Here is a 248,468-nt window from a genome sequence, read left to right on the forward strand (position 1 = left end):
AACTTCTTATCTGCAAATACAGTTGCTAGAAAACAAAGGGACAATATCATTACAATACTGGGGAAAGGCCATTTTGAATCTAGAATTCTATACCTAGCCAAACTCTCACTAAAAGATAAGAACAAGGTAAAGATTTGGGGAGCGTGTCCTTACTCAGAAAAGGTACCATTAAAAAAAAGAAAACTTTTCTAAAAGATTTTATATATATATAAAAATACATTTTACCTAATACACATTAAGAGAACAGTATACTCCACAGTAAGAGAATATATACATTCTTCTTAAGATCCATAGAATATTTACAAAAATTGACCACATACCTATGCCTACCCAAACACACACATTCACACACATGCTCTTGATAAATTGCAAAATGCAGAATTTATTTTAGCAATAATTTTCTAACTCCAATGAATAATAAATTAACAACGAAAGGGGAGCAAAAATTATTCCATTTGCTTGAAAATTGTTAAACATCTTTCTATAATAAATCATAAGTAAAGTCAAAAGTAAAAACTGTATAAACAAATTGGAGCTGAAAGACAAGGAGAACAAGATTTATAGGATGTGGTCAAAGCAATGAAACGGAAGAGTTCCCTGATTCCCCTTGCAGGGCGTGCGACGGGGTGTGGCTCACCTGTTCAGTAGCCCCCTCTGCTGAAACCCCTTGCGAGAGGTGGAGCACGCAGATGGGCAAGTGCAGAGGCCGGGGTGAGGGCTTTGGGCTCTGGCCCTGCGGTAGCGTCTAGAGGTGGGTGCCTGCAACCCCAGTGTTACAAAGCTCTTTCAGCTTGGCCACCACAGATGGCTGGAGTGTTAACCAGCTCAATGGACCTTCTGCTTTTTCACAAGGGCAAAGGACCAGAGGACAGCTTTCTGTATTCTGAGCTCTTTTCCAGAATCCAGGAAAAATCGGGTCACACACGGACTTAAAGGATGAATGCGAGGTTTTATTGAGTGGTGGAAATGGCTTTCAGCAGGATGGATGGGGAGCTGGAAGGGTGGGGATGGATGAAGTGGGAAGGTGATCTTCCCCTGGAGTTGGGCCTCCCAGGGGCTGGACTCCGCTCTGACTGCCCCCAGCCAAACATCTCTCGGTGTCCAGACGTCCCTCCTCTTCTCTCTGTCTCTGCTACGTTGTTGTTGTTTTGCCGTCAGTCGGCTTGCCTCCTATCTCCTCACCTGCTGGTATGCTCTGGAGGTTGGGGTTTGGGTTTATATGGGGGCAGGACAGGGGGCGTGGCGGGTCAAAAGGCAACTTTTTGGGCCCCAAACAGAAATGCCTCTTCTCATTTAGGGCCGCGGGTATCCAGGCTTGAGGGTGGGGCCTTAGCCAGGGAACCGCCCTCTTCTACTCAGTATTTCTGTCTCCTGTTCGTGTCAGCGACACGGAAGAAAATCCATTCCTAAAAACATTTATAAGAGAACAATAAAATTGAAAACTAAGTATTTGTGAAACCACCTTTGCAAAAATCATTATCAGTGAGAAAATTATGACAGTGAAAGAGATCGGAGCTAAATGCTTTTGTAAAGCTCATGGAAAGCCATCAGGCTTGGGGAAGGAGAGGAGCCTGAATCCCGCTAAGGTCCAGACATGAACGATTGTTAGGCGGTATTCCAGAGGTTTTAAGACATGCAACTTCCCCATTTACTCCTACAAATAACACCACTACTTGAGATTGGCCTTTTGCGATATCTTTTCAAGTTTCTTTGCATGTCTGACACCCATGACTCCACTTGGGATCCCCAAAGCCTGCTCCCGTGGCCCCACCCAAACGTGGCTCAGCAAGCAGAAGGACAGCTTCGACCCCCTATGAATTCATCTCTGCCTCAACCAATCAGCTGCAAGCCCAGCCACCCTCACCCTTTCCCCCCAAAATGCCTTTGAAATACTTTTAACCTAAAGGCTTTGGAGGAGAATGATTTGAGTACTAACTCCATCTCCCACATGGTGTGGCTGGTCTCGTGTCTATTAAACTATTTCTCTACTACAATGCCATGGTCTTTCTTTGTGCAGCGGGCAGGAAAACTCGGGCAGTTACATTTCAACTAAGAAGATTAATAAAGGAAAATAAATACAAATAAGAATAAAAGAAGATAACTATAAAATAGAAAACTAAAAGATTAATAAAGCTTTGATTAATAAAACAAACCAATATTGTCTTTTTAAAAGACAAATAAGTGAGTCAAATCTTCAGCAAATATTAAAACAGGGAAGAAGTCAGCACTTCTGTAAAAACAGGCACAGAGGAACAATCAGGATCTTATAAGCTGAATTATGAGGCCTGAACTATATTTATTCTGAAGGCCAGGGGGAGCTGTTCTAGGGATTTCTGAGGAAAGGAATGGCCATGGTCAGATCTGTGGTTTTGGGAGCAATCCCTCTTGTAGATATGGGGAAGGAAGAGAGGAGAATCAAGTTAGAGATACCAGCAAGCAGGCTTTGCAAGAGCCCAAATAAAGGAGTGGCAGCAGGGATAGAAGGCATGAGAAGGATTCAAGAGGTGTTTATAGTGAATAAAATATAGGCTTTGGTGACTAATTGAATGGCAGGAGTAAGGAAAACAGAAGAAAAGCAGATCTGGAGGGTAAAGATGAGTTCACATTTGAACATGTTGAAACAGAATTATCCCTAAGTCATCCAGATAGAGATGGCACATGGGCTTCAGACATTCAGATAGGCAGCTTGGAGGAAGCCTGGATTAGATACCTAAATTTGGGTTTTATCTGGGTCTAAGATTAATTAATGGCAGATCCAAGGATATGCCACTTTGGATCAGTTTGTAGTGTCATATTGAAGACACATGTTCAGAAGGACTGTGCGGCCAAGTCAAGGATGGGCAGGAATGAGTACCAGGACAAATCAGCAATACATGCCATGGGCCTAAGCCAGAGGTGCAGTGGCAGGCAGGCAGCACATTGCCTGACTCTGTCATAAACAGTTGAACTCATGGTCCAGTTTGCCCCCCAAACAGCATGTAGCGTATGAAGAAAACCATGATCAAGAGGAATCCAGTGACTCACCAATATTTAAGAAGAAGATAAAAGAGGGTTTGTTACTTAGGGTAAGTTCAGCAATTTTTGTCAACCTAGGTTTTTAAGCATTTCACCCTTTTCACAAGGAGTCACAATGTTTTGCCCAGGTTGTACCTGTAAAGTAATGATGCAATTTGAAAGCTACGTGTATCAATTGACTTCACTGCTTCCCAATTTTTATTAATACAGAATTCCTATCCATTGTCTCTTGCCTTTAACTGAAGCCTCTTATGTTTGAGATCTAGTAACTATGGTCCTAAACTAATATCCAAAACAAATACTCTCTTTGGCTATCCTTAATACACTGCATTGATTTTTTTCTCCTTTCAATAAAGACAGAAATAGCCTGCCATCCTTATTAAATTTAAATTAGATTAAAAATATATGTACTAATGCTGAGTTCTTAGGGATAAGATGGCCTAAATCAGAAGTCAGAGAAAACTTTCATAAATATCTAGAACATAAAGTCGACCTGACCATTATAGTATTCCAGAGTCTTAATATGTGGCTCATGAATGAGAAACTATTTTGATTGTATTATGCTGTCCTAAGAAAGGCTTTGTGCTAGAAGTCAGCATGTGTTTTAGTTTGCAATGTGTCAGTAACTGCTGTGAAACTTTGAGTTAGGTAATTGGTTGCTGGGGTGACCAACTTATTCCCAGTTGCCTGGGACTTTTCCAGTTGTAGCACTGGAAGTGCTGCATCCCAGGAAACCTCTTACTTAGCTCAGAGCAAACCAGCATAATTGGTTGGTCACCATATTGGTTGATATCTCTGAACCTTAATTTCCTCATTTGTAAAATGGGATAACTGAATTAAATAATCTGTAAAATCCCAGTCGGCTCTAAAATTCTAGAGACAAACAAATTATACATGCAAAAAGGTGGCTCCTTGCATAATAAAATTTTTCCTGCAAGAAAAGGCCAACTGTTCAAATATACTGCCTCCGTTACATAGCATAGTACTTTAAATCCCGGAGATTTAATCTCACAAGATTACACAAGTGGGTCATGCCCTGACTAACACAGTAAGATTAACATTTTTCAGGGATCTAAAGCTAGGGGAAACTAGGAAACAAGTGAGCAAGTGGCACTGCCTGGGCCAGATGAATGCCCCATTTTGGGACTAAGAAACTTCCGCTTCACAGTTCTGCCCATCCTGGCCTGGCCAACATCAGATCCCTTTCCTTTTATTTGGTAGCCATCAACAACAAAGGTCCTGAATAGAGATCAGCCTCCAATCAGAATGAAAGCAGGGCTTTGTGAAGCCATGAATACAATATGCAGTGACCTGGTTTGTATAGGGTTGGTCAAAATAAAAGGGAATCTTTCTTCAGCAGAGACCAAGTGGTTGCTTATCTCTAGGACTCCCAATGTGAAGTCACTCAGAAAAATAGCAGGTCCCAAAGAGTGTATGTAGTTGTTTGCACTGCCCTGCTTCTTTCTATCAAAACTCACTGTCAGACAATTTTCAACTGCTTCTGAGACACAAGCAGTTCTCAATAGGGCCATCTGAGTTTTACTAGTATCATCTCTCTGAAAGACATTTTACAGCACCAAAAGAAAACTGACTTGTCATGTTCTGATAAAGTTTGTTAAATCTAAAAATGTTTTCTATAGGAAAATAATAAAGGAAAACTAAATGTGGAGCATTAGGAGTCCATGTTCATGCTTCACAGACACTGACTTGTTGAGCCATCTTAATCACTGACAGTTGAGTCAGATGCTCTTAGCTGAAATTCTCTGACAGAAAAACAAAGGCTATAGTGTTTTTTCAAGGAACTGAATTGTGGTTAAAATATCTGGAAAAGTGCAGGTGAATATCTTTAAAAGAATGGGAGATGGATTCCCAGATGCATCTAGTTCCAGGAAGAGAAGAACATAATTTAATAATTAGCATCTAGTACATTAAAATTTTAATATATGGAAGACAGAAGCTAACGATCCTTTTTCTATAGAGAACCAAATAGAAAGTAGGTTTAAATTTATCATGTTTCTCTCCTGCTTAAACATAGCCTCCTACATCCCACACAACAAATTCCAAGTTCCTTGGACCAGTTATATTCAAGATTTGCCACTGTTTATTCCACCCCAGATTTCCAAACTTATCTCCCATTTCTGAACTGAAAGCTTGCTCTCTAACCATTCTCTACTAACCATCATTTCCCAAGTACCCATGAGCCTTTCCACCTCAATGCCTCACTCGTACCGTGCCTTCAACCTGGCCTGCCCTCCCCACTTTTATCTTTCTCTTGGTATCATATTTATCCTCCAGTCTCTAACCCTTCATAAAATTTTTCCTGAGTGTTCCAGACTACACTGATTTCTCCTGCTTCTGAATTCTTACAGCATATATTGTCAAGTACTTATATTAGGCACTTAATAACTACTGTGTTAGCTATTTTTTCACACACATGTCTTGTCCCAACTAGATGCTTACAGCCTTGAGGGCAGTGCTTTTTATACCACGCATTCTCCTACAACGTTATTAAATTGAACAGTACAATTTACTGAGTTCTGAATTAGGTCACAAGAACATGCCCTTCCCCGGAGATTAGGAGACTTGCTCATTGGCCTGAAACAATTTAAAAGAAGAATAATTGAAGCTGGAGGGATAATAATAGACTCTAGAGGATAATAATAGAAAACAGATAGATAATAATAGATGATAATAATACACTCCAGAAGGATTCTAAAAGTCTAAAATCAGATGCAACTGACAAGCCACTTGTCCTAGGCCAAGCAGAAAATAGGATGGAAAATGTGGCAATAGCCATTGACTGAGGTGTGAAAATATTTAACCAAGTAATCAATTGGGTTATAGTTATTATGTCAAACACTGATTCAGAAGTATTATATTATTAACTTTTTGTAGTGAATTGACTTAGTCAACTAGTATTAAAGAATGATCAGACTCAGAGGTCTACTGCAAATCAAGCCAAAGCTAGAGTAAGTTCAATTTCCTCCTTTCTCTTTCTTCTTATTAAATTTATCTCCACAAGAGACTGTGTTTTGGCAGAATATTGGGTGTATTTACAGCAAACCTGAGGGAAAATTAGAATCTGCATCAAATTTCAAATGATGAAATTTGCTCAGTGACTACTGTCAAATTTTAGTTAAGACATGAAGACATGAGGAATATGAGAGAGACCAAAGTTTAGAAATGAGCCTTCTCAATACTCTGGTAGCTCATATGAGATATGTTGTTCCTTCAGAGCCCCTTCGGGATGCCAGATGTCTTGCTTTCTCTCTGCCTTTCTTCCTCTATTTTTTGGTATCTCATCTTCTACAAGATATCTAGAGCTGTGCTTCTAGGCAAAAGTAAATGTAATATGCAAGCCATGCCAAATGTAAAACAGTTACCATTGAGAAAGCATTTTTCCAAAGGAGAGGAACTAGCTTATCAGTAGGAAGTAATTACTTTTAAGACAGCACAGTTGATTAAATTTTGTAAAATTGCTGGACCTATGTATGAGAGAGTATAGAGAAACTTGGAGTTCATAGGACTCTAGAACAACTTCTCTGGTATGGTTCCAAAAATCAATTTCTAATCGTTCTTCTGATAGTTAAAATGTCCACAATCTTAGACTAGGTCTAGGTCAGCCATACCTACATAAAAATTCCTATGGAAAAAGAAATGGTGTTTCAGTCATATCATTGCCCACAATCAGACAATTCTACCACCATTTAACACATTTGTTTTCAGGAGCTCCATATTCTTCCATTCCATCAGCCGTCCTCTGACCCTGAATTCCTTCCTTCTCAGGATAGACTTACGTCTGCCCATTTCTGTGGTGGTCTTTCTGACATCTGAGATTCCACCACCTGTCCTATTACTTTGTCGCCCTTTTCAATACCCAACTCTACACTAACCCATTCTCCCTACTTCTCTGATAGGGAGCCATTGCAGATGTCTGGCCAGTGAACCAAAGGGTCACCTTAGAAATCACTGCCCTTAATTTCTGATCTATAGTCCTTACCCTCCCTCATCTCTTGCAGACTTCCACAGCCATCCATGATCCTCAAACTCCCAGCTAAATCAACGCTTCTCTCAGTCTTTGCAGCGACTTCTCCTATACTTTACTCACATGAGAAAAAGCCATAGACATAGACTGGGAGAGACTATTCGCATAAATATTTCTAATTTAGAGTTTGTGTCTATAATATATAAAGTATTCATAAAGTCAATGAAAAGATATATAAATCCATTGGGATTTTTTTGTTTGTTTTTCTTTTCTTCTTCTTTTTCAGAAGACAGGCTCTCTCTGTCATCCACGCAGGAATGCAGTGGTGCCATCATAGCTCACTGCAGCCTCAAACTCCTGGGCTCAAGTGATTCTCCCACCTTAGCCTCCCAAATAGCTGGGACTACAGGTACATGACCGGTTATTTATTTATTTATTTATTTAGGCATATACAGACTCTTGATTGCTCAAGCTTGTCTCAAATTCCTGGCTCTAAGAGATCCTCCCACTTGGACCTCCCAAAGTGTTGGGATTACAGGCATGGCCACCATACCCAGCCCATAAATCCATTTTTAAAAGACAAAAGTTTGACCAGATACTACACAAAAGAAGATATGCAAATAGGGAATGAGAACATGAAAAGGTGCTCAAAATCATTAATCATTAAATAAATATAAAGTACAAACTATAATGGGACACCTTGTCACACCCACTCAAAATAAATAGAATAAAAAAGACTGGCATAACTGGTGGTAGGAATGTAAATTAATATAGCCATTATGGAAAACAGTATGGAGGTTCCTCAGAAAACATAAAATAGAATTACCACATGATTCAGCATTCTGCTTTTGGGCATATATCCAAAGGAATTGAAATCAGTGTGTTAAAGAGGTATCTGCACTCCCATATTCATTGGAGTATTATTTGCAATATCTAAAATATGGAAGCAACCTAGGTATCCATCATCAGATAAATGAATTTTTAAAAGGTGGTGTATATGCACTATGGAATACTATGCAACCTCAAAAAAGGAGGAAATTCTGTCATTTGGGACAACATGGATGAATCTGGAGGACATTGTGCTAAGTAAATAAGCCAGGCACAGAAAGACAAATACCACATGATCTCACTCATATGTGGAATCTAAAAAAGTTGAACTCATAGAAGCTGAGAGTAGAATGGTGGTCACCAGGGGCTAATTCCATTAGACCAGAGGAATAAGCTTTAGTCACTTATTGCACACAATGTTGATTATAATAATGTGTTTTATATTTCAAAATTGCTAAAAGAATAGAGTTTTAATGTTTTTACCACAAAAATGCTAAGTATGTGAGATGATGAATTTGTTAATCAGCTTGATTTAATTATTCCACAAGGTAAACATGCTGCATATCAAAATACCAGGTCATACACCATAAATATATACAATAATTACTTGTCAATTAAAAATAAAGTTTAATATAAAAAGGCTAGCATACAAAATATTGGTGAGAATGTAGAACAACTAGAATTCTCAAATGTTGCTAATGGGAATATAAATACTGTTTTGAAGAATGTTTTGGCAGTTTCTTATAAAGTTAAATAGAAACCTATTCTATGACCCAGGAATCCCATTCAAGGTCCTCACCCAAGAGAATTGGGGAAAAAAATTGTCCACAAAAAGACTTGTATAAGAAAACTTTATTACAGTAGTTAAAGCCTAGAAACAGCCCAAATGTCCATCAATAACTGAATGGATAAACAAATTGTGGTATAGCTATACAATGGATCCTACTCAGAATTAAAAAGAAACAAACTATTGATATACGCAATAATATGGATGAATCTCAAAAATAATATTTAGAGGAAAAAACCAGAAAGTACATACTATCTGATTCCACGTATATGAAGACCAAGAACAAGCAAACCTAATCCACAGTGAGAGAAATAAGGTTCTCTGGTATTAGGAAAGGAAATAATTGGCTGGAGGAGCAAAGGAAACATTCTGGGATGATGGAAGCATTATCTATCTTAACAGAAGTGTAGATGCCATAACTGTATGCATTTGTCAAAATTCACTAAACAAAATTTAACATCTACCAATTTTATTATATGTAAATTATACCTCTTTTTTTTTTTTTTTTGATAGAGTCTTGCTCTGTCACCCTGGCTGGAGTGCAGTGGCTCGATCTCTGCTCACTGCAATCTCCGCCTCCCAGGTCAAGCGATTCTCCTGCCTCAGCCTCCTGAGTAGCTGGGATAATAGGCACTCACCACCACGCCCAGCTAATTTTTATATTTTTAGTAGAGACAAGGTTTCACCATGTTGGCCAGGCTGGTCTTGAACTCCTGACCTCAGGTGATCTGCCCACCTCGGCCTCCCAAAGTGCTGGGATTACAGGCTTGAGCCACCGCGCCCAGCTTATAACTCTATTTAAATAAATAAATCAATCAAAAGTAGAAAAAAGTGAAAATGTGTGTATGTCTATATATTCCTCAAAAAATTGCATCTGGGTTTTATTTGTAGAATATCTTACATTCAGTGGTTCACACTGTATAGGTACTTTATAAAGCTTGATAAATTGTTGATTTCAAGGTATACTCTTACAAACTAAACTGTTTCAGTCTTCAAAAAGGATTTATTGGGGAGTGTAGCATTGCTATGTTTGAAAGCATCAATATTCAAGTCAAGAAATGAACTTTTCTTTTTCTTTGTAGTCATTGAAGGCTAGTAAAAACCAAGCCACTTGAAGAAACAAGTAAATGTTAAGCTCTGGGATGACCTAGCCATGTTCATCTGTTCACTTACGGTGTTTCTAATGCCCAGCACATAGCTGAATGCCTTGTAGGCATTTAATGTTTATGGAATAAATGAACAAGTCAGGATGGGTAGAAAAGAGAAGACAATAGGGTTATTAGAAAAGAAAAAAAAGGTATGATTCCTAAAGATAGTTACTCTGCAATAAAATAATTAATATTAGACCTGTAATTATATTATATTGACCATATTATGAATTTTGCATCACTGTGACCTCCTAAATATGTTATAGAAGGAAGTGAGTGCTAGATAATAGGAATGGTGTTGGATTAGCCATGCCTGAATAATTCAAAGTTGATTTTAGGCATCCAGGACTGAGACAGGAATAATAGAAAGATCTTTAGAATTTTTTCTTAATAAATTAATGGGGAGGAGCCAAGATGGCCGAATAGGAACAGCTCCGGTCTACAGCTCCCAGCGTGAGCGACGCAGAAGACGGGTGATTTCTGCATTTCCATCTGAGGTACTGGGTTCATCTCACTAGGGAGTGCCAGACAGTGGGTGCAGGTCAGTGGGTGCGCGCACCGTGCGCGAGCCAAAGAAGGGCAAGGCATTGCCTCACTCAGGAAGCGCAAGGGGTCAGGGAGTTCCCTTTCCTAGTCAAAGAAAGGGGTGACAGACGGCACCTGGAAAATTGGGTCACTCCCACCAAATACTGCGCTTTTCCGACGGGCTTAAAAAACGGCGCACCAGGAGATTATATCCCGCACCTGGCTCAGAGGGTCCTAGGCCCACGGAGTCTCGCTGATTGCTAGCACAGCAGTCTGAGATCAAACTGCAAGGCAGCAGCAAGGCTGGGGGAGGGGCGCCCACCATTGCCCAGGCTTGCTTAGGTAAACAAAGCAGCCAGGAAGATCGAACTGGGTGGATCCCACCACAGCTCAAGGAGGCCTGTCTGCCTCTGTAGGCTCCACCTCTGGGGGCAGGGCACAGACAAACAAAAAGAAAGCAGTAACCTCTGCAGACTTAAAAGTCCTTGTCTGACAGCTTTGAAGAGAGCAGTGGTTCTCCCAGCACGCAGCTGGAGATCTGAGAACCAGCAGACTGCCTCCTCAAGTGGGTCCCTGACCCCTGACCCCCGAGCAGCCTAACTGGGAGGCACCCCCAAGCAGGGGCAGACTGACACCTCACACGGCCGGCCAGGTACTCCAACAGACCTGCAGCTGAGGGTCCTGTCTGTTAGAAGGAAAAGTAACAAACAGAAAGGACATCCACACCAAAAACCCATCTGTACATCACCATCATCAAAGACCAAAAGTAGATAAAACCACAAAGATGGGGAAAAAACAGTGCAGTAAAACTGGAAACTCTAAAAAGCAGAGTACCTCTCCTCCTCCAAAGGAACGCAGTTCCTCACCAGCAACGGAACAAAGCTGGACGGAGAATGACTTTGACGAGCTGAGAGAAGAAGGCTTCAGAAGATCAAATTACTCCGAGCTATGGGAGGATATTCAGACCAAAGGCAAAGAAGTTGAAAACTTTGAAAAAAATTTAGAAGAATGTATAACTAGAATAACCAATACAGAGAAGTGCTTAAAGGAGCTGATGGAGCTGAAAACCAAGGCTCGAGAACTACGTGAAAAATGCAGAAGCCTCAGGAGCTGATGAGATCAACTGGAAGAAAGGGTATCAGCGATGGAAGATGAAATGAATGAAATGAAGCGAGAAGGGAAGTTTAGAGAAAAAAGAATAAAAAGAAACGAGCAAAGCCTCCAAGAAATATGGGACTATCTGAAAATACCAAATCTACGTCTGATTGGTGTACCTGAAAGTGACGGGGAGAATGGAACCAAGTTGGAAAACACTCTGCAGGATATTATCCAGGAGAACTTCCCCAATCTAGCAAGGCAGGCCAACATCCAGATTCAGGAAATACAGAGAACGCCACAAAGATACTCCTCGAGAAGAGCAACTCCAAGACATAATTGTCAGATTCACCAAAGTTGAAATGAAGGAAAAAATGTTAAGTGCAGCCAGAGAGAAAGGTCGGGTTACCCTCAAAGGGAAGCCCATCAGACTAACAGCGGATCTCTTGGCAGAAACCCTACAAGCCAGAAAAGAGTGGGGGCCAATATTCAACATTCTTAAACAAAAGAATTTTCAACCCAGAATTTCATATCCAGCCAAACTAAGCTTCATAAGTGAAGGAGAAATAAAATACTTTACCGACAAGCAAATGCTGAGAGATTTTGTCACCACCAGTCCTGCCCTAAAAGAGCTCCTGAAGGAAGCGCTAAACATGGAAAGGAACAACCGGTACCAGCCGCTGCAAAATCATGCCAAAATATAAAGACCATCCAGACTAGGAAGAGACTGTATCAACTAATGAGCAAAATAACCAGCTAACATCATAATAACAGGATCAAATTCACACATAACAATATTAACTTTAAATGTAAATGGACTAAATGCTCCAATTAAAAGACACAGACTGGCAAATTGGATAAAGAGTCAAGACCCATCAGTGTGCTGTATTCAGGAAACCCGTCTCACGTGCAGAGACACACAGAGGCTCAAAATAAAAGGATGGAGGAAGATCTACCAAGCAAATGGAAAGTAAAAAAAGGCAGGGGTTGCAATCCTAGTCTCTGATAAAACAGACTTTAAACCACCAAAGATCAAAAGAGACAAAGAAGGCCATTACATAATGGTAAAGGGATCAATTCAACAAGAAGAGCTAACTATCCTAAATATATATGCACCCAATACAGGAGCACCCAGATTCATAAAGCAACTCCTGAGTGACCTACAAAGAGACTTAGATTCCCACACATTAATAATGGGAGACTTTAACACCCCACCGTCAACATTAGACAGATCAACGAGACAGAAAGTCAACAAGGATACCCAGGAATTGAACTCAGCTCTGCACCAAGCAGACCTAATAGACATCTACAGAACTCTCCACCCCAAATCAATAGGATATACATTTTTTTCAGCACCACACCACACATATTCCAAAATTGACCACATACTTGGAAGTAAAGCTCTCCTCAGTAAATGTAAAAGAACAAAAATTATAACAAACTATCTCTCAGATCACAATGCAATCAAGCTAGAACTCAGGATTAAGAATCTCACTCAAAACCGCTCAACTACATGGAAATTGAACAACCTGCTCCTGAATGACTACTGGGTACATAACGAAATGAAGGCAGAAATAAAGATGTTCTTTGATACCAATGAGAACCAAGACACAACATACCAGAATCTCTGGGATGCATTCAAAGCAGTGTGTAGAGGGAAATCTATAGCACTAAACGCCCATAAGAGAAAGCAGGAAAGATCCAAAATTGACACCATAACATCACAATTAAAAGAACTAGAAAAGCAAGAGCAAACACATTCAAAAGCTAGCAGAAGGCAAGAAATAACTAAAATCAGAGCAGAACTGAAGGAAATAGAGACACAAAAAACCCTTCAAAAAATTAATGAATCCAGGAGCTGGTTTTTTGAAAGGATCAACAAAATTGATAGACCACTAGCAAGACTAATAAAGAAAAAAAGAGAGAAGAATCAAATAGATGCAATAAAAAATGATAAAGGGGATATCACCACCAATCCCACAGAAATACAAACTACCATCAGAGAATACTACAAACACCTCTACGCATATAAACTAGAAAATCTAGAAGAAATGGATAAATTCCTCGACACATACACTCTTCCAAGACTAAACCAGGAAGAAGTTGAATCTCTGAATAGATCAATAACAGGATCTGAAATTGTGGCAATAATCAATAGCTTACCAACCAAAAAGAGTCCAGGACCAGATGGATTCACAGCCAAATTCTACCAGAGGTACAAGGAGGAACTGGTACCATTCCTTCTGAAACTATTCCAATCAATAGAAAAAGAGGGAATCCTCCCTAACTCATTTTATGGGGCCAGCATCATCCTGATACCAAAGCCAGGCAGAGACACAACCAAAAAAGAGAATTTTAGACCAATATCCTTGATGAACATTGATGCAAAAATCCTCAATAAAATACTGGCAAACCGAATCCAGCAGCACATCAAAAAGCTTATCCACCATGATCAAGTGGGCTTCATCCCTGGGATGCAAGGCTGGTTCAATATACACAAATCAATAAATGTAATCCAGCATATAAACAGAACCAAAGACAAAAACCACATGATTATCTCAATAGATGCAGAAAAGGCCTTTGACAAAATTCAATAACCCTTCATGCTAAAAACTCTCAATAAATTAGGTATTGATGGGACACATCTCAAAATAATAAGAGCTATCTATGACAAACCCACAGCTAATATCATACTGAATGGGCAAAAACTGGAAGCATTCCCTTTGAAAACTGGCACAAGACAGGGATGCCCTCTCTCACCACTCCTATTCAACATAGTGTTGGAAGTTCTGGCCAGGGCAATTAGGCAGGAGAAGGAAATAATGGGTATTCAGTTAGGAAAAGAGGAAGTCAAATTGTCCCTGTTTGCAGACGACATGATTGTATATCTAGAAAACCCCATTGTCTCAGCCCCAAATCTCCTTAAGCTGATGAGCAACTTCAGCAAAGACTCAGGATACAAAATCAATATACAAAAATCACAAGCATTCTTATACACCAACAACAGACAGAGAGCCAAATCATGAGTGAACTCCCATTCACAATTGCTTCAAAGAGAATAAAATACCTAGGAATCCAACTTACAAGGGACATGAACAACCTCTTCAAGGAGAACTACAAACCACTGCTCAAGGAAATAAAAGAGGATACAAACAAATGGAAGAACATTCCATGCTCATGGGTAGGAAGAATCAATATCGTGAAAATGGCCATACTGCCCAAGGTAATTTACAGATTCAATGCCATCCCCATCAAGCTACCAATGACTTTCTTCACAGAATTGGAAAAAACTACTTTAAAGTTCATATGGAACCAAAAAAGAGCCCACATCGCCAAGTCAATCCTAAGCCAAAAGAACAAAGCTGGAGGCATCACACTACCTGACTTCAAACTATACTACAAGGCTACAGTAACCAAAACAGCATGGTACTGGTACCAAAACAGAGATATAGATCAATGGAACAGAACAGAGCCCTCAGACATAATGCCGCATATCTACAACCATCTGATCTTTGACAAACCTGAGAAAAACAAGCAATGGGTAAAGGATTCCCTATTTAATAAATGGTGCTGGGAAAACTGGCTAGCCATATGTAGAAAGCTGAAACTGGATCCCTTCCTTACACGTTATGCAAAAATCAATTGAAGATGGATTAAAGACTTAAACGTCAGACCTAAAACCATAAAAACCGTAGAAGAAAACCTAGGCATTACCATTCAGGACATAGGCATGGGCAAGGACTTCATGTCTAAAACACCAAAAGCAATGGCAACAAAAGCCAAAATTGACAAATGGGATCTAATTAAACTAAAGAGCTTCTGCACAGCAAAAGAAACTACCATCAGAGTGAACAGGCAACCTACAAAACGGGAGAAAATTTTCGCAACCTACTCATCTGACAAAGGGCTAATATCCAGAATCTACAATGAACTCAAACAAATTTACAAGAAAAAAACAAACAACCCCATCAAAAAGTGGGCAAAGGACATGAACAGACACTTCTCAAAAGAAGACATTTATGCAGCCAAAAAACACATGAAAAAATGCTCACCATCACTGGCCATCAGAGAAATGCAAATCAAAACCACAATGAGATACCATCTCACACCAGTTAGAATGGCAATCATTAAAAAGTCAGGAAACAACAGGTGCTGGAGAGGATGTGGAGAAATAGGAACACTTTTACACTGTTGGTGGGACTGTAAACTAGTTCAACCATTGTGGAAGTCAGTGTGGCGATTCCTCAGGGATCTACAACTAGAAATACCATTTGACCCAGCCATCCCATTACTGGGTATATACCCAAAGGACTATAAATCATGCTGCTATAAAGACACATGCACATGTATGTTTATTGCGGCTCTCTTCACAATAGTAAAGACTTGGAACCAACCCAAATGTCCAACAATGATAGACTGGATTAAGAAAATGTGGCACATATACACCATGGAATACTATGCAGCTATAAAAAATGATGAGTTCATGTCCTTTGTAGGGACATGGATGAAACTGGAAATCATCATTCTCAGTAAACTATCACAAGAACAAAAAACCAAACACCACATATTCTCATTCATAGGTGGGAATTGTACAATGAGAACACATGGACACAGGAAGGGGAACATCACACTCTGGGGACTGTTGTGGGGTGCAGGAAGTGGGGAGGGATAGCATTGGGAGATATACCTAATGCTAGATGACGAGTTAGTGGGTGCAGTGCACCAGCATGGCACATGTATACATATGTAACTAACCTGCACATTGTGCACATGTACCCTAAAACCTAAAGTATAATAATAATAAATAAATAAATAAATAAAAATAAAATAATATGATCAAAAAAATAAATTAATTAATGTTTATTTTTCAATTGACACATAATAATTTCACATATTTATGGGGTACAGTGTGTTGTTTCAATGTCTGTATATGTTGTTTAATGATCAAATCAGGGTAATAACCATATTTTTCACCATAAACATTTATCATTTCTTAGTGGTGATAATATTAAAAATGTCTTCTGGCTAACTTGAAATATACACTACATCGTGCTTTGCTATAGTCACCCTTCTGTGTACTAGAACACTAGAACTAACTCTTCCTTTCCAACTGCAACCTAAATGCCCACTGATAGGTGGATGGCACATGGATGAACCTGGAGGACAGTATGTGAAGTGAAATAAGCCAGGTACGGAAAAACAAACATCAAATGATCTCACTCATATGTGGAATCTAAAAAAATTTATTTCATGGAAGGAAAGGTAGAACAGTGGCTACCAGAGGCTGGGGAGGGTAGGAGAGAGAGGGGACCAGAAGAGGCTGGTCAACAAGTTCAAAGTTACACTTAGAATTCTTATTAAGCTTGATAATCATATTATGAAGGTTCGGGGTTCATAATTTAGTCTGCTATCATCCACACAGAAAACATGTTAGGTCACCTATAAATTATACTACAATATTCTCTCGAGTTATTATGGTACGTTATTCTAACTAAAGGCAAACGTATTTTACTTTGTCTGGGATCTACCAAGATCTTCAGGGCTGGGACGTGTTACCGGTGGAGGGTGTCCAGGCTCTTGGCATTTTGAACAAAGAATTGGACAAAACGCACCAACAAAGAAAGGAAACAATAAGGCAACAAAAGCAGAGATTTATTGAAAATGAAAGTACACTCCACAGGGTGGGAGCAGGCCTGAGCATAGGGGCTCAAGAGCCCAGTTACAGAATTTTCTGGGGCTTAAATACCCTCTAGAGGCTTCCATTGGTTACTTGTTGTATGTCCTATGTAAATAAGAGGCTAAAGTGAAGTTGCAAAGTCATTTATTAGTGTATGCCCTATGTAAATGAAGAGGCTATTTCCTGTCATAGCTGATGTGTTTCCCTTTGATTTCGTTCTAGGAAGTCCTTAGGTTCCCTGCCTCCAGGCCCTATTCTCCTGCCTCAGAAGCACAGACCTCATTTTGCTACACCCCAATCTGTATCAAATTATCTCAAAGAGCATTCCAGTTTTTAAGAAAAGTTTTCAGAGAAAAATTCTTTTAAATAAACTCTATAATAAAAATCTCTTGCATTTAACATTGGCAGAGTGAAGAAGGGGTATCTCTAAACCTGTCATTCTGAGAAATTATTGTATAAACATATTAGTAAGACAGAAAAAAGGAAGAAGACTGGAGCAGAATTCAATGGAGTGGAAATTAAAATAGCAGGAATAGGAAAAAAGATAAATAAAGACAAGAATAAAAGAAGATGACGGACAAAAGGAAGACATGCGAAGTAGCCATGGAAATGAGATACAAACACAGCCAACATCCGTCCTCATACGGCTACTTACTATGGCCCTGCAGGAGGCAGAAAGAGAGAAGACAAATAGGACTTCATGTTTGTTTTATCTTTAAACTCCTATTCCTAAATCTAGCCTTATTAACCCTTGTTTTAAGGGGAAAACATTTTACTAAAGGCCTTCTTTCCATTGTTCGAATCTTCAAGACATTTTACAGAAATGAAGCAATGCTGCTAAACTTTTGGGTGACAGTAGGAAAGGAAACAAGAATGCAAGGGAGAGCTTATTTCCCAGTCTAGGGAACTTTGCTTCAGTTCTGGCTGAGTGTCCAGTTTCGGATGTAACATTTTTTTCTGAATGTAGACTTCATCATGCTGGTAGTTCAGAACAATACACTGTAAGCAGTAGTGGCAGCTCCTGAGCTCCAGCTCTCAGGACTCTGCTGCAGGTGCTTTAACAGGCATTTCCCTTCCTCCCTCCTTCCCTTCCTTCTTTCCTTCCTTCCTTCTTTCCTTCCTTCCCTCCTTCCTCCCTTACCCCCTCACTCCTTCCCTTCCTTCCTTCTTTCTTTTTTTAAATTAAAGCTTATTTTCAAAAATACTTTCCACTGCAAGGCTCAGCTGGGGTGAAGATAAGACCCAGAGGCAGAGACACAGGTGCCTCCACTCTTCCAGTGAGCTTCCTAAGGCCTGCCTCACTGATCCCCACTTCACTTCTTTCCCAATGCCTCCCTTCCTCTTCAGTCCCGAAAAGGATCTGATGTTGCATTCAAGGAAAACGTTCAAAGGCATTTCAATCCCATTTCGGATGACACTCCTTTTTTTCTGTAAAAGATACTTTAAGCTTCATATGTACATTTTTTAAAACACAAGTGTTCGTAAAATCTGAGTCCTTAGTAATGCTTAATTCTAATCCTTCCTTCTCAATAAAAATTCTGAAAAGGCTGCCTTCCCTAACCTCACAACAGCTACACATTACCAACAGTGTTTCATACTATTTAATTAGGCTTTGTTTCAGCATCCACAACACCTTAGTCAATTTGGTGTTTATTTCATATCCACAAATGCCAGAATTATCTCAGAGTATTTAACACGCACGCTGAAATATCTGCAAGGGAATGTTTTACCTGCAGAGGAACAGTCAGTACAAATTCAGTACATTTTCATCCTCTATGCCCTAGGGCGAATCTTCTTGTTCAGGCTTTTTCCCTCTCCACTATGCTTGAAAAGAAGAGAGCAGAGCATTGTGTTGCCTATCCAAAAATGGGGACAGAGCTTCAGGTTAAATGGGTGGAGGAAAAGGTAAACTATTACTGAATGCCCACTATGTACAAGACATTGATGCTAGGTGTTTTATCTATATTTTAAAATTTAATCCTCACAATTCCCTCATGAGGTAAATATAATTATTTCTATTTTCCAGATGATGGAACTGGAGCAGAGAGAGGGTACATGTTAGGCAGTTAAGAGTTCTATCAGATTCCATTACACTACCTACTTCTTCACTTCATCGGATTATTCATATCAAACCCAAACAAGTAGCTACGACAACCCTAGGAGGACCTAAATCTGGTCCTACCTTGGTTGGTGATTTCACAAAGGTTATGACAATGAGCAGGTAGCCCCTTCCTCTTCTGAGTAGAGTGAGGTCACAGTGCAGGCATACCACCTGAATCATCTGTGTGCCAAGGTCACCAAGGACACAGGCATTGGGGTTAGATAGCTGTTTAGGTCCCAGTTGGCTATGTGACCTTGGGGTTGTTTGTGCATTTATTCATTCATGCATGCATGCACACTTCAGTCTGCAAGTATTTATTGAGCGCCTATTATGTGCCAACCATTCTAGATTTTGAGAAAACAGCAGTAAACAAAACAAATTAGGCCATCAGAGTCTACATAGTCAGGGAATGTAAAACATTATGCCTCTACTTTCTTCCTGTGTGAAGTGGATGTAATAGAACTGCGCTCATGAGGTTGTGCTAAAGATTAACTAAGTTAATCTGGGATTTTTTTTTAACTTTAAAATGAAAATCTTTATCTCTAGTACAAATTGAGCTAAAATCAATATAGGTGATAACAGCGGGACTTTTTGTGTATAGAAATGGGGTGAGAAGGAACAATTGTCCCCCAAAGTGCCAGGGGTTATTTCCTGTCACATTTAGTTGAGAGGAGAAGTCTCTAATGTGAGCTGCTAGGCTACCACTCATTTAAGTGCTAATGGAAATGTCAGGCTGAATTGAGGGTCTCATTTTCCTGCAAATTTCAGTGTGCAAAGTAGTCCTCGGGTTTATTTCTGCCTGGTACAGAAAATAAAGGAAAGTACAGGTGTTACAGTAATTATTTTAAATAACCCAAGCTTAAGCTTAAGAGAGAGTGCTTATCTATAATACCTTTTGAAAATCTGACATTTTTTTTCTCTCTCTCTTTTTTGGAAAGCTGGAGCAGTATCTAATCTGCTTTCTAAGGTTCAAGAGCTAATAGGAGTGCACAGATTTGATTGGTGAATGGCTTCCTACCCATTCCGAGGACTTTCTAGACTCTACAGGTCATGGGTGCCAATACAGACAGCACCAGGAGAGTACAGGGGTCAGCCCAAGTTTCAATAATCAACTTCCTGAAATTAAGGGGGAAGACAGGGAAGACAGGTAAGAAATGAGACATAGCTATAAAAAGCTTAATCATCTGCCCAGCATCTCAGGTAATAAATACATCTCCGAGGCAGTGACCCCAGATCTCTCCCTTTGATTGTAGACTTTGGAACTTTAAAAATCATAAATTTTGTTCACTTCATTTCTGAGAATACTTTGTGGTGTTCTCGATTAAGGGGAAAAAAGGTCATTCCATTTCAAACCTATTCATTAGAATTTTAAAAAGAAAGAAAGAAAAACAAAGTCTTTCATTTAGCCCATGCCTTAAATAAATATTTATTTGCTGATCTATCTTTGGTTCAGGGTTAGCAAGACAGTCTGGTGGTTATGGTTTTTGATACAAGTTTCAGTTTGGTATAAATTCCTGCCCAAGAGGTATAAAAAGACACAGAAGTGAAGTGAAATCAAAATAAAGACAATGAGGAAGAACAGAAAGGGATTCTTTTGGAGACATTTTGTAGCAAACATACCTAATAATGATAATCTTGGTTATAATTTAATAGTTATATGATGCTTCCATTCACTGAATACCCTTTATTCTTACACAAAATAATGTGCCATGACTTCCCTACCTCTTCAAGAATCGACAGGGCAGAGCCACGAGCTTCAGATAGTTTTCTGAGTCTGTAGGCCAGCCCCTCCAAAGGGGTAGAAAACGTCTGGCAGTAGTTTGTGGAGGCCTGCAAGCCTGCCTCATAAAAGGGGCTCTTAGGGTTCAGTTTAGCTGATCTCTTTTGACTATGCAAGAAACAGTTACTAGTTTCTTGGCTGGAAATCAATGCTATATTGATTTTCAACCTATCGGTTTTCTGAATTACATGGGGGTGGTTCATGGGAATAAGCTGGCTGGGCTATCTCAGCTGACTTCCATGAACATTAACTGCATGTCACTTGTACGTGAATCTGGATACCAAGTGGGCAGGTCCTTTGGTAGAAAAACTAAAAATCACTGGATGTTTCTGTATGTATGTGTGTGACAGCACTACCTAGCTGTCTCTGCCAATGTTCTCCAAGAATTATTCCAGGATTTTTTTTAAAGTTTAAAAGCTAGAAAAATATTGAATACAAAAATCCTATGAGGCAGGTTTAACTTAAGCTGTGACTCTGCCCATAGATGGAAATTTTGAGTACACAATATAAATTAAACACAAATAACTAATATTTACTCAAGAAAAGTATACTCACATATTTGCCAAGGGTGAAAAATAAAGATGTGATTTTTCCTACTAAGTAGGAAGGCATCATAGATTTTGCAGAATGACCTTTATAGATCAGAATCATGGAGGGCAACAACAAGGCTAAGTCACAAAATAGACTTCGAGTCTTCTGTCCCTGAGTAGACTTGATCCAATATCACTGATGAGAAAGCACTGATCCCAGCTTTGAAGATGGCAATCTAGCTCCAGGGTCTAACTCCAACTGTTGCATACAGAAGAGGTTCTATAGTGTCACAAGATCTGAGTTGGAGTCCTGACTCTGTGATTTTGGATATGCCACTGAGCCTCTCTGAAGGTAAAATTAGATCTTGTAATGGAGAGATTCTTACGTGCCAGGTGCCCCAGTCAGCCCAAATCAGAATTCATGGTCTAGCTAAGCTTAGAAACTGGAAGATATGGTGATTCCTGAGTCTATTTTATGAATTTATTTGCATACAAGTAAGAGGTAGTTAAGTTATAAATCTGAACAGAAATGTAGATTGGGAGGGAGAAGGAAAATAGGCTTATAGAGAAAATTATGTCTAATCTCCAGCCTGAAGCCTATGGGCCAAAAGGTTGAAGGCCGAAGTTAAAGGGACTCTTTTACTCCAAATTTTATAAGGGCTGAGACCCTCACGTGGGCATGTGTGAAAACACATAGGACATTCCAGAAATACCTAGAGTGAATGGGGAAAGAAGAAGGAGGGCGTCAGGATGCTCAGCAGCAATGTTTGCAGAGGATCTGAGCCAAGGAAATTGGGATAAAGATGTTAACATGACTTTGTTCTCCCATACATAAAAGACCATTTAATCTTCATGACAACATGAGGAAATAAATATCATTATCCCTCCTTACTCCATTTCTGGGTTTCAGAAGGTAGATAGATAAAGTTAACGCTGTTAACTGTGCATAACAGGATTTGAGTTTTTCCTGTAAGTAGATCATACTGTTTTTAAGCACTAAATTCTGTTCATTTGCCTACTTGCATCTATAAAATTCTTAAAGAAAAAAACAAGACAGACAACTGAAAGGGATGCTCAAATTGTTTTAGATACAGGATAATTAACAGTGTCAAAAAGAGAATGAGCAGGGATTGGGTTTGAGAACAACCTAGGCATAAATCAGGAAGCTCAAATTTTTATACTTTCTGCATCAACACTTTTCTTTCTTAGACTCACATGAAAACAGAGTGGAAATACTGAGAGGGAGATCTCTCTCAGTGCCCTTGCAGAGCTCAAACACTTTCTTATCTAACTCTGATTTACTTGGGTTGCATGGAAATTACTGAGCTTGGCTTGATCACTGATGGTTCTGGCATTTCACATTGGAGACTTAAGCCATTTTGGCCAATGCCTTGGTTTGCCTTGGAGTAACACGCTAAGCAGCTCTCTCAACAAGCAGTTTCAATTATTTTTAGTAATTATTTTAACCTTAGATTGTAAAGAAAAACCTCAACAAGGGTGAGACACTCTCTAGCAGTTTTAATTTTACTTAAGGTCATGTCTGAGATATCTGGATTTCTTCAATTCTGAATGGAACTACACAAATCTTGCCTTTCTCAGAAGGAATTTCAGTCATTTATCAAGAGCAGAGAGTTCTTTTCATGTTTTGGAAATATAGCTTATGTTCCGAGGGGCCAGGATCACTTTTCCTGCAGTGTGGGGCCAGCTCTACCTAGGGAATCATTAAGCCTATTTGATTTAGAAAAATATGCATATAATTGACTCAAAAGATAGTCTTTATATTTATGCAGCTCTTCTTATTTATTTATTTTACATCCATTTCCACAAAGTGCTTTCATATTATTTTCTCACTTGATTCTCACCAATTCTCTGTGGTTTTGGAAGGTCAAATAACACTGTACTCCTTTACAGATAAGGAAACTTGAGCCCAAGAAAGCTTACTTGATATGTTGAAGGTCTTAAGGGTAACCGATGGCAGAGGTATTATGACTCCTTATTCTTTGCACTCATCTATGAGTGTTCCATTTACTTACTGCTGTGTAACAAACAACTCCAAACTGTTCATACATTCAGAGCATCAGGAATTTAGACAGGACACGGTGGAAATGGCCTATGCCTTCCCCTCGAGGTCTGGGGCCTCAGCTAGGAAGAATAGATGATGACCAGGCTTAAAGAAGACTCACATGTCTGGTGCCTGAGCAAGGATGACTACAACACCAGCTGCAGCTATAAACCAGAACACCTACATGAGGCCTCTCCATGTGGCTTGGGCCTCTCCCAGCATGTTATCTGCATTCTGACGAGCACTTCCAAAAGGGAGCATCCAGAAGGGAAGTGTTCTAGAGAACTAGGCAGGAGATGAATGGCCTCAGATGTCACACAGAAACCCTGCTGCTGTATTCTCTTGGCTACAAGTGAGTCAGTAAGCCCAGATTCAATGGAAGATGACTCTTGGTGGAAGAGTGGCAGGGTCACATTTAGAAGAGTATTTGTGATGGCAGATGCTATTGTGGACATCTTTGAAAAATGTCATCTCCCACTATAAGCACAAATATATTTCCTGCACAAATAACAGGGAAATAAAAAAAATAATCTAAACTAGGGCTTTAAATGGTTATGAAAAAACTAGACAAATAGTAAGAGCTTTCCTACACACCAACAATAATAGGTACGAAAATAAAGTGGAGCCCCTGGCACAGTGGCTCACACCTATAATCCCAGCACTTTGGGAGGCTGAGGCAGGTGGATTGCTTAAGCCCAAGAGTTCAGGACCAGTGCCTGGGCAATATGGTGAAACCCTGTCTCTACAGAACATACAAAAATTAACCGGTCATGGTGGCATATGCCTGTAGTCCCAGCTACTTGAGAGGCTGAGGTGGGAGGATCACATGAGCCAGGGAGGTCAAGGATGCAGTGAGCTGTGACTGCACTACTGCACTCCAAGCTGGTGACAAAGCAAGACTCTGTCATGAAAACTTAAAAAAATGCAAAAAAGGTGGAAAAAAATCCCATTTACATCAGTACTACAAAATATAAAATAATTTAGAAAAAAAGTTTAAAAATTACATGGGCACATATGAAGAAATCATCAAATGTTCTGAAAGATTTTTTTAAAAGAAATGAAGATATATATTATGTTTCTTAAAAATGTCCTTTCCAACCAATGCCATACATCAGTGTTATTTCTGCTCCAAATGTAACTCAGTTCCAAGAAAAAAATTCCAACATAGAGATATGTGAATTTAATAATATTAATGTAAAGTTCATCAAGAAGAATAAAATTATTAGAATAGTCAATAGCCTTATTAAATAAAGAATAAAGAAATATAAAACATAACAGATATTAAAATCTTATAAAGCTTCTATAATTTAAATAAAGACACTGCTGGTATTAAATTGGATAATCATGTGCCTGAGACCAGGTTTCACCTCTCGTCCCAGTATAATTATAATTCTTTTTACCCTCAAAATTGTCCTGTTTTGGATGATAAATTATATGGCCACCCTACAATTAATCATATATATGTGACTGTACTCCCTCCCCAAACTCTACTTAAAAGGCAATAATTTTAAAAATATTAGTCAAAAGGTCCAAGAGAAGAGATGGACTGATGGATGGATGAATGGATGGATGGATGGATGGATGGATGGATGGATACATAAGTAGGTGGATATGAAGAGAAGTAGATGAATGGATATGTAGATGGCTAGATATATATAAAATAAATAGACTGATCATTCAGCCAACAACTAACTGGGAAAAAAGAGAATCAAAGAGTGAAATGTGTGTTGTGGTGAGAATCAAAGTTTGGTGTGATGACCAAGAGTAACTTTGGCTATTTCTGGCTGAAAGTTTTCTTTGAAAACATTAAATTTAAATTGATATTTGAATGGCAAGAAGGAGCAAGTCCTTCAAAGAGTTGGAAGGAACACTTTCTATTAAGGGAAATTAATTAGTGCAAAGGCCATAAACTAAGATTAAATTTAGCTTGTTTGAGAAACTTAAATACTTACGTAGCTGAAGCATAGTACCCATCTAAGATGAAGTCTGAGAGGTAGGTCAGACCATTTAGGATCTGTAAAATAGAGTAAGTTAGAGTAAGAAAGCAAGCTGGAGCAAGGAGTTTGGATTTTATCCTAAATGAAATGTGAATTAATTAAAGAATTTTAAACAGAGTAATATCTCATAAATATTTTTTAATAAGAAAGGTATGGACAATGAATTGTGGAGAGTCAAGAGTGGAAGCTGGCAGATCAGTTATGAGGCTATTGCAGTGGTCTTGGCAAGAGAAAATAGTGTCTTAGGCAAGAACGACAGAAAGAAGAGTGAAGCGTTTGAATTAGGAAGGAAAATTTGACAGGGCTTGCAGAAGGCATAAGGCAAAAGACTGACAGATGTTGCTGTATGGAAAGATAAATCTTACATATCAAATAGACCATAAACAAAGTTAACAGTTAAAAAATAAATGAAGAAAAATGTGTAATATATATAACAAACGATTAAAATAAAATATATTACGTATATTAAAAAATGTCAGAAATACATTTTAAAAGCTATAAATGAATAAGAAAAAGACAAACAACCCAATAGAAAAATGCGCAGTGATATAAAGAGATAATTTACAGAACAAAATACAAATAAAATAGCATGTACAAAGACATTCAACCCTGTCAAGAAACGAAGAGTTACAAAATAAAATAATAAATCACTTTAATCTTTTTCACTGGAAAAATTAAAGACGTAAAATTTAAAATATAATAAAAGAAAAATATATGTTTAAATATTTTGTATTGGTTGAGAGTAATAATGGGAATATAAATGAATATGGAAATTTGGAGGGCAATGTGTCTACATCTATCAAGTTTTTTAATTGACTGTGAAATTCTCCCAGGATTTATTCGAAAGATACACTTTCATTATTTATTAATTATTTTTATTATTTATTATTTATTTTTAGACAGAGTCTCATTCCATCACCCAGGCTGGAATGCAGTGGCGCAATCTCCGCCCACTACAACTTCTGCCTCCCGGCTTCAAGCAATTCTCCCACCTCAGCCTCCCGAGTAGCTGGAACTACAGACACGCACCACCACACCTAGCTAATTTTTGTAATTTTAGTAGAGACAGGATTTTGCCATGTTGGCCAGGCTGGTCTCAAACTCCTGACCTCAAGTGACCCACCAGCCTCTGCCTTCCAAAGTGTTGGGATTACAGGCGTGAGCCACCTCACCCAAGCTAGAGATATAATTTCAAATGTGTACATGAAGATATATACAAGAATGCTCATTGCAAGGGTATTTGTAATGGAAAAAAAAAAAGAAAACCATCTATTTGCCCATTTTTCATGACATTCACCCCAAGAAATATAATGGAAATACCGTGAAGAATTTTTAAAGAGTAACATTGATACATAGGGACTTACTCAGAAATATCTCTATGACTTTTTAGAAGTAAAAAATCAAGTCAAACAATATAAGGAGTTTGGTTTTCTTTATATGGAGAAAACTGAAACTATATGTGAATGTGAACGTAAGTAGATTCAGAGTAATATCTTCAATGTCTTAAAATTTTAACAGTGGTTCCACAGTAGGGTAGGAAGTTAACTGACCTGACTTAGGGGAAGGCTGATGGATGAAGAAGCACTTTTGCTTTTTTATGCTACACACATCTTCATTGTTTGAATGTTTATAGCACATATTTTTGTATTACTTGAGTAATTCTCTATATTGGATTTCAAATCCAATATATTTGGATTTCAAAAAGTGAACAAATGAAACTCAGATTATGTTGGCAGTCGTAGAAGGGGCTTCAATCATAAACAGTTGTGAAACTTTTGGTGGTAATTTGAATTTAATAAATCTTTACTGAACAGAGCTTGCAAGAGTACAGTTCAATGTGGAGTCTGGTCAAATGGCATTTAAAACACTAAAGGAAGTGCTCCAAGAAGGGAGAGTCCAAGGCCTTGGTGGGGTAGAAAGAACAAGGCAAAGGCTTGAATCTGTAATATCTTTGAGTTTTTTTCATTTCCCTTATCCATAAAATGAAGTATTGGCCAAAGCAGCATTTCAAACTATTTTTTGGGGGGTGGGGGTGGGGGCAAGGAACAGAACACTTTTGTATTCCCAAAATGAAATCTTATGAAAATCTCACTATTTACAACTGATAAAAGCAGTATTTCTCTGGTTAAAAGAGGTCAAAAGCCAGAGCTCTACCAGCTCTGCTCCTTGGGCAATACTGCAGCCTTCCTCAGGGTGTCCCAGGGGAACCCGAGGCCATGGAGAACACTCCTCAAAAACTTCCAGCCTGGATCATTTCTAAAGCCTTTTCTACTCTAAAATACATAATTCTCATTTACAGAAGTAACTCAAGAAAGTCAGCCTCAGTAAGTGTAGAGTATGGTTAGAATTCAACTGAGGAGAAGCAAAGAGGAGCAGCATTTATTACACTATTTACATGTGCTACACATTGTTTAAGCCATTTTAATACCTTACTTTGTTTAATGCTCACAACCATCCAGTATTTTTAGCTCCATACAGGGAGGAAACAAGGAGATAAGGAGATTTCCAGAGGTCACACAGTAAGTACTGAGCAAATTCTGACAGATTTGCCTAATTGGAAAGGTCACACTGGGTAGGCCTAGAGCACAGTGTCCTATTAGGGCTAAGGGGATACAACAGTAGTACTTCTGGGGGCTGATGGGGAGGGTGGTGGAGGACACCAGGAGAGGGTGGGTGGGAAGACTTCCAATACCAGCTCCTTCCAATACCAATACCAGCTGTTTCCCAGCTTTGTCAGGGACTATGCCTTCTTACAGTCTATTTGGGGAGCTAAGACTGTCACATGTGGAACAAATTAAGGAAAACATAGGCAGCATGTAATTAGCTGTTTAACCACATGGTATATTCTAGAATTTGAGGAGCTTTGAGGTTTTTTTGTTTCGTTTTTTCAGAAATGATTATAAATTTGCACTACTCTTGTTCTATCCTCTCCAGATACCTGGTTGTGGTCAGTGTCTGTGGTCAAGGCAATGCAATGCACATCCAGCACCCCTGAGCAAGATATGCTCAAACACATGTATGCTACAATGTTCCCATAACATCTGCCTCCATAGCATCAGCAACTGACCTAAATGCCTGCCTTAATGGGCAGGGCTTTTTTGCATGCTAGATGTCCAGAATGCTTGCTGTCCCTACTTGTAATTTACCATTGCAGTTGTTATTTACATTATTTTCCAAGTAACCAATTCATAGAACAGCCAGACAAGAGCTGAGTCATCTTGGAAGAGAGCCCAAAAATCTCCCCTGCACAGCAAGCTTTACAAAAAGATCATCCTTTGTGGAATGCAAACAAAATGGCCTCCACAATTTATTAATGTTCCCAAGAGCTGTGATTATGAATCCAGACATTTTAACAATGTTGAATCTAATTATGCCAGGTGAACAGAGTATCTATCACAAGTTACTCCAAACCATCCAGAGGTACAATGTAAGCCTCTTGTTTTTACAGGTTCTTCTGTCAAATCTAACTGAGAGCATTTTGTCTTTTGAGCTAGACTAAGGTTAGACAAGATTTACACTGAAGGCAGCCACAGCAATCAATGACTGATGCTTAGACTAAGCCAGGATGCATATGTTTCAGAGTCATCACATTCTCCAATTTTAAGAAGAATAAAATATTGGTATATTCCCAATTCAACACATTTAATTCAACTGCTGTTTGTTTTAAAAGGAAATTTAAAACAATAACAAAGAAGGAATTCACCAATGCTAATTCTATAACACTAAAAAAAATTTCTTTTTTTTAAATTATACTTTAATTTCTGGGGTACATGTGCCGAACGTGCAGGTTTGTTACATACGTATACATGTGCCATGGTGGTTTGCTGCACCCATCAACACGTCACCCTACATTAGGTATTTCTCCCAATGCTATCCCTTCTCTAGTCCCCCCACCCCCCGACAGGCCCTGGTGTGTGATGTTCATCTCACTGTGTCCATGTGTTGTCATAGTTCAACTCCCACTTATGAATGAGAATATGTGGTGTTTGGTTTTCTGTTCTTGTGTTAGTTTGCTGAGAATGATGGTTTCTAGCTTCATCCATGTCCCTGCAAAGGACATGAACTCATCCTTTTTTATGGCTGCATAGTATTCCATGGTGTATATGTGCTACATTTTCTTTATCCAGTCTATCATTGATGGACATTTGGGTTGGCTCCAAGTCTTTACTATTGTGAACAGTGCCACAATAAACATACATTTGCATGTGTCTTTATAGTAGAATGATTTATAATCCTTTGGGTAAATACCCAGTAATGGGATTGCTGGGTCAAATGGTATTTCTGGCTCTAGGTCCTTGAGGAATCGCCACACTGTCTTCCACAATGGTTGAACTAATTTACACTCCCACCAACAGTGTAAAAGCATTCCTATTTCTCCACATCCTCTCCAGCATCTGTTGCTTCCTGACTTTTTAATGATCATCATTCTAATAGAATAGGAATCTCAATAGAGATTTGCATATCTCTATTGACCAGTGATGATGAGGTTTTTTTCATATGTTTGTTGGCTGCATAAATGTCTTCTTTTGAGAAGTGTCTGTTCATATCCTTTGCCCACTTTTTGATGGGGTCGTTTTTTTCTTGTGAATTTGTTTCAGTTCTTTGTAGATTCTGGATATTAGCCCATGTCAGATGGATAGATTGCAAAAATTTTCTCCCATTCTGTAGGTTGCCTGTTCACTCTGATGATAATTCCTTTTGCTGTGCAGAAGCTCTTTAGTTTAATTAGATCCCATTTGTCAATTTTGGCTTTTGGTGCCATTGCTTTTGGTGATTTAGGCATGAAGTCTTTGCCCGTGCCTATGTCCTGAATGGTATTGCCTAGGTTTTCTTCTAGGATTTGTATGGTTTTGGGTCTTATGTTTAAGTCTTCAATCCATCTTAAGTTAATTTTTGTATAAGGTGTAAGGAAGGGGTCCAGTTTCAGTTTTCTGCATATGGCTAGCTAGTTTTCCCAATACCATTTATTAAGTAGGGAATCCTTTCCCTATTGCTTGTTTCTTTCAGGTTTGTCAAAGATCAGAGGGTTGTAGATGTGTGGTGTTATTTCTGAGGCCTCTGCTCTGTTCCATTGGTCTATATATCTGTTTGGTACCAGTACCATGCTGTTTTGGTTACTGTATAGCCTTGTAGTATAGTTTGAAGTCAGGTAGCATAATGCCTCCAGCTTTGTTCTTTTTGCTTAGGATTGTCTTGGCTCTGCGGGCTCTTTTTTGGTTCCATATGAAGTTTAAAGTAGTTTTTTCCAATTCTGTGAAGAAATTCAATAGTAGCTTGATGGGGATAGTACTGAATCTATAAATTACTTTGGGCAGTATGGCCATTTTCACGATATTGATTCTTCCTATCCACGAGCATGGAATGTTTTTCCATTTATTTGTGTCCTTTCTTATTTGTTTGAGCAGCAGTTTGTAGTTCTCCTTGAAGAGGTCCTTCACATCCCTTGTAAGTTGTATTCCATTCATAGGTATTTTATTCTCTTTGTAGTAATTGTGAATGGGAGTTCACTCATGATTTGGCTCTCTGTTTGTCTGTCATTGGTGTATGGGAATGCTTGTGATTTTTGCACATTGATTTTGTGTCCTGCGACTTTGCTGACGTTTCCTATCAGCTTAAGAAGATTTGGGGCTGAGACTATGGGGTTTTCTAAATATACAGTCATGTCATCTGCAAACAGAGACAATTTGACTTCTTCTTTTCCTATTTGAACATCCTTTATTTCTTTCTCTTGTCTGATTGCCCTAGCCAGAACTTCCAATACTATGTTAAATAGGAGTGATGAGAGACGGCATCCTTGTCTTGTGCCGGTTTTCAAAGGGAATGCTTCCAGTTTTCTCCCATTCAGTATAATATTGGCTGTGGGTTTGTCATAAATAGCTCTTAGTATTTTGAGCTTTCCAGAGCTCCATCAATATCTAGTTTATTGAGTTTTTAGGATGAAGGACTGTTGAATTTTGTCGAAGGCCTTTTCTGCATCTATTGAGATAATGATGTGGTTTTTTGTTATTGGTTCCGTTTATGTGACAGATTACATTTATTGATTTGCGTATGTTGAACCAGCCTTGCATCCCAGGTATGAAGCCAACTTGTTTGTGGTGGATAAGCTTTTTCATGTGCTGCTGGATTTGGTTTGCCAGTATTTCATTTAGGATTTTCACATTGATGTTCAATTCATCAGGGATATTGAACTGAAATTTTCTTTTTTTGTTGTGTCTCTGCCAGGTTTTGGTATCAGGATGATGCTGGCCTCATAAAATGAGTTAGGGAGGATTCCCTCTTTTTCTACTGTTTGGAATAGTTTCAGAAGGAATGGTACCAGCTGCTCTTTATACCTCTGGTAGAATTCGGCTGTGAATCCGTCTGGTTCTGGACTTTTTTTGTTGGTAGGCTGTTAATTACTGCCTCAATTTCAGAACTTGTTATTGGTCTATTCAGGGATTTGACTTCTATGCAAATAAACTAGAAAATCTAGAAGAAATGGATAAATTCCTGACAAAATTTCAATCTTACTATTACTTAATACAAGTAACACCAGCAGTTTTGGAGAGAAACAACAGATGTAGAAGTTGAAATTTTTTAAATTCAAAACAGCAGATGGGGAATGTTTTATTCATACATGCATTCCCCATGACCAGTATGACCTTGCATGCAGTTGGTGCTCAATAAATGTTGATTATATAAAGAAAGAAAATCTAGTTATGGGACTTTGTGTGATCAGTATAATATCCATTTTTGTTTGAAGACAAACTTTAATTTTTTTTCTGTTCTCCTTCGGTGAATGGTATTTGATTTTTCTTTTGATGTTAAAACGTTAGTAGGCTCTTATCCATTGTAGTAGAAGGTCCACCATACATTACATTTCTATTTCTCTTTCCTCTCTAATGAAAAAAGTTTTTAATAACTGAACATCCTAGATTCCCTTGTTTATGAGTGGAGTTCTGGTACAATTATTCTTAGTGTCCTTTCAAAAATATCACAATTTAGGAAACAAACAAACTATAATCTAAGTCATCTAGAAAAGTGCCACAAAATCACCAATCACCTTTATCTCACTGAAGATTATACCCTGGGGACAGTAACCCTTCCCAAACAAAAGAAGAGTAGCTGTCAGTACCCTGGAATCACTTCTGAATCCTTTTCAGAAGATAAAACACTTTTGAGTTACTGAAAGTATTCATCCTCAGAAGACAGTTGAACAAGCCTTCTCAATATGAACGAAATCAAACTGAGTGGATCCTGAAGGAGAGAAGGGAGATGTTGTTTTGGGTCTATGAGTGGACAAATATCAGGCCAGACCAATCCAGCAAACCTGGGACCTGTTAATGTGCTGTATAGGAAAGAGCCAAGCAAGTTTAGTGTTGGTGGGGTGGTAATGGACTCCCTCTAAGGACCCCTTTGGCTTAGGCAGGGTCTAGATCAGCCTAAACCATAGAACCATCACAGCTATGGCACACACCACTTGTCTTGAGAGCAGTCATCAATAGTGACATCCCGTGACAGCCAGAGGCAACGGGAATTGATCAGACTCAATTTCTCTCTTTGCTTGTATATGAAAGTCAGGCTTCTAACTCTCCCTTGTCCCCAGTCTTTGGACTACGTAAATTCCTAGTGTTCTTAGAGACCTGAAAGACACACACACACACACACACACACACAACAGGTGAGACTAAAAAGATTGTTTGAAATGAATAAAATAATGGTGGAATTAATTTCATACTAAGTTTGTGGAGGAATTCACACAAGACAGACAAAAAGAATAAAATTTAATGGGCAACAAGCAATTTTAGTTAAGATTTTGGGAAGAATGTCTTGAATATACACAGAATGTCCACACCTGGAGTTGTTTAAGACCCCAAGTGGCTTGCAGTCAAATGCACACATGATCTACTTGGGCCCCAGGGTCAGGCAATGACTAGGGTCTTCCACTTCTAAGCAACTCACTGTAAGTTAGCTCTGGAGCTTGATTAAAAAAAGACTAGAGGGAAAACTTTTCTTTGTCTATAGAAAAATCTAGGCTCACGAAAAATGTAATCGATGCTTAGACACTTTGGGACACTGACATGGTTATAGAGCTTATCATTGTTTTGAAAACTGTCTGAAACAGTTTTCTATACACAGAGGTATTATCAGAATGGCTGCCAGAAAAACTAAGACAGTGGATACTGAAAGCCAACCTAACAGTGCCAATGGGAATAAAGACCTCCTGTTTTCATCACTTGTCATCCAACGAGATCTCTTTAGAGACATCATGAGATTCAAGGAAGAAGAACGTAAAGAATACATAAAAACCAAGAGCACTCAGGAATTTGTGGAAATTATGGAAATGATGCATGTAAAGAAGACTGATAAGAACAAAGAAAGAAAGGCAAGGTAAAATTATATAAGGAACACAAAGACGATAAAAAGAACATAAAAGTTACCCCAAACATGGCGTATGCTTTGATAAGACTACTGAGATTACACTAAGATTTTAGGGGGAAATTCCTCAAAACAAAAGGATGGCCAAGAGATGTGAATGTGTTTACATTAGAAGAAAATAATGAATAAGACCCTAAGTGTAGAGTTAACTTTCCTTTCACCTTTTAGGTACAAGGCCAGCATGTGCACAGCTCAGTGTTTACATTTACACTTATGTAATGTGTGAGGTGGCACACTGAGTGACCCATGCAAACAGTCACAGATTAATTTTGTTGATGAGTAATTCAACAGCTCCACAAGATGGCACATAGGAATTTTTCACTGCTTATAGACTGGGCCAGCCCCTCTATTCCATGAAGTGTAAAATCATTTATTTGTGAGGAGTTTGGGACCTCAAAGGGAAAACTGCAGATGGAATCTCCAAGTTCGAAAGGGCTCATTGCTGCCAATTATAAAGGACTTCTATTATTGGCTATTTGGTGGTGGGGTGTCAATTTTTAAAACTGGATTTACTGATAACTACGGAGCATAAAGTTTCTGTTCTAATTTCTCTGGGATTTGATCAGTGGTTTCCCAGTTTTGAAACAGAAGTAGGTTCTTTGCAAAACTGTATTTGCGTCAAGTTCTGATTTTGGAAATAAAAAACTCCCAGTGAGAATGTTATTATTGATCTAATTAATCATAATTTAAGAATTGCTTTCAGTAATACTTAATATAGAATGAATCATTTAATTAACAGCCAAGCAAAAGAGCTTGTAGAATTTCACTCTACTCATTACTCCTCCACCCCAATCCTGTGAATTGATTTGGTTGTTAAATACAGTTGCGAAACATATTTGCAAGAACTAAACAAACTCAAACACATAAAGGACATGTTTAGCATCCGGTCAGGTATGAAAAAGTAACTCTTGTATTATAGAACAGAAGACAAAAAGAATAATTGTGAATTAATCCAAGTAAACAGGACGTGCTGTCATATCAATTTAAAATCAAACACAAGGATCTGGCAATCTGAATCAGGAAAGAAAACAAGCGAAAGCTTTCCTCAGCCAGTACTCAAGAAGAATGCCAGCCCTGGTGGACACGTGTCAAGAGAATTTAGTGAGGCCTCATTGTTGCACACATCTTCACTTCTCTTTCCCCCTAGTTAAGGCTTTACTCTGTGACATTAGCAAAGATATTTTCATTCATTCAACAAATGCGTATTGATGTATACACTGAGCCAGATTCCTAGCACACTGTACTCAATGCCTTTGTTGCCTGTAAACTACAAATATCCTTGCTTGCCTCAATTTAGCAAAATATATAGAAAGAATATTTGACAATGAGACAAAAAGATTCAGTTCTAGTTCATGTTCTATTACTTATTAAATATGTTACCAAAGGCAAGTATGGCCGAATACAAGCTCTTATAATTATAAGCAATGATAAATATTGGGCAAGTTGCTGTATGAAGGCTGTCTTGGTCTCTTAAATCCCAGACTGGCAGATGTCAAAAACAGTTTCGTCAGGGAAATGGATGATTGGTAATTCCATTTCCCCCTTTGCTTTACTCCCCACAGAATTTCAGTGAACATTCAAAATAGGAAAGGTATCTCAGAATCCAGGATGTATGCTATAATACACAGAGATTATTTAGAATATTCACAGGAGCATGTGTTCTATCTTCCCTACTTTCAAGCAAATTAATTTGAGACCTAGATTCCAGAGACATGTGTATCACGTGAGCCTACAAAGAGCCATGAATTGACACCTCGCTCAGAAGAAGCTAATCAGAGTATATGTTCTGTCTTCCTTGTACCACTTTCCTCCTTCCACTCAAAACAGACCCCGGTCCCGCCCAAAGCCTCAGGGATTCACATATGACTCAGACTGGGCCAATTATAATACCTTACCCCCTCTCCTTGGCAATGATGGGCACACAGTCCAAGCCAGGCCTGTTGTGTCACATAATCAGAAATCCATAAGATGGTGAGTCTGGAGCTGCTAGTGGCCAAGTCCCTAGCACGTGAGGAGACCTGGTCTGGAAGAATTAGTGCAACACTCTGCTTCTCTAGCAGATGACAGAAAGAGAATACTGATGGAATGTGAACTCCTAGTTTTAGTCTTCTGAAGACCTCTCGAGGGTCATTGCTCACATCTTCTTTCAGTTCTAATAAATCTCCTTTTTTGGGTAAGCTAATTTGGATTGGTTTCTGTTACCAATGTAATGACTGATGCATAGAAAAGGTCAGAAATACTCACCTTTTTTTTTGTTTTTGCATTAATGCTTGCTATAAGAATGCCTGGAACTGGGAAAGTGGCCAGAATGGAGATTCAAGGCCACAATATCTGGCTCTTGTGGAGAGAAGAAGAATGCAGATTTATTGAGAGGACAGTGGTAGCATGAGAAGAATGAGCTTGGGGTCCTCTGGCCAAGGTCTGAGAGGCCCCCAAAGCTATGCCATACTGACTTTCGAGCAACAATTATAGTATTGGAGGCATAATAGGATACTCATCCTGGCACTGCAACCAAGTTTTTCACTTTGAGCCATTCATATAACCTTTCCAGGGCTGGTTTTCATCTATAAAATAAGAGTCTCAGACTGCAAAGTGCTGTACTTCTTGAAGCTCTCGTGAAAACTGACTTTAAACTTAACAAAAAATAACTGTGAGAAAGAGTGGACAGGGAGAAATTTAGGTGAAAATAGTTGATTGAGACTATATTTATTTTTAATAATAATAACACCAATAATAACTAAAATATAGCATAACTTTATGGAAGGCACTGTTTTATATGTAGTACATTTGTTAACTCATTTAATCATCACTTCACACCAAGAGATAGATACTTTTATTATTCCCATTTTAAAGTTGAAGAAGCCAAGGCACAGATGAGTCTAATAACTTTCCCAACACTACCCAATTAGCATGCCAGACATAGGAACCTAACGCATGCAATCATTGTCCAAAATCCTTGCTCTTAATAACTATGCTACACATCTGCTGTTAAGTGTACCTGCTTCTCTGCCTGGCACATGTTGGCAGATGAATATAAAGTGTCCTCTGTGAAGGCATTGATAACAACCAAGTGATGCACTTTTCAAAGTCATGGTGCGAGCGGTGAAGATACCTGTCCATGGGACAAGATAGCTTCTGTTGGGATATTTTGCAGCCATACTCCCAAGCACACACCCCTTTTTGTCCCACTCTGGCTAGAATTCTTGGAGCATTATGTGCAAGGGTTAAGTACATTTTGTTAAAGGTAGGACAATCCTTGTGTAATTTCCTTGGCAACTGGATTATACTAAGTAGACTGGTTTATGACAAGTACTTCTACCTCATGCCAATGAGAAAATTGTCAGAAATAAACTGTTGGAAACAAAGAAGAATAGAGAAGTAGAATATGTTCACCAAAAACACTTACTTGTTTCTTTGTCATGTGTTAAATGAAGTCATTACTTACTCTCTCTCATCAGGGACCTAAGTAAAAACTGTCCTTTCAATCATGACTTTCTTAGCCCCCAGAAAGTTGGCAGAAATGGCTTCTGTAATTAGCAACTATGATTTGAAAATGTCCATATGATTAGGTTTATTGAAGACTATGTATTAAGCAAATTAGAATTTGGATTAGAGCAAAATTTTGATAAATAGCTTCACTATCCCTTTAAGTAAGAATCAGATTTTCCTACATTAACTCTATTGTAAAGAATTATGTTGCTAGAGTCAAACTCGGTTTAATAAAGCCACTCCCTCATTGGAATGCTGAGATCAAGTTTATTAATCCATACCAGCAGAGCTTATCTAAGCAATGGAAAAGACCATTGTAATTGTTATCTACCATGTGGTTTTATAAACCAGCTGAAGTTTAGCAATCTGCACTTTCATTGTCCAGTGGCTTCAAAGATCTAAGGAACAAAATGGCTTAAAGGTTAGTTTAGCCTATATCATGACAATTGCCAGGGTTTGGAAAATTTGTATTAAAGGACTGCGAATAGCTCTCATGCGATCAGAACAATAGCTGTGGAAAAAAACTATTAGGTCATTGCATCTACCGATACCCCTGTCAGTTCTAGAGAAGCAATTAGAGCTTTGGTTGCTCCGGTATTGCTTCTCTGTGTGCAGAGAGAAAGCTTTAACTCCTTGTGGTGTAGCCAGGCTGGCTCTGGTGAAAGATAACGGAGTGCTGCTCATCCAGCCTCATCCACACAGGAGAAGCTGCCCAAGCTGAATCCTGGACTGAGTCCATTGGTGTGCTCGAATATGGATCTTATAGTTCTTAGTCCAGAGCTGTTTATTTTGCAGATCTTTCCCCCTGTGGAATGCAGCAGCTCCAAGAGCAACACCTCACCAAGCCCTGAGAAGACAAAAACACTCCACAGAGGGGATGGTCTGTTGTGTTCGGCCCACAGAAGAGCCCTGTCTGCTTGAAGCAGACATTCTCTAGTGGCACCAGGACACAGGTGCATGTCCTCACTTGCCATATGACTTTTGAATGATTTGCATAAGCTATAAAACTGGAGTGGATGTAATGCTCTCTAAACAGAAATATAGCTTTTTTAAAATAAAGACTGTACTAGAGGTTTGAGGGAGCCTCTACAGTGAAGATAATCCTAATGTCAAACAGAGATTGGGTAAGCCAGAAAATGAGGGTTTGGAGTGACCAAAAGGATTTACCCTCAGGCCTGTCTAGAAAATTAGCTAATAAAAGCTGAATTGAAAAGATGACTCCTTTCTGCTTCTCCTGACAGTTTGGGCAGTTGAGACTGATTCAGAGATAATAGACTGGAAATAAATTTCTGACTTTAGGCCCCAAATTAGATGGGTTTCAGAGCAGTCTGCATTCCAGTTCAAATATTATAGCAGAAACCTAAAGAGAGATTTGGGGGTTTTATTTTGAACTTGTTGACAGCTTACTTTTTAATTTTTTTAATAATTATTCAAAAATTTCTATAGCCCAACATAGACTATAAACTCCTTGAGGGTTAGGATTGGCTCACTTTTTCCTCTCTTGGGGGACATACTGTTTTGGAATAGTCCCCATAGCTACTACTGTAGCTGGTCTCTAAGATGGTCCCCAAAGATCACTGCCTCCTGTTATTCACACACTTGAATAGTCTTTTCCTACAATGTTCCAAGGTTGGTTTGTGCAAGCAACAGAATACAGAATACAGAATACAGAAGTGATGAGATGTCACTTCTAGGATTAGATTATAAAAGACTGTGGCTTCTGTTCAGGTTTTCTCTCTCTCTCTCTCTCTCTGTTTCATCACTGACTCTGGGAGAGAGCAATGTGCCATGTTTGAGCAGTCTTATGTAGAGGTTCTCATGGCAAGAACCTGCCAGCCTACCAACAGCCAATGAGAAACTGAGGCCCACCATCAACTATGGGAGTGAGCTTAGTAGACTCTCTAACCTCAGTCAAGCCTTGACATGCCTGCAGCCCTAGCCAACAGTTGGACAGCATCCTCATCAGAGGCCCTGAGCTGGAACCACCCAGTTAAGCTGCTCCTGGGTTCCAAAATAAATTGATATGTTTTAGGGTAACTTTGTTATGCAGCAACAGACATAAATAGCTGATGAATAGTCCATTAGGTTACCAATTTTTCTCAGTGGCCCTTGATCTAAATACTCCTCTCTAGTTAACCCCGGACCAGAACTGTCTTCCTTGCTTCCTGGATAAGATAATATGGCCTTTTCTAGTTTGATGACTTCTAATTTCAGTTGAAGCTGAGTCATGCTCACATAATTTGCTTTTGGTTGGTTCCCCTGCTGCCTGAGCCACCTGAGATGCCCCCACTGCATGTCCATTTCTTCATGCATTCAACAAATACTTAGTGAGTGTCATTGTTCTAGGAGCTATGGCTGCAGCAGTGAACAAAACTCAAGGCCCTTGCATCTAGCATACTCTCCTGATAAGCTGTATTTCCTGAAGTACGGTGCTGTCCTTTGGACCTCTTCTACCAGCTACCTGGGCTCCGAATCCCTATCTAAGCGCATGTTTATGGAGACCCACCAATAGTTAGCCTTTTCAAAGTAAGCCTGAAAGACATTCTTATCATTTATAACAACTCTTAATAATTACTGATAGTCATTTAGCCTATAAGAAAGGCAATTGCATAACTCCATGGTCCTGGTTATAAAAACATGGATACATTCAGTAGAGGTAGGAATTTGCCACACATGTCTTGCTTCCCACTAATGTCAACCTTCCATGGCATTTAACAATGTTCTTCACACCATGTAGTTTTAATAAATCACATTTTATCAGTTGATAAACATTCTAATGTCACATTTCCCATCCAATATCCAACTAAACCATGCAGATCAGTAATATACAACCAATTCACTTAAATCTGAACTATAAATATTGTCTAAAATGCATATATAATAATGTTTCAATGCCTCAGATATTTTTTTCACCCCCTTCAGTCATCTTTATTCTAACACAAACTCTAAGCTGGTGGAAAATCCATGTTTCCTAGGTCACCACAGCCGGAGAATAAATATATAGTCAAAACAATGATCACAAAACAATATTTCCTGACTCAGCTTCTTTTTCTGCTAAGAAGTATGAGGCTTCTCAAGAACTTCTTCCTCTGTGTTCCACAAACTAATGTTCTTGGTGACCCCCTACTAGTGCTTCTCTTCTCCTGTCCTTTTTATAGGGTAATATTTCCTCCTACTGAGGACATCAAAGGCAGCAGCCACCACCCGTGTCTAGCTGAGAGTGCAATACTTGCAGCCAAGTCCATCATCTACTGAAGTTTCTAGTCCACTTTCTGGCAAAGTTACTGAATCTGTTACATGTATATACCAGGGATTAGTCTGAGTATTAAGGATTAATTTGAGGGGCAAGACACAGTGTCACCCCTTTTCTATAGTATTGGTCAAACTCCTTCTTTCCAGGAATAAAATTTTGCTCAGAAGACTCATGAACACAACATACTCCTTACCTCCTCTGCAAATTTTTCAGATTTGTTTATATGTACCTAAAGGTTGGGTGAATTTGGTTTACTCTTAAGCTAAGACATTTGATTTAAGGGTATCCTAGGAAAATCAGTCTGGGAGCCAGGTTAACCTGTGACTATTTATGAAAGGCTAGAAGGCCTAAACTGGATAAATTTTAATTAATTAATTCATCCCATGTCAATTTATTGACGAAAACCTGTTTCCTGCCTTCAACATTTTCATTTCAGTTTTTACATTTTCAATCAGAGCCAGTGAGGTTTATCACCTTATCCACTCAATAAGGTTAGTTTTTAGAAAGCCTTTGAATTACAACATGACAAGTTCAGCCCATTATAAAGAGGAAAGAGGAAAATCTTTTTTTTTTTTTTTTTTTTTTTTGAGATGGAGTCTTACTCTGTTAGATTTAGAGACACTAGATTTTTTTTTTTTTAGCTGCTAGGAATGAAATTATTTCATTGGTGTTATGTTCAGCTGTGATTTTAAAACAACAAAAATAGTCCTTTTTGTGTGGTTCAGAAAGTAAGGGGGTTTTAACTGAGCAGGTAAGATTGCAAACTCAAGCTGCAGTCACAGCTTTTTCTTTTGTCTTTCACCCCACTTATTCATTATTTGGATGTGTGCTGTTTCTTCCCTCAAGGTTACATTTTATAAGACAAGTTTGTTTTTTACAAACATAAACTTTGGATTAAATACACTAGAAGATAAAATAAATATATTAAGATAATTAGTTGAAATATATAACCCAGAGCTGTGAAAAAGAAGATTCTGGGAACAGAACCAAAATGGAGGTGAACATAGTATTTCAACCAGACTAAAAAAATAAACATAAAAATCAGATATATATCCTGGTCCTATGTTATGTGACAACTGGATAAGATGACCAATTCTGCATTTTCTTTTCCTTCCAATAGTTTATAAAAGGATCATCTGTAATCCCTACACCGTATTGACCTGAAATTTGTCTTTGTCGAAACTAGTCCTTATAGGCTCAAAATATTTCCTGACTGATGAACATATACATTCATTTTATGTAATGAAATAAATACATTCAGAAGTATAGAAAAATAGAAATAATAAATCTTGAAAAGGGAAGAATTTTAAAATGCATAGTAATTGCATTAATTTCAAGGTGGGGGAAAGGGTTATTTTTGTTTTCTTCTTTATACCTTTCATCACTACAGATATAATTTTCTATAACAAATATTTTGCATTTAAGGGAAGTTTAAAAATAAAAAGGAGGAGGAAGGAAGATGGAAGATGATAACTGCCTGGACCCCATATGTGCATTTTTCCCTTTCCTTTGGTAGAACACTGTGCTAACTAGCTTACTTCACACTAGTTTACTTAAGCCCTCTCATCCACCTGATAAGGCTGTACATTCTGTGTGAGTGTCTTGAATGGCACACATCTAGGTGCCAGGGATGACTATGCAGACTGTTCTCTTAGTCTATATAATAACAGTAACCACAAACAACCAGTGGTTACAGTTATTTCCATTAGTAGAAGGTAACAGTCACCTATAGAATATAGTAAGCAGAATGTGGATTTAAGTCTGTTTCTTTTTAAGAAAGGAGGGTCAAAATGCCAGAATGGACCATGGTAAAAGGAAAGCAATATTCAAAGATATTCAAAATTGAATTTGAATAGTCAAGCAATATTCAAAAATGTCTTCTCCAGAATGTGAAGTTTTTGATAGGTTTTTCTGTGAATAAAGATTTATATATTGCTTTACAGAACATTTCCATTTTTATATTATATTTTATCTTTGAACTATGGGCTCAGAATATAGTCCCATGGTTCACTAGTCTTATTTCCATTCCTCCAAACAGGAAGGAAAAAATTGAGCCATTGAATGCCTGTGGGAAGAGACAAAAAAAAGTCTATACCAATTTGCAATTAGGTGATTAACACAAGAGCCAGTGGTAACAAGCAATGTGTTTTTATTCCAAACATCTTTGCTACAAATTGCGGTTAAAAGCTTCACCCTGAATTTTCTTTTTGTCTTTTGACTGTAGGGTGATGATATAAGGTAATTGCACAGTAACTGCAGAATGTTGCATGTTATTTCATGCAAGCCATTTAGTAACTACGTCAGGTAACCACACAAAAAACCCTTTTAATTACAAGATAGGATAGCTTGCATTACCCAGCTGCATTCTTTCTGGTTAGCCTTGACCTATCGGTTCATTGCTAAAGCTTCCATTTGTCCCAGGTTGTGCTTCACCAGCTGCCAAGGGCTACACTGACTCTGGTTGAGTGCTCCTGAAGCTTGAGACATCACCACGTGGGGATGCCCTCTCTGGTCTCTCCATACATGGACTAATGGCTTGGCTATGATTGCTGCTTGGATCTGCTCAGTTCTGGTTAGCAACACTTGAAAGATTCTTCTTGTCCTGGATTCTATGAAAAAAGTGAAAAGTATAATTGTCGATGACTCAGCCCACACTGAGGAATAAATTAAATAGAGCTTCCTTAACAGCTACTTTAAGCAAATATATGCAAACATATATTCACTGTAAGTAATTAACAGTCTGGAGTTATTCCCTTTCAGCACTCCTTCTAATTTTTCCTCCTTAGAAAATGGTGACTCAGTTAGCTATATGTAGCTAAGAATAATATACCCGCAGTGACCTTACTTGTGTCCTCTTTTTTCATCATCCTGGTTTACATGTTATCTACTGATATTCCTCCATTTTTGTGTAGTTCCACTTTCTACTTAAGTACGTGTCAGGGCTGTTATTTCATTTAGCAAGTTTGGCATGCTAATTTGCAATGCATATTCAGTATTTTTACGCTAATTGATCAAAATTCAATTTCAAAATATACATAATGAATTGTATTTATAACTCTAGCTATTGTTATTCCTAATTTGCTATGGAATATATACTGAAACACTGAGAGACACTCTCTCAAGTCCTCTGTAAAATATTTGCTTTTGTGAAGATTCCCTTTTCTGGCACCCTGGCTTTTGACAGTATGAGAATGACTGACTTCCAGGCTAAATGCTACTATGGAGGAGAGACTAGATCCTGTTGTGCAGAAATTGGATCACTTTATCCAGTGCTTTCTCCAGCTGCAGCTACTGGAGGCCTGTTGCTTGACTATTTCGTGGTGGCTTATTTGTGGGCTACGACTGTTATGTCTAAAGGAAATCATGACTTTCCCCCCATGGGATTTACAGGTATGAGCAGTGACAGAAAGTCTAAGTGGAACTTTTACATCACCATTAGAATAGGCCTATTTTATCTGAAAATTGCATCTAGAAGTTTTTCAGGTTAAAATATTTCACACTGGAGAGAAATATCAATGTGGTGTTTCTGGCCTCCAAAATGTTTCAATTCTTCTTGTTTTTGTAATGGCTCGTTGATAGCAATATTCTGCCATGGGTCCTGAGTGAAACTGACAGCCCAACATGCCTCTCTTACTCCATCTCATCTTCAGCACCAACTCTTCCCAGAGGGGTTCTTTTCTGACCTTCCTGTTTTGATCAATACTCCACCCTCTTCCAAAACAGACCTGAACCTAGAGAGTCTTCCTTAACTTCTAGACCCCACACACAGTATCAGGTAATAAAATCCTGTAGTTTTAGAACCATAAAGACAGGAAAGATATATTCAATTTTAAAATATCTAGTTTAAATTATATATTTACCCATAAAACCACATGGGTTTCTTTGCTTTGGCTGGTCTTTTTTTTGACAGAATCTTGCTCTGTAACCCAGGCTGGAGTACAGTGGTACAATCTCGGCTCACTGCAATCTCTGCCTCCTGGTTTCAAGCAATTCTCATGCCTCAGCCACCCAAGTAGCTGGGATTACAGGTGTGCACCACCAAGCCCAGCTAATTTTTGTATTTTTAGTAGAGATGAGGTTTCACCATGTTGGCCAGGTTGGTCTCGAACATCTGACATCAAGTGATCCACCCGCCTCGGCCTCCCAAAGTGCTGGGATAACAGGCATGAGCCACCGTGCCCGGCCTGAAATTATTTTATATCAGTATGGTAACATGTATTGTCTAAGGATTATTAAAACATTACAATGTCTTTTGATAGCATCAGAAGAATACCTGAAACATGAATGTAGATCAGACTTAAATTTAAAATGTTGATCATGTGACTGATCTTGGATGTGGGCATAATAACAAGGATCTGATACACAAAGCAGCAAAATATTTTAAAATTTCCACTCCTTTGTTCAAGTTTGGTGCTTATCATTACCACAACCAGGATAGTGCTGTGACTTTTTTTTTTAATATTTGATGATTATGAACTGTTAGTTACAACCTAGATTTGTGTCATAATGGGAAAAATACTAATCTCAAATGGAACATGTTTATCTTTGTTTAGTTAAATATAGTTTGCTTCATAAACCAAATCTTTTGGATCACGGAATCACAGTTGGTGGTAAGATTGGGAATCACCACTACAGCCTACCTACAAAAATAGCTCTTACCTCCATACCCTCTACTCTATTCCAACTGCAAATGCCCTGGTTTATTCCTTCCTTTCCTCTTACTTGGGCTGTTATAAAAAGCTTCTAACTAGGCTTCCATTATTTTCTCTTTCTTGATTATATTCATTGCTACTCAATCAATTAATCCTGCTCAAAACATTTTAATACATCTCTATTGACATCCTAAGTATAAACTTCCTTACCCTGGCTTTAAGCCCTCTGAAATACAACTGCAACCTGTATCCTAAGCCTTAACTTTCATTACTGCTTCACAAAATGCCTGTGTCAATACAGATGTACTAACTCCTACTATTAATCATGGCAATTAGACATAGGTTCTGAATTGTTGACTCCATGGGTCCAAATTTTGACTCTGCCAATAATCAGCTCTATGACTTCAAGTCCATTCTTTAACCTCTCTGAAACTTAATCTCCTCATTGGCAAAATTGAGATAACTCAAAAAGTTAGTTGTTTGTCATTACTATTATTATTATTTAAAGTACCCTTCAGTTTCCTGCTTCTCAAATTTGCTCATTTTCTTTCGTTTTGCTGAACATTCTCCACTCCTTTTTAATCTCTCTAAAGCAGTGGTTCTCCAAGAGTTGTCTTTGAAAAAGCAGTAACAGAATCACCTAAGAACTTGTTAGAAATGTAAATTCTGGGCCCCACTCCAGACGTATTAAATAAAAAATGTTGAGTATGGGGCCTAGCAATCTGTGTTTTAACAAGTCTTCCAGGTAATTCTGATGCACACTAAACTTTGAGAATCAAGACCAATCTCAAATGCTGCCATCTAAAATTCTTTTTCTTTCTTTCTCTTTCCTTCCTTCCTTCCTTCCTTCCTCCTTCCTTCCCTCCCTCCCTCCCTCCCTCCCTCCCTCCCTCCCTCCCTCCCTCCTTTCTTTCTTTCTTCCTTTCTTTCTTTCTTTCTTTCTTTCTTTCTTTCTTTCTTTCTTTCTTTCTGTCTCTCTCTCTCTCTCTCTCTCTTTCTCTTCTTTCTTTTTTTATTTTGAGACAGGGTCTCGCTCTGGCTCTGTCACCTAGGCTGGAGTACAGTAGTACCATCTCGGCTTACTGCAACCTCTGCCTCCAAGACTCAAGTGATATTCCTGCCTCAGCCTCCCAAGGAGCTGGGATCACAGGCATGTGCCAACACACAGCTAATTTTTGTATTTTTAGTAGAGACAGCGTTTTTCCATGTTGGCCAAGCTGGTCTCGAACTCCTGGCCTCAAGTGATCTGCCCACCTCAGCTTCCCTAAGTGTTGGGATTACAGGTGTGAGCCATTGCACCTGGCCTAAAATTATTTCTTATCCTTCCAAGGGCACCTGATCTCTTTCCTGACTAAAACATTTTGAGCAGCACTTTGTACCACACCTTGGCATTTCTGCTTTACCTTAACCATATGTGTATATTCATCTTATTCCTTCTTTACTTTTGCCAAATTGTTAACACTTTGCAAGAAGGAACTCTGCTTACTAATCTTCCACTAGGAATCAGGGCTTGACAAAGTGTCCTTCAAATATTTGTTTGATTACATTGGAATGAAAGAATTTGTGGTACTTAAAGTACTAGAGAATAAATAACTAGAAAGAAAACTTTCTTTTTAATATCAATTAAAAATTTCCATTCTGGAAAATTCAACAGCAAAATGGACTGGATGCTTCAAGTTCTTAACTAGCAGAGTTTCAAGAAAGGCAAAGGAGTTAAAGCTCCATCCTTATAATCATCTCTTCATTCTTTGGTTCTGTAGTGTGAGCCCTTTTTTTAAACATAACTTCCTGAATGCATAATGTTGGACGGGAAATGTAATATCAAGAATTGAGGCAAAATGTATGTGTAAGGCTGATGGTTCTGTAAAAGTTCTTTCTATTTTATCTGCCTATAAAAGGTATACACAATGCTATTTGTGCTTCCCATTTTGCTTAAGTAACTTTGAACTCAGAAAGGAATCCAAGCTTGGCCCATTAAATTGCAAATCCAGTAAAAATAACACAGTCTCTTTCTTTCTAACTGGATAGAGTCTATCATATACAAAAGGAAATTTAAAAATATGATTTTCTTAAACATCATTCACTAATTAGTACTAATAAGCAATGTTTTAAAAGAAGGTAAAAAGAAGGAACTAGTGGCTACTTAGATGTCTTCAAATCATGTGTGCACAGTGCGTGTGTGTCTGTATATATATTAATGTATGTGTGTGTGTGTGTATATACATATATATATATATATAACAACACATATATACCAGAGACGAACTAAAAATAGAAAATACACACGTACATATGTACACTAATGAGATCTTTATTTTTAATTAGTTGGATGCTTGATATTGTCCAACTGATAGTTGGGTAGTAGTTGAACACAGCTTTATTTTCAAGCAGTTGTTAAGTTAGTGTGACTTGCAGTGATGAAAAAGGAATTCACTGTCATTGGGTTTCTTTTGAGGCAGTGGTTTGTCTGTACTACTTACTTTGCTTGGAGACAACCTTTAATTCTCCACAACTTTAATAAATTGATATGCAGGCTGAACTCATAGATAACAGAAAGATGTCACCCTCTTCTAACTATATCTATCAGAAGATTGTTGACTTTTATTATTTTTTTGCCTTTGGCAGAGAGTCATGTGCTTGCTGCCTTGTCAGATGTAAGGCAAAGGTTTATGAAACAAAATACAGTTAGTGACTTAAAAATTCTACTGTCTTTTAAACTTTTCCATAACAGTAGCATCTACTTATTTTATTTACTGAATATGTGAGAAAAAACAATACCCATGTTAACGACAGAATGCTAAAGCAGCAGCTGCTTTGCAGGTAAAGTCCAATCAATACAGCTTCTAACAGGTATTTTTTCCCTCTATTTCTAAGGCCCTCAGCTTTACAGATTACTTCCAGAAGGAACTAGAAAGAGATCTCTTGGAGAAATTCTAAGACACTCCTGAAATGTTCTGGGAAAACTCTACCTGCTGTGGCTGGCTATGGAATAAGATAACAGCAGAGATTTCAGAGACACTGCACGAGTCACAAAATAAATAATCAGCACACAGAATTCTATTCACCTGCTAGTAAAGGCCAAACAGAAACAATTCCAGAACCCATACCTTTATGATAAGTAGACTCAGTTAAAAAGAAAAAAAAAAGAGAAGATGATTATAAAATAAAAAGAAGAGAGATTTCTTTTGGAAAAGGGCTCTAGAAAAAATGCAAGCTCCAATAAGAAATACAGATTATAAGAGCAAGCAGGGATGAACGTTGAAAACATTATGGTAAATGAAGTGATATGAGCCTGACACAAGAACAAATATTGTGGGATTCCATTTATATACCTAGAATTGGCAAATTCTTGGAGACAGAAAGTAGGATTGAGGTTACCAGGGGCCATAGAGAGTGGAGAATGGGAAGTTATTATTTAATGAGTACAGAGTTTCTGTTTTGGATGATGAAATAGTTCTGAAAATGGATAGCATAGCCTTGTAAATATACTTAATAACATTCAATTATACACTTTCAAAAGGTTAAAAGAATAAGCTTTATGTTACATATATTTTATACACTTTCAAAAGGTTAAAAGAATAAGCTTTATGATACATATATTTTGCCACAATTTTAAAAATATAATGTAAACAAATGAAAAAAAGCAAGTAAGGAGACCTTGTGATAGAAAGTCCCTCTGATACTAACATGTTATGAACTTACAGAAAAGACAAAAAAAGTTTTCAGAAGAACTAAAAACAGAAGAAATACATTGGATCCTCATCTGCAAGAATTATACTATGTTACCCATACAGAAAAACAACAGAAGATCAAAAAATAGAACAGAAAGCCAGCTAGCACTGAGCAGTGATATTTTTGAAAAGGGAGGTGATCATAAGTAGGACCAATTCTAATAATATCCTGTCCATTTACAATGTTTTTATAAAAGTTATTGTATTCTGTAGACCACCATCCTTACCTATGAAGAAGAAAAAAGGTAAAATACAAGCCATTTACTGATAAAACAGCTGGCCAGAGAGGAAGACTGATTCTTTACCACGAAGTTTAGAGATACTGAGTTGCAGCATAAAGGGTGAATGTATTTAAAGCTTCATAAAGAAAGGAAGGGCCGAGCGTGGTGGCTCACGCCTGTAATCCCAGCACTTTGGAAGGGCAAGGCAGGTGGATTGCCTGAGGTCAGGAGTTTGAGATCAGCCAGGCCAACATGATGAAACCCCATCTGTACTAAAAATACAAAAATTAGCTGGGCATGGTGGCGGACGCATGTAATCCTAGATACTTGGGAGGCTGAGGCAGGAGAATCGCTTGAACCTGGGAGGCGGAGATTGCAGTGAGCTGAGATCATGCCATTGCACTCCAGCCTGGGCAACAGAGTGGGACTCTATCTCAGAAGAAAAAAAAAAAAGAGAGAGAGAGAGAAAGGAAGAAGACAAAATTAGAAAATCTGGCTCTATAAGGTAATGCCCAACACTTGAGCTTCTGTGATTTTGTGATTCAGAGGTCTTTGGAAACATTTTAAACACTCAGCATCTAGCAGTAAAAAGTGGTTAGTAAGTGTACCCCTGGAATACAGAAAATGATCTATATTTGTTAATAAACAACTATTTAAAAATCCTTCTACTGTATATATTAAAGCAGCATTTCTTCAAGATGTAGCAATAGCATCTCTAGGGAACTAGTTAGAAATGCACATTAGTGGGCCCCACCCCAGACCTGCTGAATCTGAAACTCTGAGAGTGGGGTCAGCAATCTGTGCTTTTACAAACCAACGCCCCAAGTGACTGATGCCAGCCAAAGTTTGAGAGCCATTGTTTTTAGGATGGAAATCAGCAGAGAGGCAGTTAGCAGGCCCAGCAGGTGGTTAACCAGACTGCACTGACCCAAGGGAGAATCATAGGCAGGCCTCTTGCTGGAGGGAGCTGCTCCTGAAGAAAGGAACATTGCTGAAGCCCTCAAGGGAGGACTTTCTTCTCCTTTTCCAGGAGGATTTCTTATTTGACTGGGGAGCTACTTGTCTGTTGCTAGTGTTAGTAAACTAGGATTTTAGAGAAATCTGGAAAATAATTCTTCTCAGGAGACAGCATGAAGACTCCTCCTGCTTTCAGAGCACCTGCTCCCTAGCCTCTTCCTCCACATTTCTTCATATTGGAATATATTTGCAATTTATTATGTCAATTTCCTCAAATCTTTCAGAATGTATGCTCATCTTACCATTACCAAGAAGACCTCTCAAGTTAAGCCTGCCTGATATCACTATACAAATATTCTACAATAAAAGGATTTAGCTGGAGATTTCAGGAGCCCCATTAGATGTGTGTGTGTGTGTTCTTTTAATCTTTGTTCTTCTTTCCGTCATGGAGTATCTGGCAACAAGGTCCATATATAAATTAGCAGCAAAACCATCTGTTTATACTTAGATTAAGGTTATGAAACCCCATTAACCTCAATATGCTGTCAAATGTGACTAATTGGTTTTTTTAAATCCGTGAACATATATATATATTAAAATCCATGGGCATATGTTTCTTTTATAACATCATCCAGGTTGATGAATATTGACGTTTCTTTGTGCCAAGTCTTATCATCTTTTTCTAACTAGACTGAGAGCCTAATTTAGTTCTACAACCTTAAGCCCATGATCTGCCCCTCAGCACTGACACCTGCCTGTTCCCTTTTCAGGTGTATAACTAGCATTCAAAAAGAACAAGATCCAGCACTCTTTCTTTGTCCAGGCCCTGTTTCCTAAACCATCATGTATCCTACCTTATTTCCCAACCTCTTGCACTGTGATCTTACCACTTCTCTGCAGCCTCATACCTGTTTCCAACCGGACATTGATGCTACTTTTCCTTCTATAATTTGCACTGGTCTCTTGAATTATGTGTACTTCTGGAAGCCCCTAGTAACAACTGCACAGGATTCAGGAAACAGCACATCCAGCTAGGATTTCCAGCAGTCTCTTCAAAGAAAGCTGGGTAAACTGAACCATATTTAGAATTACACCACTAAAAAGTGTTTAATAGAGGTTTACCAAATAGTTTTGTTTTTCCTCCAAAACCAAAAACACACATATTCACTCTGTGCCAGTGCTTGCTGATGCCTTAATGCTAAATGTAACTTACCAGCCACCTAACCAAGAATCAGTGATTATAGGATTTATTCCTATTGGAAGAGATAGTACACAACTCTAATTAGACCTTTTTAAAAAAATGTCTTGGAGGAGGATTTTTGAACCAATGAAATTTAGAAGAGAGAAAACATAATTTCTAAAACTTTGATAAAGAGACATTATAAGTCATGAAAATATGCATTGACTCTTAGAGTAAGGGTTTCAAGGAAATAAGGTAGCCTAATAAAGAGGATTAGCTGGGGAGCCAAATGGAAAATTTAATACACTTTTTTCTCCCTCCTATGTTATTTTCGCTTAATTTTCTTGGAATCTATGTTTATGAAAGAAATAGAGGTTTGATTTGCAACAGGAATATTTTACTGTCTCCATTACTGAGGGTAGGCACCAACACTTTAGCTCCACGTATCAGTAAAATTGCCAAAGTTTGAGTAGTTCTGTTCAATTCAATAGTAACAACAACAACAATAATGACTGGATAAAGCTAAGCAAACTGCAGTAACCAAAAAAAAAAAAAAAATCCCCAAGTCATAGTGGCATAACATAATCAAATTTTATTCATGTTCATACAAAGTCCAATACAGTCTAGGAGCTCTCCTGAGAAGTTCCCATTTGATAATGACTCAACAATGCAATTTCCTTGCATATTGTAGCTACACCATAGCCAAGGTTCCTGCTGCAGAGGTGGAAAGATGCAGAAAATACACTGGCATTTAACTGTCCTGGCCCAGAAATGCTAATTTCTCTTCATATTTCATTGGCTAGAGCTACTCACATGACACTAACCCAACTGCTAGGTAGGCTGGAAAGTATAGAAGAGCACCAGAATATCTGGCGAGCCCTAAGAGTCTTTCCCACAAGTAGTGCTGATATATTGATTAATGCTGTCTATATTCCAAGAACTGTGCTAATTAATTTATGTGCATTATCTAGGATCCTCAAAACAACCTTTCAAGATAAGTGTTAATAATTTCACTTTATAAATGAATAAACCAAGGCTCACAAAAATTAACTAATTTACATGTAATTTACACGTATTCTTCTTTCTATCATGGAGTGTCTGGGAACAAGGTCCATATAGAAGTTCTCCGATTCCCACAGAAACTTTTAAAGGTTTGTATTAGCTTTGGTTTACAATTGAGCCTCATAAACATAAACTAATTTTCCAAAAGTCAAAGGGCAAAAGTAGGATTTGAACCCTGGAAAGACTCTATGTTTTTACTTCTCCACATGCTGTGTACCAAGTGTACTGCTAGGCTCTGGGGATACCACAAACAAAAGGAAACATGGGGAGGGGAAAGAGAGAGGCCTTATTTCTACTAAATGACATCAGATACTGCTATAGCAGCACCATGCACTGGTGCCCCAAGGGAATGTTCACACCTGGACCAGGGATATAAAGAACATTATTTCCAAAGTCAAAAAGACCAGGCACTTGGTCAGAGTTAGGTTTTCCTTAAAGTGAATAGAGTTTTAGGTTCAGAATCCACAGACAAAAATCCATAATTTTACACAATGAATCATGAGTTGTAGAAATAAAATAAACCTTTTGTAAACAACTAAGAACAAATTTGTATCAATCATGCTAGAGAAAAGTTTATTCTATTCTCTTTATAGAAAATGATATAAAATTTAAAAATTGTTGACATGTAAAGAGGTAAAGAGCTTACATCACAAAATACTGGGAAAAGGACAGTTTAATTTCAGGAAGTTAATTTAATTTGTGGTATTTGTCAGCTCTTTTAAACTTGTGTGTGTGATTTCTTTTTCTATGTATGTATCACTATCATACCTACTTTGTGTTCTTTTTCTTAGAGAGTCCTCTCCCACCCCCAATTATGTAAGGTTCAGGTCCCCCTAAACCAGGATTCGCCCTTGCACTACCACATACTGGCAGGTAAAATGCTCATCTCACTGACCTAGCAGAATTTAATTTTAATTTTAATTTTATTTTATTTTAAGTTTCAGGGTACATGTGCAGGATGTGCAGGTTTGTTACATAGAATTGGTGTAAAATTTGAAAACCATGAAAAAATAAAACAATAAAGGATCTAGATGCCAATAATGTGGTTAGTTAACATGTTGACCATTTCAAAGCAAAATAAGTTTTTGATGTTTTATACTATTCATGGCAAGATATAAGTATTTAATCTGCAAAGACGTGGATTTGAAAATTCAGCTGCCAAATGTAAAGAACAGATTCGTAGATTATTATTAATAATATCTCCATAAATATTATATTTATCAATAATGGGTACTATTCAACTTTAAAAGACACCTATGGCTCAGTTAGGCCAGGGAATAAAGATACTTGGATAAAAGTAGTGTTTATAAAATGAAGAAAGGGGCCCTTCTGATCCACTTTAGAATGAAACACTCTAAAGTCTCTAGGGAGAATTAGAGTTTCTGTCTGGCACAAAATGAAGTCGCCCTCTTGTTAGTAGATACAGGATACATTTAATCACCAAGATACAAAAGGAAATTTGATAGTGCCCAGAAAAAAAATGCGCTGCTAATGATTTGAAGTTTAATAAATAATGTTAATGCTTATGCTCAATAAATGCCTGATGGACTTTTCTTTTAAAAAATTTGCTACTATAGTCAACATTTTCAAAAATTCTACTTGGAAAACAGAAATAGCATTTCTCATACTGAATGTCTTTAATAGCATGAAGAGGAAAACGAGACTAAAATAAGACATTGTCTTTATCAGTTTTTATCAGACTACCTAAAACATGTTACGGAGTTTAACTCGGTAGCCCTTACAATCCAGATGATTTTGAAATATACCACTATTCTTTAACTGGGTAGCCTGTGGCCCAAAGAGATGAATCGATTTGTTGGAGGTAAGTAGTAAATACACTACAAAAATAAAGGTGAGGAGGAGGGGAGAAGCTAAAATCTTGAGCACAAACTCCGAACACAAACTTAAGAAATTCCAGTAAGTTTCTTAAAATAAATTATTCTATTTCTTCTCAGGAAGACACTAAGACCCTGTTTTCAATAAACTAGGATAGCTCCAGAAATAATTTAGTGGTCAATCTGAGAGTCATTTAGATCGATCTAATTATATTCCAGTGGCTCTAAATATACTGGGAACTATGGATAATTCTGAAGAATTTAATTCACAGAGAAAGTATAGAACCACAAATCAATAGAGAATGTGTTATGATAGAAAATCCTTCTCATATAAAAATAGTTCTGTTCACACTTTGTACCTCCTCTAAATTCTACTTCACTCAAATTCTGGGAAACCAAAAAAAAAAAAAAAAAAAAAAAAATTCTAAAACTAGATGGATAAGATCCCAGAATTTTTTTTTTTTTAATCTGGAAAGGATTTTAAAGATCATCTCTTTAGCTTTCAACTCTCTTGTTCTACAGACCCTGAATGTTTAAATGACTTGTCTGAAATAGTCATTTAGATAGAGGCAGAACTAGGACCAGAAACCAAATCTCTCCACTCCTACTACCACAAGACTGTCAAAAATCACACTGCCTCTTCCCAAACCTTTCCCACTCCCAAAAAAAGATTTTTTTTTAAAAAGTCTTACAGTGGATAATCACATTAAAAAAGAATCTGAGGGTATATGAGTAGAATTCCTAAGAGTTTAGATTTTTAAGAAAATTTTTATTAAGATAAAACTAATATTCCCAAGAGACAGACACTGGGAACACTATTTGGCTTTAAGGTTAGGAGTGGTGATAGCAAAGGAGCAAAATAGAAAGGTAAAGGCAGGGAGAAACTGTGCAGAACTATACACTCAGTAACCCTATTGTGAGCCATATGCTGGATGCTGAGGAAGAGGAAATGAAAAGCTTTGAAATGCAGCTGTCCTACTTCCTGCTATTTCCATTTGAACCAAACTATTTTTTCCACCAGGATCCAACACATGTGCAGTGACACATGGAAACAGGGTGAGCTCATGAACACAGGGGAATAGTGTCCAGCATTCCCAGCACAGCACCCTGGAAGCACACGACCACTCCCAACCTCCACCCCAATGGATGGTAAATGTGGAAGAAGACCTATTGATGGAAAAACCCACTTTGGAGCAGAAAAGGAAAGCCAAAAAATAGCTCAGGCACCTGGCTGCCATTTATGAATAATGCCAGCAGACAAAAAACATTAGATCTAAAACCATCTTAGTTTGAAAAGATCTTTATTCATTCAAATCATGGCAAGAAACTCCTTCAGGAACACAGGAGATAGTGGTACCAAAAACAGATAACCACGCAAACTATGCAAACTTGGAAAAGTGCATTGCTCCATCAAAGTTCATTAAGTAGGTCTTAATATTTTAGCAAAAGAAAATCTTCCATCTGAACACAGGGCATGACAAAGCTCATTTCACACAATGGAAGGAAGGCTTTTTTTCTTGTTTCATGTTTGTGTGTTTCTGACACTGCAGTATTAACATTTTAAATTGAATCTTTAAATGATTTTCCTGATGTCAACAACATTATTGGGAAGGCCAAGCTCAGTAGATGACCTTAACTGAGGCGGTTACAGCATTGTTCCCGGTAATTCGGCTTTGTGATATATCCTTCTTCTCCTAGGTATTAAGGTCTGGTTTGAATTAAAGTCCGCAGCATACTCACAGCTGTGGGAGTAACTGAAAGGACTTGTTTTCATCTGATGGCCAAAAGACTTTCTTGTAACATACAGTTTGTACATTTACTTACTTACTTGTTGGGCATTTATTGACCCTCTACACACCTGATGCCAAGCACTGTGCTAGGTATAGATACAAATCCTGACCTAGTTTCAAGCCCTATTTTTGCTGAGTAATTACATTTCAGTGGAGCATGATATTTAACCCCCCTGAGCTTGTTTCCTCTTAGGTTTATTGTAAAAACTGAAAGATAATTTATGTAAAATACTCAATACATTATGGTTTTAAGATGACAGTTTCTGCCTTTGAATAGCTTGATTTGAAAATGACATGTACATGAATAACCAAAATGTAATATGCTATTTGCTACAGCAGAAGGTGTACTCTATAAGACAGTACAGAGAAAGGAGTGGCTAATTTTGTCTGGAGTGGGGCTGGGAGAAGGTCATCAATGAAGTGTCAGAAAGAAGGTAACCTTGACAGATGAGTAAAGAGGGGAAGAGAGAGACATTTAGAAAAGTTAAGATTAAATCTCCCAGGTCTCCTGGTAGCAGCAGAAAAGTTCACCCTCTCAGGCCACTGATGCTCCCTTTCTTGGAAGTTGAAAGTTGCGCACATTTCTAGCTTTGCCCCACACTGCCTGGCCCTGTTGGCATTTCCAAAAAGCATTCTTCTGAGGTGACTGATCCTTCCAAGGAAGTAGCTTAGGAAAAAGATAAGATAAAATCGGCAGATGAGTCATAGAGGAACTGAGGGAGAGGGTGGGGAGGACACCATTGGATAAATCTAGAGTTAAAAAATAAAATAGTTAAGATCACATAATACACTCAGGGTGCTTAGGACTTAGTATGTGTTCTACTAGTTTTCTAATAGAAAAAACTATCGGTTAAAAAAAAAAAAAACCTATTCGCCAAAATGTTAAGAGTGTCTGTTTCTTCTAACATGTAAGGAAAGTATTCTACAGTGACAGACAAAGCAATAAGTATATCACTAATGAAGCAGTGATCTAGTATGGAAGTGGCAAATAGAAGAAGCCACTGCCCCCTCCCCTCCCTTTCCTCCCCCTAGGCAGGCATTATAAATCAATGATGGCACACTTTCCTTTTGATACTGGAAGCAACCTCTGATTCTTGGTCTTTATTGTCATCCCTGAACTAGTAGCCCTATAAAGAACATGCTGAAAACACAGTGAACATGATATTGTGCCCACAGAAAGATCAGCATTGCAGTCTCATTGGTCTGATTAAGAGAATCATATAAACTCTCAAATTTCAACTTGATTCTAGATATTTACTGTGAAATGAGGCTGAGACACAGACACAGTGTTGAATATTATGGACTGGTTTACTCAACATTTATGCCAACTCTCTTCTAGGATGCAGAAGCTGGAAAGCTAAAAAACATCTCTTGGGCCTTTTACATTCAGGTTTTAGGTTTCAATTCAGAAGGACTTGCATGAAGAGAAAGGTAGAGTTCAACGTACATATTCCTAGAAAGGTCTGTGCTGGAGGCAGCATTGTCTCATGGTCAGCTGCAGTAACCCAGGCTTCCTGATCCAGGGTCTTCCTGGCCCTGGTGGAGGAGGTGGCAGCAGCTCACCCGGATGCTCAGTTCTCTAATAAGGTTTGAGAGTCATTCCTGGAAGCTCAACCTAGACCCTGTTTCTTCAGCTCTCTCTGTCACAATGATTTCACAAACCTCTTAATAGCCAAATATCTTTCAGCTTAAACAGGCCAGACTCTTATCTAAAACTGAACTCTGGCTATAACAAACATGAAAAACTACTGTAGACCATATTCACTGGAAAAAATAATTTGGCAAAAATAGTTCTAATGGCATGGATATTTTAGGTAAAGCTCATATTATTGTAGCTTCAGCTGTTAACTCCCTATGAAAATAAATTCAAAATCTATATTTGTATCTCCAAATTCTGACCTTATCTGCCCTCCCATATCTTAAATTGCTTCTTAAACTTCTACACTTGGGTTTTCTGCCATCACCAATAAGTCATATATCAATAATTTTTTCAATCTTCCCTTTCATTATCCTGGTCACCTGGGCTCAAAACTTCAGCATAATCTCACTTCTCTCTTTGTCCTTTACCAAACCCTAACAATTCTTTTTTTGCATAATCTCTCTTTCCCATTAGCACTATCATCAATCTAGTTCAGCCTTTTCTAAACTTGTGCTTGCTCTAGTGTAATATTCTCCTGTCTGGTTTCCCCTGTTTTTAGTATCTCCTAATCGCTTTGGCCCACAAATTTTTCCTAGCTATGGCACCCAAATTAGCATTCCTAAAAATCATTCTCATTTTGACACTTCCTGCTCAAGTATTTTAAGACTTCCTATACCCCAAATATAAAATTCAAAAAATTTAGCTTGGCGCTCAAGGCTTCCACAGTCTGACTGCCAACTATCCATCCAAAATTACTTCCCATTACTTCCCTTCTTAAGCACTATAGCCAACTACAGCCAAACTTGCTTCCTCACGTTCTCATTACTTACTGAAATACTATTCTGAAGAATCGTGTCTTGTACACCATTTTTCCTTCCTTCATTGCTCCTTACTCTCTTCTCTACATTTCATGTAATATGAATGGAAAATCATAAACCTCCTCCATTACAAGGCAAAAAGGGGAGTGAAGACTCCAGAGCTATCTGAATGACAGATAGAAAGAATTTACTAAATTGGAAAATAAAATTTTAGATTATTTTATTGTTTCAGTCAACTGACTATCAGACATATGTTTTATTTGGATTTTGGGAGAGTTGCAACTTCTTGTTAGTCTTATGGTTCTCCAGGTGGAAAGGAGACCAACATACTATTCAAATGGACTAACATCATGAAATTATTTACACTGGATGACAGATAATACCACTGGCTTATGTAACTGACTTTTTTGGTGCATATAATTGTGAATAAAGCCAGATAAGAACTTGGTTAACTTCAGCCAGTTGAGACATCCATGCAGATGATCAGCTGGATAAAACTCTCTATCGCCACTGTATATTTTTTTTTCTGTGACAATTTTAGAATTTGCTTCAGGAATGCATTGTTCATTTTATCTATCTCATCAGATAGCCTCAACTCTACTTGAAAAACAATGGACTGTTTTTCTTTCTTCTTTTCAACCTTTCTCCTGTCCTGCAGTGTGCCTGCACTAGCAGGTAAAAGGATTCTCTTCCAGGTATGCAGCATCCTGACACACATCACCTCTCCCCTCTCCCTGCTCTGCCAGTGTACTTTTCCACTTGAGGGCTCTGGCACAGTAGACCAAGTGATGCATCTGAATTCACGCTTGCTGATTATGGTCTTAGGCTTATTTTGCTCATCTCGTTTGCTACGTCCATATCACATAAGGGATGGATGTTTAAGGCTTCAGTGTTATTTTTGGCTTCCCTGCCTATTTTCACTTGTCAAAACCTGAGAAGCTCCCATAATGTTTTCCTGTTAACCAGCTCTTCCATGGATAGTTAGTCTGGATGTTTCTCTTCATCTTCTCTTCATACCTCCCATGTCCAGTTCATAGAACTCTAGACCAGGCATATATATATTCTTCTCCATTCTAATAAGATGTGTGCCACCGGTAGCCTAAAATTCATCTTCCTATTAATGACAACCATGATTCAGAGACTTCCCATTGTTGGTCCCATCTTGGTAACGTTTTAAATACTTTTAAATACTTATTGCTCATTTGAAGTCACAGAAGTTAACTGGAAAAGGTGAATGACAATGCTTCAAGTCTGTCTGGGATTTTTCCCCCCTAGGACCTTATTGCCCAAATATCCTCCAGAATCCCTTCCTTTCCCAACAAATGGGCTCAACAAGTCTTTTTAGGCTTTCCAAGCCAACTGTTGTGCTGGGGAAAGACAAGAAATAGGTCACACCAAATCTGCATATAGCCACATACAGGGATTCACTTTCTATTCTCCTGACTCAACTGTCAGTTCTCTTTCACCATGCTGGAATCCTGTATTTCCTGGTTTTCTTGTTTGCTTAATTTTCTACAAGAACTTTGCATTCTCTTTCTTTTTTTTCTTTGTTTCATTCCCCAAGTCTCTTCACAATCTGCTCAAGCTAGATTGCATTTAGTTCCTACATGTCTGGTTCTTCCCTCTGGCAAGAAGATAAACAGTACTTTCTCTGTCTCCCCGTTAGCCCCATTCCTCTTCAATCTAGGATTGAAATCTGAAATGGAATCCTCACCCTTTGTGACTTCTCTCCACAAATGCCTTTCTCAAAAAAAAAAGGTTAATCATACATTTCTCTGCCCAAAGAAGCTGATAGCTGCTCTCATTGTATTTCATTCACCTATTTTTGGAAAATGTAGACACTTTTGAAACTAAAAAATGAGGGTCTTTGAGCCCTTCATAAATGTAAAACATGCCTGTCTTTCATCTTGTAAACTATAATGATCAAAAGCTTAGATTTCATCACTCATTGGGCCTGGCCAGGTACCCCTGTTATATGTTCTCAGGGGGCCCTATACCTTTCCTTTATTGCCATCTTCAGTGTTATTCTCAATCATTTGTGTGATTATCTGCTAAATAACTGAATTCTTAACCCTGCACCTACCATTACCCTCCAATTTGCTACTTGCTATCCAAAATATGAATGGAAGGCAGTAGGTTTCACAAGCACCACAGTGAATATTCAGCAGTATATGGAGAGATAACATTTCAACCCACAGCAAAGGCAGACAAGAATGAAGATGCACTGTAGGCATCTGCTCTGAATGCAGATGGGCTGACAGCCTGCAGGCACCACAGAAAGCAAAAGAAAGAACTTCTGCTGGTACTGCAGAGTCACTGCAGAAGATTATAAACATGCCAGAACCTCCTGAGCAACGGAGCCACAAGAGATATCTCAGTGGAAAAGGCTGTTTGGCTTCAACTCTAATAACCTGAACATGATGGAGGGCAATTAGCCTCAAGCTGTGGCCTCCACCAGGGCTTGCAGCAGGTGTGCCTTCCTCCTGTGGTCCAGAGCAGCCCCATACTGCTTCACCACCCATGCACCCCACTTCTCCAGGAAGAATCAAGTTTCTCCTCTTCTCCCTCAAACTGTAACACACTAAATATTTTTTCTCCTGATCACATATCAATTTGTTGTGGCTTCTTATAAACCCCTTTTGTGCTTGTTCTTAGGTCATGGAAATCAAGAGTAGAACAAATAACGAAGTGCTCTAGGACAAAAGAGAACTGAATTCTAATCCACTGTGCAAATTTGAAGAATTTAAATAGCATTATCACTCTGCTATGACCTGGCTTTTGTCTTGAGCAAGTCACATTGCTGGGCCTGTTTCTTCAGCTGTTAAACAAAGGAGCCATCTGCTTCAGGGTTAGGTTGGGCTGCGTTTTCAGCTAGGGTAGACGCTCTAGGACAGAGTTGGTCAAATTGGGTTTGTAACCATTTGGTTGATCATAAAACCAATGTTTGTAATGGATTGGAATACTTAAGAATACATTGCACAGAACAAGAGTATTTGTCTATAAACTTTTGTTGTATCTGTGAGTTGGGCGTTAAACATATTTCTTATTGTTAATAGAACTGAAATGTTTTTAAAACTCTGAGCTACAAATATAGAGAGACAGAAAATAGATTAGTGGTTTTGTAGGGCTAGAAGTAGGAATGGGGAGTGACTGTAAATTGACTTAAAATTTTTTTTAAGGTGATGGAAATGTTATAAAATTAGATTGTGGTGGTAGTTGGACACCTCTGTAAATAGACTAGAATTTATTAAATTGGGCATTTAAAATGGATGAATTTTATGGCATTAAATTACATCCTAATAAAGCTGTTTGAAAACAAAGCAAAATACTGCTCTACAGGGCAGTGAATTTGCTTCAGGGCATCTATGGACTCTTCAAAAGTATATCATAAATTTTATTTTTCTGGGAAAGAGAACATAGCTTCTATTAGATTCTCAAAGGGATCTAAGACCCATAAAACTTTTCAAGAACCACTAGATTAAACTGTCAATTTCCTCCTACCACTAAAATTCTATGACTCTAAAATTCTAAAGTTTATTTCTTCAAAATTAAAATGATTAAAAAAAATTTCATTTCCAAAGCACTTGTAAGAATCTGTTTATTTATCCAGTGACCTGAGTGTATTGGCTCACATGTGTTAACATATTTTAAGAAATAAATCACTGTGCAAATTGGAAGTATTTGAATAGCACTATCATGATTTGATTATATATTTATATATTTTATTATATTTATCTGCATTTGGTTTATATCCACAGGGTTTTTAATCATAGATACATCTGTAATTTATATGCCAATTACATATGATAATGTTATTTGTACCTCCAATTTTTTTTCTCATATTGGTGATCCCTAATTCCAAGTGTGGTAGAGCTCACAGATCATGCACAATCTTCTCACTATGTGCAGGCCCTTTGGTAGCAAACACAAAAGAAAATCAAGAGATATAAAGAGATCATACAAAAGGAATTTTGTATATCTTCTGTAAACAGAAAGACAGATTGGAAATTTGTAAGCAAAGTTGCAATATGGAAATAGGAAAAGGCATTTCTGAATAAGAGGGATGTTTATTCAAGACGTTGTGTTAGGTCCTTATGTATGGGCAATGAGCTATCAGTCAACTACAATTACTAGGTTATGAATTCTTGGATGGGAAGGAATATGCCTACTTTGTCTAACAATGCTAAAAAACAGGCTATATGTACATGGCAAGTGATTAGTGTCTGTTGGTAATAACCAAAGGGATGGATACAATCTAATTATCTATCGAGAGGGGATGGGTCAAATAAATTGATATTTTCAAACCTTTATAATAATGAGGTATGTTTACATGTGCTTTTAGAAAATGATCTCCAGAATATATTATTATATGAAAAAAAGCAAAGTTTAGTTTATCCCCTTTAAAATAGTAAAAAAGAAAAATAAGGAGATGTTATATATAATATTTCTAGAAGAATTCAGGATATCTGTTTATGGTGAATGTCCTAAGGAGTAGGACAGAATTACTGGTGGGAAGGAGAATTGCTTTTCATTGTATACCTTTTTATCCCTTTTGAATCTTTTAATTTATAAGTTCATTAATTTTTCATTTAAAATATTTAAAAAACAGTATTACAGAAAGTAATTCTCTATCACTATGCATTCAGCTCTTTAACATACCAAATCCCATTTAATATAAACAACAACTCATCTTATGGATGAATACATGAAGGCTCAGAGACCACAAGTGACTTATATAAGGTCACACAGCTAGACAGTAAATAGCATATTTAATAGTTGACCCAAATCCTTGGGCTTCCTATTCACTGATGCTTTTCCCACAACTCTACAGACCAAGTGCATATGGATATAAAACCATAGTACATTTCAACATAGTTCAGTCAGGTCAATTCGGTTCTCAAGCATGCTGATTTTGCTACAGATGACAGGTCAAGCTTAAAAGTACTACATGATATTTTTCCACATGGCTCCTGCTCCTTCTAGTCCTTATAATTCTTTCCTAAGGGGGCCCAACTTCTTCATTTACCTGGCTCTTATCTCTGGCTTCCAGCTTATACATTACTTTTTTCCCATAGCTGTAATTAGCCCCTGAACTCCCGTCATCTTGGATCTTCCATGCTACATTCATTGTTCCCTTCCAATATCTTTTATTCCTTTTTTTAAATTGAACTCTTAGCTTCTACCTATTTCCATTTCTTTTTTTCCAGGTACTAAGTTATCTCTCCTTTATTTTATACAACTTCCTATCTTCCTACCTACTCCCAAATTAATAAATCCCAATTAATCAATTAACTCCCAATTAATCAATTATCTCCTAATTAATCAATCTCTGCTAAGAGTTCCTTACCCCTCCACTGAGCATGGCTACTTTGATCCTTTTACCCCAAACATAAGTATTTATAATATTTTTATACCTTTGTATAGTATCCATTTTATAATTTTACCATATTCTTTAATAGCGACTCAACTGCACTTCTCTGATATTAAGACAATGGATAATGTAACTCAAGAGTATGTTTTTTTCATACCAACAATTCCATGGTTGGCAGTGTCCAAGTGGTTAAAAGCATGTCTCTAAAATTAATCAAACCTAGGTTTGAGTCCTAGTTCTGTCATTTAATAATTGTGTGAGCTTGGGAAATTTTCTAAATCTTATCTGCTTCCCTATTTGTAAAATGAGGAGAGGAATACTTATTTTATCGGTTTCCCATGATAATTGTGTGGATAATGCAAGCAAAGTGCTGCAGATGTTAGTGGACTCAATGTAAGTAGCAAGTAAATACCCATCGTCTTAGACTCACTACTGCATCAGCTCTCCACAAACCTTGCAAAACAAATCTTTTCCTTCTCCAAGACCCATCCCACCCACCTCTCAGCCTCAACACTACCTCAACACATCATCTGTGTTGAAACCAAGAAAATCTCATCATGCCACTTACACTAAGGGATTCATAGGAAAAATACCAAATATGCATCCTTTGGCACAGAATATTTTGTGCCTTACCCTTTTTGGAGTAAGCTATAAAATTTCCTCTAAGTCATAAAACTCTAGATTTTAATCTCAAACATTTTCTTTTTGGAAACGATTAAAGTCTCTTTGTGCTGCATTAGAATTCACAAAAAAGCTATCCAGTGTCCATTTACATTAATTATACTGGTGATTGACTGTGGCTATGCCAGAGAATGTATTCCAGGCTCAAGTTCTATTTTTCGACGACTATTCTGAGGATCATCAGACACCTGTCCGATGCAGCAGCTGGAATATTTAAGCATCACAGTGCTTTTAAAATAGCAGACAATTGCTGTGGCTGCAAGAAAAAGAAAAATAAATTAATTAAAATAAAATAGCAGATAAGCCAAACCACAAAGACATATTTTAAACCGGGGGTTTTAACACTGAACACCCTGATTTCAATTTTTTCAATGCTATCTAAATAGAAGATATTATAATCCAAGATAGTACAAGCCTATGGCTCCAAGCAAAGTCAGATGGAGAAAAAAGTAGATTTGGTTAAAGATAAATGAAAAGAAAAATTTCTTCCTCACCTCTACACCTTGATTGTAGTTCCTGGAATCAAATCAGAACGGAGGTAGGCTCCCTACAAGCCCCATTGGAATGGATCAGGGAAATTGTGAAAAACTCTAAGGGACCAACAAGTCTTTTGCACTGGAAGGAATCTTCAGAGATTTTCCTGACCCTAGTCTAACTCCAGTCCCCTTGTTTTACCAAGCAGGAAACTGAGGATTAGAAAGATGAACTGACAGTCCCAACATGAATTCTAAAGATTGTCAGAGGAATCATGACAATAGTGAGATTCAAAATAATATACCTTCTATTTCTCACCCAGTGCTAGGTGATGAAGGCTGGGTATGCAGTATAATTGGTCTAAGTGAGCATGGTAACCCATTGGGTTACCAAATCAGGAATAAGCATGTGACCTAGTATCAATCAAACAAATATAAGGGAAATTTCTATGGGGATTTCTGGAAGGAATTTTGATCCTTAATAAAAAAAGAAACAGTGAGGACTATATCTTCTTCTGGTTGTGAATGCATAACTCTGAAGATGAAGTTCCTGGAGCTATCATAGGTGTACTGCAAACTTGCCTTAGACAAACCTTAGAAAGAAAATCAAACCACTGAGGGTGGCAGAAGGGAAAGATACAAAGAGCAATGGTCACTGAGAGTACTCTTGAATTGCTGCACCCAAGTAGAATAATTACTAAATTTACTAAAAATTATTGAATTGTGCACTTTCAATGGGAAAAAACTATGGCATGCAAATTATACCTCCAGAAAGTGTAAAAAGCAAACATTTGATGAATTATTTAAATACCTAAATCATTTAGTAAAGGATTTGACGTAAACAACTGGTCTACCCAGTACCAAACAAGATATAAGGATGCAAATATATTCCTTTAGGTGGATTAACAGATGAGTTGTTCTGACTGAAAAATTATTAAGTTAAGTCTAAAGTGAATAAAAGAAGAGAAAAAGGGTACTAAAATGTCAAAACAAGAAGCAATCATTGACAGCTACATTTTAGGAAATATATTCTAATATCTGAGGCAGAACCTCAACTGGGTTTGGACAAAAAAGAAGTATTTGGGGTAAAACAAAAAAGTGTTTAGCATATTCTGACAGTGGAAAAAAATTCGGGAAGTGCAATTGTTAAGGGTTAGGTTGAGTGTTTCAGTTTGTGCTCAGAAAGGGCTATTTATAGTTATTTAGGTTTCAAATTAATATTCAGATATTTTTAAAGGTAAGATTTTCTTAAACCTTTGAGGTCAACATCCAAATCTTTCACTTAAAAAATCTAATATTTTTGTATAAAATAAGAATAATCACTTTCAGATGTTCTTTTATTGTTGTTTTTAACTGAACATGAGTTCAAGTAACTCATGTTGAACAGATTACAATCATGTAAGTAATTCTGTTTAAATACTTAATTACACTTTGCTACATTTTAAATTATAAATTTAATAGATTTGATTTTTTGCAAGCATTTCAAATGTCTGCACAGGTACACCTATACCCTAAAAAGTAAGGCCTTCCACAGCTCCTTCATCATTTCTATAGAGCTAATAAATTATATCTATGAAAATATGAATCACGATTGTTCATAAATATTCCGAAACTGATTTTAATAAATTATTCAAATTCTCTTATACTTTTCTTTCCACTTAAGTCACATATCTAAACCAAATACATATTTCAAATGAAAGTGACATGTGTAATCTCTTAGATTAAATAACACATACACATATTTCCCTAATGATTGTGTAAAATGTTCTTATATAAAAGCCTAAGTATCATGGGTTTCATTTATTTCATTGCATCCATTTTAATTCTAAACCTTCCTGAGTTTCAAGAGATTTACTTAGTGAAGGAGATTTACCATCTCAAGTATTAACAGAATGAAGTTATTCAATCAAAGTTCTAAGATCTTGATAGTTATTTATTGTTCAGAAATTTAAGACCAGAGAGTGGAATTTGAAATCTATACTTCCATGATTCTTCCAGAATCACAAAATAGATTGCAGCTATTTTATACAAACTGTGTCAGCAAGTCTATGCAGCTCACAAACCAATTTTAATCACCTAACTGGGATAGCTAGAATTCTGCATCTTTACCATGACTGCAATTAACTTCCTTCACGCTCTGACTTGATTCCATTAATTTCCTTATTGTCTGATAGGACTCTGCAAAATTTCTGCATTCTTTTAGTCCTGATTGGATTTTGTATGCCTCTCATACTTTGGTCTGACTCTAGACATACTCATAATCCTTTTAATGACACACTTGACTTTGCATTGGATCTGGTCCACAGTGTCTTCTATCCTTTAACAGAGTTTTTTGTCAAGGATCAGGTGCCAAAGAAGAAAGTTTGTGAGGTCACGAAACTGATGCCCAGATCATTACTTTCATGATGGAAGGTGATCTATAGTGTTGGAATGGTTAGAATGGAAGCCAAGCAGGGAATAAGTGCAAGGTGGTCAAGAAAGACTCACTGGGTGAAGTAATACTAGTGGCCTGATAGAGGAGTAGAGAAGACAGAAGCTATAAGAATGTGGTCCTAAAGGAAAAATGGCTCCATTTACTCTCTGGGAAATTTATGATGATAAAATCCAGGGTTAATGCCATGCCCATATGTGGAAAATATGTTGGGAAAGTGAACCTGTGCAAAATTAGAGACTGAAAGATCTCAAAGTGGAGAAGCCTAAAATGTACTAATGTAGATGTAAAAGGCATTAGGGTTGATGGCAAAGGTAAAATGAAGAAAGAAATTTGATCCAAGAGCTCCAGCCGTCTACTAAGAGAACCCCATGCCAAAAAATCCTATTCAACTAACATTTTGGACGGTCCAAGGATGTGCGAGCAACAAGCCAGCTACCTCTTCATTTTAAGCCACATATGGTATATCAAAAATTTCTACTGGTGACAAGAACTGAAATAATACAGTTTCTTTAGAGCTGGTAGTGATAATGAAATTTGATCTGTGGCAACTTTAAACATAGTGTTTTTGAAAATAAAGGTTTGAAAAAGTGATAAAAATGTGTTATTGTACTACACTGAGCTAATCTCATCTTTATTTAAAATCATACTCCAAGGTTGGTCTACATTGCCTTCTATATGCTTGCAAATGTTTCTGAATTGGACGGCCTGTGATTCAAATAGAAAAAGTGAAATGTAAGAAGCCAGAAAACTTATTGCTCATAAATTTCCTTAAAGGAAAGAAGAGGAAGAAATGTTGGCACTCAGCTTGTTTCCCTAAATGGTGAATGGCTTCATCATCCCACCCCTAATTCAAGTGCTTAGAAATTTAGCAGAACAATTGATGACAAATTTGTCTTGATCTTTGCCAGAGATATGAAAATTTTAGTTACAAATAGGATTGCCATATTTATCAAATAAATATTCAAAATACTCAGATAAATTTGAATTTCAGATAAGTAACAATTTTGGTAGAAGTATTTAACCAAATATTGCAATAATGCATGGGACATCCTTATACTAAAAAGTTATTTATTGTTTATTTGAAATTCAAATTTAACTGAACATGCTGAATTTTATCTGGCAACATTATGTTTTAAAGTGAGTAGAGTTTAGTGACTTGAAATTAAAAAGCAATGAACCAGAGGCTGTATGACAAATATAGCTCGTAAGGGTAATAACTTTACCCAAGACTCCAATCTCCTTCCATTACCTATCCCATGCTCCCATCCCTGTAATATTTTTTAAATTTTCAAATTTTAAGTTTTAGTCCAATTTTTACATAGGGATAGTCAAGTGAGTAGCAATTTTGAAAACCAGCTTGACTCTTAACAGAAAATCAGTCCTTCTCCCAGTCAGAAAGCATTCTAGATTTAAAAGCTTCATTTATTTATGTCAACATTTTTAGCTAATAAGAAAATAAGCACAGTTTATACATAGTTGTTACAGTCTACTAAATCAGCTAAAACCTTGCCTGTTTAATAACTAATATACATGTCATATAAATGAAAATAAGTAACAGATTGCTGACTTCACATTGTTTTTTTCTATTATTATACTTTTAAGTTTTAGGGTACATGTGCACAATGTGCAGGTTACACATGTATACAAGTGCCATGTTGGTGTGCTGCACCCATTAACTCATCATTTAACATTAGGTATATCTCCTAATGCTATCCCTCCCCCCTCCCCCCACCCCACAACAGGCCCCAGTGTGTGATGTTCCCCTTTCTGTGTCCATGTGTTCTCATTGTTCAATTCTCACCTATGAGTGAGAACATGCGGTGTTTGGTTTTTTGTTCTTGTGATAGTTTGCTGAGAATGATGGTTTCCAGCTTCATCCATGTCCCTACAAAGGACATGAACTCATCATTTTTTATGGCTGCATAGTATTCCATGGTGTATATGTGCCACATTTTCTTAATCCAGTCTATCATTGTTGGACATTTGGGTTGGTTCTAAGTCTTTGCTATTGTGAATAGTGCCACAATAAACATGTATGTGTCTTTATAGCAGCATGATTTATAATCCTTTGGGTATATACCCAGTAATGGGATGGCTGGGTCAAATGGTATTTCTAGTTGTAGATCCCTGAGGAATCGCCACACTGACTTCCACAATGGTTGAACTAGTTTACAGTCCCACCAAACAGTGTAAAAGTGTTCCTATTTCTCCACATCCTCTCCAGCACCTGTTTTTTCCTGACTTTTTAATGATTGCCATTCTAAATGGTGTGAGATGGTATCTCATTGTGGTTTTGATTTGCATTTGTCTGATGGCCAGTGATGATGAGCATTTTTTCATGTGTCTTTTGACCGCAAAAATGTCTTCTTTTGAGAAGTGTCTGTTCATATCCTTCGCCCACTTTTTGATGGGGTTGCTTTTTTCTTGTAAATTTCTTTGAGTTCATTGTAGATTCTGGATATTAGCCCTTTGTCAGATGAGTAGATTGCAAAAATTTTCTCCCATTCTGTAGGTTATCTGTTCACTCTGATGGTAGTTTCTTTTGCTGTGCAGAAGCTCTTTAGTTTAATTAGATCCCATTTGTCAATTTTGGCTTTTGTTGCCATTGCTTTTGGTGTTTTAGACATGAAGTCCTTGCCCATGCCTATGTCCCGAATGGTATTGCCTAGGTTTTCTTCTAGGGTTTTTATGGTTTCAGGTCTAACATTTAAGTCTTTAATCCATCGTGAATTAATTTTTGTATAAGGTGTAAGGAAGGGATCCAGTTTCAGCTTTCTACATATGGCTAGCCAGTTTTCCCAGCACCATTTATTAAATAGGGAATCGTTTCCCCATTTCTTGTTTTTCTCAGGTTTGTCAAAGATCAGATGGTTGTAGATATGCGGCATTATTTCTGAGGGCTCTGTTCTGTTCCATTGGTCTATATCTCTGTTTTGGTACCAGTACCATGCTGTTTTGGTTACTGTAGCCTTGTAGTATAGTTTGACTGACTTCACATTGTTAAGTGAAATTTTAACAAAAAGTGATCAATTTGTCATATGTTGGTAATAAAAAGTCATCCTCATTAAATATCAAATGTGTGAGAATAAATGAAATTCCTGGAGAAGGAAGTGAAGAGAAGACAGAATATCCATGGTATCAGTACAGACAGAGAGAGGAAAGAAAGAAAAGGTGAGCAAATGAATGCCTCCCAAGGTGTAGTGGGCAGAATAATTACCTCCCCAAAATTGTCCATGGCCTACTCCTGGAACCTGTGAATATGTTACCTTATATGGCAAAAGGAATTTTCAAGATCTGAATAAGGCCAGGCACAGTGGCTCACATCTGTAATCCCAGAACTTTGGGAGGCCAAAGTGGGAGGATTGCATGAGCCCAGGAGTTCAAGACTTGCCTTGACAACAAAGGAAGACCCTGACTCTCCATATAAATAAAATTTAAATAAATAAATAAAAATATGTGAATAAATTTAAGAATCTTGAGACAGGGAAATTATCCTGGATTATCCAGGTGGGCTCAATCTAATCATCTGAGTCTTTAAAAGTGGAGAACCTTTTCTGGCTGTATAGAACCAGAGAGATAGCAGCATAAGAAGGACTAGACCCACTGTTACTGGCTTTGAAGATGGAGGAAGGGGCCATGAACTGATATGGTTAGGCTTTGCGTTCCCACCCACATCTCATCTTGAATTGTAATCCCCATAATCCTCACATGTGAAGTGAGAGTTCAGGTGGCACTAATTGAATCATGGGGGTGGTTTCCCCCATGCTGTTCTCATGATAGTGAGTGAGTTCTCATGAAATCTGATGGTTTTATAAGTGGCTCTTCCTTCTTCGCTTGGCACTTCTTCCTGCTGCCTTGTGAAGAAGGTACCTTGCTTCCCCTTTGCCTTCCACAATGATCACAAGTTTCCTGAGGCTTCCCCAGCCATGCTGAACTGTGGGTCAATTAAACCTCTTTCCTTTATAAGTTACCCAGTCTCAGGCAGTACTTTATAGCAGTATGAAAATGGATTAATACATGAACCGAGGAATATAAACTTCTAGAAAATGAGGGAAAAAAATGGATTCTCCTCTACAGAGGAACTAGAAAGTTCCTAGAAAGGAACTCACTGCTGCCAACACCTTGCTTTTAGCTCAATGAGACCTATGTTCTGGCTTCTGGCCTGTAGAACCAATTATAATAAATTTGTGCTGTTTTAAGCCATTGTTTGTGGTAATTTGTTAAAGCAGCAATAAAAACCAATACATAAGATTTGACTGTTTTTAATTAAAACACATACAATTTTAGAGTGAGCATTTTCCCAGGAAAGGTCTCAGTGTTGGGACCTCTACAAGGATATAAAAGGATTTTCTCTTGATACCTGCCTGTGAATTTGCATGCTAACTCCCACCCTATCCCCTCATCTTCACCCCTGAAATTTACAGAGAGTTTCTAGGGATTGTCAAGATGTTGGCTACTCCACATGCAAAATAATGAAGTTGGACCCTTATCTTATACACAAAAATCAACTCAAAATGGATTAAAGGCTTAAGCATAGACCTGAAACCATGAAACTTCTAGAATAAAATAGGGAAAAAGCTCCTTGATAGTGGCCTTGGCAATGATTTTTTGGATACGAAAAGCTCAGGCTACAAAAGCAAAAATAAACAAGACAAACTACATCAAACTAAACAATCAGCAAGATGAAAAGATAACCTACAGAGTGGGAGAAAATATCTGTGAACCATATGTCTGATAAGTGGTTAATATCCAAAATATGTCCGGGTGCGGTGGCTCATGCCTGTAATCCCAGCACTTTGGGAGGCCGACGCAGGCAGATCACGAGGTCAGGAGATTGAGACCATCCTGGCTAACATGGTGAAACCCCATCTCTACTAAAAAATAGAAAAAATTAGCCGGGCGTGGTGGCGGGCGCCTGTAGTCCCAGCTAGGGAGGCTGAGGCAGAAGAATGGCGTGAACCCGGGAGGCGGAGCTTGCAGTGAGCCAAGTTCGTGCCACTGCACTCCAGCCTGGGCCACAGAGTGAGATTCTGTCTCAAAAACAAAAACAAAACAAAACAAAACGAAAAAATATAGATATCTAAAATATATATGAAATTCACACAATAGCCAAAAAAATCTGAATAATCCAATTTTAAAATGGGCAAAGGACCTGAATAAACATTTCTCCAAAGACTAAAAATGTCCAACAGGTGTATGAAAAGGTGCTCAACATCACTAATCATCAGGGAAATACAAATCAAAACCACAAGGAGATACTACCTCACAATTGTTAGGATGGGTCTGTAGTCCTAACTACTCAGGAGCTAAGGTGAAAGGATCATTTGAGCCCAGGATTTGAGGCTGCAGTGACCTATGTATGATCACTCCAGCCTGGGTGACAGAGTGAGACCCTGTCTCAAAAAAAAAAAAAAAAAAAAAAGAAGGAAAAGAAAATATTAATGTTCTATTGTAGAACCCTTAAAAGGACCTTAAAGATGAACCAATTCAACATCACTCATTTACTACATAAATGCCTTTTTCAAATTCTTCATGTGACAGAAAAATGAGTTGAGATAACAAAATGAAGGCAGAATTGTTAATCTGATAACAGTAGTATGAATAATTCAACAAAAGCAAGGAATTTTTGTACTGATGCATTGACTCATTTACAAAGCTAGAAGGAACTCGTCTGTTGTTTGTAAAATTTTTCTTTTTAGAGAAAACCCACCAAGCAATAGAGTGAACATTTAGCACCTTAATCTTAGATGATGAATTCGTTAAAGAATTTAATGGAAGGCTATTAAATAATTTGCATTCACTAGCAGAATACAGCAGTATGGTGACAAAAATCTATCAGACTTAAAATTAAATGTGGTACATTTGCTAAAAAGAGTGATCATGTAATCTAAAAGCAAGTCTAGAAATTAGCTGGTTAACATTACGTGTTTTTCAATATTTTGAATTTTTCTCTTTATAAATGGTTTCAGCATAGTTTTTAAAAAGAGGTCCCAATTACTAGCGTTCCTATACACCACCAACAGCCAAACCAAGAGCCAAATCAGAAAGGCAGTCCCATTCACAATTGCCACAAAAAAAGAATAAAATACCTAGGAATATAGCTAACCATGGAGGTGAAAGATCTCTGCAATAAGAATTACAAAATACTGCTCAAATAAATCACAGAAGACACAAACAAATGGAAAAACATCCCATCCTCATGGATAGGAAGAATAAATATAATCAAAATGGCTATACTGCCCAAAACATTTACAGATTCAATGCTATTCCTATCAAACTACCAATGACATTCTTCACAGAACTAGAATAAACTATTTTAAAACTCATATGGAACCAAAGAATAGCCTGAATAACCAAGGTAATACTAAACAAAAAGAACAAAGCTGAAGTCATCATGTTACCTGACTTCAAACTATATTGCAAGACTACAGTGACCAAAATAGCATGGTACTGGTACAAAAACAGGCACACAGACCAATGGAACAGAATAGAGAGCCCAGAACTAAGGCAGCACATCTATGATCATCTGATCTTCACAAAGCTGACAAAAATAAGCAATGGGGAAAAGATGCCTTATTCAACAAATGGTTCTGGGAAAACTGGCTAGCCATATGCAGAAGATTGGAGCTGACCCTTTCCTTAGACCATATACAAAAATTAACTCAAGATGAATTAAAAACTTAAGTGCAAAACCCAAAACTATAAAAACCCTGGAAGACAACCTAGGCAATACCATCCTGGACATAGGAACAAGCAAAGATTTCATGACAAAGATACCAAAAGCAATCGCAACAAAAGGAAAAATTGACAAGCAGGATCTAATTAAACTTAAGAGCTTCTGTGCAGCAAAAGAAGCTATCAACAGAGTAAACAGTCAACCTACAGAATGCAAGAAAACACTTGCAAACTTTGCAGTTGACAAAGGTCTAATATCTAGCATCTATAAGGAACTTAAACAAATTTATAAGAGGAAAACAAATAACCACATTAAAAAGTGGGCAAAGGACATGAAGAGACACTTCTCAAAAGAAGACATACATGCGGCCAAAAAGCATATTAAAAAAAAGCTCAACATCACTATCATTAGAGAAATGCAAATCAAAACCACAACGAGATACCATCTCACACCAGTCAAAATGGCTATTACTAAAATGTCAAAAAAAAAAAACAAACAAAAAAGATGCTGGCAAGATTATGGAGAAAAGGGAACACTTATACACTGTTGGTGGGAATGTACATTAGTTCAACCATTATGGAAAGCAGTATGGTGATTCCTCAAAGAGCTAAAAGCAGAACCACCATTTGGCCCAATAATCTCATCACTGGATATATATCCAGAGGAACAGAAATCATTCTACCATACAGACACATGTACACGAACGTTCACTGCAGCACTATTCACAATAGCAAAGATGTGGAATCAACCTAAATGCCCATCAATGACAGACTGGATAAAGAAAATGTGGTACATATACACTATGGAATGCTATGCAGCCATAAAAAAGAACAAGATCATGTGTTTTGTGGGATCATGGATAGAGCTGGAGGCTATCATCCTTAGCAAACTAATGCAGGAACAGAAAACCAAATACCACATGTTCTCACGTGTAAGTGGGATAGAAATGATAAGAATTTATGAACACAACGTAGGAAACAACAGACACTGGGGTCTACTTGAGGGGGTAAGGTGGGAGGAGAGAGAGGAGCAGAAAATGTAACTATTGGGTACTGAGCTTAATACCTGGGTGATGAAATAATATGTACAACAAACCCCCGTGACATGTGTTTACCTATGTAGCAAACCTTTACATGTACTCCCAAACCTAAAATAAAAAGAAAATAAAGTTCCCAAAACTTTATTTCTCTCTAGCTTCTTCTCCAAGAGCAAGTGATTAAATCATGACAATGTTTCTAACTATGAATGTCACACATAAAATATGATACCAATTGAAAGTATATAGCTTGCAAGTACATCTGGGAATTATAGAAACACAGACAGCTCATCAGTGTTAATTCAGGCATGCTTTTGAACAATGTTCTGTCTACATATTTGGGTTTTCTGATTACCTAACTTTCCTTTCTTGTCTATATTTCTCAACAGAGATTTTTAGTTTATCTTAGAGTATTCATCATGGCTCAACTTATAATTTCAAGCGAAGTATGATTCAGAATGCCCTCGATTTTTAGCCCTTCACAGCCTTTGGTTATCTACAAGTTACCTGTTCTGATGTCCACATCAGTATGCTAAAGTTAGGAGACTGTGATACTATATTCCAAAGATTTTCCTCAGAAAAATGAAGACAGCTGTTGGCTAATCAGTCTGAAGTGCTTGTCTTTTGCTTATAAATCAGGTGCTCCTTAAGTTATAGTTCTTTCTTTCCTTATCTGTATTCATTCAGCAGCTGATGAAACTGTGCTATTATCTTCCAAATAATCTGGCATTTTCTCTGCAGAAGTGTAAAATCAATATAAATCAGCTGAGAATTAAGGAAAGTGGTAATAAAAATCCTGAGGCAAAGTTAAAAAATTGTAAGTTTTCTGATGCATGATTCTGATTTAGATTAGTTTTCAGGTACTGTTTGAGGGTCAAGAAAGAATACATAAACTGATGATGATCTGGGTAAAATCTGTAAAAAATAGAAACTTGGTGTTGATATAAAAAGATGTTAACTGTATTTATTATACAACATAAACATCAACACATACCCGACAATGGAAGAATGCTCTGTAGCTAAAGCCAATGAAGAGAGAAATTTGGTAGATGATAGATAGACAGACTGCACTGATTCTATGAGCCCCCAGGATTTTGTATTCCCTTGAGATGGCTCAGTGCCTGGGCAGCAGCTGGTGGAGAAAGGTCAGAGTGAGCTGCACCATAAATCAATGGTACAGAGAGGCAGGATGAGTGGCTGGGCAGAAGCGGGGGAGGGAGGAACTTAATAGGAATAAAAAGAGGAATAGGTTTTGAGATGGCCAGTTAATGGTTACTGAACCGGAAAAATAGCACTGCAGGTTGCAGAAATGGCTAACGTCAAAACTTTGCATTATAATGAAATCTAGCTCAACCTTAGAAGGTTTTTACTTCTACAGTTTCTAATAATCTGAATAAAGTTTCTTAAAATGCCACATTTATTCTCCAAAAGTTTAAGCATTGGTAAATTCAGAGGGCATACTAGTAGAGTTTGTAAAACAAACAAAGAAAACCCACAAAAATATTATTTTCGTAATAAATTTGCAGACTTGTTCATTATTTAACTTATGCCATGTATAACTCTGAGTTGTAACTTCTGGCTCTATATCTGAATTCTCATCAAGTATAAAATAATCATACTGAATCCCAAAACTCATTTCAGAGAGATGTATGGTTATAATTTTTTTTAACATCAATAAAGATCCTCTTCAAATTCCCACTAAAATTAAACCATAAGTGCTACCATTTCTAGGCTTTATAGTTTTTAAAGCAAAAAACAAAAGAAAAAGAAGGGATATTTACCTGAGTATACCAAATAAACAAATATTTTTAAACATTTGTTTAAATTGTAACTTTAGCATATTGTAATTTAGAGGAAAATATCCCAGAAATGTTTTAGCCTAATTCTCCTCATAGCACAGATAAGACAGTCATGCACATTGCGACCCTGGGTGCCCAAAGTCACACTACAAATTAAGGTCACAGGCAGAAAATTGAATCTAGGTCTCCTACTTTCTGGTCCATCTTCCTTTCTTCACCAGAAAAAAATAATTTTAAAAATGTATAAAGACTATCATGGTAAGATATTAGAAGAATGCTTCAGCAATGATGTTACATTTTATCCAAGTCAATGTTCAGTATGAGTAGAATATAATCAAAATTAGGGAGAAGATAGAACAGTCAGGAAACGTGCTGGTATGGTTATTATATCTTCATAGTGTGTGTTCGTAAAACTTAGGAAAAAACCCTGGGATTCAGCTGCCCAGATATATTTAAAGAAATATGGTTGTTCTACAAGTTTTCTTTCAAGTAATAATAGAAAAAAATAGCATCAGTTTTGCTACTGTTGTAGGAGTAGTAGAATTAACAGAAATTCATCAATTGCCTCATTTTTTTTCTAGTGAAAGGAGATGGCCAGCATTCAAGAACTTGCAGAGGCTACTACAAGGAAGTGCAGATTCTTCTCACAATTGTTTCTTTTCTCCTGTCCAGGAGAATTCAGCATTGCTTAAGCATATTTGCCTCAGGGTCTAGATGACAACTGATTGGAGTGATGTTTGCCCTTTGCTTTTCAGACTTGATTAAAATGACTAGTGGAATGAATGTGTGCTGTGGTTGATAGTCTTCTAAATTTGATAAAGAAAACTATAATTATATCCAATCTTACCTGATGTTTTAAACAAAATATTTACAGTGTGCAATGAAGATATCTTTGTCCTTTATATGACCTGTAAGATGGCTTAGAAATTATAGCTTAACTGGATGCCTTGATATGATTAAATATATATTTAGTTAACTACCTAAGAACTTGCATGACAAAAATGAAAATGTAAGCCTGTGTTTTTTTTTATCCTCCCTAAGAATCACTTATGTCTGAATGTGTATACAATTTTTAAAGTAATGCTTGTTAGAAACATAAAAATAAGAAAAGATACTGTATTTTATTTTCACAGAAAAGTTCTTCTATAATTTTAAATAGATACAATATGTAGGGGACTCATCCAACTCTGTATCAGAAAGGAGACTGAAGAAACTGGAATACAAAATGCATCTGTTTATCCTGTTTTCAAATATAGTCAAAATTGAGATCTTTTATGTAGATTTTAATCATCTTTAGTATTTTAAATTCTTCCTTAAATTTATCTTTATAGCACAAATCTCTCTTGCCATGATTTGGATCCAATTCCCATTTTTCACCTTTAACAGAGGTAAATCAGTGGGTAGTGTCTAAAATACGTGATAACCTTCAATTGAAAAGCAACCATCAGTTTACAAATATTTTGTATTTTTAAGGATGGATCTGCTTCTATTGAAATTGAGAATGCAGGTGAAGGCTCAGGACTGTCACTCTGTTTACAGACCGAGGTATGGTTAGCTCTCTCTCATGCTTCTTTATTTTTATAGTACCCAATGATAATCACTAATTACTAATAATAACTACTTTATTATCATTTCCAACTATTCCTTTATTGAATGAAATGCAGATGGGTGGTGAGGTGTGGAGGTAACTAACACTCTCACATGAAAGTCCAAAGGTAGTCAAACATGACTGCCATTTAAATCCCATTGTCCAGAAGGGAATTACTTGGCCATACCCAGCTGCAAAGAAGGCTAAGAAACATAGCTTTGATATGGGGCAGCCATGTACCCAGATGGACACCGGGACTTTGTTAATACAGACTAAGTGGAAAATGGATTTGGGGGAGCAACTAGCAGTTTCCATTACACTCCACTCCACACATTTTAACATTGTATTAATAATCAAATCCATTGTGCCTGGGTTAATCTCATATGGACCTTCATTGTTTTCAAACTTCTGAATTATATTTCATGCAGAGAAAAAAGAAATTGGTGTCAAGGACAATACAGAAGAAAAAAATTCTAAGCATCAAGTTACCAAGAATTTATAATTAGACAAGCTCATAGTATATTTTAGAAGTGAAGAAAAGTATGACAAATTGATTGAACTATAGGAAAATCTCTTAATTTAACTAAGAGCTTGGCTCTGATCCTTTTGTCAGTGACTTGTGCAGGATCTCAAAATCATATTAAGTGCGGCATTAAAGAGATAGGGCTCAGTCACAAACTTAGCTTTGTTTAGGAATTCTAAACACGGCCAGACCACTTCAAAGTGCTTCACAAAAGATGTACAATTACTTAAAAAACTAATGCAATCTGTGGTCCCAAGATAAGGATTGAAAGCAGAAGGAAACAAGTGAGTCATTACAACTATTGGCTTCTATTTTTGATGAGATAAAGGAATTGCCTGCTTGAGTTCTAGCTGCTTCCTATGTGAATATGCACAAAGAATGTAGGTGTGGTAAATAAAACAGAAGAAGCTATTTTAATACATTTTAATAATATTTTGCATGTAGTTTTAGACTGGGTTCATTTGATACAATCTGACCTTCAAAATAATTACATAGTAAATTTTTAAAAATTTAAACAGACAATTCTTATTTTTGCTAAAATAAGTTCTTGATTTGGTGGCCGCTAAACTCCTATTTGCATTCTATGTCATATGACTTAAATTATCTATAATTAATCTTTCAATATTTAAATATTTTCTTTTTCTTTTTGGCCAGGGCTATTGGTCATATAATAATGAACACTTCCAGGCTTTGGGGCTTTGTATAGCAGTTAGGGAAAAAATATATATAAAGATGAATCTTTTTTCTTCCTTCAAAATTTTGTGCCTTTCTGATTTACTGTAGCCTGGAGCAGAAGGTCACTGTCTGATCCTCAAACTTCTGATTGTTCACATCTTCATTTTGCTGCTACTGATAGACTCGACTTCCTGGTCTTTGTACATTTTGACTTAACTCTTTGTGTCTTTTGTGAGCATAACACACAAACCTGGAGGAATGTTTTAAAAAGATGACTAATAGCTGGGCGCGGTGGCTCATGCCTGTAATCCCAGCACTTTGGGAGGCCGAGATGGGTGGATCAGAAGATCAGGAGATCGAGACCATCCTGGCTAACACGGTGAAACTCCATCTCTACTAAAAATACAAAAAATTAACCGGGCATGTTGGCGGGCACCTGTAGTCCCAGCTACTTGGGAGGCTGAGGCAGGAGGATGGCGTGAACCCGGGAGGCGGAGCTTGCAGTGAGCCAAGATCGCACCACTGCACTCCAGCCTGGGTGACAGAGTGAGACTCTGTCTCCCCCAAAAAAATAAAAAAATAAAAAAAGATGACTAATAGTCAGAATGGTAAACACATATCTGGGATTTCCAATAAAGATATCCTGTGACAAATTTAATTTAATTTTAAACTAGGAATCTCTACCAGTACCTAGCAAATACATTGGACAATGAGGGTTAATAGACAGGAATGACAAGTGCTATACTGCTGAATTTTATCAATAGCTAACATTTTTTGAGCATTTACTAATGTATGGACACTGTTACACATATCTTATCCATTTGCTAATTAAATCCTCATAACAATCTATAAGGCAGGAATCATTTTCTTCCCAATTTTACTAATAAGGTAGCTGCATCACAAAGAGCTCAAGAATTTGCCCAACATCACACAATCAGGATGTAGCAGATGGGAAATACCAACATACGCAGTCTCATCCTGGAACCCAGGCTCTTGCTTAGCACAGGGATCCATCTTCCTCTTTTGTTCATGACCTAAGCCATAGCTGCAAAAGGATATTTCTCCTAAAATAATTGAAGACACATTGGAACCACTTGTAAGTTCTGTAATTATATTTGAATAACATTTGTGTTGCTATTTCCTTCTCTGATAATTATCCTCTATTCTCCTTCCATCTGTATGGCTGTAATAGAAACATCCATATGACCCTGTCTTCTAGACCATAGTTTATTGAACGATGAGTGGGCATCTGACTCAAGATGAGCCACTGAGATCTCTTCCAGGCTATATGGTGTAGGTAGAGGTTTCAGTTTTCATCTATCTTCTTGAAGAGCAAAAATATAAACTTGGGCCGGGAGCAGTGGCTCATACCTGTAATCTCAGCACTTTGGGAGGCTGAGGCGGGAGGATTACTTGAGCTCAGGAGTTCAAGACCAGCCTGGGCAACATGGCAAAACCCCATCTCTACCCAAAATACAAAAAATTAGCCAGGCGTGGTCGTGCATGCCTGTAGTCCCAGGTAATCAGGAAGCTGAGATGGGAGGATCACTTAAGCTTGGGAGGCAGAGGCTGAAGTGAGCCGGGGTCATGCCACTGCATTCCAGCCTGGGTGACTCCATCTCAAAAAAAAGTAAACTTGGAAGCTGGTAGCAGTGGCCATTTACTACCGTACTACATGGACCAGGTAAAAGAGAAAGCTGGTCTGCAGTAAAAGAATAAGCAACCCTTCCCTGGTTTACTACAGGAGACAGATTACATAACTGTCCTCAATTCTTTATTCCCCTTCCTGTATGCCACTCCCTTAACAATATGACTGCAGGTCTTCCCAACAAGAGGTGGAGCCAGTGGCCCATTGCTTAGATCTGGGCTGGACTTGTGACTTGGCAAAAGTGACAGAGTAACAGTTTCAAGTCTTAATCACAAGAAGCTTTTCATATTTACAATTTTTATCTTTGACCCATCTTCTCCCTAAGAACATGCTTGGCTAGCTTGCTGGAAGGATAAGAAGCATAGCTATGGTGCCACAGCCAAGATCATCCTAAAAAGCCAGGAGATAGCTGACCCACCAACTGACTAAAGAGACAAAGAGATGCCCCCCTGAGATCATCCAAGCCTAGTCCAGATGAGCAGAACTGCCCAGCCAACCCACAGACTTGTGAAAGATAGTAAATTGTGGTTTTTATAAGGGTGGCTTGTAATGCAGCATTAGCTAACCAGTTACCTGCAGTTTTCCCATCCATTAAGATACTAGAGGCCTAGATATGTTGCAGTAGCAGGTTTCCATAACTCACACTTATAGTCTTTTAATAAATTTTCCATTTGTCTTAAGTTTTCTTAGTTGGGTTTCTGTTACATGCAACCATAAGAATCCTAAGTGATGTGAGTTTTATAAGATCTGAGAATAACAAGAACAGCATCTTACTTTTACAGAGTCCTGTAAGAGGTAACCAGTTTAATAACAGTGTATTAAAAAGAGATACACCATGAGCTTTGCTCTGACTGCTTCAACATGTTTGGGGCTGGATCTCTACTTCTGTTTTGTTGGTGGTGATATTGGCAGATTTTTTTTTTTTTTTTTTTTTTTTTTTTTGAGACGGAGTCTCAATCTGTTGCCCAGGCTGGAGTGCAGTGGCGCGATCTCAGCTCATTGCAAGCTCTGCCTCCTGGGTTTCCGCCATTCTCCTGCCTCAGCCTCCCAAGTAGCTGGGACTACAGGTGCCCGCCACCATGCCTGGCTAATTTTTTTCTATTTTTAGTAGAGACAGGGTTTCACTGTGTTAGCCAGGATGGTCTCGATCTCCTGACCTCGTGATCCACAAATGCCACTAATATATAAATATGTTTACATTGCAACAACTTAAAAGTCTACATATGCCTCAAGGATTAAAATGGAAAAGTTCCCCTTTCCTATTCCCAACCTATAGTAAAGACCCTCCTCAGAGGAACCAGAGTTAATAGCTGAGACAGCTAATAAGGAGGCTGAGACAGCTAATAAGGAGCAAGAACTTTAAACTTGTACCTTTACTGAAACTTGGACAATTGAAACCTGGATGGAGAAGATAAGAACCTACACAATTGTCAAAGGAGCGAACTGGATTTTACTGTTGTTTGTTTTGCAGTTATTGGATCTGCTTTTAGGGCAGATTGTTGCTTGTTTGACCTGAAAATCCTCCATAGGCCATTTAATGATGTAAGTATTACACTAATCTCTCACCTGGATAGATGTTGGAGATGGTGAGCCCCCAAAACTTGAGTGTTTTAGCACAAAGAGGTTCACACAGAAGGCTGGCTGTATGGGTAAACTAAGTGTTCTTATTGTATGACAAGTACTAGTCTCTTCGAGATAAATGTTTTATTGTATATATTTAGCTTAAGATCTCACTGTCTTAAAAATGTCACTTGTTCTTATAAATAAACATTCATGTTTGTTTGCAGGATTGCTGATAGGGAACTGAGTTCTAAGAAGCTAAAGGAGAGTCATGGCACATGGCAATGCTGTTTTGAGGCCTGCAAGATATTTGCCAGCTTTCTAAGCACCATGAGAACCTTCACACAGGCAGGGGACACCACCAACAATGGTGATGATGAGGTTCCTTCAGGAACCACAATAGTAAACATGGACTCAGAGGAGCCAGGGCAGGGAGGAAAGAAGGGGATAGATACCTGTTAGAGATCAGGATAGATAGACTACACAACAATTGGAAATAATCTGGGTGTCAAATATTCATACAAGCCTAGTTTTTAGTTATACACTGTTAAAGCTTGCAATATACCAGCTACAGTTTATGTAAGTATACACCAAAAGAAATATTTGGAAGGATATACAGCAGAACTTATACAAAGGATCTCTGAATAATAGCATCAAGAGTTCTTATAATTCTTGTACTTTTGGCTTCATGTATTTTCTAATTTCTTGTAGTGTACATGTACTAGTTGTATAACTTTTTAACAATTAAAAATTATCCCAAAGGGGAGAAATAAAAGAATGTATATCACATTTCCCTTAAGATAAACATCTGCTTTGATTTATGCTTATGATTGTTTTTAAAGAGCATGTGAAAGCATCTTTTGATTTTTTAGAATATCTTTAGTTAAAATGTAATTTTCTTTCCTTGGTGACCTGATTATTTGGAGCAGCAGTACTTCGGTGTGTACCGATAATTTGGTAACATGTCTTTTATAGTCACTACTGGGGCTTGGTTTATATGTTCTTAGGGATACAATGATAGGGGTGTGATTAGAGAACTTATCTAAAAGTAAATAGGTCTGCAGGCCACTGAAGTTACTTGTTTGGTCCTGTTTGCTACATATTCAATATCCCTCTAGGTTTCTGGAGTTCTGTGGAGTCGTAACAGGAGGAATAAAGAAGGCATCTGTGTCTTCCTATGTTCCCTAATAGAAGAACATATATCCATGGAATCTTAAGGTTGGACTTTCTTATTTAAGTGCATAGGGTGGCCAAATATCTAGATTCATAAGAACAGTCCCCAATTTTAGATACTGTCAGGCCATTTGTCTTGAAAAATAAAGTTTAAAAGGAGAGGCTTTAGACTTTAAATGTGTGAATTGTATAATACATGAATTATCTCTCAATAAACCTGTTTTTTTTAAAAAAAGGGGATACTGGTCAGGTTCCAAGATGGTGGAATAGGAACAGCTCCAGTCTGCAGCTCCCAGCAAGATCGACGCAGAAGACGGGTGATTTCTGCATTTCCAACTGAGGCACCTGGTTCGTCCCATTGGGACTGGTTGGACAGTGGGTGCAGCCCATGGAGGGCAAGTTGAAGGAGGGCAGGGCATTGCCTCACCCGGGAAACACAAGGGGTCGGGGGATTTCCCTTTCCTAGCTAAGGGAGGCCATGACAGACTGTGCCCGGAGAAACGGTACACTCCTGACCAAATACTGCTCTTTTCCCATGGTCTCAGCAACTGGTAGACCAGGAGATACCCTCCCATGCCTGGCTTGGCGCATCCCACGCCCATGGAGTCTTGCTCACTGCTAGCGCAGCAGTCTGAGATCAACCTGCTATGCTGCAGCTTGACAGTGGGAGGGGTGTCCACCATTGCTGAGGCTTGAGTAGCTCACAGGGTAAACAAAGTGGCTGGGAAGCTCGAATTTGGCGGAGTCCACCGCAGCTCAGCAAGGACTACTGTCTCTCTAGATTCCACCTCTGGGGGCAGAGCATAGCACAACTAAAGGCAGCAGGCAGCTTCTGCAGATTGAAATGTCCCTGTCAGACAGCTCTGAAGAGAGCAGTGGTGCTCCCAGCATGGCGTTCGAGCTCCGAGAACAGACATACTGCCTCCTCAAGTGGGTCCCTGACCTCATGTATACTGACTGGAAGACACCTCCCAGTAAGGGACAACAGACACCTCAAACAGGCGGGTGCCCCTCTGGGATGAAGCTTCCAGAGGAAGGATCAGGCAGCAATATTTGCTGTTCTGCAGCCTCTGCTGCTGATACCCAGGCAAACAGGGTCTGGAGTGGACCTCCAGCAAACTCCGACAGACCTGCAGCTGAGGGGCCTGACTGTTAGAAGGAAAACTAACAAAGAGAAAGGAAAAGCATCAATATCAACAAAAAGGACATCCACACCAAAACCCCATCTGTAGGTCACCAATATCAAAGACCAAAGGTAGATAAAACCACAAAGATAGGGAGAAACCAGAGGAGAAAAGCGGAAAATTCCAAAAACCAGAGTGCCTCTTCTCCAAAGGACTGCAGCTCCTCACCAGCAAGGGAACAAAACTGATGGAGAATGAGTTTGACGAGTTGACAAAAGTAGGCTTCAGAAGGTCAGTAATAACAGATTTCTCCAAGCTAAAGGAGCATGTTCTAACCCATCACGAAGAAGCTAAAAACCTTGAAAAAAGGTTAGATGAATGGCTAACTAGAATAAACAGTGTAGAGAAGACCTTAAATGACCTAATATAGCTGCAAACTACAGCACGAGAACTTCATGATGAATGACAAGCTTCAATAGCCGATTCAATCAAGTGGAAGAAAGGGTATCACTGATTGAAGATCATATTAATGAAATAAAGCAAGAGACAAGATTAGAGAAAAAAGAGTGAAAAGAAATGAACAAAGCCTCCAAGAAATATGGGACTATGTGAAAAGACCACATATACATTTGACTGGTGTACCGGAAAGTAATGGGGAGAATGGAACCAAGTTAGAAAACACTCTTCAGGACATTATGCAGGAGAACTTCCCTAACCTAGCAAGGCAGGCCAACATTCAAATTCAGGAAACACAGAGAATGCCACAAAGATACTCTCGAGAAGAGTAACCCCAAGACACATAATTGTCAGATTCACCAAAGTTGAAATGAAGAAAAAATTTTAAGGGCAGCCAGAGAGAAAGGTCAGGTTACCCACAAAGGAAAGCCCATCAGACTAATAGTGGATCTCTCGGCAGAAACCCTACAAGCCAGAAGAGAGTGGGGGCCAATATTCAGCATTCTTAAAGAAAAGAATTCTCAACCCAGAATCTCATATCCAGCCAAACTAAGCTTCATAAGTGAAGGAGAAATAAAATCCTTTACAGACAAGCAAATGCTGAGAGATTTTGTCACCACAAGGCCTGCCTTACAAGAGCTCCTGAAGGAAGCACTAAACATGGAAAGGAACAACCAGTACCAGCCACTGCAAAAACATGTCAAATTGTAAAGACCATCGATGCTATGAAGAAACTCCATCAATTAATGGGCAAAATAACCAGCTAACATCATAATGACAGGATCAAATTCACACATAACAATATTAACCATAAAAGTAAATGGGCTAAATGCCCCAATTAAAAGACACAGACTGGCAAATTGGATAAAGAGTCAAGATCCATCGATGTGCTGTATTCAGGAGACCCATCTCATGTGCAAAGATGCACGTAAGCTAAAAATAAAGGGATGGAGGAAGATCTACCAAGCAAATGGAAAACAAAAAAAAAGCAGGGGTTGCAATCCTAGTCTCTGATAAAACAGACTTTAAACCAACAAAGATCAAAAGAGACAAAGAAGGCCACTACAAAATAGTAAAGGGATCAATTCAGCAAGAAGAGCTATCTTAAATATATATGCACCCAATACAGGAGCACCCAGATTTGTAAAGCAAGCCCTTAGAGACCTACAAAGAGACTTAGACTCCCACAAAATAATAATGGGAGACTTTAACACCCCACTGTCAATATTAGACAGATCAAACAGACAGAAGGTTAACAAGTATATCCAAAACTTGAACTCATCTCTGGAACAAGCAGACCTAACAGACATCTACAGAACCCTACACCCCAAATCAACAGAATATACATTCTTCTCAGCACCATATCACACTTATTCTAAAATTGACCACATAGTGGGAAGTAAAACACTCCTCAGCAAATGTAAACGAACAGAAATCACAACAGACTGTATCTCAGACCACAGTGCAATCAAATTAGAACTCAGGATTAATAAACTGACTCAAAACCACATAACTACATGGAAACTGAACAACCTGCTCCTGAATGACTACTGGGTAAATAATGAAATGAAGGCAGAAATAAAGATGTTCTTTGAAGCCAATAAAAACAAAGCCACAATGTATCAGAATCTCTGCGACACATTTAAAGCAGTGTATAGAGGGAAATTTGTGGCACTAAATGTCCACAAGAGAAAGCAGAAAAGATCTAAAATTGACACCCTAACATCACAATTAAAAGAACTAGAGAAGCAAGAGCAAACAAATTCAAAAGCTAGCAGAAGGCAAGAAACAACTAAGATCAGAGCAGAACTGAAGGAGATAAAGACACAAAAAACCCTTCAAAAAATTAATGAATCCAGGAGCTGGTTTTTGAAAAGATCAACAAAATAGACCGCTAGCAAGACTAATAAAGAAGAAAAGAGAAGAATCAAATAGACACAATAAAAAATGATAAAGGGGATATCACCACCGATCCCACAGAAACACAAACTACCATCAGAGAATACTATAAACACCTCTATGAAAATAAACTAGAAAATCTAGAAGAAATGGATAAATTCCTGGACACATTCATCCTCCCAAGACTAAAGCAGGAAGAAGTAGAATCTCTGAATAGATCAATAACAGGCTTTGAAATTGAGGCAATAATTAATAACCTACCAACCAAAAAAAGTCCAGGACCAGATGGATTCACAGCCGAATTCTACCAGAGGTACAAAGAACAGCTGGTACCATTCCTTCTGAAACTATTCCAAACAACAGAAAAAGACGGAATCCTCCCTAACTCATTTTATGAGGTCAGCATCATCCTGATACCAAAGCCTGGTACAGACACAACAAAAAAATAATTTTAGGCCAATATCCCTGATGAACATCGATGTGAAAATCCTCAATAAAATACTGGCAAACCGAATCAAGCAGCACATCAAAAAGCTTATCCACCATGATCAAGTCAGCTTCATCACTGGGATGCAAGGCTGGTTCAACATACACAAATCAATAAACGTAATCAATCACATAACAAGGACCAATGACAAAAACCACATGATTATCTGACACAGAAAAGGCCTTTGACAAAATTCAACAACGCTTCATGCTAAAAACTCTCAATAAACTAGGTATTGATGGAATGTATCTCAAAATAATAAGAACTATTTATGACAAACCCACAACCAATATTATACTGAATGAGCAAAAACTGGAAGCATTCCCTTTGAAAACTGGCACAAGACAAGAATGCCCTCTTTCACCACTCCCATTCAATGTAGTGTTGGAAGTTCTGGCTAGGGAAATCAGGCGAGAGAAAGGAATAAAGGGTATTCCATTAGGAAAAGAGGAAGTCAAACTGTCTCTGTTTGCAGATAACATGATTGTATATTTAGAACACCCCATCGTCTCAGCCCAAAATCTCCCTAAGCTGATAGGAAACTTCAGCAAAGTCTCAGGATACAAAATCAATGTGCAAAAATCACAAGCATTCCTATACACCAATTATAGACAGACAGCCAAATCATGAGTGAACTCCCATTAACAATTACTACAAAGAGAATAAAATACCTAGGAATCCAACTTACAAGGGATGTGAAGGACGTCTTCAAGGAGAACTACAAACCACTGCTCAACGAAATAAAAGAGGAAACAAACAAATGGAAGAACATTCCATGCTCATAGATAGGAAGAATCAATATCGTGAAAATGGCCATACTGCCCAAGGTATTTTATAGATTCGATGCTATCTCCATCAGGCTACCATTGACTTTCTTCACAGAACTGGAAAAAACTGCTTTAAAGTTCATATGGAACCAAAAAGAGCCCGCAGAGCCAAGACAATCCTAAGCAAAAAGAACAAAGCTGGAGGCATCACGCTACCTGACTTCAAACTATACTACAAGGCTACAGTAACCAAAACAACATGGTACTGGTACCAAAACAGATATATAGCCAAATGGAACAGAACAGAGGCCTCAGAAATAACATCACACATTTACAACTAATCTTTGACAAACCTGACAAAAACAAGCAATTGGGAAAAGATTCTCTGTTTAATAAATGGTGCTGGGAAAACTGGCTAGCCATATGTAGAAAGCTAAAACTGGATCCCTTCCTTACACTGCATATAAAAATTAACTCAAGATGGATTAAAGACTTAAATGTAATACCTAACACCATAAAAACCCTAGAAGAAAACCTATGCAATACAATTCAGGACATAGGGAGGGGCAAAGACTTCATGACTAAAACACCAAAAGCAATGTCAAGAAAAGCCAAAATAGAAAAATGGGATCTAATTAAACTAAACAGCTTCTGCACAGCAAAAGAAACTATCATCAGAGTGAACAGGCAACCTACACAATGGGAGAAAATTTTTGCAATCTACCCAATTGACAAAGGGCTAATATCCAGAATCTACAAAGAACTGAAATAAATTTACAAGAAAAAAACAAACAACCCCATGAAAAAGTGGGCAAAGGATATGAACAGACACTTCTCAAAAGAAGACATTTATGCAGCCAACAAACATACGAAGAAATGCTCATCATCACTGGTCGTCAGAGAAATGCAAATGAAAACCACAATGAGATACCATCCCATGCCAGTTAGAATGGCGATCATTAAAAAGTCAGGAAACAACAGATGCTGGAGAGGATGTGGAGAAATAGGAACGCTTTTACACTGTTGGTGATGGTGTAAATTAGTTCAAACATTGTGGAAGACAGTATGGAGATTCCTCAAGGATCTAGAACCAGAAATACCGTTTGTCCCAGTGATCCCATTACTGGATATATACCCAAGGATTATAAATCATGCTACTATAAAGACACATGCACACATATGTTGACTGCAGTACTATTCACAATAGCAAAGACGTGGAACCAACCCAAATGTCCATCAATGATAGACTGGATTAAGAAAATGTGGCACATATACACCATGGAATACTATGCAGCCATAAAAAATGATGAGTTCATGTCCTTTGCAGGGACCTGGATGAAGCTGGAAACCATCATTCTAAGCAACCTATCACAAGGACAGAAAACCAAACACCGCATGTTCTCACTCATGGACACAGGGAGGGGAACATCACACACGGGAACCTGTCGGGGGTTAGGGGGCTTGGGGAGGGATACCATTAGGAGAATTACCTAATGTAAATGACAAGTTGATGGGTGCAGCAAAGCAACATGGCACATGTATACCTATGTAACAAACCTGCACGTTGTGCACATGTGCCCTAGAACTTAAAGTATAATAAAAAGATAATAAAAATAAATAAGTAAAATAAAATAAAAAGAAGGGGATACAACACAGGGGTGACATATTAGTACAATAAAGAAAGCATATTGCCCTGAGCTCAATAATTAATTGTTGAATGAATGAATGAACAATAGCCTGAATACAGATAAATATTCAATTGACCTGTTTTTGTTTAGTCTCTGTGCTCAAACTGTAAAATTAGAGTTGATTTGTAAGATTACTGTGAATATCAAGAAGAAAAATAATAGAGTTCTAAAGATGCAAATACATCTCAAGTTATAAGAAAAATTTTTAATATCTGATGATGGTATATGTGGGATCCTACCCCTAAGATGACCTCCAATGATTCCCACCTCTTAGTATTCACATCCTATGTAATCCCTCCCACATTATATTAGGGTTGATCTGTGCAACTAACAGAAAATGGCCGAAGTGATGGTTTGTCACTCCCAAGACTAGGCCATAAAAGGCAGTGTATCTTCTGCTCCATCCCCTCTTCTCTCTCAGATAATTTGTTCTGGGGGAAGCCCAGCTCCTGTGCCATGAGCAACCCCATAGAGATGCCCATGTTGTAAAGAAATGAGCCTTTCTTTTAACAGCCAAATGAGTGAGCTTTGAAGCCTTCAGAGGACTGCAGCCACAGCTGACAGCTTAACTGCAATTTTATGAAAGACTGAGCCAGAACCACCCAGTTAACTCCCTCCTGGATTCCTGACCATGAGAAACTGTGTGTGATAAATGTCGGTTGTCACATAAGCTGCTAAATTTGGGGGCAATTTGTTATGCAGTCTTAGATAACTATTACAGTAGAGAATAGGAGAACTGACAAAATGTAGAGATTCCAGTCTCATGTAACAATGTAGGCATTTCTAGAAAACAGAAAACCAGTGAAATTCTATAACACCTGATTTGCCTTAGGCCTTCTACCCTATTAATTCCTTTCCCTCCACAAGTTTTTAATGTGCTTGACTGGAAGATTTTACTCTCCGGTGGAAACACTTCTAGTTGTATAATGAGTGTCCATAGAAAATTCAGATTTACTTTAAGTTGGTTATGATTTATTCTCTGTAAAAATTAATGTCCTTTTCTTAAACACTAGAATTACTTTTCCTATAATAACCATAAAATTTATTATGTGAGAAAGATGATGTTACACAGAAGTAAGTTTAGTTGAGAACAATCAACAAATTTTAAGACCTTTTTCTATCATATAATTTTCTATTATGGTTTTGGGGGAGGGATAGCATTAGGAGATATACCTAATGTAAATGACCAGTTAATGGGTGCAGCACACCAACATGGCACATGTATACATATGTAACAAGCCTGCATGTTGTGCACATGTACCCTAGAACTTAAAGTATAATAAAATACATATACATATAAAAAAAGAAAATAGATAATTTTCCAGTTGAATCAAACTAGAGTGCTTTTGGCAGATGATATCTCTTTTGTAGATCTGCAGTTCAAAAACACGGGAAGGAGTTACAGCCCACTGTCAGATAAAGCAAATTTAATCTTAGAAAAAACTATCCTCACTAATGAATGAACCAAAAAGAATTTCCTTTTACTAGTTTAACTGTGTCAATTTATTGCAACAAATATCTCCAAATAAGAATGAGTATAAGTGATGAGAATGTAATAGTATTTATAGGTTGTTTGTCCATCCTCTCCTTTACTTCTGAACAGCCTCTCCTGATCACTTGCATGGCCATAGGTTAAAACGTGGCAGCCACGTTCATCAAACATCAGCCCTTGGACCCAGTTGATTGTGCCAAGGTGAACATCTGATAATTCTGAAAATTTGGAATAGTGAGTGGGGAAGGGAGCTAAGAAAGGATTGGGATTGATTTTGTTTTTCTCAGGATAACTGGACCTATGACATATAAACTTGGCAGTCTTGGCCATGTTTTCATCAATGTAGTAAGAAGCAGAGGAAAACTGTTGGTTAAGGGTAAGGGAATGAATCAGAAATGCAGAGAGCAGCATACATAGAAGTCAAGAGAATGTTTCCAGCTCCATCTTTGTCCTTTGATTCCTCAAGATATTCCTGTGTTTTTCTAACATATTTGTTAAGCTCAAGGGGGTTTCTGTTGCTTGAAAATAAGAGTTTTATCTAATAAAGAAATAACAGTGCTATATCCTAAAGGGTTAGTTAAGAAATTGGGAAAGATTTGACTATACAGCTATTCATCAAAGCACTGGAAATACTCTAAACATTCAACAGTAAAGGACTAGTACATCCATTATGTGCCCAATATCAATCATATTATAGGACAATATTAGGGTAGGATTATACGTATATAATAGACGCTACGAAAAAAGCAAGTTTGGGAAGGTTATTTCCTAACCTTCCCAAATGATACCATTTATGTTTTAAATTATTTATATATAGGCATACCAAAAAATTATAGTATCATGTAAACAAAAATGTCAACAGTGGTTCTCTCTGATAGAATTGCAAAACGTTTTATTCCCTCCTTTTAAAAAAGATCTCATGGCTATCATATCTGGTTTCAATGGATATTAAGCAATGGATGAGTTCTCTGTTGTTTTTAAACTTTTATATCTTTTAGTTTTGCTTACTCAACTTGCAGACTGACAAATATTCCATATATTATTTTAATTTTCTTTTTGGTGTGAATCTTTATTTGTCCTAATTTTTTGTTGTTCCTCATCTTGGTGCCTATGTAGTATTTGTTCTTAATGCACAAGAAATCCAAGTTCCTTATTGATAAAAAAAGTTAAAAAGCAACAGGGAACTCATCCATCGCTTAATATCAATTGAAACCAGATATGATAGTCATGAGAATGTGAAACAAGAAAAAAACTTCCGTAAATTATAGTTTGATTGTCACAGTTATATTATGTGGATAAACAAAAGGTTTATAACAAGGCATTAAATAAACAATATTTAGTTTATAAGGCTCATTCATTCTCCGGGCAGCTAGTCACTGTCTCAAATTTCATTCATATAGTAACTGTTTAATCCAAAGTGAAAGTCCAACAGATAATAAACACACCCTGGAAGGATAATGGATGCTAAAATCTAAACACACTATGATAAAATGTCATCTATATTTAAAGTAGATGGTTAAAAATGACCAGAAAGAAAATATTCAATGGAAAAAGTAGAAAATGACCAGATTGCATATTGAAAACATTTTTGCAGAAACAGATTGTCTAAACCAGAAGTCCCCAACCTTTTTGGCACCAGGAACCTGTTTCATTGAAAACAATTTTTCCATGACAGGAGGGGTGGGGGATGGTTTCAGGATGAAACTGTTCCACCTCAGATCATTAGGCATTAGATTCTCATAAGGAGCGTACAACCTAGATCCCTCATATGCAAAGTTCACAACAGGGTTCATACTCTTATGAGAATCTAATGCCACTGCTGATCTGACAGGAGCCAAGCTCAGGCAGTAATGCTTACTCGCCCCCACTCACCTCCTGCTGTGTGGCCCAGTTCCTAACAGGCCACGGACCAGCAGGGGGTTGGGGACTCCCAGTTCAGATCAAGGGTTCGCAGCCTGGGGGTTGGGGATCTAAACCATGATTTATTCAAATATAAAAAAATCAAATTCAAACTCTCTCTCTAAATACCTGCTTGGCATCTCACCCCCTAACCTGTTTTATACCAAAAAACTTCAATCACAAGATGGGGTTGGCAGTATTTCAGAAATGCTTTTCAGCAGTACAACAACCTTTTTTTAGAAACTAGGATTAGCTTAACACAAATATGGGTATGTAAAAGTAGGCACTGAGTTATGCAATATTTATTCAAGTGGAATTCTTCCAATATTTTCTGGAAGAGAGCTACTTTTCAATAGTGCTGTTCTGTGGACCAACATCTTAGAGAAGAGTGTTCATCTTTTTTAAAAATAAGTGTTCTTAAGTATAAAAAATGCATAAGTGTGTAAAAGTAAGACACATATTAGATTTTCTATGTAATCGATGATTAATTTCAGCAAATTTTATTTGAAAATTTTAAAACTGGGATTTTTTTCTATGAAAGTTCTCTCCATTAGTTTTTTTTTCCATTTTATAAATCCTGACAAAAATTACCATACTCGGATCTACATGCTTCTAACTTTTCTCCTTTAGTTCATTACTAACAAGCTTGTTACTTGTCAAGAGTGAACTATCTCCCTCTGCATTCGTCTGCTCAGTGAACCATCTCCATTACTGTCTCCATCTCTTCACTGTCTATTCTCTATTTCCGTCTTGAGCCTCTTCAGTCTGTTCTCTGACCTGATGGTGGAATGGAACTGTATGTTCTTCCCGCTCATCCACCATTACACATAGCTCTAAACTTGTCTGTTTTCCTGAGTGCTCAGTAGCTGTCCTTTCTTTTTCCTCTGGACTTCTGAAATCTGACCATTGTCTGAAATTCAGTCTATAGCCCATTGGCCATCTCTTCATAAAGTCTTCTTTCTCAAGAACTCATTCATGGCCTGCCATGGTGGTTCACACCCGTAATCCCAGCATCTCGGGAGGCTGAGATGGGAAGACCACTTGAGCCAAGGCATTCAAGATCAGGCTGGGCAACATAGGGAGACTCTATCTCTACAATGTTTTTTTAAAAAAAATTAGCCAAGAGTGGTGGCACGTATCTGTGGTCCTAGCTACTCAGGAGGCTGAGGTGGGAGGATCGTTTGAGCCCTAGAGGTCAAGGCTGCTGTGAGCTGTGATCATGCTACTGAACTCACTTCTCAAAGAAAAAAAAAGAACTCATTCATCCTCAAGATTTCAACTCTCACTTGATTCCTGCATCTTAGCTCCAATTGCCTACTGGGCATCCCACTAAAGTTATGGCCTTATCTAGGATAGAACTCATTATTGGACCATCTGAGCAGATTATTGTCAGTCTTCATTGTTTCATTACTAAGTCCTATCTTTCTTATATTGATTCTTTTTTTTTTTTTTTTTTTTGAGACAGAGTCTTGCTCTGTTGCCCAGGCTGGAGTGCAGTGGCACAATCTTGGCTCACTGCAAGCTCCGCCTCCCAGGTTCACTCCTGCCTCAGCCTCCCAAGTAGCTGGGACTACAGGCGCCTGCCACCATGCCCGGCTAATTTATGTATTTTTTCGTAGAGACGGGGTTTCGCCTTGTTAGCCAGGATGGTCTCGGTCTCCTGACCTCGTGATCTGCCTGCCTTGGACTCCCAAAGTGCTGGGATTACAGGCGTAAGCCACTGTGCCTGGCCTCTTATATTGATTCTGTCTCTCAAATCTATCTTTTCACTTCTCTTTGCAATTACTGTTCTTAGGCTATGGCTTCATTATCACATTGATTTCTCCCTCCCCTGGTCTGACATTAGTCTTTCAAAATAAGGCTAAGACATAGGTTTGCATATTGGTAGTTTATTTGGGCAATAATCCCAAGAAGCATAACTGACATAAGAGAGTAGGACACAGAAGGAGGGACAATGAGTTCAAAAATGCCTTATTGAATTGGCCACCACTATGGGTAACTGATGCTAGGTCTTACCAGGATCTTATAATGAGTCTTATGAAATGCATCTCAGAAAATCCACCTGAGGTGAAAAGAAAAAATATTTAATTATGAGTTCTTGGCCTCCATTGATTAAAGATGACCCTACTGGCAATACCTCCCCTGCACTTCCTGATTGCACATGCGTGTGTCTGAGCAGTTCTTCTGGCCTCCACCATGGCATTAGAGAAGTTCTGCACAGGCAAGAGACAAGCAAATAAAAAACAAAGACATGGGAAGTTGTAGGTAAATGTTTGGGGCTTAGGTGACTGTTGTCCAGTTGTATCAACAAGATGCTGGTCCAAACCTATTATAGCAGCTTCTAGAGCAAAACATGGCAGAAAGAGGACTTGACTGGTTCATAAAAGGCATATAATACACCTTTTATTTAGTTTGTTGTGTGGGTCTCTTGTTTCTTCAGTAGGACTCTAAATGTCTCAGTAACATATATCCATTCAGTAGAATTAAGACACTTGCTAAACGAATCATTCAATCATTCACATTCAATTTTCTCATGATGTTAAAATCTTAAATATTTCCAGTTCTATTTTCTCAATAAATTGACTAATTTAGTAAAATTCATGTCATATAGTTAACTCTCTGGAATTTTACCAACAACTACCACCAGCCCTCTCTGGATCTGCTCCCAGTATTGATGTCAAAGCATTCCCACCCACTATTATTAAAGCTTATATTTTGAACTCTTTTCTCCTGATTATATTGTGTTTCGTGTTTCTATTACATCATTTTCCTCAAGACCATGGAACCTCTGTGTAGGAAGTTTGACCAGTTTAGCAACACAGTCACTGGCTAAAAAAAATAAAGAAGGTGAATGGACTATCTAAGTTTGGAACACTGGGCTCATTAGCCCTCACAAGTCCAGCCATCTAAGCTAGACTATGTTTTGAAATCTTCCATCCGTAGATTAAGATCAAATTGTTCCAGTAACTTAAGGTTGCTTTTCATTACATTTACTTATCTTTACACCCTACAGCTTAGACAGACATTTTTTTTTTGCATTCTCTTCTCTAATCTATTCCATCAAGATAGTTTGGAAAAACTGTAGCAATTCATATTAGTTCAGGTTAGATGATGACACTCAGGCTGTGTTTATGTCCTACATGCAAATAGTGTTTATTTTGAGAATGTTCTAAAAATCCGAAGGGGAAAACAAATTCACCTTCTTTATCCTTTGGGTACAATATAACATCCACAGAATTTATCAAGCTCTTTACTTATCATCAGGGGTTTTCAAATGTTGAAGATAAAGTTTTCAGAATACCTCCCTTAAAGGAAATTTGGGGAGTTATTTAGACCTAAAATAAATGCCCTTATTGTTTTTAAAGACACTAGGAAAAAAGTTAGAGAATTTGAAAAATATACTCATTCATTTAACAAATACTCACTAAGCATTCTATTGTGAAAAAGAATATAAGTCCTTGTTTATCACTTTAAAAAATCTTTATTTTCCCACTTATAGAACATTAAATCCATTTTCTGCAAAACAAACAAACTAAAAACTTGGAAAATATAAAAGCCCCTTTAATCACACCACTCAAAGGAATACTGTTAACCTCCAATGGATGTCTCCATTGCTTCTTCAGTAGAATCCCCTCAAAAATGTTTTCATGGGTTGAAAACATTAAAAAGAGTCTCTATTTGGGTAGGCTCATTTCTAGGTAGTGAGATTGTATCTTACTCTTCATGGTATCAACCCCAAGAGCTGACACATACTATGTGCTAATAAAAATGTTTAGGGGGTAGTTCATCAGTCTTATTAGAAATCAGACAAAATCAAAATATATTACCAAATGAACTCAATTCCCCATAGTACCTGCTGTGAAGCAGGACATTTAGAATGCTTAGTCTCATTAACTAATTCTAATTACAAGTAGATGTGCACCAATCTTGAATAGAGTTTCTCTATGTTTACCAAAAGATGATAAACTTTGGTGTTTTATTAGGAATGATATTTAGTGGCACAGGCAAGAAAAGTCCATCCTTATCTGGTTATTGAAAATCAGGAATATGCTATCATTTGGAGCACAAATGGCAGCAACAGTCTAAAATTCTCTGCACCACTTTGTTTCACACCAACCAGAGGAATAAGGCAGACTGACTGACAACTGTCAGTAACTCGTTTTTCACATATGACAAAAGGTGACTAAACTGATAAAATTATCATTTCAATGTTCTTGCCAGAAGGCTCAAGTAATTAGCAAAACTAACCAGCAAAAAAAGAGAGCAAAGCCCACTGTTTTTCTTATGTTTGGAAATTACATAAGTACGTTCCTTCAAAAATAAAGGTTTTCCAGCCGATATCTGTATGCTGGATATAAATAATTAGCCTGTTTTAATATGGAATTTTCCCTTTTATTTTTAGTATTAGAAGGGAGATTCTAATAAATCTATGAGGAGGAGTATCACCCCTTATTTGTAACCTCAGGACATAAAACAAATATTTCCGACCCCTTTCAAAGTGTGGAGATGGGTCCCATATTTGTAAAACTAAGTTCTTTTTACCCTTAAGGAAATGAAACCAGCTTTTAGTCTGCCAATGTTTTTGCTACAGTTTTAATATGCAGTCAAACTTTATTATGAAAGCAGAGAGCAGATATTTGGAGCTGAGAGATAAAAAAAGTAACATGTCTAGCATGGGAGACCTGGGGAAAATGGATGGTGGTGCCATTTACTGAAATGGCAAAGGCAGAAAAGCAGGTTTGGGGAAGCTGGAGAGGAGTTCTGTGTGGCTCCTTGGTGTCTGTGGTATCAGAATTCAATCTTGGTTGAGTCTGTGGCACTGGTTTATTTAACTGAGCTTCTGCCTTGGTCCTGTTTTTCATTCTATTCCGATACCCCATGAGAAATGAATCTTGCCTCACCTTTGCCAGGCCTCCTTACTGGGCTCTTGCCTCACCTCTCCCCTTGAATAGCAGGCCAGTAGGGACAGGCCATCCAGGTGTCACTTCTAATCAGGCTTTCAAGGTTAGCTACCTGCCTTACCTAGAGTTCATGGGACCCTTTTATGTCAAACTCTCTGTGCTAAGATATGGATCATCAGTCATTCAGAAGTCAGGCCCCTTCCTGACTTCTGTCTTGTGAACAATTGGCTTTATCCCAGTGAGTTCTGAGCGAGACAGTTGTTCAATTAAGAGAACAGATTTTCAGACTCTTCATCTGTTAGCTGGAGAAAATAAGGTACTACTGGACAAATGGTTAGTTGTGTATAATACGTGAATCTAGGAATAATCATCAGGCTCTTGAAGACCTCAACAAGCAAGGAAATATATGCTTGTTAGCTTCAGTGGTCTTCAAGAAGAGGCTCTGCAGTTTTAAGTAATGTATCTCAAAGCTTGAAAAGGCTTTTTTTTTTTTTTCCAAAATAAGCCCTAAAATTATAAGTATGGAGTTAGAGTCACCATGTATATTTGAATTGTACAGTGAACCACTGGGATAATTCAGGCTAACTGAGTCCATAACCTCTTAATTATCTTTGACAGTTTAGAAAAAGTCGTGCTTCCTATCCTGAATTACCCAGGTAATTACAGTTGTAAACCTTACCTACTGTCTTTTATTGTAAATGATGTTCTAATTTGAGTTGGCACTCTTTTAAATGACATTTTAGGATTCAACTTCTTTCCTAGGAGATAGAGAAAACTTAAGAAAAAGGTCTTCTAGAACCCCAAGTCTTGAAATAGCTGCCAGTAAACCAGGAACAAATTCCACATCAAAAAGAGCCTGAAGTTCATCTCTATTCTGATACACATAGTCACAATTCTAATTTTCTAGTATAAAAAACTTAATCAAATGAGGAAGTATCCTGGTTTTAAAATGAATTGATGGTTTAATTAAAAATATTAAAATTTTTTATAATAATCATATTTCCCAAGGCTGCCAAACTAGTTCCTTCTTCCATATTGTGCCAAGCTATTTGGCCAGCTAGATGGACAGTGATCTCATTTTATTCAAGTATACTACAGAATCAGTGAGTGGTTTTCAGCTCTAAATTTACTCCCTCTGGTGATCCTGCTCATTATAAACTTACTAGCCTTCAGGGAATGGTATTAAATATTTTCCTCTTTGGCAACTTAGTCTCTGAATTCAAAATCGAATGATGCTTTCATGTCAAATGACCAATTCAAGTGTTTTTTAAATGTATTTTCATAAGATGCAGCATGTATTTTTAGCAACTAGTAAATAATTATATCAATATACCAATTGTTTAAATCATAATGAAACACTGACAAATAAAATAGCAATTACTGATATAAAATGGGGAAATAATTAGCCTGTTTTTTACTCTTCTGCATTTGTACAGAGAACATTTGAGTAACAGTTTTCCCAAGCAAAGTAAACCGAATATTTATCTGGTGGATTTAGGCAGCAGAACACAACACAGAGAGTTTTCATGTTTCAAGAAGTTACATACCTCCTGCAAGCAATATAACCTAATATCCAAATTATCTTAGTCAATTTGAGCTTCTATAACAAAGTACTATAAACTGGGTGACATAAACAATAGAAATTTATTTCTCACAGTTCTGGAGACTGAAGTCTGAGATCAGAGTGCTAAAATGATGAGGGACTGGTGAGGGTCCTCCTCTGGTTGCAGAATGCCAGCTTCTCGTTGTACCCTCATATGGCAGAAAGACAGCTAGCTAGCTCCCTGGTCTCTTCTTTTAAGAGCACTAATCCCACTCATGAGGGCTCCACTGTCCAAAGGCCCTTCCACCAACTACTATCACATTGGGATTATAGTTTCAACATATGAAATTTGGGAAGCACACATTCACTCCATTGCACAAATCTTCTGACCCATCCTAAACTTATTAGGATTTTTCTCATTCCAGTTACAGAAATCTCATATGAAAGTCCATGACATTATTAAGTAGCAAAAAATGATGATATCCATCCATAAGATTCATTTTCCCCACTGGCCCTTAGTGGCCCTTTAAATACTAAACATTTATAAACAATTAATGACATGAGAGGATTCCACAAGCAAAGATTTCACTTTTTTGTTTCACCTCTGATAGGCAAAAAGCCAAATGAGGTGAAACGGATATAGGTTTAAAAAGAGACTTGAGTGACATCCCAGGGTATTGAAAGGGAATGAAGAGAAACTTAGGAAAGGTAGAAACAGATCTCAGCAGTTGTTAATTTTCTTGAGTTGCTCAAATTATTTAGGACAACTGCAATGAATTCTAAGTCAACAGTCAGGAAGAAACTGATTTGGAAAAGTTGATGGGGAGTTTAATTGAATATGAGAAAAAGCAATGAATCAGCACTTGGGTAATTGCATAGGAAATGCTGACCCAGGAATTAAGCAGACTGGCTGATCTGTAAAATGGATCAATGTTAGAAATAAAAATCACCATAATTTCCCATCTGCTACTGGCATCAAGGTAGAAAGACTAGTTTTCAAATAATAATAAAAGCAAATATTTATGGAGTGCTAACTTAACAGTTTTGCCATATTACCTTAGTTATTTTCACAACAACCTGTGGGGACTCACTGAGACCCCCAGAGTTGATATAAAGATTATTCTAAAGACATTTGAAATTCAACAGATGCAGAAAAAAGCCTTCTCAGAACTTACCTTATCTCCCTAAATGCAGAAACTACTGGGAGTGAGGCTGCCATAAATCTCCTCTTCTGGAGAATTTTACTGGCTAGAAAGAAGACAGAGAAGAACCACTTGCACCTGCATAAACAAACATTATCACAAACTTTCTTCTTTTTCATTTCTTCCCCTAAATACTCATTTGTTCTTCCCTACATAGAAGGCTTTACTCCCCCTTTCTTCTCCCCCATTAAGTAACCGCTCCCCTATTACATTAGGTATATAAACCCCCATCTTTAGTTGTTTAGAGTCACATTTTTCTGTGTGCTCCTGCGTGAATAAAAATCTATGTTTTGTCTAAGTTTAATTCCCAGGCCCTCAAGAACTGAACCTAAGAGGGTAGAGGAAAAGATTTTCCTAACAAACATTACTTACAAAGGTAAGTAATTTCATCTTCATTATAAACATGAGAAAACTTAGACTCAAAGAAGTTATAAAATTTGCCCAAGTTCATTAAACCAGAGGAATGAGGATTCAAATGCAGGTTAGGCTAGGCACGGTGGCTCACACCTATAATCCCAGCAGTTTGTGAGGCCAAGGCAGACAGATCACATGAGGCCAGCCTGGCCAACATGGCGAAACCCTGTCCCTACTAAAAATACAAAAATTAGCTGGGTGTGGTGGCACATGCCTGTAATCCCAGCTACTCTGGAGGCTGAGGCACAAGAATCGCTTCAACCCAGAAGGCAGAGGTTGCAGTGAGCCAAGATCACACCACTGCACTCCAGTATGGGAGACAGAGCAATACCCTGTCGCAAAACAAAACAAAACAACAACAAAAAACACATGCAAGCTATATTATCCCAGAGTCTACACTAGTATCACTTCATTAAATTGTTCTTACATCATCTAGAGGCTTTAGCAGCCCATGCAAATGGGCAGATCTTAAAAGTGATTCTTCTTAGTCCTTACCATCAGGTGTCCTAATTCTGAATGTTTTGGTATTTACCAGGAGGGACATTATCTGGGTGACTGCAAAGTTTACCCAAATTATTTGGTGAAAGCAAAGATAAATGAAGCATTTGACTTTATTTTACTTCCTTCACAAGCCAGTTTCTAAGGTTGGTATGTTTAATTCATTGGAAAAAATTTCTTACATACAACTGAAAACTGACTCAAGGTGAAAGAATCCAGCATGAGTAAGACTTGTAGTTTCTCACAGTCAGTAATGAGGAAATTGAACAGGCAATAACCAGGACATATACCAACCAGAAACCAATGCCGTTGAACTCCCAGACATGTTCCAACTTTGCACAGCTGAAGAAACAGCCACTGAACAGTCATTACTAGCAGCCATGAAGGAAGAAGACAGCCAGCCAAACTCATGGCGAATCGACTGCAGTTCAAAGGATATGTATTAAAGGAGTAAGCTGGGGATGCGGGTGACAGGGAAGTAGGATGGGGGTGTAAAGGTAAAAAGAACGTCTCTGTGAAAGACACAGACAGGAAAGCAAGCACTGAAGTAGGCAGCACCACAGAGCTGTGTTAAAGACACCAAGACAAATATTACTACCTCTGTCCAGTTAAAATAATCGAGATGAATTAACATGCATAGATTTCCTGGACATTTTTGAGGAAAAAAAACAAGATATAAAACAATACGTGTAACATTTTTGCTTTTAAAAATCCACAAAATGGTATATATTTCCCAGGGATATACACATATAAATGTCCATCTATATTTCCACAATAAAAAGACTGGAACCATACCATGGAAATAAACAGAGACCACCCAAAATGAGAACAATCAGAGGCTATTTATTCATTGCTTACTAAAACAAAGGAGTCAAACACCATCACTTGTGTTTGGCAGATACTCACAGGCAGCCAAAGCAGAAATGAAAAGCTTTATAGTGAAAAGAGGGAACATTCACAAATGCTACAATTGGAAACTTGGTTTTGGAAGCTAGAGGTGGGTAATTACAAGTGAGCCATCTTATGTGATTGGTTTGGGGAGTACATTTGGCTTTGTCTGGTTGGTCCTGAGTTAAAAGCTGACAGTCATTGACCAAGCACTGACACTTCAGAAACAACTGTATCAGAGCTTGTGGTTTGGCTTCCCAGGCTGGTTGCTGCAGACGTTGTGTGTCCGAGTTCTACTGACATATGTGGTCTGGTCCTTGTCCATTTGTATATTTAGTCTATCAGTATGCACCAAACTAACATTAGTGGTTACTACTGGCAACATGGGAAGGGATAGGGTCAGCAAATAATTTCATATTTTGTAATTCTAAATTTGTTTGTAAGGAGAATATATTTACTCATTTTTTTTACTTGTATAATTTTGTAAAATTCTGAAGCAAAATGGCAGAAGATTGATAGCTATCATTCCTAATCCTCACAACACTGCAAGATGGGTTGTATTCTTATTTTACAGTGGAGGAAAGTGAGGCACTAACAGGTTAACCTGCTCAAGACCACATAGTTGATAAATAGCAAATGGAATTTAATTCCAGGCATATCTGATCCTAAAAGTTACTTTTCACTATGCCATGCTGCTGCTTACAAATGTATAGTTATACTAACATTAAAAGAGAGAATGGGCTGGGCATGGTGGCTCATCCCTGTAATCCCAGCTCTTTGGGAGGCTGAGACAGGAGGATCACTTGAGCTTGAGACCAGCCTGGGCAACAAAGTGAGATCCTGTCTCTACAAAAAATTTTTTAAAATTAGCTGGGTGTAGTGGTACATGCCTGTGGTCCCAGGTACTTGGGAGACTGAGGCAGGGGGATCACTTGAGCCTGCAGTAAGCCATGTTCACCTCACTGTACTCCAGCCTGGGTGACAGAGCAAGACCCTGTCTAAAAAAAAAAGATCAGGTGTGGTGGCTCACGCCTGTAATCCCAGCACTTTGGGAGGCCAAGGCAGGCGGATCATGAGGTCAGGAGATCCAGACCATCCTGGCTAACACAGTGAAACCCCATCTCTACTAAAAAATACAAAAAATTAGCCAGGGGTGGTGGCGGGTGCCTGTAGTCCCAGCTACTTGGGAGGCTGAGACAGGAGAATGGCATGAACCCAGGAGGCAGAGCTTGCAGTGAGCTGAGATCGTGTCACTGCACTCCAGCCTGGGCAACAGAGCAAGACCCCGTCTCAAAAAAAAAAAAAAAAAAAAGAGAATGGCCATTTTTACTCCTCACAAAGGGTGAGCATAACATATTGGATTAACCCCACATTAGCATCTATTAGTACAATATTAGCATCTATCTACTAAAATGGTGTTAGAACTCAGAAATGGCTGTTGCCATTGCAAGTTGAGTTATCTGAAGTTACAGAACTTGACACATGACATCACATGACAGTCCTGCCTGAATTCTGATCCTTTGTACTTCCAGAAGGGTAGCTTTGGCTTTTGAGAAAGAGATAGCATTTAAAATGTAGTTATAACTAATGAGAAAGTAGGTTATCTTTCAGAAAATTCCTTGTAGAGCACCATCTATCACCTATATTGTTGATAATGGTGTTGGCCAATTTCTAATCTAGGAAATGCTAATGAATCAATTTCCTATGGGTTTAAAGCAGTTGTGTGAACCAGCTGACTGTTTTTCATGTGGTAATGTAGCTAACTTAACTCTGATTACCTTGGTGATCAAGAACTGGTAAAGGTACCTCTTAGTTAAGAAGGACTAACCAATTGTTGCAGGATTAAACTCTTCTCTTTAAAATCTTTAATTGGAACCACAGGTTGTAATGATCTGTAATTTAAAAAACAACAGTTTTTATGTTGGGTAACTACAAAACTCACATGGAAAAACAGATTAATATCTATAAATATTTTTGCTATTTACTGCCCTAAATATTACCTCCATGATTTACATAGTAACTCAGTGCTTCTCAACACTGAAACAGCACATTAAAATCACCTGGAGAGCTTAAACAATACTATCAATGCCCTCCTCCCTTCCTCTAAGACTCTGATTTAATTGGTCTAGGGAAGGTCTCTGCATCAGTATTTTTGAAAAGATCACTACTTGATTCTATAAGGCAGCCTAAGTTGAAAAGCACTGCTATAGATGAAGATGATAAAATGAAAAGGACTTCATGATGCGGTTCAGTTTGTTTACCAGCATCCATCCCTTTGGAGAATCATTATTTCCTATGCTATGAGGTCCTGGTGAGGCTGACCCTGACTTTTCTCATCCATAGCGAGTCCTCGTAGGGAGCACATGACCCAGTTCAGAGTAATGCTTTGTATATGTTGATGCTATATAATTAGATACACATATATTTTATACCCTCATGGTGGCTTAGTATTTTTGTCATTATGAAGCATACATTTTATTTTTACAAATGCTTTTACCTTATAGTTTGCTGCTATGGTTTGAATGTCCCTGCCAAAACTCATTTGAAATTTAATTGCCATTGTGAAACTGCCTTTGCAAAAATTATAACTGAGAGAATTATGACAGTGAAAGAGATCTGATCTAACCAACACCATCTTGCCTTTAACCTCAAACTGCCCTTGATCATTCCTGGGTGTAGGCCAAGCTAACTTTGGGATAAATTTAATTTATAGTTTAAATGAAAATAACACTTCCCCAAAACTAAACCACCTTTATAAAACTAATGAAAGGCCAGCAGATTAGGAAGATGAGAGGGGCCTGAATCCTGCTAAAATACAGGTATAAATGATTACCAGCCATTATTCCAGAAGTCATGAAATTTGTTAACTTCTTCGATTATTCCTGTATTGATTTTCTGAGATGTCTTTTCAGGCTTTTGCACTTCTGACTACCAGATAGCCCCATCTGGACCTGCAATTCTGGATTCAACCAGTCCTATGGCCCCCACACAGAAGCAGACACAGTGCAGGAGGGCTGTTTTCCACACCCCTATGATTGCATCCCCAACCAATCAGCATTTCCTAATCCCTAAACCCCTGCCTGTCAAACTATCCTCAAATAGCCTCCGAATTTTCAGGGAGGCTGATTTAAGTAATAATAAAATTCCTGTCTCCTGTTTAGCTTGATCTAACATGTATTAAACTATTACAATTCCCATGTCATGATAATAGGCTTTATCTGGACAGTGGGTAAAATGAACCCATTGGGTAGTTACAATTGTAATAGTATTAAGAAGTGGGGTCTTTAAGAGGCGATTAGGTCAAGAGGGCAGAGCCCTTATGAATAGATCAAAGCCATTATGATGGGAGTGGGTTAGTTATCACCGGAGTGGGTTCCTGATAAAAGGACGAGTTTGGCCAGATTTCCTCTCTGTCTGGAGTCTCACAATTTAAACATCATGCTTGTAAACAGTACAGCATTGACTTTGTCACTTAATGAAGTATTTTCTTCTTTTACATTTAATGTAATTACTGATACATTTGTATTTAAATCTACCATTTTATGAAGTGCTTTCTGTTTATATTGTCTTCCTTTCTTGTTTTCTTTTTGGATGCAATTTTAATTGCATTTTGCCCTCTGAATTATCTTGAAGTTATATAAAAATCACTTAGGAAGATACTACTGTTTCTTATTATCTAATTAATTTTGCAGTCATATTTTATTTTCAAGCAGACGTGCAACAATACATGTTTCATTTTAATATAGTCATGAGAAAAGCATGTTTGAAAAGCAAGCCATTATAATTTTGAGAGAAGTTCTGGGGAAATTCCTGGGGGAGGAGAATAGTCATTTGATCCCATGATCTACATTAGAGGCCGGCAACCTATATCCCATGAACAAAATATAACCCAAAGACTGGTTTCAGATGGCCTGTAAGCTAAGAAAGGGCTTTACATTTTTAAAGGGTTGAAAAAAAATTAAAGAAACATATGTGACAGAGACCATGTATTATCGATCTGGCCCTGTACAGAAAAAGTTTGCTGATGACTATCCTATATCATCTTGCCAAGACCTGTAAAGGTCTGAGAGTTTTACCCTACTTGCAGACTAATAAATTAGCTTGCTACAATTTCATGGATGCTAGTGGGAGACAGGATAATCCAGCGTAAGAAACAAAGGACTTTGTTATTTACAGCAATAGCAGTCATCAGAACATCAGCATTAGTACCAATTCCTTATGCCCCAATTTCCACCAGGTAATAAGAAGAGAGCCAGGTGACACCAGCATGCACGGCAGCTGTGTTACAGGAGAGGATAATGAGCTTAGGGCACTCAAATCTTTTATAATGGACAGTAAGCACACCTGCTCTTTGCTCTGCAGGGAGACATTATCTCAATCTTCCAAGGCTGTTCGCTATTACAAGTTACAAATATTTAAGAAAAGATAGTTTGGAACAAAGTCAATGCCTCTGATTACAAGATATAGAGAAACACAAGAGAATCATGGAGCACTGTGATCCCATAATCTAAATTTGTATCTATAGCAGCCTTCAGATTTTATGATAGTTATATCATTTCAAAAGTTCATCTGAGCCAAGTGCTAAAGTATTTTCAATATTATCTTAAAGAGTGGAGGAAATAATAGTTACATCACCCCATAGGGATTTCTAAAGGCAGTTTAAAATCTTAACGTTTAAAAAATTATTATTCAGCTATTTAAAAAATTCTGATACGCAGAAGGATTGATTTATGGTATGGGCCAGGTAAGTGATAACTTACTCTATAGTCATCTTCTAACTAATTTGGTAACTCGACATTTTCTTTGGTGGATGCATAAACTATATCATGTTCTATAAAATTTTATTACTACAGTCCAAAATGTTTTAAAATTATCCCAGAATTTGGCTAGGCGCAGTGTACAGTTGGCTGTAATCCCAACACTTCGGGAGGCCGAGGTAGGTGGATCACCTGAGGTCAGGGGTTCGAGATCAGCTTGGCCAACATGGTGAAACCCCATCTCTATTAAAAATACAAAAATTAGCCTGGTGTGGTGGCACATGCCTGTAGTTCCAACTACTCAGGAGGCTGAGGATGGAGAATCACTTGAACCTGGGAGGTGGAGGTTGCAGCGAGAAAAGATAGCGCCACTGCACTGCAGCCTGGACAACAGAGCGAGACTCTATCTCAAATAATAGTAATAATAAATAAATAAATAAATAAATAAATAAATAATCAATCCCAGAATTTAATAAGAAATACACATTTTACAGAAGAAACTTAAACACTTTAAGGACATTTTAAAATGTATTGATTTAACAAGTATTATAGTTGATATTTAACATCTAGAAGCAGAGCTCGCTAAGCAGTTTTCTCGCAGCATTATAAATGGAACAGTGTTTCTAAAAATTATGACTTTTTAAAAAATAATTCTTTTACAAGATAAATGTTTACAAGGATGTAAACTATGTAACATTTAGTTAAATATTTAACAAGCTGCTTCTATTAGAAACAGTAAGCTGTAAAATTGAGAATCTTTGAGAAAATTTAGATCATCTTTAAATGTCAGATATGGGACAGTTAGCAGAATTCTCTAATACGAAACCCTTTTAACCCTAGAAACTCAAAGTATGAAATCCAGTCAGAACTGATCTGATGTTGCTTTAATATAGGCCTGAGCTGGAGAGCTCTGGAGAAAGCAAGATTACTTTGGGGACAATATGGAATCTCTTGTGTCCAACTAAGTACGGTCTAGTAGCTTTGAGTTTCTAGCCTACTGAACAAAAGCTGCAGCTAAGATCTGATGTTCCACTACATAATTTTACTGAGTAATTTTAACATAACTTTATAACATATAGGAAGGAAGAATATAAACTTAAAAAGTCTTGCATGATTAGTTGCTCTTCACTACTTAGTGTTTCTATTTAGATTTGTTCAGTCTCTTTACTATAGTTTGGGTTAAACTAGAAGTCATTTTAGCTGAGGACTAAGTATGGACTAGGTTCGTGTGGATATATATTCATATACTAACTCATTTAGACATCCTTAAGTGTTTTGATAAAATCATACTTTAACTGTTCTATTAAAATATCTATTATATGCTTTCCAAGGCAAATACAGAATATAGAAAAAGTCCATATAAATCAATTTCATTTCATTTCATTTATCACATGCCGACATTTAACCAAATAAATTTTATAGAGATGCTGGAACATCTGCTAGTCTCTGATAGGGTGTTTTAGGTGACGTGAGGACCAGCAGTTTTAAGGAAGGCTGGAGAAAAGGATTACTTTATGTCTGGTAAGATAATGTTCTTTACTAATAAAACTTTCCCACCTATTGACTTTTAGGACGCCTGAAGGAAAAAGGAAATAGGAATCATTTAAATGTTAAACACATTGTTAAACACATTTTTTTTGACAACCCAAACTCATTAGATTTATCATATTCATCTGTCTACAGTGATTTTTTTTTTCCTAGGTGTGTTTTCACAGACTTCTTTGAAAAAAAGAAAGAAAACAGGCTGAGTTATATGTGAACTAAATTTACCTATCACTATACATTTACAAGACAAATGGCAACACAGGAAATGGGCTTCTAAGCAATTTGGAAATTATATATAACCTGAAAGTCACGAAGAAGATTAAAATTTATGCACAAAAAATTATAAACAAAATATAAAAATTAACCACAAAATGGGAAAAATATTTGCAACACATAATAGACAAAAACATTAATTTATTTAATTTACAAGTTTTACAAATCACTAAAAAAATGCGACTTAGTAGAAAAATAGGCAAAAGATATTAACAGGCAGTTGACAGAGAAAGAAAAACAAATGAAATCATGCTCAACTTCACTCATAATTAAATAAATGCAAACTAAAATAAGTTATATTTTTCAACTATGAGAGCAGTAAAGATAAAATATTCTGACAACACACAATGTTGGCAAGTAGCAGTTGTTAGAAATGTAAATTAAAACAACTTTTTAGGGGGCAATTTTGCCATATGCATCAAAATTAAGAATGCTTGTACTGTTTCAACTGTAATTTTATAGCTAGGAATTTAAATGAATAAACTCTCAAAAATTGCAAGGTTCATTTTCCAGTGTACTCACTAATCTATTACTGGTAATAACAAAAAATGGAAAATAATCTAAATATCAGTCTGCCTGAATAAATTATTATATACCCAATCAATTCAATATTATTTAGCATTGAGCAGAAAGAATCATACATGGTGTTAAAAAGTGAATAAAAAAATGTGCATTATGATCCATTTATTTATATGAAGAAATATATATAATTTTTTTCAGGAAACAAAAGAAACAATGAGGCAGCTAAAACAGATCTTTAGGGAGAGGAATTAGTACACTTCATTTTTCATTTTATGTCTTTATGCCTGATTTAAACTTTTATTTTGCCACATATATGTAAAAAATTTGTACATATATAACATATTTTAAATAATAGTTATTATAGTGCTGTTAAATAATATTTTAGAGAAAAGAAACCACACGGATAATTGTTCATAGGCCCAGTCATTCAATATGTATGGTATAGAATTCATATTATCCACATTGAGATACCTTTTCAAAACAATGACTGCAAAAAATAGGGTTTCCATTTTTTAGATGTTATTTTTAAATTCATTTCATAATAAAATCCAATACCATAGTATAACTCATTTTTTCCCCTTTCTCCAGAAACTTTAAGCAAATACTTGAAGTTATAGTAAAGAATCTTAAAATAATACCATTCTTGGTTCAACCACTTGGGGAAACAGTGTGTCCTTATCTATTGAAGGCGAAGCTATACATACTCCATGAACCAGCAATACTGTACTAAATATACACCCTAGAGAGAAATCTACTCATATATTCACCATGGTGTGTGTATACAAATGTTCACAGCAGAGTGTTTATAATAGCAAAAAACAAAAGCTAACCTCGAAACTACTAAAATAGTAATTAACATTAGAATGGCTATATTAATTATGGTATTATCTATACAATGGTATATCTATACAAAGAATCATCCTTAGGCTTGCAGAATAAATTTTAAGGTTTGGGCATTTATAATTCAAAAATAAAGTACAAAGAAGCTGAATATGGAACTGTGTCCAAACCATCATAATAAAAATTAGTACCAGTACAGAGAAGAGATTCCATATTTAGATTAGAAGATGGAACTTCTAATTACTTCTTCATTATTAAACCTTTAATATTCATTCCTAAATTAGATTCAGCCATTCCTTTTCAAGAACATTACATTTCCTGATACATTTCATAAATTGCAAATGCTCTTAAACAATCAGACTAATATATCCTTCCTATCATCATTATTCATATTCACCTATCCTCACAGAAAGAAACCTCTAAGAGACGAAAAAAAAAAAAGTATAAGAAGCATGTCAAGAGGCTAAAAACCACTACTTAACAAAACAATTTTTTTTCTTTTTCTTTTTTTTTCTTTGAGATGGAGTCTCACTCTGTTGCCAGGCTGGAGTGCAGTGACATGATCTCGGCTCACTGCAACCTCCGCGTACTGGGTTCAAGTGATTCTCCTGCCTCAGCCTCCCAAGTGGCTGGGATTACAGGCGTGCGCCACCACACCCGGCTAATTTTTGTATTTTTAGTAAAGACGGGGTTTCACCATGTTTGCCAGAATGGTCTTGATCTCTTGACCTCGTGATCCACCTGCCTCGGCCTCCCAAAGTGCTGGAATTATAGGCGTGAGCCACCACGCCCAGCCTTTTGTTTTCTGAGATGGGGTCTCACTCCATCACCCAGGCTGGAGGGCAGTGGCGTGATCTTGGCTCACTAAAATCTCAAAATCTCTGCCTCCTGGGCTCAATGAGTTCTCCCACCTCAGCCTCCCAAATAGCTGAGACAACAGGCGTGTGCCACCATGCACGGCTAATTTTTGTATTTTTTGCAGAGTTGGGGTTTCACCCTGTTGCGCAGGCTGGTCTCGAACGCCTGAGCTCAAGAGATCCTGCCACCTCAGCCTCCCAAAGTGCTACGATTACAGGTGTGAGACACCAAGTGATAGGGTTTGGCAAATCTCATCTTGAATTGTAGGTCCCATAACTCCCCCATGTTGTGGAAGGGACACGGTGGAAGATAATTGAATCACGGGGGCAGTTTCCCCTGTACTGTTCCCCTGTTAGTGAATAAGTCTTACGAGATCTGATGTGTTTATAAGGGGAAACGCCTTTCACTTGGCTCTTATTCTTGTTTGCCACCATGTAAGACATACCTCTTGCCTTCCACCATGATTGTGAGGCCTCCCCAGCCACGTGGAACTGTGAGTCCATTCAACCTCTTTTTATTTATAAAGTACCCAGTCTCAGGTATACCTTTATCAGCAGTGTAAAAATGAACTGATACACCATGCCTGGCCAAAACCGAAATCTTCTTAACTCATGTTCCACATTTAAATATATGGTAGCAGTGGTGAAGGAGAGTGAAGAGAAGTTTTGAATTGTTATTGTATACATGCACACACAGGTACACAGCACACACAAACCATTTTGTAAGGGGAACATTTCTTTTAAATCGTAGCCATATGTTAATTTTCACTTAATATTTGTAGGAACATTTTCAGTTACATGTTCAACATAATACCATTTTAATACTAGTATTAAAAATGTTTTATAACCCTTTATAACACAGGAAAACACAGGTTTCTACCAATGGGCAGAACTTGTCATCACGGGGGATTCCAGTAAAAGACTATTTCCCAATCTGCTATGTACAGCTGACTGCCTAACTTTGGACCAATAAGATTTGGTGTGTGTGTATGGTAGGAAGTTGTTTTCTCCTCTCTAGGTTTTCCTTCTCACTGATGAGATAATAGCAACAAATAAAGGCTCCCATCTTTAATTCAGATAAAGAAGCCTCCTGATGAGAATGACAGAGCTGCCTGGCCAGCTTCAGACAGGTTATTTCTAGATTGCTGTCTGAGTAAAACAGAAATGTCTGTTATTTCAGCACTGAAATTTGAAGGTATTGTTATAGAAAATTTTAACATAAAAGTCTAAATACTCGGTTAAATTATTTGTAGGAAATAGTTGAATCATTGTCATTAGTCAAGGCAAAAATCTTTGTCATAAGAATTAGGGGATAAAAACAAAATCTTAAAAATATGTACACATGAATTTTTATGTATATGCTCATGTGACATTAAAGGTCTCTCCAGGCATTACATCAGCGGTCCCCAACCTTTTTGGCACCAGGGACCATTTTCTTCCATGGACTGGGGTGGTGAGGGTGGATGACTTTGGGATGATTCAAGGACATTACATTTATTGTGCACTTTATTTCTATTATTACTACATTGTAATATATAGTGAAATAATTATACAACTCACCACAACATAGAATCAGTGGGAGCCCTGAACTTGTTTTTCTGTAACTAGATGGTCCTAGCTGGGGGTGTTGGGAGACAGTCACAGGTCATCAGGCATTAGATTCTCATAAGGAGCACGCAACCTAGATGCTTCACATGCACAGTTCACAATAGGGTTCATGCTCCTATAAGAATCTAATGCCCCTGCTGATCTGACAGGAGATGGAGCTCAGGCAGTAATGCGAGTGATGGGGAGTGGCTGTAAATACAGATGAAGCTTCCCTTGCTTGCCCACTTCTCATCTCCTGCTGTGCAGCCTGGTTCCTAATGGTACTGTTCTGTGGCCCAGGGGTTGGGGACTCCTGCATTACATCAAAGTAAAAATCACACACACACAAAGACCAAGATACTTACAGTAATAAATTTTCTCAATAGTTGAATGTCAACACTATGATAAACAAAACTGCAATGCAACTAACTGGAGAAAACCAATTTAGTTTAGGGTTTTTGTCCATAATACATGAAAAAGCTCTTAAAATGGGTAAAATGACAAAGAACATTGTATCAATACAGATTTTTGGTTGCAAGCCACAGAAACCAAGACTCTGGTTAACTTAGATGAAGTGAATTACTGTTAAGAGTATGGGAAAGTTAAAAGAAAGAAGAAACAGATGCAGAAAGGACAACGGAAGTAGTTCCAGAGGGTGCTGGTGGCAGGAACTACCATACTGTCTTCCCTGAGTACTGCCACTGGAATGGACAGTTCCTTAGAAACAGACTGAGGTGGCACAGAGATGGCATAGAGAAAGCACAGAGAAATGGCATAGAGAAAGTTTGATGGAGAGTGCTCTCAGGAGACACAACTATAAGGAAATGAGGAAGGCAGGATTGGGCAGAGGAAGAAGCAGACTCACAGTGAGGATGCAGCTGAAGCCTCAGTCCATCCTACAGGGTGTTCTTTGAGGTAGTGGCTCTTTAGAATTGTCCCAAATACAGTCAATGCCCTTTATATTGACCATCAGTTAGTTAGTGGCCTTGGGTTTTCCTCAGGCAAGGCAGCTGCCCAGGGAGGGAGGAAGTGAGATATAAGCAACTAAGAGCCCCACAAATGGACTTACTTTTCTGACTTTGCATCACACCACCCAAAATTCCAAACACTTAGGAGAGCCAGACTGGCACATGTGGTCATACGTTCACAATTTGGCTGGGGCAGGCAAGCTCTTCTATTATGTCCTTCCAAAACTACACAAACAAAACAAAACCCAAACAAAAACAAGAAAAATTTGTATGCTATCACCACAACAAGACAGAATGGAAACCACGGAATGGAAACCCCACTTCTAGGATACAGTAATGGTCTTCTATAGATATCAATGGGCAACTCAGAAATAAAAATATATAAATGATTAAGAAACTTTAAAAACTATAACCTCACTAGAAGTCAATGATCTGCAAATTAAACTTCTTTTTTTTTTTTTTTTTGCTAATCAGATTGACAAAGATTAAGAAGAAAGATTTTACTCAGACTTTATAAGGGTGGTGGAAGGCAGGAATTCAAACACAATGTTGACAGAAGGATAAACTGATAATAACCTTTCTGAAAATCAATTTTGATATGTATGCCGAAAGTTTTAAAAATATAAATACCTTGCTATTTCACTTCTAAGAATTTATCCTAAGGAAATACTCAATTAAGAAAGATATGTGCACAAAGATGTCCAATGCTCTTATTTATAAATGAAATAAACAGGGTTCAAAAATAGGTGATAGATTCAGTAAATTATGATAAATCTACATGATGCAATATTATGAAGCCATTAGAAATCATGCAATTGCAAGATACCCATTTTCATATATGGAGAAATGTTCACATTACTGGTTTTAAAAACTACAAAACATAACATAAATCATTTTGTAATACCATAAACAGGAAAATGTTATTTCAGGGTGATGGCATTATAAGTGTTACTTCCTTTTGCTTTTTTCTATGACTTCTACATTAATTATGTATTAATTTATAATTAGAGATATTATAAATAATAAATATCTACTTGACTTCTATAGATATTAAATTCTTGATATATATCCTATTATATATCAAGAATTATATATTATAGTATATCAATAATTATATAATATGGAATATATATCAATAATTTAATATCTATCTATATTATATAATATATATTAAGAATTTTATGTCTTTAGAAATTGGTTACAATTCAACCAGGCATGGTGGATGTCTCAGCATGTAATCCCAGCACTTTAGGAGGTCAAGGCAGGTAGATCACTTGAAGTCAGGAGTTTGAGACCAGCCTGGCCAACACGGTAAAACTCCATCTCTACTAAAAATACAAAAATTAACCAGGCCTGTTCGTGAGCACCTGTAATCCCAGCTACTTGGGAGGTTGAGACAGGAGAATCACTTGAACCCGGGAGGCGGAGGTTGCAGTGAGCTGAGATCATGCCACTGCACTCCAGCCTGGACAACAGAGAGAAACTCAGTCTCAAAAAAAAAAAAAAAAAAGAAATTGGTTACAATTGAGGTGGAATTTTAGTTCAAATCTCTTAAAAAACAAGAAACATTTCTTGACTAATCAGAAGAGCTGATACTCAGGGCCATATTCAAAGTCGGCTGGTACTTCAGTTTTAAATGAAAACAATTACATGAACTGTAATAACCTGCCTTTACCTTCATACTCATGTTTTTAAAAACTGCAATATTGAACCTAATAGTTTTGGCCCACATTTAAAGGAAGATTAAATTACTTGGAAAGGGCCCAGAGGAAAGTAATAAAAATAATTACATACTTAGAAATTTGGTCCTATAATGACATGCAAGAGGAAATCATTTAGAAAATAAAACTGAAAATAACCTTACACCTTTTTTTTTTTAATCTACAAAATTTAATTACTAGATTTTACCCATGGAATAAGGAAATTTCAGGAAACCTTATTCCACCATAACTACTTTTGAAAAATAACAGATGCTAAGGCAATTATTTGAATATGCCAGCCTACCCAGCATATTTTTCTTCATAATCTTTTTTTATTTACAATTGTTTTTTTTTTCTTTTTATGATGATGATGATGATGATGATGATTATTATTATTATTATACTTTAGGCTCTATGGTACATGTGCGCAACGTGCAGGTAAGTTACATATGTATACATGTGCCATGCTGGTGCGCTGCACCCACTAACTCGTCATCTAGCATTAGGTATATCTCCCAGTGCTATCCCTCCCCCCTCTCCCCACCCCACAACAGTCCCCGAAGTGTGATGTTCCCCTTCATCATTCTCAGTAAACTATCGCAAGAACAAAAAAACCAAACACCGCATATTCTCACTCATAGGTGGGAATTGAACAATGAGAACACATGGTCACAGGAAGGGGAACCTTACACTTTTATGGGTTACCATAACCTCTGAAGAATGGGACAAAAAGCCAAAGAACTGAATTATAATGAGAATAATTTAATTTAGTCATTAGGAAGAACATCTTATTCCTCAATAAGTATTTCAGTGATTATTAATGTCCAATGCTATGGCATAAGGACTTGTAACCACCAGGATGTGTTACTAGAAATTATTTTCTTAAAACAAAAGTGTCAAAGGTAGAACACTGTGCAAAGTAGGGGCTTATTACATAACCCTTTAAGATCTTTTCCACATTTATGATTTTTACAAAATTTCAGGCATCTGGAATAATTATAAAAACATATCTTATTTTTATGGCTTTTTAAAAGTGAAAATGGATTAATCATTAAGAAATATAAGAGGATAAAAATATTAGAGATTTTTCATTAACATTGAGGAAAATATAAGTATACAATTAGTTAGGAAATGCATTATATTATTTGACTCCATAAAAGGGAAGCAATTAAACTAATTATTAAGATATGAGTACATGTGTGTTAAGTGTCAGTATTTGTATTTTAAATCTCTTTTTTTAAAGTATAGTGCAATGTAGTGAATGCAGAGAAAATGTTCCTATAACATATTTGTACAGATTTTTTTTTAAGACAGGAGTCTTGCTATGTTGTCCAGGCTGGTCTTGAACTCTGGGGCTGAAGCGATACTCCTGGCTCAGCCTCCCTAGTAGCTGGGACTACAGGCACACACCAACTTACCAGTAACACATTAGTTTTAAGGGGCTCAGATGAAGGAAAAAAAAATGGGTTTAAGATGAGTAAAAAAGAATCATCCTTTGTCTGGGCTTGTTCCATCTTCCAAATATGTAGCAGCAACATAATGACACTAAAAACTGCCCTAAAAATCTGTAACAGAAAAAAAAAATAGCTTACATGCTACTCAAAAAATTACCTAAATACTTCTCAAAATCAAAACAAAAAGCAAAGTAAAAAATAAAACAGGACATACTTGCAAGAAAAGATATGACCTAAAGGTTGTATCTTAGCCCTGTTTGTTTTTTCAATAAAATATTAAGTTTTAAGCATTTATTTAATGTTAACATACATTAGGCCTTACCATATTATCAGGCACTATTCTAAGTACCTTACGAATAGTACTTTATGTAATCCTCATAGCTCCACAAGTATGAGGGTGTGGTGGCTCACGCCTGTAATCCTAGCACTTTGGAAGGCTGACTGCTTAAGTCCAGGAGTTCAAGACCAGCTTAGGCAACATGGCCATACCCTGTCTCTACAAAAAACAAAAAAATTAGCCGGACATGGTGGCTTGCACCTGCGGTCCCAGCTACTCAGGAGGCTGAGGTGGGAGGATCACTTGAGCCTAGGAGATCAAGGCTGCAGTGAGCTGTGATCTTACCACTGCACTCCAGACTGGGTACAGAGCGAGACTCTGCCTAAAAAAAAAAAAAAAGCTACCATTGTTATACCCCATTTTATAAATTAGGAAACTGAGGCACAGAGGTCACACTAGGCCAAGATCACGCAACAAATAGCGGAGCTGATGGAGCTGATGGAGCTGAGATTCAAATCCAGGCAGTCTGGTGCTGGAGTCCATGTGTGTAATCACTAAGCTATTATATACAAGTAATTCCTTCAAATATTAATATTTGATAACAATTTTGAACTTTGAAGTTTGCAAGTATCCACAGCCTGTATAGTTAGAAGTACAAAAGTAATCACAAATAACTTTTCTAATACAGATTTTAAATTGGAAAAGATTTCCTTGAATAGCTTTACAACAAATACATGTGTAGACAAAAGTAGGGATAAGAAAGAAAGACTGTTTTTTAAATGCATTTGTCATGAATTTACTACCTGGGTAAGCAAAAAACTTGAGCTGTCTCTTTTGAAAGATATAATTTACAAGTATGAATTTGTATATTGTCTAGAGGAAAAGCACAGTACAATTTCAATTAATGTTTAATTCTATGACTAAAATCTTTATAATATTTTTAATTAAGGAAGAGGGTGACTGGGACTTAGGTAAGAAAGCAAAATTTTAACAGTTACTACATAACAAGATTTTTTTTTTTTTTTTTTTTTTACATAAACAAGCTTTGTTTCTTACAAAAAAAAACAAGCTTTTTTTTTTTTGGATACAGAGTCTCACTCTGTCGCCCAGGCTACAGCGTAGTGCTGCAGTCTCGGCTCAATGCGGCCTCTGCCTCCCGGGTTCAAGCAATTCTCATGCCTCAGCCTCCCTAGTAGCTGGGATTACAGACACACAACACTACACCCAGCTAATTTTTGTATTTTTAGTAGAGACAGGGTTTCCCCATGTTGGCCAGGCTGATCTCAAACTCCTGACCTCATCTGATCCGCCTGCCTCGGCCTCCCAAAGTGCTGGGATTATAGGCATGAGCTACTGTGCTAGACCTATAAAAAAGCTTCTTTAGGGTAACTTTTTTTTTTTCTGTAATAGAATAATCACATTATTTCTGAAGGGAAATACCATTTACTCAATTTGTACTCTGAATGCCATCTAATAAAACAGCAAAGCCACAACCATGCAGAATGTCAGCACAGCATGTCTAACTAAAACTCACTATAAGAAAAAAAAGGAAAAGGGAGCTGATTTCAAAGGTTCTACATGGCTTTGCACTTCACATGTTCTGATGCTGCAGATATGAGAAGTTGTAGGTCTAACATAATTTATATCTTCTTTTAGGATACTTTGCCATTTGTGAATTGAGAAGTTTGGAATAACAACTACGCAAGTCACTTCTAATCCTAAAATTCCAACTACATGAAATAAATATTATTAAGTACTCAGACACACACAATGTCAAAGGCTGGCCTTGTGGCAAAAAGGAAATACAGCAAAGTCAGTCAGGTTCCCACCATGGCACTGACAGCAAGTCTGTTCTCAAGGTTAGTCTCTAAACTGACACCTGGTAAGTCTGACAATGAAATATTTGCCAACAATTAAGTAAAGGAGATCTCTCCTGATAAATTTTTCGTAAGTTTCACATAATACATTTTGATATTTCCTGGAATGTTTGTGGCCCTCCCCTCACTGCATTGCTCCCTCATTTTGTTGGCTAATACATGTTACTAAAGTCAATATATATTCAACTCATTTTTCTCTGCCTCTTGGCCCAATTTAACACAGCTGATGTTTTCAAATGCCTTCATCTGATTTTCTTCTCACCTCTTAGGCCACCTGCCCTTTGTAGGTCTTTTATGTTCTCACTAATGTTGGAATTACTTATTTTTTCCTTAACCAAGTTTTTCTTCTGTAAAATGGATGTAATCTTATGATTTTCTTCATAGTGTTGCGAGAATTCAGTAAGATTATGAATGTATAGATTTTGGCACAGTATCCAAGACATAAATTCTCTATAAAGGTTAACTACTATTACTACTATCAACTCACGGCTAGATTAGTGAAATTGTGTCCTGCCTTTCCATGCTTACTCTTCCTCTTCTCCGCTCTTCTGATCATAATATAACTAGTTTTATTTTTGTTTATTTATTTTTTGAGACAGCGTCTCACTCTGTCGCCCAGGCTGGGTGCTGTGGCGCAATCATAGCTCACTACAACCTCCACCTCAAGTGATCCTCCGACCTCAGCATCCCAGGGAGCTGGGAATACAGGTGTGTGCCACTACGCCCCGCTAATTTTTGTGGGGTTTTTTTTGGTAGAGATGGGGTTTCATTATTGTTGTCCAGGCTGGTCTCGAACTCCCGAGCTCAAGCCATATACCCACCTTGGCCTCCCAAGTGCTGGGATTACAGGTTTGAGCCAACTTGCCAGGCCTAGAGAGTTTTAATAAGCACAAATCTAATTATGTGCCCCTCAGTCTATCTAGAAACCCATTAATGCTTTTATAGGGCTTTTAGAATACAGACACATCTCTTACTACTTTTGCCCCCAATCCCTCCCTATGCCTTAACCAAACTGATTTCAAGCTTCTTGCTTCTTTGATAGTCCCTGCTCACTCCATGAGGGCATTTGTCCACAATATTTCCCTTGTTTGAAACCCTCTAGTGACAGTTTGGTCCTAATTTTCCTTTAGACCTTTGCTAAAAAGTCACTTCTGTCTTGACTAAGTCTGGCCTATTTTGCATTTTCCTTATACTACGTTCCTATCTCCTAGAACTTCTGTCTGCAGTTACAAATTTATATGAGTGACTACTATTTATTATTACTACACATTTGTGTGTTTCTTCCAACAGACATCTCAGACTAAGCTCCTGATATTCATCCCACCCAAACCTGTTCCTTTAACCTCGTTTGCCATCTCAGAAAATAGCAATACTATTCTTCCAGTTGCTCAGATCAAAACCCTTGGACTCTCACACTTCACATCCATCAGCAAATTCTATTGTGTCCCCATAATTCAACTACTTTTCCCCATTTCCACTGCTACCCACTGTGGTCAAAGCACTACCATCACTTCCTGGATTGCTGTAATACCTCTTAACACATCTCCTTGCTTCTTTGACCCAACCATTTATCCCTTGCCTACCTACATGACAGCCAGATGAATCCTTTAAAAATGGCAGATGTCATTCCTCCACTGAAACCTTCCAACAACTTGCCATCTGCCAAGGACTGTTGTGTACCCTGCCAAATTAATATACTGAAGCCCTAATCCTCTCCTCACTCCTATGTAACTGTATTAGAGACAATGCTTTTAAGGAGGTAATTAAGGTTAAATGAGGTCATCAGGGTAAAGCCCTGATTCCACAGAACTGGCGCCCTTATAAGAAAAGAAAAAGACAACGCTCTATCATCTGAGGAGACACTGAGAAGGTACTGTCTGCAAGCCAAAAAGAAAACCCGAACATGATCATGCTGGCATTCTGATCTCAGACTTCCAGCCTGCAGAACTGTGAGAAAATATATTTCTACTGTTTGAGCCACCCAATCTATGTATTTTGTTATGGCAGCCTGAGCTGACTAACACACCATTCTACTCAAAGTCAAGTATGTCTAACAGCCAAAAAAGTTCCTAAACATTCTGATCTACTACGTCCCATATCCTAAGCTCTCTGATGTAATTGCCTTTGATTCTTCCCATCTCTTAAGCAAGTTCCAGCCAAACTGGCTTACATGCAATTCCGTGAGCATGCTAGGCATGCTCCTGCCTTTGGGTCTTTGGTTTCCCTCTGCTTCAGACACTTTTTTTCCTAAGAACTCACATCACTCACTTACTCACTCAAATATCACCTTCTCAGTGAGGCCATCCTATGGAAAATTTTATGATCCCTATTTCACACAAATATCCCATTTCCCTTTCCTTAGTACACACTGCTTGGATGCTATGTATTTTACCTATTTATCTTGTCTATTGTTTCTCTTTCTCACTAGAAAGAACTCCATGAGAGATGGGATTGTCCGTTTTGCTCACTGCTATATCCCGTAAATACAGAGTAGCTCATAGTAGCTGTTCAGTATTTATTCAACTAAATGAATGTTGAATTCCAATAGTGGCAGAATTCGTTGTGGAGCTGAAAGGTACTGCACAGATCAACTACTAATGCAGCAATTCCCTAGTAGAAAACTGCATTGCTTGAAGGACCACCTCATTTTTCTGGCCTCCTCTGGTTATTATTAAAGCTCAAAAGGAGCTTTAAAAATCCTGATGCAACAGCTGTTTTTCCCTCTCACCGTCTTTAAAAATAGAGATAATAAAATAGGCTGAAAAGTTGTCAAGTTCAAATAAGATCATGTTTATGAAAATTTTTTGAAAATTGCCTGGTTGCAGCTTTTACTTACAGCATTTTCAAACAGTTCTGCCAACTCTGTGGCTCTTTCATCACGTTTCAAGTGTTCAGCAAACGATGGTGTTCGTCTCTATAAAGTCAAGTTTAAAAATACAAGGGCCGGGCGCGGTGGCTCATGCCTGTGATCCCAGCACTTGGAGAGGCTGAGGCGGGCGGATCACGAGGTCAGGAGATCCAGACCATCCTGGCTAACACGGTGAAACCCCGTCTCCACTAAAAATACAAAAAATTAGCCGGGCGTGGTGGCGGGCGCCTGTAGTCCCAACTACTCAGGAGGCTGAGGCAGGAGGATAATGGCGTGAACCGAAGAGGCGGAGTTTGCAGTGAGACGAGATCGCGCCCCTGCACTACAGCTTGCGCGACAGAGCGAGACTCCGTCTCAAAAAAAAAAACAAAAACAAACAAACAAAAAAACCCCAAACAAAAAATAAATAAAGTACATAAATAAAAACCAAGTGATTGGAGGACGCCATTCATTGATTTTACTTAGGACTTTGGGCATAATCTAGGTTTAAAAATTTCTGCTGCTAAGAAAGTGGGAACACAGTTATATTCCCTTACATTTTACCGAAAAGAAACTAGACCTGCAGAGGAGTACCTTTCTATTTCTATATAAGCAGAGGAATTTTGCACAACCCAAATCACGCAGAAACCTCCTGGTAAGGACTCCATGGGTAGTTATTGCCGGCATTGTATTCTGAGAGATGAGCTTCATATCACTTTTGGAAATGCCTTAAATTAAAACTCGTCTTGAAACAACATGACGTCTCAACGAGACTCCCTTCTCACCTTGGAACATCTGCTTTTAAAATAAAGGTGTCATCAGAAGTGTGTAAACACCCACTGCATCACAACTGGAATTAATCTCTGGTTATGCCAATCTAGGTCTGCCTGGCAGGGTGAGTCTACCGCTTGAAAGCTGCACAGAGGAAATCCTCCCTCCTCCGGGTTCAGGCCCGGAGTTACGAGCGGAGATTCGCGGCGGCGGGTCAGAGCCCAGAGCAAATCAGGCTGGGGAACGCACCTCGCCCGCGGCTCCGGAAGCGGCTGCGGCCCCCCACCGGAAAGCCCCCAGCATCGCCCGCAGGAATCGCGGCTGGCCTGCGGCTCCAGCCCGGCTTCGGGTACCACGCGCCTAGTGGGAAGCGGCACTGACGCCTGCAGCATCTCGCGAGATTTCGGGCTCAGCCCAAGTACTGCGAGTTCACCAAAGAGGGAAAAAAAAAAAAAGCCAGCGGGCGAGAGTCTCTGAAGCCGTGGCTGGGGCGCTGGGGTGGCAGCTGCCGCGGGAGCATCAGCTACCGGCGTGAGGCGAGGCAGGGCACGCGCGCCGTCCGCAGCCCCGTTGCCTGGGCTGCAGGTCCACTGACGCGCGGCCCCCGGGTGGAGAGAGGGGAGGTGGCCTGAGAGCCCGCTCCTTTTCGCCGCAGAGCGCGGCGGGGGAGGGAGGTGAAGGCGTGGGAGGAAGGCGACGGAAGAGGAGGTAGCGGCGCGGAAATCCTCCCGGCGACATCACTGAGGCGGAGCGCAGCCGCGCCTGTTCCCCGATCACGCCGTTCGTGCTGCCAGCACTGCCTGTGGCCCCGTGCGGACTGGGTGGCCGCGATCCTCGCACGGGGCGCTTTCGCGTGGGGTCGCGCAGGAGCCGCGGAGGGCCGCATCGCTGAGGGAGCTTCAGCCGCGCACCGCTGCGGGACCGTGGGTGGGCGGGCTGAGGGGCGGAGGAGCCTCCGGCCCCGCCTCCCGCGTGCTGCTGCCTAAGCCGCCGCCGCCGCAGCCCCGCCGAGGCTTTAAACAGCGGGGCCCGCCCCGCGCCCGCCACACTCGCGCGCTCGCTCGGCTGCCAGCGGTCTGTGGCCGTCCAGGCTAGCGGCGGCCCGCGGGCGGCGGGGAGAAAGACTCCCTCACCTGGCCTTGCGGCTGTGGCCACCGCCGGCCAGCGGTGCGGAGGGCGTGCTGCCGGAGACGGCCGCTGGGCTCTGCAGTTCCGCCGGGGGTCGGGCAGCGATGGAGCCGCGGCCCACGGCGCCCTCCTCCGGCGCCCCGGGACTGGCCGGGGTCGGGGAGACGCCGCCAGCCGCTGTGCTGGCCGCCGCCAGGGTGGAACTGCCCGGCACGGCTGTGCCCTCGGTGCCGGAGGATGCTGCGCCCGCGAGCCGGGACGGCGGCGGGGTCCGCGATGAGGGCCCCGCGGCGGCCGGGGACGGGTTGGGCAGACCCTTGGGGCCCACCCCGAGCCAGAGCCGTTTCCAGGTGGACCTGGTTTCCGAGAACGCCGGGCGGGCCGCTGCGGCGGCGGCGGCGGCGGCGGCAGCGGCGGCGGCTGGTGCTGGGGCGGGGACCAAGCAGACCCCCGCGGACGGGGAAGCCAGCGGCGAGAGCGGGCCGGCTAAAGGCAGCGAGGAAGCCAAGGGCCGCTTTCGCGTGAACTTCGTGGACCCAGCTGCCTCCTCGTCGGCTGAAGACAGCCTGTCGGATGCGGCCGGGGTCGGAGTCGACGGGCCCAACGTGAGCTTCCAGAACGGCGGGGACACGGTGCTGAGCGAGGGCAGCAGCCTGCACTCCGGCGGCGGCGGCAGTGGGCACCACCAGCACTACTATTATGATACCCACACCAACACCTACTACCTGCGCACCTTCGGCCACAACACCATGGACGCTGTGCCCAGGATCGATCACTACCGGCACACAGCCGCGCAGCTGGGCGAGAAGCTGCTCCGGCCTAGCCTGGCGGAGCTCCACGACGAGCTGGAAAAGGTGAGCTCGCCCATCCCTCCCTTCGTCTCCAGCCCCTGGTGCATGCCGACCGCGGGATGTGGCTGCAGACTCTTCCCGAGTTGAGGTGGCGGGAGTAGTAGACATGCACGACTTGCTGGCATCTCTGGATTCAGCTGTCAAGGGTGGAATTGCCGAGGAATGTAACTTAATCTCTCAAAAGTTTGTAGCGGGTTTGGCTAGTTACGTGATACTGGAGGGCTGCCTTTAACAACCTTCCCCATCCAGTTAGGTATCTCGTGTGCACTTTCTTTCCCACACACGCTTAACAGTCACCACCCTTCTGAATGACAGTTGTGTTTGTGGGCCCTTGAGAAGAGAATGTGCAGTGAGGATCTCTCGGGAGAGGTTGGAGAGCACCTACCATCTGTGTAGTTTTGAAAGATTGTGTTGTGTGACTTATGTACGCCTATTAGGGATCCCAAGAGTGGGAATGTTGCTGTTTGAAGGAAAATCTTAACAGGGTGTGTTTATGGTCTATGAGTTATTAAAGCTCAATTCTTGCAATCTTGAATATACAAAGGATCATAGAGATCTTGTCTTGGGACACGCTGTTCCTAATAATGGCATAACTCTTTTTTTTTGCAATGAAAACGTTTTGGGAGAGGTGTATATTAAAAGGGAGAGAGGCGAGTCTTTAAAGAAAGAAGGGAAACAGGAGAATTGGTTTTTCTGAGAGGATGACCAGAAAGACCTTTGGGGTCTTTGCAATAAGCAGTTACACTTTGTAAACAGAAAACCATCCCCATAAACTCATTGATTTTTGTAACTCTATTTTTTATGGTCACGTAAGACTTATTTCTTCAGCGTTCAATATCATTGTTTTGAGATAACATTGATGCTTTTGAGATTTCTTTAATGTTTAACTTTTTTATGAGCCGGGATTACTTGAAGTCTTCCTTTACAAGTGTGTAATGACTATATTGATGGAATTTTGTGAACGCAAGAGTATAGTACTACTTAGGTTGAAATGATCACAGTGTGGACAAGTTTAAATCCAGTATGTGATTTCTTTTGGATATGATTATTTGATCTCATACAGTGATTTCATACAAGACTGTACTTGTCCCAGTGTTTGATAATGTAACATTCACACAGAGGTAATTACAGAGCTCTTACAGCTTATTGATTGTTTAAAAGCCTGAGATCATTTAGCTTTAGATAGTACTATTCTTGTTATTCCATTGTGGTATTTTGTCATAATCAGAAGCGAAACAATGTCTAAAACATTTTTTATTCATACCCCTGTAGTTTCTATCAAGTTATTCTTTTTTCTTTTCAAAACTCGAAAATCATTGTAGACAAAAGTAGATATGGAGCTGGCAATTTTCATTATCTTAGGACATTTTTACTAATGAAAATATTATAGATATATTTTAGATTTATTTTACCAAAGCCAAGTATGTGAGCAGTAAAGTGATCTGTATTTACCCATAAGTTTTAGAAAGACATCCAATTGAAAGGTATATATCTTGAGCTTATATGCTTCCTAGGGAAGTTTTTGCTATTTTAAATTAAATTATCTCAATAACAAAGCACTTCAAGTTCTCCAAAACTTTAGATTTGTGTGTCTGTGTTTTTTGCTTGGCTTTTTGGTTCAAAGTGTCTAAAAAACAACACCTGTACTGTTAGTTGTACGGTAGTTGAAGAAATCACCCAACCTCTCAGCTTCAGCTTTTCAGGCTTATCATGAAGATTAGAAAAAAAGCGCAATAGAAATGACCATGTTCAGTGCCTGGAAAATAATACCTAGTTGTTATTTCCCTCCTATATTGGCCCTTCAGGAGACTCTAGGATCTCAATTTTAGATTCTCTTAATTCTTACGTTATTAGATGAATGTAGTATATAAAATATGTTCAGTTTCATTTATGCAACAGGTAGTTTAATTCTTTGTAGTTTACCTTCTGCCACTCATAATCTTTATGGCCACTGTTTTATTGGCTTAACTAATAACTACATGTTGAAGATAATTTTGCTTAGAATTTTAGCAGATGGATTAAAGAAATGGGTGTTAAGTAGTACAAATATGACTATACATCACTGTCGAAAGAGGGGCAGACAGGAGGGGTTATAACAGGTTGGCTGGATCCCCAGTAGTTGTCCCTTACTCTGTCTAAATTGACTTCCACCTCTAACACCTTCTGTAATGCTTCTAGCCTTCAGTGAATTATAATATTTAGAATTTTTATAACACGTAATTCTAGCAGTCGATTGATTGGCATATACTCTACTTTGGTCTACTAAGTGCATAATTGTCTACCATGGGACTAACTCTATGTTGGGAACTATAGAAGAACAAAAGAAGTAAAATACTTCAGAAACTTGTTAGGGAAAAGGACTGGATTGTCTTCCCTCCAGTTGAATTCCTTTCATTATCCATCACTGACTTTTTAAAAGTATTTTGTCTAGATGTCCAACTGTAGGGGAAAAGATAAATATCCTTGGTGCATCTTGCTATATTATATAGCCATTCTAGGACCAGTAGGCATGAGTTCTCCATTTATTAGTTAATGGGGAAGGGGGTATCTTAGATGTTGACAACATGCTTGTGACACTGTGGGATTATGTGGTGATTAGCAAACCAGTTACTGCTTCTGCCTAGACAGACATTAACAAAATAGTTGGACAAATAACATAGTTAATAACTGTTTTTTAAGTATTATGAAAGAAAAGGATACTTGTAAAGATATAATAGGACCTAATTTTAATTGGGTTTTGGGAAGGCGTTTTTTTGAGAAGTATGACATTGAAGCTGAGACCTGAAGGGTAAGTTGATGATTGGGTGGAATGACAGTCCAGACCAAAGGGACAGCGCACATGAAGGATGAAGGTAATGGGGTGAGAAAGAGTGGTATATTAACATAACTAAAAGGAGATCACTGTTTTTCATTATAAATGTAGTGGGACGCTATTGAAGAATTTTGTGTGGGGTAGCCACATGATCCATTTTGTTTTAACATCTTTAGGCTCTGGGTGGAGAATGGATTGGCAGGGGCAAGAATGGAAGCAAAGAGACTCAAGTGATTACTGTGGTCTGGGTGAGAGATAGTAAAGGTTGGTGGCAGAAAGGGTTGGATGTGGGAGTGAGAAAGAAGCTGACTTGTAGATTTTGAACTTGAGAAACTTAATAGATGTTGGTACTGTTGCTTGAGATGAGAAATATTGGAGGAGGAATAGATTTGGTGGTTGGGAGAAGTTTGTATTTGAGGCTATTCTGTTTCAGAAGCCTGTAAAGACAAAGACAACTTATTCCAAGAGTCATGGAGGAGGCAGTGTGTGTGTGTGTATAAATATATGTAAATATATATATATTTACATATAAAGATTTGGTTGCTTAAAGTCATGGACTAAATTACTTAGGGAGAGTGGCAGATAAGAGAACAGAAAATAGAGTCTGGCATTGGACTTGGAGATTGTTTAAAGGTCTCTCAGAGATTGAGGAGCCATTAGCAAAGGAAATTAAGGAAGAGCTGCCATACTGTCAAATGGCGTGGAGAGCAGTGTTGGGGGAAGCTGAGAGAAAAGAGTTTTTAGAAAGGCAGAAACTTCAAAGCTGATGCCAGGAATTGATTTAAACATGTATATATGTACACACACAGAGTGAAAAATCAAAGTATGGATTTTTGGCCCTACAAGAAGAAATAAGAGGTGGAGGGTAACAGTATTTGATGGACATCTTCAACATGTATGATGGAATGCAAGATTATCAAATGTGGAAAGTGGAGTGGTAGACAATCCATACTAGCTCCTACTGGATTTAAAGCATTATTAAAATAGTTTTTTGTTTTTGTTTGGTTTTTTTTGTGTGTGTGTGTTTTACTATTTTGACCGCTAAACCATAATTTCTAATATTTTTGTTTTTAAAGGTATCATTACTATTGCAGCTGTCCTTGGGCCAAGGCTTAGAAGCCTTTTGCTAGTGCTATGTCAAGGGTTTCTATATGATTCTTATATTTTTGCCTTTCTCATTAACAAGGGGAAAGGTCAAGGGAGCAACTATATTGTCTTCCATGTGTCACTTTGCTTGTTGGATTTTCAGTAATTCCTAAGAAATAGGTCTTATACACATTTTACTCAAGATGAAATGAGCTAATAGAAACAGAAGAAATTGTCCAGGTGCGGTGGCTCACTCCTGTAATCCCAGCACTTTGGGAGGCCAAGGCGGGTGGATCACCTGAGGTCAGAAGTTCGAGACCAGCCTTAACAACATGGTGAAACCCTGTCACTACTAAAAATACAAAATTAGCCAGGCGTGGTGGCGCATGCCTGTAATCCCAGCTATTTGGGAGGCTGAGGCAGGAGAATCGCTTGAACCCAGGAGGTAGAGATTGCAGTGAGCCAAGATTGCGCCATTGCACTCCAGCCTGGGCAACGAGCAAAACTCTGTCTCCAAAAAAAAAAAAAAAAAAAAGAGAAAGAAACACAAGAAATTGCTTAATAGCCACTTTTACAGAAAGTACAGCTGGAGGACAGGCACCATGGTAGGAGCCTGTTGTCCCAGCTGCTTGGGAGGCTGAGGCAGGAGGATTGCTTGAGCCCAGGAGTTTGAGACTGTAGTGCACTGTGATGATGCCTGTGAACAGCCACTGCACTTCAGCATGGGCAAAACAGCAGGACCCTGTCTAAAAAAAAATAGTAGTACAGCTCAATTTGGACTTCACATCCAGGTTTTTCTGACTTTAATGCTAGGACATGGTAGCAGCAGGTTCTTCTCTTTTTATCTTTTCTATCCCTTGGACCTGTTCTAAGATAAAAAAGTTGTTGAGGGGGACCCCTTGGGGATTACCACCAACATTTCTCTACCTTGAACTCCTGAGAGTTGAATGATTATATAACTGACAGAAATCAGGAGATGTGATGATGTAAATATTGATTATTATGACTTCTTCACTAGCATCTATATATGTGTTTATCTTCATACAGAGAATAGGCAGTTAATAAAGATTTGTTCACGGAATGTACAAATCAGGTGAGCAGTTCCTGTCACTTAACAAGGACTTTAAGTAAAACACTAAATAATTACAGTATCTCCTCTAACCATGAGCTGCTTCTCTGAGTGGGCTGTGTTGATGTCTAGTCAAGAAATTTCACACACTATTAATCATTTCAGTGTATAGCTTTAGTCCTTGGAAGTCACCCTGGGGGAACAAGAATGTGTCTCTCGAGGGTAAGGGGAAGAGTATAGTAGTGTCCAGAACTGGGTAAAGGTGGGACCCTGGTAAGAAATATTTACATGTGGCAAAGTCAAATTTGGCTGATTTCACAGTTTTGCCAGGGGCTTTACCCTGCTAAACCCATGCTACTTGCCATTGAAGTCAGGCTTACCCATAATACTAAATGCATTCCCCCAGGTGTACACTGACTAAAGTAGTTCTACAATGCGGCAAACAGGTAAAACTGCAGCTACTGCTTTGTTAAATAGTAGAATTTAAGAAAACAGCTTTTAATTTTTAGCATAAAAATCTCCTGGGTAGAAGGAAAGATAAATTTTGGGATTTAAAATGTAGCAAAAAATCAGTACACTGCCAAATTGATATCTTCTCTATGTGTATTTATGTTCATACATTTTAAAATCCTGTGAGACTAGAATTTAAAGGACCAAAATAGAGTTTCTTGGTTCTTATGTGTGGAGTGTGTTTGCTTTCAATGATATTTCATTATATGTTACATATATATATTTGGGAAGTCTACAGTATAGTTCCATGCTGAAGTGAAATGAATGTGAACCTAGTTATTCAACAAATCCTTATTGAACATCAACAACAACACTGTTCTAAATGCTGGGGATATAGCAGTGAACAAAACGAAGTTATGGGGCTTTCATTCTAGTGATAGGAGACAATAAACAAAATTAAAGCAGGGCGAGGAAAATTAAATGTGGCTAGATGATGGCTGGGTAGTGCTGTTTTAGCATTGTTAGGGAAGACCTCTGATATGTGAGCAGGCTCTAGAAAGGGGTGACCCCCATGCAGACACCAGGGAAAGAACACTCTAGGCAGAGGAACAACAGATACCAAGACCCTGAGATGGGAGTGTGCTTGGTGTGATGGAGAGACAGGGAGGTCAGCAAGACCGAATCGATGAGGCAGTGTGATAAAGTCGGGGTAGTGAGGACCAAATAGCATAGAACCTTGCAGATCATGATAAAGACTTACGATTTTACTCTGAGTGATTTAGGGGAAGGCATTGTAGGGTTTTGAGCACAGATTTGACATGATCTGACTTATGTTTTCAAAATACCACTCTGATTGTTGTGTAGAGAATATACTGTAAGGGGTCAAGAGTAGAAGGCAGGAAACCAGTTAGAAGCCTACTGCAGTGGTTCCATTAAGATGATAATGACTTTTACTAAGGTAGTAGTGATTGATACAATGAGAGGTATTCAGATGCTGGATGTGTTTCAGAGGTAGAATGTTGGGATTTGCTGATGGTTTGGATGAGGGGATGTATGGACAGAGTAATACCAGGGTTTTCCCCCTATTTAGAATGGAGTTGATATTAATGGAGAAGTCTGTGGGAAGGGCAGGTTTGGGAGATGGACTCAAGATAGGGTTTCATTCTACAAATTAGTTCTCCAATGAGGCAAACAGGTAAAATTGCAGCTACTGGTTTGTTAGATAGTAGAACTTAAGAAAACAGCTTTTCATTTTTAGCATAAAAATGTGCTTTTGCTCTTCAGGAAAAACCGTGAAAACTAGTAGTCTTTCAAATACCGTACAAAGGGGTAGGGAACTAGTGGGTTGATTCCACAAAGTGAAAGCCCACTGAGGGTGAGCAACAAGGAAAATTACTTAAAATACTGAAGTTAAAAACATGAGTGGTGTCTCATTTAAACCATGAAAGCTACTATCAGCTGAGGCCCTCCTTTGTCTTTTTCCATTTTCACTAGGATCTCTACCAACACTAGCTTAAACCTATTGTGAAAAACTTGGAGCTTGTAGAGAACTTGGGGGTTTCTAATTGGAAGAAGGGGGAAAGCCAAAAAGAAAAAACAGCTTAGTGGAATGCTGACTCTCAGCAGAAGCTAATTATGGCTAGTACACTCGTAGTATCATTGGACTCAGAAATTTCTCTGCCTTAATTTTTTAAAAAAATTCTGTGCTTTTTCTGAATAGTCACAAATTAGATATTTATCTAGGTTCAGAATTCTGGAAACCTGTGGAATAGTTCTTTGTTGGGTAAGTGTAAATTAGTTCTTCCATCAGTTTAGTTTCAAACAGAATTTGGTATGGTATGCTAGCCATTTTGGAGACTTTTGCAAGGGAGTGTAGGTGGTTTGGCAGGGCAGGCTTGAGTATTGCAGTGGGGAAAGACTTAGAGGATCCTAATCATTAGAGACCTGCCCTTCCCACAGACTTCTCCATTAATATCAACTCCATTCTAAATAGGTATTACTCTCTCCATACATCCCCATCCAAACTATCAGCAAATCAGAGCAATTATACATTTGAAACACATCCAGTATCTCAATACCTCTCATTGTATCAATCACTACCACTTTGGTAAAAGCCGGTTATCATCTTAATGGAACCATTGCAGTAGCCAAGATGAGAGGAAGGGGGGTGATTAAAACATTTAGCTACAATTCAAGAATTGGGCTACAGGGCTGACGGTCTTGGAAAGAGGTAGGAAACTTCACAGAGCATGACTGGACTGAGGACCCCAGTCCCAAGTTTGGACTAGCACTTGTTGTGATTATGGCCTTTTACCATTTAAGGTCTTTATCAGTGCTGTCCGATAGAAATATAATGTGAACTACATATGTCGTTTAAAAAAGTAAAGAATCAGGCAAAATTAATTTATAATATACCATATTTTATTTGACACTGTGTCTAAAACATTCATTGCAGATATAATGAATATTAAAACATTTATAATGAGATATCTCAATTTCTTTTTTTTGTACAAAGTTTGAAACCCCGTGTGTTTTTCACATACAGTACAGCACATCTCAATTCAGGCAGACATTTCAATGGTGTTGAAGTAGTAGCTCCCTGTGACCTTTGGTTACTGTATTGGACAGTGTAGATGTAAATAGTACTTTACAGTTTGGTTCTGAGGTCCTGTGATTTTCATTTTTCTTCTTGGATATTTAACTGTTCCTGTCAGTAGTTACTTACTTTAAAGAAATTTGAGTAGCTTCTATCTGACAGAAAAAGCAGAATATTTTATTTAACTCTCATTCGTTTCCAGGTACAAGCTCTTTCCTTCCTTCCTCAGCCAGACTTGTTGAGAGTATTGTTTATAATTGCTGTCTTTCCTTCCTTACCTTTTACTAGACTGCTGTAGTGTGGCTTCTATTTTGCATAAATAGTTCTTGTTAAAGTCACAAGTGATCTCCATTCTTATCACAAATTTCAGGAAGTTTTTTTTGTTGTTTGTTTTTGTTTTTTAGCAGTGTTCAGCTTTCAAGCAGCATTTGGTGTCCTTTTGAAGTGTTTTGGTCACTTCCTTGACTTCTTAGTTTTCCTTGTGCCTTTCTGGCTCTTTCAGCCTTGCATCCTTTGCAGTCGCCTCCTTCTCTAACCTGAACATCCTCAAGGCTTTATTTGGACTTTTCTTCTTCCTTGTTCTTCTTTTTTCTCTCCTTATGCTACATCATCTGTAGTCCAATGACTCCCGAAATTTCGTCTTCTACCCACACTCCTCTGAGTTCTGGGTATCCAATGCTTGCTTGACATTTTTGTTTTATGTCTCAAAGATAACTCAAGCTCACAAACTTAGTATTTCCTTCCATTCCCTCCAGAAACAAAAGAATCCAGGCCCTCTGCCAGTGTGTGCTATATCTCTCGGAATGGTACCACTATTCATCATACTGCAAAAGTGAGAAACCTATGAGTCATCCTTGACACTTTTCTCTCATTCCCCCATCCAATCACTGAGTTCTGTCAACTTGAATTTCTAAATATTCTTTTCATCAAAGCTGCTACCATCCTATTAGGTTGGTGTAAAAGTAATTGCATTTTTTGACATTGAAAGTAATGCCAAAAACCGCAATGACTTTTGCACCAACAAAGCTGCAGCAATAGCCTTGTAACTGGGCTTCTCATATTCACTGTGCTTTCCCATCACTATTGTGCCCAAAACAAAACTGATCATTGTTGCCCAATGCTCCCTGCATTGTCTATCTCTGGTTTGCCTCTTCTTCAGTGTTTCACTTACTCAGTGGCACAATAATTCTTTGGTCATGTGGCCTTTGTACATGGTACTCTCCATGGACTCTTCCTCTCCCTTCCACCATTCCATACACCCACTGTTAACTTTCAGTTTAAGATTTCACTTCAGTCCTTATTTCTTTTGAGAGGAGGCCTTCATCCTCCAGTCTAGAACAAACTCATTTTCCCTTAATGGCTTTAGTTAGTGATAGTATATCTGTTAACATGGTTGCTTCAGTCAACTTAAGATAACTTCAAGCTCCATGAGAAGCTAACTTTGTGATTGATCACCATTATGTCCTTTGGTATCTAGTATAGGCCTGACGCAGTAGACCCTCAATCGATGCATGTTGAATAATAGGCCTAATTCTTTACATATTAATGTGGTACAAAAGAATCTTACCTACCTTATATTTGTTGTCTAGATTCTCTAAAGAATGTTTGGCAGAGAAATTGCCCTGTTTTGCATATGTGGCGTTTAAGACCCAAAAGAACTAAATGACCTGTCCAAAATCATAGACATGCAGAGCTAGCATTGGAAATTGGGGCAGGCATTACTGAGTCTCAGTTGGCATTCATTTCAATATCCTACAGTTTGATACTGCATAAGCTCTTGTTATTTTGGTGACTTTTTTTTTCTTTTTTAAATACTCATGACAAATGTTTTTATATCCATTGAATATAAAATAGAAAAGATTTAGGCTCCAGAGTTCTAGTGTATGGATGTATCTCTTCCTAGTAGAAAAATGTTCAAAAAATTAAGAATAAGAAAGTTTCTTATACATAGAATCTTAGTTTTTTGTATTTCCTCTGCCATCCCCTGTCCATATCTTCCAAAAGTATGATATAAGTTTTTAAATGTAATATGGGTTGTACTTCCCAGTAACTAGTAACTCGTGGCTGGTAAATTTAACTTTAAATTAACATTGTGTTAAAAATTCTGTTCTTCAGTTACTTGAGTCACATTTTAAGTACTTAATAACCACATTTGGCTAGTTGTTATCATTGGACAATTGAGATACCAAAGATTTCCATTATCACAGAAAGATATATTAGATAGTGCTGTCAAGGGAGGTGATATCTAAAATAACTCTTTTCCTTCCTTCATTCTTTCTTTTCTTAATTCCTTTTCTTCCACATTAGTCACTACTAGTTTAAAGTCATTAGAGAGTCTAATGTTCTTCTAATTTTGCATAGGATCCTTCCTTAAATAAAGGTGTCTGGAACATTAGGTTCTCAATGAAGTGTTTCAATCAATGGAATCTGTTTTCTTTTTGAGTGGAGATTTGGGTCTTTAAAGGCCTGTGAATAATTAAATATTGTATTGTTAGAAATGTTAGTTTCCAAAGCATTCTTAAGTTACATATCTGCATTTGGTCTTCAGTCGTAGGAGTAGGTGGGTTTTTTAGAAGGTCCTGGAGTAACAGTCTCATTTTGCAAGGCTGTGGTTTGTCTTCAAGATAATACCTGGTAGGGCAGAATCTTTCTGAAACCAGGTCTCGGTATCCCTATTTTTTTCTTTTGGACCAGTGATTCCAAAATTTCTAAAAGAACCACCTGGAGAAAATGGCTGTTTCCCCTTTCCCAAAGAATATGTACAGTGTTTTGTTTTTATAAACAGGCAAAGTATGTTTTATTCAACCTCTTAGAGCAAGTTTGACCAGCTTACAGCCTGCGGGGGCCACATGTGGCCCAGGACAGCTTTGAATGTGACCCAACACACATTTGTAAACTTTCTTAAAACATTATGAAATTTTTTTTGCAATTAAAAAAAATACTCATGAGCTATTATTAATGTTAGTGTATTTTATGTGTGGTCTAAGACAATTCTTCCAGTATGGCCAAGGGAAGTCAAAAGATTGGATACTCCTGTCTTAGAGTATTTGTGGTTTTTAGAGTTTTCCTGGTAATTCTTAGAGAGCCTGGTTTGAGAATTGGTGACCTAGACCATGTTGAGTCTTTGATTACCATGTTGAGAGTACAGTCATTTGTTTTCATTGATGTGCTGATTCTCAATTTTGAAGTACCCTGATATTGACAAGTACTATCTATCAAAGTTCTGGCTTTAACTGTTAGATAACTGTATACTGAATTAAATTAAGTTGTCAATTATTAAACATCTGATATATTTCAGGAGTTTTCTGTAGCCTGGGCACAACAACCTTGCAAGCTAGGTAGTTGACAGATGGACAGACTCAGAAGCTAGTATCAACTTGTAAGTGGTAAACACTGAATATTAGGAAAGGTAATGGGTATTAATACCTAATTATTTAGTAGCAGACACTGGATATTAGGAAAGATGAGGTATTAGGAAAAACATCTATGTTTTTACTCATTAAGTATGAACAAAACATGGTATTTTGCTATTAAGAGTCCTATTCAAATGCTGTAGGTATATCAGACATACAAGTACTAAGTGATAAGTTTGAATCCTGATGAGTTATTGCAGAATAGTTGGGTCTAGATATTAACCTCTTTTTTATAAAACCTAATGGTTTCGGGCATAACTTATCAGACTTGATATTTTAGAAACTAATGTTATGGCAAATAACTTGATTCTATAGGAAGATTTTTTTCTTTGAAAATTAAAATGTGAATTTGCTTTTTGTTTATTTAATCACCAATTTGAATCTCATTATTTTAGTTTAAAATAAAACCGTCATGAGAATTGTGTACTCAGAGCATTTGCAAATAAGTATTTTAAAAGAGAAATGGTTTCTGGCAAAGCTAGTCAGGACATAGCCTCAGTACTAACTTACCTATAAATTTCTAGAGATTTGCCTAAGATTGGATTTAGAGAAAATATTATACTGCCTCTCCTGTATCAATCCCAATTATCAGGCAGATTTGCTGATCAGAAACAAATTTAAGAAAGGTAATTAAGCAAAATAACAGCAATAACAACAAATAGGCATTCATAATAAACGGCTTTGTGATATCTTGCAGAAACAGAAGATAAGAAAATCATGAAAAGCAGAAACAAAGTTCTCAGAAAATAGCAGTCTGTAATAACCCTTTAGAGTAGTTATAAGGACAGGACCTGAATTTCGATCATTACAACATCTTCGTCTAGCATAATGCTAAGGAAATTAACAATGTTTTAAATCTCAGTACAAAAAAAGAGTCAGTGAACTATACAATTTTGGAAAATTTCAGTCTCAAGCCTTCCTAGAATATTAGATTTTAAGAGTCTGAGGATTAACCTTTTTCAAAACCAACACTTTAAAATTTTATTCAGAGTTTCCTTGTACTTTGCTTATTTCAAATGTTTATTGTTTCATGAGGAAGAGAAAGTAATATAGAAAGTTTGAGAAATAGGGAAGGTAACTTAAATATCTCAAACCCTTAACCTTTTTGCATTTGTGTGCATTTTTAAACTAAAATTTTATGTCCTACTTTCTCTATCTAGCATTAAGTAACATTAGTAAATAATCAGTTTCCTATGCCACCTATAGAATATTCATATAGTTATAATACTTTAAAGTATATGTACTATAACTTGCCATTTCATGCTCTTTGTATACTTTTTAGTCCATTTACATTTATTGTGATTTGGTTGTAATTAGGCCTGACATCGTGTTGTTTTCCATTACCTGTTTTTTGTTTCTCGAATTCTTCTTTCCTGCCATTTTTTCTGCTAAGATTTTTTAGCATTTCATTTAATTCTTCTATTGAATTTCTAGTTATATATCTTTGCATTATTTTTTAGTGGTTACTTTGAATATTGAATTTCTTCAGCTGAAATATAGGAATTTTAAAACACAGTACTTTCTCTTTCCTTAGTGCTCTTGTCATCTAGATGATAAACATGTTGTACTTGTTGTTTTCAACAGTTACATGGCTTTAAAAAACAGAGAAAAGAAAAATATGTATGGTTTTTAAATATTTTCATTTATATTCATTCTTTTTTATTTATCAGACTGCTGCCCTTCCTTGGGCACTTCTTGTAATGGAGGTCAGTTGGCAGCAAGTTCTCTTAGTTTTTTTTTATCTAAACATGTCTTTATTTTACTGGAGTTTTGAAGGATAGTTTTGCTGGATATAGAATTCTTAGTTGACAGCTTTCTTCTTTCAGCCTTTTCAGTATGCCATTTCAATGTCTTGTGGCCTTTGGTGTTTCTGGTAAGAAGTCAGCCAACTGTGTAAGATGTTATTTTTCTCATTGCTTTCCAGATTTTCTCTTTACCTTTGGCTTTCAGCAGTTTGTGCTTCAAGAGTTTCTCTATTTGTGTACCCTTTGTCAGTTTGTTAAGTTTCTTGAATCTGTACGTTGATGTTTTTCACTCTTCCTTGTTCTGCCATTTCCATTCTGCTATTAAGTCCGCCTAGTAAATTTTCCATTTCAAATTTTTTTTCGTGAATTTCTTTAAAAATTTATTCCAGGTCTAGAATTTCTAACTTTTAAAATATAGTTTTCATTCCTTTATGAGATTCCATCTCTGTTACTCATTGATATATTTACCTTTGCTTTTGTTTAACATATTTATTACAGCTATTTTTGGAGTCTTTGTCTCCTGAATTTAACATGTGGGCCACATGGAGGTAATTTCTAATGACTGCTTGTTTTTTTTTTTTTTTTTTTCTTGAGTGTGTGTTACATTTTCCTGTTTATTTGGATGTCTAGCAGTTTTTTGTATGGAAACTGGCCATGCAGATACTACGGGTTTTGGGATTGGTTTTTAAAAATATTCTTCTGAAAATTATTGTTGTTGGGTTTTTTGTTGTTGTTGTTCTAAAAGGCACTTTTTATCTAGGCTCAAACTGCAGACTTTCCACCCCCATCCACTCCTCTCCCCATACAATAGCTGATATCTCTGTTCTGTATTTTACGGTTTCCAGCTACTTATTTTTAGGTTGGCCCCTGGGGAGTCTTCCCTACATTTGTGTAATTTGGTGGCCAGCAGAGATTCAGGGGCTTACCCTTGCCATCATTCTACTTTTTCTAAAGATTTTCACTTAATTTCCAATTCCTCTGTTGACTTTGGGCTCTATTTCCTGATATTTCAAGTTAGTAGGGCTTTACTCTCAGCCATTTAAGCTATCCACAGTTGAGAAAGGCTCTCAGTTAAAAAGCAGCAAAGTCAGGGATCTGACAAAAGTGCAGCTACATCTATCATGAGTATTTTCTTTCCTGTCTTTGCTGCTTTTTCATTTACTCTGGTTTCTTTTCCATGCACATGCAGTCGTATGTTGCTTGACAACTGGGATACTTTAGAGAAATACATTATTAGGTGATTTTGTTATTTTGCTTAATGATACAAACCCAGAGAGCATATTCCACTACACACCTAGGCTATATGGTATAGCCTGTTGCTTCTAGGCTACAAATCTGTACAGCATGTTACTGTACATGGTTGGAACATAATAGTAAGTATTTACATATTCACACATAGAAACCTAAACAGTAAAAATACAATGTAAAAGATAAAATGGTACACCTGTGTGGGATACTTACTATTGAATGGAGCTTGCAGGACTAGAAGTTACTCTGAGTGAATGCTGAGTGAATATGAAGGCCTAACACATTACTGTACACTATTATAGACTTATAAACACTGTAAACTTAGGCTACATTAAATTTATTTAAAAAATATTTTTCAATAATTAATCTCGGCTTGTTTTAACTTTTTACTTTATAAACTTTTAGATTGTTTAAAACTTTTTGATGCTTTTGTAATAACGTTTGGCTTAAAACAGACATATTGTACAAGTGTACAAGAGTATTTTCTTTGTATCCTTGTTCTATAAACCTTTTTCTATTTTTTAAAAATTTAGGTTTTTTTCTTTTAAACATCTTTTTTTTTGTTAAAAAGGAAGACACAAGCACACACATTAGCCTAAGCCTATAGAGGTTCAAGATCATCCATATCACTATCTTTCACCCCCACACCTTGTCCCACTAGAAGGTCTTCAAGGACTATAACACATGGAGCTGTCCTTTCCTATAAAAACAGTATATATTCCTTCTTCTGGAATACCTTCTGAAGGATCTGCCTGAGGCTGTTTTACAGTTATTATTTTTTTTAAGTAAGTAGAAGTAAGCTGTAAAACAGTAATAAAAATTGTAAGTACATAAACCGGTAACATATTTATTATTGTTATCAAGTGTTATATACTGTGAATTATTATATCCACTATACTTTTATATTACTGTCAGCTTAGTAGGTTTGTTTATTCCAGCATCACCACAAACTCATGAGAAATGCATCGCACTATGCTCTTACAATGGCTACCACGTCAGTAGGAGAGGAATGTTTTAGCTCCATTATAATCTTATGGGACTATTGTATATGCAGTTAGTCGTTGACAGAAACATCATTATATAGCACTCGAGGGATTTAACTCTTGGCATTTCTACTTAATAGTTTGTGGGACACCTAGGAAAAGGACTTCACCTCTGACCCTCAGTTTCCTTATATGAAAAATGGGAAAGGTGATAGAGCTAGAGTATCCCTAATCTGAAATGCTCCAAAATCTAAAACTTTTTGAGTGCTGACATGGTGCTCGAAGGAACTGCACATTGGAGCATTTTGGATTAGGGATGCTGAACTCCAGTAGGTATAATGCAAGTATTCCAAAATCTGAAAATATCTGAAATATGAAACACTTCTGGTCCCATGCATTTTGGACAAGGGATACTTAACCGGTATTCACAGTGAGAAGTATCAAATTCCTGTGACAAATACATGAAAAATCAAGTGTATCTTAAGTATCCAGCTGTATACTAAAATGTAGTTTTTAATTACATGGTTCTTGATACATACTGCTTTTCCAGTGTTTTACCCATTTATGATGCTACTAGACATATACTTCTCTATCTTCTTACCAACTTTTGGTTCATCTTTAAAATAATTTGAAATAGAAATTGCACAGTTACTAATTGATACTGGAAGGTGTAAGTTTTCTGGTAGTCGAATTAAAATGTTTTCAAGCTTTTAGTTTATTGACATTAGCAAGTTGTGTGGGATTTGAAGCAATGCTATTTCTAATGCATTCTGTTGTAACTCAGTCTTGAATGGTTAGTAAAGAACATGATGGGCTAGGTAGAGGACTGAATTCTTTGTAATCAGCAGTTCTGACTTGGTTCATTGTAAAGTCACATGGTCACACCATCCACTTTTATCTGTGGCACTTGAGTTTTGAGCTTTGCATTAATACCACTGGATATTAATAGAGCATTGTTAACCAGAGCAGATTGGATTCCTGTAAAACAATACTTTGTTTTGAAAGAGTAGTCTGTATGGGGAGCATTACACTGAATACACCAATCACCGACAGCACGGATAGGAAATGTTGGTAGCTTTAGGATGATATAATTGGCCAGTACTTGATTAAAAAAATTGTTAGAACAATTGTTAGAATAAACCGGCCACTTTGGGGTCAAAATTTGCATATGTGTGCACATATTTTTAGTTGCTAAATCACCTATGATTCATGATAGTAATTTAACACTTTGACTTACCTTGGTATTAAGCAGATGCTGTTAAACCATATAAGAAATTTTGATCTTTAACGTATCTTTAAAAAACATTTTAATTCAGAAGTTTGTAGGGTGTAAATAAATAGCATTTTTAGGTGGACTTTAACATTTTTGAAATACAATTTTGGGTTTATTTAAATCAACAATAAGCTACTTGTCAAGAAAGTAATAAATTTTTGTATGTTAACAGTGCCCTAAAATAAAGATCCCCACTCTGCTGGCTGTCGTTAACCATTATTTAATTTGCTGAAATAATGCTGTGCCCAGAAGTTTTGTTTCTGTTCTCAGACTAGGCAATCTCATATTAACCCTAGGCGTTCCTTTTGTAAAGTGTGTATCAGTGTCACTAAGGCAAATAGGAAAGAGTTTATCATTTATTAAATTTTTAGTGTCAGAGAAGTTGTGAAACATTTCTAGTACTGTGAACATTGGTCATTAAAGCCACATTTTTGTGCTACACTGTGTTGGCTTGGCAGATGGTGTGGGTGATAAATCCTTTAACACCACCATGTGGGATGGTGATTTCATATTTGTATGCAAAAGTCCTTTTTTTAAAGTCTTTTAGAGGTAATCTTAAACTCTGCCAATATCAAATTATAAGAAGCTATGTAGTAGAGTCTAGATTAGTAATGTTTTACAATATTTTTATGTATTTTTTTCAACATCCAGTTTTCAGCTCACAGTATGGGTAGTTGCAATAGTAGATCACTTATTTGTTTATAATAACAGCTAAAATTTATTGAGTTCTTACTCTATTAATGTCAGGCAGTGTACTAAACATTTAACACATTTTCTCATTTAATGTTTTTAAAGTATTTTTTATTGTGGAATCTAAAAAGAACATAAAATACAAATGTATAACGTAAGTTATCAAGTGAACATCTGTGTAATCACCACCCAGATCAAGAAATAGAATGTTGCTGGCACCCTAGAAATTCTCTGTGCACCCCCTTCTAATTCCTCCACAAAATAGCCACTACCCTGACTTTACGGTGATCACTTCTTTGGGTATTGGTGTTATTTTTTATAATGATTTTTGTCACCTTTATGTATTCCTGAAGACTGTTAGTCTAGTTTTTCCTGCTTTAAAAATGTATGTAAATGGAATCGTATAGCATATTTTCAATCTGACATCTTTTGTTCACTCTTAGTTTGTGACACTCATTTATACTCTGTCTTTCTGTAATTCACTCTTTTTTTTGAGATAGTCTCACTGTGTTGCCCAGGCTGGAGTGCAGTGGTGTGATCACAGCTCAGTGCAGCCTCAACCTCCTGGGCTCAAATTATCCTCTGGCCTCAGCCTCCCAAGTAGCTGGGACTACAGGCATGTGCCGCCATGCCTGGCTAACTTTTTTTTTTTGTATTATTTATTGAAATGGGGTTTCACCTTGTTGCCCAAGCTGGTATTGAACTCCTGAGCTCAAGTGATCCACTGGCCTTGGCCTCCCAAAGTGCTGGGATTACAGGCATGAGCCACTGTGCCCACCCCTTCATTTATTCATTTCAATTGCTATTTTCTTCAATTGTATGAATATACTACAGTTTCTATATTCTGCAGTTAGGATGTTTGTGATATTTCTAGTTTTTGGCAATTTTAAACAGTGCTGATATGAACGTTTTTATACAAGTATCTTGCTTCATAGAAGTATATCTCTAAGGATATGCTGAGGAGTATAATTGCTGGGATAAAGATGTGCATTTTTTCAACTTGAAAATAATGCCCAAACTTTTCTTTCAGAATTGTTTTAACAGTTTATATTCTCACCAGGATCATATGAGAGTTTTTGTGTTCTATACAATTATTGTATTTTCTCACTTCGTCTTCTCAGACAGTATGGAGTGGATAATATCCCCATTTCGCATATGTTGGAACTGAGGACCAGAGGGATTAAATAACTTGCAAAAGCACACATTACTAGTGAGTAGCAGAGCTGGGATTTGAGCCTATCTCTGACTTGAGAACAGACACTCATTTTGCTCTACTATTTCAGGACATTATTTGGAAAACAGATTCCTCATGAAAGCTCAATATTCATTTACCATATCTTTGATAAAAATGACAGGAAGGGTCTGTGCTGTTGCGGACCTTCCATTTTAATACTTACTGAGGGAATGCATAGATTACAAAACACCAAGTAAATAAAAAAGGTAATTACAGAGTATGATATGTGTCATGAAAGAAATAAACGGGACTAAGAAGAAACAATATGTTAGGTGTTTTGGGAAGAAGAAGGCTGCATTTAAACTAAGACCTAAAGGATGAGAAAGAGCCAGCCATCTTCAAAGTGCATTTAACAGGCAGAGGGAAAGGCAAGCCAAAAGTCCCTCAGGAGAAAATACTTTAAAACCAGTATTTCAGCAAAAGAATATTATATCAAATTAAACATTTTAGTTAGAACCCTCAACTATCTAACTTAAAGGATAAGAGTTTGGGGTATTATAAAATTCAAGGAAAATTAAATAGGAAAGTGGTTTATGGAAAAAATAGAAATATCACTTCTATAACAGTCAGACTAATATTTGCCTTTTCTTTAATCATGTCAAAATGTACTATGTGTGGTAACAACATATTTATGACAGATCGAAAGAATTCCTTGGGATAACATTATTTTTCAAGGCTTCCTGAAAAAGGCATGGATGTACGGAAACCCAGGGGTCCAGAGGTTGCAGTGGGAAAGTATCTAAGGGAAGAAAGACCTAGTCTGACCTGGAACATTGATTAAAAGGAGATGCTATCTCGAGCAGCTAATGAGGATTTTTTAATTGGAAAAAAATCCTAGATAATGTAGAAACCGAATGATTGGCCTATTTTACCAGCCCTCTCTACCAGAATAGCTTCCAAATAAACTTCCAAAGTTAAATAACACAAAACTCTATCTAGTACACAATTTCATACTTAAAACATTTGAATCCAGGTGCGGTGGCTTATACCTGTAATCCCAGCACTTTGGGAGGCCCAGGTGGGCGGATCACTTGAGGTCAGGAAAGTTAGAGACTAGCCAGGCCAACATGGTGAAACCTGTCTGTACTAAAAATACAAAATTAGCCGGATGTGGTGGCAGGCACCTGTAATCCCAGCTACTTGGGAGGCTGAGGCAGGAGAATCACTTGAACCCGGGAGGCAGAGGTTGCAGCGAGCCAAGATCGTGCCATTGCACTCTAGCCTGGGCGACAGAGCAAGACTCCATCTCAAAAAAAATAATAATAATAATTATATATATATATATATATATATATATAAAAATAGGTATGCGTTCTCAGATGGATTTTCTGGACACTATAGCAATTCTTCTTTAAAGGTAGTCTGGTACAGCTATTTGTAACAATCCTGTATAGCAGTTTCATAGATGCTGTGTACCCTGGGAGGTATTTCTACAAAGTACAGAATTTTAAAAATCTCCTCTGGAGCTATACAGTGCAGAACTTCTGCTGTCCTTTTTATGAGGACCATGTTAGAAGCCCTTAGCTTCTGTAGATTTGAGAACAAAGGAATGAGAGAAATAGATACCTAAAAATAGGTATCTAAAATAATTTACCTTGACTCATTATAATATGTGGAATTCTATCATTTGGAAAATGCTTAAGTGTTTTCACTGAAACCATCAGGAATTTAAAACTAGATCCAAAAAGAAAAATTTCCCTCTCCGTTTTGACAGAAGTCACTGTTTATAGTATATTGACAAGTTCTTTTTATCTTTTGGTGAGGATTAGAACAGTAAATGTAATGAAACATCCTAAGTGGTAAGATCAGTATTTTATATCCAGGGCTGAAACTCACAAAAGAGGACTGAACCTAAGCCATCACTTATTACTTAACACATATACACGATGTTTAGAGCTATGAGTCTGGTACGATAACCATAGAAAATACGGGATGAGCAAGGGAGAGGGGTATAGGACCACGTGCTAAAGGAACTCCTACCACTTAATTGCTGGGTAGCAGAGTGTGTTGTTTCAAGAAAGGGAGTGGCTGACAGTATCAGATGGTACTGTAGGAGTTCAGTGAGACAGGGACTGAAAAATGTACATTAGATTTAGCAGCCGAGAAGTCATTGGATGCCTTAATAAAATGATTTTGGTGTTGTGGTGAGGGGAAGCCAGGTTGGCTTGCATTTAAGAATGTGCTGCACTATTAGAAACTTTGGCTAAAGTCAGAGTGCAGTAAGAAGTTAACTCTGGTTAAAGGAGAGGGAATGATCAAGTTGAGGTGGAAATTTGAATATACTAGGGAAAGAAGAGATCATCCATAGTGTAAAAATTATCCTTTTCTCTACATCCTGCAAAGAAGTAGTGATCATGGAGACCAGAGTTTCCATCTTTTTTGTGTATTTTCTACATGCTCAGAAAAGTGTTCCACTCCCTATGTTTTCTGTTTTTCTTTTCATCTGTTTGCATAGCTTCTTTACCTACTAGCTTTTTATCCCTGGCCCCTCTCCTAGGTTCCAGTCACACATTTTTTAACTGCTGGATAGGACTGTAATTGTCCCATAGCTCCTCAGATTCAACATGTTCAACTGAATCTTTTCCTTTTTGATTACTGAGGGCCTAAATATCTGGATCTTCCATTCTTTCCTTTATCTCTTCCTTTCTTCCCCCATTTTTTCTCTGTCCTACCAGTCCCTGCTGGGAAACTTCAAATCATAATGCTACTTTTTGAAAGATTATTTTCTGAAATAATACTAAATTTGGTCAGCTTCATTTAATAAAACATTACCCATAAAATATTTATGTTGCCAATTTCTACTTTTTATTCATTAGTGTGGAATATACAGTAAAAATCAAAAATCTATCACTTCTGTGAAAATGGCAGGTAGAGTGAAGATTTTTATTTATGTACTTTTGTATAAGCATAATTTATAGTTCATAATTGCACACTTGAACCTCCTTGATTATACAGTTTTTATACTTTTTTTTTGTGTGTGGACCAAATACCGTACTTGATAATTCTCTTATGTCTCTGAAACGAATTTAAAGAAACAAAAGATGTGTCTTCCACTTTGGTTTCCTGGTATTTCAGGAAATTAATATAATTATGAACCCAATTTTATTATATTTAAGTCTACTAATTGAACTACAAATAAAAACAGTTATTTGCTTTTGACTTTTGAATTGTAGAGATAACTAAAACGGTTTTAAAAATAGATCTGCCAGAAGATGATAGGGAAGATACATTTTTTATTTTGTGTGGACATACCTTTATTTTAAAATAAAATACTGGAAAATTTTACTTTGTTCTTATAACATAGTTGTGTGTAGTATGGTGGAGAGCTAGTTGCAAAATTATTGCTAGCTCTTCAACTTTGAGGTGGAATTCTGATAAACACCCACAGCAAAAATTTTTGGATGCCTGCATACTTTTGCATTGTTAAAAAGACACCCACATGAAATCTTAGCCTTGGAAAAAGTAGCCCACTAAGTACATACATCTTTCGTTTTCTTTTAACACAGATGGGAAGATAGACGCCTTTTTGTGTGTATTATAGACATGATATTTTCTTATAATACTTGGAGGTTATATATTTTAAAGTCTACTTTCATTAAAAAAACTGAAGAGTACTATGTATTCTATGGTGAAAGCTAAGGAACTCCTCCTTAAAGTTTTTTGAATTAACTGGCAGATTTTCTTGTTCTGGCTTTATTTGAATAATTGAACAGTTGAATCATCAATCCCTATTCAGAGTCATTTCTTATTATTTGGGATTGTCCATGACGCTACTGTCTGAAACACATTAAACAGTGGTGTAAGTACAGCTAAAGTGGGTTGTTATTGTGATTGAGCTACACAGGCACCTAGTCATATTTTTTTCTTTTACTGTTTATGCACACTTCTTATTTTTGAATTATACTTTAAATTCTAGGATACATGTGCAGAACTTGCAGTTTTGTTACATAGGTATACACGTACCATGGTGGTTTGCTGCACCCATCAACCTGTCACCTACATTAGGCATTTCTCCTAATGCTGTCCCTCCCCTACCCCTCTCCGCCCCAACAGACCCCAGTGTGTGATGTTCCCCTCACTGTTTTCATTGTTGTTCTCATTGTTCAGCTCCCACTTCTGAGTGAGAACATGGCAGTGTTTGGTTTTCTGTTCTTGTGATTGTTTGCTGAGAATGATGGTTTCCAGCTTCATCCATGTCCCTGCAAAGGACATGAACTCATCCTTTTTTATGGCTGCATAATATTCTATGTGTATATGTGCCACATTTTCTTTGTTCAGTCTATCATTATGGAAATTTGGGTTGGATCCAAGACTTTGCTATTGTGAATACTGCTGCAGTAAACACACGTATGCATGTGTCTTTATAGTAGAATGATTTATAATCCTTTGAGTATATCCCCAGTAATGGGATTGCTGGGTCAAATGGTCCTTCTCGTTCTAGATCCTGGAGGAATTGCCACACTGTCTTTCACAATGGTTGAACTAATTTACACTTTCACCAACAATGTAATTTCTCCGCATCCTCTCCAGCATCTGTTGTTTCCTGACTTTTTAATGATCGCCATTCTAACTGGCGTGAGATGGTACCTTAATTGTGGTTTTGATTTGCATTTCTCTAATGACCAGTGATGATGAGCATTTTTTCATATGTTTGTTGGCTGGTTTATGCATACTTCTAACAAGTTTAACCGTTAGTGGTTTCTGTGTTCATACCAGCAAGCAGAAGAAGAAGAATAGGCATCTTCATTTTAAGCAGGAAGAGGGCTAACAATAGGCAGGCATATTTGCTGAAATGGGAAGTGATAGTTTGCAGTTTCATACAAAGGAAGAGATGAGAAAAATGACCAGAAGTAGTCACTTCAAGAATTATGTTATGGTCCAGCAATTCCACTCATAGGTGTATGCTCAAGATAAATGAAAATATATTTTCACCCAAAAACTTCAGATAGCTGTTCATGGCAGTATTATTCATAATAGCCAAAAAGTAGAACCAGCCCAAATGTCCAACTGATGAATTAAAAAAAAGTGGCATATCCATACTATGGAATATTATCTGGCAATAAAAAGGAGTGAAGTACTGATACATGTTATGACATGAATGAACCCTGAAAACATGCTAAGTGAAAGAAGCCACACATAAAGCCCACATCTTGTGTGAGTCCATTTATATGAAATGTCAGAATAGGCAAATTCATAGAGACAGAAAATGGTTGGTGGTTGGCAGGGGCTGAAGGAAGGGGGAATTGAGGTGTTTCTTTTTGGGGCGATAAAAATATTCCAAAGTTGATTGTAGTGATGCTGGGAATAAGAGTACAACTTTGTAGATATACGAAAAATCATTAACTTGTACACTTTAAACTAGTGAATTTTGTGATTTGTGAGTTATATCTCAATATAGCTTAATAAAGTTTAAGAACAATTGCAAATTTGGGGTAATTTTAAATTTTTGTGGGGTTGGTTAGTTCTGTTTTCCATAAGCCTGGGGGCGTCCTTTTTATAGTACAGTAAAATAATCATTGGTTGATAATAGTTATGAAACTGTGCTGTAAGGAAAATACTTAATGTGTTTTAGGATCTGTTTTGAAAAATGTATGAACTACTGTCCTAAATGTTTAACATTAAACCTCATATTTGAATTCCTGGTTATCTTAAAATGACTCATTTTCCATGTATTTCACATAGCTGAGGTTATAGCTGTGTCTATTAATGAAAACATGAGGATTAATTAAAAATTTAATTATTTTTCTCACGATTACAAAGCCTAGTTAAAATAATTTTCAAAAAATATACTTAATTAAGTTCATCATTGTCCTGAGAAAGAGGAGCAGCGCAGTTCTTGGCCGGGTCAGCAGAATGCCTGGCGACCCTCACCTAGGCATGCCAGGGCACAGGTTGTGATTGCCCTGGGGCGGCGGAAATCCGCGCGCCTGCCCTGCACGCCTGCCCTGCATGCCTGCCCTGCATGCCAGGCAGCACCCTTTGGAGTCGCTGCAATTGGCCAGTGTGCCCCTGCCGAAGCCTCGGCTGCTTCTGTCCACCTCTTACATTTCTTCATTTATCCATGGATCATTTCGAGAGTCCGTCTTGTAAATGTTTAGCATTTTGCTGCTTTATTGCTTCTTTCTGGGGACAGTTCCAGCACTTGCCGGGCGGAGAAAGGCAGCTGAGTCCGGAGAAGAGCAAAATATGGGGACCCGGGCTAAAAGCAGATGTCGTCCTTCCCACCTGCTATTTCTATATTCAGACGGTGGATACATCAGGGAATAACTTTACATCTTCTCCAAGCAAAAAAGTCTTCCAGGTGAAAGTTTCAGCATCAGAGGAGCAATTCACTAGAGTTGGAGTCCAGGTTTTAGACCAAAAGGATGGGTCCTTCATAGTAAGATACAGAATGTGTGCAAGCTACAAAAATCTGAAGGTGGAAGTTAAATTCCAAGGTCAAGATGTGGCCAAATCCCCATATATTTTGAAAGGGCCAGTTTGCCATGAGAATTGTGACTGGCCTTTGCAAGACAGTGCAGCCTGGCTATGGGGGATGAACTGCCCACCTGGAAACCATTGCTCAGATTCAGAGAGATCCGGCACATTTCCCTACTGTGGATCCAGAAAAGATTGCAGTAGGAATCCCAAAAAGACTTGGACAGAGGCAGAGCCTGTGTCACTACACCTTAAAAGATAACAAAGTTTATATCAAGACTCACGGTGAACATGTAGGTTTTAGAATTTTCATGGATGCCGTACTACTTCCTTTGACTAGAAAGGTGAAGATGCCAGATATAGAGTTCTTTAATTTGGCAGACTGGCCTTTTCTTTGGAAAAGAAGAAATCCAATTCAAACATCCATCCGACCTTTTCCTGGTGTGGCTCCACAGATTCGAAGGATATCGTGATGCCCACCTACTACTTGACTGACTCTGTTTTAGAAATCATGGGCCGGGTAAGTCTGGATATGATGTCTGTGCAAGCTAACACGGGTCCTCCCTGGGAAAGCAAAAACTCCACAGCTCTCTGGAGAGGGCGAGACAGCTGCAAAGGAGACTTGAGTTGGTTAAACTCAGTAGAAACACCCTGAACTCATAGACGCTGCTTTCACCAACTTTTTCTTCTTTAAACATGATGAAAACCTGTATGGTCCCATTGCGAAACACATTTCATTTTTTGATTTCTTCAAGCATAAGTATCAAATAAATATTGATGGCATCTTAGCAGCTTATCACCTGCCATATTTACTAGTTAGTGACAGTGTTGTGCTGAAGCCAAGACTCCATCTACTATGAACATTTTTACAATGAGCTGCAGCCCTGGAAACACTACATTCCAGTGAAGAGCAACCTGAGCAATCTGCTAGAAAAACTTAAATGGGCAAAAGATCACAATGAAGAGGCCAAAAAGATAGCAAAAGCAGGACAAGAATTTGCAAGAAATAATCTCATGGATGATGACATATTCTGTTATTATTTCAAACTTTTCCAGGAATATGCCAATTTACAAGTGAGTGGGCCCCAAATCTGAGAGGGCATGAAAAGGGTAGAACCACAGACTGAGAATGACCTCTTCCCTTGCACTTGCCATAGGAAAAAGACCAAAGATGAACTCTGATATGCAAAATAACTTCTATTAAAATAATAGTGCTCTGAAGACTCTTAACTAAAAAGAATTTTTTAAAGTATTAATTCCATGGACAATATAAAATCTGTGTGATTGCAGCATGAAGATAACGTTTCTACTTATGCAGTATTCTCATGACTATACTCTACATTTTTAGAATTTTATAATAAAACCACCTTTATTAAAAAATATATATACACACAATTATTGCATCTGGCTTATACTTCTATTGCTTCAAAAATCAAAGAATTAACAGTAATTAACATGTAAATATGGAATCTAAGAGCTAATCTAGGTTGACAGTACTTTAAAAAAGCATATAGCAATATTGCATTAAATGGAACTGAGTGAGTCTGTTTGGCTGACAGATATTGGTTAAGGGAAAAGAGAATTTTGATTATCATGTAGATTTTGCACTGTGGTAGCACAGAACTTGCTGCATCTCATTTCTGTTAAAAAATATATATATAGGCTGTACACGGTGGCTCACATCTGTAATCCTAGCACTTTGGGAGGCCGAGGCGGGCAGATCACGAGGTCAGGAGATGGAGACCATCCTGGCTAACACGGTGAAACCCCGTCTCTACTAAAAATACAAAAAATTAGCCGGGCTTGGTGGCGGGTGCCTGTAGTCCCAGCTACTCGGGAGGCTGAGGCAGGAGAATGGCATGAACCCGGGAGGCAGAGCTTGCAGTGAGCCGAGATCGCTCCACTGCACTCCAGCCTGGGCGACAGAGCGAGACTCCATCTCAAAAAAAAAAAAAAAATGTGTATGTATATATATATATATGTGTGTGTGTGTGTATATATATGTATATATGGAGAGAGAGAATTCACTAAAGGATGTGAAGTACTGAAAACATGTTTTAAAAATTTGGTTTGTTCTTCTGCATTTAAAGAACATCTGAAATATAGCCATATTATGTTCTCTGCTGTTTAGATGTGAGTAGAGGAAGAACCACAGGATGGTGTTAGAGACATAATTCTAAACCCAGAACATCTATTTCCTAAACCATCTCCCCTTTCCTTTCATGACCTTTTTAAGGCTCGGTTACTGCTTTGGAAATGTGTCATATATTGGGATAGAACAAAACTCAAGAAGCACTGAAAGAGAAAGAAGTTAGAGAACAAAGAATTATGGAATCAGCTATGAAACCTAAAAACCTAAAAAGGAAACACTAGTTGTCAAATTCATTATGTCAACCAGTACATGTCTGAGTCTGAGAAAAACTACAAAGGAAAGCAATGAAAAGCACTGAGTCACTGCAGACAAGGAATGAGTAAAGAGAGGAGCTATGAAGGAATCTTGGGATCCATGGGATTCTTGCTGTCATGGACTATAAAAAACCATATTCGTTGGTGATGAAGAGGAGTTTTAAATTGTTAATGTTGAAATTTCAGATGTAGGACTGGTGGCAACTAGGTGACGTAAATTTGTGGCTTGAGAGATGAGGTCTGAATTGATCGACTTAGCTACCCTGTAATTAGCAAACAGGAGTCATTGTTTCCTCCAGACACTACCAAAAGTGTAGCTAGAATTTGGAATTATTAAAATGGATTTACTGTCATGGTGAGACTTAAATTTTAAGAAATTTCAGTAATTAAGGTTTTCTTCTAGTTTATTGTTTTGTCCTTTCCTGGGGTAAAATATTTGGAAACCCTTGATTCTTGGAAATCTGTACTATGCCCTCTTAAATATGGTTAGATGTATTTAGTTATGTTTGTTTTTATCAAGTGATTTTAAATTTTAAATGTTAAGCATAATTCATATTTCTTTTTATAACCAGGAACCTTTTGAGGATGGCTTTGCAAATGGGGAAGAAAGTACTCCAACCAGAGATGCTGTGGTCACATATACTGCGGAAAGTAAAGGAGTCGTGAAGTTTGGCTGGATCAAGGGTGTATTAGTATGTATATATAGACTTAATTTTATAGTTACAGCATATCTGTTGGTTATAAAATCTTCCTAATGTTCTCATCAGTTCTCAAGAGAACTCTTTTTTCTCTATGTTAACTGTCTTATCTGAGTGCTGTGGAAAACCAAATTAATAGCTTGTACCTCCTTTGCTTTTGGATATTAACTTCAGCAAAGGAGATATGCCATTTAGTTTGCCAAATTATTCTTGATTATATTATATGTAATGTGTTACTGATGGTATTAAATTATATTTCATTGCCTCTTGTGAATCTCATGCACTGTCACTTTTCAGAAATTAAATATGAAGACTATCAAATTGGGAGCATCAGAATCAAGAAGGCTGAGCAGGGAATAGAGCTGAAATATGCCTGCTTCCTTTCACACTACCCCCATTATATTTTGAAGAGAAGCATATGGAAGTTAACAAGCAAGGAATACAGGAGAAATACTTAAATGTTGAGTTCACTTTGCTGCATAGGTTTAGGTGGTTAAGGTTCAGATTTACTTCTGTTTTTCTGTGTTTGAATAAGCACTAAGGATCTGACTAAAATAGGCTAGATTGCCTTCTCATTGGGACTTTGGAAGCACTTAATAGGGGTTGTATTGGAATTTCAGGGAGAAATAGAGGGAAAAAATCACAGTTCTAGTAGTAACTTTATTGCCTAATCCATAAGGTGAATGTGAAGCTTCAGGTAGTATTGTTTGCCTTAGATTTTAGTGTTTTAGAAGATTATGTTCTATGTATGAACATAGCAAATAAAACTGAAAATAAATAGGGGAAACTTTTACAGCTAATTTGAATTTTTAAAAATGTGAACAATTGGCGTTTTGTATTGACAAATATTATGTAATACTTAAATCTGCTGAAGAAATCATGAAATGAGGATGTTATAAAAGAATAAACAAAAGTTAAACTTGGATTGATAAAAGGGAATATGCACTACTTTTTTAAAGGGCTGAATTTTAAAAATATTTCTTGTATCTTTCTTGTTCTGTTGCTTCTGCTGCTTCACACAGTTGTGATGAGTGCATTTATTTTCATACACACTTTTATATGTTACATTATGTTTATATTAGCTCAAAAGTAAGCTCTTTTGAGCTCTTTATAAAAACTGTTAAAAAAAAGGGTGGGGTAGGAGTTAGATTTAAAACTACATATCTTCTGTGGTTTCAAATGCATGTTGTTCTACTTTGGCTGGTTTAATGCTTACTATATAATGTTTGATTATTCTTCTTCCTCTGTGTCTTGGCTTCTTTTTCCCTCTTAGGTACGTTGTATGTTAAACATTTGGGGTGTGATGCTCTTCATTAGATTGTCATGGATTGTGGGTCAAGCTGGAATAGGTAAGTGAAGTTACATCCTGCTTGATTTGAGAATAAGAAAAATAACTGTGTCTGAGCTCTTAACCTCATAAAACTCAAGAAATTGGTCATTTTTAACTACGTTTTCCTTTATATCAGATTGTTATCTTGATGTTCCTTTTTTCATAATTCTGATTTGGTTTTTATAAAATGAGATCAAAATTAGGTAATTTATAATTTAAAATGTAGATTCAGTATTCTTAGACCAACCAGTTTTAGATAACGACAGGCTTAAACAAGAGTGTAAGTATTCTCACTATCTCTTCTTTCTTCGTAAAGGTCTATCAGTCCTTGTAATAATGATGGCCACTGTTGTGACAACTATCACAGGATTGTCTACTTCAGCAATAGCAACTAATGGATTTGTAAGAGGAGGTAAGTTGAATCATCATCATCAGATTACTCTTACTAAACAGAGGTCTAAATTGTATTTTTAATTATTTTTTACTTTAACCGAAGCAACATATTAAGTCTTATAGACAAGAAAGTTGCTACCGAGCACTTCCAGACTAGTATATTTCAATGTAAAATTTTATATCAACTCATACATATAAGCTTTAAGTTATTCAGAGTGTCTCGTAGCAAGAATGGAGCATCTACTTTGGTCTCTTATCCACTGGGCTGCATCTTAATTGCCTCCTCCAAGGCTTGCCCTTGGATCAGTCAGCAACATGCTCCTGGCATTTGTTCAACATTGTATTGGGGTAACCTCATTCCCCACCTCCATCCCCTATTGAGGGAAACTGAGGCAGTATACCTTCCCCATGATCTAATAGCATTGTGTGAGCTATACCTGGGACTGTAAATTAATTAATATATTTATTTGGAGATGGAGTCTCACTCTGTCACCCAGGTTGGAGTGCAGTGGCATGATCTTGGCTCAGTGCAACCTCTGCCTCCCAGGTTTAAGTGATTCTTCTGCGTCAGCCTCCTGAGCAGCTAGGATTACAGACGTGCACCACCACGCCCAGCTAATTTTTGTATTTTTAGTAGAGATAGGGTTTTGCCATGTTGGCCAGGCTGGGCTCGAACTCCTGACCTCAGGTAATTTGCCTGCCTTGACCTCCCAAAGTGCTGGGATTACAGGTGTGAGCCACCGCACCTGGCCCTGGGACTTTAAATTCATACTTTCAAGTCTAGCTTTCTGTGGACACTATAAGGCCTCTCATTAGAGTCTATAAGATCTGCCTTGTGAGATTTTTACCCTCCCTAGGAAGAGGACCCAAGAGACTACAGGAGAATGGAATCAGGATCCCTGAAAACAAGAAGAAAAGAATTCCATTTTCCAAATCAAAACTCCTCAGTCAGAGTAAGAAGATCCCTGGAGAAAGGAGACAAAATGTCTGCCAGCACCTGTAAAATCATGGTAGCAAATCAACTGAGAAAAGATCTATTTCATCTGCCTCAACTATTTTGAATATCCCTATTTGACATTATATAACACAATTTCCACTTTACCTGCATCAAGTATTTGGGTGTGGGAAGGAAAGAGAGAGAGAACCAGACTGAGCTTTTCATTTTTCACCATTGTCTTTATATGTTTTAGACACCAGAGGATCCAAATCACTGTGACCCTTGGAGGCTGGTATCTTGTATCAATATGATTATGGCTATGCTGAGCATGCATCACTGTTGACTGAAGTTTTATGCTTCTGTTAGCCTGGATTGAGCTATATTGGGATATACAATGTGGATATGTTCAGCAGAGTTAGTCAGATAATGTTGAGAGATTCTTTTTGGCTTCTCGTGAACTGGGTACTCCATGCTTCATTTCTCTCTGCCACAACTGGGGAATGAAAGTGGGAAGAGAAATGGGCTGGGATGTTATTTATGTATTTGTAGGGGATCAGCAAATCATCAAAGAATTTCTCCTTTTCCTCAGACCTCAGAATCTAGGCTGTGAGCCTCAAAAGGAATGGGGCATGAAGCCACTGGCAACATTAACTTCATGCTTTTCCGCCATTTGAATCAGACTTTTGGAAGGTAGAGATTTTGCAAGATTGTGACTAAAAAGCTATTTCGTTTTTCAATAATACCATTAGTAGTTTACATATATATACCATTGGTAGTATATATATATATATATATGTATCTTTACAAATACATCTGCCTCATAGACTTTGTGTGCAGTCTTCTGTCCTGGACTGCCAGGGAAAGTACGAGAATGTGGAACCCACACAGATCTGTCCCAAAAAATGACTATATATTATAATTTTGCATGAGTTTCCTGAAAAATCTGTTCACAAAGGAAGAACCTAGAGGGTAAAAACCACTTGAAATTCTGTTATGAGGTGTTCACACGATCAAGAAGTGATACATTTGCTGAAATAATGAAACCCATAGAAGATAAAGGAGAAAGTTATTAATTTAAAGAATGACCAAATACTATGAAGCTTTCATAGAAGGCATTCATTTTTCACTTAGTGACTTTGGACATCTGGATGGTCTTTATAGAATATATATGAGCTGCATCATCTGCAATTAGTGTTTTCAAGAGATTCTTTTAGTGAATGTAAGCCCCTTCTGTCTCCTCTGTATCTGACTCAGATTTGGAAACCCCTAACATGATTTATTTTGGTATCATGAAAAAAGTATTTTCCACATGGGAGAAAGTAGATATAGGCATAAAACTGAGATCGCATTATACGTGTATTCAGGATTCTAAGTTGAAAGTATTAGTCTTAAAATTTATCCTAAAGTATGTATTTTTTAGTTTTTTCCATTAAAGTGACCTATAATAAATGACCAGCTCAGTGGCAATAAGCAATTCTTGTGCCCATGTTGTGTATTTCCACTCAAAAGAACCAGTGGACTTTAGAGAAAAAACTGATTCCTTATCTGGGCAGGAAATGAGCTTAGACACCTTTTCAGATGCAAAGTATTGAACACTACTAGTTTAATGTCAAAAGGACCTAAGAGTCAACTTAGAGGAGCTAACACTGGCTAAAGTTTGGATAATTTGAACAGCAGTAATGATAACTGATTTGGATGAAAATATATGAAAATATGGATGTAAATCCATAAGTTCACAGTGAAACAAACCAAAAAATCTCACTTTTCACCTTTGAAACATACTCGGGAACCATCTTATGAAAATTGATAAATAAATAGTGTCGAATCAAACTCCTGAAAGGTTTCTTTCCTGAACTCAAGGTAACCAAGAAGTCGATGAGATTTGTTCTTCAGATAATTGCTCTACATAATGAGTAAAGGAGGAAAGAGAATTAGAATATTCCAACTTTGTATGGTTCAAAGACTTAAATCTAAGACCTGAAACCATAGAAATTCTAGGAGATAACATTGGAAAAACTCTTCTAGGCATTAGCTTAGGCAAAGAATTCATGACCAAGAACCCAAAAGCAAATTTAACAAAAACAAAACTAAATGGGACCTAATTAAACTAAAAAGCTTCTGCACAGCAAAAGAAATAATCAGCCGGAGTAAACAGACAACTCACAGAGTAGGAGAAAATATTTGCCAACTCTACATCTGACAAAGGACTAATAATGCAAAATCTGCAAGGAACTCAGATCAGCAAGAAAATATCAGTCCCATCAAAAAATGGGCAAAGGACATGAATAGACAGTTCTCAAAACAAGATATACATATGGCCAACAAACATATGAAAAAATGGTCAACATCACTAATTATCAGAGAAATGCAAATTAAAACCTCAATGAGATACCATCTTACTGCTGCAGGAATGGCCATAATTAAAAAAATAATAAAAATAACAGATGTTGGTGTGGATGTTGTGAAAAGGGAACACTTTTACACTGTTGGTAGAAGTGTAAACTAATATAACCACTGGAAAACAGTATGGAGATTCCTTAACTAAAAGTAGAACTAACCATTTGATACAGCAGTCTTCCTGCTGGGTAATCTACCCAAACAGAGGAAAATAAGTCATTATATGAAAAAGACACTTGCGCACACATGTTTATAGCAGTAGAATTCACAATTATAAAAATGTGGAACCAAACTTAAATGCCTATCAACCAGTGAGTGGATAAAGAAAATTTGGTATATATACACCATGGAATACTATTCAGCCATCAAAAGGAACGAAATAATGGCATTTGCGGCAACCTGCGTGGAGTTGGAGACCATCATTCTAAGTGAAGTAACTCAGGAATGGAAAACCAAATCTCATATATTCTTACTTATAAGTGGGAGGTAAGCTATGAGGATGCAAAGGCATAAGAATGATATAATAGACTTTGGGGATGCGGGTGGAAGGGTGGGAGGTGGGTGAGGGATAAAAGGCCACACAACCACACATTGGGTATAGTGTACGCTGCTTGGGTGATGAGTGCACCAAAATCTCAGAAATCACCATTAAAGAACTTACCCATGTAACCAAAAACCACCTGTTCCCTAAAAACTATTGAAATAATTTTTTTTTAATTCTAACTTCTGTAAAGCTTTTACTTGATAAGAATACCTGTGAAGTATTGTTTCCCAACAAATTAAATCTGAATCACATTATGCCAATATCTCCAGGAAGCATTTTATAGAATATCCAGGGGAGAGAGGAACTTGTTAAATGATAGCATAGGGTGATGACAGAAAATTCCAGACTGGGAATCTCTATGGAGCAAGGAATCCTTCTTATTCAAGGCTCGAAAAAAGATGGAGAGGGGAGTTAATGGTTTAAAACAAACTTGAGATTCAATGTGTAGGTATGGGTTTTGTTTGCCATTTTAGCTATAAACTATAAACTATACTTCTTGGTGGTACCAAGAGTCCCTGAGTTGGATTTCCTACAGCTCAACTGCTGAGGATTTGATTTTGACCGCCTACCTTGTAAGGGCTACTTAGAGAGGACGGTAATAGAGCTAGAATTATCCAGAGGATTGGTGTCTTAAAAGGAAATGGAAAAATGCTGTGGGAAGAGTGATGGCTGGTGAACGCATCTGAACTTTTTGTAGACTGAAAGTTGACTATTAAGGGAATTAATAAGGAAATAAATTTTCTTAAAATACTATTCAAATGTTGGGGAACATTGTGTTTATTGTTTAGTAATTTTAATTCAAAGAGCCCCATTTTAAACTTGATGCATAGTGTTTAAAAATTAATGTTAACTAATTTGAGATAATGCCTGTTTATCTTGATTCTTAACTGAATTATAATGTGTTTATATTTTTATTAATTGAATAATGTTTTATTCTCATCTTGAAAATTACGTGTTTGCAGCTTTGCAGAAGTATGTGAATTCAGTGAACTTTCCCTAGTGTTGTGTACATTTTGCCATAGGAGAGATTTAATATTACTAATTAATTTTAACATTGGCTTTAACAGTACATTTTAGAGATTAAGCAGATATCAATCTAGAAAAGTTGTACTTTGTTATTAACTTGTAAACAAATGTATTAATGTCCAACTTTGAAGTCTCATGTAATGGAAACATGCAAGGTTTCTGAAAAAGTCAAAATGTAGAAAATAAAAGATGCTTAGTTTCAGGCTTGATTCAATTTTAATAGTGATTTGGGATACTATTTTTTTATTTTTATTACCATTTTTTTTTTAAGACAGAGTCTTGCTCTGTTGCCCAGGCTGGAGTAAAGTGGCACGATCTCGGCTCACTGCAAGCTCTGCCTCCTGGGTTCATGCCATTGTCCTACCTTAGCCTCCTGAGTAGCTGGGACTACAGGTACCTGCCACCACGCCCGGCTAATTTTTTGTATTTTTAGTAGAGATGGGGTTTCGTTGTGTTAGCCAGGATGGTCTCGATCTCCTGACCTCGTGATCTGCCCGCCTCAGCCTCCCAAAGTGCTGGGATTACAGGCGTGAGCCACTGTGCCCGGCTGATTTGGGATACTATTTAAAGCTACTGGAAGCAGGTTAGAGAATCATCACTTAAGTTCCCTGCCTTCCACATAAGAATAGCAGTGCCAAGGAACTGATAAAGTTTACTTTATTTCTGTCATAATCCCTGCCTGCAAGACACATGAATGCTTTTCAGATTATTGCAGGCTACAGGGATTTTAGAGCCCTTTCCTGTTCTACGAATCATAGCAGTGTTCTTGAGAGCTTGGACTTTATAGAATTTTCACGGATCTGTGCAACAGGTTTTGCAACTTGGATGGTGCTGGTCAGCAGCCACCTTCACTCAGATCTGCATTTCCTAGATTACACAGAGTTGTCCCATCTTTAATTAATCCATGAATTTAGACTCACTCATAGAATAGAGGACAACTGCAGGCAGCCGTTCATAAGATGAAGACTGTAAATTCTTGGTTTTAATTCATACTGTGTTATATGAACTGAGCAATACAAAGGAAAGGTTCCTCAACCACTTTTTGCTTGGGGGCATTTAGTTGACTAAGTTAAAAGCAGAGGTCAGTATCTTTTCAGATAAAAGCCTTGGTTACATAAAACTTCAGATAGGTAGTTCTGAAGTTTCCAGAATCTAAAATCAACATAAACTTGCCTATTCCGTGCTGAAGTTTTATGTTACTTGTACTTTAGTCAATCAACAGACAATTGTTGAGCATTTTGTGACAGACACTGGGTTTTTAACAGTGAAAGACAAAATGCTATGTTCTTGGAGCTTACATTCAGATAATAATAGTAGCTATTATTTTTTGAGACCTAACTGCTAGGCATGATGCCATGGTGTTGACATACATTATCTTATGTAATGCAACATTGTGGTTAGTCACATTTAACATTTACATGGATAGTGAGAACAAAAAATCAATTATACCCATATTTTTAACAAAATTAATTTTTATGCAGATTCCGCTTGTGAATTTTTAGAATGTCTACATAAGTCACAATTTTATGTACTCATATCTGTTTTACTTTTCTCTGAAATAATTGAATACCTCTTCATTTTTGTAAATAGATAAAGCCAAAAACATTGGAAATAAGGAAAAACTTTTTCCATGTACTGTGACAGAAAAGTGCTTTCTGTATTTGAAAAATCAGATTATCATTGATTGTCAAATTTTTTTGTTTTATCCATTGTGTAACTATTAATTCCTACCATTATCAAGCAAGGAGTTCTAAGTTAGAATTCAGCTCCATAGTTCCTTTTTTTAATAGCTAGTTTCTTTGAAATTATAACTTTTCAGATCAATGAAATGTTTGAAGCAGCTGTAGAACACAGTGGTATTATGAGGTTTATTAAATTTAACATAACATTATGTTTTCAGTTCAGTAACACACTATTTGTATTCTACAAATAGCTCAGATATGAATCTGGCAAGTAATAGAATTTTCAGCATGGGTTTTTTCTTCACTCATTGGTGACCTTTCAGTTTTGCCAGTTTATGCAGTTTATTATTAATACTTCAGCTTGGTTCCAAAATTGTTTGCTGCAGAATTAGGGTTATATGTCTTTGCCTCTTGTATCTTAAAATTTAATTGAATTATTCTGGTGATCATTCACAATAAGATAACACCTAATCCTGGTTGGAAGATTCCATGTTTGTCACCTCACCTTTCCCTATTTGATAAAATAATGGCAACAAAATAGAGAAAATTTGCCAAACATTAACAGGCAAACTCCTTATTTTTATTTGTAAACCAGGGTACTAGAATGTATTTTGTTATTGTCACCCTTTGATTATTTCCTCAATACACCAAGAAAACTTTATTTTTACAAAATTTTCACTTTCTATTCCAACCAACAGTGAGTTTTACTTGTTCTGTATCTGTATCCTCACCAACAGTTGGTATTGTCCTTTTTATTTTTCATTCTAGTATGTGCGTAGTAGTATCTTATAATGGTTTTCATTTGTACTTCCATAATGGCTAAAGATGTTGGGCATCTTCTCATGTACTATAAGTGTCTACTCATATTTTGAAGGGTTATTTATTGTATTGGGAGTTCTTACTATTGAGTTTTGAGAGGTTCTAGATACAACTACTTTATCAAATAAATGATTTGTAGTTTTTTTCTCTTGAGTATATGGCTTGTGGTTTCATTCCTTCAGTGGCATCATTAGAAGAGTAGCTTATAGTTTTAGCTATGTCCAGTTCATCACTTTTTCCTTTTTGGATTGTGCTTTTGGAGTGGTATCTAAGAAACCTTTCCCTAGCCCGGGGTCCCAAAGATTTTCTTCTGTGTTTTCTTCTAGAGGTTTTACAGCTTTAGGTTTTTAGCTAGATACATTTGTAGCTAGCTTTTGTCTATATTGTGAAATGTGAATCAGTATTTTGTATATATTGTGAAATGTGAATCAATATTCATATGGATATCCAGTTATTCCAGCACCATCTGTTAAGGTGATCTCTTTTCTGTTTACTTACCTTTGTGCTTTTCTCAGAAATTAATTGACCCTACAGTGTGAATCTATTTCTAGACTCTGTGCCATTCCATTCATCTTGGCAAAAGCCCTTGTGACTCTTAACACCATTCATGAAGTTCTGCACATTAGGTAATAGCAATACTACTAGGATCTGTTTCTTGTTTACACACTTCTGACTCCAAATGTGTGGATTTTCCCCACACAAACCAATTCCCCAACTCTCTGGACACTAATTGGGTATCCAACAATTCGATTAAAATTTGACGCTAATTGCCCAGAGTTGGTGCAGACCCTATAGTTTAAGAGCTGCATCTCACAAGACTACTCCCACTTCAGATGCCAGTTGCAATTCCAGGCCTCCTGTACCTCTGACCAACTGGCTGTATATTGGGGTTTTCCACAGCCCCTTCCTCAGGTTTGATAATTTGCTAAAATGGCTCCTAAAACTTAAGAAAACAGCTTACTATCATCAGTTTATAATAAAGGCTACGACACAGAAAGAGCCAAATAAAAGAGTTGCATAAAGCATGGTATGAGAGAAGGGGTGCAGAGCTTCCATGACCTCTCCAAGTGCCATCCTCCTGGCACCTCTGTGTTCACCAGCCTGAGTTCTCTAAAGCCTTTTGTTTATAGTTTTCCATTATATAGCCACGATTGATTAAATCATTGGCCATTAATGATTAGCTCAATTTCTAGTGCCTCTCCCTTCTCTTCTCCCCTAAGGTGTAAGGGGTGGGAGCTGGAGTGGCTAATGGGGGTATTGAAAGTGCTAACCCTCTAATCACATAGTTGTTCCTCTAGCAACTAGCACTGTCCAATCCGGAAGCTACCTAAGGGCCCACCAAGTCACCTTATTACCATAAACTGAGGTAGATTTGAAGGGGCTTATTTTAAATAACAAAAGATGCTTCTCTCACCTGATCAGTAAATTCCAAGGGTTTTATAAGCTCTGTTGCAGTAACCTTGGATGAAGACCAAATATATATTTCTTCTTACATCACAACATCACAGCAAGGAAAATAATTTCAGTATTTTGCCTGAGTTTAAAATGGAATTATGATCAGGCTTTATTTTTTCCAAAGGATTTAAATTACTTACCTCTTAAAACAATAATAAGAGATAGGTGAGGCAGTCATTTTAGTTTTGATTTTAGTTATGGGACTAAATAACAGATTGCTCGAGTCTTCTCACAGCTTTACTGTTCACCTATGGCTTAAAGTCACAGATTCTGAATCTCAGCCTTACTGTGTGTGAAATGAGAAGTTTAGTACCAGGATTCTATGAGGCCACACATACAGACCACAGTGGAAGTGTATGGAGAGAGTGGTAGGTGGTGAGGAAGAGTTTGGGTTATTTCCTTGATGTTCAGTGATGAGGAGCATCTTTTTATGTGTTTATTGGCCACTTGTACAGTCTTCTTTTGGGATGTAGTCACATCTTTAGCCAATTTAAAAATTGGGTTGTCTTTTTGTTACTGATTTGTAGATTTTCCTATATATCTAGTTATGTTATTAGGTTTGACATATATATTGTGTGTATTCGTTCTCAGTCTGTGGCTTGTCTTACCATTTTTATCATTTTCTTAATCATGTCTTTCAGTGAACAGACGTTTACCATTTTGATGAAGTCCAGTTTCTCTCTTTTTTTTTTTTATGCTAGTGCTTTGTTCATGGTACAAATATTTGCCTATCCCAAGGCCATGAAGATATTCTCCTATATTTTCTTCTAGAAGCTTTATAGTTTTAGTTTTTAGATTTTTATCTGTGGACAATCTCAAATTAATTTTGGGAGATAATGTGAGATGGAGAGTGTACTTGTTTTTCTCCCTACCTTTCTTGCCCCCATCCTTGTACACACATGTCCACTTGTTTCGGCACCATTTGTTGAAACAACTATCTTTTTCTTATTGAGTTGTTTTTGATACCATTGTTGAAAAATCGGTTGTCTATCATCTGGACTGAATTCTGTTGCATTGATTTGTTTGTGTATCCTATGCTGGTACTATCTTGTATTGATTGCTTAGCTTCATAGTAAGTCCTAAGTCTTCTAACTTTGTTCTTCTTTTTCATAATTGTTTTGGCTTTTCTAGATCTTTGGCATTTTCATATAAATTTTTGACTTAGATATACCAATTTCTGCCAAAAAAATTGGATTAACAACCTAAATATATACGGAGCTCAAACAACTCTCAGAACAAAATCTAATAATCCAATTTAAAAACGGGTAAAAGATTTGAATAGACATTTCTCAAAAGAAGATATACAGATGGCAAGCAGGCATATGAAAAGGCACTCAACATCACTGGTCATCAGAGAAATGCAAATCATATAAAAAAATCAGGCAGTAACAAATGCTAGAGAGGATGTGGAGAAAATAGAACTCTTGTACACTGTTGGTGGGAATATAAATTAGTATAACCGCTATGGAGGACAGTTTGGAAGGTCCTCAGAAAACTAAAAATAGAGCTACCATATGATCCAATGCTGTGTATATACCCAAAAGAAAGGAAATCAGTATATTGGAGAGATAGCTGCACTCCCATGTTTGTTGCAGTGCTGTTCACAATAGCCAAGATTTGTCATCTGAATAGAGATGGTTTTTACTTTTTCTTTCAAGTCTCTAGGACTTTCCTCTTTTTCTTGCCTTTTGAACTAGCTAAGACCTTTGGTACAATGGTGACTAGAAGTGGTGAGAATAAACATCCTTTCCTTGTTCCTAGTCTTAGAGGGAATGAGTTCAATATCACTGTTAACTATAAGGTTTTAAAATGTCATTTGTCAGATTTAGTTCTATTTCTGAGTTGCTGAGCATATTTATCATAAATGGATAGTGAATTTTGTCATGATTCTCCTGCATCTGTTGAACTGTATTTTTTTTTCTTCCCTTATTCTATTATCACAACCTACATATTTTTTTTTTTTGCATCTAAAACAACCTAGCATTTGTAGGATAAACTTCACTAGGTCAGAGATATTATCCTTTCTGTCGAATTTTACTTGCTAATACTTTAACAATTTTTGAGTATGATCATAAGGAGTATTGGTCTGGAATTTTTTTTTTTTTTTTTTTTTGAGATGGGGTCTTGCTCTGTCACCCAGGCTGGAGTGCAGTGGCATGATCTCGGCTCACTGCAAGCTCTGCTTCCCGGGTTCATGCCATCTCTTGCCTTAGCCTCCCTAGTAGCTGGGACTACAGGCACCCGCCACCACGCCCAGCTAATTTTTTGTATTTTTAGTAGAGACGGGGTTTCACCGTGTTAGCCAGGTTGGTCTCAATCTCCTGACCTTGTGATCCACCCGCCTCAGCCTCCCAAAGTGCTGGGATTACAGGCATGAGCCACCGTGCCCGGCCTGGAATTTTCTTTTTTTATAATAACCTTGCTAGGTTTTTATGTCAGTATTATGCTCATCTTATGTGTTTCCTTTTCTTCTATTTTCTGAAAGAGTTTGTGTAAAATTGATCTTATTTCTTCCTCACCAGTGAAGCCATCTGCGCCTATAGTTTTTTGTTTTTTTTGTTTTTGGCAGGAGTGCTTATCACAAATTTAATTTCTGTCATACTATAGGGTTACTTCAGTTTCCTGTTGCAGTCACACTTCTGCCGCATTTTGTTTTTCAAGGAATTTGTGTATTTCATCTAGTTGCAAAATCATTGTAATCAAGTCATTTAATATATTACCTTCTTAACTTTTTGATGCAATAGGATTTGTAATGACATGTCCCTGCTTTCATTCCTCATTTAATTTACTTTTTTCTTCTTTGTTCTTGATTAGTCTAGCTATTGTTTATCAGTTTTTTTAATATTTAAGAATAACTTTTGGCTTTCTTCTTACTATTTTTTCCATTTTAGATTTTATTTACTCTTTTTTCCAGTTTCTCAAGGTAGAAGCTTAGATTATTGATATATCCTCATTTTTTAGTATAAGCATTTAAAACAAATTTTACTGTAATTTCTGTGTTAGGTATATCTCACTGATTTTATGCTTCACTTTTCGTTATCAAATCAGTTCAAAATACTTCGCTTGTGATTTATTTAAAAGTGTGTTACGTAATTTAAATATTTAGGGATCTTTCATGCATCTAATATAGTTCTGTTGTGGTCAGTAATATATAGTGTGTCATTTCAGGTTTTTGAAATTGAGACATACTTTATGACTGAAACCAGTTTTTAATGTTAGGCTTTTGATTAGCCTAGTTAGGGTTTTGATTACTGATTGGACATTTAATAAGAGTTACCGGGGCATATATCCCCAAATCAAGATGTAATAAAGATGGAACTCAGTATTGTCACTACTTAGTATCTCTGGCATCTAATTATGTTCTTTACAGTCAGAGCTTAGGGTAGTTTATGGCCAAATTATGAGACCCCATCAGGACTTTTTTTCCATATTGATGTCTGGGTTTGCTTGATCAATAGATTTTTTTAATAAAATTATTTTCTATGTCTTCAGCATTTTTAGCGATAACAGAAAGGCTGATTTACAAGAGTTTATCATACATACTGTATTGGTAAGCAATTAAGTCCAGGAGACCTGAGTTTAAATACAGTTCTTTTACTTAGCTGCTTACATGACCTTAGCCAAATTACTTAACCTCCCTGAGCTGTAATTTTCTCATTTGTAAAATGAGGATGACAACAGTACTTTAGTAGAATTAAGTTAAATGTGTAGTATTTAACAAAATAAGGTGTATACCTAGTCTGTGCTTATTAGTAAAAAATAACACAGCCTTTCAGAGTGATAGATCTTTTTTTTTTTTTTTAAAAAAAAAAAAAAACCTCTAGGAAATAGGAATGGAAGTGGGAAGGAATAGGGCAAATAACTTGATTTTCATAAGAAGTAATAGATGATGTACAATTGTTTTTATATTCTTATCCATGTGTCACTTCCTTTTTCTTGAAAACAATACAAATCTTTTAAAATGTGAGTTTTACGTTGCTGTATTTGTGAAAGACTTAAATATTTTGAAATCTCACATTTTATAAAATCAAAACTTTAAGGCACATAACATGAATTTCTTGCTTTAATAGGTCCTATTGGTGATATTTCTGATTCTAAAGTTTGTATTGTCAGCTACTAAAGACAAGAGTGTTAATTTCAATAACCTTTCTTTGTGACTTCATTTTCTCATCTATAAAATCAGAATATACTTTGTTTTAATTCATTTTTGCTATTGGGAGTAGATGAAATAATTCGTTAATTTTGAAAACATACGTTAAATAAAGGCTGATAATTATACTATTGTAGGGATTTTACTTGTGATTAATTATAATGTGATGTAATATATTCGAAGATCTTTGACAAAATTGTCATTATATAAATTAATTGGAGTTTTTAGTGTTCAAGAATATTTCATGGAAAATTGTAAGTCATTTTTATCTCAAAATCACGAGGCTAATGTTAAATGGTTAGGTTGCTTTTTTTTTTTTAATTTTCAGGATCATGAAAACTAAGGAAGTTTTATAGTGGATGGGTTTGAAGTGTAGAATATTTTGAGCAAATTGATAGGAATCAACTAGAAAACCTGTTACAGGCGTTTTCCAAAATGAAGTTTGCATCATTAGTACTTTAACTTTAGAATTTTTTTGTTGGTGCATTTACCTTCTTTATACTGGGTGAACAATAGAAACAAATATTCAGCTGTTTAATGACATTTCACTATATAGTCTTAAGTATTTAATCAGTTTATAGAAATATGTATATAGCTTTATGTAACTTCAGTAGTATTAAAACCAAGTTTTGATTGTGACCTAATGGCCAAATTTAAATTCGAATTTTAGAAGAGCTCTTAGAGACTTCAGGTAAGCATTAGATTGTCTCGGAATCATAATACTGATTTATTTTTTAAGTTAGAAAAAATAACTTGCTTCTTGATAGCTCATTTAATATCTTTGTTGATTCTGCCATTTAGACAGGATTTACTGGGATACAAACTACATCTCTTTGGGATACCATTATATGCTGTTGTGAGACTTTTTTTTTTGGTCTTGGTATTCACATTACCAGCAAACTGTCTTAATTAAGTAATTAAAATCATACCAACTGTGATTTAGAAGTTACATTAAGGCTGGGCGTGGTGGCTCACACCTGTGATTCCAGCACTTTGGGAGGCTGAGGTGGGCAGATCACTTGAGGTCAGGGGTTTGAGACCAGCCTGGCCAACATGGTGAAACTCTGTCTCTACTAATAATACAAAAATCAGTCACGTCTGTAATCCTAGCACTTTGGGAAGCTGAGGTCAGGAGATTGAGACCATCCTGGCCAACATGGTGAAACCCCGTCTCTACTAAAAATGCAAAAATTAGCTGAGCCAGGTGGCGCACGCCTATAGTCCCAGCTACTCAGGAGGCTGAGGCAGGAGAATCACATGAACCCAGCAGGTGGAGGCTGCAATGGGCCGAGATCACACCACTGCACTCCAGCCTGGGTGACAGAGCAAGACTGTCTCAAAACAAACAAACAAACAAAAAAACAGTCAGGTGTGGTGGCACGCACCTGTAGTCTCAGCTGCTCAGGAGGCTGAGGCACAAGAATTGCTTGAACCCAGGAGGCAGAGGTTGCAGTGAACCAAGATTGCACCACTGCACTTCAGCCTGGGCGACAGTGAAACTGTCTGAAAACAAAAAAGCATAAAAATAAAAGTTACATTAAGATTAAATGTATTAGAAATTCATTGGGAAGTGATCTCTTGGGATCTGTGAAGGGGAGGAGGCTGTGGCCCATTTTAATCTATACTTTAAAAGATAAAATGGGAATTCAAATAGGATGATTTTATATTTGATACTGGGAACATTAGCTGGATGTTGAGAATTGTTAATACGTGTTTTGTGAAATATTCTTTTTAGGTATTTCTGAAAATACAGTCACTCACTTGCCTCTTTAACTGCTCTGCTTATTGGGGGCATCTGCTTTGTGAATTCTTGTATAATTAAAGGATAATTTGGCATTTTAAATCCTAACTTTAGTACCTGTTTTTTTTGGTTTTTTTTTTTTTTTTTTTTTTTTTTTAGGAGGAGCATATTATTTAATATCTAGAAGTCTAGGGCCAGAATTTGGTGGTGCAATTGGGCTAATCTTCGCCTTTGCCAACGCTGTTGCAGTTGCTATGTATGTGGTTGGATTTGCAGAAACTGTGGTGGAGTTGCTTAAGGTAATTCACCTTCCTTCTAGTCATTCGTTTACCAAATCTTTATTGAGGGATTATATGCCGATCACCATGTTAGAGGTTGGGAAAGCAGTGATAGGATGACCAAGAGATTCGTCCTTCAGAAAGTTTACTACAGGAGATAGGCAAAGAATAAAGTACTATTAGAATGTCAGCAGTGGGCCGGGCGCGGTGGCTCATGCATGTAATCCCAGCACTTTGGGAGGCCGAGGCGAGCAGATCACGAGGTCAGGAGATCGAGACCATCCTGGCCAACATGGTGAAACCCCGTCTCTACTAAAAATACAAAAAAAAAAAAAAAAAATCAGCCGGGCATGGTGGCAGGCGCCTGTAGTCCCAGCTACTTGGGAGGCTAAGGCAGGAGAATGGTGTGAACCCGGGAGGTGCAGCTTGCAGTGAACTGAGATCGCGCCACTGCACTCCAGCCTGGGCGACAGAGCAAGACTCCGTCTCGGAAAAATAAAAAAAGAAAAATACGGCCGGGCGTGGTGGCTCATGCCTGTAATCCCAGCACTATGGGAGGCAGAGTTGGGCGGATCACCTGAGTTCGGGAGTTTGAGACCACCCTGACCAACATGGAGAAACCCGGTCTCTACTAAAAATAAAAAATTAGCCTGGTGTGGTGGCGCATTCCTGTCATCCCAGTTACTCTGGAGGCTGAGGCAGGAGAATTGCTAGAACTGGGGAGGCAGAGGTTGCGGTGAGCCAAGATCGCGCCTTTGCTCTCCAGCCTGGGCAACAAGAGTGAAACTCTGTCTCAAAAAAAAAAAAAAGAAAAAGAAAAAGAAAGAAAAATACCAACATTTTTGTATGGTTCAAGCACAAAGCAGCAAGACATTTAATACTAGAGAGAGAAAAAATAATTAGGAGAAGGGTCTTATTTCCATTGAAGTTAGGATCTTGTTTGGGATTGGGGGGCGTGACATGCTCAGATTTGGGTTGTAGGGAAGTATCTGAACATGGTACAGAGAATGGACTTGAGGAATCACAAATGGAAATAGAGACCATTTAAAAGGTTGTAGGTGTCCTGGGAGAGGAGATGGTGGCTTATATTAAAACAGTGACTTGTGGAGTGGGAAAGATGTGGGCGAATTTGGGAGATTTTAAAGAATTTGAAGGAGTGGATTTGATAATTAATGAGATGTGAGAAATTAGAGAAATAGGAGGATTTCAAGTTTATATACAAACTTCTGACTTTTGGATTTAGATGGAAGATAATGCCATTTGCAGTGTGATGGAGAACACAGGACAGTTTAGTTTGAATGTGTTAACTAGAAGAACCATGAGTATATCCAAATAGAGCTGGCTGTATTGCTCTGGAGTATAATTAAAGAAGAGTGCAATAGGATTCCTCAAATATTATTAAATGAGAGGAACCTCAAGTGACACCTATAATTGCTCGTGTTAGATTAGGTTGTAACTATTCTACAGTAGTAAATGGTACATAAGGAAGTATAAAATCTGACAAGGATTGACACTTGCGTTGACATTGACCTTTACGTGTTTACACCAAAGGGATGAAGAAAAAGAAGGGTATAATACCATGAGTAAGCAGTGTACTCATTAGAGTTTATATTCTTTCATTGTTTAATTTAGTGTATATTTTTATTTGATAGTCAAAGTTTAAGGTTTACTCTGTGAACTCTTATCAAAGTATTTAATTAGGGTTTATACATGTTTTTGTTTCATGGAAAATTTAACTTAGAGAAATATAATGAAATTTTAAACATTTTAAACTACATTTATTATATAAAATATTGAGCTATAGCAGTAGTCTTCTATTACAATCATAGTCCATGAATCTAAAAGCCAGTCAATAGATATATTTACACTAGTACCGTTTTTTTTTCAAGTAATTCTCAGATATGATTTTCCAAATGCTATAGGGAATTTCAACGATCAGATTAATTCAAGAGATGTCGAAATCAAATTTCAAAAAACACTAAAAATTTTTTTTGCGAAGTAAAAAGTATGTAGCTTTATGAAATTGAATGGGACCCTTGAAAGTGGACAAGGTTGGGAAATGACTTTTCCTCCTCTATTGGTTAAATATTAACACTTTCTATGCCTTCAGTTGGCAAAAGCATCTTTGGATCTTTGGATCTAGGGGTTTTTCCACCCTAATATTTGTATTAAGGTCATTTATCTGGAATTCAAGCAATTTTATTCCTCCCTTGTAGTTGACTTTTATGAAACAATTTCTGTTGAAAAGCATTAACAAGATTGCTTTTTCTTAAAAGAAGCAAATTGATAGGATTATTATAATCCGTACTTTAGTCAATTGCACAGAATATAGTCATCCTGAGTTATCAAAACAACTAAATTATGTTTTAGTTTTTTTGTGCCTTTTATTACCTTATTTGAGAAGTGGTAGTAATTGATAAATAGCTTTTGCTTAGTTAACTGGGATATCATAATCTTTAATTTTATCCTGGATGGGAATCTTTTAAAAATGCCATTGATATTAAACTACAAATAATTTTGTTTGCAGAGTGGAAACAGTGTGTGTTTTCGGACAGCAGCAGGAAGGTGTACTTATCACTTACTCTCTCACAGTATAAAAGACCTTTAAAAGCATGAGTTCACTAATCACAATAAATACAAAATATATTTCTGCTATATAACTTAAAATTGTAACTAGCAGTATTAGTTACAACTTTTTTACTTCTTTGTTAGCAATTCCTTTTTTGATTTATTGAGTCTATATTAAATATAGAAGCGTTAATAATCACACATTTATGTCATCAGATGCTTGAATGATACCTCAGTGGTAAATAGTAATTTGTTCCTTTAGGTCTTCCATTTATTCCTTAAGCAACCATTTATTCAACTTCTACATGTAAGGCACCGTAATATCTCTAAAATGTTTCAAAAGGAGTGTGAATGTGTATAAAAATAACTAGTATTGCTTATTATATTTATGATTCCTTTTTCTAGGAACATTCCATACTTATGATAGATGAAATCAATGATATCCGAATTATTGGAGCCATTACAGTGGTGATTCTTTTAGGTATCTCAGTAGCTGGAATGGAGTGGGAAGCAAAAGTAAGTTATGATAGGAACACCTGTAAATATTTAATACGTGAACTTTTAGAGCTTATGTTTTGGGAACACTCCAAAGTATGGTAATATTTCCAGATTCTAATGGTACCTAAGTGGCCATTTTCACAAAAGTTTATGTATAAGGTTATTTTCTACTTGACAAGGCAGAGAATCTTTGGAGATAACACTCAGCCTAGGATCTAGTTAAACACAGTACTTTGTAAATTTTGAATTTCCCGCCTTCTCGCCCATCCTCCAGTTTTGCAGTATGTAAAAATGTTCAGGTCAGTGTATTAGTCCAAATTAAACATTTGGCTTTGTAATTTATTTAAAAGTTCAACTTAGACATGGGGCAGTAAATAAAAGTTATTGCCCACATGAGGTTAGAGAAGTTATTCTTGCTATTGAAATTTCAGAAGTTATGACTACCAAAGCCAGTATCATTGTTTCTGGAAAAAATTGCTAAAGTCACATGTTACCCATAAGCAGAGCACCCAGAAGTGTTTTTGTCTCTTTGAGAATTAGAGCATCATAGCACAGCTGTAGTTTCCCAAGTAATGGATATCCACAAAGGTGTTGATTTTTAAAGACCTTATAAAAGTCACATATTTGTGCTGTATATGATATGATAATGTTTACCAAACCAAAAATTAGGAAAGCCTGAAAGAATAATTTTTTCAATCTTGTTCTTTATAGTAAAGTCATATTAGTGTAAAATTAAATCATTTATTTACACATTTTACAAATTGACTGTATGAAAATAACAGAATTTTTTACCACCTGGGACATGATTAGCATGTATGTAGTTCCATTTCCCACAGATGACACCATTTTTCATGAGTGTTCAGTTTTATTGAGAGGTTGAGAGTGGAGAAGGGGAAATGGTAGTTTTCATAGATTGTTCTTTCCTTCCAATCCCATTGCTACTTTAATTTCCCTCCTGTATATTGTCATCTTCTTTCTGTACTTTTTCTTATTTTCCTGTAGCAATCACACACTCAACATTATGTATAAAACTTGTGTTTGTGTCCAGCATGTTCTCCATGTCAAGATTGTAGTGTTAAGGTGGAAGACACAGGAATGAATGATCTAGAATGAAAGCCTATATTGTTTTGGAATTTACAGTGCTTTATGGTTTGTGGGAAGGCATGCACATCTTTAACTTGTTTCAGAAATATGGCATGATCTCACTTTTACTATCTTTTTTATTCCCCAGATATTTCTTTAAAGATCTCTTTGTTCATTAAACAAGGATTTATTGAGCAGCTGCTTGGCATATGGCATTGTTTAAGGCACTGGGGAATCAGGCAAAACAAGACAGAAATTCTTTCCCTCATAGAAGTTATATTCTAGGGGAATTGAATCAAGATATAGAAACAAGATACTTGATTTTAATTTTTAATGTTTAAAATTACAGGCTCAGATTGTTCTTTTGGTGATCCTACTTCTTGCTATTGGTGATTTCATCATAGGAACATTTATCCCACTGGAGAGCAAGAAGCCAAAAGGGTTTTTTGGTTATAAATGTAAGTAAAACAGATTCAATATTTTTTTTAAGGGTACCTATTTATAGAATTCTATCAATTAAATTTTGTACGTTTTAGATATTTTGTAACAGAATTGACTATAGTTTGGTGATTCATCCTAATTTACAATTTAGTTTTGTCCCCTTTATGCTGTACAGTTGGAGTAAAAATTACTTCTATTTACATCTTTTCTTTTTCATTATTAGCAACAAAAGGTGATAGAATATGGAGAAATCAGTGCTGCTAAGGAGTTTTTATTCTTTACTAGTTTTGGGAATTTGTAACTGAATTTCTAACTTTTGTTCTAATATGACTGTCATTCTTTTAACATATTTAAGCACAACAGTTTAAAAGCGCCTAAGATTGTGAAAGCAACTAGAAATATTAGTTTCTTGGTATAATTGCATTTTTCAAGAGTGCAGGCCATTTGATTTTTAGGAGATCTCTCCAGTTGGGTTTGTCTTATTTGTTTTTATAGATTCAGGTTATTTATTTTTGTCAGGAACATAAGTGAACCATGTCTCCTTCTCAGTGCAACACATTTGGAGGGTGCATGATGCAGTTTTTTACATTACTTAATGGTGTTAGTTTTGATGACTTAGTCAAGGTTATACCTGCACAGTTTCTGTATTGTGAAGTTGCTGTTTTTTTCTTTGCAGTTAATAAGTAATCTGTGGAAGAATACTCTGAGACTGTTCATAGCCCTGTCAAACTTCTACCAAAGGGCTTCATCCTTAACCCCTCTCACATCTGGCTTTTGTTGGTTAAAATAAGTCAGATGGTGATAGATGCACTATGAATTTTTTGTCCTCTGCTTCATTTCTCTTAGTCATTCCTTCTCCTTCTTGAAACATGTCTATTTTATTTGACGTCAGATACCCTAGGTGCCTAACTCACTGATCACTGTGTCCATTACTCCTGTTACCACCTTTAAATGCAGAATTGTACAACTATTATAGTGCTGACCTTCTAACTATACACTCTCCCTTGGGTGGTGTGTATTCTTATGGCTCAAAATGCTATTAAGGGACTGACATGTTTCTATTCCTGAATCTCTCCTTTAAAGTCCAAACATAAATATATATCCAACTGATTATTTGAAGTCTCTCCTACTTATTTCTTCTCAGGCTTTTCCATCTAAGTAAGTAGCTGAAACCGGGATCTTAGTGTTTCCCGTCCTACCTGCTCCTCTTAATTTCTAATCCTTTCCTAATCAGTGCATTTATTCTCCCATCTCTAGATTGAACCTCTGCAGCAACCTCCTAATCGGCCTCCCTGTTATCAGATGTTGAATCTTTCAGTCCATTGTCCACACAACATTAATAGTATATGTCATTTGCGTGTTTATGACCCTACTTTGGTTTTCCGTTTTATTTAGGATAAATTTAACTTTTATAAAATATTCACACTCTGTTCCTCAGTAGTCACTCCAATTTCATTTAATTTTTCTCCTTACTATAATAATTTTATCTTCTTTTATTTCCTCAAAAGAGTTAAACCTTTTTCTACTTTGGGGTCTTCATACATGTTTCTCTTTTCTGGTATACTCTTTTCCCCTGATGATCACATGGCTGATTCTTGCTCAGCAAACTCTTAGCTTAAGTATTGTCTCCTTCCTTATATTTGCTTAGCCTTCTGTAACCACATTGAATTAGATTCTCTCTCTCTCATTTGTTATTCACAACTCCCTGTTTTCATCAGAACATTTACTGCTGTTTATAATTACCTGTTATTTTGGTCATTTACTATTGAGACTCTTAAATTCCATGAAGGCAGGAACAATGTCTGACTTGTTTATATTGCATCTCCAAGTACTTTGAGATGCTAGAAAGCTCTAGTACAGGACCTGACACATGGTAGCTGCTCAAGTATTGAATGGATAGATGGATACGTTACAATTAGTCGGTTATCTTAGAGTCAGAGATGAAAACACTAGGTCTAGTTGAAGCTTTTATTGTTGTTAAAATAGAAAGGAACTTTACTTAGGGTAGCTAATTGTCGGACAGCCTCAAAAATCAATAGGTCACTAGATAGTAGAGAAAGCTGTGGACCAAAATCTATACAGATAGTAATGTAAGTTGGAAGCTATCAAAAAATTGATTCTATATTATTATGATGTTGCTTTTGTTTTCCTTTTTTTTTTTTTCCCTTGAGATAGGGTCTCACTCTGTCACTCAGGCTGGAGTGCAATGGCATGATCATGGGTCACTGGAGTGTCGACTGTCCAGGCTTAAATGATTCTCCCACCCCAGCCTCCCAAGTAGCTGGGACTACAGGCATGTGCCACCACTCCTGGCTAATTTTTTAATTATTTGTGGAGTCAAGGTCTTCCTGTATTGCCCAGGCTGGTCTCAAACTGCTGGGCTCAAGAAATCTGCCTGCCTCGGTCTCCCAACCTGCTGAAATTACAGGTGTGAGGCACCATGCCATACCCCCTTTTGTTTTTCTCCCTCCCTTCTTGTTTCTTTTACCTCAGAGATTGAGGGTATTATCCACATTTTGATTTGCATTTGGGCTAGTCATAACAACTCATTCGGAGGCTCTTGAAACATAATTAGCGAGGTATACAAAAAATGAGACATGAATCAGATCAGATGATCATTTTGATGGTAAACCATTGTCTCATACAAGAAAAGAACACCAAATACTTGAACTAGGAAATATGCAAAAATTTACTAGTTACTGGAACTGAAGAAAAGTTAGGGGTCATATATACCTATTACTCTTGACCTCAGTTATTATAGTCTAATTTGCTCTCCATTAATTGTCAAGAATATTTTGTTCTCTACAGCTGAAATATTTAATGAGAACTTTGGGCCCGATTTTCGAGAGGAAGAGACTTTCTTTTCTGTATTTGCCATCTTTTTTCCTGCTGCAACTGGTATTCTGGCTGGAGCAAATATCTCAGGTGATCTTGCAGTAAGTATTATAAAGTGCTGTATCAATTATATATTTTATAAGTGGAATTTGTATATTTATTTTTACAGATAGACTTTAAAAAATCTTTTTGTCTTCTAGGATCCTCAGTCAGCCATACCCAAAGGAACACTCCTAGCCATTTTAATTACTACATTGGTTTACGTAGGAATTGCAGTATCTGTAGGTAAATAGTTTTACATTTCTTTATGTGTCGCAGAAATTTCATGATGTACATACTATAAATACTTTTATGACATTTGCTAACTTTTTTAAATACAGAAATATTTTAATAAAAAGGACATGGAGTTGCTTATTATAATTCAAAAACAGTTTTTAGAAAACTAGTAATGACTTCTATAGACATTATCTAAACCGCCAAATGCTTTATGTTATCTCCAGGGTTTTTATTAATTATGGTAAATTAGAAAATTATATGAAATTGCATCTATAAACTCATTCCACTGAGATACTGAAAACAATGTATATGTAGAAGCAAATGAATTTTACTCTTACAAATTTCTGTATTTTTTTAAGATGGTTATTTATTTTTTACAGTATATGAAGATTCTTTCAAGGCTATTAAGCAATGCTTGGCAATTTTTACTATAAAAACACTGGTTTTGAAGAATAGGACATACTAAGTTTTACTTAGGAAAAGTTTTACTAAATTCTTAGTAAACTGAATGAAAGTGATTTCAAAACCATGTTATTACTTCATGGGATCATGGATCAACTTCATGGATTACTTCATGGGATCAACTTGAAAGGACTTAAGTGGTCAACCAGTCTCTAATCCTTTTCTTACAGATGAGAGAATAGAAGTTCAGAGATTTCACTACCAAAGATAGTGGCATTTGTTTTCGAGAATTGCTTTCATGGCAAAGAAGGTTTTTTTGTTGTTTGTTTTAAATAAAGTCTTTAAGGCTATTTTCTATGAATTACTATTAGTTTACATATGGTTTGCATTTGTCAAGCTTTACAGTTAAATTTCTTAAGCATAATGCAAAAGTAAATCTTAGTTTAATACTAATGTAAAGAATCATAAACTCCAAGCCCATAGGCTACACAATATGAGGTTTCTATTGGATTTGGTAAGAAAATTTCATTTTTGCTATATATTCACTGATTTGCTGGGAAGTAATAGCTGAATTATATTTATAAACTCTGCTATTTGCTTAAATGTAATTTTGAAATTTCACTACATGACAGAAATACTAATAATATGGTGGGCTGAATTGCCTTTTTTGTTTGTTTGTTTTGGTTTTTGTTTTTTGTTTTTTGAGACGGAGTCTCACTCTCTTTCCCAGGCTGGAGTACAGTGGCTTAATCTTGGCTCACTGCAACCTCCACCTCCCAGGTTCAAGCAATTCTCGTGCCTCACCCTCCTGAGTAGCTGGGATTACAAGCACCCGCCACTACACCTGGCTAATTTTTGTATTTTTATTAGAGATGGGGTTTCGCCATGTTGGCCAGGCTGGTCTCACACTCCTGACCTCAGGTGATCCACCTGCCTTAACCTCCCAAAGTGCTGGGATTACAGGCGTGAGCCACTGTGCCCGGCCTGAATTGGCATTTACAAAGGAATTTGGATTTCATTTATCCTTAGAATTCATACACAAATCTCTGAAATTTATTTTGAAAACACAGATGAATATATATGCCTAGCAAAATATATGGGTTCCCCTAAAAGTTCCTAGCATGCTTCTATACATTATCAGCTAAAGAAAATTTAGGCATAAAGTGACATAATTGATTATGTTTTAACTTGTAAAATAGTTTGTTACAGCAAATAAACATTTTTCTATTTTTATTTTACCGTCTAACATTGCTGGCCCTTGTGCTCATTTCATTCTGTCTGCATTAGCCCTTGGAGCAATAGGGATAACCCCTTGATGCCGATGTTCAGTAGCTAGGCCAGTAAAGGCAGCCTCTACACCAGTGGTTGTTAAGCTCAAAGCAGTGGAACCTTTCCCCCCCAAAAAATTTCAGGCATAGACTATCAGAATACAAAGCACATGAAAGTATAGTTACTTTAGGGCTGGGGGGATTTGCAAGGCTCTATTCTCCCCTCATTCCCCAGTTGTTTCAGAGGTACCTTTATGGAAACATGGTTTTGCAAGGATTGCTCCGAATGGTAGATGAAAAAATTGAAAAACAAAGAACTGTATAGTCTGTCTAGTCATTAAAATATCCTCCCTTCTCATACTTAGTTGTGCTTATTCAATTTTTGCTGTCATGCATGTAATTTTTACCTCAATATATGATGAAATAATACTGAAAAAGTGCTTCAGAAAGTAAAAATCTTTAAAGTATAAGGAATGGTCATTACCATTAGTTGTGCATTACACGTTACTCTGAATAATAAATTGCTTGTTTCAAGGTCACTTTTAAAATATTTTATGATGGAAGTTTTCAATTTTATGGAAAAGTAGGGAGCATTTTCAGATTAGCTCAATAATTATTACCCAGCTTCAAAAAAGTTAGCAAAAATATTAGTATATGGTTAATCTTGTTTCATCTATACCCAAGTCACTCTGCTCTATGGGTTATTTTTAAATAAATCTTAGATATCATGTGTTTTCTTCTTTTCAGGATAATCATATTTGAGACAGCGATTTAAATATAATTATAATTCATTAACATTCAAATTATTTTCCCTCACAAAAGAGTAGTATTACCTGAAGTCGGATTTTTAGCCACATTCAAGTATAAAATATTTGGAGTATAGGAAAACATCACTGCCGTTTGGAATTCTTTCAGTACGTTGTTTTCATATTTACTTAAGGACATCTTAACCAAATAGGCTAGGAAATAGTTTGCTAATATACCATTTTCCACAACTCTGTTTACATGGTTTTTAAGTGTTTATGTGTAAATACTATTCTTTATAAAAGGTTCAGTTTCACCAAATATTGGGGACCGTAATGCTTTACAAATTCTGTTCAAGGTAAAGTCTTAACTGTAAATGCAATGTATGCTATTATAAGTGAGTAGATATGTAGTCACTACTTTGGTTTCTTTATAAATATATATATATGTATATAAAATTCTGAAATGAATGTAGATATTAACTATATTATTCTTGTTGTCACTCATGTTTTAGGTTCTTGTGTTGTTCGAGATGCCACTGGAAACGTTAATGACACTATTGTAACAGAGCTAACAAACTGTACTTCTGCAGCCTGCAAATTAAACTTTGATTTTTCATCTTGTGAAAGCAGTCCTTGTTCCTATGGCCTAATGAACAACTTCCAGGTGAGCATTGACTTTGTAATCAGACATTCTGTATTTATCTAGGGGTGAGACTACTATCAAATCTGACCATTCATAATATAGCTATAACATAGAAGGGAGGACAGTTGTTACTTTTTTTAATTTTTAATTTTTTCTTGAGATAGAGTGTCACTCTGTCGCCCAGGCTGTAGTGCAGTGGTGCTATCTTGGCTTGCTGCAACCTCCGCCTCCTAGGTTCAAACGATTCTCTTGCCCCAGTCTACCGCGTAGCTGGGACTATAGGCGCCAGCCACCACGCCCAGCTAATTTTTGTATTTTTAGTAAGGATGGAGTTTTACCATGTTGGCTAGGCTGGTCTCGAACTCCTGATGTCAAGTGATCCACCTGCACGGGCCTCCCAAAGTGCTGGGATGGCAGGTGTGAGCCACTGCGCCTGGCCAGTTGTTCTTTATATCCCCTAAAACTGTAAGTATCTAATTGGACAAACTAAAATATGAATGGATAAAATCTGAGGATGTTCAAGAGCAAAGAGCCCCTAGGAGGTAATGCTTTTATAACAGCATGTAATGTATATATATATTAGTGTGTGTGTATTTATATATGTAGTATGTAAGTATACTGCTTTAGAAAGCATGGAATCATCTTGCAAATGGTCATATTTGTATGGGTCTGTTTTTGGATTCTTGATTCTGTTGTTGATCTTCGTGTCTGTCCTTGTGCCAGTACGACACATTCCTAATTACTGTGGTTAAATGATAAGTTTTGAGGTCAGGTAGATTAATTCCTCCCATTTTAGCCTCTCTAAAAAAATTGTTTTAGCTATTTTAGTTCCTTGGTCTTTCCATATAAAAATTTAAAATAACCTTATGTGTGTGTGTGTTTTAATTAATTAATTTACTTTTTAATATTTTTTTTTTCACTTCAGTAGTTTTTGGGGTACATGTGGTTTCTGGTTACATGGATGAATTGTGTTGTGGTGGAGTCTGAGATTTTGGTGCCCCTATCACCCAAGTACCTTACATTTATTTTTAAAAAGTCTTGTTGGGATTTTGATAGGAATTACGTTAAACTGGTATATCAGTTTGGAGAGAATTGACTATGTTGAGTGTTCAATTCATAAATATCATCTCTCCATTTATTTGTATTTTCTTTGATTTTTTTTCAGTCAGCATTTTGTAGTTTTCAGCATATACGTCCTGTATGTATTTTGTTAGATTTACGACTAAGTATTTTTATTTTGCTCAATTTAAACCCATACCAATTAAGTTCAGTTTTCTAATTAGTGTTATCTTCATAATTGCTTTATATATAAATGGCCTTTAAAAAAGCATTGATCAGTATCAATAGTAGTGTTACTTTATTAGATATGGCTCATATAAAGTCATGCAGCATGAAATCACCATTTAACATTTAACAACAGAATTCTGAATGGATACTAGAAAGCTAGTGAATTTCTAAAACACACAAACTAGACAGGTTAGTAGTACTTCTCAAGTATTTGGAGGCTGTCAGTTCTGCTGTTTATAGTTACCTCTATTAAGGTACTGAAAATGAAATGAAGTTTTAGTCTGCCAGTTTAGTCTGCCAGATTTATGAGTTTTTAGAAACTGAAAAAAGATTATATAAGGGGAAAATAAATTACTAAAATTAATTTGGAGGATAGTTTTGAGTTGTTTGTTAAGTCCTAGGATGGTAGAAAGAACACAAAGGTGTATATTCAGGAGATTAAATCAAAATATTCTATTGTAAATTTACAGAGTACATGGTTCTGCTGATTTCAAAAGAAAAATAAAAATTTTGCTTTGTAATTTTTTGCAGTATTGTATAAACAGAATAATTTGTATTGTAATGTATTTAAAATTATGTGTTTTATGTACAATCTGTAAATTTTACAATACAATTTTTAACTAAAATTTGTAAATGCGTTGTTTTTATTTTTTATTATGTAGTTTTAAGCAATTGACTGTACTTTCAGTGGTTACAAATATTGAACCCAATTATGTAATAGAAGTTTGTGTTTTCTAGTCATAAGACAAGGCAAAATTGTAGGAATGAAAGAAAGTATTCATGTCCAGCTAATGATTCAGGCCAATTCTGACATTGATACTATGTATGGAAGGCACAAACATTGGTCTTTGCCCAGTGACTGAAAATGCCAGTCAGATTTCTGTGTGGCCTTAAGATAAAAAAGTTTGTTGTCTTTATCAAGTCTAATTTTGGACTCATTCGAGCAAAGAGGAATTTGGTATAAGTAAAGCTGCTTTTCTTATTTAAAGTAAGTCAACTTTTCAAAAATACTTTGTAAAGCGATACAACATGAGGGAAAATCTTGTGAAAATATAAATACCTTGGCATTTGGAGAGTGAAGAATGGTGGATAGAACATAACTGAGGAGTATGTAAGTTGGAGTCTCCATCATAAGATCTATACAAGCCATACATTATAATCACCTTTTCAGACTTCAGGGAATAAAGTTATTTAGGTTATCTTCTTGCTCTTAAATTGTAAATTGTGTATATAGTCTTATATTGCTTGCTATATTTCTACATTTTAATGTCCTCTAAAACCTTTGACTCACTGTTGCCTAATAAACAAAATGCGAGCTTTAGTCTAAATCAGTCAGAGCCCTTCATACCTCTTCTTAAGCCTCACTGCCTTCTGTTCTGACTGGACTCCAGGCACTGAGTGTGTTTGTACACACACACATGCATACCCTACTCTTTTCCTTTAGTCATTGCTTCACTCTGCTTGGAATGCACCTGTGGTTTATTTTTCCATGTCCAAATGTGCCTGACTTCAAGGCAACTTAGTTCCATGAAGATTTTCTTGAATCCCAAATCATCTTCAACACACACCCCCACACAGACTTTTACCATTCATTTTATTTACTTGCTATCTTTTAGCTTTTATTAGACTTTTGTCTTTTTTTCCCCTTTAGAGACAAGACAGTCTTTTTTTCATCTTTGTTTCCACTGTATATTTTTGACACTAATATCATTATTTACATTGAATATCATTATCCTTGCTGCTGATATTTTACCATTAAATGTTGAGAAGTGCAGAGGTTATTGGATAACTGTTCAACTATTTAATAAAAAACAGAAAACCTATTATAGCAGGCCCCAAAACATAGTATTTCCAGATGAAAAGCCTGGATCATTATTTACTTCAATTTATAACTGATGGAAGAAGGGAAAATGTATTGTTTCCTCAACATGGGAGAGGAAAGGTTATAGTAATGCTGGTGGTGTCAGTTTTGCGTTACTCCTACAATGCAGAATGTATCATATACTCTGTTCTCTACTTTCATCCACTTATCTCTTTCTTTGTACTTAATTTAACTTTGAGATCATTAAGACAGTTGTAGAATTTTGTATGATCTAATGAGGCTGTATAGCAGAAATTGGGTTTATTAATTTTAATCTTGACTCATCTGTCCTTTACAGTCTGCTTCCCTAAAGATAAGGTTGTCTGTTCTAAATAATCCAGCATTAATTACCATGAAAAATAGTGATTATGAAAAATGCACAGCATATATGTAACTACTAAATTGTTATTAAAGGGCTGAGTAGAAAATGATCTTTTCAGATTTTCTCCCCACTCTTAGAAGTCTGTGCTACTGTCTTTAAAACACTTCAGAGATGTATTCTTCATATTTAACCTTAAATCTAATGGAAGATCTAGGGAAAGATGTTTAGTCAACAGGGTGGTTTATGTGTACATGAAATCAGGCTTATGCATTGTGGACAGGGATTGTACCCATTGCTAACTTTCCATTTGGTTTAAACAATTAAATTTTACAGTCAAGTGTGTGATAGAAACAGCTTAAAACCTGATTTCGTTATCTCTTTGGTCTCAGTTGACATGTTCTTAGTCAATATAAATGAAAGATAAAATCTCCACCAATGAAGCAGAGAATCTAGGTGATGATCACCATTCACTGCTGGGAAATTTATAATACCATTCACAGCTGTTCAAGTTGACAGTAGTTGAATCCACCAAACAACTTGTCCACTTTAATTTTGTGTTTTGACAAGTTTCACAGATTCAGAAGTACACAGTGAATACCTGTGTACTTATCCTTCAGTTATATTTACTAGTTTATATTTTACCCTATTTGCTTTGTGTGTATGTATATATATATAGTCTTTTTCTCCTCAAATAAGTTATAGACATCATGACATGACAATCATTTTGAAGTATTTAACGCATTTTGTGTAAGCACAATATGGTTATCCTACTTAAGAAATTAAACACTGATGAAATTCTGTTATTTAAATATATATCCTATGTTCATATTTCTCCACTTGTCCCAGTAATGTCTTTTATAGCTATTTTTTCTAAGTCCAGTATTCATCTAGGATCACACATGGCATTTTAAAATCATTTTTAAAATCATTTAATCTAGGGGAGTTTTAAATCATTTTAAAATCATTTAATCTAGGGGAGTTTCTAGCCCACATTAATCTTCATGACATTGACATTTTCAACATTTGAACCAGGTTGTTTTGAATTGTGCCCCTCGGTTTGAATTTACCTGAATTCATGATCTTAGTGATCAGTCCTTTGTTGTTGTTGTTGTTGTTGTTTTTTAAAAAAAAAAGTCTTCTAAGAGGAAATATTTGAACATGTACACAGAGAAAGCAATATAATATACCTAGCATCTACATTACCCAGCTTTATCAGTTATCAATGTATGGTTAATTTTGTTTCATGTGTAACTCCTCCTATCTCAGATTATTTAGAGCAAAACCCTAGACTTTATATCATATCTTTTTGCTGGAAATATTTCCACATTTAGCTCTAGAAGATAAAGGCTTAGAAAAAAATAACCACAATACTATCTTAACATAAGAAACAGCCTTCCTAATACAAGTACATGATGGCACTTATGCAATATTCTTGCCAAAACTTGTACCTCCTTTTGATTAACTGTCTAGATAGAACCAGTTTACTAGAATTATAGAAATGAGAAGAGGTTAAGCAATACAATGATGATGAAGTCAGAAAAATCCAGAGTATGAGATCTCCATGGGAGAAATGATAGAAAAATAATAAAAGGAAAAGGAAATGTGAACCTGTTGATTGAAAAAGACTGAAGAGACGCATAAACCAAATATAATGTGTAACCTTTTTTTTTTTTTTTTTTTGGATCCTGATTTGAACAGACTATTTTTAAAAGATAAGAAAGGACAATTTAGGGAATTTGAATGCTGACTTGCCGTTTTTGTGGTACTGTTAAGCAATTATTAAGTTTTTAAGCTGCGACAGTGGCATTGTAGTTAAGTTTTCAAAAGTCCTTACCTGTTAGAGATACGTACTGACATCTTTATGTGTTAAAGGATATCTGGGACTTGTTTCAAAATATTGTGGGGAATGGCCCTAAGTTGATCATTGTTGAAATTAGGTGATGGATGTTAGCAGTTCATTATACTCCTCTCTCTGCCATTGTGTGTGTTTAACATTTTACGAATGAAAAGGTTTTCTTAAGGTAAGGGCTAGTGGTAAATTTGTTTCAGATATTTGTAATGCACATAGCATTGTTGTTGTTGTTATTATTATAAAATGATCCCTAGTGTTAACCTCCTTCAAGATGTGACCACATAATATCGTGTTATTTTCTGAATTGTTTATGAGATTTATTTTTCCATTTTTGTCACTTTTATTTAAGGTAATGAGTATGGTGTCAGGATTTACACCATTAATTTCTGCAGGTATATTTTCAGCCACTCTTTCTTCAGCATTAGCATCCCTTGTGAGTGCTCCCAAAATATTTCAGGTAAGTGTTTTTATATTACAGGCTTTATTAAAGGAAGAGTTAAAGTAATACTTCTCAATTTAGAATTGTTGCTGTTTTCAAATTATTTGCTTCTGTCAACCATATATACATATATATGATATATATATATGCACATAAAGACATACATAGTTAATTTTATATGTGGAATGAATGTGAATGTGTTTATTTATATAAACATTTGTGCATTTGCTGTCAAGGTATAGTCTTTGAGTCTTTTTAGAAGTGCTGATGGATTTTTGCTTTTTTGACATATTTAGCATACATTTTCAAGATGTTTAAGGTATAGGAGTGCAGTCTAAGACTGCAAATAGGAAATAGTAAAATATCTTTGTTCTAGTCAGTATGATGTCAACCTAAATATTTTGTTTTACAAATATTTAAACACCTAACGTGATCTACACATTGTGTTCATTACTTAAGGGTATAATGATGTATAGGATAGACATTATCTCCTTCTAGTGAACATTAAACAGCTGAATACTGATGGGAAGTACTTTTTATTGGTAAATCAAATAAATGAATGTTGATTCTGCAGTCTTGTTCTTAATGCTGTATTTATAGCCAGTGAGTACAGTAAAGGTAGAAAATACCATTTAAGACAGCGTTCAGTAATGTTTTAAGAAAGGTAATTAAGTTTTATAATCAAGATTTTTATCTGCTTTAAGATTTCAGCTTGTTTTTCTTAAAATAGGTCACAACTATGTCATATTTATCAAGCTTCCAACTTTGTTTTTACTTGTATGCCTGCTTCTATGATTTCTTCTTCATAAAATTTAATTTCAGCATGGGGATAGGGTAAGGCAGATAGAAATTTTGACCAATATCATTCTGATGTTTGAAATTCTTGAATTTCCTTTACATTTTATAGGTGAAGCAGTATCTGGGACGGGATAAAAGAGATGACCAAGAATTAGAAACTTGAGTCTCATTCCTGATTAACCTATTAGAACTATCAGCAAATCTGTATGTCTAATTTTAATATATTTCATTTTAATGTTTTCTTTCATTAGGCTCTATGTAAGGACAACATCTACCCAGCTTTCCAGATGTTTGCTAAAGGTTATGGGAAAAATAATGAACCTCTTCGTGGCTACATCTTAACATTCTTAATTGCACTTGGATTCATCTTAATTGGTTAGTTATATAAATGGTGTGTTATTGTAGATTTTTGGTGCATATTGGTTCTAGACATTGAATTATTAAATTATTAACAATGTTATCTTGGTATACTAAGTCTCTTTGTAATCAAAGAAAGTTTATAAAGTACTGTAAGGAATAGCACTCAGTACATATTTGCTGAAATTATTGCCATTACTAAGTCCTCATTAGAGCTAAAGGGAATTCCTAGGCTCTTTTTCCTAAAACAAATATGATAATGGCATAAGGGAAAGGATTCTAGTGTCCCCTGTGACATCAGTGCCTTCGATGATCTATTTTTTTGGCACTCTGCCTCTGATCACAAGTGAGCTCTGTTGGGTCTTCCACCACTAAAGATGACATTGGACTTTTTAAGGTTTAAAGAATTTTGTCTAACCCCTGAGACTAGTTGACATTAAAAGGCTGATGTACCACCAAGTGTTGTGGGACTATGTGGCAACTAACTCTCATGTCATGCCGTTAGATGTGTATTTGGTGTAGCCACTTTTGGAGAACAAGTGGGCAATATCTCTTAAACTTTTCTGTGATCAAGAGTTTTCCTTCTAGGTATGTCCCCTATAGAAACTTGTATATATACTTAAAGAGCCATATACAATAATGTTTCTAGTATTATTCATTATAGTGAAAAATGAAAGCAACCTAGATCAATAGAAGAATAATATGCAGCAGTTAAAAAAAGGAATAAACTTGGTTTTCACTTATCAATATGGATGAATTTCAAAAATAAATGTAAAAGATCAAATTTCAGAATGATACATATGGTATGCTATTTATGTAACTTTTAAAACACCCAGAACAGTACTATTATGATGCATATAGACTGTACATGTCATAAAACTATATAATATGGCTGGACAGAACATACCAAGTTCGGAGACTTGTGAGATAGAGTATAAAGGGGATTCAGTGGTTTGCACAGGATTGGATTTCTGAAAAGTAAAGTATATGAGGCATATATGGCAAACTCTAAATGTTTATGAAAGCTGGATGGTGGTTATGGGGTGTTATGTTGTTATCTAAAGATTTGAAATCCTTCATAATTTTAAAAAGTTAAATGTCTAATACGTCAATAAATCTCGCATGTGTTTGTTTTGCAGCTGAACTGAATGTTATTGCTCCAATTATCTCAAACTTCTTCCTTGCATCATATGCATTAATCAATTTTTCAGTATTCCATGCATCACTTGCAAAATCTCCAGGTAATTTTACATTTTTAAAAAAGTTTGTAAATATTGTTTTTGATTGCAAAGAAAATAAAACTTTTGCCACATTTTCAAAGATGTTATGTATGGGATTAGTTCATTAATGCCAAGTCTATCTTTACAGTTAATTCAAATTAAGCCTTCAAAGATCTCTTTATCAGTAAGTGTACTGATAATATTGTTTCTTGTCTTCAAAGCGTTTGATAGGATTAGTCTCTAATTCTGATAACACTGAAAAATTGTTACTTTTTTAAAAAACTAGTTTTTCAGTCTTTAGCTGATTTCTATTTTAGTTCTAAGAACATCATTATGATATAGTTTACCTGTAAGAAAATGGTTTTAACACGAGTTCTATAAAATTCTGAAAAGGAATTTTAAAATTTTAATTTTAAAAAAGGAACAAAAGCATTGTTCCTTTTAAAGATTTGAAAGTCTGAGAACAGGGAAGATAAAGTATGAGAACTTTGGACACAAACATTGTAACGTCAGGTTTTTACTTTAAATATATAAATTTTATTGAAATTATTTTTTTTAAATAATTTTGGCTTTGGAACTACCTACCAATGAAAATTGAAAAACATGGTCTTCAACATTTTTTAAAGTGAGCTTCCTTCATAAATACTTCACTAAACGGGAAGGTATGTGTTTCTGTAGTCAGCTCTTAGTTTTTCTAGCAAGTTGATTATGTTTTTAATGATTTTTATGAACATTTTGTTCAAAATGTTTTATATATTCATTAGACTATGGATGTGGGTCATCCTAGAACCAGAAAATAAAGCCTAGTTACTACTAAGGATTCAATTTGAAACCTTTCTTTTTAAAACCTTCTATACTTTTTAACATTCACCTAAGGTAGGTTGATTTATTTTTTTTTAGAAGAGTCTATTGAATACAGAACTAGTAAGATACAATAATGTGGAAATAGATGTTAACCTTTTCATAGCCATCAAGAATTGTCAAATTCAATTGTGATCAATAATAGTCTTTGACTTTACTATTCAATATTAGACTTATACTTAATGCTTAAAGTCCTCTCAGTGTGGCAGCCATAAAGAATGTTATTTTTTGAATACATATGTACCATTGTGTAAAGCAGATGAGGTATTTGAGTGACTTTTATTTATTTGTTATTGTTAGGGTGGCGTCCTGCATTCAAATACTACAACATGTGGATATCACTTCTTGGAGCAATTCTTTGTTGCATAGTAATGTTTGTCATTAACTGGTGGGCTGCATTGCTAACATATGTGATAGTCCTTGGGCTGTATATTTATGTTACCTACAAAAAACCAGGTCAGTAGCCTTTTTTGTTTGTATCCCAAGCTAGAAAACATCTAGAAGTTCTTTGTTATTTTTCATTTTAAGCATCATCTTTTGTATATTTGAAAGCTACTTTGTATAAAACCTAAAATACTTTATTTCCAAACTCTTAAAGTTTTACTTTTTTCAAATACATGTAGTTTTAATAAAACAATTACTTTGAGATTTTTTATTCTGGTTTCCATTCTCATTCATAAATTAAATTGATCCTATTTGTAGAAAAAGAATAAATTCATATAATTAACATTTTGCTGCACTCAGTATATTTTTAAATTATTTTTTGAAAGGATCCAGTTACAGTACTGTAGTAGCTGTATAGCCTAATAAGCTAGGCTATTTATACATATAATCTACTGTGGTCCTTGAAGTGGAGTGAGTACCATGGAGTTAACAAAATACTAGAAGACATAGTATCTTTTCCACCAGGTTACTGTGTAGCAGGGGAAATTGGACAAACTTGTTTTAACTGGGTAGTGATTAATGATTTCCTAGTATGTCGTATTGATAACAGCTAAATGTATCTCCATGTAAGATGATGATGCTAGAGTATGTTAGGATTGGTCCCGGTATTGAGCATTATAACCCGTGACACAAGAAAGACCTGATGAGAAAGGCTTCATCTGGGCTCAATAGAATAGACTGGGAAGAGATTACAAGAGTAGTTTCAATATAGTAGTTTTAAACAGTAAGAACACATTTTGTAATCCAGATATGAAATGATGAGCTTTTAGATTAAAGTGGTAGCTCCAGAAATGAAATAAAACATTTTAGAAGCAGTTATTTCTCTAACGTACCTGTCAAGTCTATAAATTAACAAATGTCTAAAATCATTTGAAGTTGTTTATTCAGTGAGAAATAAAATTATCCTGTTCAAATAACCCAAACAGTTAAGTACTATAAATAAGTATTTCTTAACAATTAGAAATTTGCTCATTTCCATTTAGACCTTTGGCTATATACAAACAATAATTTTAACATATTTATTTGTGAAAGACTCTTTTAGGGTTGTATGCACAGCATGTCTGCAGTCCTGTCATCTCAATCTTTTCTAAGTAATACTTTTTCTTTAAATGAATTATAGTTTAGATTATCAGTCTTAATATCTTGCTGTATATGTGAACTATTCAAAGTACAATAGTGTATTTCAGCAATTGACTTTTTAAATGTGAAAGCATGTTTAATTCTGTATGTCTCAGATTGGCTATTGATTGGTTGTTATTACTGATGTTAATGCTGCATGAACATTATCTTCCCACAGATGTGAATTGGGGATCCTCTACACAAGCCCTGACTTACCTGAATGCACTGCAGCATTCAATTCGTCTTTCTGGAGTGGAAGACCACGTGAAAAACTTTAGGTAAGTGATAAAGAAGGAAACATGGAAGCATTTTCTCTTTGCTGGCCAGTCAGTTCTTATTTTTCATTGACATTTTCATGTACATTTCACATTTTTAATGGGACTTGGGCAGTTTAATTATTCAAGAACAAAATTGTACAAAGAGAAAAATTAACATCTACCTTAAAAAATGTTATGAGGGTTTTGGAGGTTTCTCACTTGAAGACTTTTAAATGATGGGTATGATAAAGTCAAAGTTTTATTTTCTCCATGGCCATTAAAGTTACGTAACTGTGTAAGTATGAGATTCATAAAGATTTTTTGACATGCGTTATTTTGTAACATTACTAACACACTAAAATTGTTAGTTGTGTCTTATCAGTGATTAACTGGAAGCAACTTATAGTGACAAAGAATCAGTGCTTATACTAAAGAGCATTTATTACTATTTTCCTCAATAAATGGCTTTAAGAATATTTTATCTTTTTGGCTGGGCACGGTGGCTCACGCCTGTAATCCCAGCACTTTGGGAGGCCAAGGCTGGGGAATCAGTTGAGGTCAGGAGTTCGAGACCAGCCTGGCCAACATGGTGAAACCCTGTCTTTACTAAAAATACAAAAATTAGCTAGGCGTAGTGGCGCGTGCCTGTAGTCCCAGCTACTTGGGAGGCTGAGGCAGGAGAATGGCTCGAACCCAGGAGGCGGAGGTTGCAGTGAGCCAAGATCATGCCACTGCACTCCAGCCCAGGCAACAGAGCAAGACTTGATCTCAAAAAACAAAAAAAGAATATATTATCTTTCTAATAGTTTATTAACCATCGGTATAAACTTTCTTTAGTCATGAGTAATCCCTCCTTATTGGCTTCTGCATGATAAACACAAATCTTTTCCATGTTTATTAGTAAACCAAAAGGGAAAATAATGTTTTTAAAGAAACCCTGAAACGTAGATAGATGTCAAAAGAGAATTGCTCTACCCAGTCTCTCTGCCAGTAAGAAAAGTAATTGTTTATTTTTTTGTTACTCTTTCGAATTCCCCCTTCCTTTTTGCTAGAATAAAAAGTTCTGAGAGACCACATGCAGGTCTTCAGCTTTAGGGTAGACAGAAATGGAGAAGAAGGAATGAGAGCCCTGGGAGGAAAACTTTTCACTTAAGCATATTTTGGATAGTGATGTCAAGGATGACAGAAAATAGAAATTATTCTTTGATGTAAAAAGTTGTATCCTAGAACTGAGAGTATGACCAAGAGTCTATGTTTATTTGCCATCAATTAAACAAACAAACAAACAAAAAAACCTCTTGCTTTTGCTCATTGTAGTAAAGCCAATATTAAAAAAAAATTTATTTTTGGGCATATTGGTTCATGCCTGCAATCCCATGACTTTGGGAGGCTGAGGCGGGAGGATCACTTGAGCCTAGGCGTTGGAGACCAGCAGTTTGAGACCAGGCTAGGCAACATAGTAAGATCTTGTCTTTACAAAAATTTAAAAAATAGCCAAGTATGATGGTGCATACCTGTGGTCGGGAGACTGAGGCTGGAGGATTGCTAGAGCCAAGGAGTGTCTAGGCTATAGTGAGCCATGATTGCACCACTACATGCTAGCCTGGGCAACAGCGAGACCCTGTCTCAAAAAAAAAAAATTATCCCAATTTGGCTTTTTAATTTTTATCAGAATTATACATGAATATTGTGTAAAGAGGAAAAGCTAGTCTGCAAGGTTTTTCATGAAAATCAATAGTTGCCTGCTCCTCATATCCCTCTTTCTCTCACAACCACAGGTAACCATGTTATTTACTTCATAAATACCATGCTTGTCTTGCTGCATAGTAGTCCCCTGTTATCCACAGGGGTTATGTTCCAGGACCCTCAGTGGATAGCTGGAACTGCAGAGAGTACTGAACTTGATTGTCATGGGTCAGAACACCTTTTTGTTGTTGTTGTTCATGTCTTCTATCCACGAAGTTAGTGCCTTTTCCATCTTAACTAAACCCTTTATTGCACATTACGGCTGTAACTTTTACAGTTTGAAGTGCAGCAGCAAAACTATTATGAGTTTCTTTTTCCTTCCTTACAATTTCACAGTTAGAAGATTCATTTTCTTACTGTAGATTTTAGTAACCTTTGCATATAATTTTTTTTCTTTCCTTATTAAGAACTTTCACCTTTTCACTTAAAGGAAGCAAAAGTTTTTTTTGGCATATTCAAATTGCCAGCATCACTACTCTTGTGCTTTGAGGGCGTCATGAAGTAAAATAAGAGTTTCTTGGACACAGGCACTGCGATATGCAACAGTTGATCTGATAACTAGGACAGATGTTGGGCAGGCAGTGTCTGTAGCACGGAAACGCTGGATAAAGGGAGAATTTATGTCCCAGGCCAGATGAAGCCGGATGTTGAGAAATTTCACCACACTACTCAGAATGATTTATAATTTAAAACATATTAATTGTGTATTTATGGAATGTTCTATATTCTGAAACAATGGAAAACAAAGCCACAGATAAGGGGGGACTAGTGTACTTTTAGATTTTTAATTTTGGGCATTATCAACTGATGTCTTTCATCTACGTATGCCTACCACATGCATGCATCCTTACCTTTATACCCCATCCTCCCAATACATTTTATATTACGATTTTGATTAGATCATATTTGGTATTTATATTTTTAAGACTTTTAAACATGCTGTAACAGCTGAGCCATGTAGTAAATTATTACTGTTCTTTATTTGCTACATAGCTTTTGTGTTTTCCCTGAAACTAATAATTTTTCTTCTTCCTTAACTGTATTCATCACTGTCTTAACCTTCACCAAACAGCCAAAAGATTTTTGTTGTCTTCACCTTGTAGTTTCTTACTGTTTACTGTTTCTTTAATTTGGGTTTTGGGATTTAGCCTTGTCTGAAATGAAGTATCTCTAATACTTGGCCAGGGAAGTTCGGCATTGGTGAGTGGAGCTTGCCCGTTGAAGTCCTTAATGTAGATTAATGTGGCTTTGCTGGTTCTTTGAGGAATGTGATTATCTTAAAGGCTTTCTTTTTGATCTGATTAGATTTTCCAGAAAAGATTATTTTAATCTTCTGCTTGTAGGTAGAGAGTTCTGGGAGCCAAGTGGGGAAAGGAGCTTAAAGGTTTCAGGGTTCAGTATATACATGTTCTTTAAACTCTTCTATTAAATGTAGCTTACTTCTGCCCCTAGCTGTTGCTGGTGACTCCCAGACCAGGGGCTCTCTCCAGCAAATAAGCCCCAGCTTAGTAGGGTTGGGGAGGTTCAGGCACAGTGGCCTGTCACAGTGATGGAAATGATTTAGATCCATCTAGTTACTTCTTGTGTAAACTTTTACTTTCTTTAACACACTGTTCCTGCCACTTCCAGAGGGACCTACTGTTCCTAACTCCTAGGCATTTTGGTGATTTTTAGATGTAAAATCAGGTAGTTTCATAGCTTCCTCATGTGCTTTTCAGATTTCATTTTTTTCTGATTTGTCAAATCCTTTTCTTCCAGTTGCTTTCTAGCTTTCAGTATTCCAATGCTATTGTGCTCTAGATATTTTTGTGGTTTGTGCCTTTAAAAAAAAATCTCTTTATGCTGTGGAGAGTTTTGAGAAAGGAGATAACATCAAGGTAGATGTGCACTCTGCTGCTGTTACTCAAAGTCATCCCTAATAAACTTTGTAATGTACCATTTTTGGTATGATCAGACTGTACCAAATTATATCTTTGTGGTTTATTATTTAGTAAAGGTAGGGGCTACAAGTTAATTTCTCACAATAACAGGTTCTATTAGGGTATGGGTTAAACCACTATAACAAAAAGACTGAAAAATACATTGGCTCAAACAAGAGAGACATTGGTGTCACATGGTAGTCCACAAGTAGACAGATGGTTCATGGCAGGTAAGCAGATTTGCTGTACTTCGGTCACTCAGAACCCACATTCCTTATCAGTCTGCCATTCCCTACCTGTTTTTGTTCATGTGGTCAAAGTCATCACCGCAACCATAGTCTAGCTTTCTGGAAAGGGGGAAGAATGTATGGAGGCAGCACAGCTCCCTTTTTTAAAGGACATGCCCTGGAAATAGGAACATACTTATGGGCTATAAGTTAGTCATTGGGCCACATTTAGCTCCTAGGAAGGCTAGGAAATATACTCTCTGGCTAAGGAGTTATGTAACTTGCTAAAGCTCAGAAAGTCTGGGGCATGATTTCATGTTTGATTGCCTCAAAGCAGCTCTCCCAGACAGAATTGCTTTTCCAGCTCATTTGCTAAAATTCTAAGTAAGATGGTATGTTTTGAAAAGTCGTTATTTAGGTTTTCATCCTCATTTTAAGGACTCCTCTAAAAGTTAACGTTTAAGTCGGAAATTGTAGTCTGCAATTCACTTTCTGTTATAGTTTATTTTGATTATATAAATCCTTGTCTTAAAGAATTTTTGCCAACCTGTTTGGACCTACCAAATGGAGACCTGTATATTTTTTACATTAAATATCAGTGATTTCCATTTCTAGTCAGTGAAAATCAAGAGCTACAAATATATGAAAGGCATGCCACTGTCTCACGTTTGCAAAGGCAATTGAATTCAGTTTTGGCTTTCGTCACTGATAGCTAGAATTCAAATTTCTAGTTCAAGTAGAAATCTTTTTTTCAACATAGGTGATTTTACTCATGTGACAACAGTCATTAATGTTAAGCTAGATTAGAGAGGGCTGATATCATGAAGTAGTAGTAATTATGAAGTGATCAAGCTAAGAAGGAAAGTGACCTGTTTTGTACATGAAGGCAAACCTGTGCTTGCAGGAAGTTTTGCAAACTCTGTGAAAGAATTATTAATAGAATATTTATTACCTTTGGAAAATGAAAAATTGTTACATATTTGAAGACAAAGCAGTGCTCGCAGGAAGTTTCGCAAACTCTGTGAAAGAATTATTAATAGAATATTTATTACCTTCAGAAAATGAAAAATTGTTACTTTTTTTTAACAGAAAATGAAAAATTGTTACATTTTTTTTTTAACTAGCATGATAATTTCTTTCTGTAATATCTACCAGAATCTTGATATATAATATTACCTATTATTTTAGAGGGACATTTTGCATGATGTTTGTTCCAAGATTTTGTTTCTGCGTTTCTCATGTACCAAGAAGTCCTGGTTAAAAATAATCTTTTTGAGAATCCTGTGGCCTGTGTCTTAAGGACAGTTGTATACAGAAAGCTTCTTAGGGAAACAACTTAAAATCTTGCCAGAAACACAAATTTATCTAATTTTGTTTGTCTTTTCATCTTAAATTAGGCCACAGTGTCTTGTTATGACAGGTGCTCCAAACTCACGTCCAGCTTTACTTCATCTTGTTCATGATTTCACAAAAAATGTTGGTTTGATGATCTGTGGCCATGTACATATGGTAAGTATCAATTTTGTTTTCTTTTTCAAGTTTTTTTTAAAGTTTTATTTTAGGTTCAGGAATACATGTGCAGGTTTGTTATGTAGCTAAATTGTGTGTCACAGGGGTTTGGTGTACAGATTATTTTGTCACCCAGGTAATAAGCATAGTACCCAATAGGTAGTTTTTTTGATCCTCACCCTTCTCCCACTCAGTAGCCTCAAGTAGGCCTCAGTGTCTGTGGTTCCCTTCTTTGTATCCATATGTACTTAATGTTTAGCTCCCACTTATAAGTGTGAACATGTGGTATTTTGTTTTGTGTTCCTGTGTTAGTTCACTTAGGATAATAGCTTCTAGCTGCAGCCATGTTTCTGGAAAGGAAGTGATCTCATTCTTTTTCATGGCTGCATAATACTCCATGGTATTACAGGTACCACATTTTCTTTATCCAGTCTACCATTGATGGGCATTTAGGTTGATTCCATGTCTTTGATATTGTGAATAGTGCTTCAATGAACGTGCACATGCATGTGTCTTTATAGTAGAACAATTTATGTTCCTTTGGTTATATACCCAGTAATGGGATTGCTGAGTCAAATGATAGTTCTGCTTTGAGTTCTTTGAGAAAGCCAAACTGCTTTCCACAGTAGCTGAAGTAATTTACATTCCCACCAGCAGTGTATAAGTGTTTTCTTTTCTCTGCAACCTCACCAGCATCTGTGTTTTTTTTTTTGACTTTTTAATGATTGCCATTCTGACAGGTATGAAATAATTTTTTATACTAAAACTTTTATGCTGTATATAATTTGTAATTTATAGGGCTTTCTAGATTGGAAATAATTTGACAAGCCAACTTTTTTTTTTTTTTCAAGTAGTTGTTTTTTTCAAATATTTTTGCTCCTAAATGGTCTTGAAATAGCATTTTTAAACAGATACCGAATTTTGAGCTCTCATTGTTTTTCTTATTCATTATGAGTAGATTTTAACAAACTCTATTGTCCTTGTAGAGTGGTTTGGCTTTTTGATACCTGTGGAGTCAAAATTCACTGTTATTTTTCTCACTAATATGTCTGAAACTGGGCCCCTTCTTTACACCTTATACAAAAATGAAGACGGATTAAAGACATAAGACCTAAAACATAAAAACCCTGCAAGAAAACCTAGGCAGTACCATTCAGGACAAAGGCATGGGCAAAGACTTCATGACTAAAACACCAAAAGCAATGGCAACAAAAGCCAAAATTGATAAATGGGATCTAACTAAACTAAAGAGCTTCTGCACAGCAAGAGAAACTATCATCAGAGTGAACAGGCAACCTACAGAATGGGAGAAAATTTTTGCAATGTATCCATCTGACAACGGGCAAATATCCAGAATCTACAAGGAACTTAAACAAATTTACAAGAAAAAAACCACCCCGTCAAAAAGTGGGCAAAGGATATGAACAGACACTTTTCAAAAGAAGACATTTATGCGGTCAACAAACATATGAAGAAAAGCTCATCATCACTGGTCATTAGAGAAATGCAAATCAAAACGACAATGAGATGCCATCTGACACCAGTTAGAATGGCAATCATTAAAAAGTCAGGAACAACAGATGCTGGCGAGGATGTGGAGAAATAGGATCACTTTTACACTGTTGGTGGGAGTTTAAACTAGTTCAACCACTGTGGAAGACAGCGTGGCGATTCCTCAAGGATCTAAAACTAGAAATACCATTTGACCCAGCAATCCCATTACTGGGTATATACCCGAAGGATTGTAAATCATTCTACTATAAAGACACATACACACGTATGTTTATTGTGGCACTGTTGACAATAGCAAAGACTTGGAACCAACCCAAGTGCCCATCAATGATAGACTGGATAAAGAAAATGTGGTGCTTATACACAGTGGAATACTATGCAGCCATAAAAGAGAATGAGTTCATGTCCTTTGCAGGGACATGGATGAAGCTGGAAACCATCATTCTCAGCAAACTAACACAAGAACAGAAGACCAAATACTGTATGTTCTCACTCATAAGTGGGAGTTGAACAATGAGAACACATGGACACAGGGAGGGGAACATCACAAAGCAGGGCCTGTTGGGAGGTGCGGGGGCGCTCGGGGAGGGATAGCATTAGGTGAAATACCTAATGTAGGTGACAGGTTGATGGGTGATGGGTGCAGCAAACCACCATGGCACCTATATACCTATGTAACAAACCTGCATATTCTGCACATGTATCCCAGAACTTAAAGTTATATATATATATATATACACACACACACACACATACAGATATATCTACACACACACACACACACACATATGTATATATGTTTTATAAAGTCCCAAGAACACTTGGGAATATTTACTTACCAGAAAAAAATGGGGGTTGGAAGAAATAGGCAAATTGTGATAAATATCTCCGGGGGAAGTAATATCTCTGGTATGTAAGAAGAACAAAGTGAATGCTGAGTTTCTAAGTTCAAACACTTAGTTGCCAATCTTTTTTGTTTTAGCCAGAAGGAAACTATTAAAAATAATGAACATTTTTTAATCCGAAAGTAGTTTTTAGTTTTTTGGCATTGTGGTTATTAAGAACAGACTGGATGATGGCTTACTTGTGCTGCATAAGAAATAGGGGTATTTGTTGGATCAGCTTCTCTCCCAATTTCTGTTCTTCATCTTGTCTTGGTTCTAGAAGTGTGTGTTGTATACCTAGTGTCTCATCCCCAGCTAGTTGTTCTGCTTATACAGTGGCAAAGTCAAGGGGTGTGTGTGTGTGTGTGTGTGTGTGTGTCTGTGTGTGTGTGTGTAGGGTGGTAGAAGGATACTTGGAGACACCGACCCCACTTGGGACTTGTGGAGTTTTCTAGTTTGTCTCTGAGCTGATCAGCTAAATCAAGCCTTGAGCATAAGACATTTACAAATGAGACAATTTCCCTACTACAAAAGGTAAATTATATTTTTACTTATTTACATTTAGGGTGTGTACTCTTAAGCTTATTTTTAGATTTTTGTTTTATATATTTGTGTATAACACATTTTGTGTATTGCTTGCAAGGATCAAAATAAGAGTTATGAGTTAACAAAGCTCATTTAGTTTCTCCTGTTATTTCATCCTTTAACAGAATTTTGAAGAAAAATGTGTTAATATTTTATAGCTCACTTTGATTTTCAGTGATATTCTCAAGTTAGAATTAATAACACAGACATTTGGGAGTAACAAAAACAAAACTAGGGAAACTTTCTGTAGAAAAATAGAAGGTGGTTATTTTATTCTGTATAATCTCTTCATTTTCGATAGCTTCTAACCTGTTTACTTAGAATGGAAACTTTTAATTTATTTGTAAGTCTGTGTTTCTTCTCTTATTCTTTCTACTGGCCTTAGCTATTCCATCAACTCTACCTTTTTGTAATCTTATGTATTAAAAAGACTACATGAAAATAAAATGCTATTATTATACTTCTGCCCCTACATTTAATCACCTGTTTCAAGCCAGTATAACAGGATGAATGGTTTCTATAAATGTGAAGTAGCTTACCTTTTAATTAAATATATTATTAATATTTTTATTCAAAGGGTCCTCGAAGACAAGCCATGAAAGAGATGTCCATCGATCAAGCCAAATATCAGCGATGGCTTATTAAGAACAAAATGAAGGCATTTTATGCTCCAGTACATGCGGATGACTTGAGAGAAGGTGCACAGTATTTGATGCAGGTAACTTTGTTAATGCTTTTCAAATGCCTACATTTTAGATTTGTATAAGCTTTTTAAAACTTTTTAATTCTAGATTTCATAGATTTCATTCTTCATACTAATAAAAATGGCAAATCTTTTTTTATGTCTTTATTAAAGTAAACTACTTTGGCTCACCTGGCTAGTTCAGTCAGTAAAGCATGAGACACTGAAAGTAAACTACTTGGATTTGTATAATTCAGAATTAAAGGAACCGTAGAAATGTTGTGTTGTTCTGTGTTAATTGTGTAATTGTGGAGCTACTTTGTTAAAGTAGAGGTGGGAGGCTCAGAGTATTGTGTTCTCATCCATTTCTGTTGTGTGTTTCTTAGAACTTGATAAGCACAGGGTTAAGAATAGCCAATGCAATCTAGGAAGAAGGGACAAGGTAGGCTTGCTTTATAGGAAAGAAAGCCCTGTCAAAAAACTGTAGTAATTAAGACATTGTGGTGTTGAATATAGCGATAGACAATTAGATGAATGTCACAAAACAGAGGAAATAGAGCTACTCATATATCAGAAACTTAACATATATGACAAAGGTGCTGTTGAAAGCATGGGCCAGAAGAATTCATTATTAACATGAAAAAAAATACTAGATCCTTACAAAAACCACACAAAACACATCTCCAGATGGATTAAACACCTAAATTTAAAAGGCAGATTTGTTTTATTTTTAGAAAAATTCTAAAACAATTTTATGACCTTGAGCTAGGGAAGAATGAGGCACCAAAATTTGAGTTCAGTAGTTTTGTAGTTTAAAATTTTGAGATTCTAAAGAAAACATGAAAATAAGTAAAGGAAGCATAGACCAAGGGAAGATGGTGATCCTGACATGTAATCAACAAAAGATATGGTCCAGAATACAGACAGAAATACTATGTCAGTAACAGAAAAAAAAGCGAAAGATATGAACAGAGAGAAACAGAAAACAAAATGACAGAAATAAAAATTAAAAGCACAATATACTCTTATTCCATATCCATTAGACTGACCCAAAATTAAGTTTGCCAATACAGAGTGTTAGAAATGGCATAGAGCAAGCTGATCCAACCCATGGACTACATATGGCCCAGGATGGCTTTGAATGCGGCCTAACACAAATTCATAAATTTTCTTAAAACACTATGAGCTATTTTTGTGATTTTTTTTTAAGCTGATCAGCTATCATTAGTGTTAGTGTATTCTGTGTGTGGCCCAAGACAATTCTTCTTCCAGTGTGGCCCAGAGAAGCCAAAAGATTGGACACCCCTGACATAGAGCAATTGGAAATCTTTGAACTGCTGTGGTAATGTAGATTGGACAACAACGCTGTCCAAAATAGGAAAGCAGCCTGGCAAAATGTCCTGCAAATTTGGTTTGAATATTCTAGGACACTCTCTTCTTAGGTGTGCATCTCACAGGAACTTTTGCATGTGTGAAGAAGGCTATATGAAACTTCAGGCCGGGCGCAGTGGGTCACTCCTGTAATCTTAGCACTTTGGGAGACTGAGACAGGTGGATCACCTGAGGTCAGGAGTTCAAGACCAGCCTGGCCAACATGGTGAAACCTTGTCTCTACTAAAAATACAAAAGTTAGTCAGTTGTGGTGGCATGCACCTGTAATCTCAGCTACCTGGGAGGCTGAGGCAGGAGAATCGATTGAACCCCTGAGGCAGAGGTTGCAGTGAGCTGAGATCATGCCAGTGCACTCCAGTCTGGGCGATAGAGCGAGACCCCATCTCAAAAAAAAAAAAAAAGAAACTTCATGGCAACGTCATTTGTAATAGTGAAAAAGAATCGGAAGTAACAACCATCAATCACAGAAATGAAAATAGTACAAATGTGTGGTAGAATTCTATACAGTGGTGAAGAGGAGCTATATATATCAACATGGATACACCTCAGAAACAGTGCTTAGGAAAAATAGCAAGTTTTAAAAAGTATATGAACAATATGAAGATTTAAATATTTTAAAAATGTAGTAAATTTTGTATGTATGCATTTCTAAATAATAGAATACATAGTAAAAATGCAAAGAGAACATGAAGATACATTGGAGGCTTTACTGTGTTTCTCATGTTTCTTAACAGGGCAGTAGATACATGAATGTTTATTATTTATACTTTATTCCTTTTTGTATGTGAAATATTGAAATATTTTAGGTAGAATGCTACACTGGGTCATATGGTTATTTCTAGTAGGTAAATTTTGCTTCCTTTATATAATTTATAGGAACATTCTGATAGCCAATTTATATAAACAATAAATTTTAGGAAGGAAATGAATGAAAAATTTTTCCTTAGAGCAGTGGTCATTAAACTTCAGCACGCGTAAGAATCATCTAGTAGACTTGTTAAAATACAGATTGTTAGGCCCCACCCCAGAATGAATCAGATCTGGGGTGAGGGCCCAGCGTTTGCACTTCCAACAGAGTTTTAGGTGATGCTGCTGATTCAGTTCAGGGACTATACTTTGAGAATCACTGCTCTAGAAAGTCTCTGTGGTATAAATGATTCTTTTGTAAATTTGGCAGGAGCTAGAATTCATCCTCCAAATTACTTTCATCCACTTAATATATTCACCGCAGTGGACCATGACAACTCTATCAGTGTGGGACAAAGTTTTAGGATAAATAGAAGAGTATTGTTTTGAGAAAAATACTTAGGAGACTGACTTTCTAGCAGAGCTGTCTGAGGAACTACATGAAATATTATTACAAATAGGTGCCGGTTGCCTCTGTATAACTAGTAATCGAAATTTTTAGTGTAAATTGCTGCTGAGAGTATTTCTCTTTCCTTTCTACCTTTGGGAAACCTGTTACACAAAGTGTCAAATGTCTTCTAGTTGTTTATTACCTTTGTCAAAAGAATTTTGTACATTAATTTGTTTGTACAGTGACTTTTTGTATAGTTGTAGAGATGCTGTTTTTAGATGTTATTTGTTTTACTGGACTTACCCTCAATTTTTCTCTGTCCCCTCATCTTTCTAGTTACTAATTATAATCTTAAGCATCTATTTATCATTAAACTAGCATTTAAGTATCCAGCTTCACAACAAAACTTTTTTTTTTTTTTTTTGGAGACAGAGTTTTACTCTGTCTCCCAGGCTGGAGTGCAGTAGCTATAGCTGACTGCACCCTTGACCTCCTGGGCTCAAGTGATCCTCCCACCTCAGCCTCCTGAGTAGCTGGGACCATAGGCATGCGCTACCATGGCTGGCTAGTTTTTGTATTTTTTGTAGAGATGAGGTTTCACCATGTTGCTCAGGCCGGTCTTGAATTCTGAGCTTGAGCAGTCCTCCTACCTCAGCCTCTCAAAGTGCTGGGATTATAGGCGTGAGCGTCCATGCCCAGCCTAAGACTTCACTATTTTAAAAAAGAGACAGTCTTATCAATAAATAGCTTGCTTAAAGACCTTTTTGAGCAAAGGACATTAGCATTGCTAATTTTCTTGTTTTGTATATTTGTATTTTCCTTTTCCCTTTAAAATTTTTGTAAGGCAATAGCCACCTGATTGTCAACTCAACTTTAAACCTTCATATTTAAATAGCAAAACTAAATACGTTTTTTTGGTCAGCAAATTTTGGCTTAAGATGCACAGAAAACATTGCTAAAGATTTGAAGAAATAACACAGTGGGAATGTTTGAAACTTGTGCAATAAGCTTCAAATGACTGCATTTTGCTAAATAGATGTCAATTATGTAATCCATGAAGAACTAATTTCCTATCACTTAGTAAAGAAGTATGTTCCAGAGAAGACATATTTTCAGTAGCAAATTACTCCACTGATAAACATATTGTTATTTGGACACTGAAAACATTACCTTTGACTGAATAACTACTTTGATTGGAATTTGCAAAGGATTTAGGGATGAGAGTGATACATGTGAAGTTTCAGTCATTCAAGGGAAAGTTATTGCAGTAACAAAATTGAAAATGTAAGTATACAGAGTACAGCAAGATGTTATTGTTAAGTTTATAAAAATAAAACCTTTTAATTATTATAGGATTGTAACAAATTTCTGTGAGTGACCCTGACAGTATTTTGCACCATTAAGAAGGTACTGGTTATCTTATGGCTTAGTTCTTTAAAAAGCTATCAACCTAAAGATATTCTTGGTTTTCTTTTACTCCCCGCCCCCCCCCCAATTAAAAATATGCTGTGTGGTTAAGATAGTTTTAAAAAAACTAAAATGAATATTTTTATCTGCCTCTTCAATTCAAAGGTACTTTTAATATTGAATGGGGGGAAAATTTACTTCTTGAAAGAAGTCTGCATATGGATGGAACACTTTGAAAACAGATGTAAACTTTACAGAGTTAGGGATATTTCTTCTGTCCTAATTATCCCAAGTGGCAGGTCAACACTTGCTAAATATTTGAATTAATTTTTTTTTCAAAAAATGACATAAGTATGTCACAAATAATCCTATGTGTGACCTCACACTATATATAAAAATTACATTAGTGACATAAATGAGAGCAAAACCCATAAAACTCTTAGAAGAAAACAGCAGTAAGACTTCATGGCATTGGATTTGTTAGTGGACTCTTAGATATGACACCAAAAGCATGAGTAATAAAAGGGACAGATAAAAAATATTCATTGCTGTGTTATTCACAGTAGCCAAAAGATAAAAACAAAAGTGTCTCCCAACAGATGAATGGATAAACAAATGGGTGTGTGTGTGGGTGTAAAATGGAATATTATTCAGCCATAAAAAGGAACGAAGTTCTACAACATGGATTAACCTTGAAGACATTATGTCAAGAACATATACTGTTGTTTCACTCATGCAATATCTAGTATAGGCAGATTCATAGAGACAGAAGTACATATTACCAAGGGTTGGAGGGAGAAGGGAATGGGTGATTATTACTTAAGGGTTATAGAATTTCTGTTTGGGGTGATGAAAAATGTTTAGAAATAGATAGTAGTGTTGCTTATATAACATTGTGAATATAATTAATACTATTGAATTGTACACTTAAAAATGGTTAAAATGACAATTTTATTTATCTTTTGCTACAATAAAATATTAAAACTTGTGTGTGCACACAATCTTGGAAATAGAATTTTCTAATGTGTTTAAAAATCTTAGATTGAGTGGATTTTGGGGGATACTTTGGCCCTCTGTGTCTTCAGGTTTCACATCTGCAGATTCAACCAACCATGGCTTGAAATTATTTGAAAAAATAATAATACAACAATAAAAATAATACAAATTTTAAAAATATAACTTTATATTGTATTAGCTATTATGAGTAATCTTGAGATGATTTAAAGAATAAGGGGGGATATGTGTTGGTTATATGTAAATACTATGCCATTTTATATAAGGGACTTGAGCATTTGCAGATTTTGGTATCCTGGAAGGACTGAAGGGAGACCCTGAAACCAATTCCCTATTGTTAAAAATACTGAGTTGCAAATCCTGATGAGGTTGCAAGAAAAATTGATGGAACAACTGAGGAAGGAAATTAACTAGCCAAATGTCAGCAAAAACTTTTGCATGATTGGTAGAACAAATTCAGATTTTAGTATTGATGTGATTCAGAACTGCATTCATTTGGACTTTTGTTTATAGTTTTTAATGGCTGTTATCACAATATATAAATGAGAATGCCACTGTATTATAATTTTTAAAAAGATTATATTCTCTTTCTCTTAGTAAAAAATATGAAAATTTTGGTAGATCATAAAAGTACAAAAATATGTACATTTAGAATTTTTCGTGTTTTATTGTTAAATTATATTTTTGTGTATGTTTAATTGTAAGTAATAACAATGGAGTAGTATATGTCATTTATAAGTAAATATGAATATGGAATGCTGAAGAATTTTTGCTAAGAATGTCTATAGAAGCTGTCAATTTGGAGGACAGTTTTATCACTTCAGAAAACATTTTGTTGAAAATAATATATCTGTAAAGTTATATTGACCCTATATTTTAGGCTGCTGGTCTTGGTCGTATGAAGCCAAACACACTTGTCCTTGGATTTAAGAAAGATTGGTTGCAAGCAGATATGAGGGATGTGGATATGTATATAAACTTATTTCAGTAAGTATCTTTTTAATTCAATAATTTCGTTCATTTAGAAAGTGTTAATTTTGAAAGCTTGTCCTAATTTTTGGAGCCTGTTTCTCATATAGTCTCTTCTAATGGAAATATAAGAACGAAAAGAATCACACAAAGCATCTGGGTCTTAAACTGATAATCTATTAACAATTTTTTATTGATCTTTATATGTCTCTTTACATACATGCATGCATATATATATATACACATACATATGTATGTATATATGTATACACTCTGGCTTCTCATTTAAGTTTGTAAACTTTTTCCTATCCCTCCAGCTGTTGCTGAGCAGAGTTCCCGAATGTCAGACCCATCACCTCCTAAACTATGTCATTATAATGTGCTGAGGAAGGGTGTTTTATCGCTGTTTAGGCTTGTTCCCCTTCCAAACAAATTTTGCAGTTAATCATTTGGTTCATTCATTAAGTTATTTACATTTCTTTTATTTAAATGTACTTACGTGTTTTGTTTTTCTACCACCATGAAGAGTTAAGTTTGAGTTCACTGTAACTTCCGTTTTTTGGGTTGTCTAGTGCAGCAGTCCCCAACCTTTTTGGCACCAGGGACCAGTTTCATGGAAGACAATTTTTCCACAGACATGGGTAGTGGTGGGGTCTGTGGTTTCAGGATGATTCAAGCACATTACATTTATTGTGGACTTTATTTATATTATTATTACATATTCACCATAATGTAGACTCAGTGGGAGTCCTGAGCTTGTTTTTCTGCAACTAGGCAGTCCCGTCTGGGGGTGATGGGAGACAATTGACGATCATCAGGCATTAAATTCTCATAAGGAGTGCACAGCCTAGATTCATCACATGTGCAGTTCATAAGAAGGTTTGCACCCCTTTGAGAAATTGGTGCCGCTGCTGATCTGACGGGGTGTACTTCAGGTGGAATGCTCACCTGCCCATGGCCCACCTTCTGCTGTGCAGCCCACCCAGTTCCTAACAAACAGGCCCGGCCCATTACTGGTCCATGACCTGGGTATTGGGGACCCTTGGTCTAGTGTGTTCTTTTTTATTCTTTGCTACTTTGTCTTTCTGGTTGTATTCTCTTTGTGGATTTTGTGGATGTTTAATGTAATCTACCACATACTTTTTGTTTAATAACAAGAATAAAACTTTTTTTTTTGTTTTTGCCAGATTTTCTTCCTAATCTTGAAAAGTACTTCCATTCCTACTATTCTAAGATTTGCCTAACCTATTTATCTTGTTTATACTGAAGATAAGCATTCCCTCTCCACTATGCCATACTTGATTTGATGAGTCGTTTTTTTCTCATCCTAAGCACTGATGAAATAGAACTGTCCACTTCCTCTTATAATTGTCTTTAAAAAAAAAAAAAAAAACTTATTTACAAAGTAGCTTTAAGATTAAAGTTTAAGTCCTATTTTCTCCATGAATTTTGATCTGATCACCCTTTTTTCTCACTGGAGTTACTTCCTTACTGGAACTCCTGTTGTATCTTTGGCTATAACCACATATTATTTGCCTGTCTCACATATGATTTTTTTATTAGTGACATTTGAAAAGTCTTTGAGGAAGCAGCTGGATCTCATACTCTACTTTTTAAAGGATCTCTTTATATGGATTAGTAATATATATGATAAACAAGATTTACCAACTAATTGTTAAATGCTTTTAGTAAAATTAAAACTCTGCTGATGTGTTGTATGTTGTCACTACTGTTGAGCTTTGGTTTTATTAACGTTTTTGTAAGCAAAACCTCATTGTGGCTTTCTAATTTTGTATTCTGTATATATAGGGATTAGGGACAGAAAGATTAATGTGGTCCATGAGCCATGAAACTCATGAGCCATGGGCTATGCTTTTTCTCTCTCAAGACCTAAGAGCAGTGAGATGACGTAATTATCCTAAAAAATAGAAAAAGTGACATTTTTTACAAATTCTTTCATACTCCTGTCACGTTGTTAGTTGTAGTTGCTCATAATGGAACACTGGAAGGGGTCTTTCTGACTCTGACTTTCTAGGGATTAAAGTCAGTGAGTGTTCTGAAAGTTGAGTATTAGTCTAAACATTAGTCCTGTACATTAGGCAGCAATTAAAGGATAGGTAAAATACTGCTTTCTGGTTTTAGAACCATGTAAATTAATAGCAGTTTCAAAGCAGTCACACTGCTCATTCTTTATTTTGTTGCACTTCCACTGATGTTTTAGCTGTGATTTTTAAATACCTTGTGCAATTTAAGTATGCTTTATATATTGTGTTTTTATTAATAGTATATAAGATCTGAAGCTGCAAATCAATTTTTATAGCTTATAACAAAAACATTTATTTGTTTTAATCCACAGTAAACTTGGGGAGCTATATTCCCTGGCTTTAAAGAAATTGATTTTGGTTTAGTCGATTTATTAACCAATTTTTAAAATACTTGTAATTATTTCTTCTCTAGTATTAATTAGATCTTTCAAGATACAGCTGAGAAAGATTAACATGCCTATTAAATTTATTTCTCCAGTGACTTTGTTAAGTTAAGCTCATCATGGGAATGTGGCCAAATTATCTCTCCATGATTTAAAAACAACAAAAGACCTTTTATAACCATATATTATATCCTGAACACATTCTTCCATTTGTCAGTAAGAGTAATAATTTGACCATTTTATTGGATTTTAGCCTTTTTGATTTCATATAGCTGTATCTTAATATATCATTGTTTTTAATATGTCTACAGTGAATACTTATTACTTGTGCAGTGAAAAATAATAATTAAAGATGAAAGTTAAGCCTGTTACCAGTTTCAGAGAACATCATGACGTTTTGGAATTTAAAATTATTTCAGTAAATTTGAGAAAAACTTGGGTTAAAATGAAGATTTATGCTCAGAACTGAGATTCCAGGGTTTAAGTCTGGTTTTAAAGCTGTCTTCGAGATTTTAATGTATTTTCTGTGTGTATAGGATGCGCTCATTTGTGTTTTTAAAAATGAAAGGGATCACGCCTGTAATCCCAGCACTTTGGGAGGACAAGGCAGGTGGATCACGAGGTCAGGAGTTCAAGACCAGCCTGGCCAATGTGGTGAAACCCTGTCTCTACTAAAAATACAAAAATTAGCCAGGCATGGTGGTGTGCGTCTGTACTCCCAGCTACTTGGGAGGCTGAGGCAGGAGAATTGCTTGAAACCGGGAGGCAGAGGTTGTAGTGAGCCAAGATCACGCCACTGTACTCCAGCCTGGGCAACAGAGCGAGACTGTGTCTCCAAAAAAAAAAAAAAGGAGAGGTAAATATGTATTTGCAGATGTATATAAAATCTTTGAACCACTGTTCAAACCAGTTTTGTAAAAATTTTAAAACTATGTTAAAATTCCCTCAGTCTTTTCAAAAAGAATTTCTTCATATCCTGCAACCTGCTATCATTCGCAGTAGCATCTAGGTTTTTGTGTGTGTGTCTTCATGTATTTCTCTTTGTTTTAATGGTATAAGCCCAAATATAAATATAGCGGGATTCTGAAAGTAGTTTTTCTATAATTTAACTTAGTAGGATAAAAATACTGCTGCTGCTTTAAACCGCTGCTGTATGTATAATGTCAGTACTGCAAAGATCTAAAAAGTAGTTTTCAAGGGTATTACAGAAGAGAATGTTGTGGAATTTGAAACTTAACATACATATCTCAGCAAGTTATTTTCAAAGCATGTTTTAAAAATCAGACGATTAAAGCCAAAAGTAATTTTAGAGATCATCTACTATTATCTTTATTTTATAGAGGATAACACAAATTTTTGTGATTTTTGTTTTGTTTTGTTTTTTCATTTTTTGTTTTTTTGTTCTTAGTGATGCTTTTGACATACAATATGGAGTAGTGGTTATTCGCCTAAAAGAAGGTCTGGATATATCTCATCTTCAAGGACAAGGTAAATTTTGTTTGAAAAAAGTTTTTTATTTAAAAAAATATAAACTACTTTGTTAGAAAATTATATTCTCACAAACTGGACTCTTCGTTACTTTTAATAATTATGTATCATGGACTTATTGTATGGCATTTTAAGATCACATCTGTTTGGCTCCACTAAAGTTTGTGTTTTCTCTTTGTACCAACCTGGATGATGGTTAGTGATTATTTGGATTGAATAAAATTCAATCCAAAGCATAAGCTTAAGAGAAACAGACATTAGTTAGGTTTGTCTGGTAGCCAGGTTTTTTAAAGACATAAGTAAAATAGCCTGAGGAAAAATTTTTAAATGACCACTAAATCATTAGACATTTTCATATTTATAAAAGTATGCTTTGTACAGAGTCATATTGATAGAAGCCTAAAGTTTGTCATAACGTTTTCTATCTTCAGCAGACCTAATAAATTTTTTAAAAACATTTTTTAATTTAAAAATATTTATAGATTCACAAGAAGTTGCAAAAAATAGTGGAGAGGTCCTCTGTACCCTTCATCCAGTTTCCCCCAATGATAACATCTTGCCTTATCCTAAGGTACTATATCCAAGCCAGGAAATTGACATTAGAACAATCCACAGACCTTTTTCAGATTTCAGCAGTTTTACGAAGACTTGTGTGTGGTTGTGTAGTTGTGTGCCACTTATGTGTTCATTTGTGTAACCACCATTGCAATAAAGATACAGAACTGTTCTGTCACTACAGAGGTCTCCCTATGTGTTCCCCCTTTCTACCTCCCACTATGTACTTTCCTTGTCTCCCATCATTACTGTATAATTTTGACATGTCAAGAATGGTATGTAAATAATAATATAGTGTGTAACTTTTAAAGCATTTTTGAAAGTGAAGATTAAAGCCTAAGTAAGGTATAATTACTACTTTTGCCAACTTTATAAAAACTATGGCTGGGCACCGTGGCCCACGCCTGTAATCCCAGCATGCTGGGAGGCCGAGGTGGGTGAATGACCAGAGGTCAGGAGTTTGAGACCAGTCTGACCAGCATGGTGAAGCCCTGTCTCTACTAAAAATAGAAAAATTAGCGGGGCATGCTTGTAATCCCAGATGTTCGGGAAGCTGAGGCAGGAGAATTGCTTGAACGCAGGAGGCAGAGGCTGCAGTGAGCTGAGATTGCTCCATTGCACTCCAGCCTGGGTGACAAGACCAAGACTCAAAAAATACAAAAAAAAAAAAAAAATACCAACTGTGAAGATTTTTATATCCTTTGAAGATTTTCTGGTACTTTAAGAAATTATAAGCTTAAGAAAATTTACATATGTAACATATTACCCCTATCAATTAATTAACCAAATCATCAGAATGAGCTAAGCCTAAATACCTAAGAGGTATCTGCTTCTGTATTTAAACTGTTTTAGTCTTCCCTCTCTTTACCCCTTTAAGGGCAGTCTGCAGTTTTGAAAAAAGCACTTTGAGGTCTTTATCCATGTAACCAAATATGCATTTTCAGCAGTCTGGAGTAGGTCTGGCAAAATACTATTTCAATTATTTCTTGCTCTACCAGAATTGAGATTTAGAGTGCCTAACTTATACCTGTTAACTCAACATAAATAGTAGTGTTCCCTTTCACGTGTCAGTTTGACAAATAAATTATATAGTTCTATCATCATTTACTGAAGTTTGAATGTGATTGAAACTTTCAAGAAGTATTTTCATGTATTTATAATCGTTGTGAAATGTTTTTGAATGCCTTATTATTCATCATTAAGTTTTAAAACAGGAATTTGGGCATAGGAATTAAGAGCATAGGCATTGGAGTCAGGCAAATCTGCTTTAAAAATATCAGCCTTTTCTGTTAGATGTTTTGTAGCCTAGGCAAATTTGATGACTTCCAAGCCTCAGTTTCCTTATCTGTTAAAATGTATTTACCTTACAGGTTGGTTGTTAAGATTAAAAAGGAGATTAAGGCCTGCGAGCTCTTAGCATAGTGCTGGCATGTAGCTTGTTTCTCTTCATTTACACAAATAAGTGATGAGGATTATGGACATACTGTCAATTTTATATTATATTTGTCTTTGTGATACATGTTTGTATGGTGGAAATTAAATCTTTACTAACTCTGACAAAAAGAGAAAATGAAGAAAAACTACTTTAAAATGGAGAAATGGTACTTCCACTATGAACTTAGGAAGACTCTATTTGGTGATCTTGGTTTTATAGAGTGGGTAGAGTTTTTCAGTGTTGTCTGTCATCTTACCTATCTATGGACAGTTGTTACATTTTACATTTTTTATGTAACTGATTTAGAGAGACTTGATTCACATACTTATGTATTACTGTCTACCAGATTCTACTGTCCTATGAATTGTACTCATTACTGATTCTCCAGCTCGTAATTCAAATACAGTTTGTGTATCTATATCCAAAATGCTTGGAACCTGAAGGGCTTCAGAATTTGGAGGGGGAGAGGTTGATTTTGGAATATTTGCATTACATAGTACTTACCAGTTGAGCATCTCTGATCCAGAAAGCCCAAATCTGAAATGCTCCATTGAGCATCATGTTAGGCATGTAAAAAGTTTCAGACTTTCAGATCAGGATATTCAACCTGTAACCTAGTTGTGGTTTATGTATTTAAATGGTCATTTCAAACAGATTATCATAGTTATTTAAATAAGAAGCCATTTATAATAAACTTATTTTTTCATAATAGTTTAATTACTAAACCATAATGCCTTATTTAACAGTTAAAATATGACTTAGATACTATTTTAAATAATTTTCTGTCTACAGAAGAATTATTGTCATCACAAGAGAAATCTCCTGGCACCAAGGATGTGGTAGTAAGTGTGGAATATAGTAAAAAGTCCGATTTAGATACTTCCAAACCACTCAGTGAAAAACCAATTACACACAAAGGTAATTTTCATTCAAACAATGTCTTATTAATAGTAATGTTTTAATTTGGGAGAAATATTTTTAATTATATAATATGTCTTATAAAAATAACCTGTTCTCAAACTTGTACTGGTCATTTCTAGCTGGTCAGGTAAAATTTATGGCTTTCAAAAATGGCTACAAAATGACTAGCTGTGTAAGGTATTGGAAAGAAGATGGTAATTTTAAAGTAACAAACTCATGACTTTCACATAATTTCATCCACAAATCTGTGTGTCATGTTTGAGAAGAAAAGAGGGATGACTTCCAAATCTTACTCTCCCACCCTCACTCTCCTACCTCTGTTCAGTCTAGTATCTCCATCTGTCCTATTCCCAGCTGACACGCAACAAGAAAAGAATCTGCACTGTGAATCATCAAACTATGACATACTTTTGATTCCTGCAAAATATTTCCCATTCTTTTTCTGAAATTGTAACCTTGGACCAATCGTGTCTCTGTGCAGTTTATCTCTTCTATATTATTTAGAAGCAGTAATGTTGCTTTTTATTTCTTTCCTTCTCATTTACCTTGTTGGCTTAGAGTATTAGTAAAGTTTAGTTCACACCCATTTTCCTTTTTCAGTTCTTTGCTGGCTTGATTATAATTTATTTTGTTTTTCCTCAAAATTCTATAAACTGATTCTGATAACTGTTCCTATATTCCAGCATTTATTTTAGTTTACACTATACATTCTTTGATTTCCTCTTTTTTGTTTTTTTCTTTTGCTTCAAACATTCTTTTTCTACAGAATCTGTTGGGAATTAATAGGTGAAGTTTAATGGGAGGGTAAGAAGTAATACCTATCAAGCATCTACTCCATGCACCCACATTATGGTGGATGTTACCCATACATTAGCTAATTAATATATGTTACAATCTTATGAAATCATTATTTTTATAGAACAGGAAACTGGGTCAGTACATTTCTACTTACCTTTTTGTTGTAAAAATCTAAATGCCTTTAACTTACTTTATAATTGTTAAATGTCAAGATTTCCTTGACATTTCTGAGCTCTTTTAAACAAATGCAGCATATCCGTAGTTATATTTATAATTTTTATTATCAAAGACAAATGCCATTAAATGTCTGCTTTATAAGAACAATATTGAATGCTATAAGATGAAATCTAATTGATTCTTTTTCCATTACAAGTTTAAGAAATTAGTGTTTGCTTTATTTTGTGTTTATTTTCTGTTTAGTCAGTTATTCTCAGTCAACAGCATAGATACTATAGAAAAGTTTATACATTTTAAAAAGTCTTCAGAATTAGAGACATTAGCATGTAGTTATAAATCCGCAGTATTTAGCTGTGTCTATCTTGGTTATTGAAGCATACATCATGCAAGAAGTCAAAAAGAACACCCTTTAAATACTTTCTGCCAGGCCCAGAGTTCAGTGCATTAATACTTGCATTAGTATAACAAGCTTAAGAGGTAGGTACTAATACCTCTTTCCACAAATGAGAAAAGCAAGTTCAGTAATGAAAGTTCACTCAGCTGTTTTAACTCCTGGGAATATAAATGTAGAGGTAAGATTGCAATCTTGCAGTCTAACTCCAGAGCCCACTGCAGTATACTCTTTGCTGTCCAAGTCCAGAGTTTTATATGCCATAAACAAATATTTTAATACAACCTTGTATTAAGGGAACAAAATGAGATTAGGAAAATTGTTAATGCCAGATAAATATTTGTAGATATTTTTAAATATAAATGGATAAATATTAATGCATACATATATACATACATATATAAATTTATATATGTGAGAAAAATCACTCCTGTATAACCTGGCATTTTATATAAAGCAAAATACTTCTGTCTCTGATCAAATTTCTTAATATTTCAAGTGTGATTAATTTTTTACAAACAACAAATATCCATTAAATGTTTCTAAAATTGCTCTTCAGTTATTTGCACAGTGGTGGCATGTTTAAAATTTATGTATTATCTGCAATATCAATGTTTAATGTCATATTTATACCTATAAGCCACAGTTCAACATCTTCTCAACTTATTTCAAGTATGAAAGTGTAAAAATTTTAAAAATATGCTGAAATTTAAAAAGTAATTTTACAGAAATTAAATTTAAGGGTGTTAGTCATCCTGTAGGGGAGGGGTCTCAAATATGTTTGCTTTTTAAAAGCTTCAACACTTAGTGCAGAAAATATTAATCTTCAGTCTTGATTATTTTTTAGTGGACTGCTGCTTCATATTATATTTTGTTTATAAATGTGCTCTGATTACATTTTTATTATTTTATTAATATAAAGGCAATTAACATATTTTTGTGTTTTTTAAACATAATCTAGTTGAGGAAGAGGATGGCAAGACTGCAACTCAACCACTGTTGAAAAAAGGCAGGCATTTTTCATCATTTTATTTTAACCCCTTTTTCATACTGTAAACTCTTTAACTCCAACCTTATTGCCTTTTTTTTAACCTTGGTTTTTATTTCCATGGTGAGGTAATGTTACAGTTCTATAAGTGCAGATTAGAAAAATTATTATTAGTCTAACTAAAAAGTTAAATATTCCCAGGAAATGGAGTTATATCACAGACAAATTCTTTTCAATCATCATAGCATTTCTGAAATATTAGACCCAGACAGCCGGTATTAATTTTTTTTAATTTAAACTGCATGGTTTAGATGATAAGTAGGGACACTGAAATAGGTTTTATTTGCAGTGTCACTTGCATTCTTTACCATCAGTTGTACCCAGCCAAGTCCTCAATTTTGATACTAATGTATTTTTCATTTCAAAAATTACAATATTTCTCACAGTCGTGCTGCGTTTGGGAGATACACAGTCATGTCAACATACATGAATTTTATGAGAAGGAGATAGAGGTGAGAGTTATGGAGCAGTGTGGTTTGGTAGCCATATTATTTCATCGTGCAAAATCATTTGTCATGTTTGCATATATCACAGCAGCATGAAAAGTGACATTCTACAGAAGTGATCAGATGTCCTCGTATGGATTTCTGCTTTTAAAATTTTGGTGTAGGAGTTTCATGATAGTCATTTGCTTGCTCACAGAATCAATGCTGTTTTTTGTTTTGTTTTAACTCCTGGGAATATAAATGGGAACTCCTTGGTGTGTTGTTCTCAGACCTGCAGCAGATGGGTGCCCTTCCAAGGAGCTCCCACCATCTTTCTGTGGTTTAGAGAAAGATGTGGTTATATGGCTTTAGAATTGGGTGCCACATATTGGGGACAAAACATAGGTAAAAATGAGAAGTCTTTCCTTAGACTAAGGTTTCACTGTGATCATTGTAAGAATGTGTTAGTATGTCTTCAACTCCCATCTTTCATTTATATTGCAGATAACAACTTTGTCTTTTAAAAAGTTTTGAGCTTTAAATTATTGAGATACCAGATTACCAAAGAAATAGTTTCACAGAACAGGTATAAACTTGATTTGTCCAGTTTGACTAAAACAGCTTTTCAAAACAAAATCTAGCAGCTCAGTGTAATTTTTTTGATTGTTATTTATGATTCTCTTACATTCATTCAGAATGCTTGAAAATATTAGTAAGTGGGCAGATAATTTGGATTGGTTTAGCTATTGTAAAGAGTTATTTCTAGCCATTTATAAAGTATACTTTTATTATAAACAACTGAAAGTTTATGGTAGATGCCATATACAATTGTCTGAATTATCTGTAGTATAAACATCTGAATATACAAAAATTAGGAAACGATAGGAATTCAGCAAAAAGGACTTTAATATTTACTTTGCTTACATTTTATTTTTTGCTTAATCCTTTAGAATCCAAAGGCCCTATTGTGCCTTTAAATGTAGCTGACCAAAAGCTTCTTGAAGCTAGTACACAGTTTCAGAAAAAACAAGGAAAGAATACTATTGATGTCTGGTGGCTTTTTGATGATGGAGGTAAGGTTGTTAATTTTTTAAAAATGATTTTAAATTTACTGACATTGTGAGAATAGTAAGAAATGACATGCACTCTTTACCTGTGGACCCCATTCAAATTTTGCCAGCGTTCCCAAAAGCAAAAGGATTAATTTCAGAATGAGGCACAGCATTTAGTTGTCTGGTCTCTTCAGTATCCGTAATGTGGAGGTTGTTCAGTAGTATTTCCTTGAGCTTCATGACCTTAACTTTTTTTTTAAAATGAACCATTTTGTTGACTGCAACCCAATTTGAAGTGCTAGTTAATGTTTTATTATAATTAGTTTTAGGTTATCTATCTTTGGCAGAAATATCACAGAAGTGATGCTGTGCTCTTCTGTCTACATCTCATCAGGTGGCACAGGATGTTGATTTGTCCCATCACTGGTGAAATTAACCATTGAGTAATATATGATTTTTACCACGTGTATTCACTGAAAAGTTACCCCACCTCCCTTTATAATTACAGGTATTGGGGATGGCACAGAGGAGTTACTCTGAGACTATGTAAATACACTATTCTTGCAGCCTTCACCACTATCTTTAGCATCCATTGATGTTTCTGCCTGAATTTATTGTTGTTGCCAAATGATGATTCTCCTATTCCATCATTTCTTCATTTATTAGTTGGCATTTTATTGTAAGGAAGAGCTTTCTCTTTATTTCTGTCAGTGTGGACTCATTGATTCCTATTTTATTGATATTCAGTGGGATATGTATTAGACTGTTCTTGTGTTGCTTTGAGGAAATACCTGAGACTGGGTAGTTTCTAAAGAAAAGAGGTTTAATCTGCTGACGATTCTGCAGACCACACAAGCATGGTCCTGACATCACTCAGCTTCTGGAGAAGCCTCAGGGAACTTTTACTTATGGCAGAAGGCAAAGCAGGAACAGGCACATCACATGATGAAAGCAGCAGTGAGAGAGACATAGAGAGGAGACAGAGATGCCACACACTTTTAAATCACCCGATCTCATGAGAACTATCACAAAGACAAGCACCAAACCTTGAGGGACCGACTCCGATGATCCAAACACCTCCCACTAAGCTCCACCTCCAGCGTTGGGGATTAATTACAGTTCACCATGAGATTTGGGTAGGGGCTGATGTCCAAACTATGCCAGGATATAATTTGTTACTTTCATTTGTTTTGATGTTCCAATTGTCCCATATTTCGCCAGCAGAATCCTCCTTAGGCTGATTTGTTTCCATTTATCATGTCCCAATCGATCTTTTTTTTTTGCGACTGAGTCTTGTTCTGTCACCCAGGCTGGAGTACAGTGGCGCGATCTCGGCCCACTGGAAGCTCCGCCTCCCGGGTTCACACCATTCTCCTGCCTCAGCCTCCCGAGTAGCTGGGACTACAGGCACCCGCCACCACGCCCAGCTAATTTTTTTGTATTTTTAGTGGAGATGGGGTTTCACCGTGTTAGCCAGGATGGTCTTGATCTCCTGACCTCGTGATCCACCCACCTTGGCCTCCCAAAGTGCTGGGATTACAGGCGTGAGCCACTGCGCCCAGGCCATTCTTTTGGGTTATTTTCTAATACAAGAAGATGTTCCAGGCTCAGTTTTATTGTTTTGCACTTTCCCTTCACAGCCACGAAAGTAACCCTTTCCAAGGAATGCTGGTTCCTTTTACTGAATCATAGTGTTTAGAAACAAAGATCAGGGCATTGGATATGCTTGTGTCTACTAGAGTGTCACTGCTCCCAGGCCTTCTCCATGGACAGAGCCAGGAACTCCTTGTGTATGTGTCTGTGGAGATATAAATGGAGATCAAAAACCAATTTCAGTCCAGCTTCTCCCTTTTCGTATTTCTAATTTCAGTGTTAAACATGGCCCCTGCTAAGGTCAATAATTATACATATTTTCTCAATCCTGTTGTATGTGACTAATCTCGACCTTACCAGGCCACTATCCCATTTGGCTACCTTCCTTGAATGGGATCAGACTCCATTAGGAGTCCCTCCTTTCTCAGGTCTGCTAATGGCTTTTTGACTGAATTATCAAGGAAGGACAGAAAGATTTTTGTTTCATATGGAGTTGTAGTAAACATGTTTTTCGAGACTACATTGATGTTCCTGATTAAGAAATTTGCATTTAGTAAATGATTTATTACATTTTTTATAATTCAGGTTTGACCTTATTGATACCTTACCTTCTGACGACCAAGAAAAAATGGAAAGACTGTAAGATCAGAGTATTCATTGGTGGAAAGATAAACAGAATAGACCATGACCGGAGAGCGTAAGTTTATTTCACATTGAAGGGCATGAATCTAGTAGTACTTCATTGCCACAATATAAATTTGATAGGATAAAAATTAGACAATCCAGAAAATGTCTATTATCTTGCTTTGTTCTTTACTGAAGTTAAAAATTTTAAATATAACCTTGTTCTCTTTAGTCTTCATGTTTAACTAGCAAATACTTAATTTTACTTAGATATAATTTTTTTTAACATATTAGCATTTTAGAAGGTCCTTCTTAAATACTTCTAACATTAAAGTGCTAAGTAACTTCTTTTAATCAGGGGAGAAAAATGCACAAACGTTACATATTTATATATGAGATAAATTTTATTGTAGACTTCTAGACAACAAAATGCAGGATGCCATTGTCATCCATCCGATTCTTTCCATCTATACTGTCATGATTCTAGTTCTTGTTTCAGTATTTCTCTCCTGCTAAGTACTCTTGTTTTATCTTTGACCTGTAACATGTATATTGTACAGAGTACATAATGTGCATAATCTTCAACCTAATTAATATGTATGTTGTACACATTATGGGTCAAAGGTAAGACATGGGTACTTAGAAGCATTGAAACCCAGAGTTTTGACCATATGATTCCTCTACCCAAAATACTTGAACGACTTCTCTGCTACCTGCCATAGCAAATCTAATTGTTATAATGTAGCAGTCAAGGCCTTTGACAGTCTGTCCTCTCATTCCCTTTCTGTTCTTCTGTTTCCCCCAGTATTTCAGTACCCTTTTCCCTATGCTCTAAACATGCATGTGACTTCAGGCTTTTACTCCTTTGCCTACTCTCATCTCTCTCCTGTAAATAGCTCTTCACTTGCCTCTCCTTTTATCTCTTTACTGCATTCTTTAAAACCCAGCTCAGTTCTTCATAGTGCCTTTCCTATTTTCCCCCCACTTACCCCCCCATCTAGTTGTTATGTTTCCTTCCGGAATCACAATATACTTTATACCTACCACTCATCACATTATGGCTGGTATTATATTTATTGTCTTATTTAAGTTTTGTGGGCCCTGTTATGTTTAGCATGTTTTATAGTAGCCACTTAATTGATAGATCCTGGAATTCAACTGTTTATTCATTTCAAATGGTGAATTATGCAAGAAATACTAATAATAAATTTAATAGTCAAACCTGTAGATCTGTTTTCTCATATCTCAATTTAAAAACATTTTTATTACAAATAAGATTGCATTTTGTTAATTGCTTTTTGTATATATGTGCACTTCAGCTGTTCTGTTGTTGCCACCAATGTTTCATTGCCAACTAAGCCTTCAGAAAGGTATTTACTGAAAAATCAGGCTTGTTGATGATCCTTTTCTATGTCCTGTCCCAGTTCCCTCTTCCCCCAAAATGCTATGAACTTAATCTGCCATCAGCTATCTCTTCAGTATGGCCCACAGGTCATATTTGGGCCCTGAGATAAGCGTTCTTGGATGGAAGAATAATCCAAAAATAATTAAATATTTGTCTACTAGTTTTTACTGGAATTTATGTACTTATCAATATAGTTTGAGTAAAATTAACTTAAGAAACATTAGCTGCCATTTAAATTTTATTATTAATGTCTTTGTCCATTACTCAGTACTAAGGAGAGATTCAGAGAAAGTGAAATACTCAGTGATTACTTAGAAAGTAAAGTACTCAGTGAATTTAAGTTTACTTTGTGAATGAATGGTGTGAATTAATTCAAATGGATATTGTTTAGCACATGATAGACTGACTTTTTCTATAAATTATGCTTTTTAGATATATGGATTCAGCCCAATATAGAATGAAAATACTTGTATCTTAATTCTATTTATTTTTGTTGTAGGATGGCTACTTTGCTTAGCAAGTTCCGGATAGACTTTTCTGATATTATGGTCCTAGGAGATATCAATACCAAACCAAAGAAAGAAAAGTAAGTTACTCTACAAATTTCTGATCCTTTTATAGATGACCTACTCAGACACAGATTCAACTTAATTAAAACCCAGAGATTTTTTTCCTGTTGTTAGTGACATGTGAAGTCAATATTTTAAAAATCTAGCATTGATAGTTGGCATGCATATGTCAGATATTAAAGAAAGTCTAAAGAGTTTTCAATATTCAGAGAGGATTTAAATTACAGCTTTACATGTGATTTCTGAAAGGTGGTTCATTTCCATTGCCCCTGCCTACAGTCATTATAACCACTCAGTCCCTGCTCTACATACCTATTACTTTCCACTGTTTTGTTTTATTGCTAAAATAGGAATATCTAAACATTTGCCTGCAATAGTTGCATTCAGAATTCTTCTAGCAAAGACTGTGGAATATTCCACCTGAAAATGGTATATACAGGTTGTTATAATGATATTTGTATTTATTTTACCTGATATAATTTTAATTCTTAGATTAATGTTGAATCAATATGAAGCTGATATAAAGAATTCCTTTTAGACAGAAAATAGTAAGGTACAATTTGTAAGGTTGTAATCAGGGTAAGATTGCTTTTATTGTAAAACAGTGTATATACTGGGTGCTTCATACTAGATTTGACACTGAAAAATATTTTTCATGTTCATAGAGGATTAGAATGCCATTCATGTTATTTTACTGTTAAGTATCTTTGGATGTAGAAATTAATTTTGCATTTCCTTAAATTTTTAGTGTCTGCCCTTTTCCCCTTCAAAATGTTCTAGTACATTTTTTTACATCACTTTTATTCATTGATAACTGGGAAAGCCTTTGGGTGTTTTGAGCAGAGTAGTAACAGAATTTGACTTATTGCTCAAAGGGATCATTTTAGCTACTATTGTAAAATTTATTTAGGCTGAGAGAAAATGGCCATAAGGGGAGGAGGGGTAGATACAGTGAGATCAGCTTTAGCAGTTAAAAATGCAATTTTATTACAGGTTGGAGATTCCTCATCCCAAATGCTTGGGATCAACCAAAAGTGTTTCAGATTTCAGATTTTTTTTTTTAATTTTGGAATATTTTCATTATACATGCTGGTTTAGCATCCCTAATCCAAAAATCAGAAATTCAAAATGTTCCACTGAGCATTTCCATTAGACATCATATTAGTGCTTACAAAGTTTTAGATTTTGAAGCATTTTGGATTTCAGATTAGGGATGTGCAATCTGTATTGTCCATATGGGTTCTAATTTTCTCATCAGTTTGAGAGACTAGAAATTGCTGTTTTTTAAATAAATTGCCAAAGTGATTATTATGGTTGGGGTATGGAGAGGAGCATAATAAATGAGAGGTACTAACTTTGCAAGTTACAATTTAATATTTAAGATCTTCCTGTTATGTAACTTAAAATAAGGTTAGTTGTCAGTATTCTTTGTTTTTTAAAGTATTATAGCTTTTGAGGAAATGATTGAGCTATACAGACTTCACGAAGATGATAAAGAGCAAGATATTGCAGATAAAATGAAAGAAGATGAACCATGGCGAATAACAGATAATGAGCTTGAGCTTTATAAGACCAAGGTATTCTTTCTCTTCTGCTTCCTTTTCATTAATCTTTTATATAATAAAAGACATGAAAACCAAGAACTTCAATTTGATATAGGAGGGGTCAGTTGTATAAATGAACTCTACCTTAAAATAGATTTATTTGAGGTTAATGGAAAGCATTTTTTAAAAAAAAAAAAATAGAGAACAGATATTTTTATTACACAAAAATTCATTTCAGTTTCTTTTTGTCTCCTTATAGTTTTATGAACCATGCTAAATTCTTATTTCCACATGGTCTAGGAATGACTGTCCTGTTTCATTTCAGACATACCGGCAGATCAGGTTAAATGAGTTATTAAAGGAACATTCAAGCACAGCTAATATTATTGTCATGTAAGTAATATCTTTATAAAGATTTTCTTGCTAATTTATGATAATATGCTTTGAATTAATTTCTATTCCAACTACATATCTGTATAACACCCATATTGACTTAGTGGTTATAAGGAGGAAAAAACAAACTTGTAAAAATATACTATGCTTTAAGCATATGGAGAAAGACAAAAACTTTAACCTCATGCTTATGTGAATCCCAAGTAATTTTTTTATCATAATAGGTTATATTGGAACTTTTTGTTTACCCTTCTTCTCACCTTTTTAAAATTCCTTATCTTTGTAAACGCTACAGCGTAGCCGTTAAGCACGTGTGGATAGGAGGGTCCTACGTTAAAATTTGGGCCCCGGACAGCTTCCTCTTGAAAATAATTCAAAAAATGTTATTTGGCAGATTAAACTTGAATAGTGATTCCTATCTGGATCCCCATTCTTATGTTTCCCACACATAAATTTTACATACAGACACATTGTCCTTGAGTTAAATACAGATACTAAATGCCTACTTTGGCTCTTCCTCTACTGAACTAGGTTAGCTATTCTTTGAACCCACATTTTCTCAGTTCTGGAACATGTGTCCTTAGATAGGAAAGCTCAGGCCTCTCCCCCAAGCCAAGTAATGAAAAAAACTACCAAAAGATTATTAGTTTAACGACATTCAATAAATCAGAAAGTTTCAGGTTTTACTGATGATAATCAAATACCTGTAAATGGAAAAGACACCAAAACATAGAAATTTAGAGAACAACTCTACAGCAATTGGTCACTGCTACCACCATCCATAAATAGAAATTAAAACTGAGATGAGAAGATAAAAATTGCATTTATCCATATATAGCTTCTATTTTCTAAATTTTCATAGTAAACATACCTTTCACCTAAAAGAATTCTGTTCTTATTAAAGAAGGGGAAATCTAGGATTTAGTGTTAGATATCAGAGGTACTGTGGTTTATAGAAATATTTACTGTTCTTATGAACAAATTTTGAAAAATCTTTTGTTGAAAGATTATAGTCTTTTATATATGCATGTACGATGGTGGTACCATAAGATTATGATACCATATGTTAAGCTGGGCGCGGTGGTGTGCACCTGTAGTCTCAGCTACTTGGGAGACTGAGGTGGGAGGATTGCTTGAAATCTGGAGTTTTGGAGTTTTGAGTCCAGCTTGGGCAGTGTATTAAGACCCCATCTCTCTTAAATAAAAATAAAAATAAAAAAAAAACCATATTTTTACTGTATCTTTTCTACATTTAGATATGCAAATGCTTACCATCGTGTTACAGTTGCTTATGGTATTCACTACAGTAACGTACTGTACAGGTTTGTAGCCTAGGAGCAACAGGCTGTGTCATATAGCCTAGATGTGTAGTAGGCTATACCATGTAGGTTTGTGTAAGTACTCCTATGACGTTTTCACGAGGGCAAAATTGCCTGACAATAAGTTCTGAGAAATGGGTCTCCATCGCTAAGCAACACAACTGTGGTTGTTATTCTATATGCAGAATTCTCCTGCACTCAGAAATATTCTGTAATTATAGTAATTTATAGTAACTGTTATTGTAATCTACTTTATAATTTTTGCTACATTTTATTCTGTAAATGCATTGCTCAGGGGTTTTGTTTTTTTTTTTTTTTCTCTTTTTGATACCAGGAGTCTCCCAGTTGCACGAAAAGGTGCTGTGTCTAGTGCTCTCTACATGGCATGGTTAGAAGCTCTATCTAAGGACCTACCACCAATCCTCCTAGTTCGTGGGAATCATCAGAGTGTCCTTACCTTCTATTCATAAATGTTCTATACAGTGGACAGCCCTCCAGAATGGTACTTCAGTGCCTAGTGTAGTAACTGAAATCTTCAATGACACATTAACATCACAATGGCGAATGGTGACTTTTCTTTCACGATTTCATTAATTTGAAAGCACACAGGAAAGTTGCTCCATTGATACGTGTATGGAGACTTCGGTTTTAGTCAATTCCATATCTCAATCTTAATGGTGATTCTTCTCTGTTGAACTGAAGTTTGTGAGAGTAGTTTTCCTTTGCTACTTGAACAGCAATAAAAGCGTGTTAACTTTTTGATTGATGAAAGAAGTACAAAAAGCCTTTAGCCTTGAGGTGCCTTCTGAAATTAACCAAATTTCATCCATATATTCTCTTTTATAAATTTATAGAATGTCAAACTTTGCCTTCAACTGTTTTTATTTCTAGTCTCTTCCACTTTAAAACAAAATGAACACTGCTTGTCTTCTTCCATTGACCATTTAGTGTTGAGTACTGTATGTGTTTTGTTAGTTTTATAAAGGTATCTGTTAGATATTAAAGGTGAGAATTAGGGCAGGTTAATGAAAAATGGGGAAGGGGAAATGGTAACCAAAAAGTGACCCCATGGTAAGGTTTATATGAGTATATGTGAATATAGAGCTAGGAAAAAAAGCCCCCCAAATACCTTTTTAACCCCTCTGATTGGCTATTATTACTATATTTATTATTATTTATTGAAACCTTAGGGAAGATTGAAGATTCATCCCATACTTCTTTCTATATACCATGCTTAAAAATCACATCATTCTTTAAACAAAAATACTCAAGATCATTTATATTTATTTGGAGAGAAAACTGTCCTAATTTAGAATTTCCCTCAAATCTGAGGGACTTTTAAGAAATGCTAACAGATTTTTCTGGAGGAAATTTAGACAAAGCAATGTCATTTAGTAGAATATTTCAATATTTAAGTGGAATTTCAGTATACTGTACTATCGTTTATAAGTCATTAAAATAATGTTTCATCAAATGGTTAAATGGACCACTGGTTTCTTAGAGTAATGTTTTTAGGCTTCATTCATTCAATTGTCAAGTACACTTAGTCTTAATACACTCAGGTTTGAACAGATTATTCTGAATATTAAAATTTAATCCATTCTTAATATTTTAAAACTTTTGTTAAGAAAAACTGCCAGTTTGTGCTTTTGAAATGTCTGTTTTGACATCATAGTCTACTAGTAAAATTTTGACAGTGCATATGTACTGTTACTAAAAGCTTTATATGAAATTATTAATGTGAAGTTTTTCATTTATAATTCAAGGAAGGATTTCCTGAAAACATTTCAAGGGATTTATGTCTACATATTTGTATGTGTGTGTGTATATGTATGTAATATGCATACACAGATGCATATGTGTATATATAATGAAATTTATGTTGCTGGTATTTTGCATTTTAAAGTGATCAAGATTCATTAGGCAAACTTTGGTTTAAGTAAACATAAGTTCAAAATCAGATTAACAGATACAGGTTTCATAGAGAACAAAGATGATCATTTAAAGGGCATGCTGTAATTTCACACAATTTTCCAGTTCAAAAATGGAGAATACTTCGCCTAAAATACTGTTAAGTGGGTTAATTGATACAGGTTTCTGTGGTGGAAAATTTATGCAGGTTTTCATGAATCTTTTTTTTTTTTTTTTTTTTGAGACGGAGTCTCGCCCTGTTGCCACACTGGAATGCAGTAATGCAATCTCGGCTCACTGCAACCTCCGCCTCCCCAGTTCAAGCGATTCTCCTGCCTCAACCTCCCTAGTAGCTGGGACTACATGCCCAGCTAATTTTTGTATTTTGAGTAGAGACAGGGTTTCACCATGTTGGCTAGGATGGTCTCTATCTCTTGACCTTGTGATCTGCCCGCCTCGGCCTCCCAGAGTGCTGGGATTACAGGTGCGAGGCACCGCGCCTGGCCGGTTTTCATGAATCTTGATAGACATCTATAACATTATTTTCAGTGGTGTGCAGCATTTTTGCTGCATGAGTATGAGCTAGGTATATAAATCTGATAACTTGAATTCAGAATATTAAGAAAATGAAGTAACTGATTTTCTAAAAAAAAAAAAAAAAAAAAAAAATTCTACATTATAACTCACAGCATTGTTCCATTGCAGATTTTGCAATGTTTGGGGGTAAAGACAGTAGAAATATTCTATTATTCAGTAAACAGTAATGTGTGAACTTTTAAGATGGATAATAGGGCATGGACTGAGTGCTGCTATCTTGAAATGTGCACAGGTACACTTAACTTTTTTTTTTTAAGTTTTTCCCATTCAGGAAAACAACATTGTGATCTGTACTACAGGAACCAAATGTCATGCGTCATAACATGTGTGTATAAAGTACATAAAATATATCTAACTATTCATAATGTGGGGTGGGTAATACTGTCTGTGAAATAATGTAAGAAGCTTTTCACTTAAAAAAAAATGCATTACTTTCACTTAACACTAGACACCAGGTCGAAAATTTTCAAGGTTATAGTACTTATTTCAACAATTCTTAGAGATGCTAGCTAGTGTTGAAGCTAAAAAAATAGCTTTTATTTATGCTGAATTTTGATTTTTTATGCCAAATTTTTTTTAGTTCTAATCATTGGTGATAGCTTGGAAATAATTATGCCATGACATTTGACAGTTCATTATTCCTATAAGAATTAAATGAGTTTAGAGAGAATGGTGGTGTTGAGCTGATTATTAACAGTTACTGAAATCAAATATTTATTTGTTACATTATTCCATTTGTATTTTAGGTTTCCTTTTACATTCTTTTTATATGCATTCTGACATTACATATTTTTTAAGACTATGGAAATAATTTAAAGATTTAAGCTCTGGTGGATGATTATCTGCTAAGTTTGAAAATGTAATATTTTGATAATACTGTACTATACCTGTCACACAAATGCTTTTCTAATGTTTTAACCTTGAGTATTGCAGTTGCTGCTTTGTACAGAGGTTACTGCAATAAAGGAAGTGGATTCATTAAACCTATTTAATGTCCATTCTTATATCTGTTTAATAAGTCTTTGCCAGCTTTGTGGTTTTATCTCATTTAGATAACTATTGCTTCATTCATTTCTGAATTTTTAAAATAGCTTTTACCTTAATATTCACGCCCTGGAAAAGTCGTTCACTGTTCTTAAACCTTTGCAATAATCATTTCTGATGCTCACAGTATGACTGAATCTGAGATGCAGCTCATTATGGTTTTTTTTTTTAAGTGACCTAGCTTTTCTAATTCTGCTTTATTTTTGGGCCAGATCTCTCATTTGTGAATGAGGAAACTAGAAGATTAAAAGCAATTCATAGTCCCTGAATATAATCTGATTCTTTCCTTCCAAAGATTTTTGTCTAAGCTCATTTAGAGTTTTAGAAAGCATTTTCATTTTCTCATTTGAACATGACTGTAGGTGTGTATATATGCAGGACAGCTATTTATTTCTTTTACTCTTGAGAAAGCAGCTTGGAGCAGTTTAGGGAGTTTTCCAAGGTCATGGGGTAAATCAAGGAAGGATGTTGGTCTAGAGCCCAGGTCTTTCATCCCCAGGAATTTCTTCATTATGCATTCACTGCTGGCTGATCCATAAGATAGATGGCTGGGATAGATTGGTCATTTCCAAATTACTCACACCTGTCCGCGCAGTAAATGTGTGTTCAGGTAAAGCAAAGCAAATTATAGTTAGAAATATAGGTTGGCTACAGGCTGCCTTAATAGGTTTGAAATAAAATGTAAATATCCATTTTTTGATTTGTCATCTTCCTTATTCTCAAGCCACTATTCAGGCCAGTTTACTCACTTATTTGGAAAGCTAAAAGAGAATTTAAAGGCAAATATGTATGTGACATTTTCTAATATCAGACCATCCAACAGTTTTTAAAACAGGAACATCATTCACCTTGGAGCCAGCAGGCTTTTGTTGTTCACTCACCAGGAAGAAAAGATAAATCCATTTGATGTGCTTCCCTCTTTATGTTTATGTACCTATAGGAAGTTTGTAGGTCCAGAGGAAATACATGGTAGTTTAATGTTTAACTTTTGGGGAAAAGATGGTACAAGTTCTAGGATATGCTGAATAGAAAGTACTATTTAGTTTATCTAGTTCAGATAATAAATACAGCATGTTGGTGGGTTAGCCCACTTGACATACTTTTTTTGGTAGTAGTCGAATACCTAAGGATCTAAGTCTCATTGTCCTGTATGGAATCTGGTGGCAATGGTGATGGACCTGTTTTACCTATGTGATGGGCGTTTAACATGGTCTGTTAAATGACAGCATTAAGAACCTCAGCCCATTTTTTTTCTCCTTAAATCTACCTTTTAATTTTGTCTTAGACAAGGTAAAAGTTTGAAACTATTAGGGAAAATGTGAATGCCTCTGCATTTGTCCCCTCCTGCTGTGCAGCCTTCCTTGTGGCTGCTGTCCTCACAGATCAGGAATTCATTCCCCAAAATGGTAGTGTATTAGTAACACACATCCTTTGTTCCACGATTCTAGGATATGAATACAAACTACCAGTGTATTCTACCCAAAGCTACAAATGAAAATAAGGTTACTTTTTTGATCCACAAAACAGGATCAGGATCCATTGGTATTGAATGCCAAAATCTGACTCAATACTTGTCAGAATTTTGTTAGAATACTTCCGAAGCTTTTGAGGTAGAGAATTGTGGAGGTTTTATCCTGGAAGAGTTAACTTCGTCTTAAGAAAGCAAGCAATTTACAGGGTGACTTTATATCCAGCTATTATATCTCTAAGATATACCAAAAAAGACAGTTTTAAAATTAAGTAGGCACTGTTCATATTTATTTATATAAGGTACATATAAAGGTGTATAACTACTAGAAGATACTACATTTGCTCTTTTACATTCTAAATTAAGCTTCAGTTGAGCCATTTTTTCAAGGAAGTCACAATTTGAAAAGGAGCAATCTATAGGCATTTATTTGGATAACCAGAAAGTCACAGGTTATTTTTAAGTTGACAACATTTTTGCTTAAGCCATGAAAACTCACCTCTGAGTTCCTAAGAAATGTTACTATTTAAGAAATTTAGAAGATGACAAGGACAGTTTGGGAAGGAGGTGGCTGGTGACAGTGAGATGAAAAATTATGCTCCAAGAAAAGGTTTATGAATTGCAAAATATGTGCCTTTAAGCCTTAGTGTCATATTTCCTTTTGGGAAATAGTGAACTGTGAAGAAGTTAGTTTTTTTTCTGAATTTTTAAATCTGTTGACACAACCAGCACCTTCTGTTAGCTACACGGTGTCAGTCTCAGAGCTATATAATAATCTACATCTTTCAGGTAGTCTGTTTTCTCTGTGGTCTTTCCATCAGTAAAGATTATCCTTTACTTACTGTCCATGCCCTTGTGAGTTTAGCATTATTAACATAAATTTGGCACTTGGGTTTTTTCAGAAAAATTGGTAAGGAAGCACAGGTGTATTTTGTATTGAAACATTGATTAGAACAGTGGTTCCCAAACTTTAGTGTGCCTCAGAATCAATGGCAGGGCTTGTTAACACATACTTTACTCCTGCCACATAATCTCTAAGTGAAATTCTTCACTTAGGCTACTTCTCAATATAACCTCCCTTCTTTACACTTCCTTTTGTCCTTTCTTTCATGGTATACATGTACTTCCATCTCCCCTTAACACCAGCTGTGAATTCAAATGATTATCTCCTTTCCAAATTCCTCAGTGTTTCCCTTTTATATTAGGTCTTTGTCAGTGGCAAGAACAGAACCCAAAGTAGGGTAACAGAAAAAGGAAGCCCTAGAAGGCAGCTGAGCTTAGGGACTTCAGTGAGTGTAAGCAGGGACTCGGAACGGGGTCCTTAGGGCTCATCTTTCCTTCCCTGGTTTGCCTTTCTAAGCGTGACAGTTCTTCACATAGACTGTCATCATGTAGTGTGCTCTGTGGCTTCTGAGAAAACCATACTCAGTCCTGGTGGCTTAACAACAGCTGCAGTAAAAAGGTGGTGTCTCCTCATAAGCTTTGGCAGAAAAGACTAGGGAAGGGTCCCAATAGGCTCAGTTTGGGAAATGTGATCCCCCCAATTCAGCCATGCCATTGATTAGACATGAATCTTGTGCCCACTTGACTTGAAGTAGATTCTCCATTTAAAAAAGATTTTATTATTGAAAAAAAAGGAGGCCAGGCATGGTGGCTCACGCCTGTAATCTCACTATGTGAGGCTGAGGCGGGAGTATTGGTGGAACCAGGATTTCAATACTGGCCTTGGCAACATAGTGAGACACCCTGTATCTACAAAAAAATAATTAACCCGGGCATGGTGGCACACTCCTGTAGACCCAGCCACTCAAGGAGGTGGATCACTTGAGCCCAGGAATTCAAGGCTGCAATGAACTATGATTCTGCCACTGCACTCAAGCCTAGGCAACAGTGAGAACACGTCTCTAAAAAAATTAAAGGGAGGTTGGGAAAACCAAACCAATAGATACCCCTGGGAGTGACCTAAAGAATAGTGCTGATCCACATTTAACTAAAAATCAGAGAAAATCTAGGTCATCTGCTTCCTTTGGAGTCTCTAGTTATAGGGACTTGTGTTAGTCCAGAATATTTATGATGATCAAATCCAGATGTGGCTCCTCATGATCCAGCAACCTATGATTGGCCAAATGATATTTTTACCCCTAATATACCTTACAATGACTGATGTTTATTGAAGGCCTCTGTGTACCGGATACATGGCATGTTTTTTCTCATTTAATCCTCACAAGTGTGAAGTAGACTCTGTAATCCCCATTTCTCAGATGAGATAACAGGAGTGAATCCAGGTCACATAGTGCAAAGCCACGGTCCAGATTCAGGAAATATCACTGATCCCTGTGCTCTTAACCACTCAGCTGGACTGCTTACATATAGTTACGGAGAAAAAATAGGAGAGTCACTGTAAGAACACTCATTTGGAAATGGGGAGAAAAGGAAGCCCTGGCCTTAAAGTGGGTTCCATGGTGAGTCACCGCTTCCCCAGGTTCTCCTCTGTGATCATCAGCTTACCCATTGTCTTCCGTGGCTGCGTGTAAGGATTCCCATTCTGGGGGCGCACGTTTGCTGTAGGCCGAGGGGTCTGAGGACTACTCTAATGAAGTCTCAGAAGCTTGTTGCCAGGCTAGAGGTTTCTGTGGCAACACCCTTAACTAGCCAGCTACTTGTTGATCTGACTTTGGGTATTGTAGGACTGGTAAGCAATTCCAGCAGCCTTGGAAGTCTGATCCTTGATCTGAACTCTGCTCTTTTTTTTTTTTTTTTTTTCCCCCCCTCTTAGCACCACCACAGCCTATTTTCTAATTCTTAGTTTACTGGCTGCAATGATCTGACAGAGATTCTCTTTCCTGCTGCAATGCTTTATGATGGTCATAATGCCTCCTGTGAAATTGCAATTTAGGCAAAGTCACACTCTAAAGTCATCACAGGAAGTCAGCACTGCACTTGAAAATCACTTATCACTTCCAAACCACACAGTTCTGTTTCTCAATGAGTCTAGCACAGTTAGTTTTTCCTTCCATTATTTCTTAAGTTGTGTACCAACTGAAACAGCTGGCTTGCAGTTAGGACAATGTTGTTCAAATATTACATATAGTAAATACTAGGATCCCACAGTGAGGGAGCCAACACCAGTGGCAGGAATGACAGGTTCATCTCATACCACTTTTTTCTTCAGGACAAATGGAATGACTGGAGTTTGTTTTTGTTTTTTTGAGACAGGGTCTAGCTCTGTCGCCCAGGCTGGAGTGCAGTGGCATGATCTCGGCTCACTGCAAGCTCCACCTCCCAGGTTCACGCCATTCTCCTGCCTCAGCCTCCCAAGTACCTGGGACTACAGGCGCCTGCCACCACGCCCGGCTAATTTTTTTTTTTTTTTTTTGTAATAACTGGAGTATTTTGTCATTGCCTTCTTAACCTTGTTACCACCACCACCACCACCATTCTCCAACAGAACGTGTATAATTCAGTCCAATACATGTATGTTGCAACTCCGCCAGATTGCTTTTGCCCAGAAGAGTATGCATAAGAGGAGGGGCTTAGAAGGGGATGATCAGGGGTCTCCTGGTTCTCAGGCTCCTCCCGATCCCCATCCTGTCCATGGTTTTAGAATCTACCCTTTACTCCTGTGGATCAAGACTGGGAGTTGGGATTTTTAAATGCTGAGAGGCCTTTGATTGTTTAATCTCATCCAGTCATGTTTGCTAGCTGCGGAAGAGCGAGTTTGTTTTAGCAAAATCACCTGTTGTCTTCTTTCTACTTTCACAAGGGCCAGCCTAGCTAGAAGTTTAACCATTTCTTACAGAAAACTTGGTGAAATCTCCAGAAATAGCCAAGTGCATGTCAAGCTATCATGTTCCAAAAGTTTAAAACATGAGTATACAAATAGAATAAATAAGTCAAAGATTATGTTCAACTCATTGGTCAGAGAACCAATAGGCAAAACTGGTTCAAAGGAGAATTAAAGGAATAGGATGTATGTCTTCACCAGGAAAGGCATTTTTAAATGTTTGCTGAGTTAGAGGCAGATCCTAACCTGTGGAGTTATCTTTTATACGAGACAGACAATATTTACGTAACTAGCAGATGAGGTCTACAGTAAAACATGTAACTTCTTAGAGTCTAAGCCCTTAATAGTAAGTAGTGAAGTCAGAAATGGATACATTTCCCTAGAGCAGTGGTTCCTAAAGTGTGACATGGGAACTTCATGGGGTTCTGCAAAGTCAAAACTACTTTCGTTAAATGTTAAGATGTTAGTTGCCTTTTTCACTCATTCTCTGCCAAGTGTACAGTGGTGTCTTCCAGAAGTTGGTTGACATGTGGTAACCTCATTGCTTCAATGGCTAATGGAATCTATGAAGCTATGAGAATCTGGCTGTCTTCTACTAAGCCAAATGTTGAAGAGATTTGAAAACATGCAGAGCAATGCCTATCTTCTTACTAATAGTTTTTGGAAAATATAGTTATTTTCTTTTTAAAAAGTTATTTGTATTTACATGCAATGGATTTATTACTATTTGTGATGGCTAAGCTTTTTAAGAATTTCTATTTTTATATCTAAAAATAGATGGTATATCAGTCCACCCCAGACCAATCACCTAGGTCGGGGATAGGGTACTGTGTCCACCCGAACATTCCAAGTGGGGAAAGGACAGTTCCTCAAAGAGTAAAAGGTGCTCTTCTGGCTTCATCTTTGGTTGTAAGAGCTAGGCCATAAAACCACCTTAAGGACTGATGAAGATTGTAGGGGTTAACAATAAGTTTATTCTTGTTAAGTTGCAGAGCTGGGGTGTGGAGGGGTTGAGGGAGAACAGTGGTAGAGGGTACTTTGTTTTCTTTCCCTTGCCATGTCACAAAATGACTTAAGAATCTTTTATCAACACTTTATTAGTAGGAAAGGCAAAAGTCTCTTTATCAAGACCAAGATAAACTAGGCTACCCTTGGGGTCAACCAGGCTACCCTTAAAATACATAACTGAGTTTATTCCTAGTAGTATTTAAGATGACAGCCACAGGCTCTGAAGCCAGACTGCCCAAATTCTAATCATCTTCTTGTCATTTGCAAGTGAACTTTTCCTGGCCTCAGTGTCCATATCTGTAAAATGGGAATATAGTTTTCTTACTGATCATTATAAGGTTTAAGTAAGACAATTTATTGAAGAGGTTTAGAACTGTGCCTGGTACATAACGTTTATATTGTCCACTATAATGATAATGTTGAAACAAGACTGCTGTATTTATCATTTAGTTATAAGGTTTACATTTGCTTTTATTGCATGGATTGGGTAGCTTGCTACCTTTTCTTTGACATTCTTCATTGTATATCTAGAAATAAGAGTCATCAGATGAATAATAATACAACCTGTCAAATAGTCATTTCTTGATTGGATTTGTTTCTGTTCCCTGGCGGCCACACTCTCTTGGATTTATTTATCTCTTCCATTAATTTTCTCAGGTGTCATGGCTGAAGAAACCAAAGGAGAGAAGCAGTGCTCTAACTGTCCCCTTATTAGAAATAATGACCTAAATCACGTGGAATATGTATTTTTCTCATAATCTCAGAAAAGTACTTAGATATGAATCTATGAAGATACTCATTGGTTTCCAAGAGGTTCCACTGTCTTGCAAATAGCAGTTTGTGGATAAAGGAAAAGTCATGCTCGTATCTCCAAGAGGCTTAACTATTCCAAAACATCAAAGTAACTCTTCTGTTTCTAAAACCGTGCCACAAAATTAGCTCATTGGCAGGAAGCTGCATGTGAAGCTCAGATTGCACCCAGAGCTGACATGTTCTGTTAGATGAACTTGTACTGGAGCAGCTGATAAACAAGAAATATCCCTTGAACTTCTAAAAAAGTGATGAGGTAAAAAGTCAGCAGCTTAGTTCAGTGAGTGGAAGATTGTTTTCTGCTTATTACAGGAGACCGTGCTTTTTTCAGAGAAGTTGAGAAGTTGAGCATAAAAACACCAGAAGGCCCAACTGTGAGAGACAAGAGAAGTGTTGATGTAGCTTTCCAGAGAGATTGTGGATTCCTGAAGCTGACTCTGCAGCTCCCTATGATCACAGACACTTCCCTTGGCCCATCTGAGCCTTGCTGCTCAACTCTAGGATGAGGATACTATGATCCCCTTCAGAAGTGTTATGAGATTTCAATAAGTCAAAATATGTAAACTGGCTGGCATATAGTGTTAATTGCTATGAACTCTTTTCTCCCCGCTCTCCTGAATTAGAAGACAGCGCTCAACCAATCCAGACACCTTGCAGAGAACTCCTCCCTTCTGCTCACTGCTCAGGTGCAACTCATCACCCTATCCTATTGACGTTTTTCTCAACATCTTAAATCTTCCTACCTTTCACCAGCCCTTTAGCCATGACATCAGTTCAGGGTTCCAACACTGAGACCGGCCATGTCAGGCCTGCCCTAAGCCTAATATGATGGAAAGAAACAGAGTCCAGAGTCCAGCCAGGGCAGCAGAGGGAGAATTCCTGCACAGGGAAGAGGGGGGCTCTTTTTGCTGATTCAAATAATGCATCTGGGCATTATTCAAAGTCTCCCCTCCACCTCCACAGAGGGGACCCTCCTCCCCTGAATATGACAGCTGCATCCACAAGAAATTTGGTTACGTCTATCATTTTTACACTGTGCCTCCCTACTAGTTCTTTGCCAGCTCTTCAGCAGACCCAAGCAGTGGCCACTTAAACTGAACCCAAATCATCATTCTGGCCCTCTAACTCAGACTGGGACTTTGTTGATTAGCCAAGATCAGTTGTGTTTTTCTCTCACATTATTGCAAAAGGTTTCTAATTTGTCTTCTTGCCTTCTATGTTATACCTGTCTCTAAAGCCAGGGTGAAGTTCAAAAGACAGATTTGATCTTATCGCTTTTCTGCTTAAAACCATTCCTTGGCTGCATTCCAAGTTCTTCAGCATCTTCTGAGCCCTTCACGCCTCTCTCTAGGTTCATTTTCAGCCACCACTTGCCATGCCTGGAGCTCTATACTCCAGTCAGACTAACCATTGGCACAGTGGTCTCTCTTGCTTCCAGGCAGTGGAATATGCCATTCTCTCTGGCTGGCCTTTGACTTTCCTCCTTGTCGTGAACTCATAATTTTACATTGCTGCAGCATCTACTTTGACTGAAACTTAAACTCTTTCATACCAGAAGCAGGGCTCAGTCACCCTTGACAGAGTTTCCAGTTCTATGCTTCCTCCCAGTTCCTCAACCTGGTCAATCCAGATATCCGCCTGATGTGGTTTGGCTGCGTCCCCACCCAAATCTCATCTTGAATTGTAGCTCCCATAATTTTCATGTGTGGTGGGAGGGACGCAGTGGGAGAGAATTGAATCATGGGGGCGGTTTCCCCCATACTGTTCTCGTGGTAGTGAATAAGACTCACGAGATCTGATGATTTTATAAGGGGAAACCCCTTTCACTTGGCTCTCATTGTCTCTTGCCTGCCATCATGTAAGACGTGCCTTTCACCTTCTACCATGATTGTGAGGCCTCCCCTGCCATGTGGAACTGTGGGTCCATTCAACCTCTTTCTTTATAAATTACCCAGTCTCAGGTATGTCTTTTATCAGCAGCATGGAAATGGACTTATACATTGCCTTATACAACTGCCTCCTGGGGACCACCTCCCAGTTCAGCCTACTTGAATCACCTTACTGACCCACGTACCTAACATGGACTGTGCAGATATGCCACAGTGACCAGTCCCAGTGTGACTGCACGAGTCATGTACCTGCTTGCTCCAAACCCACCAAGTAAAATTACCCATGGGAAACTGGGTAATGCCCTGGTCCCCAGTAAAGGCTTTAGTCCCACAGGTTCTCTCTCTCTCTCTTGCTCCCCACTCCTTGGTTGAGTGCATGTGTCCTGGACAGCTCTTCTCATCCCACTGGCCCTGCGAGGCAAGGCGTGCTACCCTCTTCTCTCTGGGTCTGTAAGTAATGCACTGCTTTTGTTATTTAATGTGTTTGTTGCGCTGCCTCCTCTGTGTCTCGCCCCACGGACACAGTCGAACCTAACTCTTCTCCCGGTCAGAGCTCTCCTACAGAGTGGCTATCTTGGTAAGAATAAACTGGACATAGGTCAGACAAGAGCCACAAGGGTGTCTGCCAATATAAACAAGTTTCCTGTGAGAGGGACACCTGGTCATGAGTCAGACACTTAGGAATGAGGCCATTGACCAGGGTAAAGTAGTATCCCATGAAAGGCACACTGTAAATACTCATGACCGCCTTTCCTGTAGCCCCATCAGGGCAGGACTAGAATTTATAACCACTCTCCAGGGAGAGCCCTCCAAACCAGATTAGAGGAAAATACAGCACTCTTCAAGAAGCAGCTCAGAAAGACCTCCTCCAGGAAGTTTTCTCTGAAGCCACAGTCTGGATTAGGGTCCCTCCTCTCTGCTGTGCCCCTCTGTGCTCACCGGCTTGGCCGTTTCATATCCTCACTATGCTGGTGTCACCTGGTAACACACTTCAGTTACCTGGTTTTGTTCTGTGGTCTACACCAATCTGGGAGCTCCTTAGGGGTAGTAACCTTAGACAAGGCTTGCAACATAATTAGCAATTAATATTGTTTAATGTCTGAGTCAATGAATAAGTGAATGAATGAAGCAAAGAACTGGTTTGGTTTCTCTTATGAACACTATGGGTCGTGTAATAATTTTGTTTCCCACTTATTCATCACTGATGAGGGAAGGACTATCAAGAGATTATGGCAGATATTTAAGGTATTAGGTGAACCCATGGATCCCACCCCTACGTGCTGCTGCTTCACTGATAACTGTAGTATAGTATCAGTACATTTGTAGAACCAAAGGGGAGTGCCAAAATATTTTAAAAATAAATGGATTTATCACTGTGAAAAAGCCAAATGAACATCCACTATTAATGCCTTATCAAGTGTCTAAGGACTGTGTGACTCAAAAACCCATGCTTTTTATACATCATGAATTGGAAAACTGCAGTTATTACTTGTGACTTTTTCCAACTAGCAAAGTCTTATGTTTCCTGATGACACAACTCAAAAGTCACCTTCTCTGTAAAACTCCTCTGACATCCCATCACCACACTCCTCCTGTAGCCCTTCCACCTGATCTGTTGAACGATCCCACTGTCATTTATTTGATTTCAAATAAATCACTTTCATACCTCTAGTGGCTTATTTGTGAGCAGCTTGGAGTTTTTAATACAGGATTTCTTCATGAAGGAATGAATGAAAAGATTAAATCTATAAAGGGGGAAGGCTGCTGGTGACAGGGGAATGGCTCAAAGGGGTTATAGGCATGGAGTCTTATTAGGATTGGAGCTTTTTGGAACGTGTGACTTCGTTGAGTGTTCTAGTTGTAACAACTACACACTAATATGATTTGCATGGCATGTTTCATGTATGCTTAAATTATTGAGACCTAACTTAAAATAACCATTATTTCAATTCATTCATTTATTTCCTTCATGCTAAGGATTAAGGTTAATGATGATTTGAAGAGAGGGTCATTTATTAAAGTGCATATTCAGTGAATACTTAACTGATTATCTAGGCCAGGGCAACACCATGTGTAGTGGCCCTGGAGCTCCTGCAGACCCTGGCTCAGGAAGGTGGTGGGGGCTTGGTTTGAAATGCTTAAGTAAAGGAAAAAAAGAGAGGTAGTGTTTAGTTAGGTGTCTAAGTATTTGCTTAAGGAACTGGCCACCTGCTTATCCAAGTTCAGGCTGTTATCTTAACTGCCTTTTAAATGCTTCTAGGTTGCTTTTATTCTTTAAGGATTAGTGAACAATTCAGTCCCACAGGTGTCTGCTGTTTTGAGAAAACAGTGCCGAAAAGCACACGAATGGAGGCAAATCCTTATTTGTTAAAACCTCCATTCTTTCAAGAGATCCTTTTCCCAGACACGTGACTGAGGGTGCACATAATCCCATTTCTGCTTAACTCGGTTCACTCCCAACTTCACACCAACAGAAGGATCCTAGGATGGACCCATTCATCCGTCCATCCTTCCTTCCTGCTTCCTTCCTCCCTCCCTCCTTCCTTCCCTCCCTTTCACCCCCCACCACCTGCCTTCGAATTAAACTGTAATCCTGATTTACTTCATTCCTTTCTTGTTTGACATTTCTCAGATTTCACGATAAGAGGGAAGCGAAGAAAAAAGCACGTGACTTGAAAATGTTTTTCTCTTTTTAAAGCCACATCTTCCTGCTTCATTTTGATTTCAGTGTAACTCGCCGAGTGAGGACTCTTGGCCCACGCTTGGAGCCCGCAACCCGCAGCCCGCAGCTGGCATCCGCCGCCGCCGGGCAGGTGTGCGCTGGGCGGGCGCGCGGACTCGCCTTTGCCTGGCCCGCGGCTCCCCCGTGTGGCCTGAGCGGGTAGTGATGCGAATAACATGCTTTGAGAAGGCAGAAGACTGGCGTCGCGCCCTCCGGAGCTCACGGAGGAGTCTCTCTGGTTTCCTTTTTAACACATTGTCTTTCTCAGAGGCAAAAAATTTCCAGTTGGTCTCAGGCTAACATGGACTCTGGCAGAGGAATTGAATGATGGCCGATTTCAAGAAAGCAAAACAAACTCCTGCCGGGGAGACAGTTTGGGGTCAAATGATTTCAGGATGCCCAAGACCACTCCTGCCACACAAGCGAGGGGAAAGAGCGGAGAAGGTTCTAGATGAGCTGGATCCCCGCTAGGTGCCAGGCATCTGACATGCATTATTTAATCTTACTGTACCCCAAGCTAGGTAGGAATAGTCACCTCATTTTACAGAAGAGGAAACAGATTCTCCGAGGTCCACAGTCTCAAAATGGTGTAACAAGGGTTCAAACTGTGACCAGGCTGACTCCAAATCCCATACACTTGGCATGACAAGACCTCATACAAGAGGGGCGTCTCGGTCCCTTTGTGTTGCTGTAAACAGAATACCTGAGTCAGAGTAATTTGTAAATAACAAAAATGTATTTCTCACAGTTCCGAAGGCAGGTTCAATGCGTAGGGAAGGGCCCCCATCTCTGCTTCCAAGATGGCACCTCGAACCCCATCCTCACAGGGAGGAAAGGCAAAAAGGACAAGAAGAGATGAACTTGCCCCCTCTAGCCATCTTATAAGATGCTAATCACCTTCCTATAGGATGAATTTTTAATCCTGTTGCACAGGGGATTCACTTTCAACACGAATTTTGGAAGGACACAAACATTCTAACCATAGTGAGGTGAGGATCTCCTGCTCAGTTCTCTGCTTCGGTTGGAGATGTCAGACTCCAGAGAAAGCTGCTTATATTTCAAGTTCAATAACCTCACATCTGCATGGCCCATCTGAGTTACATGAGTGTGGAGTGTGGCATTCTGACCTCTGCATTGCAAAGTATGTTGCATTTTCTCGAGAACAGTCCTATGAGATGATTTTTTTTATTGGCAATTTAATCATAAAATGAAGAGAGAGAGATGAAGTCACCTGCTTAAAGTTCTGACAGCTAGCAAATGTACATGAATTTGTCTTTTTCAGGTCTAGTGGTGAAATCAATTTTAATTATCATATCAAGTTGTCTTATATCTACCTCTGTAGACTAGTTTTGTTAAATGAGGGAGGTGGGGATACTAAAGTTCCCTTCTAGCCCCTGAGTTCTGAGTTCTGGTTCTTGAGTGCTCTCACATCTGTTTCTCCTCTCATCTTCCCAGTGCTCTAATCTGGGGGTACCAGGGTGATATGGTTTGGCTTTGTGTACCCACTCAAATCTCATCTTGAATTGTAATCCCCATAATCCCCCCATATCAAGGAAAGTGACCTGATGGGAGGTGACTGGGTCATGGAGGCAGTTTCCCCCATGCTGTTCTGGTGATAGTGAGTTCTCACGAGATCTGATGGTTTTATAAGTGTTTGACAGTGCCTCCTTCACACACTCACACTTTCTCTCCTGCCACCATGTATGATGTGCCTGCTTCCCCTACTGCCATGATTGTAAGTTTTCTGAGGCCTCCCCATCAATGTGGAGCTGTGAGTCAATTAAACCTGTTTTCTTTAGAAGTTACCCAGTCTCTTTATAAATTACTCATTTCTTCATAGCAGAGTGAAAACAGACTAATGCACAGGGGTATAGCGTTTGGTGACTAGCCATTGGACACACAGGCAGTCTCTGCCCCATCTAAGCCTGGATGCAGGTTCCTTGACTGTGGACCTTGCATTGTGGGCTATTTACTGTTTGGCCTCATCTTGCCCCTTTTCTTTGATGACACTCAACATTTTCCTTTGGGATGAGGCACTTCTCTCTGGTTAGGGTGGGGCTGATCCACTCAGGCTTTGATGGTGTTTATATGACTCTGGCCTGGGTTGTCAAAGTGATTGGTCTGTAAACAAAATCCTGCTCTAAGTTGGGCTAAGGGCAGGCAGCTGCAGCTTCTTAGCCCCTTTGGGAGAGAAGTGTGCTTATAGTTTTAGCTTCTAGCCCCTTTGGTATGGAAGTGTGCTTTTGACTGCGTTTGCTAATGTGGCTTTTATGGACTGAATATTCGTGTACGCCCTCCACCCCCTAGTATTCATCTGTTGAAGCCCTAATCCCCAATGTGACTATATTTGGACATGGGGCTTTTACAGAAGTAATTAAAGTAAGGTAATAAGGATAGGGCCTAGATCCCACAGGATGAGAGTCCATAGAAGAGGAAGAGAAACCAGAGGTTGCTCCCTCTCCACATGCATGCACTGAGGAAAGGCATGCACTGTGGACAGAAGACACAGTGGGTGGCCAGGTGCAAATCAGGAAGAGTCCTCACAGGAACCAAACCTTGCTGGCACCTTGATCTTAGACTTCTCAGCTGCTGGAACTGTGAGAAATACATTTCTGTGATTTAAGCCACTCACTCTAATGGTATCTTATTATGGCAGCTTGAACTAACACAGTGGTAAAAGGTCAGCTGGGGGCTACTAGTCATCATCTCTGCCACCAAGTGAGAAAGCCAACAGAGGCAATAAGAGCCGGGAGTGGGAGTGACAAGGGGTGTGGACCCCCGGACTGTTCATGATCCAAGCCAATACGTTTTAACCAGCTTTGATATATCATTCATATACAACTTCCCCTCTTAAAGTGTATAAATCAATGGATTTTTATATATTCACAGATACATACACAGGTGCAACTATCACCAGTCATATTAGAATATTTTTCTCACCTCAGAAAGAGCCCCCATTTCTTCTGTTTACTCCCCTATGTTCCCATCCTTCCCAGCCTTAAGCAATCACAAATCTACTTTGTTTAACATTTGCCTATTCTGTATACTTCATATAAACAGAATAATATGGCTTGTGTGTCCGGCTTTTACTTAGCATAATATTTCCAAGTTTCATCCATGTTATGGTATATGTCAGTACTTCATTTCTATGGCTGAATAATATTCTGTCCTATGGATATATGACATTTTGTTAATCCATTCATCAGTTCGTGAATGTTTGGATGTTTCCACCTTTTGTCTATTAGGAATATTTTGTGTTCAAGTATTTATGTAGATATGTTTTTATTTTTCATGAGCGGATTTGAGTGGAATTTCTCTTGACTAGAATTCCACCTTAAGAACGAAATCACTGACTCATATGACTATGTTTAATTTTTGAGGAATTGCCAGGCTTTATTCCAAAGTGGCTACATTATTTACATTCCCACCCACACTGTATGAGGGGCTCTGATTTCTCAATATCCCTGCCAGTACTTATTAATATCCAACTTTATTCATTCTAGCCATCCTAGTAGATGTGGTGGTATCTCACTGTGGTTTTGATTTGCATTTCCCTGATGAATAATGACAAATGACGTCAAGCATCTTTCCATATGTTTATTGGCCATTGTGTATCTTCCTTGGGGAAATGTTTATTCAGATCCTTTGCCCATTTTACTTTATATATTCTATATACAAATTTCTTATCAGAACTTTTCCTTTGTTTTGCTTGTGCTTTTGATGTTAAATGCAAGAATTTATTGCCAAATCCAAGGCCATGAAGATTTGTCCTTATGTTTTCTTCTAATAGTTTTGTAGCTTTAGCTTCTATATTTCGGTATTTAATTCATTTTAAATTAATTTTTGTATATGGTAGGAGATAAGAGTTGAGCTTCATTCTTTTGCTTGTGGCTATCCAGCTGTCCCAGCACAATGTGTTGAAAACACTCTCCTTTCCCTATTGAATGGCCTTGACATCTTCATTGAAAATGAAAATGAGTTGACCACAAACACAAGGGTGTATTTCTGAACTCTTAGTTCCATTCCACTGATCCTTGTGCCAGGACCACAGTGTCTTGATTACTGTTGCTTTATTGTAAGCTTTGAAGTCAGAAAATGTGAGTGCATGCACTTTGCTTATATTTTCAAGATTGTGTTGGTTATTCTGGTTGACTTGCAATTTTGTATGGATTTTGAAGTCAGCATGTCAGTTTCTGCAAAGAAGTCACATGGGATTCTGATAGAGATTATGTTACATCTGTAGATCAATTTGGGGAGTTCTGCTATCTTAATGTTAAGTTTTCTGATCCATGAACATGGATGTCTTTCAGTTTATTTAGATTCTCTTGAGTTTGTTTCAACAACATGTTGTGGCTTTCAAAGTATGTTTGGCATTCTTTTTTATTATTTATTTGTTTATTATTATTATACTTTAGGTTTTAGGGTACATGTGTACAATGTGCAGGTTAGTTACATATGTATATGTGTGCCATGCTGGTGCGCTGCACCCACTAACTCGTCATCTAGCATTAGGTATATCTCCCAATGCTATCCCTCCCCCCTCCCCCCACCCCACAACAGTCCCCAGAGTGTGATGTTCCCCTTCCTGTGTCCATGTGTTCTCATTGTTCAATTCCCACCTATGAGTGAGAATATGCGCTGTTTGGTTTTTTGTTCTTGCGATAGTTTACTGAGAATGATGATTTCCAATTTCATCCATGTCCCTACAAAGGACATGAACTCATTATTTTTATGGCTGCATAGTATTCCATGGTGTATATGTGCCACATTTTCTTAATCCAGTCTATCATTGTTGGACATTTGGGTTGGTTCCAAGTCTTTGCTATTGTGAATAGTGCCGCAATAAACATAACGTGTGCATGTGTCTTTATAGCAGCATGATTTATAGTCCTTTGGGTATATACCCAGTAATGGGATGGCTGGGTCAAATGGTATTTCTAGTTCTAGATCCCTGAGGAATCGCCACACTGACTTCCACAAGGGTTGAACTAGTTTACAGTCCCACCAACAGTGTAAAAGTGTTCCTATTTCTACACATCCTCTCCAGCACCTGTTGTTTCCTGACTTTTTAATGATTGCCATTCTAACTGGTGTGAGATGGTATCTCATTGTGGTTTTGATTTGCATTTCTCTGATAGCCAGTGATGGTGAGCATTTTTTCATGGTTTTTTGGCTGCATAAATGTCTTCTTTTGAGAAGTGTCTGTTCATGTCCTTTGCCCACTTTTTGATGGGGTTGTTTGTTTTTTTCTTGTAAATTTGTTTGAGTTCATTGTAGATTCTGGATATTAGCCCTTTGTCAGATAAGTAGGTTGTGAAAATTTTCTCCCATTTTGTAGGTTGCCTGTTCACTCTGATGGTAGTTTCTTTTGCTGTGCAGAAGCTCTTTAATTAGATCCCATTTGTCAATTTTGGCTTTTGTTGCCATTGCTTTTGGTGTTTTAGACAAATTCAACAACCCTTCATGCTAAAAACTCTCAATAAATTAGGTATTGATGGGATGTATCTCAAAATAATAAGAGCTATCTATGACAAACCCACAGCCAATATCATACTGAATGGGCAAAAACTGGAAGCATTCCCTTTGAAAACTGGCACAAGACAGGGATGCCCTCTCTCACCACTCCTATTCAACATAGTGTTGGAAGTTCTGGCCAGGGCAATTAGGCAGGAGAAGGAAATAATGGGTATTCAATTAGGAATACCCATTCCAAACAGGGAAAAAATTGTCCCTGTTTGCAGATGACATGACTGTATATCTAGAAAACCCCATTGTCTCAGCCCAAAATCTCCTTAAGCTGATAAGCAACTTCAGCAAAGTCTCAGGATACAAAAATCAATGTGCAAAAATCACAAGCATTCTTATACACCAACAACAGACAAACAGAGAGCCAAATCATGAGTGAACTCCCCTTCACAATTGCTTCAAAGAGAATAAAATACCTAGGAATCCAACTTACAAGGGATGTGAAGGACCTCTTCAAGGAGAACTACAAACCACTGCTCAAGGAAATAAAAGAGGATACAAACAAATGGAAGAACATTCCATGCTCATGGGTAGGAAGAATCAATATCATGAAAATGGCCATACTGCCCAAGGTAATTTACAGATTCAGTGCCATCCCCATCAAGCTACCAATGACTTTCTTCATAGAATTGGAAAAAACTACTTTAAAGTTCATATGGAACCAAAAAAGAGCCCACATCGCCAAGTCAATCCTAAGCCAAAAGAACAAAGCTGGAGGCATCACACTACCTGACTTCAAACTATACTACAAGGCTACAGTAACCAAAACAGCATGGTACTGGTACCAAAACAGAGATATAGATCAATGGAACAGAACAGGGCCCTCAGAAATAACGCCACACATCTACAACTATCTGATCTTTGACAAACCTGAGAAAAACAAGCAATGGGGAAAGGATTCCCTATTTAATAAATGGTGCTGGGAAAACTGGCTAGCCATATGTAGAAAGCTGAAACTGGATCCCTTCCTTACACCTTATACAAAAATCAATTCAAGATGGATTAAAGACTTAAATGTTAGACCTAAAACCATAAAAACCCTAGAAGAAAACCTAGGCATTACCATTCAGGACACAGGCATGGCATTCTTTTTTGTTAAATTTATTCCTAAGTATATTATTCTTGTTGAAGCTATTGTGAATGGAATTGTTTTCTTAATATTATTTTTGAATAGATCATTGCAAGTGTGTAGAAATACAATTTTTGTATTTTGAGCCCATCTATATTTGAATTGTGTTTTCGGTATTTGGAACTGAAAAAATGCTGTATTAGTCCATTTTCACGCTGCTGCTGAAGACATATCTGAGACTGGGAAGAAAAATAGGTTTAATGGACTCACAGTTGCACATGGATTGTGAGGAAGGCCTCACAATCATGGCGGAAGGTGAAAGGCACTTCTTACATGGTGGCAGCAAGAGAATGAGAAAAAAGTGAAAACAGGAACCCCTTATAAAACCATCAGATCTCCTGACTTATTCACTCCCACGAGAATAGTATGGGGGAACCATCCCCATGATTCAATTATCTCCCACTAGGTCCCATAATTCCCATGTGGGAATTATGGGAGTACAATTCAATATGAGATTTGGGTGGGGACACAGAACCAAACCATATCAAATGCTAACCAATACTAGACTGTGCCATAACTGGATTCCCCAAAAATCTGGGATGTAGAAATATATATGACAGTGTTTATAAAGAGCTTTCACATGACTTTATTTGATCCCCACTTACTTTGGGAGATGTGCAAAGTAGTATTTTTATCTGTATTTTAAATATGAGGAAACTGAGGCTTGAGAAGCTAAATGACTTACCTAATCCTCAGCTTAGTAAGTGGTCCTTAGCAAGCCATAACCGTGGTCTTCTGACCCCTGTACCAAAGCCTTTCATGTAGCCTTAACCCTCATCTTCTGACCCCTGTACCAAAGCCTTCCTGAAGGGCTCACAGAGCCCAAGAGAGGTACGTTGTTGCCACTCTTCCTCTTTTTAAGAGACAGAATCTTGCTCTGTTGTCCAGGCTGGAATGCAGTGGTGCAATCAGAACTCACTGCAGCCTCAAACTCCTGGGCCCAAGTGATCCTGCCACCTAAGCCTCCCAAGTAGCTAGGACTACAGGCACAAGCCACCATGCCCAGCTAATTTTTAAAATGTTTTGTAGAGACGTGATCTTGCTGTGTTGCTCAGGCTGATCTCAAACTCCTGGCCTCAAGTGATCCTCCTGCTTTGG

The 248,468-nt window shown here is 37.1% G+C and overlaps 2 protein-coding genes, 1 long non-coding RNA gene and 1 pseudogene across 5 annotated transcripts; 2 read left to right on the forward strand and 2 right to left on the reverse strand.

Annotated features, from left to right (window-relative positions):
* Positions 1 to 363: 363 nt before the first annotated feature.
* LOC100937994 (uncharacterized) lies at positions 364 to 124,265 on the reverse strand. Of its 2 annotated transcripts, none has more exons than XM_024247049.3 (3): positions 123,996 to 124,265; positions 101,644 to 101,748; positions 364 to 1,406 (listed from the first exon to the last, which is right to left on the reverse strand). In XM_024247049.3, the coding sequence occupies exons 1-3, from the start codon at positions 124,136 to 124,138 to the stop codon at positions 1,352 to 1,354; spliced, it is 303 nt and encodes a 100-aa protein (XP_024102817.1). In that variant the 5' UTR covers positions 124,139 to 124,265; the 3' UTR covers positions 364 to 1,351. The 2 variants fall into 2 exon arrangements, 1 of the variants encoding a protein (XP_024102817.1); XR_008525493.2 differs by lacking the exons at positions 101,644 to 101,748; positions 123,996 to 124,265 and adding exons at positions 18,791 to 18,916; positions 19,162 to 19,218 and having other exon boundaries at positions 932 to 1,406.
* LOC134761425 (uncharacterized) lies at positions 62,143 to 65,798 on the reverse strand. Its single transcript, XR_010140020.1, has 2 exons — positions 65,122 to 65,798; positions 62,143 to 64,883 (listed from the first exon to the last, which is right to left on the reverse strand). It is a non-coding gene; the product is annotated as an uncharacterized LOC134761425 (long non-coding RNA).
* Positions 124,266 to 124,728: 463 nt separating the features above from the next.
* On the forward strand, positions 124,729 to 228,977 carry SLC12A2 (solute carrier family 12 member 2). 2 transcript variants are annotated; one of them, XM_002815841.5, is made up of 27 exons: positions 124,731 to 125,728; positions 153,720 to 153,839; positions 155,119 to 155,194; positions 155,492 to 155,587; positions 170,479 to 170,618; positions 173,571 to 173,681; positions 175,096 to 175,204; positions 177,996 to 178,123; positions 178,223 to 178,307; positions 181,227 to 181,378; positions 187,029 to 187,136; positions 188,168 to 188,291; positions 189,413 to 189,514; positions 190,655 to 190,810; positions 192,096 to 192,195; positions 197,464 to 197,575; positions 201,134 to 201,274; positions 207,229 to 207,335; positions 211,154 to 211,233; positions 214,016 to 214,141; positions 216,472 to 216,519; positions 217,934 to 218,056; positions 220,214 to 220,325; positions 222,157 to 222,243; positions 223,668 to 223,803; positions 224,096 to 224,163; positions 225,817 to 228,977. In XM_002815841.5, the coding sequence occupies exons 1-27, from the start codon at positions 124,979 to 124,981 to the stop codon at positions 225,950 to 225,952; spliced, it is 3,633 nt and encodes a 1,210-aa protein (XP_002815887.3). In that variant the 5' UTR covers positions 124,731 to 124,978; the 3' UTR covers positions 225,953 to 228,977. The 2 variants fall into 2 exon arrangements, with proteins under 2 accessions (XP_002815888.3, XP_002815887.3); XM_002815842.6 differs by lacking the exon at positions 216,472 to 216,519 and having other exon boundaries at positions 124,729 to 125,728.
* Positions 145,642 to 153,713, forward strand: LOC129059527 (protein O-glucosyltransferase 2-like; annotated as a pseudogene).
* Positions 228,978 to 248,468: the final 19,491 nt, after the last annotated feature.

This window comes from Pongo abelii, chromosome 4 (assembly GCF_028885655.2).
Source record: "Pongo abelii isolate AG06213 chromosome 4, NHGRI_mPonAbe1-v2.0_pri, whole genome shotgun sequence".
Classification (NCBI taxonomy): Eukaryota; Metazoa; Chordata; class Mammalia; order Primates; family Hominidae; genus Pongo; species Pongo abelii.

Coding starts and splice junctions, on each gene's coding strand:
- LOC100937994 (XM_024247049.3), bottom strand. CDS start 124,138: ATGCTGCAGGCGTCAGTGCCGCTTCCCACTAGGCGCGTGGTACCCGAA. Junction 101,749..123,995: donor CTTCCGGAGCCGCGGGCGAG/GTGCGTTCCCCA, acceptor TTGTTTATGCAG/GTGCAAGTGGTTCTTCTCTG. Junction 1,407..101,643: donor TCTGCATTTAGGGAGATAAG/GTAAGTTCTGAG, acceptor AAATGTTTTTAG/GAATGGATTTTCTTCCGTGT.
- SLC12A2 (XM_002815841.5), top strand. CDS start 124,979: ATGGAGCCGCGGCCCACGGCGCCCTCCTCCGGCGCCCCGGGACTGGCC. Junction 153,840..155,118: donor GCTGGATCAAGGGTGTATTA/GTATGTATATAT, acceptor TTTCCCTCTTAG/GTACGTTGTATGTTAAACAT. Junction 201,275..207,228: donor GTGCACAGTATTTGATGCAG/GTAACTTTGTTA, acceptor CCTATATTTTAG/GCTGCTGGTCTTGGTCGTAT.